Consider the following 288,358-nt stretch of genomic DNA (forward strand, 5'->3'; position numbering starts at 1 on the left):
CAACTATGTAAACAGACATGGATGCTCACTTGCACATTTGTGATTCACAAAGATGCACATGTGAATATCCTGCACACCAGCTGTAATGAGAAGACCTGTTATACCTGTACACCAGTCAGCAGTCCACATCGTGAGAGCCCTCCAGCTAAACAACAGCTGTCTGATATCTTAAAGGGATTGCATTCTGTCTGCTGTTTCTATTCAGCTCACGTCACAGTCAAAGTCAGCAACCATATGCTGCTATCCTTAAAGTTACAATCCTGAAGATCATCTTTTGTGCTGAAGATACTGACATCCATGGTAATCCGGTCAGGTGCGTTGTTGTTTGAGCACACTCAATCCCAGAGAATTCTTCATGGACCAGATGTGCTTTGTGTCAGCAGCTTCCCCACCACCAAACAACAGAACCTGTTGAACCTGAGTTTTGCTTATGGATGTTGTGTACTATCTGTTGGTATCTTTTGCCAGTTTGTGTGTTTTTTTTAAACCCATGGTAGTATGCTGAACACATGTACTCTCTTTCAGCAACGCCCTGCGGGGCATTCAAATTGTTGCACACATTCACACCCAGGAGCTGCCCAGTACAACCACTGAGTAGCTCCACTGGAGCACTTGGTTTGGGGGTTAAGTGCCTTTCTCAAGGGCACATCATCCATGGGTATTGAGGGAGGGGACAGCGCCATTTAATCACTCCCCCACCCACACTTTTCTGCCAGTCCGCGGGGTCAAACCAGTGACCTTCCGGTCACAAACCTGCCTCTTTAACCTTTAGGCCCCAGCTGTCATATCTGCTTGTCAGACTCAACAACTTCAATTCTTCAAACTCAACACTACCTGTCTTCTTCCTCCTCATGTGGCTGCTATGATGAAGATGGAGAACACTAGATGCCCTATCATTTGTCCTGGCAAAGTCCTACCAGACACAAACCATTCGAAACAAAGTCCTACCAGACACGAACCATTCAAAACAAAGTCCTACCAGACATGAACCATTCAAAACAAAGTCCTACCAGATACAAACCATTCAAAACCAAGTCCTACCAGACACGAACCATTCAAAACCAAGTCCTACCAGACACGAACCATTGAAATCAAAGTCCTACCAGACACGAACTATTCAAAAGGAAGTCATACCAGATACGAACCATTCAAAAGGAAGTCCTACCAGATACGAACCATTCAAAACGAAGTCCTACCAGACACGAACCATTGAAATCAAAGTCCTACCAGACACGAACTATTCAAAACGAAGTCCTACCAGACACGAACCATTCAAAAGAAAGTCCTACCAGACACTAACCATTCAAAACGAAGTCCTACCAGACACGAACCATTCAAAAGAAAGTCCTACCAGACACGAACCATTCAAAACGAAGTCCTACCAGACATGAACCATTCAAAAGGAAGTTCTACCAGACACTAACCATTCAAATCAACTACTACTCATCTGGAAGGGTTCAGAAAGTGGTGAAATGGTTATTTTTGTTAACATGCGAATCATGTAAAATGTCAATATCGGTCCAGTAAAATTGTATGTTTGCATGTAAATCATCAGGATTACATCATTAAGATGACCTCAGCTAACTGACTGACATCTGTAGCACCAACGGCATTGCAGCCCGGGGGTGGGATATGTGGTAAGATTAACACCTGATGGGCTGCTGATCTTCAGCTTGGACAAACAGGAAGGAGACAAGGCGACCATGGTGAGTTTTCATGGACTGGTCTCCAGGGGTAACTGGTGGTGTGAGGAAACCAGAGCCATACATCCAGAGTCAGATCATCACACATCCACCACCTGCTAGTGGTGATTCTCATGCAGCTTTGTAACAAACACAACTCTCTACAGCTGTGTCTGTGTGGTATTAGGAGCTGGCTGCCTGTTTGTTGCGGAAGGTTTGAAAAAATGCCAGCATTCCCTTCCTTAGGTTGTGGTTCGTACCCACGCTGCTGTTGCCCTTGGTTACCCTGGCTGTCGCTGTAGCACTTCTGTTATAGAAATGGGAGGGGGTTGGGGGAGTTGCAGAGCTGTCCATGGAGTTGGCCCGTTTGACCTTGGTCTGGGTGGCACACCACGACTTGGTCCTCAGGGATGGAGTTTGGGCCACCAGACACTTCTGGTACTGAACCTGATGGAAAGAAAATGATGGTTATGATTATGGTCATCATCAGAATTAAATAGGTTTGTTGTTAACATCACATCTGAGATGAGGTTTGTGTTATTGTTTTGGGTCTGGGTTAAAGGATATATCTGACACTGACTCTGTCAGTCAGTCTTGTTTTTCTGAGGGCATGACTTTGGATTTAGTACTGGAACCTCTCTACAGGGGTCCAGGAGCATGTCCCCCATGGGCTAATTTTTTTGTTTTCTTTGACAAGTTAATTAGATGGCTGTCTGGATGCATGCTCAATAATCCAGGTGAGAACATCCCAGAAGGTTGAATCAGGTCATCTGGACACAGAAATGTGTCATCATCATCTAAGTGACCTCTTCAGTCTCACATGACTGCAGGTACCCCACCCTTATAAACAATACAGTAACTGCAGGTGTCCCACCCTTATAAACAATACAGTGACTGCAGGTGTCCCCACCCTTATAAACAATACAGTGACTGCAGGTACCCCACCCTTATAAACAATACAGTGACTGCAGGTACCCCACCCTTATAAACAATACAGTGACTGCAGGTGTCCCCACCCTTATAAACAATACAGTGACTGCAGGTGTCCCCACCCTTATAAACAATACAGTGACCGCAGGTGTCTCCACCCTTATAAACAATACAGTGGCATAACCACCCAAACCAAAGACAAGCAAATATGAGTGTGACCATTGATCATGTGTAGGATTCACAGAGGAGTGGGGAACGTTGCAATCACAGCATTGTAAAATGGTGACAGATGTACTCTTAGCCCCCTCCCCCCAACCCCGGTTCAGGGATGGTCGTTCACTCTTCACATAGACGGCCTCTTTGACTCCCTGTTCAAACCAGCGTTCCTCCCTATCAAGGATGTGCACATCCTCATCCTTGAAAGAGTGGCCACTGGCCTGTAGATGGTGTAGGCTGTGGAGTCCTGGTCTGTAGATGGTGTAGGCTGTGGAGTCCTGGTCTGTAGATGGTGTAGACTGTCGAGTCCTGGTCTGTAGATGGTGTAGACTGTGGAGTCCTGGCCTGACATGTTAGCTCTCCTGTGTTGTGTCATCCTCTTGGCCAGCGTCTGTTTAGTTTCCCCGATGTACAAGTCACGGCAACCCTCCTGGCACTTAACAGCTCCACTATATTGCTCTATTTGTGCCGGGGGACCTGATCCTTGGGGTGGACCAACTTCTGGTGCAGCGTGTTCTGGGGTTTGAAAAGCAACTGACACGTGGTGTTTGGAAAATACGAGTCTCAACTGTTCTGACACTCCCATCACATACAGAATTATCAGTGGTTTACACTTAGAAAGCTGTTGTCTTTCTCGCTTGGATCAGCTGGTGCACTGTTTGGCGTCTTCCTGGCTTTGACAAACGCCCAGTTAGGATAACCACACTTAACCAGGGCCTGTTTAATGTGGGATTTCTGCCCTTCCCCAGCCGCTGTGTTGGTGGGGACGTTGTCAGCTCAGCAATACAGCGTCCTGATGACTCCTAGTTTGTGTTCATCCACTGGAGCACAACTCTTGAGTACCTCCCACAGAGTGCCCCGGTTTACATGGTCGTTAGCCTTCTCAGAGTCCACAAAACACATGTAGACTGGCTGGTCAACCCCGATGCCTCACTCAGTACTTCCGCAAGGGTAAAGAGTTGGTCCGTTGTTCCACGGCCAGGAGAGAATCCACATTGTAATTGCTCTGGTGTGCTCCAATTACAATGTGGATTCTCTCCTGGATTATCCCTCATCCTGGTCATGACTTATCCCTCATCCTGGACATGACCTATCCCTCATCCTGGTCATGACCTATCCCTCATCCTGGACATGACCTATCCCTCATCCTGGACATGACCTATCCCTCATCCTGGACATGACCTATCCCTCATCCTGGTCATGACCTATCCCTCATCCTGGTCATGACTTTATCCCTCATCCTGGACATGACCTATCCCTCATCCTGGTCATGACCTATCCCTCATCCTGGTCATGACCTATACCTCATCCTGATCATGACTTATCCCTCATCCTGGACATGACCTATCCCTCATCCTGGACATGACTTATCCCTCATCCTGGACATGACCTATCCCTCATCCTGGACATGACCTATCCCTCATCCTGGTCATGACCTATCCCTCATCCTGGACATGACCTATCCCTCATCCTGGTCATGACCTATCCCTCATCCTGGACATGACCTATCCCTCATCCTGGACATGACCTATCCCTCATCCTGGTCATGACCTATCCCTCATCCTGGTCATGACTTTATCCCTCATCCTGGACATGACCTATCCCTCATCCTGGTCATGACCTATCCCTCATCCTGGTCATGACCTATACCTCATCCTGATCATGACTTATCCCTCATCCTGGACATGACCTATCCCTCATCCTGGACATGACTTATCCCTCATCCTGGACATGACCTATCCCTCATCCTGGACATGACCTATCCCTCATCCTGGTCATGACCTATCCCTCATCCTGGTCATGACCTATCCCTCATCCTGGACATGACCTATCCCTCATCCTGGTCATGACCTATCCCTCATCCTGGACATGACCTATCCCTCATCCTGGTCATCCTGGTCATGACCTACCCCTCATCCATCAGTGTCCATCCTGGACACTGATGGAACAAGAGCAAAATATCATAATGAAGATCAAAGATCATTCTGTAATATGAAACAACCAATCTGTCTTTTAGTCAAAGTGCAGTGCACTGCAGAGAAAATGTGAGCCATTATTGACCTTTAACTAAATTTAATTTTGATTTTGGAAAATATTTATTCATACTTTTGGTCATAGATATAGTAATAGATTTGACAACAACTTTGTTCTAGACGGAGACAGACAGACAGACTTGAGTGACAGACAGACTGACAGACTACATTCTTACCATACATGCAGCCTGGACAGCCTCTGATATTGTCCCAGCATCAGGTTCACACCAGAAGACATGACTCTCGAAGCGCTGTGTTCCTCCATCTACGATCACAGCAAAGGTGTGACTGTCCTGACCTACACCCAGAAAGGTCAAACACCGAACATTACACTCCCACAGTGGCTCCTGTCCTTCCTGCAAGAGACAAATGTGTATTAGTCACAGAACATTACATTTTTACATTACATTCCAGTCATTTAGCCGACGCTTTTATCCAAAGCGACTTACAATAAGTGCATCATTTAACGTAGGAGATCAGGAGAACTACTAGTCATCAGAGGCCATAAGTGCATCTAACCAAGCATCTAAGAGCAAAACCAGTGCTAAAGTAAAAGTGCAAGAAAGAGATTTTTTTGTTTTTTTACTGAGTGAATACAATAAGTGCTAAGAACAAGTAACTGGGTAGTAGTTCTTGAAGAGGTGAGTTTTCAACCTGCGCTGAAAGATGGGCAGCGACTCCGCTGTCCTGACATCAGTGGGGAGTTCATTCCACCACTGTGGGGCCAGGACAGAAAAGAGCCGTGACCGGGTCGATCGGCAGCAAGGGCCTCTGAGCGACGGGGCAACCAGGCGTCCCGAGGCAGCAGAGCGAAGTGGTCGGGCGGGGGTGTAGGGCTTGCCCATGGCCTGGAGATAGGAAGGAGCTGTTCCTTTCACTGCCCTGTAGCGTAGCACCAGAGTTTTAAACTGGATGCAAGCAGCTACTGGGAGCCAGTGTAGGGACATGAGAAGGGGGGTTGTGTGGGAGAACTTAGGGCGGTTGAACACCAGACGAGCTGCAGCTTTCTGAACAAGCCCCAGAGGTCTGATGGCCGATGCCGGGGCGCCAGCAAGGAGGGAGTTGCTGTAGTCCAGCTGGGAGATGACCAGAGCCTGGATGAGCACCTGTGTCGTCTCGTCGGTGAAGAATGGGCAAACCCTCCTGATGTTATAGAGGAGAAATCTGCAGGAGCGAGCAACCGATGCAACGTTTGCAGCAAACGACAGTTGGTCATCCAGGATCACACCCAGATTCCTCACAGTCCAAGTTGGCGTCACGACGGTGTTGTCATGGTGATGGCTAGGTCTCGGTGTGGGCAACCTTTTGCCGGGAGGAACACTGACAGAGACATAAAAGCCAACAAGCCCGACATCGTTATCAAGGAGAGGAAGGAAAAGAGGTGCATGCACATCGACATGGCAACACCACCCGAAACAAACACCTCAGTGAAAGTCACAGAGAAGCTGACCAAGTACAAAGACCCTGAGACTGAAGTCAACAGGATGTGGGGAATGAAGACTGAGACAACACCAGTGGTCATCGGAGCTCTAGGACTCATGAAGAAGGGAATGGAAAAGTTCACCAACCGTATCCCAGGCAACATCAACATCAGTGCAGTCCAGAAGATCGGCCTACTCGGAACAGCCCACATATTACGACGAGTACTGTCAATCAAGTGACATCTGCCCTATAGTGCCTCAGGTCCATAGTTTGGACCCGGCTCTACAGGATGTAAAACAGGAAACGTGAAAGAAATAATAATAATAATAATAATAATGATATTCATATAGCGCTTTCCTAGACACCCAAAGCGCTTCACATTGAAGGGGGTAACTCACTTCAACCACCACCAATGTGTAGCACCACCTGGGTGATGCACGGCAGCCATTTTGCACCAGAACGTTCACCACACATCAGCTTGAGGTGGAGAGGGAGGAACCATTGAGCCAGTTACATGGGGGTGGTGAGGTGGCCAGATGGAGGGAGCCAGGTTGGGAATGTTGCCAGGACACCGGGGAACCCCTACTCTTCGTGAGAAGTGCCATGAGATCTTTAATGACCACAGTGAGTCAGGACCTCGGTTTAACGTCTCATCTGAAGGATGGAATCTCCTACAGCACAGTGTCCCCGTCACTGCACTGGGATTTTTGTTGTTTATTATTGGGCTACACAAATAAAATGAGATAGAAACACACCTGGATTCATTTGACATTGTTACATGCATGGATAAGTAGACACGCTGGCCCTTGGTTAACGGGTCGGACCCCTTAGTCGACTGGTTAGCGATGTCTCCCGCGGTGCTGGAGGTACGGGTTCGGGTCTCGGCTGCGGCGGTTCCTGCGGCTGCCCCCCGAATTCGCTAGATTGGTGTCAGAAGTGGGATACACGCGGACGCGCTTTCCCGAAGGAGGGGGGTAGTGTAACGTGCATGGATAAGTTGGCCCTTGGCTAATGGGTCGGACTCTTTAGTCGACTGGTTAACGTTGTCGCCCGCGGTGCAGGAGACACGGGTTCGCGTCCCGGCTGCGGCGGTTCCTGCGGCTGCCCCCCGAATTCGCTACATTGGTGTCAAAAGTGGGATACGCGCGGACGCGCAAAATGTCACCATTCACTTGAAATTTATCCAAAAGTTAGATAGAGACATAGCTAATGTCTCCAATGTGGAAACTCTTGCCAGCCAAACTAGTATCTCCAGTAACCCGTCCTCTGTAAATCCCTACCTGGATGTTGGGCTTCTGGGAGCCCATGTCAGCATTAGCCAGGTCTGGGATGTTCCTCAGGTCCAGGATGAAAGGTCTGGGATCCTCTTCCGGTTCCGGTGGAGGGAGAAAACCCCGTGAACGGCGTTGGGACCAGCGGTGCCGAGAACTGAGGGATGCCGGGTCAGAGGGAAGGGTCTGGAGCTGGCTCTGCTGCTGGAGCTCCTCCAGACTCTGATGGACATCACTTCGACCTCGCGCAGATATCACCTGAGAATGACAGAACATTTATGTTTTAAATACCATGGTCACGAAGAATACTGGTTTCTGATTGGCTGGAGGGTGTGCGTTAAGATCGTATAGTACACACGTACTTCAGCTAAAGTTTTATCACTTCTAAGTTCATACACTGTAACCATAGCAACACACTGAATCAGTAGCAAGCGCCGTGAACACTCACAGTTTAGCGGCTAACTTTTACTTGCTAACCTTTTGTTTCAGAGTCCTGTGCAGTCAACCAAACAGACGTGATAATAAGTGGCAGTCCTTTAACGCACACCTGGACGAGGGTTATCCTTTACTTAAAGCAACATTGTGTCATTTTTCTATTAACTTCTATTCTATTTTATTTTTTTGGACTTTTCCCCCTTTTTCTCCCCAGCCGTGTCTGGCCAATTACCCCACTCTTCCGAGCCGTTCCGGTTGCTGCTCCACCCCCCCTACCGATCCGGGGAGGGCTGCAGACTACCACATGCCTCCTCCCATACATGTGGAGTCACCAGCCGCTTCTTTTCACCTGACAGTGAGGAGTTCCGCCAGGGGGACGTAGCGCGTGGGAGGATCACGCTATTCCCCCCACTTCCCCCTCTTCCCCGAACAGACCAGGTGAGGCGCTAGTGCAGCGACCAAATACCAGCAAAAAACAAAAACCAGCGAAATAATCGCACATGGTATTGCGTCATTTCCTGTGTCACTTCTCATGTGTGTTTTCGTGACAAAACGTAGTTTGGAGACCAGACAGACTTGCCAGGGACTCCGCCTGGTGAAAGATCTTGTAGTGTGTGACCCACTGTAGCCGATCAGTCTTGTAGGGAGAAAACCACAACGACTTCAAGATTTGCTGTGATGTCCTGGCGGCCTGTCCAGGGTGTCTCCCCGCCTGCCGCCCAATGACTGCTGGGATAGGCTCCAGCGTCCCCGCGACCCTGAGAGCAGGATAAGCGGCTTGGATAATGAATGGATGGACAAATGAAATTAACTCGACCTGACCAGAGGGAAGACTGCCCCCTACTGGCCCACCAGCACCACTTCCAGCAGCAACTCAGTTTTCCCGGGGCGGGGGGGGGGGTGTCTCCCATCCCAGTACCTGTCAAGCCCATATCTGCTTAGCTTCCATCATTTGGCAGAGCCAGCGTACATGTTGGCACGGCTACCGGCAATGAACATGAATGATAGTGGAGATGCTAACCTCTCCTCCTCATTCAAAAAGATAAAAACCCCAAAAAATACTTACACTTGTATTACGACGACTACTTCTACTACTACTACTACTTTCGGCTGCTGCCGTTAGGGGGCGCCACAGCGGATCATCCGTTTCCATTTCTTCCTGTCTTCTGCTTCTTCCTCTGTCACACCAGCCACCTGCATGTCCTCACTCACCACATCCATAAACCTCCTCTTTGGCCTTCCTCTTCTCCTCTTCCCTGGCAGCTCCATATTCAGCATCCTTCTCCCAGTATACCCAGCATCTCTCCTCCACACATGTCCACACCATCTCCATCTTGTCTCTCTTGCTTTGTCTCCAAACCGTCCAACCTGAGCTGTCCCTCTAATATACTCGTTCCTAATCCTGTCCTTCTTCATCACTCCCAGTGAAAATCTTATCATCTTCATCTCTGCCACCTCCAGCTCCTCCTCCTGTCTTTTCATCAGTGCCACTGTCTTCAAACCATACAACATAGCTGGTCTCACGACCATCTTGTAAACCTTCCCTTTAACTCTTGCTGGTACCCTTCTGTCACAAATCACTTGTTACGGTTTCACCCTCACAACCCCCGCAACCCACCTCTTCCGTTCCCTCTGGACCTCCACGGCGCTCGGCTTCGCCGGAGTATCCACTCATCACCACCAGAGCTGGGACGCGTTCACGTTCCCCATCACCGGACTCAGCCCCTGAGGTCCCCAGCACCTCCCAACGGGCACGGCGCTCCCTACGGCGCCACCGATGCTATCTGCTGGCAGACTGGCAGCACGGCTCTGCTTTCCCCGGTCACGCATTCCCTCAGCTGTGCCCCATCTACAATCATCTCAGCTGTTCTCCATCTGCAATCATCTCAGCTGTTCTCCATCTGCAATCATCTCAGCTGTTCTCCATCTGCAATCATCTCAGCTGTTCTCCATCTGCAATCATCTCAGCTGTTCTCCATCTGCAATCACTTCTATCCCTACAAGAACCTGGCCTTCTCTCAAACTCATTGTCAGATGTTCCCATAGGATATCTCTGACCTGTTGCTCAGAGCCGGCTCGCCTGCCAGCCAACCTCCTCGGACTACCACTTAGACTCTGAACTCGGACTACTTCTCGATTCCCCTTTGCCTTCTGAGTGGTATTTTTGCTGGTACACGCACAATTACACAACGCCAACGCCCCATTCACACATTACACACACTTGGGATAACTTCCACTAACACATAGCTGGACACATTACCGCCTGTCACTACACAGAGCATATTCACACACCCCGCACACACAAAACTACCTGAGCACCATACACATCCCGCATTGCTCTTTCCCCTATTGCTTTTTCTCTTTTTAATTTTCATTAAACTTTACTAAGAGTCCTCCGCCTCCCATGTGGTCCTCCTGCACAACCCGTAACACCACTCCTGACACTTTCTCCACCCACTCCACCCTGCCTGCACTCTCTTCTTCACATCTCTTCTGCACTTCCCGTTACTACGGACAGTTCACCCCAAGTATTTAAACTCGTACGCCTTCATCACCTCTACAACTTGCATCCTCACCATCCCACTGTCCTCTTTCTTATTCAGGCACGTGTATTCCGTCTTGCTCCTACTGACTTCCATTCCTCTTCTCTCCAGTGCATACCTCCACCTCTCCAGGCTCTCCTCAACCCGCACCCTACTCTTGCTACAGATCACAATGTCATCCGCAAACATCATCATCCATGGAGACTCCTACCTGATCTCGTCCGTCAACCTGTCCATCACCATTGCAAACAAGAAAGGGTTCAGAGCCGATCCTTGATGTAATCCCACCTCCACCTTGAACCCATCTCTCATTCCAACCACACATCTCACCACTGTCACACCTCCCTCATACATGTCCTGCACCACTCCTACATACTTATCTGCAACTCCTGACTTCCTCATACAATACCACACCTCCTCTCTCTGCACCCTGTCATGTGCTTTCTCTAAATCTACAAAGACACAATGCACCTCCTTCTGGCCTTCTCTATACTTCTCCATCAACATTCTCAAAGCAAACATCACATCTGTGGTGCTCTTTCATGGCATGAAACCATACTGCTGCTGCTGATCATCACCTCTCCTCTTAACCTAGTTTCTATTACTCTTTCCCAAATCTTCATGCTGCTGCTGATCAACTTTATACCTCTGTAGTTGCTACAGTTCTGCACATCACCCTTGTTCTTGAAAATCGGTACCAGTATGCTTCTTCTCCACTCCTCAGGCATCCTCTCACTTTCCAAAATTGTGTTAAACAATCCAGTTAAAACCCCACTGCCGGACTTCCGGTAAGATGGCGACTTGAGTAGCAGCACAACTTTCCGCCTCTCGCAAGTTGGCTAAAATAAATCCTCTAAAACACTAAACTCGACGCAAAAAAAGGTGAGAAATGAGAAGAGGAGGTAATTCGAGTAAAGGTAGCCGTACAATCCAAAAGGAGCGAAGAAACAGTCGGAGCAAGGTAATAGCAAACACGAGGTAGAAGAAGCTACAATGGCGGCGGATACAGCTGAGACATTGCGTGCTGGATTAGCAGCTATCGCTAAAGAGATACAAGAATTCAAACAAGAGCTACGAGGTGACTTTGCCAGACTCAAAGATGAGGTGAAAAGCGAAGTGAAGGAAGAGATTGCTTGCTTCCGAGAAGAAATGACACAGAAGTTTGCAGAAAGCAACGTCGAAATACAGGCGCAGAAAGTGCACATGAGTGAGGCCCAGAAGCGCATTCCTCTAGCCGAGCTAGAGGAATGGCAGGCGGACTCGACAGAACTGCTGATGGACATGTCGATCCAAACGCACCAGATGCAAGAAAAAATAATGCACCTGGAAGGGAGGTCAAGGAGGAACAATATTCGAATCTTTGGTGTGCCAGAGGAAACGGAGGGAGGCTCCATTACCCAGTACGTGGAACAGCTCTTGAACACTCAACTTGACTTAGAAGAAGGGACCAATCTCCAGATACAAAGAGCTCACAGAGCCCTCACTCAGAAACCCCCTCCGACAGCTCCCCCCAGGTCACTAGTGGTGACCTTTCAACAGTTTGATATAAAAGAAATGATTCTCAAGAAAGCACGGGAAAAGAATAAGATAGAGTTAGGGGACAAACGTATTTACTTTGATCACGATTACGCAGCTGAAGTGGCCCGGAAAAGAAAATCATATTTGGGAATTAAGAAAGTGCTCAAGGGTAAAGGAATTCGTTTCCAGACACCCCTCGCCAAAATAAGGATCCACTGGAACAACGGAACGAAGACATACGACAATGCCGGGGAAGCCGCGATGCACATGAAGATGAGAGGCTGTGACATCGAGATACCAGACGATGACACGGCAACCACGGCCACAGAGCAGGTGGAGGCGACTGGGATGCGAGCAGGGTGGCAACGAGTCCAAGGCGCGAAAGGAGGACGTGAAGCTGCACAGCGAGCGAAAGAGAAGCTCCAGGCCTATCGGAGAAAGTAGGATTGGTATCGTTCTGACTGAGTTGAGCTCCATTACAAAAGGCTTTTTCATCACATGCCACGGAGAGAGGTAGGCTATATGGTTGCCAAACGTTGGACATGCCTAGACAAGGCTGTAGGCCTATCCCAAGTGATGGGCAAAATGTCAAGTCTAGAGTGGGGCCCTTTCTGAAAAGGATTTCCCCTTCACCTACCAACGGGGACTCGGGGTGGTTAGGCCCCTTTAGTTGGAAGTTATTTTTGTTGTTGATTAATGTTTGTAGTTTTTTTGTTTGGAGCTCTGTGGGAATATATGGAAAAAGAGTATCAAGATGTCTAGATGGTTCACACTACTAAAATAACGTCGCTGAATGTTAATGGTCTAAATATGTTAAAGAAGAGGGAAAAGGTTATGATTAAGCTAAAAAAGGAGGATGTACAAATCATATTCCTCCAAGAGACCCATTTAACACAGGTAGAGCATGGGAAACTTAAGAAATATGGGTACAGACATTCATATTATAGCTCCTACAAGGAAGGGCGCAGGAGAGGTGTTGCAATTTTAATATCAAACAAAACTCAATTCGATTATGATAGGGAGGTGGGAGACAAGGAGGGGAGATATATTATAGTGAAGGGGAGGTTAGAGAACAAACCAGTGACATTGGTAAATATATATATGCCCCTCCTGAAAGTGATAAAAGATTTTTTAAATCTTTGTTTGATGAGATAGGAAACGAGTCAGAGGGGGTCTTTATTTGTGGGGGAGATTTGAATGTCGTGTCGATTCACAAAATGGATACGACCAGTATCAAAAGGACTAAAACACAGGTCACTCGATTTGTAAATATATCACTGGAAGAGATGGGGATGGATGATGTCTGGAGACAATTCCACCCTCAGGAAAAAGACTATACACATTACTCAGCTGTACATAAAGTTCATTCAAGGATAGACTATTTCCTTATGAGCAAAGACGATATTTACAGAGTAAAGGAGTGTGGGATTGGAGGGGCGGATATCTCAGATCACAATCCAGTATATTTAGAAATGAATTTGAATTGTAGAAAGCTAAATACGGTTTGGAGGTTTAATGTGGGTCTACTGAATAGTGAGCAGAGTAAGATTATGTTAAAGGCGGATATTCGGACATATCTAGAAGAAAACAGCAATGGGGAAGTAGACCCAACAATATTTTGGGATGCCATGAGGGCGGCAGTCATCAGGGGAAAGTTAATAGCGCATTCAGCATTGATCAAAAAGGCAAGATCAATTATATCCAGAAAGAATACGGACAGGTTAAGAGAAATGGAGAGGGAATACCAGACTGCGGGAAACCCCGTGGTGTTGGAGCAAATCAAATCGGCTAAGTCAGACATTAATAAAGAGCTGTTGGATGAAGTTGAGAAAGAAAGCTTGTTTCTCAAACAAAGATATTATGAAACAGGCCCGCGCGCAACTAAACTGTTGGCAAAACGTATTCGCAAACACCAAGCAGTTGGCCATATACATAAGATCAGAGACCCCCATTCAAATGAGTTAACGAATATACCAGAAAGCATAGAGGACATATTTTTGGGATATTATAAAGAGCAATATTCACAACCCACACCTGCACCCGAAGCGGAAATTAATACCTTTTTGAATTCATTAGATTTACCCTCAATTGGCCGGCTCCAAAATGACAAATTAACAGCTGACATCAAGATGGAAGAGGTGATAGATGTAGTAAATTCTTTGAAAAACAATAGAAGCCCGGGCAGCGATGGATACCCTGCAGAATGGTACAAAGTGTTTAGGGAACAGCTGGCACCGTTACTTCTGAGATCCTTCAATTGGACACTTCACAATAATAAGATACCACCATCATGGTCAGAGGCAACAATCACTCACAGTCATTCCAAAACCGGGAAAGGATAAAGAATATTGTGGGAAATACAGACCTATTTCATGATTAAATGTAGATTATAAAATATATACGACAATTATCTCCAAACGGTTAAACTCATTCATAGGTGATTTGATAGATGAAGATCAAACAGGATTCATGAGAGAAAGACAAACGCATGATAATATCAGAAGGACGTTGCATATTGTTGATCAAGCGAGTAAGAGAAAAAAAGCTACACTATTAGTAAGTTTAGATGCAGAAAAAGCATTCGATCGGGTGTCTTGGAATTTTTTGTATGCAGTATTGGAACGACTAGGGTTCAGCAATGAGTCAATACAGTGTATTAAAACATTATATCAACAACCTAATGCTCGGATTAAAATAAACGGGAGTTTAACGAACAAGTTCAGTTTGCAGAGGTCGACAAGACAAGGATGCTGTTTGTCTCCGACACTGTTCGCGTTATTCATTGAGCCTTTAGCGGAGGCCATTCACCAAAATGAAGGAATTATGGAGTGACAGTGAATGGCACTGTCCACAAGGTGGGGCTATTTGCTGATGATGTCATAGCCTAACTTGAGCAACCACATACATCACTCCCTCAACTAATGAAGCTACTAGAACTATATGGTCATTTATCTGGATATAAAATTAACATCTCAAAAACACAGGTGCTAGTTCTCAATTATACTCCAACCACAAAATTCAAGGGAAAATTTGACTTTAATTGGAATCTAAACAAAATCAAATATTTGGGAATTTACATCACCAAGGAATTGTCTAAATTACATAAAGCAAATTACGGCAAGATCAACGATGTGATGCAAAAGGATATTGATAGATGGTCCACTCTGCCACTTGACTTCAGCTCAAGAATTGAGACAGTTAGAATGAATATTCTACCAATGCTTCTTTACCTATTCCAATCGTTGCCTGTAGAGGTGACTCAAGCTCAATTTGATAGGTGGGATAAGACAATATCAAGATTTATTTGGGGAGGGAAGAAGCCCAGAGTAAGGTATGAAACTCTCCAACTCTCAAAGGAAAAGGGAGGTATGGGTTTTCCAAATGTAAAAGAATATTTCAAAGCTGCCCAGCTGAGATATGCTGTTGACTGGTGTAGGCAAGATTACATGGCCAAGTGGAAAGTCATGGAAAGGGAATATGGTGGGATTCAAGATTCAAAAAAGGACTGGTTGTTAAAATCCCTAGTGTTTGCACTGCAACAGATTCAGTGGAGATCAAACTGGAGATGTCTGCCAAGGTGACATTGCTGCCACCAGGACACATCATCAGTTGTGTACCTCAGCATCACAGGGTGTTTCGGCCTTTTACCACAAGACACCCTCCGCTGAGGCAGGCCCACCACAGGTTGATCGGTCCTGGGTGCGTGACCTGTGGTTAGCTGTTCACCCTGGCAGCCCAGACGGCGTCTCTCCTTTTGAGCCAGATCCAGTGGCTAGTCCTCTCAGCAGTGTTGGCTAGCTCTTTGATCACTCTCCTGTGGGCCTGCCCCCTGACTCCTAGTTCCCTCAGGAGTTTTGCTGTGGAGCTGGCAACAAAGCCCCTACAACCCACCTCCACAGGGCGCACCTTCACCTTCCAGCCTTTGTCCTCTGCTTCGGCTGCTAGGTCGGCGTACCGCAGCTTCTTACGCTCGTACGCTTCATCGACTGCATCCTCCCAGGGGACTGTGAGCTCAATGATGTAAGCGAGCTGGTTAGAATTGGACCAGAGGACGAGGTCTGGTCGCAAGGTGGTTGTTGCGATCTCTGTCGGGAAGATGAGATTCTGGCCTAAATCCACTCGCATTTCCCAATCTCTGGCTGAGTTTAGTGAGCCTAAGTTGGGAAGTGAAGGGTTGCCCTTCAGTTTATCCCCCTCTCGAATGAAACGGGAAACCGCCGGGGCCCTTCCTGGTTGTTGAAGGGTTGGGCATTGATGGAAACCCTCTCGCAATCGAGTTCAGCTGCCAAGCACCTGAGCACCTGATTGTGTCACCAGGTGTATCTGCCTTGGGTAAGGCTGGTCTTGCAGCCAACCAAGATATGCTTGAGGGTTGCTGGGGCTGTACACAGGGAGCAAGATGGATTCTCTCCAAACCAGAGATTTAGATTTATGGGAGAGGGCAGGACATCATATGTGGCCTTGATGATGAAACTCAGCCTGTTTGATTCCATGCTCCAGAGCGCACTCCATGTGAGTTTCCTCTTTTCAACACCCTCCCACTTCATCCAGCGACCCTGTTTGGCTTGTGCTACGGCTTTAGCACATCTGGCTGCTTCTTCCTGTCGGCGAACCTCCTCAACCACCATAGTTCGCCGTTCGGTAGTAGTCGCCTTTTGCCAGGTAGCTGTTTTTATTCCCAGGCCAAGGCCGCCTCTGCCTTGTTGAACATGGCCTACTACGTCTCGGTGGCGGAGGGCAGATTTCGCCTCCAGTACAGCTGCAGCCGGGGTCCATTTCTTCCCTGTTGCTAAGGTTGGAGCAACTCCTCTCACTACTGGGTCTCGGGATTCTGTGAGCGACATGTCCAGCCTCACTTTGGCACATTTGAATTCCTCAACCAGGCTGGAAATTGGCAGTGCGAGGGCTCCATTGGCGTAGAGTCCATCACTGCTGAGGCACCTTGGCAGTCCAAGCCACTTCCTCACCTGCGAGTTCACTAGCCTCTCCAAGCGATTGGCATGAGATAGTGAGACTTCGTACATGGTTATTGGCCACGCAAGTCGGGGTAGCAGCCCAAACTGAAAGCACCAAAGCTTCAACTTCCCGGGCAGTGCAGTGTTGTTGATTTGCCTGAGGCCACTGATTGTATCCTGGGGAAGTTGCTCCAGTTGCTGGGTGTCTTTGAGGTCTGCATTGTACCACCGTCCGAGGCTCTTGATGGGCTTCTCCCGGACTGTGGGGATTGGTTGATCACTAATGCAGAACCGTTCATCTGCTAGTTGGCCTTTGACAATGGAGATGCTGCGAAATTTACTTGGTTTAAACTCCATTCGTGCCCACTTGATGTTCTCCTGGAGTTTCTGCAGCAGGCGCCTGGTGCATGGTTTTGTTGTTGCTATGGTGGTCGAGTCATCCATGTACGCCCGGATTGGTGGAAGACGCAGGCCATTCCTGGAGCTTTCACCTCCCACCACCCATCGAGATGCACGGATGACGAGCTCCATTGCCATGGTGAATGCCAGAGGGGAAATAGTGCAGCCCGCCATAATGCCCATTTCCAGATGTTGCCAAGTGGTGGTGGTGTTCTGTGTTGTGACACACACCTGGAGATCCTGAAAATAGGTCTTGACCAACTCTGTGATATTTTTGGGGACATGGAAAAAATCAAACGCCGTCCACAGGATCTTGTGAGGAACTGATCCAGAAGCGTTGGCAAGGTCTAAGAAAACCACGTGCAGGTCTCTTCCGTTCTTTCTTGGCAGCTTGTATCTGGTGCCAGATGATATTAGCATGCTTCAGACATCCTGAGAAGCCATGGATCCCGGCTTTCTGCACTGATGTATCGACAAAGTTGTTTCTTTGCAGGAATGTGGAGAGCCTTTGGGCAATCACACTAAAAAATATCTTTCCCTCTTCATTAAGAAGGCTGATCTGGCGAAATTGGCTGATGCAGGAAGAGTTCTTTTCCTTGGGGATCAGAATGCCTCCTGCTCTTCGCCATGCCCTGGGTATGACTCTTTTCTGCCATGCCACTTTCATCAGCTTCCAGAGGTATTTCAGGACTCCAGGAGTGTTCTTATAGAGTCTATACTGAATACCATTGGGCCCAGGAGCTGACATCGATCTTGCCTGCTTTACCGTCCTCTCCACCTCGCTCCATGTGGGGGGTCTTGTGTCCATATGGTGGTCAGGTGGGTGAACTGGTGGCATGTCATCCGGGATGGTGACTGGCTCATGTCTCCGGACATCAGAGTAGGTCTTCTTTAGGTGCTCTTCCAGATGTCGTATGGGCACTCTGAGGCTCCCATTATTCTCGCTGTAAAAAAGGCTCTTGACAAAGCTGCAAGGGTTGCTGTAGAAACGAGTCCTAGCCCGTTCTTTCCTCTTATGCTGTCGTCTGAGGTGTTCTGCTCTTCGCAGCTTTGTCAAACGCTGCTTTATTTCAGCTTGCAGTGCGTCAAGCCCAACCCTCTCTTCCTCTGTGGCCTTCCTCCACTGCTTCCTCAGTTGTCTTCTCTCCTTCACCAACCTGTCAATGTCCCGCTGTCTCCTGGATTTGGGCTGGGTTGAAGGGTCTTTCTGCCTACTGGGTATCTTCTCCTTTACCCCAAATCTCTCTACACCATAGCTGTAAATGATGGCTCCCATGTTCTCCAGTTTTCTTTCAACTGTTCCCTTTTGACCTTCTAGTAAGAGGACAAGGTCAGAGTTGATGGTCTCCCACTCAATCTTCTGGCTGGACTTGGGCCACAGGATTTGAGGTTTTCTTCCTTCCATCTTCCTCTCTGCTGCTGGCTGTGGCTGGCCGGGCTCCAGACCGGAGTCCACTGGGGGGTCTATGCAAAGTTGAGCTTTGTCTGGGGTGCTGATACCCTGAGGACTGTGGGGGTTCTCCTGCCTCCGGGCTTCACTCAACTGATTTGGCCTACTTCTTAAGAAGTATTGGTCAATGCGAGGCCCCTTACCGAGCTCACTAAGGCACTTCTTTTTGCCTTGATGGATCTTAAGACCCTTCACTGATGTAACCTTTGACCAGCCACAGATGCAGCTGTGCAGCTTTTGTCCTGCCAGTGCTGATGATCCATCGGTTGCAGTGCTGGTTGTCCGACTCGTTGTCAAATCCTATTCACGCTCTGGTTCATCCTCTCCGTCTGCCCGTTAGTCTGTGGGTGATATCCAGAGGAGAGACTAACAGAGGCACCCAACCCCTTACAAAAGGCCCGCTATACCTGGGAGACGAACTGGGGCCCTCGGTCCGAGATGACGTCCAGGGGAAGGCCGTGGAGACGGAACACATGGCTCGTCAGGAGGTCCACCGTCTCAGAAGCCGATGGGAGTTTGGGGAGGGCCACCAGGTGCACTCCCTTACTGAAGCGGTCCACCACTATCAGGATCACAGTGTTACCCTGTGAGGGAGGCAGTCCGGAGACAAAATCCAACGCCACATGGGGCCAGGGCCGGCTTGGAGTTGGGAGAGGGTGCAGCAGACCCGCAGGTGCCTGGTGAGAGGCCTTGCTGCGAGCACAGACGGAGCAGGCCTTTACGAAGTCCCTGACCTCGTTCCTCATGTTGGGCCACCAGAAACGCCGAGCCAGGAAGGTGAAGGTGCGTTGGATACCCGGGTGGCAAGCAAACTGACTGGCATGGCCCCACTGAAGAACCCGGGGCCGGACTGAGTCCGGGACGAACAGGCGGCGTGGAGGCACGTGGCTCGGGGCGGGATGGGAGCGCAACGCCTGCTTGACCATGGTCTTGATGCCCCAGGTAACCACGCCAACCACCCTGGCCTCAGGAAGGATGGGAGTCGGCTCCTCTGTAGCTGGCTCCCTTCTCAGGTGTTGTCGGGACAGGGAGTCTGCCTTCGTGTTGCGGGACCCGGGGCGATAAGTCAGCGTGAAGTCAAACCGACTGAGGAAGCTGGCCCACCGTGCCTGCCGACCATTGAGGCGCTTGGTTGCTCGGATGATCGTCAAGTTCTTATGATCAGTCCAGATGGTGAACGGCTGTTCCGCCCCCTCCAGCCAATGGCACCACTCCTCCAGAGCAGCCACCACTGCCAGCAGCTCCCGGTTCCCGACATCGTAGTTCTCCTCGGCGGGGAGGAACCGGCGAGAGAAGAAGGCGCATGGATGGACCTTCTGGTCAGACGCTGCCCCCAACCTGGTGTCCGAAGCTTCCACCTCCACGATGAACTGCCCTTTGGGGTCGGGGTGGAGCAGGACCGAGGCGCTGGTGAACCTCTCCTTGAGGGACTGGAATGCAGAGCGGGCAGCCGGGGACCAGATGAACGGCTGGGAGGGGGAGGTCAGCCTGGTGAGAGGTTCCGCCACGCGGCTGTAGTTCCTGATGAACCTCCGATAGAAGTTTGCAAACCCGAGGAAGCTCTGTAATTCCTTCCGTGATGTGGGATCGGGCCAGTCCACCACAGCTTGGATCTTGCGGGGGTCGGGCCGGGTCAGTCCCCTCTCAACGACGAAGCCCAGGTAGTCAACGGAAGGGGAATGGAACTGGCACTTCTCTGCCTTGACGAAGAGCCGGTTCCGGAGGAGACGTTCGAGTACCCGGCACACATGCTGGACACGTTCCTTGAGGGTCCTGGAGAAGATGAGGATGTCATCGAGGTAGACCACCACAAACTCGTCGAGCATGTCGCGGAGAATGTCATTCATGAGAGCCTGGAATATCGCCGGGGCGTTGGTGAGGCCGAACGGCATGACCAGGTACTCATAATGACCCCGGGGCGTCTTAAAGGCTGTCTTCCACTTGTCCCCCTTCCGGATCCGGACCAGATGATGGGCACACCGGAGGTCCAGCTTAGTGAAGACTGTAGCCTGGGTGAGGGGCTCAAGGGTGGAACTCATGAGAGGAAGGGGGTACTTGTTCTTGAAGGTTATCTCATTGAGTTGGCAATAGTCAATGCAGGGTCGGAGGCCTCCGTCCTTCTTCTTCACGAAAAAGAATCCAGCTGCCACCCGGGAGGACGAGGGCCGAATGAGCCCCGCTGCCAAGGACTCGGAGATGTACTCGTCCATCGCAGCCTTCTCGGGGATGGTCAGACTGTACAGACGACTGCTGGGAAGGGGTGCCCCGGAGTGGAGGTCAATAGCACAGTCATAAGGCCGATGAGGAGGAAGAGATTGGGCCCGGGTCTTGCTGAAAACCTCACCTAGCTCATGGTACTCAGGGGGAACAGAGGAGAGGTTGGGAGGCGGGGCACTAGGGGCACGTCGGGGGGATGGGCCGGGAGCAGCCTGGAGACATTGGGCATGACAGGAGGAGCTCCACTCCATGATGGTACCGGAGGCCCAGGCCATGTGTGGCTCATGCTGCACGAACCAGGGGCACCCTAGGATCACAGGGACTAACGGGGACTGGATGATGTAGAACCGAAGTCTCTCCACATGGTTCCCTGCTATGGTGAGAGAGACAGGGTGGTTGTATTGGGTGACGCTGGCCAGGCAGCACTCGTCCAGCGCGAAGGCCTCCATGGGCTTCTCCAGCATCTCTAGCGGGATGTTAGCCTGGGCAGCAAACTGTTGAGTCCAGGAAACACTCATCAGCCCCCGAGTCGAGGAGTGCACCCACCGTGAGCCGCTGGTCAGCCCAGGCCAGGGTAACGCCAACCAGATGGTTCTGTGGGGTAGGACGGCGGGAACAGGAAGGCTCGTGAGCCTAGTCTTTTGGCCGAGTGGGGCAGCCGCTGATCAGATGTCCCTTCTGGCCACAGTAGAGGCATTGACCCGCCTTGAACCGGGCCTCCCGTTCGGCCGGACTAAGGCGCGTGCGCCCCAGCTGTATAGGTTCCTCCCCCGTCGTGGTCTGGGGTGCGGGGGGAGAAACGACCACAGGGAAAGTGGGGCGAGCAGGAGTAGGGGTCCTGTCAGGAGTGCTGGACGACTGGGGAATGGACGGGGATCCACGCAGGGCTCGCTCGCACCTCCTCTCCCGGAGGCGTCCGTCGATGCGGATGGCGAGCTTGATCAGCTCATCGAGGGAAGTGGGCTCCTCCCGGGTGGCTAGCTGGTCCTTAACAGCCTTGCTGAGACCTCTCCGGAAGGTGACCCGAAGTGACTGGTCGTTCCAGCCGCTCTCAGTTGCGGCCAGCCTGAACTCCACCGAGTAGTCTGTGACACTGCCACTGCCCTGCTGGATACTGCTCAGCCGAGCACCAGGGTCCTGGCCACTGACTGGATGGTGGAAAACCTTCCGTAGTTCCGCCGCAAAGTCCTCGTAGGTGAGGCAGAAACTGGCCTTCATGGACCAGGAAGCAGTGGCCCACTGAGCTGCTCGGCCTGTGAGCAGGTTGGTCACGTAAGCGACACGGGCAGCATCAGATGTGAACATGCTGGGTTGGTGCAGGAAGACCAGCTCACACTGCATGATGAACGTGGCACAGCTCTCAAAGTCGCCATCAAATGGTCGTGGGCTGGAGAGGCAGGGCTCCCGGGGAACTGGGTTGAGCCCCACAGGGCTAACTGGGGCAGCAGGCCCACGGGGCGGGTTACCCACGACTCCAGGGGCAGGCTGGCCCGGCGGCTGGATGGTGAGAGCCGCCGTGATGGTCTGCAACTGCCGCAGGATCTCTGCTTGTTGGCTCGCCAACGCCGCCTGCTGGCTCGTTAGGTTACCCACACAGGCCTGGAGGGGCTGGACCCAAGTCTGAAGATCGCTCACCGCAGCAGAGGCCGCATCTAGCTGCTGGGTGTGGGAGTTGGTCAGTTGGATCTGTCTGATGAGAGCCGCTTGAACCGGACTGGTCGGTACGCTCTCTGTGTCGGCTGGGGTCGTCATGGTCAGTTCGTACTGTTAGGGTTTGTGGAACACCCCAAGCGCACGACTCCAGACAGAGATGGGGTTAGCCGAAAATTGGCGTACTTTATTCCTTGCGCGTACAACAAACAGTCAAACACAGGAAGGCAATGAGCGACAAGGAAACGGGAAGTCCAAGGGAAAAAACTCGCGGGTAATCCAAACTGGGAACACGGCAGGATACTTCCACGGGGAAACCTTGCAAGGGAAACCATAAACCAAGGGCTGGGGTGAGCTCGGAGAGAAAAGCGCCGTAAGGGAAGAGTAGCCGCTACTGCCAGGAGGTTACAGCACGAACTGACAACGGGTGGTGGGAGACCACCAAACTTAAGCCCAGCCCTGACGAGCTGATTGGCTGCTGGTGCGGGGTGGGCGGGCCACGGCGCGGGGTGGGCGAGCCGTAACATATGTGTCAGTTTCCATATGTGTTAGTTTGTTTATATGTGTTAGCGTGGATATATGTGTTAGTTTGTTTATATGTGTTAGTGTGGATATATGTTTGTTTATATGTGTTAGTGTGGATATATGTTTGTTTATATGTGTTAGTTTGGATATGTGTGTTAGTTTGTTTATATGTGTTAGTGTGGATATATGTGTTAGTTTGTTTATATGTGTTAGTGTGGATATATGTGTTAGTTTGTTTATATGTGTTAGTGTGGATATATGTGTTAGTTTGTTTATATGTGTTAGTGTGGATATGTGTGTTAGTTTGTTTATACGTGTTAGTTTGTTTATATGTGTTAGTGTGGATATATGTTTGTTTATATGTGTTAGTTTGGATATGTGTGTTAGTTTGTTTATATGTGTTAGTGTGGATATATGTGTTAGTTTGGATATATGTGTTAGTTTGTTTATATGTGTTAGTGTGGATATATGTGTTAGTTTGTTTATATGTGTTAGTTTTGATATATGTGTTAGTTTGTTTATATGTGTTAGTTTTGATATATGTGTTAGTGTGGATATATGTGTTAGTGTGGATATATGTGTTAGTGTGGATATATGTGTTAGTTTGCTTATACGTGTTAGTGTGGATGTATGTGTTAGTTTGTTTATATGTGTTAGTTTTGATATATGTGTTAGTTTGTTTATATGTGTTAGTTTTGATATATGTGTTAGTGTGGATATATGTGTTAGTTTGTTTATATGTGTTAGTGTGGATATATGTGTGTTAGTTTGTTTATATGTGTTAGTTTGTTTATACGTGCTAGTGTGGATATATTTGTTAGTTTGTTTATATGTGTTACTTTATATGTGTTAGTGTGGATGTATGCGTTAGTTTTTTTTATTTGTGTTAGTGTGGATATGTGTGTTTGTTTATATGTGTTAGTGTGGATATGTGTATTAGTTTGTTTATATGTGATAGTATAGATATGTGTTAGTTTGTTTATATGTCTTAGATTGGATATATGTGCTAGTGTGTGTGTTCTTGGAGTTTTTGGATATGTGTTTATGTTGTGTTGCACTGCCGTGGGCTGGGAGAAACAACAAATAAAGTGTTCCTAATTAAGGGTTTGTGTACACGTACAAGGAACTCGTAACTGATTCTAGAAGAGACAGTGCAGTGTAGATAAGCGGGGGGTATACATGACTGCTCCTTTGTTGACTCTAAGAGTCCATCAGCAGAGATGTGGATATGATAAGCGGGGGTATACATGACCGCTCCTTTGTTCACTAAGAGTCCATCAGCAGAGATGTGGATAATTTAAGCGGAGGTATACATGACTGCTTCTTTGTTGACTCTAAGAGTCCATCAGAAGAGACGTGGATACGATAAGTGGGGGTATACATGACTGCTCCTTTGTTGTCTCTAAGAGTCCATCAGCAGAGATGTGGATATGATAAGCGGGGGTATACATGACCGCTCCTTTGTTCACTAAGAGTCCATCAGCAGAGATGTGGATAATTTAAGCGGAGGTATACATGACTGCTTCTTTGTTGACTCTAAGAGTCCATCAGAAGAGACGTGGATACGATAAGTGGGGGTATACATGACTGCTCCTTTGTTGTCTCTAAGAGTCCATCAGCAGAGATGTGGATATGATAAGCGGGGGTATACATGACTGCTCCTTTGTTGACTCTAAGAGTCCATCAGCAGAGATGTGGATATGATAAGCGGGGGTATACATGACTGCTTCTTTGTTGTCTTTAGGAGTCCATCAGCAGAGATTTGGATAAGCTGAGGCCTCTCAGCAGGATGTTTTGGGCACTGAGGTAACCCAACCTGTTTATAATAAATGTGCAGATACTTTTGCTCTTGCTCTCTGCTTTAGTCTTTGGTTTTCCAAGTTTTATTTTTTATTTTTTGCTACTTCTCCATGACAGTACTCAACTCTATTAACTAGATTATTTGTAAAAGTGACTACATTTTCAGGTTTCATCTCTGAAGAGAAGAGACTGTCTGTCCATGGCTCGGAAGCTGAAACAAAACGAGTCCTGCTGCCCTAGGCCTAGGGAACTAGAATGGCTTTTTTGTGGAGAATGTTTTCTCTACTGGTCGTGGAATGTGATGAATTAATGTGGATAAATCGACGTTTGAGGCACTGGAATATATTAATATATTAATATTTTTGCCACTTTGACGTCACTGCTAGCTGTATCCAGCTTCTGCCTTCACGAGCGTAAGCATCGTGAGATCGATAACTGCTGTTTATTCTCTTCTCTATATTCTGCCCTAATGTCTTCATTTGTTCTACTGATTTAGCCATTGTCTGTGCTTAGTTCACGTATTGCTAGATTCTGTAGTTTTTCTCTCTCAAACGACTCCTGTGTTTGGTAGGCAGCCTCTTGGTCCTGATTTGTTACTAGCTTCGAGCTTTGCCCTAGTTTAGCAGTTAGCTCTATTGCATTTGCAGTCAAAGCAGCCTCGTTAAAACATTTTGTGTATGACATTACGCAGTTACAGACAGGTTGTCTCTATTAGAGAGACGTGTCCAGGGGTTAGAGCAGCTTCTTTCGGCTAGGATTACATTAGATGTGACTGTTGGGGTGGTAGCAGGAAGAGGACCCAAGTGCAGATGGTGGAGGCAAACCAGTTCCGCAAACAAAAACAGCAGGTACAGATAGCGGGGGAAGGTTAACAACAGGACGTGGCAAACTTACAAAACAGCACAAACGGCAGGAATGGACAACAGCGAAAGCTCACAACAGACGAGGCACTCTGGCGACCAAAAGTCTCTGAGTCTTACTGTGTGTCTCAGTGAGAGTGTGAGACGAATCAACAAATCGCCAGAGCAACCAAGTGACATATATATACCCAGGGAGACCAATCAGGGAGATTGGGCGCAGGTGTGCAGGAACCAGCCAGCCAATCGGAGACAGGGGAGGTGAGTGAGGACGAGCAATCCAGGTCATTCAGGAACGCGGGCGCAGGTGAATTAAAGCACCAATCAGGGGATGGGACAGCCCAGATCACAAACCATGACAGGACCCCCCTCTTAAGGGACGGATTCCAGATGTCGCAAAACCAAAGGACCCGGAGTACCCATCAGGCGGATGACCCGAGGGCTGGGACCGATCAGGAGGGCAACCAGGGCGCAGAAGGCAGAGCATCTCCGGCAGACAGGCAGATGGATGACGCCGACAGTACCAACGTGGTTGGAGGTCCATTGGGAAAACGGACTTCGGAGGCGGCGGCACGGCTGCTGGGCAAACAAACTTCGGAGGCGGCGGGATGACCGCTGGGCAAACAGAACTTGGAGGCGGCGGGATGGCCGAGGGGCAAACAGAAATCGGAGGTGGCAGGATGGCCGCTTGGGAAACAGACCTCGGAGGCGGCGGGGCAGCCGCTCTGGAAACGGACCTCGGAGGCGGCGTAGCAGCCGCTCGGGAAACAGACCTTGGAGGCGGCGTGGCAGCCGCTCATGGATCAGGCTTCGGAGGCAGCCCGGCAGCCGCTCGTGGAGCAGGCTTTGGAGGCGGCGAGGCAGCCGCTTGGGGGACAGGCTTCGGAGGCGGCGACACAGCCGCATGGGGGACAGGCTTTGGAGGTAGTGTGGCAGCCGCATGGGGAGCAGGCTTCGGAGGCACCCTAGGGACGCTGGGCAGCTGAGACTTGGGGATGCTGGGCAGCTGAGGCTCAGGGACGCTGTGCAGCCAAGTCTTGGGGACGCTGGGCAGATGAGACTCGGGGACACTGGGCAGCTGAGCCCGACAGGTCAGCTAAGGTGGCCAGCTGAACAGGAACCTGTAGAAGGAGTCGGCCGGTGTGGCTGGCGATTGGTAGTCGGACGATGTCGGCTGGCTGCCAAAGAACATGGGAACCTCCCCCGGCCAGGCAGGTTCCCTAGAATGGGTCCACGGCTGGAGCCGGCTCGGCACCACCCCTTGATTGCAGGTTTACCGGCCGATAGGTAGGCTGGCGGCTAGCCGGTTCAGTGCCAGCAGACCGGGAGACAGGCTGCTGGTTTTCCAGCCGAACAACCCCTCACCGGAGGCCATTCACCCCAGACACCGGCCTAAGCCTATGTTGTCTCCAGTATGTTGAACCATCCGCTGGGTCCATACTGGTCCAGACCAGAAATAACACACAGTTCATCCACAACACCAGACGAGAAATAACACAGTTCATCCACAACACCAGACCAGAAATAACACACAGTTCATCCACAACACCAGACCAGAAATAACACACAGTTCATCCACAACACCAGACGAGAAATAACACAGTTCATCCACAACACCAGACCAGAAATAACACACAGTTCATCCACAACACCAGACCAGAAATAACACACAGTTCATCCACAACACCAGACCAGAAAGAACACACAGTTCATCCACAACACCAGACCAGAAATAACACAGTTCATCCACAACACTGGACCAGAAATAACACAAAGTTCATCCACAACACCAGACCAGAAATAACACACAGTTCATCCACAACACCAGACCAGAAATAACACACTGTTCATCCACAACACCAGAACGGAAATAACACAGTTCATCCACAACACCAGACCGGAAAGAACACAGTTCATCCACAACACCGGACCGGAAATAACACAGTTCATCCACAACACCGGACCAGAAATAACACACAGTTCATCCACAACACCAGACCAGAAATAACACACAGTTCATCCACAACACCAGACCAGAAATAACACACAGTTCATCCACAACACCAGACCAGAAAGAACACACAGTTCATCCACAACACCAGACCAGAAATAACACAGTTCATCCACAACACTGGACCAGAAATAACACACAGTTCATCCACAACACCAGACCAGAAATAACACAGTTCATCCAAAACACCAGACCAGAAATAACACACAGTTCATCCACAACACCAGAACGGAAATAACACAGGTCATCCACAACACCAGACCGGAAAGAACACAGTTCATCCACAACACCAGACCGGAAATAACACAGTTCATCCACAACACCGGACCAGAAATAACACACAGTTCATCCACAACACCAGACCGGAAATAACACAGTTCATCCACAACACCAGACCGGAAATAACACAGTTCATCCACAACACCAGACCAGAAATAACACACAGTTCATCCACAACACCAGACCAGAAATAACACACAGTTCATCCACAACACCGGACCAGAAATATCACACAGTTCATCCACAACACCAGACCGGAAATAACACAGTTCATCGACAACACCAGACCGGAAATAACACACAGTTCATCCCCAACACCAGACCAGAAATAACACACAGTTCATCCACAACACCAGACCAGAAATAACACACAGTTCATCCACAACACCAGACCAGAAATAACACACAGTTCATCCACAACACCAGACCAGAAAGAACACACAGTTCATCCACAACACCAGACCAGAAATAACACAGTTCATCCACAACACTGGACCAGAAATAACACACAGTTCATCCACAACACCAGACCAGAAATAACACAGTTCATCCACAACACCAGATCAGAAATAACACACTGTTCATCCACAACACCAGAACGGAAATAACACAGTTCATCCACAACACCAGACCGGAAAGAACACAGTTCATCCACAACACCAGACCGGAAATAACACAGTTCATCCACAACACCGGACCAGAAATAACACACAGTTCATCCCCAACACCAGACCAGAAATAACACACAGTTCATCCACAACACCAGACCAGAAATAACACACAGTTCATCCACAACACCAGACCAGAAAGAACACACAGTTCATCCACAACACCAGACCAGAAATAACACAGTTTATCCACAACACTGGACCAGAAATAATACACAGTTCATCCACAACACCAGACCAGAAATAACACAGTTCATCCACAACACCAGACCAGAAATAACACACAGTTCATCCACAACACCAGAACGGAAATAACACAGGTCATCCACAACACCAGACCGGAAAGAACACAGTTCATCCACAACACTGGACCAGAAATAACACAAAGTTCATCCACAACACCAGACCAGAAATAACACACAGTTCATCCACAACACCAGACCAGAAATAACACACTGTTCATCCACAACACCAGAACGGAAATAACACAGTTCATCCACAACACCAGACCGGAAAGAACACAGTTCATCCACAACACCGGACCGGAAATAACACAGTTCATCCACAACACCGGACCAGAAATAACACACAGTTCATCCACAACACCAGACCAGAAATAACACACAGTTCATCCACAACACCAGACCAGAAATAACACACAGTTCATCCACAACACCAGACCAGAAAGAACACACAGTTCATCCACAACACCAGACCAGAAATAACACAGTTCATCCACAACACTGGACCAGAAATAACACACAGTTCATCCACAACACCAGACCAGAAATAACACAGTTCATCCAAAACACCAGACCAGAAATAACACACAGTTCATCCACAACACCAGAACGGAAATAACACAGGTCATCCACAACACCAGACCGGAAAGAACACAGTTCATCCACAACACCAGACCGGAAATAACACAGTTCATCCACAACACCGGACCAGAAATAACACACAGTTCATCCACAACACCAGACCGGAAATAACACAGTTCATCCACAACACCAGACCGGAAATAACACAGTTCATCCACAACACCAGACCAGAAATAACACACAGTTCATCCACAACACCAGACCAGAAATAACACACAGTTCATCCACAACACCGGACCAGAAATATCACACAGTTCATCCACAACACCAGACCGGAAATAACACAGTTCATCGACAACACCAGACCGGAAATAACACACAGTTCATCCCCAACACCAGACCAGAAATAACACACAGTTCATCCACAACACCAGACCAGAAATAACACACAGTTCATCCACAACACCAGACCAGAAATAACACACAGTTCATCCACAACACCAGACCAGAAAGAACACACAGTTCATCCACAACACCAGACCAGAAATAACACAGTTCATCCACAACACTGGACCAGAAATAACACACAGTTCATCCACAACACCAGACCAGAAATAACACAGTTCATCCACAACACCAGATCAGAAATAACACACTGTTCATCCACAACACCAGAACGGAAATAACACAGTTCATCCACAACACCAGACCGGAAAGAACACAGTTCATCCACAACACCAGACCGGAAATAACACAGTTCATCCACAACACCGGACCAGAAATAACACACAGTTCATCCCCAACACCAGACCAGAAATAACACACAGTTCATCCACAACACCAGACCAGAAATAACACACAGTTCATCCACAACACCAGACCAGAAAGAACACACAGTTCATCCACAACACCAGACCAGAAATAACACAGTTTATCCACAACACTGGACCAGAAATAATACACAGTTCATCCACAACACCAGACCAGAAATAACACAGTTCATCCACAACACCAGACCAGAAATAACACACAGTTCATCCACAACACCAGAACGGAAATAACACAGGTCATCCACAACACCAGACCGGAAAGAACACAGTTCATCCACAACACCAGACCGGAAATAACACAGTTCATCCACAACACCGGACCAGAAATAACACACAGTTCATCCACAACACCAGACCGGAAATAACACAGTTCATCCACAACACCAGACCGGAAATAACACAGTTCATCCACAACACCAGACCAGAAATAACACACAGTTCATCCACAACACCAGACCGGAAATAACACAGTTCATCCACAACACCAGGCCAGAAATAACACACAGTTCATCCACAACACCAGACCAGAAATAACACAGTTCATCCACAACACCGGACAAGAAATAACACACAGTTCATCCACAACACCAGAGCAGAAATAACACAGTTCATCCACAACACCAGACCAGAAATAACACAGTTCATCCACAACACCAGACCAGAAATAACACAGTTCATCCACAACACCAGACCAGAAATAACACAGTTCATCCACAACACCGGACAAGAAATAACACACAGTTCATCCACAACACCAGAGCAGAAATAACACAGTTCATCCACAACACCAGACCAGAAATAACACAGTTCATCCACAACACCAGACCAGAAATAACACAGTTCATCCACAACACCAGACCGGAAAGAACACAGTTCATCCACAACACCAGACCGGAAAGAACACAGTTCATCCACAACACCAGACCAGAAATAACACACAGTTCATCCACAACACCGGACCAGAAATATCACACAGTTCATCCACAACACCAGACCGGAAATAACACAGTTCATCGACAACACCAGACCGGAAATAACACACAGTTCATCCCCAACACCAGACCAGAAATAACACACAGTTCATCCACAACACCAGACCGGAAATAACACACAGTTCATCCACAACACCAGACCGGAAATAACACAGGTCATCCACAACACCAGACCGGAAATAACACACAGTTCGTCCACAACACCAGGCCAGAAATAACACACAGTTCATCCACAACACCAGACCAGAAATAACACACAGTTCATCCACAACACCAGACCAGAAATAACACCTCAGACCTCCAGGCTCTGACTGCACCTAGTGATAGGGTTAGTAGAGAGGTCCTTACCAGACCACCCGGCTCTGACTGGTCTTAGTGATAGGGTTAGTAGAGAGGTCTTTACCAGACCTCCAGGCTCTGACTGGTCTTAGTGATAGGGTTAGTAGAGAGGTCCTTACCAGACCTCCAGGCTCTGACCGCACTTAGTGATAGGGTTAGTAGAGAGGTCCTTACCAGACCTCCAGGCTCTGATCGCACCTAGTGATAGGGTTAGTAGAGAGGTCCTTACCAGACCTCCAGGCTCTGACCGCACCTAGTGATAGGGTTAGTAGAGAGGTCCTTACCAGACCTCCAGGCTCTGACTGCACCTAGTGATAGGGTTAGTAGAGAGGTCCTTGCCAGACTTAAAGTTATTCCAAACAGCAAATTCCACAACAGAAATTTGGACTGACAGGATTCAACGTCGAGCCAAACTGAGGCTGGGTCATATCTGAGCCAATCTGCTGTCACCCGGAGATGTGCTGCCCATTGATAGTCTCACATTTGGTACATCTAAGCCCCATCAGAGCCAGCCATTTGGAGTTTTGCCATTTTCAGTCGTGGCTTCGTTTTGCTCCAGATAAAGGAGCTAAGCCAGCCTTCGAGCATTTTCATAACCTAACTAGTGTAACCGGTTATTTTCTTGCCCGGTGCGGGATTCGATACGAGGTGTACCGCACCACAAGGCGACGTCACTAACCGCTCGGCTAAAGCGTTAGCTAGGGGCTAACGTGTCTTATCAGTAGTTTACAGTTGTCACCCTCTCCCGGAAGCGCGCCCCCGCGCTTTGTTCTTCCCGCGCTCCGAAGAGACTTCTGAGGATCTGCACACTTCCGGATCCCACCGCTGCCACCAGTGTAACCGGTTATTTTCTTGCCCGGTGCGGGATTCGATACGGGGTGTACTGCACCACAAGGCGACATCCCTAACCGCTCGGCTAAAGGGTCAGACCCGTTAGCTAGGGACTAACGTGTCTTATTAGTAGTTTACAATATTATATCTAATAAACTTGTTAGATAACAACACAGGGGTCATTTGATAAGCTTGTTAGATATCTAATAAGCTTGTTAGATAATAACACAGGGATCATTTGATAAGCTTATTAAATATCTAATAAGCTTGTTAGATAACACAGGGATCATTTGATAACCTTATTAGATAACAACATAGGGATCATTTGATAAGCTTGTTAGATATCTAATAAGCATGTTAGATAACAACACAGGGATCATTTGATGAGCTTGTTAGATATCTAATAAGCGTGTTAGATAATAACACAGGGATCATTTGATAAGCTTATTAGATATCTAATAAGCTTGTTAGATAACAACATAGGGATAATTTAATAAGCTTGTTAGATAACAACATAGGGATAATTTAATAAGCTTGTTAGATATCTAACAACATAGGGATAATTGAATAAGCTTGTAAGATATCTAACAAAATAGGGATCATTTAATAAGCTTGTTAGATAACAACATAGGGATCAATAAACCCAGCCACTGAGGAGCACAAGCCAGTGCATTCTTAGTGCTGGTCCCAAACCTGGATAAATGGGGAGGGTTGCATCAGGAAGGGCATCCGGTGTAAAATCTTTGCCGAATCAAATATGCGGATCATAAATAAGATTTCCATACCGGATCGGTTGAGTCCCGGGTTACCAACGACTGCCACTGGCACTGTTAACCAGCAGGGTGCCAGTGGAAACTATGCTACTGTTGGTCAAAGGAGAAGGCGAGGGGGAAGACATGTCCAGAGGCAGCTAGAGAGGAGGAAGGGTAGGCGTGTGGAGGTGAGAGTTGGAACTTTGAATGTTGGCACTATGACTGGTAAAGGGAGAGAGCTGGCTGACATGATGGAGAGAAGAAAGGTAGGCATACTGTGTGTGCAAGAGACCAGGTGGAAGGGGAGTAAGGCCAGGAATATCAGAGGTGGGTTCAAACTCTTCTACCATGGTGCAAATGGGAGGAGAAATGGGGTAGGGGTAATTCTGGAGAAAGAGTATGTGAAGAGTTTGCTGGAGGTGAAGAGAGTGTCAGACAGAGTGATGAGTATGAAGCTGGAAATCGAAGGTGTATTGCTGAATGTTATCAGCGCATATGCCCCGTAAGTTGGGTGTGAGATGGAAGAGAAAGAAGAATTCTGGAGTGAGTTGGACAATGTGGTGGAGAGGGTACCCAAGGGGGAGAGAGTGGTGATTGGAGTGGACTTCAATGGACATGTTGGTGAAGGGAACAGAGGTGATGGGAAGGTATGGAGTCAAGGAGAGAAATGTGGAAGGACAGATGGTGATTGATTTTGCGAAAAGGATGGAAATGGCTGAGGTGAATACATATTTCAAGAAGAGGGAGGAACACAGGGTGACATACAGGAGTGGAGGAACGTGCATACAGGTGGACTATATCTTATGTAGAAGGCGCCATCTAAAAGGGATTGGAGACTGCAAGGTGGTGACAGGGGAGAACGTAGCTAGGCAGCATCGGATGGTGGTCTGTAGGATGACTTTGGAGACCAAGAAGAGTAAGTGAGTGAAGACACAGCCGAAGATCAAATGGTGGAAGTTGAAGAAGGAAGACTGTTGTGGGGAGTTCAGGCAGGAGTTAAGACAGGCACTGGGTGGTAGTGCAGAGTTGCCAGATGGCTGGGCAACGACTGCAGAAATAGTGAGGGAGACAGCGAGGAAGGTACCTGGTGTGTCATCAGGACAGAGGAAGGAAGACAAGGAGACTTGGTGGTGGAATGAGGAAGTACAGCAAAGTATACAGAGGACGTGGTTGGCAAAGAAGAAGTGGGATAGTCAGAGAGATGAAGAAAGTAGACAGGAGTACAAGGAGATGCAGCGTAAAGCAAAGAGAGAGGTGGCAAAGGTAAAGGAAAAGGAGTATGGTGAGTTGTATGACAGGTTAGACACTAAGGAAGGAGAAAAGGACTTGTACCGATTGGCTAGACAGAGGGACCGAGCTGCAAAGGATGTGCAGCAGGTTAGGGCGATCAAGGATAGAGATGGAAATGTGCTGACAAGCGAGGAGAGTGTGCTAAGAAGGTGGAAGGAATACTTTGAGGGGTTGATGAATGAAGAAAATGAGAGAGAGAGAAGGTTGGATGATGTGGGGATAGTGAATCAGGAAGTGCAGTGGATTAGCAAGGAGGAAGTGAGGGCAGCTATGAAGAGGATGAAGAGTGGAAAGGAGGTTGGTCCTGGTGACATACCTGTGGAGGCATGGAGGTGTTTAGGAGAGATGGCAGTGGGGTTTTTAACTAGATTGTTTAACACAGTCTTGGAAAGTGAGAGGATGCCTGAGGAGTGGAGAAGAAGCATACTGGTACCGATTTTCAAGAACAAGGGTGATGTGCAGAACTGTAGCAACTACAGAGGTATAAAGTTGATCAGCCACAGCATGAAGATATAGGAAAGAGTAATAGAAGATAGGTTAAGAGGAGGAGAGGTGGTGATCTGCGAGCAGCAGTATGGTTTCATGCCAGGAAAGAGCACCACAGATGTGATGTTTGCTTTGAGAATGTTGATGGAGAAGTATAGAGGAGGCCAGAAAGAGTTGCATTGTGTCTTTGTAGATTTAGAAAGCATACGACAGGGTGCCGAGAGAGGAGGTGTGGTATTGTATGAGGAAGTCGGGAGTTGCAGAGAAGTATGTAGGAGTGGTGCAGGATATGTATGAGGGAGGTGTAGCAGTGGTGAGATGTGTGGTTGGAATGACAGATGGGGTCAAGGTGGAGGTGGGATTACATCAAGGATCGGCTCTGAGCCCTTTCTTGTTTGAAATGGTGATGGACAGGTTGATGGACAAGATCAGGCAGGAGTCTCCATGGACGATGATGTTCGCGGATGACATTGTGATCTGTAGCGAGAGTAGGGTGCAGGTGGAGGAGAGCCTGGAGAGGTGGAGGTATGCACCTGAGAGAAGAGGAATGGAAGTCAGTAGGAGCAAGACGGAATACCTATGCGTGAATGAGAGAGAGGACAGTGGAATGGTCAGGATGCAGGAGGGGAGGTGACGAAGGCGTATGAGTTTAAATACTTGGGGTCAACTGTCCAAAGTAACGGGGAGTGCAGTAGAGAAGTGAAGAAGAGAGTGCAGGCAGGGTGGAGTGGGTGGAGAAGAGTGTCAGGAGTGATTTGCGACAGAAGGGTACCAGCAAGAGTTAAAGGGAAGGTTTACAAGATTGTAGTGAGACCAGCTATGTTGTATGGTTTGGAGACAGTGGCACTGACGAAAAGACAGGGGGTGGAGCTGGAGGTGGCAGAGTTGAAGATGCTAAGATTTTCCCTGGGAGTAACAAAGGACAGGATTAGGAACGATTATATTAGAGGGACCACTCAAGTTGGACGGTTTGGACACAAAGCAAGAGAGGCAAGATTGAGATGGTTTGGACATGTGTGGAGGAGAGATGCTGGGTATATTGGGAGAAGAATGCTGAATATGGAGCTGCCAGGGAAGAGGAAATGAGGGAGGCCAAAGAGGAGGTTTATGGATGTGATGAGAGAGGACATGCAGGTGGCTGGTGTGACAGAGGAAGATGCAGAAGACAGGAAGAAATGGAAACTGATGATCTGCTGTGGCAACCCCTAACGGGAGCAGCCGAAAGTAGCAGTAGTTAGATATCTCATAAGCTTGTTAGATAACAACACAGGGATAATTTGCAGAGGGACGGTCATCTCTCTCTCTGAATGATGTCTTCTCCTTTCTCTTCTTCTGTGTGTGTGAATGCTGTGATGCGAGTCTCCCTTGTGTGCACGTGCAGTCTGTCCTCCTACCAGGTCTCAATGGTGATGGTGGTCGCCACCTGGACACTGCTCGGCATCCCCCTCATCACATTTTCATCTTATATATCTTATAGTAAATTCATATAATTCCGTTATCCTGTTTCAGTGTTGCATCTTTCTCTCACTCAGACATGCGACTCATTTTTTATTTTTGTCTCCATGGTGATGGTGGTCGCGTGGCTCGGGTCCTGGGCTGTTCCGGTGGCATCCTGACAGTGGTTGGCATCCTCTTCATCATGTTCTTCATACATGTTATAATTCCGCTATAACTGTGTTATCCTCTTTCAGTGTTGTGTTGTGTAAATTGTGTAAACACAACATCATGTGACGTTGTGCGTCTTGGGAGAGAGATCCTCCTCTGTTGCTCTCCCTGAGGATTCTTCCTGTTTGTTCTCCCTGTTAAAGGTTTTTAGGGAGTTGTTCCTTATACGATGTGAGGGTCTAAGGACAGGATGTTGTGTTGCTGTAAAGCCCCTAAAGCACATTTGTAATTTGTAATACTGGGCTACACAAATAAAACTCACTTGACTTGACTTTCCCCACATGCACTGACAACTTCAACCTGTTCTGGGAGCAAAGAAGCCATTTCAGATTGGACAGGTTCATTTAAAAAGAGTGGGGGTCCACATGCTTACTGCCAACTTAACCTATGGCCTCCAGCACCCCTCCACTGGTATTTGGAAAGGGTCAGGAAAATCTGGGAAAAGTTGAACAATCTTTCCTACCCAGGACACCAAGGACAACACCACGGATAAATCACCTCTCAGAGATATCTCACACAAGCACAGGATGTAGATAAAGGGATGGAGAAGATGGTACCGTGTGGCACCACCAGTTCCTGCTTATCCAAACAAACCAAGGGCAATCTCCCTGCAGTTAGCGTTACAGGGCCTCTTGACTACTAGGACCAACTGTGTCCTTACCGCACCCCCCTTCAAGCTCATTCCTCCGTCTGCTTACTGGGTATGGACACACTGATCCTGATCCAGCCCGCCCCAGACAGCGAGGAGCAGCTGCAAGTAAAGGAGCTGGGCCTGAGAGTAGGAACATTGTATGCTGGCCTGATTAGGACGGCCAGGGAGTCTGTGTACGCCGGCCTGATTAGGACGGCCTTGGAGCAGGAACGACACCTGCAAAACAACACGAGGAAAACGTAATCGACAATGACGATGGGAAACCAAAAAAGAAGATCACGCCTGTCTCCGAAAAGCACCACGCCTTGTTGTTTTAGTATATATCACTATGTGTTTCTGTTATTTGGCAGACGACTCCCGGTTGCACCGAGGGTACGTCTCCAGCGCTGCAGCATTACCTGTGAACTATTTGTTGTATGCCAAATAAACCATCATGAACCAGCAAGAAGCCGTCTGACTTCTTATTTGCCTATGTCGACCTGAATCAAAGAACCGGGCGAGCCTTCTGCAAAAGATAAGACTCAACACAAGCTCTGCAATTCCTGTTTTGACCAGCTTCAGGAAGAACAAAGTGTACTCAAAGCGCAGACCTACTTTATGAAATCTGACTCCACTTGTATGCCAGCAGCCACACTACTACTACTACTATTACTACTACTTTTGGCTCCTCCCGTTAGGGGACGCCACAGCGGATCATCTGTGTCTATCTCTTCCTGTCCTCTGCCTCTGTCACACCAGCCACCTGCATGTCCTCCCTCACCACATCTATAGACCTCCTCTTTGGCCTTCCTCTTCTCCTCTTCCCTGGCAGCTCCATATTCAGCATCCTTCTCCCAATATACCCAGCATCTCTCCTCCACACACGTCCAAGCCATCTCCATCTTGTCTCTCTTGCTTTGTCTCCAAACCGTCCAACCTGAGCTGTCCTTCTAATATACTCATTCCTCATCCTGTCCTTCTTCATCACTCCCAGTGAAAATCTTAGTATCTTCAACTCTGCCACCTCCAGCTCCACCTCCTGTCTTTTTGTCAGTGCCACAGTACGCCAGCAGCCACAGACTGTCACGAGAAAAAAAGTGCACAGATAATACTTATACATCGGCTTAGAGATGGAGTTATGTGCAGAGACATGAATTGTAAACATGAGGCATTGGAGAGATCTCTGCTGCATGGAAGATGATATTGTCAGTGCTGTGTATGATGGTAGTAAGCCCTGCTATAAGTACAAAAATAAGACTCACAACATAAGGCCTGGTTGGAACAAGTATGTAGCTGGGTATCACGAAGAAGCCCGTGAAGCCTTTAAATCATGGGCTATGGCAGGCAGACCCAGACAAGGGCCTGAGCTTGAACACAAGAAGCTCACTAATGCAAGATACAAGCATGCCATTTGCTTCATCTGTAAAAATGAGCAAGCCATGAGGGCAGATTCCATGGCTAAGAGGCTGCTAGGAAATGATCCTGCTAATTTTTGGAAAGAAGTGAGAGTTCTTGGGGCGCCCGGGTAGCGTAGCGGTCTATTTCGTTGCTTACCAACACGAGATCGCCAGGTCGAATCCCCATGTTACCTCCGGCTTGGTTGGGCGTCCCTACAGACACAACTGGCTGTGTCTGCGGGTGGGAAGTCAGATGTGGGTATTTGTCCTGGTCGCTGCACTAGCGCCTCCTCTGGTTGGTCGGGGCGCTCCCCGGATTGGCAGAGAGGGGGTGGAGCAGAGACCAGGATGGCTGGGGGTAATTGGCCAGGTACAATTGGGGACAAAATGGGGGAAAATTGAAAAAAAAAAGTGAGAGTTCTCAACATCTGTAAAACATCTCTACCATGCACTGTTGATGGTATCTCCGGTACAGACCATACTGCTGAGTTATGGCAACAGGATTATAGGACCTTATTCAACTGTGTCCACAGTGATCTGTATAAGGGGGGCAATATTGAGAGTTCAATGGTGATCATGTTACACGAGGTGTACCAAGTTATACACAAGCTGTCTGTTAACAAGGCAAGTGGCTTAGACCATATTACTGCTGAACACCTTAAATATGCCAGTCTGAGGATAGCTCCTCTCCTTGCTATCTGTTTTACTGGCTTTATGGTCCATGGCTTGTTACCAGACTCAGTGTTGTCTGTACTGTTAGTGCCAGTCATTAAGGACAAAGCTGGTATAGTATGCAGCCTAGATACCTACAGGCCTATAGCTCTACCCAGCATACTGCCAAAAGCCCTAGAAAGAATCCTGCTGGATAGAGTGCACGAATTTATCAACTCCACAGATAACCAGTTTGGTTTTTAAGCTAAACATGGCACTGACTTATGTATACATGCCTTAAAGGAAATGATTAAATACAGAGGTCAAAACTCATCGGTTCTTATGTGTTTTATTGATGCTTCTAAAGCTTTTGATCGTGTTAATCATAGAAAATTGAGGCAAAGAGGGGTGCCTAAATAGATTGTGAGAATCCTGGCTTACTGGTATGCCCACCAGACTATGCAAGTGAAATGGGGTAATAGCATTTCAGCCCCATTTGGGGACAGCAATGGTGTCAGACAAGGGGGAATTCTGTCTCCACTTCTCTACAATCTATATATTTGTCACAGCGAGGGCAGGAACAGGACCCAAATGCAGGCAGCGGAGACAAGCTGGGATAAAGCAAGGTTTTAATGAACGAGAGTACCTACAGAAATGAAGCAACAGGTACAAAAAACACACAAAACAAAGAAGGCATGAAGCATCAGGGCAACATGAGCTAACAATGGTAATGTTTATAATCCAACAAATGAGCCAGGGCGACCGGGGGGGGGGGGGATTTAAACCTGCTGGAGAGCCAATCGGGGAAATGGGGTCCCATTTATAACCATTGCGTATGCACAAAACGGAGCCTGAAGGAGGCGTACGCCACTTCACACACAAAATATGTGATCTATCAAAACAAAACTTGATGGGAGAATGTGTGCACCTGTATGTAAACTCTATGGCACACGCCATTTTTAGCTTTTGTGCGCACGTACACATGATTAAGTAAGGATCCTACGCACTGTTTTATAAGAGAGACTCCAGGTAAGCAGGGCAGGAACAGAAACGCCAATCAGGGAATGGGGAACAGGTGAGCAAAACAGGGGCAGGAACAGAAATGGAAAAACCGGGGAGTCTTCAAAATAAAACATGAACGGGTCCGCGGTGGAGTAGCGGTCTAAGCATCGGCTTTGTGTCGATGCAGTTGCCCACTGGAGACTGGGGTTCGCGCCCCGGTCTCGTCAGATCCGATTGGCCGGACTCCATGAAGCAGCAATAATTGGCAACGCTGTCTTCTGGAGGGGGGCGTAGTCGGCTTGTGTTCGTCACATGAATGTGTCTCTGTGTGTGTCGGAAAAAGCAGTGGTTCGGCCTGGATTCACCTTGTCACGGAAGTGGCGAGGCGTCTCATTCGAGACTGCCGGCCAGAGAGATGCAGTTGGCGAACGCATACAGTACGAGGGTGGGTGTTTGAACTAAAATAGGGATTGATTGGCCACTAAATTGGGAGAAAAGAGGGAAAAATCAGAAATAAATTTAAGAAAAAAACCCCATGAAAACAAAACCATGACAGGACCCACCCCCAAGGGACGGATTCCAGACGTCCCAAAAGAACGTACCAAGAGCACCCAGCAGGGTGGGGGGAGGGCTTCAGGACCAACTGGTCAGAATGGATGAATGGGGCCAGGGATCTCAGGCGGATGGCTTGAGGGCTGGACTGATGGATGCAACCGATCTGGAGAGTGACCAGGTGACATGGACAGGACAGCCGCTTGAGAGGCCAGCGACGTGGACAAGACAGCTGCGGCACCACTTGGGGCATCAGCAGGACCGCTTTGGGCACGAGTGTCAGTGGCCGGACCGCTTGGGGTGTGAGCATTGTCGGCCGGCCAGTCAGGGTGCGGGTATAGGAGGCGGGGCCACTGGCGACATGGGGAGCTGGGCCACTGACGACACGGGGAGCTTGAACACCGCAGGTACGGGAAGCTGGGCCACAATAAACTGGGCAGCTGGATACATGGGAAATGGGACCGCTGGGGACATAGGAAGCCAGGCCGCTTGAACATGGGAAGTCGAGAGCTGGAACTAGGCAATCTCGTAAACCCAAAGGTGGGTGGCGGGTTGAGATCAGGCCAGGCGTCAGCAAGGTCGGGTGGAGGCCCGGGAACAGGATCAGCCTGGATGTAAGCAGAGACAGTTGATGGCTCAGGAGCGGGAACAGGCTGGGTGTTGGCAGGGACAGGCCGACCACTCTGGAACAGGAAGGCTCTCCGTAGTGTAGCATGGGACAGCGGAGACGCTGTAGCATGGGGCAGCGGAGATGCTGTAGCACGGGGCAGCGGAGACGCTGTAGCACGGGACAGCAGAGACGCTGTGATGCTGGGCAGCGGAGACTCTGGGCGGCCTAGACTCTGGGACGCTGGGAAGCTGAGACTCTGGGAAAAAATGGGAGGTCGAAATGCCAGGGTTGGGAGGATCAGGAACAGCGCTACCGTGGCATTTCCACTGGAAAAAAGCCAGTTCTTGGGCACACTCAAGGCCCCGCTTCCAGATGGCAGTGAGGAGCTTAATGAAGTTTGGCTCTTTTCTGAGGAAAGTGTCTCTCAACACACCGAAATCCTCCCAAGTATACGGCAGGCTGAGCAGATCTGCTGGGTCCATATTTTGGTTGGGTTATACTGTCACAGCGAGAGCAGGAACAGGACCCAAATTCAGACAGTGGAGACAGACTGGGATAAAGCAAGGCTTTAATGAACGAGAGTACTTACAGAACTGAAGTGACAGGTGCAAAACCCCCCCAAAAAAACCCCCAAAGAAGGCATGAAGCACCAGGCCAACATGAGTTAACAAAGGTCATGTTTATAATCCGACACATGAACCAAGCCAACCAGGGGGAATATATACCTGCCAGAGAGCCAATCAGGGAAATGGTGAGCAGGGCAGGGCAGGGCAGGAACAGAAACGGCAAAAACTGGTGAGCCAAACTGGTGAGCCTTCAAAATAAAATATGAAAACAAAAACACAACCATGACAATATTGACGATTTGTCCAAGCAGTTGAAAGCGTGTAACACTGGGTGTATGATGGGTAATTGGTATTTGGTAATTGGTAATGGAGTGTTGTCATGATCTGCAGAACCAAAGAGGTCAATTACCTAAAATGTCCTGATTTTAAATTGTCCGATAATAATCTCGGGGTGTGTAATAAGGTGAAATATCTTGGACATTATATTACTGACCAAATGACAGACGATGATGATATTTATAGACAACGCTGCTTGATGTCTGCACAAGCAAACACTGTCACACAAGTTTGGTATGTGTTCAGTTAGTGTGCCGATGTGTCTGTTCAGAGCATATTGTACAACACTCTATACTGCCCTTATGTGGTCAACCTACATATTGTGCACCACTTTATACTGCCCCCCTGTTGTCACACTACATATTGTACACCACTTTATACGGCACACCTGTGCTCAAACTACATATTGTAGCGAATTTGGGGGGCAGTCCGGGAGACCGTCGCCACAGCCGGGACGCGAACCCGTGTCTCCCGCTCCGTTAACCAGTCGACTAAAGGGTCCGACCCATTAGTCAAGGACCAACGTGTCTACTTATCCATGCACGTTACAGTATTGTACACCACTTTATACTGCACCCCTGTGCTCAAACTAGAACAAAACAAGCTTACAGAGGGTTCAAGTAGCTTATAATGATGCTATGAGAATACTAGTAAAAAGACCTAGATGGTGCAGTGCAAGTGGTAATGGAAACGGACGATCCGCTGTGGCGATCCCTACTACCCCTACTACTACCTAAGTAGTAGTAGGGGTAGTAGTAGATGGTGTAGTGCAAGTAAAATGTCTGTGGCTGCAGGAGTCAGTACCTTTCAGACTCTTCTGAGAAATCTCATGTATACATTTATTTGCCGGCTCAGTGACTCTGATAATGTAATCATCATGGATTTAACTAATATAAGATTCAGTACCACATGCTACCAGTCCCGGCAGTGGGACCACTGGTATAGCTGCCTTCTTATAAGACACCGATTTGTTGCTTTTATGTTATTTTATTGTGTTTACTCTGTGTATTGTCTTTTACCTATTTGTCTTTGTCTGTTATGGACCCTGAGTCTGCAGTAAAGTTTTGAGCTGCCTTGAATACTCTTAACACACTAAATTTAGCGTTGCTAAACCTCATGTGTTTGACAGGAAAAACTTTTTTTTGGGGGCCCCCCCTTTTTCTCCCCAATTGTATCCAGCTAATTACCCCAATCTTCTGAGCCATCCCGGTCGCTGCTCCACCCCCTCTACTGATCGGGGGAGGGCTGCAGACTACCACATGTCTCCTCCGATACATGTGGAGTCACCAGCCGCTTTTTTTCACCTGACAGTGAGGAGTTTCGCCAGGGGGACGTAGCGCGTTGGAGGATCACGCTAACCCCAACCGACCCAGAGGAGGCACTAATGCAGTGACTAGGACACATACCCACATCCAGCTTCCCACCCACAGACACGGCCAACTGTGTCTGTAGAGACGCCGGACCAAGCCGGAGGTAACATGGAATTCAAACCAGTAATCCCCGTGTTGGTAGGCAACTGAATAGACCGCTATGCTACCCGGACGCCCGCGATGTGACACATGTTTAATGTATCCACCTGATATCACATTTGGTTCAAACTGATGTCAAAGTAGTCTATATAACACAATAAACGTAAAAGACATTGACACTGAAGAATTAAAATGATATGAGCAACAGATAGCTTACCTTAAACCTCAGTTAAACCCTGTAGCTTACCTTAAACCTCAGTTAAACCCTGTAGCTTACCTTAAACCTCAGTTAAACCCTGTTGGAGCAGGTTTAACTTAAACGTCAGATGAGGTGATCTCTAGAGGCAGTTAGGTCAATTCTATGAGAAACGGCAACTTGGTTTAGACTAAGCCTAGTTAAATGTCATATTAAATGATCCAAGAAAAGCATATAAAGGGAAAGTGAAATGGGGCCAAGAATGGACCCCTGAGGCACTCCACATGTATACATTGGAATGGAAGACAGCTTATCACCAATAGATGAAGAACATTTTCTATTAGATAAATAGCATCTCTGAAATATTCTCTGCACCATTACACTTTATTGCCTCTTATTCCGCTTCACCTTTATATAGTCAATCCTTGTGTATATATATCTGAAGTTTGTTGTGTTGTTGTGTTATTTTATGTTAAGTACACTGACAGCCATGAAACCGGAGTCTAAGTCCATGTTTTTGCCAACTTACATGGCCAATAAATCTGATTCTGATAAAATAAAATCCAGTTAAGAGTAGTCCCAGATATACTGATCCACTTTCTAAGTCTGACCTCAACAGTCAGCATGCATTAGGATGTCATTTAGTACTCAGAGAGGACTGCCAACTAACAGCAGCAGTAGCAGTAGTAGCACTGACAGTAATAGCATGTGTAGTAGTAGCACTAGTATTAGTATCTGTAGTAGTATTCTTAGCAGTGGTAGTAGTAATAGTGGTAGTAGTACCTCTCCCTTCCATATGGACAGCATAGAATCAGTGACGTGCATGATTACAGGTTCCCAATCATCTCGATCCGTAGAGTTCATGATGCTCTCGATAGCTCTGTTAAGAACTGCCATACCTATACGTAAGCATACAGACATATATAGTACATATGTGTGTGTCTTTATCCATTCCTATGCATACAAACATACATACACAGCTTTCTATCGATCAATATACAGTGTGTGTGTGTGTGTGTGTATATATATATATATATATATATATATATATATATATACACACACACACACACACACACGCCAGAGGAGGTTTCTATAAGACAACAGTGAAGCAGTGTTTCATCAAAAAACAAACAAAAAACATAACACACATATCACATAAAACACCTTTTTTCGATGCCAACATTTAATTAGTGTTACGGCCATGGGTGTGTCCGTGTCCGTATAGTTGTTTTGTGTTGCCTTTTTGTATCTAACCCTCACTCCGACTCTACATCCAGGTATCCGCCAGGTGCTCCTCATCACCTAATCAACAGCTCAACCAATCATCCAGTCCCCATCAGCTGCGCGGTCTCCCAGTTAAACCCCCACATGTGTTCAGTTTAGTGTAGTGTAGTTTGTGTGCTGTAGCTACTTTGTGTTTGTAATGTCTGGCCCGGTTTTGCTCAGGTTTGCATTTTGACTATTTTGGTTATGTTTAGCCCTTAATTTGTTTAGTTCTTCTGGGCAAGGGGCTCAAGGTAAGATGCCCACGGGCAAACACCCCATCACGTAGTAGATTAGCTCTGTTAGACTCACTAGCTTAGCAGCGGTTTTCACTTTTTGTCTTCAGCTTTGGTGCTTGTCGGCACTGTCAGGGGTGGGTTACTTTTGTTAGTAGTTTATTGTTTTGGCAACTGTTGGGTTCCCTTGTCCTGTCATGGTGTCAATAAATATTGATATTTTATTATATTTAAATGTTTATGTGTTGCACCCTCACCTCACTGTTACCCAGTACACTGACTGTTGCACCCTCTCCACACCGAGGGTCGTAACAATTAGAATGAATATTTCCTCTGCGAATCAAACAAACAAATGTGTCACTGTTAAAAAAAAGTGTCGTGGGTATTGTGCAACACAGCGCCCTCTTCAGGTGACACAGGGGAGTGTTCTGCTTCACTAACCCAGTGCAAGTGAATGTAAGTTGACGTAGTACCATACACGTTGTTGATTGGACAGTTATGGTTTATGACGCGTTTTAACGCCCACCCAGTGAAGCAGTGCTTCACCCAGTCTTTCCTCGACCTGAAAATGATTGACACCCGTCTAACCAATCAGAGAACACCAGTTCAGCCTTTCTGATCCTTGACTTGTTCTCCAATCTTCATCACACCTTTTGCTATTCGAAGCGCGGTGAAAGATAAGGCAAGAAAGATAAGGAAAGAGATTAGCCTAAGATAAATGAGTGGTTACTGTAGTAGCTTCTGCTGGTTCCTGTATATATCGTAGCGCTGGGGGGCACGCGCGCGCGCACACACATACGGGGACTTCTACACAAACACACACTCGCACATACGGGGACTTCGAGGTTTTTTTCTCTCCGAAGGATGGGTTGGGCATTGGGAGAGAGAGAGAGAGAGAGACAGAGAGAGAGACAGAGACAGAGAGAGAGACAGAGAGAAAGACAGAGAGAGAGAGAGACAGAGAGAGAGAAAGAGAGAGAGAGAGAGACAGAGAGAGAGAAAGAGAGAGAGAGAGACCTTTGACCTTTAACCAAGCCTTTAATGTTCCAATTCTTCAGTCACATCAAGATAACATCAACACAAAAACTCATATACATAGTGGAAAAACACAACAATCGCCATACACAGTAAAAACAAAGGATACACCTTCCCCCTAGTTCCCCTTTTTTCAAAGATTAAGAATAAGCACTTGGTCTTCCACTGTGCACAGCACATCCCCATGTCCCCACATAGAAATAAATCCTTCTAGGTTTGAACTAAGGTTGAAGAACATGAACTCTATTTTCAGCCGAGCAGCCACTAGACCCCTGAACATGAGCATGGCATCTGTGGACCCTGTGCCTTTCATCTTGTTCCTTCTGCTAAGCCAAATGCTCATTTTCGCCTGTCCTATCAAAAAATTAACCAAGGTGATACGTCTGCACTGTGCTGCCATGTACCTCGGACCAAAGACAAACAGGCTGTCCGCAAGAACCTCTCCTAAACCTCTGAGCCACCGCTGCAGTACAGAGAAAAGAGGGCCCAACCTGGGACCTCTGAGTCATAAGTGCTGTAGGGTTTCCTCATCATTGCAGAAAGAGTATTGACTCCCTACCCTAGGATCAAAGTGTGCCACATGTCTGTTCGTAGCCACAGCCCCGTGTACCACCCTCCACTGTAGATCCGCAGTGCGTTTCTCAATGGGGGGGTTTGTACAGGGACCTCCAGCTGCCCCTGGGGGATGAGCCTGGTGCCAACAAACTCAACCACCTCGACTCCTGCACACCGGCTAGTGATGTTCTGTTGAGAACCTTTACAGCGACTGCGTACAAGGCCTTCTGTGACGTGCTTGAGAGGTCATGTAGTTCCGGCGTTTTGAAGGACAGAATGGCCCCCTTCACTTCTTCCTGCTCCTCCACTGCCGCACGGACTGACAAAGATGGAAAGACAGGCAGCATAGCTGGCTGATCCTCTCCACACTCCGCTCCTAGTACCTCTTTGAAGAAGCCAGGAAGTGCACTGATCACTTCTCCCAACAATCTCTCCATCAAACGAAGATATTTAAAGCCAGTCTCTTGGCTCAAAATGCCCGCCGTCTTCCACTGTCCTCCTGATCTGAGACACACTAATTTCGTAAGTCCAGCTCTTATGAGGGATATCTGTACACTTAAGGAGCTGAGCATCCTGCAGTGTATCAGTGGGTTATGGAACAGTGGTTCCTCCCCGACACTGTCATAAAGCTGGGAGTAGTCCCTGTTGGTGCGCAAGACCGTTCTCCAAGCGCGGAGAACAGATTGATAGAAGAGTGTTGTCGTGAAATCCATGCCAGCCAGGTCCAGAAAGAACAGGTGTTTGTCATAGTTCAGGTTCATGACCCTCCAAAGCAACACAGACGCTGTTTCACTCCAAAGTCGCTGGTCATGGTATAAAAGGCGCTGCACAGTTTGAAGGCGAAAGGCCATGATGCGACTGCGGAGGTCAATCAGGCCCTGGCCTCCTTCCAGCACTGGTAGGAACAGTACAGCAGACTTGGTCCAGTGAAAGCCTCCCCAGAAGTAGTCCACTAGCGTCTTCTGTACTTCCCGTATGAGCGTGTCCGGAGGTTCTAAAACTGTAAACCGGTGCCAGAACATCGAGGCAATCAAGTTGTTAACAATCAAGACTCTCCCCCTATAGGACAACTGAGGCTGGATCCAAGTCCACCTAGACAATCGGGCACTGACCTTCTCGGTTAAACCCTCCCAGTTTTTGCTCAGGAAGCGGTCACTGCCTAGAAAGACACCTAGGCATTTTATCCCGTCTGTATTCCACTGCAGCCCCGCTGGTAATGTCGGCTTTTCTCTATTGTTCCACTCCCCCAGCAAGAGGCCCTCGGATTTTGACCAATTAACCTTTGCAGAGGAAGCTTGTTCGTATAAGGCCAATTTCTGTTTGAGAAATTGTACATTGTTTTGGGTTGTTATGAAAACCGTGACATCATCAGCGTATGCTGATAAGCTAACTGCAGTGGTGGTCTTCCCTGAAAAGGTTAGTCCTGGGAGCCCCTGCCTGAGCTGAAATAAAAGTGGTTCAATGGCCAGGGAGTACAGCATCCCAGATAAGGGACAACCCTGTCTGATACCTCTCCTAATAGAGACAGGTCGGCTGAGTCCACCTCCTACCTTCAACAGAACACTGGCTCCGGAATACAACAACTTAATCCAGTTAACAAATTTATCCCCAAAACCAAAACCTTTAAGTGTTTTGAACAGATAGCAATGATCTATCCTGTCAAAAGCCTTCTCTTGATCTAAGGAAAGCAGGCCAACATCCAGCTCCTGGAGCTTAGATATGGCAATAATGTCACGTATCAAAAAAAGATTATCCTTAATTGTACGGTCAGGAACACAGTACGTCTGGCTGTAATGTACAACCGTGTCCATACACTGTTTGAGTCTATTTGAAAAGCATTTTGCAATGATCTTATAGTCAGTACACAACAATGAAACTGGCCTCCAGTTTTGCAGTAGGCCAAGATCTCCCTTTTTTGGTAGCGGTGTCAGGACAGCCCTTCTACAACTCAAAGGTAGAGTTCCAGAGTTCAAACATTCTTTAAAAACATCGTATAAGTCTCGTCCAATTTGAGTCCAAAACGTCTTGTAGAACTCTGAAGGAAGTCCATCAACTCCAGAGGCTTTGCCACAGCTGAGCTGCTGAACTGCCGCAGACATCTCATCAAAGGAGACGGGGGACTCCAGCGAAGTCACCTGTGTTTCACCCAGCTGAGGCAGTTCCTCCAGTATCTCCCCCACACAGCCAGAGTCACAGGTCTCCGCACTGAACAGGCTGCTGTAGAAGTCTATGGCCAACTTCCTCATCTCTGATGGATCAGTTGTAATTGCCCCACTGGGAAGTTTGAGGTGCATCATCACATTGTTCTTTCTAATTTTCCTCTCGAGTTTAAAGAAAAAAGAAGTTGGAGCATCTATGTCTTTGATGGTGGCAAGTCGGGTCCTGATTAAAGCGCCCTTTTGCTCTCTCATGTGGGAACCTACCTAAAGCCTTCCTCCGACTTTCCAAAGTGCTGCTGTCACCATCATGTCCAATAATTACTTCGCCTTCTAATATCCTAATTTCTCTCTCTAATTCATCAAGACAAAGTTTCTCTACACCGAGAGTGTGTTGTTTGTATTGCTGACAGAAAATCCTAATTTGTGTTTTTCCTACCTCCCACCATCGAGCTAAGCTCTCAAAATCCTCCTTCCTCAGCCTCCAATGACTCCAGAAGTCAGAGAAGAACTGACAGAAGGCTTTATCCTGCGTTAGCCGCACATCGAAGTGCCAGTGGGAACAGTGTCGAAATTGAACTTGTAAAGAAAAATCTGCCACTACTAAATGGTGATCTGAAAATCCCACAGGTGATATCGTGGACTTAATCAACCTGTTGTTGTATGTTTGATTGAGGTAAATCCTGTCCAACCTGGCTGCCCTCACACTACCCTCCGCAGCTTTTACCCATGTGTACTGCCTAACTGTTGGATTAAGTGTCCTCCAAACATCCGTAAGGTCGTTTTCTGCAACCACAGTGGACAGAAAAGAAGCTGACGGTGGATGGGGCTCTTGAGTTTCTGTCAACTGTAGGGTGTGTAGTGCAATTCCAGTCCCCTCCCACCACTATGATTGAGCCACTATTAAATTGTTTGAGTTTATCCCTCAGTTTGCTAAACAATCTCAAGCGATCAGTGCCTGTATTATAAGCATACACATTTATAAACACAAAGGGTATTTCTTGGATTGTTGCCTTAACTACCTGGATCCTGCCCTGCTCCACTTCACATGTCAAAACATTTGTCAAAAGGAGGCGCTGCGAGAAAAGAACAGCTACACCTGCACTAAAGTTGGTACCATGGCTCAAAAAAGCCTGGCCTGCCCAACTCATTCCCCACTCTATCTCATTGTCTGCAGAGCTGTGTGTTTCCTGTAGGAAGAGCACATCTATGTTCTTAGCTCTAATCAGCTCAGCTACCACACCTCGCTTAACTCTATCTCGTCCTCCGTTAATATTTAGACTCCCTACTCGCAAACCGTTCATTAAAAAGAAGAGAGAAAAGGAAGGATAAGACAGTGAGAACTTTCCAAGAGAGAAAAAACCCCACCTTTTGTGTATCACATATATTTCAGTTTTGTAAATGTAAAGAAACCTTTCCTCGCTTTTCTTTCCTGAGTTTAGTCAGAATCTTCTTCAGACGAAACCTCTTCTGCTTACTGAGCTCTTCATATCCAGCTGTTTTTCTAAATTTCATAACAGAACTAACAAACCTGTCCACATCCGAGAAGAAATCTGTTACACCCACAGACTGTCTGCCATAGGTTTCGTCAAGGAAATCATTAATCTCTTTCAATGAGTATGACTGCTGATCATCTTGCGACACAATATCAGCAAACTGAGATAGGCTATCATCCTCTAACATGTCCTCATCTTCATTTCCAGCGTTTTCACAGTGTGACTCACCTGTTGCAGAGACCTGACTCAGCCTCGGCTGGGTGACTGTCTCCCGCTGGTTCTGTCTGTCCTTCGTCTCTGCATACATCTGCATCCTGTGCTTCAGTACCACTCAGATTACCATCATTTACAGTATTGCTGTCCTGCTCAGTTGTTACATTTCCTTCCGTACCAGGTTGCGGATCACCGGTTACGGTATCTCCTGCCGCCTGCTGCGCCGTTTGCGGGCTACCGCCCTCAGCGGCGCCTCCTGGCTGTGGCTCGCCTGTACTGCTGCCCGCTGTGGGCTCCCTGTGCGGGCAGGATAAGCGTTTGTGGCTGACATCGCCACACTCAAAACACTTCATGCTGCCAGAACTCGTGTACAAAGTGTAGAAGCCGTGTTCGTATTTAACCTTAAATGACACTTGTAGATGTTCTGAGGGATCATTTAAATACATGAAGGCCTGTCTCCGCAGGGAGGTAACATGCTGCAGTCTGGCGTCGCCACAACCCAGACGGACTGTTCTGAACCCGCCAGCAAACTTCCCGAAACGACCCAGTTCTTTCTCAATGAGCTCGTTCGGGATAAACGGAGGTACGCCTGACACGGTAACACGTGTCGACGGCACAAACAATGGAGAGACGGCTACAGACAGATCGTCCAGCACCAGGCCGCTCTCGACCAACAGGTGGACTAAACGCTCCTCTCGGAGAAAAGCCACCACGGCTTTGTTCATCCGAGAGCCGTAGGTGATGTTCTCATAACCGACCTGTTCTCCTGCAGCCAGGAGAACCTGTTCCACAGTGTACCGCGAGTCCACCACCACTCTAACCACGTGTCTGATAGACAGGGGAGGCGAGCCCTCACCGGGGAGGGACGCCATATTGCACACCGCCAACCTCCCACCAGCTACTCCGGTCACTTTCCAACAACCAACGACGAAGTAAAATTAAACTTCCCTCACTTCACCATGTAGAGAAGAAAAGAAAAGTGAAAGCAGTAGAGAACAAGTGAATTAATCCAAAAAACACGCTCAAGCTCATTCAACGCCCTCACTCACGCTGACGTACCCAACCTTCCCGCATGCAGTGCAGAGAGAGAGAGAGAGGGGGGGGGGGGACAGAGAGAAAGAGAGAGAGAGAGAGAGGGAGAGACAGAGAGAAAGAGAGAGAGAGAGAGAGAGAGAAAGAGAGAGAGAGACAGAGAGAGAGAGAAAGAGAGAGACAGAGAGAGAGAGAGAGAAAGAGAGAGAGAGAGACAGAGAGAAAGAGAGAAAGAGAAAGAGAGAGAGAGAGAAAGAGAGAGAGACACAAAGAGAGAAAGAGAGAGAGAGAGAAAGAGAGAGAGAGAGAAAGAGAGACAGAGAGAAAGAGAGAGAGAAAGAGAAAGAGAGAGAGAGACAGAGAGAAAGAGAGAGAGAGGCAGAGAGAGACAGAAAGAGAGAGAGAGAGAGAGAGAGAGAGAGAGAGAGAGAGAGAGAGAGAGAGAGAGAGAGAGAGAGAAAGGGACGTCAGTAGAGAAATAAAGTTGCAGTTGTTTTGCTGCCGAACTGAAATCTTCGTCTCCGTTTGTTGCCAGCACGCAAGGCTAAAGCATATTGTGAACATGATTAATTAATCTGTTCAGATCTTTCTTGTTCATCTTCATATTTGCATTTTTGATCTTGACCTCGTGTTGTAGCCCTGTACTGTAGGCTAACGTTAGTTGTTGCTAGCTAGCTACAAACCCCAATTCCAATGAAGTTGGGACGTTGTGTAAAAGGTGAATAAAAACAGAATACAATGATTTGCAAATCCTTTTCCACCTATATTCAGTTGAATACACTACAAAGACAAGATATTTAATGTTCAACCTGATAAACTTTATTGTTTTTTGCAAATATTCACTCATTCTGAATGTGATGCCTGCAACACGTTCCAAAGAAGCTGGGACAGGGGCAACAAAAGACGGGGAAAGTTGAGGAATGCTCAAAAACCACCTGTCTGGAACATTCCACAGATGAACAGGTTAACTGGAAACACGTGAGTGTCATGATTGGGTATAAAAGGAGCATCCCTGAAAGGCTCAGTCGTTCACAAGCAAGGATGGGGTGAGGGTCACCACATTGTGAACAACTGCGTGAGCAAATGGTCCAACAGTTTAAGAACAACGTTTCTCAACATACAACTGCAAGGAATTTAGGGTTTCATCATCTCCAGTCCATAATATCATCACAAGGTTCAGAGAATCCCGAGAAATCTCTGCACGTAAGCGGCAAGGCCCAAAACCAACACTGAATGTCCGTGACCTTCGACCCCTCAGGCAGCACTGCATTAAAAACCCACATCATTGTGTAAAGGATATGACCACGTGGGCTCAGGAGCACTTGGGAAAACCATGGTCAGTTAACACAGTTGGTCGCTACATCTACAAGTGCAAGTTAAAACTCTACCATGCAAAGCCAAAGCCATATATCAACACCACCCAGAAACGCTGCCTGCCGGCTTCTCTGGCCCGAGCTCATCTGAGATGGACTGACGCAAAGTGGACAAGTGTGCTGTGGTCTGACGAGTCCAAATTTCACATTGTTTTTGGACATCATGGACGTGGTGTCCCTCGGGCTAAAGAGGAAAAGGACCATCCAGATTGTTATCAGCGCAGAGTCCAAAAGCCAGCATCTGTGATGGTATGGGGGTGTGTTAGTGCCCATGGCATCATGGGTAACTTGCACATCTGTGAAGGCATCATTAATGCTGAAAGGTACATACAGGGTTTGGAGCAACATATGCTGCCATCCAAGTGACGTCTTTTTCAGGGACGTCCCTGCTTATTTCAGCAAGACAATGCCAAGCCACTGTCTGCACGTGTTACAACAGCGGGGGCTTCGTAGTAACAGAGTGCGGGTACTGGACTGGCCTGCCTGCAGTCCAGACCTGTCTCCCATTGCACATTTGTGGCGCATTATGAAGCGCACAATACGACAACGGAGACCCCAGACTGTTGAGCAACTGAAGTCGTACATCAGCAAGAATGGGAAAGAATTCCACCTACAAAGCTTCAACAATTAGTGTCCTCAGTTCCCAAACGCTTATTGAGTGTTGTTAAAAGGAAAGGTGGTGTAACACAGTGGTGAACATGCCCCTGTCCCAGCTTCTTTGGAACGTGTTGCAGGCATCACATTCACAATGAGGGAATATTTGCAAAAAAAACAATAAAGTTTATCAGTTTGAACATTAAATATCTTGTCTTTGTAGTGTATTCAGCTGAATATAGGTGGAAAAGGATTTGCACATCATTGTATTCTGTTTTTATTCACGTTTTACACAACGTCCCAACTTCACTGGAATTGGGGTTTGTACTAGCCTAGCTAGCTCCTGTCCTGTCTTTCACAATTTTTGCAAAGAAGAATTATGATGGATACAGACATTGTGGACCGGATCACACTTTCTCCTATGAGGAAAAACTAGGAGTGAAGGCACAGGAGAGACCAAAGCCCCCATCAAGTTGGTGCAGAGAGTGGGCTCGGTAAGTCGGAGTTTTAAGAGTTCTAGGTATGACAAGGTGGAGTAGCTACGGGGGGGGGGTGGTGCTAACAAAGCGCTTGTGTTGCTGGCGTGGCGTGATGTTTAAGTGTGCTGCTGCAGGAGATGGTGTTCTTCAGGTTGCAAGAGATGGACTTGAGGATCCACGACATGTTGATGGATCTGTTAAGCTTCATGAAAAACCAAAGCAGCGTGTCAGTGCAGCCGTGCAGTCGAGTCTGTTGGGAAATGTGAGGCTTGATACTCGCAAAGCATAACGACACAGTCCAGAAGACCCGTGGCATGGTGAAAAGGTTGACTGATTCGATGTCATTATTGGGTCGTCAGGAGCAGCATGTAGGGGGCATGATGAGAGTGGAAAGTGCGATAATAAGAGAAACTACAGAGAGACGGTACAAGTGTTAGCCCGCTATGGTGATGTTCTGGCTGCCCATCTGAAAGGTCCACCGTGTTTTCTGGGTCATGTAATAGCATACAAGAAGACCTGACTGAAGCATTGCTGCCATGGCTCAGCAGATAGAAGTGAGATTACCGCTGCGTCTTCTTTATCAGGGCGGACAGACGAGATGACCGATATGTCACGCAAAGCCCAGTCGTCCATCATTGTCTGCTATGAGGACGCTGTTGTAGGGTAATGTTATGCAGCCAACAGCTCCCCCTGGGGGCACTGATTGATGTATGCTTGCCTTGTGTAACATGCCTCAGTTGCGTTATGGGCACAGCCGGTGAATACACGTTACTAAGAGACACAGCCCGACTCTGTCTGTTATTTATATGCACCTACACTTGCAACATGGTGTCAGAAGCTGTATTGGAACCCAACGTGAGTCTTACGTTGCCTGTTGCTTGAACAGCGTGCGTTTATTGTTTTACTAAGTGTAGCTAGAAGTTTCAGTTAGCCTGCTAGCATTAGCATCGAGCCAAGACGATGGCTTCCAATATTCCGCCGCCGGAGCCCATGAAGATGACTGGGGATCTTCACAGCAACTGGGCTAGCTTCCATCAGAGTTTGAGGATTATTTGCTTGCGACCGGGATCGACAAGGCAGAGAAGCCGGTGCAGGCAGCGACGCTCCGGAGGCTAATGGGGAAGGAAGCCTCCATGTTTACGTGCACAACCTAGGACTCACAGCGGAAGAGCAGAAAGACGCCGGAGCGATACTCGACAAACTGGGGGAATAATACTTCACACCTACCAAAAACGTCATCTTTGAGAGGTATGTTTTTGGCAACCTTAAACAAGAGGAAGGAGAACCTGTGGATGCTTTTGTGACGAGACTGAGAGAAAAGGCTGCCACATGTGAATATGGAGCTATAAGAGACGAGCTTATAAGGGACAGGCTTGTTCTGGGAACAACTGATGAGGGCGCCAGACGACGCATGCTAAGAGAAAAGGAGGTGAAGTTGGAGGGAGCTATTGACATTTGCCGTGCAGCGGAGGTGTTGGGCAATAAGTTAAAATCCATGTCACTTAGCAGCTCTGTGACTGCGGAGAGCATCAATGTAGCACATGGACAGCGACCAGGACGGAGACCTACCAGCAGGCCATCCGAGCCCACCAACACATCTGCACAGCCACAGAGAGGCACAGGTGAATGCAAGTACTGTGGCACACCGCACAGACGGGGGCGAGACCTGTGCCCCGCATTTGGAAAGTCATGTCGCTTGTGTGGCAGTGCTAATCACTTTGCCAAAGTATGCATGAAAAGAGGCCAGCAAGCACGTCAGTTGAACGCTGTGGATGACCCGCCGCTAGGGGACCCGGAGGACAGCGACCGCGATGAGAGGGATGTGTACACGGCTGAGAGCGTGGGGGCTGTGAACACTCAAAGGAAAAAGTGGTTTGTAAACCTGCCACTGCACAGAGGGGTCCAGAGGTGCCAGCTTGACTCTGGAGCCACCTGCAACGTGATGAGCTTGAAAGACAGGATGAGACTGGCGCCTAGAGTGCCTCTTCAGAAAAGTCTCACCAGGCTGAGACTCTACAACAGTGAGTGGATGAGCTCAATGGGCGTGTACAGCACACAGTGTGTCATCAGGGGCAAGACGCACAGACTGGACTTTGAGGTCGTGCGCACCAGCCAGAAGCCCTTGCTTTCAGGGGAGACATGCGAGAGACTTGGCTTGATATGCTTCACCATTCCCGAAGAGCTGAATAAAGTGGAGCACTGCAAGACAGGTGAGCTAACCAAAGGCTGTCTCATTAACACTTACAATGACGTGTTCACCAGCCCAGTCGAGTCACTGCCGGGTGATGTTCACTTCGAGTTGGATAGCACTGTGGCCCCTGTCCAGTGCGCACCAAGAAATGTCCCAGTGGCGCAGCTGGACCAATATGAAAAGGATGGACACTTAACCACAGTCACTCAGCCCACAGACTGGATTAGCAATCTGGTCATAGTGAAGAAGCCGGACAAATTGAGGCTTTGCATCGACCCCAAGCCACTTAACCGAGCCCTGAAAAGGTCCCACTACCTCATGCCCACTTTAGATGACGTGCTGTACAAGCTGCCTAAGGCACGTATCTTCACCCTGGTGGATGCGCACGATGCATTCTTGCAGTGTCGCCTGGATGAGGAGAGCAGCCTGATGACAACGTTCTGGACGCCATGGGGTAGAAAGCGATGGCTGAAGCTCCCTTTCGGCGTGTCAGTCGCACCAGAGCTGTACCAGAGGAAACAACATGAGCTGCAGGCCGGTTTGAAAGGAATCGAGCCCACAGCCGATGACATCCTCATAGTCGGCTGTGGGGACACGGAGGAGGAGGTCGTTCGCAACCATGACGCAAACCTCATTGCTCTGATGGACAGATGCAGGGAAGTGGAGCTGAGGCTGAGCATAAAAAGCTACAGTTTCATGTGAGGGAGGTCCGCTTCCACGGCCACATACTGTCAGTGGAGGGCCTCAAAGCCGATCCCGAGAAGGTCAGGGCAGTCCTGGACATGCCAAACCCCACTGATGCAAAAGGTGTTCAGCGGTGTGTCGGCTTCGTTAACTATTTATCGAGGTTCATGCCCCGCTTGTCAGAGGTGTGTGAACCGCTGAGAAGGTTGCTGGACAAAGGTGTGCTGTGGCACTGGTTGCCCAAACATGATGCTGCTATGAAAGAAATCAAAACGCTGGTCGAGGCAGTGCCAGTACTACGTTACTATGATGTCAGCAAGCCAGTCACCATACAGAGCGACTCGTCAGACCGGTTTGGGCTGCTGCCTGCTTCAGGGGGGACAGCCGGTCGCGTTCGTCTCCTGCGCGCTGAACCAGATGGAGCAAAACTACACACAGATTGAGGAGTGCCTGAGCATCGTATTCGCTTGTCAACGCTTCCACTACTACCTATATGGGAGGGGTGATGTGACTGCAGAGACCGACCACCGCCCACTGGTGTCAATCTTCACTAAGCCCCTTCTCAGTGCACCAAAGCGCCTTCAAAGCATGCTCTTCACACTTCAGAACTACTGCCTCACGGTGATGTACAAGCCAGGCCCTGAAATGTACATCAGTGACACGCTCAGCAGAGCCACCACCCCGCCACAGAGAACGGACACTCAGTACAGTCGTGAAATAGTCTGCAGCATGCAGCAGGTGCAGTACGACGCGGCAGCCATTCAGCAAGCAGACTATCTAAACGTCACCACCAATGCCCCGCACAGATTCAAAAACACACAGAGGAGGATGTGTGTCTTCAAACACTCAAGTCGGTCGTGCTGGAGGGATGGCCAGAACACAAAGAGGAGAGCCCCATAGCCATCAGAGAATACTGGGCCATCAGAGATGAAATAAGCGCACAGGACGGTGTGCTTTTTAGGAGCCAGCGTGTCATCATTCCGAAAGCTATGCGTCCTGAGATGCTGAAACGGATCCACTACAACCATGTGGGGGGTGAGGCTTGTTATAGACAGGCCCGGGATACTCTCTACTGGCCAAATATGCAGGGGGAAATCAAAGACTATGTGCAGGAGTGCTCAGTGTGTAACAAGTATGCACACGAGCAACAAAAAGAGACTATGATGTCACACCCGCTCCCCACACGTCCCTGGCAGCTGGTGAGCATGGACTTGTTCAGTTACACAAGGCAGGACTTCCTGCTCATGGTGGATCACTATTCAGACTTCTGGGAGATTGATCTACTCCCAGACCTGTCGGCAGAAACGACCATCCGAAGGTGCAAGGCGCAGTTTGCACGGTACGGTATCCCTGACCGGGTCATTTCCGACTGCGGAGGTCGGTTTGATTGTGGAGAGTTTCGGGCGTTTGCGAGGGAGTGGGGCTTCGAACATGTCATGTCCTCCCCGAGACACCCAAAAGCTAACGGCAAAGCAGAGTCTGCAGTGAAGATCGTGAAAGGCCTATGCAGAAAAGCAGACAGGGCCGACGAAGACCCCTGGAAGGCTTTTCTTCACTGGAGAAACACGCCCACTGAGGACATGCGCTGCAGCCCAGCACAACGGCTGATGTCACGGAGGCTGAGAACTCTTCTCCCTGTGGCCGCCCAGCTGCTAGCACCTCAGATCATCACTGGGGTCACAGACAAGCTGAGGGTGAAGCATCAGGCAGCGAAGCTGACGTATGACAGAACTGCGAGGGATCTGCCAGAGCTAAACGTCGGCCAGCCTGTCAGGATGAAACCACTCCCGGGTGACAGAACAGGCCGATGGAGGAGAGGAGTATGCCTGCAGCAGGTGGGACCGCGGTCCTATCTCGTCAACGTGGAGGGACCACGTACCGTCCCAACAGGGTTGATCTGCGACCAGCAGAGGGCGCCCCTCCACAGCCGTCAGCCCACACAGAACGGCCACCGGAGCAGCCTGTGGGCACGTGTGCAGCTGAAGGGGGCCATGTGGGCGGAGGCAGCATGGAGGAAGTCGTCAGCAGCCCTGTAATGTCTCCAAGGTCGTCAGCCTCGAGGTCGCCGCCATCTCCCCCACAGGCTGTGACCACACCATGCCGTGAGTTACAGGGCCGGGCCTTCTCCCGGAGCGGGAGGCAGATTAAGCCTCCAGAAAGACTTGACCTCTAGGTCATACACTGTACTGAGATTGACACACACACACTCACACGCACACACTGGACTGTGGACATGAAAAAAAACAAAAAAAAACCGAAACAAAAACTGTGACGTTCACTTCTAATGTTCTTATTCAGTGGTCTTGTGGATGTTCTGATGCTACCATTTTGTCGTTATTGTTCTGCAAAGGTTTTGGTTGATATCGACTTGCTGTTCCTTCTTGATGCACTATTTAATATTGGGATATGAGCACTAATGTTCTAATGGCTAATACTATCCATTATATTATTTGGTATTGTATTCGACGAAAGGAAGGGAGATGTTGTAGGGTAATATTATGCAGCCAACAGCGCCCCCTGGGGGCACTGATTGATGTATACTTGCCCTGTGTAACATGCCTCAGTTGCGTTATGGGCACAGCCGGTGAATACACGTTACTAAGAGACACAGCCCGACTCTGTCTGTTATTTATATGCACCTACACCTGCAAGAGACGCTGCGGGACTAACACAGAAAGGTGTCATTGGGGTCTTTGGTGCGTCTTTGGTGGGCAGGGATGCGGAGTCAGTCCATTGACAGAGAGGTGGCTAGTTACGGTTACAAACAGAAACTCGTTAGTCAAACGTATGGTGGCGCGGCTGTGACGGCATCTTCACTGAACGGGCTTCAGCCGGAAGTGAAACAAGTGGCACCATACATCCACTTTGTTAATTGCTATGCGCATCGGCTCAGTGTCGTGCTGAGTCAAGGAGCAAATTGCATACCGGAGGCAAAGATTCGTTTGTGCAACTTGGTCAGGGTTTGCAACACTTTCAGCAAGTCAACAAAGAGAATGACTGTTTTTTGGAGGGAAGTGATTGCTCCAGGACCAGGCTACCGAAAACCACCCCCGCACGCTGGAACTTCTCCTACGCATTGCCAGCGCAGTAGTAAACAATCACGAGAAGCTACTTACAACTTTTGAGCGCACGCTTGAATCGGACAGTGTGACAGACGAGGAAACTAGCAGTGCTGCAAATGGGTCAGTCAGAACCACGGAGGATTCTGATTTTGTTTTCAAGCTGTTGACATATGAGCAGTTTTGGTGAGACAGCTGTGGTTTTTGATACTGTGCAACAGAAAGCAGCAGATGTTGTCTTTTCAAATCAAGGATTGAGTCTCTTCTGTCCTTTGCGAAGAAGAAGAAGTCCGAGGCATCATTCCAAGCTATCTATGCAAAAGCTGCTGGCCTGACAGAGGAGCCAGAGCATCACCCCAGGACGATGCAGAGGGAACGCTCAAGATCCCAAGCAGCATGACAGGGACGTGTATAGGCTGTCTCGAACAACTGGGTTGACCAGATCACCCAGCGTTATGTTAACATGGATAACACACGCTTCCTTGAGCTGCTCAGTCCAGTGAAGTTTGATGACATGGCGAGAGATTCCCCTTTTGAGTCATTTGAGTGTCTAAAGAAAGGCTATGGGCATTTCTTTCATTCAGACAGGTTGAAGGCGGAGTTGCAAGTTCTGTACTCAGACGGGGGGGCTTCATACCAGCAAAGGCAAGCTGTGTGACCTCATAGCTTTTTAAAAAGCTACTGAGTTGGACAGGGCAATGCCACAGGCTTATCGGCCCATGTGCTTAATTGCATCAATTGGTGTAACATCAGCTGGTGTGCAGAGGAGCGTTTCATATCTGAAGCATCGAAAGACATACACGAGGAATAGCGTGGGACAGGAACGACTTCCACACGTGGTGGGCGGTGCTAGCAACGGAGAGGAGGATAATCAAGTGTCTGGGGGAAAAGCCTTGCTGGGATGACAGAGTGATTGACCACTTCACCAAGACAAACAGGATAGAATTCATTTACAAGGTGAGAGTGAGCTTTAATACAATTTCTTGTATGTTATTCTGATTTTATATTTGTGGATAAGTATGACTGTCTAAAATCCATCGCAGTTATTACATATAACTACAATTACTTGAGTTTTGATGAGTTCTGAAAGGTTTAAGGACCAGATCATTTTCCTAAAGGTGTGTTGAGACTAGCTTTCCGTTATTACTGTATTAATGAGATTTTTCTGTTTTGCATTTTGTAGTAAATAAGACTGATTACCAGGATGATGAGGAAAAACATCAGTGAGAAAAGATGCCATTAGGAGATGAGACAGCGTCAGGATGGGAAAGTGAATAGGGAGAGAAAGAAGAAAGTGTATATTGGATTTGTTCTGCAGCACAAGAAGGTCCAAGTCAGCCCTTCTGTCACGCCCAGCTGTCTCATGTCCAGTCAGCTCTGCCCTCCTCTGTCATGCCCAGCTGTCTCATGTCCAGTCAGCTCTGCCCTCCTCTGTCACGCCCAGCTGTCTCATGTCCAGTCAGCTCTGCCCTCCTCTGTCATGCCCAGCTCTCTCATGTCCAGTCAGCTCTGCCCTCCTCTGTCATGCCCAGCTCTCTCATGTCCAGTCAGCTCTGCTATCCCCTGTCATGCCCAGCTCTCTCATGTCCAGTCAGCTCTGCTATCCTCTGTCATGCCCAGCTGTCTCATGTCCAGCCAGCTCTGCTATCCTCTGTCATGCCCAGCTCTCTCATGTCCAGTCAGCTCTGCCCTCCTCTGTCATGCCCAGCTCTCTCATGTCCAGCCAGCTCTGCTATCCTCTGTCATGCCCAGCTCTCTCATGTCCAGTCAGCTCTGCCCTCCTCTGTCATGCCCAGCTGTCTCATGTCCAGTAAGCTCTGCTATCCTCTGTCATGCCCAGCTCTCTCATGTCCAGTCAGCTCTGCCCTCCTCTGTCATGCCCACCTCTCATGTCCAGTCAGCTCTGCTATCCCCTGTCATGCCCAGCTCTCTCATGTCCAGTAAGCTCTGCTATCCTCTGTCATGCCCAGCTCTCTCATGTCCAGTCAGCTCTGCCCTCCTCTGTCATGCCCAGCTCTCTCATGTCCAGTCAGCTCTGCTATCCCCTGTCATGCCCAGCTCTCTCATGTCCAGTCAGCTCTGCTATCCTCTGTCATGCCCAGCTCTCTCATGTCCAGTCAGCTCTGCTATCCTCTGTCATGCCCAGCTCTCTCATGTCCAGCCAGCTCTGCTATCCTCTGTCATGCCCAGCTGTCTCATGTCCAGTCAGCTCTGCTATCCTCTGTCATGCCCAGCTCTCTCATGTCCAGTAAGCTCTGCTATCCTCTGTCATGCCCAGCTCTCTCATGTCCAGTCAGCTCTGCCCTCCTCTGTCATGCCCAGCTGTCTCATGTCCAGTCAGCTCTGCTATCCTCTGTCATGCCCAGCTGTCTCATGTCCAGTAAGCTCTGCCCTACTCTGTCATGCCCAGCTGTCTCATGTCCAGTCAGCACAGCCCTCCTCTGTCATGCCCAGCTCTCTCATGTCCAGCCAGCTCTGCCCTCCTCCATCATGCCCAGCTCTCTCATGTCCAGCCAGCACAGCCCTCCTCTGTCATGCTCAGCTCTGTTGTGTCCAGCCAGCTCCGCCCTCCTCCATCATACCCAGCTCTCTCATGTTTAGCAAGCTCTGCCCTCCTCTGTCATGCCCAGCTCTCTCATGTCCAGCCAGCTCAGCCCTCCTCCGTCATGCCCAGCTCTGTTGTGTCCAGCCAGCACAGCCCTCCTCTGTCATGCCCAGTCTGTTGTGTCCAGCCAGCTCCGCCCTCCTCTGTCATGCCCAGCTCTCTCATGTTTAGCCAGCTCAGCCCTCCTCCGTCATGCCCAGCTCTGTTGTGTCCAGCCAGCTCCGCCCTCCTCTGTCATGCCCAGCTCTCTCATGTTTAGCCAGCTCAGCCCTCCTCCGTCATGCCCAGCTCTGTTGTGTCCAGCCAGCTCCGCCCTCCTCTGTCATGCCCAGCTCTGTTGTGTCTAGCCAGCTCAGCCCTCCTCTGTCATGCCCAGTTCTGTTGTGTCCAACCAGCTCCGCCCTCCTCTGTCATGCCCAGCTCTGTTGTGTCCAGCCAGCTCCGCCCTCCTCTGTCATGCCCAGTTCTGTTGTGTCCAGCCAGCTCCGCCCTCCTCTGTCATGCCCGGCTCTGTTGTGTCCAGCCAGCTCAGCCCTCCTCTGTCATGCCCAGTTCTGTTGTGTCCAGCCAGCTCCGCCCTCCTCTATCATGCCCAGCTCTCTCATGTTCAGCCAGCTCCGCCCTCCTCCGTCATGCCCAGCTCTGTTGTGTCTAGCCAGCTCTGCCCTCCTCTGTCATGCCCAGCTCTGTTGTGTCCAGCCAGCACAGCCCTCCTCCGTCATGCCCAGCTCTGTTGTGTCTAGCCAGCACAGCCCTCCTCTGTCATGCCCAGTTCTGTTGTGTCTAGCCAGCTCAGCCCTCCTCCGTCATGCCCAGCTCTGTTGTGTCTAGCCAGCTCAGCCCTCCTCCGTCATGCCCAGCTCTGTTGTGTCTAGCCAGCTCAGCCCTCCTCTGTCATGCCCAGCTCTGTTGTGTTCAGCCAGCTCCGCCCTCCTCCGTCATGCCCAGCTCTGTTGTGTCTAGCCAGCTCTGCCCTCCTCTGTCATGCCCAGCTCTGTTGTGTCCAGCCAGCTCAGCCCTCCTCCGTCATGCCCAGCTCTGTTGTGTCTAGCCAGCTCAGCCCTCCTCTGTCATGCCCGGCTCTGTTGTGTTCAGCCAGCTCAGCCCTCCTCTGTCATGCCCAGCTCTCTCATGTCCAGCCAGCTCAGCCCTCCTCTGTCATGCCCAGCTCTCTCATGTCCAGCCAGCTCAGCCCTCCTCTGTCATGCCCGGCTCTGTTGTGTCTAGCCAGCACAGCCCTCCTCTGTCATGCCCAGCTCTCTCATGTCCAGCCAGCTCAGCCCTCCTCCGTCATGCCCAGCTCTGTTGTGTCTAGCCAGCACAGCCCTCCTCTGTCATGCCCAGCTCTCTCATGTCCAGCCAGCTCTGCCCTCCTCTATCATGCCCAGCGCTCTCATGTCCAGCCAGCTCTGCCCTCCTCTGTCATGCCCAGTCTGTTGTGTCTAGCCAGCTCTGCCCTCCTCTATCATGCCCAGCTCTGTTGTGTCTAGCCAGCTCTGCCCTCCTCTGTCATGCCCAGTCTGTTGTGTCTAGCCAGCTCTGCCCTCCTCTATCATGCCCAGCTCTCTCATGTCCAGCCAGCTCTGCCCTCCTCTATCATGCCCAGCTCTCTGTTGTCCAGCCAGCTCTGCCCTCCTCTATCATGCCCAGCTCTGTTGTGTCTAGCCAGCTCTGCCCTCCTCTATCATGCCCAGCTCTCTGTTGTCCAGCCAGCTCTGCCCTCCTCTATCATGCCCAGCTCTCTCATGTCCAGCCAGCTCAGCCCTCCTCTGTCATGCCCAGCTCTGTTGTGTCTAGCCAGCTCAGCCCTCCTCTGTCATGCCCAGCTCTGTTGTGTCCAGCCAGCTCAGCCCTCCTCTGTTATTCTGTTTATTTATTTATTCTGTTCATTTATCAGGATCCCCATTAGCTGTGCGCTAAAGCACCGCTAGTCTTACTGGGGTCCACATAAAAACAATATATTTAATACATACATTTAAAACAAGACAGAGAAAAACAAAAACAAAACAAACAAAAAATAGCAAAAACCTACATTAAACTTTACAGTACACATAAGTCATCATCCAACAGCAAAGACACATACATAAATCATTCCACTGTACAAACTGTTGAAACCATCCAGGCTGTACAATTCAGTTGAAATCACACCTTACCCTGTCCTGTGTGTGTGTGTGTGTGTGTGTGTGTGTGTGTGTGTGTGTGTGTGTGTGTGTGTGTGAGTGTGTGTATGTAATATGTGCAGGTATGACCATGTATTTTGCATCCTACAAATAAAACATTCCAAGGTGTTTCTTTATCTGCTGTTTAAATAGTGATTTCTGTGCCAGTTTAGTCATTGGCAGTGGTAAGGAATTCCATGCTTTCATTGATCTGTATTCTACCGAAATAACTCTCCATCCAGGCCATTGCAGATGGTCTAAAACCATAAGGCTCCAGCTTTTCAAGAAGGAGCTTGTGGTCAATTACATCAAATGCTGCTGTAAAATCTAATAGGACTGCACCACAGATAATTTTGCTGTCCAAATTTTTGTACCAGTCATCTGTCATTTGGGCTAGAGCTGCACATGTAGAATGTCCCTTTCTATAGGCATGCTGGAAATCGGTTATCAGGTTATTTGCTGAGAAGTATTCTTGTATTTGATCAAAAATTGCCTTCTCAAAGATCTTACCTATAGCTGATAGCAAGTTTATGGGGTGGCTGTTATGGCCACTAAATGATGTTTTTTTTTATCTTTGGGCAATGGTATGACTTTTGCTTCCTTCCAAGCTTGTGGAAAGATAGATTGTTTCAGGCTGGTATTCATTATGTGACATATAGGGTGTGCAATGTAATTAACAGCTATTTGAATCAGTTTATCATCTATATTATCAATTCCTGGTTTTTTGTCATTACATGTTAACTTAATTAATTTTTCAGCCGTTTCTGTATTTAGGTCATTAAACTCAAAATGACATGGTTGATCTCTCATATATTTTTTATGTTATAAATTCAATTCAATTCAATTTATTGTCATTAAAAACAATGTGCAGGCACATGTTAAAAATGAAATGAGGGCTGTGGCTTCACCAAACAGTGCAAGACAGACACACACAAACACAGAAAACACAATATAAGATATACACACATGAAGACTAAAAGCTAAAAATAAGTTAAAAAAGAGCTGGAGTACAAAATATTTAAAATTATCTACAGTTATTCAGTGGGTAGCCAGGTTCAGGTGGGCAACAGCTTGTGGAAAGAAGCTGTTTTTGAGCCTGGTAGTGCGGGTTCTGAGGCTCCTGTAGCGCCTCCCAGAGCGCAGGGGGGAGAACAGTCCATGGTTGGGGTGGGTGGGTGGGATCTCTGCTGATGCTCAGACCCCTTTGAAGGTAGCGTTTGTGATAAATGTCTTTTATGGCTGGGAGCTGGGTACCGGTGATATGCTGGGCCGCCTTGACGATCCGCTGCAGAGCTTTCTGGTCTACTGAGGTGCAGTTGCCGTACCACACTGAGATGCAGATGGTCAGGATGCTCTCTATGGTGCAGTGGTAGAAGTTGGTGAGAATTTTGGGGGGTAGACGGGCACTCCTCAGCCTCCTCAGGAAATGCAGGCATTGTTGGGCCTTTTTCACAAGGGCCTGGGTGTTTAATGTCCACGAAAGATCCTCGCTGATGTGGACTCCAAGGAATTTAAAGCTGGAAACACGCTCCACTTCTACCCCATTGATGTGAATGGGGGACTGGCTGCAGCTTCTAGACCTCCTGAAGTCCACAATCAGCTCCTTTGTCTTCTGCACATTAAGGACAAGATTGTTGGTAGTGCACCATGATGTGAGGTGCTAAATCTGGTCCCGGTAGTCTGTCTTGTCATTGTTGGTGATACGGCCAATGACTGTGGTGTCATCTGCAAACTTAACTATAACATTTGAAGGTGAGTTGGCAGGCAGTCGTGGGTAAAGAAGGAGAAAAGGAGGGGGCTCAGAACACAGCCTTGAGGGGCACCTGTGCTGAGGGTCAGGGTGGAGGAGGAGTGGTCACCTAACCTAACAGACTGAGGTCTGTTGGTCAGGAAGTCCAGGATCCAGTTACAGAGGGAGGGGTTGAGGCCAAGGGAGAGGAGTTTGGTGGTTAGTTTGGCGGGGATGATAGTGTTGGACCCCCACTAACTAATATCGCTAACGATACCAATCTGACCCAATTACACCACCACATAACTAAAAGAGCAGTCAACACAGCTCTAAGGGACAAATGTTTATCAATTTACGGGGGAATAGAACTAAATTATACTAGAGGGAAAAGCTATACTTTCCAATTCGACCTATGCGATGTAATTAGCTGTGGGAGGAATCCCCAGGCATGGAGAGGCTATGATATATACCTCTGTGTAATACCGGGACAACACCCCGATAGGCTTTTGGGTTGGTGGTGCCCAAGTTGGGTCTATGTTTTGTACAGTGCGAGTCCTTCCTATGTACCTCAACCCCGATTAGCCTCAGACGGGAAATTAAAGGTGGCCCTAGTCAGGGGACAGCTACAAGACAGAGGAAACCCGAATAAGAACAACCCTCTCCTGCTTAGCATAGGAGGGTTACACCAAAACCCCTTCCCACCACCAACCGGGGGGACCAGCTGCCGAGGTACGACTGAAGGTTTCTTCTATGTTATAATAGGAGCGGACGTAGCAGGAAGAGACCCCATGGGGCTAGTTAGGATAAATATGTTACCTAAACCCTCCATAGGAAACACATAAGGCCCCAATGCCCTACCCAGCCAAACCCAGGAAGTATCCGCGTTTGACACCACCAAGATCTCCGCTAGGAAAGTTATGACCGTGGAAACAGGTTATGCCCAAGAAAACAGGTGGATTAATATGATGGGGGAGGCGGCAAAATTAGCTCAAAAAACAAACTTTGTAGTGTGCTCGGAACCAAGACCAAACTTATTGATGGTTCCCACCGCTATTGACACCAATTCAACATATCAGGACTGCTTGATCGAAATAATGGGAAAAGATAACCCTAGTTCAGATTGTCTACCCCTGGACTCCATTTATATGGTCACCCCTAGGGAAGCCATTGCCCCCGTGTTTAACCCACTCATAATTCCCTATAACCTAACATGCCTGACTCGGCATAACAGTAGCACGTCCTCTGCTATATATGGAACCCTAAACAGCAAATATTGCCGAGTAATACGCAATGTTAGTAGTTGGCGGAATGGCAGCCAGCTAACGGTTGCACGCGCAGATGTTTGGTGGTTCTGTGGTGGGAGAGCATTATTCGGGTACCTATCACCTAACTGGGAAGGCCAATGCGCTCTAGTCTCTCTCATCAGCCCAATAGCCATCATGGGACCTGAGGTTGTCCACCCTACGTCACCAGTGTACGTCAGGATTCCCGTTAACAAGAAATCTAAACGAGAATTCCTGGAAGAATTCAATTATAAAAACCAAATTTATATGGATGCAATAGGCGTACCACGAGGGATCCCGGCTGAATACAAACTAGCAAACCCTATAGCCAGCGGGTTCGAAGCGTTCTTCACCTCGGGAATCTCCACCTCGGCTAAGAATGTAGAAAGGATAAATTATATCCATTTTAATGTTCAACGTCTGAACAATTTCACAAGGGATGGCCTCGAAGCCATCCATGGTCAATTACAGGCCACCTCTCTGGTTACATACCAGAATCGATTAGCATTAGATGCCCTGCTGGCTGAAAAAGGAGGTGTCTGTGCAATGTTCGGCTCTCAGTGTTGTACTTTTATCCCAAATAACACAGCGCCTGATGGCACACTTACCAGGGCATTAACAGGTCTAAAGATGCTCTCAGACGAGCTCCAGGAACATTCAGGGGTAAATGACCCATTTGGAAACTGGATGTCAAAATGGTTCGGCAAATGGGGAAATTGGCTGTCCTCTCTGGCCGGACCCATATTGGTCATAATATTAGTGTTGATTGTTGGAGTTTGTTTCTGTATACCTATGTCCAAGGCCTTATGCATTCGATGCATGGACAAACATATGAAATCTAGTATAACATCCCTCCCCCTGCCCTACCAGATGACAGAAGTAGAATTGCTCAGGGCTCTCAACCCAGATGGAGAGAGCCTGTTAAAAGGTGAGATAGGGACTTTTAGGGAGGATAACCACTCTCTCAACAGTTACCATTCTGGAATGCTCGGTATGGGCCATCCCCCACGAGATGAATGGGGCCGAGAGGGACCGGACCTCAGCGAGTTGGATTCGGATGACCCAGACAGCCCCCTGGACAGCCCTGTCTGAAAGAGGATCCATAAAGCATGCATTCTATGTTTATGTCTCTATGCTTGTAGTAACGGCCTAGCCTCCCTCAGTTAACTAACCTTTGTATTACTTATATACATCTCTGCTGTGTGCAATGAAGAAACGCTTGCTGCTTGTATTTAGCACCTATGTACCCACACGCTACACATAGGCTTCGCAGGTCATTGAGGAAGCCACAGCCGTGCCTTGCAAGGATGCCTGGGGAACATCACACCCTGGGGCAGAATCAATGACCGGACTAAAGGAGCTGGGCCTGAGAGTAGGACCATTGTATGCCGGCCTGATTAGGACGGGCAGGGAGTCTGTGTACGCCGGCCTGATTGGGACAGCCTTGGAGCAGGAACGACACCTGCAAAACAACACGAGGAAAACGTAATCGACAATGACGAAGGGAAACCAAAAAAGAAGATCACGCCTGTCTCCGAAAAGCACCACGCCTTGTTGTTTTAGTATATATCACTATGTGTTTCTGTTATTTGGCAGACAACTCCCGGTTGCACCGAGGGTACGTCTCCAGCGCTGCAGCATTACCTGTGAACTATTTGTTGTATGCCAAATAAACCATCACGAACCAGCAAGAAGCCGTCTGACTTCTTATTTGCCTATGTCGACCTGAATCAAAGAACCGGGCGAGCCTTCTGCAAAAGATAAGACTCAACAAGGTAGTGACGGGACCGTCCGCCCCTGTGTCCGGGCGCCAAACGTTATCATCGACAGCACAAACACGAGTTGGAGACAAGGGAATAAAACAGGTTTGCAGCCAGCATCCGTGAGCCTGCTGGCTTTGGATGGAGTCCATCACGTTTAAAAATAGAAGAGCGCTCCCAGAACAGAGTAAAACCGTTAATAAAACCACATTGTAAATGAGAGCACTGCGACTGAAGCCAGGGGGGAAGCTGCAGGAGTCTGCTAAAACGACCAATGTCACGGCCGGAAGTGGGCCAGAGATAAAAACTTCCTTCTTACTAAGTTTTGGAAGGTTAAAAAGAGGCATGAAATCCGATTTTAAAAGCTCTGACTGCTGCCGCGGAATATCATGTGTGCCAACGTGAACGACAACGTTGTCAACAGAGCTATATTGGGAGAGCAGACTAGGAAGTTCTACCGGAAGGTCCTTTACCTTGGCACCTGGAAAGCAGCGTTGCAGCTCTGGTCGACCTGACATCCCTGATGATGGAGTCACCCACAACCACAACAGAAGGTGGCTGTGGAATGGGCGCAGTAGAACAGCACACCCGACCATCATACACTGGTGGATGGGGGCTCCCAGCCAGTGTGGGGGACACAGCACCAGGGGGGATGCCGCCAGTGGCCAGTTTAGAGCCGGCAGAGCGTTTGGACACTGCCTCCTTCAACAACCCTACGTCGACCGGATGAGGTTTCTTTTCGGGATCCAGGTGGTGAGCAGCAGCCGGTGGTGAGCAGCAGCCGGTGGTGAGCGTTCCGCTCCTGGATGCGACACACTGGTCAGCGGAGGGAAATCGTTGTTGTCCAGAATATCAAATCCATTTGCTGAAAGGTCAGGAGGAGCAGCCGAGGATGGACAGCTAGCCGGATCAGGGTGTACTGGGGGAGTTGGGGAGGTCAGATTTTCCAAGACTTGAAATGTATTTCCAAGCTGGAAAGCCTCATCAGAAAGCGGTTGGAGGCGGTGTTTAGCCAGGTGGTTTTTACAGTTCTTAACCTGGATCCGAGGCTGTGGGATGGATGGCGTTGAGCAAACTTGGGTCTTAGGTTTTGCTCCAAGGCTGAGCCACACGTCCTCCCCCAGGGTAGAGAGGCCTGTAGAGTGGATCGCTTCACCTCCAGACCACGGAATAGTGGTGTCATTGTCCTGGGTCGATGCTGTGTGGTCTGGGGGGCAGGACGGGCTGGCGCCCCTCTGGTTGCCCAGGAGAGAGAGGTGTTTTGACTGCACTGTGGCCACGGATGATAGGTCCAGGATTAACTTGTCCTTCTCCCTGAGTTCAGCCTGCAGTCAGGTAACGTCAGTGTTCAACTGTGCAAAGGTAGGACGGCAGTCCACACACGGCCATGTTTGTTGTCCAGCAATTAGCAAGCCAATTGGAATAAGACTCCATAAAAGTGCAAAAAAGCTTAAAATCCTCAAATAAAAATTAACCGGCTAGCCTAGCCACCAGGCTAAAAATGAACCTGTAGAGCCGAAGGAACGGAGAAGACCCTAGGTTCACACTTTAGCTGTGTAGGGAACTTTCTTTAATCAACGGTAAATCAGAGAGACAACAAAACCACAGCTCGACTGAGCGGAGGCGGCAAGAATAATCAGAAAACTGGCTGAACAACCATAACTTAACCCTGCGTTAACCTGCCAGGGCAACCCTGACTTAACCCTTAGTTCCTGGGGTGAATTCTATCCCCAAGACGTGTCCACCACATGAGCCCCCCCAGAATTCGCCCTAGTAATCGAAGTCAGGCAGGCGCGGGGGGACGACAGGCCGTCCGCGGCGGCTCCGGGTAACAGGGGCCGGAGTGTCTCTGGGAGGCATTGACGCGGGCCTGTGGAGGTCGGCCTGAGGAGCAGAAGAGGCAGCGCGGGCCTCCACGGGGGGAGGAGGCGGAGCCGGGGGACGACCGGGCGGTGTGCGTCGTGACGGATGAACACGTAGTCCACTGACTGCAGACCTGGGGGCACCTGGGACACCGGAGCGCCGTGTTGGGCGGTAGTGACGGGTGTGAAAGCTCTGACCCCATCCAGCAAGGAGGCTCGTTGGTCCACAGCTGACCAGGGACGCGTTGCGTTGGGCATGAAATCGCCTGCGACTCGCAGCGGCGTGCCGTACACCAGCTCCGCAGAGGAGGCTTGTAGGTCTTCCGTCGGGGCGGTCCGCAGGCCCAGCATGACCCATGGGAGCTTGTCGACCCAGTTGCAGTCCTTGAGAGTAGCCCGAAGCGCAGCCTTCATGGACCGGTGGAAGCGCTCACATAGGCCCTTCGCCTGAGGTTGGTAGGCGGTAGTGTGGTGAAGCTTGACGCCAGGGGCCTCACCCGCAGCATACCATAGCTCTGAGGTAAACTGTGGCCCGCGGTCAGATGAAAGGTCGGAAGGCGTACCAAAACGTGAGACCCACGACCCAATAAAAGCCCGGGTCACATCAGCAGACGTCGTGGATGCCAGGGGAACAGCTTCAGGCCAGCGCGTAGTCCTGTCCACCACAGTGAAGAGGTAGGTGAACCCATGGGAGGGGGGTAGGGGACCAACCAGGTCGACGTGGACATGGTCAAATCGTCTCTCCGGCACTGCGAAGCGTTCCAGGGGTACCTTCATGTGGCGGTGTATCTTAGCCCGCTGACAGGCAACACACGAGTCGGCCCACGCTTTCACGTCTCTCTTAAGTCCCTCCCACACAAACTTAGTAGAGGTCAGGCGCATGGATGGCTTACCGCCTGGATGAGAGAGGCCGTGCACAGCTTCAAACACGGGGCGTCTCCAGCTGTCCGGGACGATGGGCCTGGGCTGTCCTGTGGAGACGTCACACAGGAGGGTGACACCTGTGTCGCTGAAAGGAATGTCCTGCAGGCGGAGCCCCGTGTCGGAGGTCCGGAGACGGAGGATGCTCGGGTCCGTGGCCTGGTCAGCGGCCATCTGTGCATAGTCCAGGCCTAGGTGGACCGCTCCAATCACTGCCCTAGAGAGGCAGTCAGCTACCTGGTTAGACTTACCAGCGACGTGCTGGATGTCGGTAGTGAATTCCGAAATGTAGGAGAGTTGTCGCTGCTGGCGAGCGGACCATGGCTCGGCCGTCTTGGACATGGCAAACGTGAGGGGCTTGTGGTCCACGTACGCAGTAAACTCGCGGCCCTCTAGCAGGAACTGGAAATGCCGGACGGCGAGCCAGAGACCGAGGAGTTCCCTGTCAAAAGTACTATACTTGCGCTCTTGGGGTGTAAGCTGGCGACTGAAAAAGGCCAAAGGCTGCCAAGCCCCCTCCACCCACTGCTCGTGAACCGCACCAACAGCATAGTCCGATGCATCCGTAGTTATGGAAATAGGCGCTGTAGGTGAAGGATGTGCTAGAGCCTGAGAGAGCGCAGCTTTAGTCTCGGTGAACGCACGGTCCCGCTCTGCTGTCCAGTCGACCACCTGGTTGGGGGACTTGCCTTTCAGCGCCTCGTACAGTGGCCGGATGATAAAGGCGGCTCGGGGAATGAAGCGGTGGTAGAATGTCACCCTCCCGATGAACTCCTTGAGCGCACGAGCTGTTTCGGGGCGCGGAAATGCCGCCACCGCTTCCACCTTTGAGGGCAGGGGGACCGCCCCGTCCCCAGTGATGCGGTGCCCGAGGAAATCAATGGCCGTCAGCCCGGACCGGCACTTCGCCAGGTTGACGATCAGCCCATGCTGGCTGAGGCGTGTGAAGAGGGCATGAAGATGGGACAGGTGTTCTTCCTCGGAGGCGCTGGCGATGAGTATGTCGTCCAAATAGACGAAGATGAAAGGAAGGCCACGGAGCACTGAATCCATCAGCCGCTGAAAGGACTGGGCCGCGTTTTTGAGTCCAAATGGCATTCGTAGGAATTCAAATAGGCCGAATGGGGTAGTCACCGCTGTCTTGGGGATGTCCGAGGGGTGCACGGGAACTTGATGATAACCACGGACCAGGTCGACTTTTGAGAAGACGCGTTTGCCAGACAGGTTTGCAGAAAAGTCCTGGATATGCGGGACAGGATAGCGGTCGGGCGTGGTGGCGTCATTTAGTCGGCGGTAGTCCCCGCATGGGCGCCAACCTCCATCAGGCTTAGCGACGATGTGGAGTGGAGACGCCCACGGGCTGTCAGAGCGGCGGATGATCCCCATGCGTTACAGGTGCTCGAACTCAGACTTGGCAATGGCGAGTTTGGCGGGGTCGAGACGCCTGGCTCTGGCGTAGACCGGGGGCCCCTTCGTAGCAATGTGATGCTCCACCCCATGCTTAGCGGTGGGTGCAGAGAAGGTAGGCTGGGTGAGGTCAGGGAACTCAGCGAGGAGGCGGTTGAACTTGTCTGCCTCTGAGAGAGAGTTGGCTAGACCTGCATAGGCCGCTTCCCCCCTCGTACATGCGAAGGAGGAGAAGGTTAAGGCGTCGACCAGACGGCTGTTCTGAATGTCCACTAGCAAACCGTAAGCGCACAAAAAATCAGCTCCGAGGAGGGGAAGCGTTACATTGGCCATGACGAACTCCCACGTGAAACGTTGTCCACCAAAACACAGTTCTACAGACCGCACGCCGTAGGTATGGATAGGGCTGCCGTCAGCCGTCGCCAACTGGGGGCCCCGCTCCCCGCCCATGATGTCGACGTCAGTAGCAGGGAGCACGCTCCCCTTGCGCCCGTGTCACAGAGAAATCGCCGACCGGAGATGGTGTCGAGGATGAAGAGTAGCCTGCTCGTATCGCCAACACTCATGGCCACTACTGAGTGTTGGCCGGCCCTCTCGTTTCCCGTCGGCCTGTAGTTGCAGGGGGAACGGCACCGTTTAGCTTTCGCACCAAATCGAGCGTGGTACATACAGAGTCCAGAGGGCTTGTAGCGGTCTGACGCTGTGGCGCCACCGTCGGGCCACGCCCGCGATGTCGGCGGGGGGCCAGTGAAGGTAGGAGCCAGCACCCCGGCATGGGAGGAACGTTGCGTAGCGACGAAGAATCGGTCAGCCTCCTTTGCCAGCTCACGGGGATCAGTGATGGTGGAGTTAGCGAGCGCAGTCTGGACGAGGGGCGGCATGTTGCGCAGAAACAGCTCCATAAACAGGAAACATGGCTTTTCTTGACCCAGCAGATTTAACATCCTGCTCATTAGCTCCGATGGTTTGCCATCTCCCAAGCCCTGAATCTCTCCGTTGTTGACAGTTCAAAAGTTTCAAGGAGGAGATGTTTAAGTGCGGCGTATTTACCATCGGCCGGTGGGTTGGTTATGAAACCGCTTATCCTGGAAGCCGTAGCGCCCCCCAGCGCTGCCACTACGTAGTAGCACCTGGTCTCGTCTGCTGTTGTCTCTGAGCGGCGCGAACTGTGCCTCAGCCTGCGCGAACCATGTAGCCGCGGAAGACTCCCAAAACTCCGGCAGTTTCATTGCAACGGCGTACGTAGCCATAATGTGTGTGGTTTCAGAAAACTTCCCCGAAAACCGACGTCGGGGTCACCAGTGTAGAGCCGAAGGAACGGAGAACACCGTAGGTTCACACTTTAGCCGTGTAGGCAACTTTATTTAATCAACGGTAAATCAGAGAGACAACCAAACCACAGCTCGACTGAGCGGAGGTGGCAAGAATAACCAGAAAACTGGCTGAACAACCATAACTTAACCCTGCGTTAACCTGCCAGGGCAACCCTGACTTAACCCTTAGTTCCTGGGGTGAATTCTGTCCCCAATACGTGTCCACCACAAACCTAGTTAAACTGGCAGCAGTCGAAATTAAGATCCGGAGGTCCGATGAATTTTTATTTATGCCGTGTTCAACTATATAGGTAAAACAACCAGGATCTGAAAATTTACCGTAAAATTGTGGCCAAAAACTAGACAAAAAACGTCAATTCACGACGGAGCCTCTACAACGCAGACGGTTCACGCCGGCGCATGCGTAGACTATGCAGGTTGACAGCTATCAATTGATGCCTCTAGTCCAGGGCAGTCCCTATAGGGCCTACAGGGGTTTTCATAATCATATCTCTTCCTAAAATGACTACTTCCAGTTTATAATCTTATCCCTTCCTAAAATGACTACTTCCAGTTTATAATCTTATCCCTTCCTAAAATGACTACTTCCAGTTTATAATCATGTCCCTTCCTAAAATGACTTCCAGTTTATAATCGTATCCCTTCCTAAAATGACTACTTCCAGTTTATAATCTTATCCCTTCCTAAAATGACTACTTCCAGTTTATAATCTTATCCCTTCCTAAAATGACTACTTCCAGTTTATAATCATATCCCTTCCTAAAATGACTTCCAGTTTATAATCGTATCCCTTCCTAAAATGACTACTTCCAGTTTATAATCCTACCCCTTCCTGAAATGACTACTTCCAGTATATGATGCTATCCCTTCCTAAAATGACGTCCAGTTTATGATCCTATCCCTTCCTAAAATGACTACTTCCAGTTTATGATCCTATCCCTTCCTAAAAGGACTACTTTCAGTATATGATGCTATCCCTTCCTAAAATGACTTCCAGTTTATAATCCTATCCCTTCCTAAAATGACTACTTCCAGTTTATAATCTTATCCCTTCCTAAAATGACGTCCAGTTTATAATCCCATCCCTTCCTGAAATGACGTCCACTTTATGATCCTATCCCTTCCTAAAACGGACAGATTGTCACACCAACTGTCCCTTTGGCTGTTCAGGAAAAGTGTAAATGACTTTGCAGGCCAGTGTGGGGATATGACATCATATAGACCAGTTTATTTGATGCATGAGGGGACCTCAAGTGTTAGGAAACTGATTATGCGGCAAAGGATTACGAAAAGCACCCTAAGTGTTTAATACACCCATTGCAGAAAGATGTTTATACACATGAAAACAAAACAGTGTATTCTTTCCTCCAAGACAATAATTCTCTTTTTGGCCAGCTAGCCAGCACAGAGCCCTTGAAAAAGGTCAGATGAAGTTTCTTGCTTCAGATACTTAGGCTAGTATGGGAGTATGGGAATTGATCCTGTGTCTTCTCAGCAGTGGGGAGAACTTGCTACCTATCAGGACATCCACATGTTCTGAACTGCAGAGACATTCAGAGATGTTCACACAGACATGCTGTTGACAGAGAGTCTGTTCTTTGCAAGACCGTCTTTGTCTGAAGATCTCTGAACATTGTGAACTTGAGCCCATTCAAGATCTGTTCTGAAAGCATCGAGGAAAGGAAGATCTGCAGTAAACCATGGCTCAGATTTCCACTCACACTTGTTCTGGACTGGGCTGTATAGCACCTGGATTTTGTGGCTTACGCTTGCATTGTGCTGCACAAGTCATTTGGAGTACTTCTGTGGTCATATTTAAGAAACAGTCACCATCCAGGGTAATTGTCTGGAGGAAAGTTGCTGGCATTTTGTTGGATAACTCTTTCAGTGTTGTATGGAAACACAACACTGATCCAGGTTTCTACTGGCATGAGAGGAATTAGGTGATAGAAGTTTCATACGGGGGGGGGGTAATGCCTTTAAAACAGGGGTCGGCAACATTTTGGATGTCCCGTGCCACTTTACAAAGTAAAAATAAATAAATAAAAATAATCACAGACCCGAGTGCCAGTTCGTTTTAAAAATGAGCATTTATCTATTTACTGCTGCTGCTCGTCTCCCTGTCTACATGCCACCTGTCAAAAGATCTGCGTTCTACACACACGTGCGCTTTCACATGTTCAAGTCAAGTCAAGTCAGTTTTACTTGTATAGCCGAATATCACAAATTACAAATTTGCCTCAGTGGGCTTAACGGCAACACAACATCCTGTCCTTAGACCTTCTCATCGTATAAGGAACAACTCCCTAAAAAACCTTTAAAGTGATACTGACATCAAAATCTGAAAATTCCTATTGACAGGCTGTGTTCCCAGTTGGAATGTGACCACAGAGAAATTCAGTGGCCAAAACAGGGCATCTGCGGCCACTCGAGAGAGATCTGTGATTGACTGTAGATGGTGCCCAATGACAAATTGTGTCAGTGGATACGTAGACACCAGTCAATTTGCATATAGGGTGTGTCCGTAGTGAGATGCTATAAAACCACGGAGAAGCCCTTCTTTCACCCCCTTCTGCTAGCTACTTGGCTCGAGTTTGTGCGATTTTGCTGAGACTTTATTATCGATCTTGCTACGATGTGTTTCTATCTATCTATCTATCTATCTATCTATCTATCTATCTATCTATCTATCTTACAGTTATTTGTATCATCGAACATATTATTCACCAAGTTGTATTGCACTGCCGTGCCGTAGGCTGGGCCTACCACCATGCGTGGTCGCATGCGAAATGCGTGGAAAGACAGTAGCCAATAGCTTTGAATTCATTAAACCACACCTATTTTCGGTTATGATTCAAACTCCCAATGTTAAAAAATGTGTTCAGAAAGGGCATGTCAGTCTCTCTTTGACAGGGAGAAACAACAGGAAGAAACCTCAGGGAGAGCAACAGAGGAGGGATCTCTCTCCCTAGACGGACAACGTGCAATGATGTTGTGTTTACACAATTTACACAACACCACATTGAAAGAGGATAAACAGAATTATAACGGACTTATAAAATTTATGAAGAATATGATGCGCAGGATGCCAAGCAGTGTTCAGACACCACCGGAACAGTCCAGGACCCAAGCCACGCGACCAGCATCATCATGTAAAAAGATTATATGGATTTATAAGATATATAAAGAGAAAATGTGATGAGGGGAATGCCAGGCAGCATCCAAGTGGCGACCACCATCACCATGGAGACCTGGGACGAGAACCGACTGCACGTGCACACAAGGGAGACTCACATGACACCATTCACACACAGATAAAGAGAAAGGAGAAGACATGTGAAAGAAGAGAACAGTTTGCAATAGTCATTAGTCCTAACCAATTAAGTCATCAATCTGTCATAATCTATACTCTATATCTCGTCAGCAGAACAGTGCTTGGTAAATTAATTGAGACAGAAAACCGACCCTCCATGCAGTACGGGTTGTGAAGCACTCAACTTAAAGGCAACTAATTGTAAGCTAAGGCAAAAAGATGAGTTTTAAGTTTGGATTTAAAGGACTCAACACACTCTGATTGTCTGATGGCAGCAGGCAGGTTATTCCACAACAATGGAGCCCGATAGGAAAAGGCCCTGCCACCAGCTGACTTCTTTTTAACTTTGGGTACACACAGGAGCCCTGTATTTTGAGAACGAAGACCTCGAGATGGCATGTAAGGTTTAAGGAGATCAGACAGGTAAGATGGGGGAAGCCCATTTAGGATTTTATAAGTCAGCAGAAGCACCTTGTATTCTGATCTAACATGGATAGGAAGGCAATGAAGGGAGGCAAGAATTGGTGTAATATGGTAAAATTTCCTAGATTAGTTAGGATTCTAGCAGCAGCATTCTGAACCATCTGAAGACTTTTATTACTAGAATGTGGCAGACCTGAGAACAGAACATTGCAGTAATCAAGTCTGGATGAAACAAATGCATGTATTAGAGTCTCTGCATCAGCCATGGAGAGAAAAGCCCGAATTTTAGCTATGTTACGTAAGTGAAAAAAGGCAGTCTTGGTGATTTGTTTAATGTGCTTATCAAAGGAAAGGCTGGGAACACCAAGATCTTTGGCTGCCACACTTCGTGAAACCACAGAGTTGTCGATTGTTATCATTACTTGATCAAATTGGTGTCTGTGTCTAGCAGGGCCAATGACCAGCATCTCGGTTTTATCTGAATTTAAAAGCAGAAAGTTAAGTGACATCCAGTTTTTCACAGTAGCCAAGCAGACCTCTAAGTTAGTGATTTGAGTATGATCATCAGCCCTTATAGGCACATACAACTGAGTATCATCAGCATAGCAATTGAAATGTATTCCATAACTGCCTATAATTTGGCCAAGAGGTGAAATATAAAGAGATAAAAGTAGATGGCCAAGAACTGAGCTCTGAGCCACACCATATTTAACGTCAGAGAATTTTGATGTAATATTACTATAGCAGACACAATGTGTTTTTCCAGATAAGTAGGACTTAAGCCAAGGGGGAGCTAAGCCAGAGATACCAAAATTACAATTTAATCTGTCTAATAGTATACAGTGATCAATGGTGTCAAAAGCTGCACTGAGGTCCAGTAGTAGAAGCACAGAAGTGGAATCAGAGTCCATTTCTATTAAAAGACCATTCACCACTCTGGTCAGAGCAGTTTCAGTGGAGTGACAGGGCCTGAGAGCCGATTGAAAATTTTCATATAGATGTTTTTCTTCTATATGGGTCAAAAGTTGTTGATACACAACTCTTTCTAGTACTTTAGAAAAGAATGGAAGATTAGAGACTGGTCGATAGTTATTAAGAGACCCTAGATCGAGGTGCGGTTTTTTTAAGTAGAGGTTTAACCACAGCTGTCTTAAAACTGCTGGGAACAATGGCAGTAGTTAGTGATAAATTATCAGTGTCCAGCATTGTAGGTCCCAGGAAAGGCTAGAGGTCTTTAAAAAGTTTTGCTGGTAAGGGGTCAAGTAGGCAAGCAGTTTGTTTAGAAGCTGACACAAACTTAGTCAAAGTATCAAGATAGTCTCAAAAGCTGTAATAACTGGGACTGTCAGTGACTCATTGTATAGATATGAATTTGGTAAGACAGCATCTGCAGGAGTAGCTGGAGTTGAAGAACTAATTTTGTCTAAGATCTCACCAACCTTATTGCAGAAAAAGTCTAGAAACTCATGGGCTGTGAATGGTGAGCAGCAAATAGACGGTTGCTTTTTAGTAAGTTTAGATACAGTGTCTACATGTCTGGGGTTATGTTTACTAATATTGATTAAGTGAGAGAGATACGCTGTTTTTGCAGTAGATAAAGCACGCTTGTATTTCAATAAACACTCGTGCCACGATAGGTAAAAAACTTCCAATTTTGATTTTCACCATTTATGTTCCAGTCTCCTGCAGGTCCGCTTAAGAGCATGTGTCTCATCATTAAACCAGGGTGTAGGCCTCTTTAGTCGCCTAGCTCTGGTAGTGAGAGGTGCAACTGAAACGAGGAGACTAGAGATGGCTCCACTTAAGTCACTAGTGAAATTTTCAACAGAGACAGTTACCACAGTGAAAGGAGCCAAGACTTCAGGCAGCTGCTGGCCAAATGCAGCTACAGTGGAGGGACCAATGTGGCGAGTGGCAATTACATCTGTGCTCACATTAACTGGACAGGCCAATAATGCTTCAAATTTGATGAGAAAATGATCTGACACAGCAGATGTGGTTGGCAAGACATTCGGATCAGAAACAGCTATCCCTTTAGATAAAACCAAATCAAGGGTGTTACCACTGTAATGAATTGACTCTTGAACATACTGAGTGAACCCAAAAGTATCAACTAATGCCAGAAAGGCTTTACTTAGAGGATCAGCAGCCTTATTCAGATGAATATTGAAATCACCAAGAATTAGAATCTCATCAGAATGAGTAAAAAGACCTGAGACACAGTCTCCAAATTCTTCAAGAAATAATGAGTAACAGCCAGGAGGTCGATAGAATATCACAATTTGGACTGAGCTGAGTCTATTCATGGCTGAGGGAGATGGACCAAGAATAAGAACCTCAAAAGACTTGAATTTAGACTCAAGTCTAGAAGTCAGATTGAAAATAGATTTATATATTAAGGCAACACCCCCACCTTGTTTATTTGCCCTAGCCTCATGGGCATAAGTATATTCAGGTGGGGAAGCTTCATTTAAGGGAAGGAAAACATGTGGTTTCAGCCATGTTTCACATAACCCAATCATATCAAAACTATGTTCAAGAATCAGATCATTTATTTGTAAGGCTTTGGTAGACAATGATCTGATATTTATGAAACCAAACTCAAGCATCTTGTGGAAGTGATCAGTGGTAGGCAGAACTTTAGAGCTACCAATAGGTGAAAGATTAATTGGAATTAGACACCTTGTTAACAATTTTGATAACCAACGCTTTGGACGATATGTGGTCACATTCTTGATAACTTTAGATGTTTGGTTCTGTAGGTTATTAGGTACTTTGTTGCACATTTCACCACCACCAGTGGTAGGAATAATTATTAGATTATTGTGATTCATACATTTAGGAGAGGAGAGCTATGGAGCAATACAGCAGGGTAAGGAAACAGTCTCAATGTTATAGACCAAGCTATCAATCTGATAATCTACACTATGAGAAATTCCCTGACTAATCATATTAACTAAACTACTTGATTCCACATCCACACTAGATTTAAACCAACCAGGCTCTAATCACCTGCAACCTGCTGAATAATAAGTCCCTAGTGTCAAACTAAATGTAAACAGCTATCTATATTGCTAGACAAAAGAGCGGCGCCGTCCCCAGTAGGGTGAATGCCGTCCGCTTTCAGCAGGTAAGGGCCGCCCCGAGCCGAATCCCTGCTCATTACAGTAAGGAGCCACTCATAGGTTCATTGAGGTGAGCCTACTGTACATCTCATCATTACCCCTCACAGGTAAGGGACCAGAGACAATTAATCGATGCCGACATACCTTTCTGGCAAACTCAAGCATTCTGACTAGGCTGGCTTTTGTGATCTCTGATTGCTTCATCCTAGCATTATTGGTGCCGACATGAATAACAATGTCGCTGAAAGTAGTGGTGCTGTGTGCCTGGATTCCCTGACTCTCCCACCATGATGCCAGCATCCTAAGATTATCCTCTAAGTCAGAGACTCTGGCCCCGGCTAAACAGTGAACCAAGGTTGGCGAAGCTAATTTAACATTGCGGGTAATGGAGTCTCCTATCACTAGCGTGCGTTGCTTTACTCTGTTGACAGGAGCGGGAAGAAGCACGCTGGTCGGGAGGACTACCAACAGGGCTGGTGAGTGGTGAAAACCGGTTTGCAGTGGGAGAGGTGACTGCAGACCAGGCCACACGACCAATGGCTTGCTCTTAGTGACTGCAGACCAGGCCACACGACCAATGGCTTGCTCTTGCGAGCCTTCCCAGACTGTTAAAAGATGTTTTTACCACTGTTGGGTCTTGTATTGTAAATTTGATAAACACCTCTCTTCTCTCAGGCTGTGTTCCTGCTGCTTTCAAACATGCTGTAGACAGACCCTCATCAAAAAGAGCAATCTTGATCCCTCTGTTCGTTCTAATTTTAGGCCAATTTCTAAGCTGCCTTTTCTTTCAAAAGTCTTAGAGAAAGCAGTTTATGTACAATTACAAAGGCACCTAGAAATTAATGGCATTCATGAAAAGTTCCAGTCTGGTTTTAAATCACGTCACAGCACTGAAACAGCCCTTTTAAGAGTTTGTAATGATCTTCTTTTAACTGTGGACTCTGGGAACTCCGCTGTTCTGGTGCTTTTGGACCTGACCGCTGCCTTTGACACGGTTGACTATAATATTCTTTTATCACGTCTTGAGCTATGTGTAGGCGTTAAAGGTACTGTCCTAGAATGGTTCAAGTCTTACCTGTCAAATAGAAGCTTTTCTGTCCATATAGACCAACTGTGGGGTGTCTGTGAATGTTCTCATTCATCCAGGTCATGGTTATCCAAAGGAGTTGAATCAAGTGCAACTGGACTTGGTATATATTCTTGGTACATATATATTCTGACTAGACCAAGCTAGTCTGACTGGCTGGTGATGAGACTCAGATATTGATCCTCTAGGAGTCGTTGTCAGAGCTATTGATATGCGTGGCTCTTTGTGTCCCGATGTTTAACAACGCCCGTCGCTAACAGAGCCATAGATATGAGTGGCTCTTTTGTGTACCGATGTCCAGCCGTGCCCGTCGCCATCGGAGCTATTGATTTGCATTTGTTTAGCAGCGACGGATACAATACCACCGTCTCTACCCACAAGATAACATTCCATGCATATATGGACTCCCTAAGATCCATAAAGATGGAACCCCCCTCAGGCCCATCGTCAGCAGCATAAACTCGGTCATGTACAACATTGCCAAACATACAGCCAACATCTTGTCCCTTTTAGTGGGAGAAACGCCTCACCATATTCAAAACTCCATTGACTTCGTGGACAAGGTCCAAGGCGTAAAACTGGAACCGGATGAAACCATAGAATCCTACGACGTGACCTCGTTATTCACCTGCATCCCAACTATGGAGGCTTTGGAAACTGTGAGGCAACGTTTGCTACGGGACGACACTCTCCACAATAGGACCAACCTCAGCCCATACCAGATTTGCCAACTACTGGACCTTTGCCTGAACACTACATATTTCCAATTCAGGGGCCAGTTTTACAGACAGAAAATTGGCTGTGCAATGCGCTCACCAGTATCGCCCATTGTGGCCAACTTATATATGGAAGAGGTAGAACACAGGGCCCTGAACTCCTTCAGAGGAACACCTCCGAGCCACTGGTTCAGATATGTGGACGACACATGGGTCAAAATCCAAACACAAGAGGTGCAAGCGTTTACCAAAAACATCAACTCAGTGGACAAGAACATTAAGTTCACAAGGGAAGATGTAAAGAACAACAGTTTGCCCTTTTTGGACTGTGACGTCCAAATTGGGGAAGACAGGAGCCTCCACATTGGGGTTTACAGGAAACCTACACACACAGACCAATATCTACTTTTCGACTCACACCACCCGCTGGAACACAAACTGAGCATCATCAGAACTTTGCAACACAGAGCTGACAATGTGCCCAGCAGCACTCAGGCCCAACAAGAAGAACACAAACGCCTGAGGGGAGCTTTAAAAACCTGCGGCTACCCCAGTTGGACCTTTGTGAAAACTGCAACACGTTCCAAAAAGACCAACCAGGTGAGTGACGAGGAGAAAAGGAACAGAAGGAAGAGCACAGTCATCCCGTATGTTTCTGGGGTCTCCGAGAAACTCAGGAGAATTTTCAACAAACACGGCATCCCGGTATACTTCAAACCCAGCAACACACTCCGACAAAGACTGGTTCATCCTAAAGACCGTGTACCACACACCCGGAAAAGCAATCTGGTGTATGCCGTACAATGCAATGAGGATTGCACTGACCTATACATAGGAGAAACCAAACAACCACTACACAAACGGATGGCCCAACACAGAAGGGCAAACTCCTCAGGACAAGACTCAGCAGTCTATCTACATCTAAAGGAGAAGACACACTCCTTCCAGGACAGCAACGTACACATTTTGGACAGAGAAGATAGATGGTTTGAAAGAGGGGTGAAGGAAGCCATCTATGCGAAACTGGAAAAACCATCCCTCAACAGAGGAGGAGGTCTGCGTCACCACCTATCACCCACTTACAATGCCATCCTTTCATCTCTACCCAGGAGACTCAAGAAGCCTAGCCTCCAAGAACAACAGTCGGTCACTAACGGCTCCAACGACTCTCATGACCACTGAACAATGAAGTCGAAACTAACACCCCCAACGACCGTCGCTGCTAAACAAATGCAAATCAATAGCTCCGATGGCGATGGGCGCGGCTGGACATCGGAGCACAGGAGAGCCATGCATATCAATAGCGCCGATAATGACGGGCGCGGCCATAACATCGGTACACAAAAGAGTCACTCATATCTATGGCTCTGTTAGCGACGGGCGTTGTTAAACATCGGGACACAAAGAGCCACGCATATCAATAGCTCTGACAACGACTCCTAGAAGATAAATATCTGAGTCTCATCACCAGCCAGTCAGACTAGCTTGGTCTAGTCAGAAAGGCACGAACTGAGGAAGCCTCTTGGATGAGAGGTGAAACGTCTCCACGGATATATACCAATTCCAGTTGCACTTGATTCAACTCCTTTGGTTAACTGTGGGGTCCCCCAAGGCTCAATTTTGGGCCTCATTCTCTTCTCATTGTATATGCTGCCCTTGGGGTCCATTTTTAAAAAACACAATATAGCTTTTCATTGTTTTGATGATGATTTGCAAATCTATCTGCATATAAAAACAAACAGCAGAGATTCTATAAGACTTTGCTGAGTTGTTTAAGGGATGTCAAAACATGGATGGAGTTAAACTTCCTGAAACTAAATCAAAATGAGACTGAAATTATTGTATATGGACAGCCTGATCCGCTGGATGGTTATGATAGTGTTCTTGGCCCTTTAGCTTCCTATAGTCACTCTTCTATTAGGAATCTTGGGGTGATTTTTGACAGCTCTTTTAACTTTGACAAACAAATAAGCTCAGTAGTCAAAACAAGTTTTTTCAATTATGACTTCTGGGAAAAGTAAAGGCCCATCTCCCTCCAAATGATCTTGAAAGGGTAATTTATGCGTTTATTACCTCTAGTCTAGATTATTGTAACTCATTGTATGTTGGTGTAGCTCAGTCGTCGCTTCGTCGCCTGCAGCTTGTACAAAATGCAGCTGCTCGCCTGCTGACAGGAAATAAGCGACGTGATCACATAATGCCTGTACTGGCCTCCCTTCATTGGTTTCCTGTCTGTTGTAGGATCCAGTTTAAGATTTTATTACTTGTTTTCAAGTCTTTAAATGGGCTGACACCCTCTTATTTATCTGAGCTACTTCATCATCATACACCAGTCAGAGCACTCAGGTCAGCAAACCAGATGCTCTTACATGTTCCGAGATCCAGGCTTAAGAATAGGGGCGACAGAACCTCTGCAGCGGCTTCTGCCCCTGATCTCTGGAACAACTTACCAATACACATAAGATCTGCTCAGACCCTAGAGACTTTTAAATCTTGGTTAAAGACCTACCTCTTCTCGCTGGCATTCAATTCAAGTTGAGCTGGACACCGTGATTTTATTGTGGAAATATACTTTTACTCTTGTGTTTCATTGTTTACATTTTAATTTCTTTATTTTACTATGTCTTCTTTACATATATTTTTATATTCATATGTGTTACTTATTTTATATTGTATTTTAAGCTTGTGCACCACTTTGGTTCAACTGTGGTTGTTTTAAATGTGCTATATAAATAAACTTGACTTGACTTGACTTGACTTCCCACGCCGGTAAACAGAAACAGACTCCACTGCATCTGCTGACGAAGCTGAGCTAGTGCTAACAATAGCAGGTCTGCTGTCAGGCCCGGAGCTACTGAGCTAGTGCTAACAATAGCAGGTCTGCTGTCAGGCCCGGGGCTACTGAGCTAGCGCTAACAATAGCAGGTCTGCTGTCAGGCCCAGGGCTAAGGCTATTTGGAGTGCCCGTCACATTGAACGTAATCCTAGCTGAAAGCAGCTCACGGACACGTCTCTCTAGTAGAGACAACCTGTCTGTAACTACGGAGCAGTCACCATCGTTTTAACGAGGCTGATTTGACTGCGAATGTAATAGAGCTAACTGCTAAGCTAGGCTAAGATCAAAGCTAGTAACAAACTAGGAACGAGAAGCTGCCTACAAAACGCGAGCCGTATAAGAAAGAAAACTAGATAATCTAGCGATAAGTGAACGAAGCACAGAAAATAGCTAAATCAGAACAAAATGAAGAGATTAGGGCAGAATATAGAAAAGAGATAGTGAGAAAATAAAAGTCGATCTCACGAAGCCGCCGCTCATGAAGGCGGAAGCTGGGAACAGCTGGCAGTGATCAGTCAACTCGGTGGAAGTGGGCGGATCCTTAGTTGTGTCCAGATGAACTGATTCCACTGATTCCCACTTTATTATTTGTGTAAATGCATGAAAATTACTGGAGCACAAAAGAAAATTAATTCAATCTTACTGATAGTGCGACACTTGTTTGTCGTAACCACCGCTAGACGTAGAACATCATTTACATCCACACCTTCGTCAAGAGCGACGCTGAATACGACACATCTTTCAGCGCAGGAGTTTGCTAGTTGTCTTACAGTTTCAGCCATGTCTGTAATACGTCTCTCTACAGTTCTCACTGAAATGGGTATTTCTGCAGTCCCGTCTGATCATGTCTTTGTTTGGTAACCCATCAAATATGACCTGCGAGCTGCTGAGGAAAACCTCCTTTATATTCTCACCATGGGAGAACGGCTTCCTGTATTAAGCAGGGCTGCAACTAACGATTATTTTGGTAGTCGACGAATCTGTCGATTATTTTTTTCGATTAGTCGATTAGTCAACTATTATTTCTGTCATGCCCTCCATCTCTGGGCTCCAGTGCATGCTTTACCTCACCTGCTCAAGTCTGCACACCTATGAAGGTCACCCTGTTGTGTCCAGTCTCTGCCTTAACATAACAAGTTCCCATAGACAATTAAAATAATGACCCATGAAACATATGAATTTGAAAAAACTTAAGCTTGATAGCTCAATCAAATGTATTTGTAACATTAATAGATGTGATCATAACAAAAATGAAATAAATACAAATTAAAGTGCAAGTAGTCTGAAACGAAAAGTCTTCTGTCTGTTCACGATGTCCTGTGCTGCTCAGTTCACACCCAAATTAATCCAAGGAATTTTGAGGTAAACTCTCCGTAGCTAGACAGACACAATGTACACAATTTCCTGTTCCACTTGTGTTATGTCTTCTGATGCATCAAAGAGCACGCCTCCAAAATTCAGCTGCCTTCAATTTTTCACTCAGTTCTAAACTGATTGTGGGTGCAATGCTCTGCATGATGTGGGCCCCCTCTTCTCGTGAATGATATGCACTCATTAACTCCAAGCCTCTTGAACAGCACAATATCCTCCTCACATGAAGTATTTTTTAATTACACCTTTTACCAGATAACCACAATGTTTTTCATTCACAGTAAGAACATGTTTTTTCTTCTTCTTCTTCTATGAAGTCTTATAGTCCTCCATTTCTCCACTGCCCAGACGCATGTAAGAGCCTCTTTCTCTACAGTGGAGTATTTCCTCTCTGTTGAAGTCAGTGAACGCGACGCAAACGCCACTGTGCGTTCTGTGTGGTCTGGATGCATCTGAGTGAACACAGCTCCCAGTCCGTAGTCGGAGGCATCAGTCGAAATTATGGTTGGGAAGTCCGGATTGAATAGAGCAAGTGCCGGGCTGTCCACCAGCAGCTGTTTCACATTCAGGAAGCATTTCTGAGTCTCCTCAGTCCACTCGAATGTGCCCTGTTGTCGCAGACAGGCACGGAGAGGCTCTACCTCTGTAGCGTAGTTGGGTATAAACTTTGCATACCACGAGAGCATACCTAGGAAGGAGCGGAGGCTACCCGCATCTTTGGGAGCCAGGGCCTGAGTAATGGCCTGCAAGTGCTCTGTGTCAGGCTCGATGCCTTTTGCTGTCACCAGGTGTCCCAGGAACTTCAGACTGGCTTGGTGGGAGTGGCATTTCTTTTCGTTCAGCTGCAGGCCTGCTCCTTCCAGCCGTTGTGAACAGTTTCCAGAGCTGTTTCATGCTCCTGTGCTGTGCGCCCATAGCGGATGACGTCATCCAGGTAATTCTGAACATTAGGCACACCCTTCAACACTGTCTCCATCAACTTTTGAAAGGCTGAAGGGGCTGAAGCCAGGCTGTAGGGAACTCTGCAGAACGGAAACAGCTCATCATGTGTGATGAAAGCTGTTAAATCCCGACTTTCGGGATGCAGCGGCACTTGGTGATATGCACTCTCCAAATCAATAGTTGAGAACACAGTAGCACCTGTCAGTGTAGAGAGTAGTTCCTCCATGTGAGGAAGGGGGTAGTTATCCACTACAATCCCTTTGTTGGGTTCTCGAAGGTCCACACACATTCGAATCCCTTCTGTTTTCTTCTGTGTGACCACGATAGGTGAGATCCACGGTGAAGCATCGATGCGCTCTATCACACCAGCTGACAGGAGATGATTCAGCTCCGCTGACACATCAGCTCGCATGGAGAAAGGAAGGCGTCTCAGTTTCTGACGCACTGGCACAGCGTTCGGTGACACTGTCACTTTATGCATGAAACCTTTTACACAGCCTACGGTTGCAGGTGAGGCTGGCTGGGTGGTGAGACATCCCATTGACACTGCAGCGGCGGGCAGAGATGGAGGTGATGCGGATGGCGGATATACCGCGTTACCTTCGATGCGCAGGCAGAGAGCGGATATGAGGTCTCTCCCCCATAAGTGCAGTCCCTGAGTCCACTACATAGAAGCTGGCTGGCCCTTTTATGCCATCCATGTGAACAGTCGCTTCCATGCAGCCAAGCACGTTGATAGGGGTCCGTGAGTATGTCACTAGACGGACTCAGGATTGTTGTAGAGGAGCTTCTTTGAAGTGCTCCTCGTAGATGCATCGAGGTAAAACAGACACTGAAGCACCCGTATCCACCGTTAGTTTCACCGTCTTCACCACTTTCGCTGTTTGAATGTCCACTGAACACTGTATCTTATCAGGGGTGTCTGTTCCTTCCACAAGCAGGAGTGTATATTCAGGCGTTTCAACCTCCTTCACTGAATGGGTCTGCTGAGACTGCTTACACACACGGGCAAAGTGTCCTTTTTTATTGCAACCTCTGCATGTTGCTTTTGCAGCTGGACATTCCTGTGAGTTAGCAAGGTGTTTCTCTGAACCACACCGGTACCAGGTACGTGCGGAGGAGGCTGTAGCATATGCACCCTTGTGTGGCTTTCCCTGGCCGCGTGCAGTTTTCTGGGTCTGCACAACTTGTACTGGTATTTGCTGCTGACCTGCCATAGACTTAACTTGTAGGGTAGCTGCTTCACATTGAGTAGCTATGGTAAGAGCATCGGCTAATGTCAGGCTTGTCTTTAGCAATAACCTCTCTCTAATGCGAGGGTTAGCTACATGCTCCACGAGCTGATCTCGAATCATGTCATCAATGTTTGGAAATTCACACGTTGCAGCCAGTTCTCTTAATGCAGCAATGTATTGCATTATGGATTCTTGTGCTCCCTGCACTCTTTTTCTGAAAGCATGCCGCCCCACAACTATGTTCACCGTCGGCGTAAAATGGCCCTGTAATGCCGTAATGGCGGATGCTAAATCCTGACCTGTGTCCGGCAATGTATGGAAGATCCGCTGTCCCTCCGAGCCCAAACAATGCAGAAGTAGTGCTCTTTTCCTTGCCTCGGGCCACGCGTTTCCACTTGCATTGATCACCAGAAGGTAATTCTCGAAGATCTTCACCACGTGTTGAAAAGTATCGCCGGTTCTCCCGGGCACGGCAAAAAAAGGTCTGGAAACGGTGAATTGGCCATCTTGTCCGTTTTAAAGTATGCAGGTCCGTCTCGTCGCCAATTTGTTATATTCTTTGGTAGAATCACCACACGACGTATTGCTTAATAACTTTACTAAAAGAATTGCAAGGCAGACCGTTAGCTTCCAACATGCGCCGACAGGTTCTCAGCAGCAACTAACAACAACATTCAAAGAGTCAACCTAACCTACTGTTACTAGTGACCTAAGAATACAGCGCCCTCTAGCGGTTGGCAGTATAGAACTCAATGTAATATAGGGAAACTAGATTACTGAACACAACAGAATTGCTCCACCTGCCCATGTTAATGGGCTTGTGTACCACCGTGGGCATATGAGCCATAGGTTGCCGACCCCTGCTTTAAAAGCTGTCTGACTGTGTGAAGGCTGGTATGAAACAAAGGAATAGACCTCATGTTGATAGTTTGAACGCCAATAAAATGCCAGCTGATAATTTAAATGAATTTTAGTCGACGTTTTAAAAAGTAGGCTTTATAAGGCAAGAAAGTGAGTTGAGGGTTCAGACAGCCTAGTCAAGTATTTAATCTTGATAATAACACGGTTGTACATTTGTCCAGGCTCACTGATTGCATACGACTTGTGTGAAGTAGCCAAGCAGTATTGTAGATCTTTATTTTTTAAACTCTCTTTGGCAACAAGTAAACCAGTCATCTAGAAGCATGCCATTATTGCTCAAGTTGCTAAGTGAAGAGCCCCCAAGTTTTTAAAAGGTTTTAGGGACCGGGACAAAAAGATCTGTAGTTATGATAACATCCAGCAGTAAAGAGGTGTGCAGGATGCCACCCTGACCTGTACTGTCCCCTGCACTGCCCTGGGGCTAATGACTTGTCATAGCATATGAGCACTGATTTTTGGCCTTATTTGGACATCTGAACATCGTACTGTGCCAAAGGTCAGAAGTCCAAATATAGATGTATTTTTGGGTATACACAGGTGAATATACAGCTTTATGCACAGGTTTGACAGAAGCCGTGTATGTACTGTACAGGTATAAACAGCTTTATGTATACAGCTGAAGATGCAGTGTACATATAGATTAATGTACAGGTACATACAAGTGTGTTATACAGGTGAGGAGACAGGTGTTGCTACTGGTGTATATGTAGACTTATGTATAGGATTGAAGAGGTATTTGTGGCATACCCATGGCTCTGGACACTGGCAGATTTCCAATGTAATGGACTTGAAACGTGTGAACCTGCTGCCTCATGGCTTCCAGAACATCCACTGAAACAAAGAAGAAATAATGAACATTAAAGCCACTTTATTTCATATTGTATTCTTACAACGAACTTGTTCTCTGCGTGTCACCCATCCTATTGTATAGCAGCAGTGGGCACATGCAGCACACAGGAACCAACTCCACTTCTTTTGTCTATTGTCTTGCTCAGGGGCATAGGCAGGAGTATTAACCCTAACAAAAGGCATCACAAATCATAAAGGTATCATAAGATCTCAAAAAAGTTGCCTCAGTTGCTTGTGGGCAACTTCAACACTCAGGGCTCATCAGTGTTCTATCACTCTATCAGTTTCTATCAGTGTTCTATCACTCTATCAGTTTCTATCAGTGTTCCATCACTCTATCAGTTTCTATCAGTTCTATCACTCTATCAGTTTCTATCAGTTTCTATCACTCTATCACTTTATATCAGTGTTCTATAACTATCAGTTTCTATCAGTTCTATCACACTATCAGTTTCTAGCGGTGTTCGATAACTCTATCAGTTACTTTCAGATCTATCACACTGTCAGTTTCTATCAGTATTCTATCACCATCAGTTTCTATCAGTGTTCTATCACTATTAGTTTCTATCAGTTCTATCACTATCAGATTCTAACTGTGTTCTATCACTATCAGTTTCTATCAGTGTTATATCACTATCAATTTCTACTAGTGTTCTAACACTCCATCAGTTTCGATAAGTGTTCTGTCACTATCAGTTCTATCACTCTATCAGTTTCTATCAGTTTCTATCAGTTCTATCACTCTATCAGTTTCTATCACTATCAGTTTCTATCAGTTCTATCAGTTTCTATCAGTGTTCTTTCACTATCGGTGTTTTATCACTATCAGTTTTTATCAGTTTCTATCAGTGTTCTATCAATATCAGTTTCTATCAGTTCTATCACTCTATCAGTTTCTAACAGTGTTCTATCACTATCAGTTTCTATCAGTTCTATCACTCTATCAGTTTCTATCAGTGTTCTATCACTATCAGTTTCTATCAGTGTTCTATCACTACCAGTTTCTATCAGTTTCTATCAGTGGTCAATCACTATCAGTGTTTTATCACTATCAGTTTTTATCAGTGTTCTATCACACTATCAGTTTCTATCAGTGTTCTATCACAATCAGTTTCTATCAGTGTTCTATCACTCTTATCAGTTTCTATCAGTGTTCTATCACTATCAGTTTCTATCAGTCTAAATGTTTCTATCAGTGGTCAATCACTATCAGTGTTTTATCACTATCAGTTTTTATCAGTGTTCTATCACTCTATCAGTTTCTATCAGTGTTCTATCACTATCAGTTTCTATCAGTTCTATCACTCTATCAGTTTCTATCAGTGTTCTATCACTATCAGTTTCTATCAGTGTTCTATCACTCTATCAGTTTCTATCAGTGTTCTATCACTACCAGTTTCTATCAGTTCTATCACTATCAGTTTCTATCAGTTCTATCACTCTATCAGTCTATCAGTTTCTATCAGTGTTCTATCACTATCAGCGTTTTATCACTATCAGTTTCTATCAGTGTTCTATCACTATCGGTTTCTACCAGTGTTCTATCATTCTATCAGTTGCTGTAAGTGTTCTTTCACTATCAGTTTCTATCAGTTCTATCACACTATCAGTTTCTAGCAGTGTTCGATCACCCTATCAGTTTCTTTCAGATCTATCACACTGTCAGTTTCTATCAGTATTCTATCACTATGAGTTTCTATCAGTGTTCTATCACAATCAGTTTCTATCAGTGTTCTATCACTATCAGTTTCTATCAGTTCTATCACTCTATCACTTTCTATCTGTGTTCTATCACTATCAGTTTCTATCTGTTCTATCACTATCAGTTTCTATCAGTGTTATATCACTATCAGTTTCTACCAGTGTTCTAACACTCCATCAGTTTCTATAAGTGTTCTGTCCCCATCAGTTCTATCACTCTATCAGTTCTATCAGTGTTCTATCACTATCAGTTTCTATCAGTGTTCTATCAGTTTCTATCAGTGTTCTATCACTATCGGTTTCTATCAGTTCTATCACTCTATCAGTCTACCAGTTTCTAGCAGTGTTCGATCACTCTATCAGTTTCTTTCAGATCTATCACACTGTCAGTTTCTATCAGCATTCTATCACCATCAGTTTCTATAAGTGTTCTGTCCCCATCAGTTCTATCACTCTATCAGTTCTATCAGTGTTCTATCACTATCAGTTTCTATCAGTGTTCTATCAGTTTCTATCAGTGTTCTATCACTATCGGTTTCTATCAGCTCTATCACTCTATCAGTCTATCAGTTTCTATCAGTGGTCAATCACTATCAGTGTTTTATCACTATCAGTTTCTACCAGTGTTCTATCACTCTATCAGATTTTATCAGTGTTCTATCACTATCGGTTTCTATCAGTGTTCTATCATACTATCAGTTTCTACCAGTGTTCTATCACTATCAGTTTCTACCAGTGTTCTATCACTATCAGTTTCTACCAGTGTTCTTGTCACAGCCCCTCGCCCTTGACACCTGCTCACCTCTCCTTCACCCTGGCACACCTGCTGGCCATCAAGCAATCACCCCCTCTCCCTTGACACCTGCTCACCCCTCCTTCACCCCAGCACGCCTGCTGGCCATCAAGCAATTACCCCCTCGCCCTTGACACCTGCTCACCTCTCGTTCACCCTGGCACACCTGCCGGCCATCAAGCAATTACCCCCTCGCCTTTGACACCTGCTCACCCCGCCTTCACCCCGGCACACCTGCTGGCCATCAAGCAATCACCCCCTCTCCCTTGACACCTGCTCACCCCTCCTTCACCCCAGCACACCTGCTGGCCATCAAGCAATCGCCCTAACCCTTAAGAAGCCTCCACTGTGGACCAGTCTTCGCTGGAACATTGCCATTCATGGTTTGTTGCCTAAAGGACTTCAGCCTGCCAGTCTACCTGCTACTGAGCCAACTCCTGCTCTACCCCTGGGATCGGCCACTTCACACTTGGTTGTCCCGTCTGCTTTTGGGTTTTTCCAGATACGGGACAGAACGTTCCAGCCACTATGGACCCAGCAGACCGTTCCACCACAGACCTGACCATGGTCTGCCAGGCTGTAGCCAACCAGGAATCGGTCCTTGGCTAGCACAGCCAGGTGCTACAGGGGATGGCTGACACCCTCCGTGAGCTCAGCTCAAAGATCTCCACAATCTAGACCCAACTTAGTGCCTCCGCTAGCCCAGGACCCGCTCCTCCAGCTCCGCTGCCCTCAGCGCCATCAACTTCGGCTAAGGAACCATGGGTTGCCCCGCCTGATAAGTATGATGGAGATTTTGGACTTTGTCGCCCTTTTTTGATGCAGTGTGAGATTGTGTTTAACCAGCAGCCCCAGTTATATTCCACGGATGGAGCCAAAGTCGCTTACATCATGGGTCTTCTCCGGGGAAGTGCTCTGGATTGGGCTACAGCGGTGTGGGAGATGCGGGCCCCCACTTCCTCATCCTACACTGAGTTCACCACTGCTTTTCGCCAGGTTTTTGATCATCCCGTGCGGGGAAAGGATGCTTCAAAAAGACTGATTTCTCTCCACCAGGGTTCCCGAAGCATCGCTGACTACTCAGTTGAGTTCCGTACACTATCAGCGGAGAGCGGATGGAACAACGAGTCCCTCCAGGCCGGGTTTTCCAACGGTCTAAGCGAATCCATAAAGGACGAATTGGTTTCCTATCCCGAGCCTGGAGGGTTGGAGGAATTGGTTACCCTGGCCATTCGTGTGGACAACCGTCTTCGAGAGCGGAGGAGAGAGAGGACGCGCCGCTTTCCTGGTCACAACAACTTTCCACGGGCCACACCTCCAAACTCTGGGGGCCGAGCTCGCTCGACTGAGGCTGACGTCCTCCGAGAAAGCCCGAGGTGTGATTTTTCCCCAACTTCGGAGCCGATGCAACTCGGCCGCTTCCGGCTCAACCCGGAGAAGCGTCAACGCCGCATCCTCGCGAGCCCAACTGTCTGCCCTCTGTCTCCTCGTCCACGTACCCAGTTGCAAGCTACCATCAGTTTTAAAGGTCAGTCCACTAAACTTTTGGCTTTAATTGACTCTGGAGCTGATGAAAGCTTTTTGGATGTAAGTGTTGTGAAGCAGTTAGGTCTTGCCACTGTGAGTCTGGACCAGCCTCTTGAAGCTAATGCCCTGGATGGACGTCTCCTGGCCCGGATAACCTCGAAGACCGAGCCTGTGCGCCTCCTGTTGTCGGGAAACAATCAAGAGGAGTTAAGTTTTTTTGTTATCAATTCTCCATTTGTTCCCATTATACTTGGTCATCCCTGGCTGGTTAAGCATAGTCCCCATATTGATTGGTCATCGGCCAGAATTTCAAGTTGGAGTCCCGTCTGTCATGCCATATGCCTCCAGTCTGCCCTGCCTGTCTGTCCCCTGTCAGGTGTCAAGCCCTGAGACCTCTGACCTGTCACTGGTGCCTCAAGAGTACTATGACCTCCAAGCCGTGTTCAACAAACAGCAAGCTCTCTCCCTGCCTCCTCATCACCCCTATGATTGCGCTATTGACCTGCTGCCAGGCGCTCCCCTCCCCAGCAGCCGTCTATATAGCCTCTCCAAGCCTGAGCGGGAGTCCATGGAGAGGTACATCAAGGACTCCTTGGCTGCTGGTCTTATTCGCCCTTCATCGTCACCCCTTGGTGCGGGGTTCTTTTTTGTGGCCAAGAAGGACAAGACCCTCCGGCCGTGTATTGACTATAGAGGCTTCAATAACATCATGGTTAAGAATAAGTATCCTCTGCCCCTCATGACTTCTGCTTTTGATTCTCTCCAGGGAGCCAGAGTGTTCACTAAAATAGACCTCCGCAATGCTTACCACCTGGTCTGGGTTCGAGATGGAGATGAATGGAAAACTGCCTTCAACACCCCCCTGGGGCATTTTGAATATCTGGTGATGCCGTTTGGTCTCACTAATGCCCCAGCTGTCTTCCAGAGTCTGGTCAATGACATCCTACGTGACATGTTGGATCGTTTCGTTTTTGTTTACCTGGATGATAACCTGATTTTTTCCAGAGACCTGTCAGAGCATGTCCTGCACGTCCGCCAAGTCCTTCAATGGCTTCTAGAGAACCGCCTTTTTGTAAAAGCAGAGAAGTGCGAATTCCATGCTCCTTCAGTCACCTTCCTGGGCTACATCGTGGCCAATGGGCAGGTGAGAATGGACCCCACCAAGGTCAGAGTGGTTCTTGAGTGGCCAAGCCCGACTAGCCGTAAGCAGCTTCAGAGGTTCCTCGGTTTTGCCAACTTCTACAGACGGTTCATCCGCAATTTCAGCCGTGTTGCGGCCCCACTAACCGCCCTTACCTCCACCTCCAGACAGTTCCTGTGGACCCCTGTAGCAGAGGCAGCTTTCCAAGCCCTCAAGCATCGCTGCACCACAGCTCCTATCCTCATACAGCCAGACCCAAACAAGCAGTTCGTTGTAGAAGTGGACGCCTCTGAGATTGGGGTGGGGGCGGTCCTTTCTCAGTGATCCAGTGAGGATGGCAAGACACACCCCTGTGCCTTCCTGTCTCACCGTCTCTCCCCAGCTTAAACGAACTACGATGTGGGGAATCGTGAGCTCCTGGCAGTGAAATTGGCACTGGAGGAATGGCGACATTTTCTGGAGGGGTCTGAGCTTCCTTTTATAGTGTGGACTGACCATAAGAACCTGGAATACATCCAGTCAGCAAAGCGACTCAACCTGCGCCAAGCCAGGTGGGCGCTCTTTTTTGGTCGTTTTAATTTTTCTTTGACTTACAGACCTGGCTCCAGGAATGCCAAGCCCGATGCTCTGTCTCGTGTGCATGGGAAGGAGTCTGAGCCCAAGCGCCAACCTGACACCATCGTTCCCTCTACCTGTGTGGTTGCAGCTGCGGCTGTCACCTGGAACATTGAAAGGGAGGTCATGGCAGCACAACGGACTTAGCCCGACCCAGGTAACGGTCCCCCTTGGGCGCTTGTTTGTTCCAGATGCTGTTAAATGTAGTGTGTTGTGTTGCAGTTGCAAACTTACCTGCCATCCTGGAGTAACCCGTACCCTAGCCTTCCTCCGTAGGCGGTTCTGGTGGCCTTCCATGATGGAGGATACTGGGTCTTTTGTTTCTGCCTGTCCCGTTTGTGCCCAGAATAAGCCCTCCACTCGGGCCAGTGCCGGTCTGCTGCGCCCCCTGCCTGTTCCACACCGTCCCTGGTCGAATCTGTCCTTGGATTTCGTCTCTGGTCTGCCCGCCTCCGACGGTAACACCGTTGTACTGACTGTTGTTGATCGCTTCAGTAAATTTGTTCATTTTTTGCCCTTGTCTAAACTGCCTTCGGCCCAACAGACTGCGGATCTGCTGGTCAGGGAGGTTTTCCGGGTCCACGGTCTTCCCCGTGATATAGTGTCTGACCGTGGTCCCCAGTTCACTTCTGCTGTCTGGAAGGCTTTCTGCTCTGCCATCGGTGCCACCGTCAGCCTGTCATCGGGGTTCCATCCTCAGACCAACGGCCAGGCCGAGAGGGCCAACCAGGTATTGGAGACTGTTCTCCACTGTCTGGTGTCTGCCAACCCATCCTCTTGGTCCTCACAACTTCCCTGGGTAGAATATGCCCATAACACCTTGCCATCGTCTGCTACTGGGTTGTCCCCTTTTCAATGCCTTTACGGCTATCAGCCTCCCCTTTTTCCTTCTCAGGAGGTAGACATTCCGGTTCCGTCTGTCCAGGCCCATGTCCGTCGGTGCCCGTGCTGCACTGCTCGGGGCCTCCGGCCGTTACCAGCGCTTGGCAGATCGTCATCGCACCCCTGCTCCGGACTACTCCCCCGATGACCAGGTATGGCTCTCTACCAAGGACCTACCCTTGAAATCGGACACTAAAAAATTGTCCCCCAGGTATATTGGTCCCTTTTCCATTGTCAAAGTCATTAACCCCTCTGTGGTCCGTCTGAAGCTGCCCCGCACTCTCCGGGTTCATCCTTCCTTCCATGTGTCCTGCCTCAAACCTGTCTCTACCAGCCCTCTAGTTCCTCCGGCCCCCTCGCCCCCACCTCATTGTATGATCAACGATAATCCTGCTTACACTGTTCGTCGTCTCCTGGAGTCTCGTTGCGGCCTGCAGTATCTCGTTGACTGGGGGGGATATGGCCCGGAGGAGAGGTGTTGGGTCCCACAGGACGCACCCTGATGGGCCTGGTGGGTCGCCCGGTGGCGCCCCTCAGAGGGGGAGGGGTACTGTCACAGCCCCTCGCCCTTGACACCTGCTCACCTCTCCTTCACCCTGGCACACCTGCTGGCCACCAAGCAATCACCCCCTCTCCCTTGACACCTGCTCACCCCTCCTTCACCCCGGCACACCTGCCGGCCATCAAGCAATCACCCCCTCTCCCTTGACACCTTCTCACCCCTCCTTCACCCCGGCACACCTGCTGGCCATCAAGCAATCGCCCTCACCCTTAAGAAGCCTCCACTGTGGACCAGTCTTCGCTGGAACATTGCCATTCATGGTTTGTTGCCTAAAGGACGTCACCCTGCCAGTCTACCTGCCACTGAGCCAACTCCTGCTCTACCCCTGGGATCGGCCACTTCAATAAAGACTTGATTTCTTCCCTTACCTGGTTGTCCTGTCTGCTTTTGGGTTTTTCCAGATACGTGACAGTTCTATCACTATCATTTTCTATGAGTTCTATCACTCTATGAGTTTCTATCTGTGTTCTATCACTATCAGTTTCTACCAGTGTTCTATCATTCTATCAGTTACTATAAGTGTTCTTTCACTATCAGTTTCTATCAGTTTTAGCGCTCTATCAGTTTCTATCTGTGTTCTATCACTATCAGTTTCTACCAGTGTTCTATCATTCTATCCGTTACTATGTTTTCTTTCACTATCAGTTTCTATTAATTCTACCAATATCAGTTACTATCAGTTCTATCACTCTATCAGTTTCTATCAGTGTTCTATCACTATCAGTTTCTATCAGTGTTGTATCACACTATCAGTTTCTACCAGTGTTCTATCACTATCAGTTTCTACCAGTGTTCTATCACTCCATCAGTTTCTATCAGTGTTCTATCACTATCAGTTCTATCACTCTATCAGTTTTCTATCACTATCAGCTTCTACCAATTTTCTATCAGTGTTCTATCAATACCAGTTTCTATCGGTTCTATCACTCTATCAGTTTCTACTCTGTTCTACCACTATCAGTTTCATTCAGTTCTATCACACTGTCAGTTTCTATCAGTATTCTATCACTCTCAGATTCTACCAGTTCTATCACTATCAGTTTCTATCAGTGTTCTATCACACTATCAGTTTCTACCATTGTTCTATCACTATTAGTTTCTGCAAGTGTTCTATCACTCCATGAGTTTCTATCAATGTTCTATCACTATCAGTTTCTACCAGTTCTATCACTCTATCAGTTTCTACCATTGTTCTATCACTATCAGTTTCTGCAAGTGTTCTATCACACCATCAGTTTTTATCATTGTTCTATCACTCTATCAGTTTCTATCAGTGTTCTATCACACTATCGGTTTCTATCAGTGTTATATCAATAACAGTTTCTATCAGTTCCATCACTCTATCAGTTTCTAGCAGTGTTCTGTCACTATCAGTTTCTATCAGTGTTCTATCACTATCAGTTTCTATCAGTTCTATCACTCTATCAGTTTCTAGCAGTGTTCTATCACTATCAGTTTCTATCAGTTATATCACTCGATCAGTTTCTATCAATGTTCTATCACTATCAGTTTCTACCAGTTCTATCACTCTATTAGTTTCTATCAGTGTTCTATCACTCTATCAGTTTTCTATCACTCTATCAGTTTTCTATCACTATCAGTTTCTATGAGTTCCATCACTCTATCACTTTATATTTGTGTTCTATCACTATCAGTTTCTATCAGTTTTAGCACTCTATCAGTTTCTATCTGTGTTCTATCACTATCAGTTTCCACCGGTGTTCTATCATTCTACCAGATACTATAAGTGTTCTATCACTATCAGTTTCTATCAGTTTTAGCACTCTATCAGTTTCTATCTGTGTTCTATCACTATCAGTTTCCACCGGTGTTCTATCATTCTACCAGATACTATAAGTGTTCTTTCACTATCAGTTTCTATCAGTTTTAGCGCTCTATCAGTTTCTATCTGTGTTCTATCACTATCAGTTTCTATCAGTTCTACCAATATCAGTTACTATCAGTTCTATCACTCTATCAGTTTCTATCTGTTATATCATTATTAGTTTCTATCAGTTCTATCACTCTATCAGTTTCTATCAGTGTTCTATCACTATCACTTTCTACCAGTGTTCTATCACTCCATCAGTTTCTATCAGTGTTCTATCACTATCAGTTTCTATCAGCTCTATCATTATATCAGTTTCTATCTGTTATATCATTATCAGGTTCTATCAGTTCTATCACTCTATCAGTTTCTACCAGTGTTCTATCACTCCATCAATTTCTATCAGTGTTCTATCACTATCAGTTTCTATCAGTTCTATCACTCTATCAGTTTCTACTATGTTCTATCACTATCAGTTCTATCACTCAATCAGTTTCTATCCGTTTTCTATCACTATCAGATTCTATCAGTGTTCTATCCCTCTATCAGTGTTCTATCACTATCAGTTTCTACCAGTGTTCTATCACTGTATCAGTTTCTAGCAGGTGTCTATCAATATAAGTTTCTATTAGTGTTCTATCACACTATCAGTTTCTACCAGTGTTCTATCACTATCAGTTTCTATCAGTTCTATCAGTGTTCTATCACTATCAGTTTCTATCTGTGTTCTATCACTATCAGTTTCTACCAGTGTTCTATCATTCTATCAGTTACTCTGTGTTCTTTCACTATCAGTTAGTATCAGTTCTATCAGTTCTATCATTTTCTACTCTGTTCTATCACTATCAGTTTCTTTCAGTTCAATCACACTGTCAGTTTCTATCATTATTCTATCACTCTCAGATTTTATCAGTTCTATCACTCTATCAGTTTCTATCAGTGTTCTATCACTATCAGTTTCTACCAGTGTTCTATCACACTATCAGTTTCTACCAGTGTTCTATCACTATCAGTTTCTATCAGTTCTATCACTATCAGTTTCTATCAGTGTTCTATCATACTATGTTACTTTGTGTTTTTTCACTGTCAGTTTCTATCAGTATTCTATCACTCTCAGAATCTATTAGTTCTATCAGTTTCTATCAGTGTTCTATTGCTATCAGTTTCTATCAGTGTTCTATCACTCTATCAGCTTCCATCAGTGTTCTATAGCTATCAGTTTCTATCAGTGTTCTATCACACTATCAGTTTCTACCAGTGTTCTATCACTCCATCAGTTTCTATAAGTGTTCTATCACTATCAGTTTCTACCAGTTCTATCACTCTATCAGTCTATCAGTTTCTATCAGTGTTCTATCACTATCAGTGTTTTAGCACTTTAAGTTTTTTATCAGTGTTCTATCACTATCAGTTTCTATCAGTTCTATCATTCTATCAGTCTATCAGATTCTATCAGTATTCTATCAATATCAGTTTTTATCAGTGTTCTATCACTCTATCCGTTTCTATTAGTTCTATCACTATCAATTTCTATGTGTTCTATCACTATCAGTTCTGTCAGTGTTCTATCACTCATCAGTTCTATCACTCTATCAGTTTCTACTCTGTTCTATCACTATCAGTTTCTTTCATTTCTATCACACCTTCACTTTCTATCAGTATTCTATCACTATCAGTTTCTATCTGTGTTCTATCACACTATCAGTTTATATCAGTGTTGTACCACTATCAGTTCTATCAGTCTATCAGTGTTCTATCACTATCAGTTTCTATCATTGTTCAATCACTATCAGTTTCTACCAGTGTTCTATCACTCCATCAGTTTCTGTAAGTGTTCTGTCACTATCAGTTCTATCACTCTATCAGTTTCTATCAGTGTTCTATCACTATCAGTTTCTATCAGATCTATCACTCTATGAGTCTATCAGTTTCTATCAGATCTATCACTCTATGAGTCTATCAGTTTCTATCAGTGTTCTATCACTATCAGTTTTTACCAGTGTTCTATCACTCTATCCGTTTCTATCAACTCTATCACTATCAGTTTCTATGTGTTCTATCACACTATGAGTTTCTATCAGTGTTCTATCACTATCAGTTCTATCACTATCAGTTTCTATCAGTTCTATCACTCTATCAGGTTCTACTCTGTTCTATCACTATCGGTTTCTTTCAGTTCTGTCACACCCTAACTTTTTATCAGTATTCTATCACACCATCAGTTTCTATAAGTGTTCTGTCACTATCAGTTTCTCTCAGTTTCTATGTGGTCTATCTCTATCAGTTTCTATCAGTGTTCTATCACTCTATCAGTGTTCTATCACTATCAGTTTCTATCAGTTTTCTATCACACTATCAGTTTCTACAAGTGTTCTGTCACTATCAGTTTCTATCAGTGTTCTATCACTATCAGTGTTTTAGCACTATCAGTTTCTATCAGTTCTATCACTATCAGTTTCTATCAGTGTTCTATCACTATCAGATTCTATCAGTGTTCTATCCCTCCATCAGTTTCTATCAGTGTTCTATCACTATCAGTTCTATCACTCTATCAGTTTCTACTCTGTTCTATCACTATCAGTTTCTTTCATTTCTATCACAGCTTCACTTTCTATCAGTATTCTATCACTATCAGTTTCTATCAGTGTTCTATCACACTATCAGTTTCTATCAGTGTTCTACCACTATCAGTTCTATCAGTCTATCAGTTTCTATCAGTGTTCTATCACTATCAGTTTCTATCATTGTTCAATCACTATCAGTTTCTACCAGTGTTCTGACTCCATCAGTTTCTGTAAGTGTTCTGTCACTATCAGTTCTATCACTCTATCAGTTTCTATCAGTGTTCTATCACTATCAGTTTCTATCAGATCTATCACTCTATGAGTCTATCAGTTTCTATCAGTGTTCTATCACTATCAGTTTTTACCAGTGTTCTATCACTCTATCCGTTTCTATCAGTTCTATCACTATCTGTTTCTATGTGTTCTATCACACTATGAGTTTCTATCAGTGTTCTATCACTATCAGTTTCTATCAGTTCTATCACTATCAGTTTCTATCAGTTCTATCACTCTATCAGTTTCTACTCTGTTCTATCACTATCAGTTTCTTTCAGTTCTATCACACCCTCACTTTTTATCAGTATTCTATCACACCATCAGTTTCTATAAGTGTTCTGTCACTATCAGTTTCTCTCAGTTTCTATGTGGTCTATCTCTATCAGTTTCTATCAAATCTATAACTCTATCAGTTTACAATAGTGTTCTATCACTCAGTTTCTATCAGTGTTCTATCACTCTATCAGATTCTACTCTGTTCTATCACTATCAGTTTCTATCAGTGTTCTATCACTCTATCAGTTTCTATCAGTGTTCTATCACTATCAGTTTCTATCAGTTTTCTATCACACTATCAGTTTCTATAAGTGTTCTGTCACTATCAGTTTCTATCAGTGTTCTATCACTATCAGTGTTTTATCACTATCAGTTTCTATCAGTGTTCTATCACAATCATTTTCTACCAGTGTTCTATCATTCTATCAGTTACTATAAGTGTTCTTTCACTATCAGTTTCTATCAGTTCTATCACTCTATCAGTTACTATCAGTTCTATCATATTCTACTCTGTTCTATCACTATCAGTTTCTATCACTCTATCAGTTTCTATCTGTGTTCTTTTACTATCAGTCTCTATCAGTTCTATCACTATCACTCTCTTTTTTCTATCACTATCAGTTTCTATCAGTGTTCTATCACAGTATCAGTTTCTATCAGTGTTCTATCGCTATCAGTTTCTATCAGTTCTATCACTCTATCAGTTTCTATCATTATCAGTGTACTGGTCTCAGAGGATCTGAGTAATAACCCAACTATCCAGTCAGCTAAACTCTTCGGCAATGAATCATATCAGGAGGCGGAGTGAAATTCATAATTTTTACTTGCCGAAAGGTGAAACTGAAATATACAAACACAACACAGCAGTTACAAAATTGAAGGTAATACAAAGTAAGTACATAAAATGAACACACAAGACATATCAAAAGTACAAATAAAAGTGCCTCAGTACACGAAATAAGAGAACCAGCCACTGAGGATGCACAAGCCAGTGCATCCTTAGTGCCGGTCCCAAGCCCGGACAAATGGGGAGGGTTGCGTCAGGAAGGGCATCCGGTGTAAAATCTTTGCCAAATCAAATATGCGGATCATAAATAAGACTTACATACCGGATCAGTCGAGGCCAGGGTTACCAACGACCGCCACCGGTACTGTTAACCAGCAGGGTGTCGGTGGAAACTATGCTACTGTTGGCGAAGGAGAAGGAGAGGGGGAAAGCATGTCCAGAGGCAGCTAGAGAGGAGGAAGGGTAGGCATGTGGAGGTGAGAGTTGGAACTTTGAATGTTGGCACTATGACTGGTAAAGGGAGAGAGCTGGCTGACATGATGGAAAGAAGAAAGGTAGGCATACTGTGTGTGCAAGAGACCAGGTGGAAGGGGAGTAAGGCCAGGAGTATCGGAGGTGGGTTCAAACTCTTCTACCATGGTGTGAATGGGAGGAGTAATGGGGTAGGGGTAATTCTGAAGGAAGAGTATGTCAAGAGCGTGCTGGCGGTGAAGAGAGTGTCAGACAGAGTGATGAGTATGAAGCTGGAAATTGAAGGTTTATTGCTGAATGTTATCTGCGCATATGCCCCGCAAGTTGGGTGTGAGATGGATGAAAAAGAAGAATTCTGGAGTGAGTTGGACGACATGGTGGAGAGGGTACCCAAGGAGGAGAGAGTGGTGATTGGAGCGGACTTCAATGGACATGTTGGTGAAGGGAACAGAGGTGATGAGGAGGTGATGGGAAGGTATGGAGTCAAGAAGAGAAATGTGGAAGGACAGATGGTGGTCGATTTTGCGAAAAGGATGGAAATGGCTGTGGTGAATACATATTTCAAGAAGAGGGAGGAACACAGGGTGATGTACAAGAGTGGAGGAAAGTGCACACAGGTGGACTATATCTTATGTAGAAGGCGCCATCTAAAAGGGATTGGAGACTGCAAGGTGGTGACAGGGGAGAACGTAGCTAGGCAGCATCGGATGTTGGTCTGTAGGATGACTTTGGAGACCAAGAAGAGGAAGCGAGTGAAGACACAGCCGAAGATCAAATGGTGGAAGTTGAAGAAGGAAGACTGTTGTGTGGAGTTCAGGCAGGACGTAAGACAGGCACTGGGTGGTAGTGAAGAGTTGCCAAATGGCTGAGCAACCACTGCAGAAATAGTGAGGGAGACAGCTAGGAAGGTACCTGGTGTGTCATCAGGACAGAGAAAGGAAGACAAGGAGACTTGGTGGTGGAATGAGGAAGTACAGCAAATTATACAGAGGAAAAGGTTGGCAAAGAAGAAGTGGGATAGTAAGAGAGAAGAAGAAAGTAGACAGGAGTACAAGGAGATGCAGCGTAAAGCAAAGAGAGAGGTGGCAAAGGCAAACGAAAAGGCGTATGGTGAGTTGTATGACAGATTAGACACTAAGGGCGGAGAAAAGGACTTGTACCGATTGGCTTGACGGAGGGACCAAGCTGCAAAGGATGTGCAGCAAGTTAGGGCGATCAAGGATAGAGATGGAAATGTGCTGACAAGCGAGGAGAGTGTGCTAAGAAGGTGGAAGGAATACTTTGAGGGGCTGATGAATGAAGAAAATGAGAGAGAGAAGGTTGGATGATGTAGGGATAGTGAATCAGGAAGTTCAGTGGATTAACAAGGAGGAAGTGAGGGCAGCTATGAAGAGGATGAAGAGTGGAAAGGCAGTTGGTCCTGATGACATACCTGTGGAGGCATGGAGATGTTTAGGAGAGATGGCAGTGGATATTTTAACTAGATTGTTTAACCCAATCCTAGAAAGTGAGAGGATGCCTGAGGAGCGGAGAAGAAGCATACTGGTACCGATTTTCAAGAACAAGGCCGATGTGCAGAACTGTAACAACTACAGAGGTATAAAGTTGATCAGCCACAGCATGAAGATTTGGGAAAGAGTAATAGAAGCTAGGTTAAGAGGAGAGGTGATGATCAGCGAGCAGCAGTATGGTTTCATGCCACGAAAGAGCACCACAGATGCGATGTTTGCTTTGAGAATGTTGATTGAGAAGTATAGAGAAGGCCAGAAAGAGTTACATTGTGTCTTTGTAGATTTAGAGAAAGCTTATGACAGAGTGCTGAGAGAGGAGGTGTGGTATTGTATGAGGAAGTCAGGAGTTGCAGAGAAGTATGTAGGAGTGGTGCAGGATACGTATGAGGGAAGTGTGACAATGGTGAGGTGTGCGGTTGGAATGACAGATGGGTTCAAGGTGGAGGTGGGATTACATCAAGGATCGGCTCTGAGCCCTTTCTTGTTTGCAATGGTGATGGACAGGTTGACGGACAAGATCAGGCAGGAGTCTCCATGGATGATGATGTTCGCGGATGACATTGTGATCTGTAGTGAGAGTAGGGTGCAGGTTGAGGAGAGCCTGGAGAGGTGGAGGTATGCACTGGAGAGAAGAGGAATGAAAGCCAGTAGGAGCAAGACGGAATACCTATGTGTGAATGGGAGAGAGGACAGTGGAATGGTCAGGATGCAATGAGTGGAGGTGACAAAGGCATTTGAGTTTAAATACTTGGGGTCAACTGTCCAAAGTAACGGGGAGTGCAGTAGAGAGGTGGAGAAGAGAGTGCAGGCGGGGTGGAGTGGGTGGAGAAGTGTGTCAGGAGTGATTTGCGACAGAAGAGTACCAGCAAGAGTTAAAGGGAAAGTTTACAAGATGGTCGTGAGACCAGCTATGTTATATTGTTTGGAGACAGTGGCACTGACGAAAAGACAGGAGGTGGAGCTGGAGGTGGCAGAGTTGAAGATGCTAAGATTTTTACTGGGAGTAATGAAGAAGGACAGGATTAGGAACGATTATATTAGAGGGACCGCTCAGGTTGGACGGTTTGGAGACAAAGCAAGAGAGGCACGATTGAGATGGCTTGGACATGTGTGGAGGAGAGATGCTGAGTATATTGGGAGAAGGATGCTGAATATGGAGCTGCAAGGGAAGAGGAGAAGAGGAAGGCCAAAGAGGAGGTTTATGGATGTAGTGAGGGAAGACATGCAGGTGGCTGGTGTGACAGAGGAAGACGCAGAAGACAGGAAGAAATGGAAACGGATGATCCGCTGTGGCGACCCCTAACGGGAGCAGCCGAAAGTAGTAGTAGTAGTAGTAGTAGAGTGCACGAAATAAGAGCCGTAAACTAGCCAATATACAGATAGGTATAACATAGCATACGACTAGCAAAAGGGAACATGCTAACATATAGCAAGCTAGCACAAACCAAGCATAACATACTACAGATAAAACGAAAATGGAATGGGATAGACTTTGTGATGCTTTAATAAATATAGGCCACATAAACTGAAATACTTACAAACATTGCGTGTATCAAGATGTAAGAATCAAGGATGGCGACTAACAGAGTCCAGAACACTCCCCGCCTTGGGTCTTTTCAAGAGCCCAAATAAACCCAAAACCATTTATCGGTCTTCTGTAGAAAGCAACAGGACCACTTCGGAGACTAGGCGGGAGAATACTTTATGGGTGTCTTCTTTGACGACTCTGATGTCTATTTTCCTCACCATCCCATCCTGACTTGGAAGCGTCTTCACAACCATAGCCATAGGCCACTAGTTTCGTTTGGCTTGACTGTCCTTCATTAGGACGATGTCTCCTACTTGGAGGATGGGCCTCTTGTCCTGCCACTTGCGATGGGTTTGAAGTGTGTGGAGATATTCCTTTCACCACCTGCTCCAAAAGATGTCTGCTAGACTCTGAACCCGTTTCCATTCTTCCTTGAAAAGATCTCCTGCCCCGATCTCCTGGAGGGGGAGGGGAAACGCATGTCTTCTGGGTCAAGAGCATAGCTGGAGTAAGTATGAGAGGAGACTCTGGGTCTGAGGACACCGGGATGAGGGGTCTAGCATTCATGACTGCAGTAAACTCAGCCATGAGGGTAATCAGGACTTCATGTGTGAGATGCGATGATCCACCTTGAAGGAGCATACAGTCAAGGATGCGACGGGCGATTCCAATCATGCGCTCCCATGCGCCCCCCATGTGAGAAGAGTGGGATGGAATACCCAGGTACAGTTGTGCTCCTGGAGATACTTCTCCACAGTCTCTGAGCTGGAGCTTGGTTTATCCATCTTCAGTTCTCTGCAGGCGCCGATGAAGTTAGTGCCTTGGTCTGAGCGTATTTGTTTTGCTGGGCCTCTGATGGCAAAGAAACTTCTCAGGGCATTAATGAAACTGCTGGCACTCATAGTCTCTATTACTTCGATGTGCACGGCTCTTGTGCCCATGCATGAGAACACGACAGCCAATCTTTTGCTGTTGGCATGTCCTCCTCTGGTATGACGTGAGGTAACGTCCCATGGTCCGAAGACATCCACACCAACATAGGTGAACTAAGGGGCTACTTGGAGACGCTCGGCAGGCAGCTCTGCCATTTGTTATTGGTCTGTCTTCCCGCGAAGATTCTTGCAGGTGACGCACTTGAAGAGAAGGCTGCTGATGCATCTTTTAGCTCCGACCAACCAGAGCCCAGCTGCTCTGACAGCGCCCTCTGTAAAGTGCCTCCCTTGGTGTTTTACGGCCTCGTGGTGATGTCGCACGAGCAGGGTCGCGAGGTGATGACGACCTGGGATGATGATGGGGTTTGTTTCTTCAGTTGCTTGCTTGGACTGAGCTGTACGGCCTCCAACTCTGAGGAGCCCATGGTTGTCAATGTTAGGGTTTAGCTTCAGCAGACTACTCTGAGAGGGAAGACTTTATTTGGAGGCTATGTTCTTCAGTTCTTCAGCATAGAGCTCATGTTGGATGCTCTTCATCACAAGGATCTTGGCTCTATCCAGTTCCTCCTCTGAGGGGCCTCTTTGACAGATATGCCATCCACGGCAGCTGCCCTCTTGGGCAGGCAGGGCGAAGGAGTGAGCAATATTGATCAAGCGCGCGACTGTGGGGATGAGAGTGGTTCACTTTGAGAAACGCTCGAAGCGACTGGGGTTCAACAGGTCTTGAGAGACTAAGGTGAGGTTCACAGCAACCTCAGGGCACACATCGGAGTCAGAGGCAGGGTTGAAGAGGTTGAATGTCTCTTAGGGTTTGAAAGAGTGGGGAGATGGATTCCGAAGAAAGGCTGGTCCAGAGAGTCATGTCGTGCTGCTAAGGAGAGTTGCTGGGATAGACCTAGACCCATAGTCAGCTGGGTTGTCGTCAGTGGGAACATGCCTCCATTGGTCTGGAGATGTGGACTGTTGTTTAAGTAGACATAGATCCGCGTTTCTTGATTATGAATGTACCCCAAGACTACCTTGCTGTCTGAGTAGTATGTGGTGCGGTGCAACTCCAGGTCCATCTCTTTGACGATCAACTCTGCGATCTAAACTGCAAGTACTGCTGCGCACAATTCCAGTCTAGGAGTTGAGAGGTCTGGTTGGGGTGCCAGCTTGGCTTTTCCAAAGATGAAGCCAACCTCGGTCTGTCCCTCTTCAGTGGTGGCTTTCAGGTAAGCTACTGCTGCAATGGCCTTCGTAGAGGCATCCGCGAGGACACAAAGCTCCTTGAGTACAGTGCCAGAGGGTGAGAAAGACGTATAAGTGCGGGGTATCTGGAGCTCCTGTAGGTCTTTTAGCAAGTCTCTCCACTTTGCCCACTTGGCTTCCATGCTTCTGGGGAGGGGTGAGTCCCAGTCCTCAGCTTGCTTGGAGAGGTTCCTCAGGAGCAGCCTGCCTTGTATTGTGACAGGGGCTAAGAGACCGAGGGGGTCGTATAGGCTGTTCACCGTAGACAGCACCCAAGGCCTTTTTCTCATCCATGGCCTGGAATGTGAACGTGTCTGAGGCAATGTTCCAGGACACCCCGAGGCTGCGTTGAAGGGGAAGGTCAGCAGTAACAAGGTTGAGGTCCTTGATATCCTTAGCACGATCTTCCAGAAGGAATGCTTCTATCACAGCAGGTCTGTTGGAGGCTATCTTATGCAGCCTGAGGTTCGACTCTGCAAGCACCCTTTGGGCACGTCCGAGGACACTGATGACTTCTGCTTTGGCAGGGAAAGACTTCAGTGCATTGTCTGCATAGAACTCTCATTTGATGAACCTCCTCACGCCGCTACCGAAGTTCTCTTCTTCCTCCTTGGCCGCTCTCCTCAGGCTGTATATGGCGACTGCAGGAGATGGGCTGTTGCCGAAGACATGGATGTGCATCCTGTAGTCCACAATGTCGCTGTTGGAGTTGTTATTACGGAACCACAGGAAGTGGAGGAAGTCCCTGTGGTCTTCACGTACTATGAAACAGTGGAACATGTGCTGAATGTCAGCAGTGATGGCGACAGGTTCCTTCCGAAATCTCATGAGCACCCCAAAAAGGCTATTGTTGAGATTGGGGCCCCTGAGGAGCACATCGTTGAGACAGACTCCCTCTTAAGGTGCGCTGGAGTCGAAAACCACACGGATTTGGTCTAGCTTCTTTGGGTGGTAGACTCCAAATGATGGAAGATACCAACACTCCTGGCCCTCCTGTAGGGGTGGATTGATCTCTGCATGTTTGCTGGTAAGCATCTTCTCGATGAACTCTATGTAGTGGGCTTTCATCTGTGGCTGCTTGTCTAGAGTGCGACGGAGAGCGTTGAGATGGCTTCGGGCGTACTCCCTGTTGTTGGGCAGTCGTTTCCATGGTGACTGGAAGGGTAGGGGTGCGACCCGGCTTTTAAACTCATCTTGGCGATACTCATTGTCCATGATATGCAGGAATCTCAGGTCATCTATCAAAGGAGCAAGCTTGTGGTCGCTGGCTGTGTGAAGGAAGACCGACTGATCCAGGTTCTAGCCGTCGAGCATCGTCCGTGCACTGTTTAGGGCAGCTGACACCGGGTAGCTGTGGGCAAATGTCTCTTTCACCTGGACCTGGCTGCTGCATGGGCTGAGAAAGCTGGAGCATCCACTTTGCAGAATGAAGGTCTTGAAAGTTCTCACGTGAGGTGGCTTGTGTGCTCCTCCAAGGCACACATCGCCAACGATGACCCATCCAAGATCCAGTCTTTGGGTGAATGGGGCGTCATGAGGACCGTTTATCTGGCTCCTGACTTTGTGTGCTCTCAGAATGTCTCTGCCAAGCAACAGGAGTATGCCTGCGTCCGCGTCTAGGGTTGGGATCTTGTCTGCAATCAGTCTAAGGTGCCTGTGGTGGCGAGTGGCATTGGGAGTTGGGATCTCTGACCGGTTGTTTGGGACCGCATTCAAGTAGTGTGGGGAGAAGGAAACTGACTTTCTCATCAGCTGACTCCACAATGTAGCCCCAGGCTTTTCTGCCGGCTGTATCCTTGAGTCCTGCACATGTCTTGAGTGTGTACGATGATGGATTACTCATTATCTTGAAGATGCTGAAGAGCTCTGGTGTTGCCAAGAAATGGTTACTCTGCTCGTCCAGGATGGCATATATCCTTCTGGACTCCCCCTATCATCCTTCAGGATAAACGTTGACTAGGCAGATCTTCGAACATGCCCTAAGACTCATTCCTTCTCCACATACTTCAGTGCAGTTGGAGGTGACTTCCTGGTTGTCTGCTTGTTCTCCCTCCCCGCCGTTCTCTGAAGTGGGAGGAGACAACTTGGACTTCTAGAGAGCCAGACCTGGGTGGAGTACTGAGGTGTGACGGTCACTGTCACATTCGTTGCAGTCTACTTCTATGTTGCAGTCTCTAACAAGGTGGGTTGTGGAGGAGCATCATCGGAAGCATATGTGATGGTCTTTGAGGAACTTTTTTTGCTCTTCTAGTAGTCTTCTCCCTGAAGCCTCTACATTTCCGCAGTGGGTGGGGTTTATCGTGGATGGGGTAGTGTTTTCCAGGGTCAATATCTTTCTTTTGATCTTCAGTTTTCTCTGTAGGAGACACTTGTGTCTTGTGTACTGATATAGCTGTCTTCCCTTGTCTGTCTGACCTCTCATTCCTTTCAGGTGCCGCATGGTATGGTGGGAGGTTGAAGCTGGGATCTGTTTTTACTCTGGCTTCCCTGCGGATAAAGTCAGCAAACACAGTGAATGGAGGGAAGGCCACATTGTTTTGTTGCTTGTACGTAGATCCAAATGATGCCCATTTATCTTGAAGATTGTATGGAAGTTTGTTGATGATGCAAGCCACTCCTCTGGAGGTGTCCAGGTAAGACAGGCTGGGTAAGTAGCCATCCCTCTTTGCGGCTTCCACTTCTAGGAGCAGGTCACCCAGGTCACGGAGCTTGTACGGGCCTTTGTGCGTCACCTTCGGAAAGTCTTCAAGTTTATTGAAGACAGCCCTTTCAACTGCCTCAGGTGAGCTGTAGTGTTCTTCCAGTCTCTGCCAAGCCATCATCAATCCGACCTGAGGGTGCCTGATGTTGACTGCTTTGAGTCTCCGTGCCTGTTCCGAAGACTCCTTGCCAAGCCATTTGATGAGAAGCTCAAGTTTTTCTCCCGCTGACTGGCAAAGGCCTGTGATGGCTCCATTGAAGGTGGACTTCCACGCCCAGTAATTCTCTGGCTTGTCATCGAAATTGGTCAACACCAACTGGCTGTTCTTGTCAGGGGTGCCTGGACTGACCGCTCTGTTCTGGTTATTATTAGGATCACTGAGGGGTTGTTGTTGATCCCTTTTTGCTGCTCTGCCGTCGTTCTGCCAGAGCGGCTCCATTTTCATGGGAAGGGGTCTGTAGAGTGGGATGGATGTAGCAGGTTGCTGGGTGTGACTTGTGACTTGGAGCTCATGATAAGGTGAGGCATATGAGCTGAATGGGTTGGACTTCAGGTTGGCTTGGTCCAGTACATAGTGTTCTATACGCTGATGTCATGTCTTGGGTGAGAGATGATTAGAGGCTCTACTGCTATGTGACTGACGGTCTTGGTCCATCAAACCTGACTCCAGTGTTTCTGCTTCAATCCGTGCAGCATCTGTTTCCTTTTCTACTTGAAGAGCCCCTAGGGTGGCTTCTATGCGGACCTTTTCCACTGCTAGGTCAGCTTCCAGACAGGCCTTCTGTAGTTTAAGTTCCATCTCCCTCTGAGCATAGGCCATCTTGGCGATACCTGCCTCAGCCTTAGCTCGTGCTTTGGTGATGGCGAGTGATGATTTGGAGCTACTTGATGATTCGGAGGAACGAGAACATAACGAGTGGAGGTCCTCTTCTGTGGTACATCCTTCTAGCACTTAAGCATGTGCGCCTCCTTCTGCCATGGTGAGAGAAGATGTGTGGGCTCAATGAAGTGAGGACATCAGGGGAGGGTGTTGTGGAGGCTTGCTCAATGCCTGTATGACAGTCCTTCAGTCTTTTATCCAGCCTCTCCCTTCTTACAGCTTGGGACTCAATGGGAATGGGATAGACTTTGTAATGTTGCAGTAAATATAGGCCACATAAACTGGAATACTTACAAACATTGCGTGTATCAACACGTAAGACTCAAGGATGGCAGATAACCTTTTGCAGCACACACAATGCACTGTTAAGACGGTATAACACTTCCTGATTACAATTTGCCAGTCGTGAAGGAAGTACTTCAAAATAAAAGTCCGTCGACAGAATAAAGGTCTCAACTTAAACAATGACTAACAGAGTCCAGAACAATCAGTTTCTATCAGTGTTCTATCACTCTATGGGTTTCTATCAGTGTTATATCAAAGTTGCATTACTGTTCTATCAGTGTTGTCCGTATGTCAGTGTTCTACTATTGATTTATCAGTGTTTCATCAGTGTTCTGTCAGTTTTCTATTGAAATTCTATCAGTCTATCTGTTCTATTAGTGTTCTGTCAGTGTTCTACATATGCGGTTTGCGGGGAGGCATTCCCCCAGTGGCTGAAAAATGTCACTACATTGAGTCTAAAATAAGTCCAATAAAAATATTTCTATATATATATATATATATATATATATATATACACACATATATCAATATAGATGTATGAAAAAAACTTTTAATACAGAGCAGTACAAGCTTGTTTTGTGCGTCGCGCACTCATCAGCTGCTAATGTGAGTCAACAAAGAAAACACACAGTATACGTTGCCCCGCGTCACACCCCTAATTTTGATGGACAGCAACCAATGAGAGGAGAAAACATTTGAACTATTGCAACCAAAGGGGTAGGTAGTTACGATGCACAGCAGCCAATGGTGGGGTAGAAAATATTACAACCAATGGGGTAAGAGGTTGGGGCTTGTTTTGAAAAAGGATTTAAAGGACCAGGTCACTTTTGAAATAGCCTACATTTAAAATTTAACAAGGTCACGTCAAATGGGGATAATTTATGTATATCATATAGTGGGGTGGTGTTGGGGCACAGTTGGAAGGGCAGGCAGTTAAAATATAGAAATACATTTAATAAATGTCACACTTGTATCATCTAATGGGGGGGGGGGCTAATAAAGACATTTTACTTGTAGTCACAAAGAAGATAGCTTTTTCGGGGTCTACAGCTGGTGACCAATTCATTTCTACTATTCAAGGTGGCCATATCAGGTTTGCAAATTATACACTCACTGGCCACTTTATTAGGTACACCTTGCTAGTATCGGGTTGGACCCCCTTTTGCCTTCAGAACTGCCTTAATCCTTCATGGCATAGATTCAACAAGGTACTGGAAACATTCCTCAGAGAGTTTGGTCCATATTGACATGATAGCATCACGCAGTTGCTGCAGATTTGTCGGCTGCACATCCATGATGCGAATCTCCCGGTCCACCACATCCCAAAGGTGCTCTATTGGATTGAGATCTGGTGACTGTGGAGGCCATTTGAGTACAGTGAACTCATTGTCATGTTCAAGAAACCAGTCTGAGATGATTCGAGCTTTATGACATGGCGCGTTATCCTGCTGGAAGTAGCCATCAGAAGATGGGAACACTGTGGTCATAAAGGGATGGACATGGTCAGCAACAATACTCAGGTAGGCTGTGGCGTTGACACGATGCTCAATTGGTACTAAGGGGCCCAAAGTGTGCCAAGAAAATATCCCCCACACCATTACACCACCACCACCAGCCTGAACCGTTGATACAAGGCAGGATGGATCCATGCTTTCATGTTGTTGACGCCAAATTCTGACCCTACCATCCGAATGTCGCAGCAGAAATCGAGACTCATCAGACCAGGCAACGTTTTTCCAATCTTCTATTGTCCAATTTTGGTGAGCCTGTGCGAATTGTAGCCTCAGTTTCCTGTTCTTAGCTGACAGGAGTGGCACCCGGTGTGGTCTTCTGCTGCTGTAGCCCATCTGCCTCAAGGTTTGACGTGTTGTGCGTTCAGAGATGCTCTTCTGCATACCTCGGTTGTAATGAGTGGTTATTTGACTTACTGTTGCCTTTCTATCAGCTCGAACCAGTCTGGCCATTCTCCTCTGACCTCTGGCATCAACAAGGCATTTTCGCCCACAGAACTGCCGCTCACTGGATATTTTCTCTTTTTCGGACCATTCTCTGTAAACCCTAGAGATGGTTGTGTGTGAAAATCCCAGTAGATCAGCAGTTTCTGAAATACTCAGACCAGCCCGTCTGGCACCAACAACCATGCCACGTTCAAAGTCACTTAAATCACCTTTCTTCCCCATTCTGATGCTCAGTTTGAACTGCAGCAGATTGTCTTGACCATGTCTACATGCCTAAATGCATTGAGTTGCTGCCATGTGATTGGCTGATTAGAAATTTGCATTAACGAGCAGTTGGACAGGTGTGCCTAATAAAGTGGCCGGTGAGTGTATATATATATATATATATATATATATATATATATATATATATATAAATATATATATAAACCGGCTTATTTTGCTATGGATTAAAGTTTTTTCCTACATTACATTACATTACATTACAGTCATTTAGCCGACACTTTTATCCAAAGCGACTTACAATAACTGCATCATTTAACGTAGGAAATCAGGAGAACTACTCGTCATCAGAGGTCATAAGTGCATCTAAACAAGCATCTAAGAGCAAAACCAGTGCTAAAGTAAAAGTGCAAGAAAGATTATTTTTTTAACATCTTTTAACATCTACATCTATCTTGATATCCACTCCTCATTTGTTGAGCACTCTTACCAATACCACTGATGGTTTCCAGAAAAAAAACGCTATTTTATATATATATATATATATATATATATATAAAGATAGATGTAAGAACAAAACTTTACTATATAGCAGAACAAGCTTGTTTCGTGCGTTACGCACTCATCATCTGCCAATGTGGTTAAACCACATTGTCAGCTGGGCATGTTGGTGAAGGGAACAGAGGTGATGAGGAGGTGATGGGTAGGTATGGTGTCAAGGAGAGAAATGTGGAAGGACAGATGGTGGTGGATTTTGCAAAAAGGATGGAAATGCTGTGGTCAATACTCAAAGAAGTGGGAGTGAATATTCAAGAAGAGGGAATGAATGTTCAAGAAGAGGGAGGAACACAGGGTGACGTATAAGAGTGGAAGAAAGTGCACACAGGTGGACTATATCTTATGTAGGAGGCGTGATCTAAAAGGGATTGGAGACTGCTGGTGACAGGGGAGAACGTAGCTAGACAACATTGCATGGTGGTCTGTAGGATGACTTTGGAAACCAAGAAGAGGAAGAGAGTGAAGGCAGAGCCAAGAATCAAATGGTGGAAGTTGAAGCAGAAAGACTGTTGGGTGGAGTTCAGGCAGGAGTTAAGACAGGCCCTGGGTGGTTGTGAAGAGTTGCCAGATGGCTGGACAACCACTGTAGAAATAGTGAGGGAGACAGCTGGAAGGTACTTGGTGTGTCACCAGGACAGAGGAAGGAACACAAGGATACTTGGTTGTGAAATACAGAAGTAAAGCAAAGTATACAGAGGAAGAGGTTGGCAAAGAAGAAGTGGGATAGTCAGAGAGATGAAGAGAGTAGACAGGAGTACGAGGAGATGCAGCGTAAAGCAAAGAGAGAGGTGGCAAAGGCAAAGGCATAACCTGAATTGTATGAGAGGTTAGACACTAAGGAAGGGGAAAAGGACTTGTACCGATTGGCTAGAAAGAGGGGCCGAGCTAGGAAGGATGTGCAGCAGGTTAGGGTGATAAAGGAGAGAGATGGAAATGTGCTGACAAGTGTGGAGAGTGTGTTGAGAATGTGGAAGGAGTACTTTGAGGGGCTGATGAATGAAGAAAATGAGAGAGAGAGAAGGTTGGATGACGTGGGAATAGTGACTCAGGAAGTGTGGTCGATTAGCAAGGAGGAAGTGAGGGCAGCTATGAAGAGGATGAAGAGTAGAAAGGCAGTTGGTCCAGATGACATATCTGTGGAGGCATGGAGATGTTTAGGAGAGATGGCAGTGGGGTTTTTAACTAGATTGTTTAACACAATCCTGGAAAGTGAGAGGATGCCTGAGGAGTGGAGAAGAAGCATACTGGTACCGATTTTCAAGAATACGGGTGATGTGCAGAACTGTAGCAACTACAGAGGTATAAAGTTGATCAGCCACTGCATGAAGATATGGGAAAGAGTAATAGAAGCTAGGTTAAGAGGAGAGGTGATGATCAGCAAGCAGCAGTATGGTTTCATGCCATGAAAGAGCACCACAGATGTGATGTTTGCTTTGAGAATGTTGATGGAGAAGTATAGAGAAGACTAGAAAGAATTACTTTGCGTCTTCGTGGATTTAGAGAAAACATACGACAGGGTACCGAGAGAGGAGGTGTGGTATTGTATGAGGAAGTCGGGAGTTGCAGAGAAGTATGTAGGAGTGGTGCAGGATATGTATGAGGGCAGTGTGACAGTGGTGAGGTGTGCGGTTGGAATAACAGATGGGTTCAAGGTGGAGGTGGGATTACATCAAGGATCGGCTCTGAGCCCTTTCTTGTTTGCAGTGGTGATGGACAGGTTGACGGACGAGATCAGGCAGGAGTCTCCGTGGACTGTGATGTTTGCAGATGACATTGTGATCTGTAGCGAGAGTAGGGTGCAGGTTGAGGAGAGCCTGGAGAGGTGGAGGTATGCACTGGAGAGAAGAGGAATGAAAGTCAGTAGGAGCAAGACGGAATACCTATGCGTGAATGAGGGAGGACAGTAGAATGATGAGGATGCAAGGAATGGAGGTGACAAAGGCATTTGAGTTTATATACTTGGGGTAAACTGCTCAAAGTAACGGGGAGTGCAGTAGAGAGGTGGAGAAGAGAGTGCAGGCAGGGTGGAGTGGGTGGAGAAGAGTGTCGGGAGTGATGTGTGACAGAAGGGTACCAGCAAGAGTTAAAGGGAAAGTTTACAAGATGGTAGTGAGACCAGCTATGTTATATGGTTTGGAGACAGTGGCACTGGTGAAAAGACAGGCGGTTTAGCTGGAGGTGGCAGAGATGAAGATGCTAACATTTGCATTGGGAGTGATGAAGGACAGGATTAGGAACGAATATATTAGATGGACTGCTCAGGTTGGACGGTTTGGAGACAAAGCAAGACAGGCAAGATTGAGATGGTTTGGACATGTGTGGAGGAGAGATGCTGGGTATGTTGGGAGAAGGATGCTGAATATGGAGCTGCCAGAGAAGAGGAAGGCCAAAGAAGAGGTTTATGGATGTGGTGAGGGAGGACATGCAAGTGGCTGGTGTGGCAGAGGACAGGAAGAGATGGAAATGGATGAGCCGCTGTGGCGACCCCTAATGGGAGCAGCCAAAAGTAGTAGTAGCAGTACTAATAGTAGTATGACAGATGTTATGACTTGTGTTGTGACAGATGTTATGACATGTGTTGTGACAGATGTTATGACAGGTCCTTCTTGACAGCCTTCATTTGCCAATTGCAGCAAAAACTATTGTTTAGCGAGTGACTGCTGGCTTGTCTTGTATGACTAACATAAATGTGTTACATGTTGCTGATTGTTGTCCTGCTCTCTTGATGGAGCATTCTTGTATGGTCCATAACATTATGAAGGATTTGGCAGAGAGTTCAAGTAAAGTGTTACCAAATAAATGAAATAGACCAGACTAAATCATAGACTCTTAGTGGATGAGAGTTTACTTAGAGTACACGATTAAACTAAGATAGACTTAATTAAAACAAAATTTAAGTAACCTAATCTAAACTAAAATCATATCATACAAACTTTAACTACAGTCGACTTAATGAAACTATAGTGAATTACATCGAACAAGAGTTAAATGGACTAAAGTGTTCTGGGTGGAAGTGACTGATATTACCTTGTCTTGGCAAATCTGGTGGTGGAATATTTTCCATGGTCAGTGAGCGAGTTGGCTTCACTGCCGCCCTCTCTGATAGGAGCTGGAGAATAAACACACACACGGACAAATACCCACAGTGAGGCAGACAGACAGACGAAAGGTATGTTATCTTGTGGTATTTATATACAATATAAATATATAAATATACATATATAAAATACATTTAACACAACCCCTTGGATCAATGAAAACATCCGTCAAAAAAAGAAAGAAGAGACTATAGTAAGGCCGAACGCAGATGGAAAAAAAAAATCTGCTCTTGAAGTTCTTCAACTCCATATGAAGGAGTTCTTATTTAAATTAAATCAAACCATTAAAGATTCGAGAGCTTCTTACTTCTCTGACTTGATGAGAGTAACAAACATAACCCTAGGTTTCTGTTTAGTACTATCAATCAGCCTGTGAATCCCTCTTCCTACCATTTCCGCCAGTTGTGCTGACTGTGAAAATTTCTTGCCTTTCTTTGTTGACAAGCTCGATGGTCTATGGTCCAATCCCCCCTCCCCTTCGGCCATCCAATTTTAATGTCGGAATTTTCTCCCGTACTTCTTCGGTTGCTTGTTAACGCTGTAGACCTTATTCGTCCCTCCTCCAGTCGCTGTGATATAGTTCCAAAATTTATTTTAAAATCAATCCTCCCTGGCTTAGGTCCTAGCCTCCTCGCTATCATCAACTGCTCACTCACATCCGGGTCTGTACCTGACTACTTTAAAATGGCCTATGTTCAGCCCCTCATCAAAAAACCCTCTCCTGACCCAGCAAGGGTAGAGAATTATAGACCAATTTCCAAACTTTCATAACATTTTTGGTAAATTTCAATCCGGCTTTCGTCACAAGCATAGTACTGAGACCGCATTACTAAGAGTGTCCAATGACATTCTTATGCATGCTGATAAAGGTGAATACTCTATTCTTATTCTTCTAGATTTAACTGCTGCCTTTGATACCATCGATCATGCCATCTTACTTGATAGGTTGGAGAACTGGGTTGGCATTTCTGTACAGCATTAAATTGGTTTCACTCTTATCTGACTGATAGATATTTTAATGTTTGTATTAACAATCTTGTATCCTCGTCAGCTCCCCGACTGTGTGGAGTCCCTCAGGGATCCGTCCTTGGGCCAATCCTCTTCTCTTTATACATGCTTCCTCTGGGTCATTTGTTTAGTCACTTTCAAGACATGTCATACCACTGTTATGCCGATGACACTCATCTATTTCTCTGCCAAACCCAATAACCTGAATCAACGGTCCTCCCTCCATGATTGCTTAGCTGCCACCAATGACTGGATGTCCCTTATTTTCCTCCATCTAAACCCTGACAAAACTGAAGTTCTTTTAATTGGTCCTGAGAACTTTGCCACTGCAGTTGACCAGTTTATTGGTCCACTTCATTCAAACATCAAACCTACCGCTAAAAATCTTGGCATCATCTTTGACCAGAATGTCTTTTGATCACCATATTACTAAGCTTGTCCAATCCTATTTTCTTCAGCTACGAAATATTGCAAAAATCAGAAACATTTTGTCTTTTAAGGATATCGAAAAATTAATTCACACTTTCATTTTCTCCTTTCTAGATTACTGTAACTCCCTCTACTCTGACCTCTTTCAAGCTACTTTAAATCATCTACAGTTGGTTCAGAGGCCAGCTGCTAGACTACAAACTAGAACTAGCTGTAGGTCCCATATTACCCCTATTTGTGCATCCCTCCATTGGCTTCCCGTCAGAATAATCTATAAGATCTTATTGGAAGACCAGTGGGCCGCGGTGAGGACTGCAAGAGGGGCAAGCCTGGTGATGCTAGAAACGCTGTGGCAGGATGGCTATGAAAAGATACATCGAAGAATGAAAAAGATCCAATGAGGATTTAAGGAAATCGGTGGAGTTCATGGGACACCAAATAGAAGCTATGACAAATAAGCAAGATACTTTAATGGCCATGTTAAAAGAAATCAAGGAACTAAAGAAGCAAAATGAGGAGAAAGATGTGAAGATTATGCAACTGGAAAGTAGATTATCTGATTTAGAACAATACACTCGAATGAATGATGTCTGTTACTGGACTACCGACGCGACCCAGGTCGTTCGCTGAAGCGGTGAAATCCGGGTTCAAGGGGGAGGGAGCAGGGCCTAGCGACCAGGATTTGGAGCAGCAAGTGGTGGAGTTCCTCCAAGACAAGGGAATCAGTATAAACAAGGAATATAGAAACTTGTCACCCTCTCCCCCAGAAAGACAAAAGCAAGCCGGCAGCCATCATCACGAGGTTTGCAAATAGAAAATTCAAAATCAGTCTTCTGCGACAAGGTAAGATGCTCAAAGGCACAAATGTTTACCTTAATTAACATTTAACAAGGAACAACGCTGACATTGCCAAAAGAGTTTGATACCTACATAAAGAGAAAAAAATACAAGTGACATGGACTTCCAACTGCAAAATTTACATCTAGCTAAATGGTACACCTGAGCAGGCAAAAGTGTTAGTGGTCAGGAGCTTGAAGGATTTGGACAAATTTACATAGGAGCGCAATTCTGTTCTATTCATGTGTTTTTGTGTTTTGTTATATGTTTCTTGGTTTTGTGTTCATTTTTTACTCTGTTGTTTTTTATCGATCTGACATCTCTTTTCTCCAAATCTTCATAACTGACTTTACTATTCTCTGCTCCACTTGCACAATTCAAAGTGTTGGTTACAACATCAATCAAATGAGCCCTGTCTTTTTACCTAAATAAATGTCTACTAAACTCCCCAGAAAAGGACTTAAAGTTGCCAACATGAATATCTGTAGTCTGAAAAATAAGGTAAATTGAGTTGAGTACTATACCTCTACTACTAGTACTACTAGTACTACTATTACTACTACTTTGGCTGCTCCCGTTAGGGGACGGCACCGCAGATCATCTGTTATCATCTCTTCCTGTCCTCTGCATCTTCCTCTGTCACACCAGCCACCTGCATGCCCTCTCTCGCCACACCCGTAAACTCTCTCTGAAACTCATTTGGATGAATCAGTTGACAATACGGAGGTAGCTATACAAGGTTACAATATAATTAGACTTGATAGAAGCAGACACGGTTGAGGAGTGGCCTTTTATATACAGGAACACATTACAACAAAAATAAGCGGAGATCTTAACTGGCCAGATGTGGAAGCAATCTGGATTCAGGTTCACCTGCCACATCTCAAGCCATTACTAGTATGCTGCTGCTATAGACCACCCAACTCTGATGCTGCATATCTTGAAAAAGTCTGTACAATTCTTCAGAATGTTTCTGACACAGACAGAGACATTTATTTTGTAGGAGACCTAAACATAGACTGGCTCTCAAACAACTGTCCTATGAAAAGAAAGCTTAATGACAATCCCCAAATGGTGAACCTACCAACCTGAAGAAATGTCAACAAATCAGGTGTATTATCTTCAACTTGCATAGATAAACAAATTCAGCTGTTAAATGCTCAAAAGTTGTTTCAGTGTCAGTTGGATTCAGTGATCACAACATGATTGTTATGACAAGAAAAGTTAAAGTCCCCAGAGCAGGGCCTAAAATTATAAACTAAACCACTTACAGAGAGCCTACAAACCCACTCTTTATCAAACTGAAAGCACTGAAATTTAATTCAAATAATGTACAGAGTAAAAAATCAGCAGTTACAAAAGTGTCCAAAAGTAGTTCCAGATGATCGAAAGTGAACACGATCTCAGAGGAATATGTATATTCAAAAAACAATTAGTGAGGACAAAGGCAAAACTTCATTGTATAACCATCAGAGGAGTTCATCTAAGGAACAAGTGTAGAAAAGAAATGTGGTCCAGTTATTACTTGCGTTGTTACAGAGTTTGCAAAATATGTTCACTGTTATTTCCATTTGTTTTTGTGTTTCTGCCTACATATTTTGTATTGTTATTTTATTATGTTCAATACCAACTGCTGTAGATTCAGGGAACTCAAAGGACTGGCTAGCATATCGCTCTTTAATGCTCTTTAAGAAAGAAAGGGACAAAATTAAATAAACAGAAAAAAAGACTATACTACCAATCTAGAACTGAAGAAATTAAACATGATGGTAAAAACTTTGGAGTACTCTCAATCAAATCATGGGTAAAAATAAAACGGGCAAAACGCCATCATTTACTGAACCAGGTGATGGCTTCATCATCAAGCCCCTAGAAACTGCAACATTTTGCCATTAGTATTTCATAATTAACACTATCAGAAATAAAATGTAATTGGTAAATTATGTGATTCAATTTAAAAAAAAACATCATGCAGGAAAAAGAATGTGTAATATCTTGGAAATTGAAAAGCTACTGTCTGAATTACGATACAACAAACCCTGTGGTCATGACCATTTAGACAGCAGACTCTTAACACAGCTGTCAACTGGAATTGTGGCTAGTCCTATAAGTCATGTTTTCAATTTGAGTTTTAATTAAGGAATTTTTCCTCAAGTATGGAAGGTAGCCAAGGTCACTCCTCTACCAAAAAAACATAAAAGAATAATTCACTGGACCAAACAGTAGGCCTATCAGTTTTTTACCTGTCTTGAGTAAACTTATGGAAATAGTTGTATTTAAGCAAATTCAAAATGACTTCTCTATTAATGGCATCAATTCTGACCTCCAACGTGCTTATAAAACTGGCTATTCAACATGCACAGCTCTTACACAACTGACAGATGATTGGCTAAAACAAATTGACAGTAAATTATTGGTTGGAACAGTGCTGTTGGATGTTGTGTTGCTGTTAATGGGCTATACAAATAAAATTGACGACTTGATTTTAGCACAGCTTTTGATGTCATCAACCATGAACTGCTACTCATAAAACTAGCAGCGTATGGCTTCAAACTCTCAGCTACTGACTGGATGAAAAGCTATCTATTCAACAGACAACAATGTGTCATGTTTAATGGAACTTTGTCAAGAATTAAGACACTACAATGCGGTGCTCCTCAAGGAAGTTGTCTTGGACCTCTATTACACTCAATATTTGTAAACGATATGCCACATATTTAAAAAAATGCTCACACTGCAATTTACGCATACGACAGTCTACTCCAACATGAGTTAATGCAGATTTCTGAATGGGGCACTGAATATGAGCTGAAACTGAATATATCCAAAACGAAATGTCTTGTTATTTGCTCAAAGCATGCTCAAAGAAAGGAACACAGACTGTGTATTTCTTTGCAAGGTGCTGATATTGAACAAGTTAAGGAGGTCAGATTGCTGGGGGTTACAATAGATGAAACACTCTCTTGGGCTACTCACATTAATAATATTGTAACAAAAATGAGCAGAAGTATTTCAATCATTAGAAGGAGTGCCTACTTTCTAACTAACACAACTACTAAGCAAGTCATACATTCCCTGGTCTTGTCACATCTTGAATACTGCACAGCAAGCTGGTCAAATGCATCTAAACAAGAATTAAATAAAATCCAGCTTACCCAAAATAGAGGTGTGAGACTCGCTCTGCATGGCTCAATTAGAAACAGTGTTGAAAGAATGCATAAAGAGTTGCCATAGATGGGAGTCAGCGAGAGACCAGCTTGTAGCCTGACTCTGTTTATGAAAAACATGTATACGCTACGTAAACCTGCTTGCCTCTCCTCTCAGCTGTTGCTCACTAGTGATGGTCCCGACTATGGCACCAGACATGCTGGGAGGGGTCATTTCACCCTGCCTAAACCCAGAACTGATGCCTTAAAAAAGACTGGAATGGACAGGGCAACTACCGACTGGAACAGACCTCCGCAGCATTCGGTTTCAGTTACCAGCAGAGTTGATTCAAGAAGAGGCTGAGAAGATGTAACGCCGAAAGAGATGGTTTTACATTAGGTCTATCTGTTATGTCTGCTTACTGTATTCTGTTGTTATGAGTTATGTCTGCTTTACATTAATTATTTTAATTAATCTTTTTTTTTCATTTAAGGTAATTGTTTTTGTCTAATTGGGTATGATGGGTATATAGAATTTCGTGTAATGCTCAAAGCTGTTTGATACATTTAGTTTTGTGTGATGTTTCTGGTTATTGTTGTTTGTTGACTTTTAAATGAACTACTGTACTGTTAGACCCCAGGAAGAATATTCGCTGCTGAGGCAGTGATTAACTGGGATCTGAAATAAATGAATAAATAGATAAATAAACAAATAAACAAACAGAGTTACTTTAAAAGCCTTCCTGTAAAATTAAGTTTTTAGAAGTGATTTAAAAGAAGGCACTGAGATGGCGAGCCTAATTTCCTCAGGTAGGAGGTTCCACAGCTGTAGGGTTGTGGGACTAATGTGGGTTGTTGTTTTTTTCTTCTTCTTGTCTCCATGGTGATGGTGGTCACGTGGCTCAGGTCCTGGGCTGTTCCGGTGGCGCCTGGACACTGCTTGGCATCCTCCTCCTCATATTCTTCATATATTTTATAATTCCATTATAATTGTGTTATCCTCTTTCAATGTTGTGTTGTGTAAATTGTGTGAACACAGCATCATTGCACGTTGTGCGTCTTGGGAGAGAGATCCTCCTCTGTTGCTCTCGTTTCCTCTTTTTCTGTTATCCTCTTTCAATGTTGTATTGTGCAAGTTGTGTAAACACAACATCATTACACGTTGTGCATCTTGGGAGAGAGATCCTCCTCTGTTGCTCTCCCTGAGCTTTCTTCCTGTTGTTTCTCCCTGTTAAAGGTTTTTTAGGGAGTTGTTCCTTATCCGATGACAGGGTCTAAGGACAGGCTGTTGTGTTGCTGTAAAGCCCCTTGAAGCAAATTTGTAATTTGTGATATTGGGCTACACAAATAAAACTGACTTGACTTGACTTTATCTGTCAGTGTGTGAAGATCCATGCAAGCAGAGGACAACAGAACATGTCTAAACCAGCAGGGAAAGTGTAACGACAGAATAATGTATTCTCTCTGTAATATGCCATCACAAGTCCCTGTTATTGATCATAATTACTTCTAAAAGGTCTTAAGTCTAATTATCGCCAGCAAGTCACTGTTACTACTTGAAAACGTTAACATCTTTAGTAGACACGGATCTTTACAACGTTCATGCTTTGCTTTTTAACTCTTTCCTCTTTTCAAATCACACAGATCCTCACACTCACATCAGGGAGCTGCCCAGCACAGCCACAGTTGTCTAATACTGGCCACTGTGAGCCTTTATTGGAGGAGGTGTGGACATTAACTGGAAACCAGTCCAGATAAGGAGGATCAAACCCACCAACCTTGGAGCACATCTCATGGAGTGCCATGGCGATGGTTTTGGCCGGAGCATCACAGTGGAATACATGACACTTCAACATACAGCTGTCCTTCTCCCATGCGACAAAGGCAAAGTCCCTGTAACACACACACACACACACACACACACACACACACGCACACTAGAGTGAGCATCAGATTGATGACATATAAATTCAGTAAAATGTTCAGTAAAATAAATGAGTGAGTGGTAGTGTCCTAACAAACTAACTAGATACTTTCCTGCACCAATTCCCCTGTCATAGAAAACTTGACAAGCACTGACCCTCAATCTAATCCTAACCTTAACCCTGAACAGCCCTAACCCTAACCAGCCCTGACCATGAATCTAACCCTAACTCCAACCCTGACCAGCCCTTACCCTAACCAGCCCTGACCCTACCCCTAACCCTGACCAGCCCTGACCCTGAATTTAACCCTAACTATAACCCTGACCAGCCCTGACCCTGAATCTAATCCTAATCCTAACCAGCCCTAACCCTAACCCTGACCAGCCCTGACCCAGAATATAACCATAACTCTAACCAGCCCTGACGCTGAATCTAATTCTAACCCTAACCCTGACGAGCCCTAACCCTAACCCTGACCAGCCCTGACCCTGAATCTAATCCTAACCCTAATCCTGACCAGCCCTAACCGTGAATCTAATCCTAACCCTAACCCTGACCAGCCCTAACACTAACCCTGACCAGCCTTGACCCTGAATCAAACCCTAACCAGCCCTAACCATAACCCTGACCAGCCCTGACCCTGAATCGAACCCTTACTCTAACCTGACCAGCCCTAACCCTAACCCTGACCAGCCGTAACCCCGATTCTAATCCTAACCCTAACCCTGACGAGCCCTGACCCGAAATCTAACCCTGACCAGCCCTGACCCTGAATCTAACACTAACCCTGACCAGCCCTAACCCTGAATCTAACCCTAATCCTGACCAGCCCTGACCCTGAAGCTAACCCTAACCCTAACCCTGACCAGCCCTAACCCTGAATCTAACCCTAACCCTAATCCTGACCAGCCCTAACCCTAACCCTGACCAGCCCTAACCCTGAATCTAATCCTAAACCTAACCCTGAAAGGCCTTGACCCTGAATCTAACCCTAAACCCTAACAGCCCTGACCCTAACCCGGACCAGCCCTGACCCTGAATCTAATCCTAACTCTAATCCTGACCAGCCCTAACCCTAACCAGCCCTAACCCTGAATCTAATTGTAAACCTAACCCTGACCAGCCTTGACCCTAAATCTAACTCTAACCCTGACCAGCCTTGACCCTAACCCTGACCAGTCCTGACCGTAACCCTGACCAGCCCTGACCCTGAATCTAACCCTAACCCTGACCAGCACTAACCCTGAATCTAATCCTAACCCTGACCAGCCCTGACCCTGACTCTTACCCTAACCAGCCCTAACCCTGACCAGCCCTAACCCTGAATCTATTTCTAACCCTAACCCTGACCAGCCCTGACCCTGAATCTAACCCTAACCCTGACCAGCCCTGACCCTGAATCTAATCCTAACCCTAACCCTGACCAGCCCTAACACTGACTCTAATCCTAACCGTAACCCTGACCCCTAATACTGAATCTAATCCTAACCCCAAACCCTAACCCCGACCAGCCTTAACCCTGAATCTAATCCTAACTTTAACCCTGACCAGTCCTAACCCTGAAACTAAGCCTTACCCTAACCCTGACCAGCCCTAAACCTGAATCTAATCCTAACCCTGATAAGCCCTAACCAGCCCTGACCCTGAATCTAACCCTAACATTAACCCTAACCAGCTCTGACCCTGAATCTAACTCTAACCCTGATCAGCCCTGACCCTGAATCTAATTCTAACCCTGATCAGCCCTAACCAGCCCTGACCCTGAATCTAACCCTAACCTTAACCCTAACCAGCTCTGACCCTGAATCTAACTCTAACCCTGATCAGCCCTGACCCTGAATCTAATTCTAACCCTGATCAGCCCTAACCAGCCCTGACCCTGAATCTAACCCTAACCTTAACCCTAACCAGCTCTGACCCTGAATCTAACTCTAACCCTGATCAGCCCTGACCCTGAATCTAATTCTAACCCTGATCAGCCCTAACCAGCCCTGACCCTGAATCTAACCCTAACCTTAACCCTAACAAGCTCTGACCCTGAATCTAACTCTAACCCTGATCAACCCTGACCCTGAATCTAATTCTAACCCTGATCAGCCCTAACCAGCCCTGACCCTGAATCTAACCCTAACCTTAACCCTAACCAGCTCTGACCCTGAATCTAACTCTAGCCCTGATCAGCCCTGACCCTGAATCTAATTCTAACCCTGATCAGCCCTAACCAGCCCTGACCCTGAATCTAACCCTAACCTTAACCCTAACCAGCTCTGACCCTGAATCTAACTCTAACCCTAACCCTGATCAACCCTGACCCTGAATCCAATTCTAACCCTGATCAGCCCTAACCAGCCCTGACCCTGAATCTAACCCTAACCTTAACCCTAACTAGCTCTGACCCTGAATCTAACTCTAACCCTAACCCTGACCAGCACTAACCCTGAATCTAATCCTAACCCTGACCAGCCCTGACCCTGACTCTTACCCTAACCCTAACCCTGACCAGCCCTAACCCTGAATCTATTTCTAACCCTAACCCTGACCAGCCCTGACCCTGAATCTAACCCTAACCCTGACCAGCCCTGACCCTGAATCTAACACTAACCCTGACCAGCCCTGACCCTGAATCTAATCCTAACCCTAACCCTGACCAGCCCTAACACTGACTCTAATCCTAACCGTAACCCTGACCCCTAATACTGAATCTAATCCTAACCCCAAACCCTAACCCCGACCAGCCTTAACCCTGAATCTAATCCTAACTTTAACCCTGACCAGTCCTAACCCTGAAACTAAGCCTTACCCTAACCCTGACCAGCCCTAAACCTGAATCTAATCCTAACCCTGATAAGCCCTAACCAGCCCTGACCCTGAATCTAACCCTAACCTTAACCCTAACCAGCTCTGACCCTGAATCTAACTCTAACCCTGATCAGCCCTGACCCTGAATCTAATTCTAACCCTGATCAGCCCTAACCAGCCCTGACCCTGAATCTAACCCTAACCTTAACCCTAACCAGCTCTGACCCTGAATCTAACTCTAACCCTGATCAGCCCTGACCCTGAATCTAATTCTAACCCTGATCAGCCCTAACCAGCCCTGACCCTGAATCTAACCCTAACCTTAACCCTAACCAGCTCTGACCCTGAATCTAACTCTAACCCTGATCAGCCCTGACCCTGAATCTAATTCTAACCCTGATCAGCCCTAACCAGCCCTGACCCTGAATCTAACCCTAACCTTAACCCTAACCAGCTCTGACCCTGAATCTAACTCTAACCCTGATCAACCCTGACCCTGAATCTAATTCTAACCCTGATCAGCCCTAACCAGCCCTGACCCTGAATCTAACCCTAACCTTAACCATAACCAGCTCTGACCCTGAATCTAACTCTAGCCCTGATCAGCCCTGACCCTGAATCTAATTCTAACCCTGATCAGCCCTAACCAGCCCTGACCCTGAATCTAACCCTGACCTTAACCCTAACCAGCTCTGACCCTGAATCTAACTCTAACCCTAACCCTGATCAACCCTGAATCTAATTCTAACCCTGATCAGCCCTAACCAGCCCTGACCCTGAATCTAACCCTAACCTTAACCCTAACCAGCTCTGACCCTGAATCTAACTCTAACCCTAACCCTGATCAGCCCTGACCCTGAATCTAATTCTAACCCTAACGCTGACCAGCCCTAACCCTGAATCTAATCCTAACCCTAACCCTGACACCTAACCCTAATCCTGAATCTAATCATAACCCTAACCCCTAACCCTGACCAGCCCTAACCCTGAATCTAATCCTAACCCTAACCTCTAACTCTGGCCAGCCCTAACCCTGAATCTAATCCTAACCCTAACCTTCACCAGTCCTAACCCTCAATCTAATCCTAAAGGGGACACTGACCCTAACTCTGTTGCAGTCTTCCACACATCTTAAATTTTTTCTCACAATGTACAGCACATGGCTTTGCTGTCAGCAGTCTGCTGCATCAGTAGAGAGAGAGTGATAGAAGCAGAGGAAAAGGTACACAGAGCGAGAGAGCGAGAGAGATCATAATGACTCTTTTGAGAATGAGTGAAGTGTTGTATTCTGGGGTTTCCCAATGATTTACTCCAACCCTTTCTATTTTTTAAGAAATTTCTCATATCGAGATAAACACCTTGAAAAGTATTATCTCGTTTTCAAGGGGGTCAAATGTGCATTTTATTTTCATAATCTTTGTTCAGTGCATGTATATTATCTTTAATTTGTTTTTTATTGTGAAGATTCTTTAAGGTCTCACCAGAAAATTGTTGGAATGCAGCATTTCCGACATCGAACGCAAGCCCAAAACCTGTTTCTGCACTACTTGCTGTAGCACTCCCGGCTGACTGATGGTCTGACTCTTTCACTGATGGCTCATAGAAGTTTATTTGCATTATACAATGTCCTTTTTGCTCAGTGAACACACCGTAAGAGCTATAAAGAAATAAAGAAAATCCTTACCATATTTTACATTGTCAAAACCTTAGAAAAATGCTTAGCTGTGTTAATGCTCAGATGTACTGTTGTATTAAACCAGACAGACTATCATGAGAAAGTCATGACATCACTTAGGAACATGAATACTTATGAGCCCTGAAACGAGATCCAGGCAGTGGTTACAAGAAAAGGGTACTAGATTGTCTGAAGCAGTTAGAACAGGACAATGCTACTGACAGAATGTTGTACCACAGATTATACCCAGGGGGCACTACACCTAGTCTGTATGGGTTACCTAAAATACATGTAGAATATTGCATTTGTTCCAACACGTTTGACATGTAACAGCCACCGTATTAAGGTAACCGCCTACAACTGCTACAGGAAGTACATCAGCAGTCGGTCTGCCGGTTACATACAAAGAGTTCTGTTGTTCCAATCAATAAACTTGTTAAACGTTCTCCAGTGTCTGACCACTCGTCATTCTACATGGTGTCCGAAGACGTGGAAGTAGTCTCATCGAACGACGTGGCAAGGAAAACAAAAGTTGGAAAGGTAACACATTCCGATCAGTGTAGGACGTTCCTCAAATTGAAGGCTAATGGCTGATGCTGGCTAGCATGGAAGCTATCCTATAGACGCTGAGAAAAAAGAAATAATTATGAAGCTCAAAGAGACAATCATGGCAGAGGGATTCCGTAAACCAGATCCACTGGTGTTTGATAACAATATTGCTGAGAACTGGAGACTTTTTGAACAGCAATATGACATATTTATTGAAGCTGCGTACTCAGATAAACTGGCTCGCACTCAAGCTTTCATCATATTGAACCTGGCCGGCTCAGAAGCCATTGAGCAGGAGTGTGTGTTTGTGTATGCGCCAGCTGTGACCGAGAGTGTGGGAGATGATCGCTGCATAATTGTCCCTGCTGAATCAAGAGAGGACTTAAAAAGGAAATTCCGTGAGTTATGCAATCCTCAAATAAATGTCACAATGGAAAGGCATAAGTTCAATACGAGAAAGCAGAATTAGATAGAATGGCAAGTCTAGGCATCATCACTCCAGTTTTCGAACCTATTGAATGGGTATCGTCAATGATAGCTACCCACACGAGGAATTCAGACGACATACGCCTCTGCATTGACCCGAAGGACCTCAACAAAGCCCTCAAACGCCAACATCACCCAATGCGCACTGTGGAGGAAGTAGCAGCACAGATGCCAAACTCCACTGTGTTCTCAACGTTAGATGCCAAGAGTTCTTTTTGGCAAATACCACTGGATTACAGGTCTTCAATGCTAACTACATTCATCTCGCCCTTTGGAAGGTTCAGATTCCTCAGGATGCCCTTTGGAATAAGCAGTGCCAGTGAAGTATTTCAGCACACAATGAAGCAAATCTTCGGTGGATACCCTTGTGCAGTGATATCCAAAGGAGTTGAATCAAGTGCAAGTGGACTTGGTATATATCCGTGAAGACGTTTCGCCTCTCATCCAAGAGGTTTCCTCAGTTCGTGCCTTTCTGACTAGACCACGCTAGTCTGACTGGCTGGTGATGAGACTCAGAATTTATCCTCTAGGAGTCGTTGTCAGAGCTATTGATATGCGTGGCTCTTTGTGATCCGATGTTTACCAACGCCCGTCGCTAACAGAGCCATAGATATGCGTGGCTCTTTTGTGTACCGATGTTATGGCCGCGCCCGTCATTATCGGAGCTATTGATATGCGTGGCTCTCCTGTGCTCCGATGTCCAGCTGGGCCCGTCGCCATCGGAGCTATTGATTTGCATTTGTTTAGCAGCGACGGTCGTTGGGGGTGTTAGTTTCGACTTCATTGTTCAGTGCTCATGAGAGTCGTTGGAGCCGTTAGTGACCGACTGTTGTTCTTGGAGGCTAGGCTTCTTGAATCTCCTGGGTAGAGATGAAAGGACGGCATTGTAAGTGGGAGATGTCGCAGGCGTCCTCCTCTGTTGAGGGATGGTTTTTCCAGTTTCGCATAGATGGCTTCCTTCACCCCTCTTTCAAGCCATCTTAAAACAACAACAACAAGACTATGTACAGTTATAATCTAATTCGTTTTTTTTAACTTCACTGATTCAAGTGCATTACTATCAACAATGCACTCCCAAACTTTTCAAAAATACCCAAACCATATGTTCATCCCCTTGACAGGGTGTCTGCAATAACATTTTCTCTGCCTGGCAAATGCACTACCGTCAGGTTATATGGTTGTAAAATTAACCTCCAACGGAACACTCTCTGACTGGATGTTTTGAACTTTGCCAGGAACGTAAGTGGGTTGTGATCAGTGAGGACTACCAGATCAGCTCCAGCACTAGAGACGTGCACCTCAAAGTGTTGGACTGCTAGGACAAGAGCCAGGGCCTCCTTCTCCATGGTGGAATATTGCCTCTGATGGCGATTCAGTTTCTTAGAGAAATATGCAACAGGCCTGTCTATTCCCAACCCATCAGTCTATAGCAGCACTGCCCCACTCCAACATCATAAGCATCCACTGCAAGCTTGAATGGGGCAGAGAAGTCTGGAGCAACCAGCACCAGTTCACTAGCTAGAATAGCTTTAACCATTTCCAGCGCTGTCTGACAATCCGCTGACCAGCTAAACTTAACTCCCTTCTTCAACAGGTTTGTGAGTGGTGTTGTCACAGCTGGGAAGTTGGGAACAAACTGCCTATAAAAACCACACATGCCCAAAAGGCGCATTAGCTGGCGTTTTGTTTTCAGAACAAGCAGGTCTAAAATGGCTTGCACCTTGGCAGTCCTTGGTCTCACTGAACCTTGACCCACCTGGTGCCCCAAATATGTGAATTGTCCCTTTCCAATCTCACATTTGGACAAGTTGATTACAAACCCCGCTTGTTTAAGATGCTCAAACAGCTGTCTCATGTGGTCGATGTGATCAGACCACGAAGTGTTATAGCAAACCACATCATCCAGATATGTGACAGTATTCTGCAGTCTGGAGGTTACCAAATTCATTAACCTCTGAAAGGTTGCCGGCGCATTTTTCATGCCAAACGGGAGAACATGACAGCGATACAAACTCTCGTGCGTCACAAATGCAGACATCTTTTGCCCTTTCTGTCAACGGGACTTGCCAGTAGCCCTTTAACAAGTCAAATTTCGACACATACTGTGCATTGCCGATCTTATCAATACAGTCCTCCAGCCTGGGTATAGGATATGCATCTGTTTTAATTAAATTATTTACCTTTCGGTAATCAATGCAAGGACGCACAGTTAAATCAGGCTTGAGAACAGGGACTAAGGGAGAACTCAATTCACTTGAGCCTTGCTCGATCACTCAAATTTCTTCCATGTAGAGCAACTCTGGTTTAACCTGAGCCCATTTTTGTGGGTTAATCTGGTATGGATGTTGTTTAAGGGGGTTGCCTCACCAGTGTCTACATCACGAGTTATTAAATTTGTTAAGCCAGGGGTATCTCTAAACAGAGGACTATACTGATCCACTAGATGTAATACATCCTCTTTCTGCTCTGTGGTGAGATGACTCAGTGACTCGGACATTGGCCAGGACATTGGAATTCTTAAGCCTAGCTGTAACTGGTTCAACTGACCCAACCCCATCATCCTCACTCCCTTCCTCTTCCGCAGTAACCTGAGATGTGATACACACAGCGGATTGAGTGTGATGAGGTTTCAAGAGATAGATGTGACATAGTTGTGATTTCTGTCTCCGGTCAGGTGTCTCAACAACATAATTGCAATCACCCACCTTCTTGATAACCTTATATGGACCATAGAATTTCACCCCCAGCTTGCCTCCACCCATGGGCAACATCATTAGAATGTGGTCTCCTGCTTTGAAGGTACACTTCACTGCATTTTTGTCATAGTGAGCCTTCATCTTTCCCTTAGCTGCTTCCAAGTTACTCCTGGCCAAGTCACAAGCTGCATGCAGCCGGTGCTTGAATACATACTGCAAAACCCCACCAGGAGCACCTTTCCGCAAAGCTGTCTGCAACAGCTGTTCTTTCACCATCTTCAGTGGCCCTCTCACTTGATGTCCATAAACCAGCTCAAAAGGGCTAAAACCTGTAGCCTCATTCACCGAGTCTCTGACAGCAAACAATAAAAATGGCATGGCGACAGCCCAGTCATTTGAGCAACCAACACAATAGGTCTTAATCATAGACTTTAAAGTCTGATGGTACCTCTCAATTGCACCTTGGGACTGAGGATGATAGGCAGATGACATAATTTGCTTAACTCCCAGATCGTGCGTCACTCCCTGGAATACACCAGAAGTGAAGTTGGACCCACAATCATGTTGGACTTCTAGTGGTAAACCTATCCGAGAAAAGAAATGGAGCAGAGCCTCCACTATGATCTTGGTCTTAATTGATTTCAATGGCACCGTCTCTGGAAATCTGGTGGCCGCATCCATAATAGTCAGGAAATACTCATTCTCTTTCTTAGTTTTTGGCAAAGGGCCAACATAATAAATAAGCACTCGAGAACGGTTCCTCTATAACAGGTAGAGGGCAGAGAGGAGCAACTGGAATCGTCTGGTTGGGCTTGCCCACAACCTGACAAGCATGACAGCTACGGCAGTATGAAACCATGTCTTTATGCATTTTGGACCAGTAGAAATGTCTACTGATTTTCTCTTGCGTTTTACAGATGCCTAAATGACCTGCCAAGGATACTTCATGGGCTAAACGCAGGACTTCCTTCCTGAAACTTCCAGGCAACACAATTTGAGTCATAATGGCCCACAGTTCATCCACAGGATGATCACGAGGCCGCCATTTCCTCAACAACCTTCAGCTACAGCCTTCATGTCCTCAGCATTATCAGCCATCTGTCTTAGTGGAGCTACGGAATGATCTTTTCCTTCCTCTGATATAAGGGCTTCCCGAGAAAACTGGGAGCAGGGGGGCACCTCAGCTAGTCTAGCAAAAAAAAGGTATCAGCCAAACCACCAGACAGTTCATCCTGCTCACTGAAATTTCCCTCTTCAGCAGCAAGAGCCTGAGCACGTGTCACCACACATACTGTAAACACCTCTGGATGTTCTTTCTCCAAAGCCATGGTCTCAGGGACCTCACAAGGTATCTCACTCACAACAGGTGTCACACAAACCTGAGTACCAGCCAAATTATTGCCCAACACAGAGGCAACTCCTTCAATCGGCAGAGAAGGAACAATACCCACCACCGCTGGTCCATTTACAATGTTAGATGCCAGAAATAATTTGTTCAGAGGGGCATTAACAAAATCACCTCCTACCCCCTTCACTGGGGTAGAAGCTTTTAAATAGGTGGCGGGCGGTAGGTCTATGACACCCTGAACCATTAAGGACTGTGTGACACATGTGTCCCTCAAAATTGATATAGGGACCATTTCGCCATCAGGTGCACCAGAAACTGCTCCTTTTGACACAAAACCTTCAAACCCCTTCACTATTGGGCAGGAAGGCAGGTTCAAACTGTCCACTTCACAGGAACCGATCTGAGTCTGGGCTCTAATCAGTCCCACAATTTTCCCAATTCCATTTTTCCTCTTTAGACCGGGACAACTGGACGTTATATGGCCAGGTTTTCTGCAATAATGGCAGATGACATCTTTTTGGAAAAAAATAAGGCTTCTCATATATTTTCCCTGGCCCTGGAGACGGAAAAGAGGTGGGAGTAGATTCTGTCATGACAGCCTCGCCAAGCCTGTCAGTTGCAGCCTGCCTCCTATCCTGTCTGCCAAACTTTCCTTTCCATGGCACCTCTCTGTGAGTTAGCTCATAAGAATCTGCTGCCATAGCAGCTTTTCTTAACTCAGTAATGCCCATCTCATTTAGCATTTAGATGTATCTCCATATGCCGGGGTAACCTGGTTTTGACCTGCTCCGCCAGTTGCCGCAACTCTTGAAAGGTGTGAGTGTTAGTCCTTGCTAATCACCTGTCAAACACAAACTCCTGTTGCCTAGCCAAATCAAGGAAAGTTTCACTTGATTTTCGCTGCAGAGACCTGAACGTCTGTCAATAGGCTTCTGGCACCACCTCATAGACTGCCACAACCACCTTCCACACAGTATCATAGTCTCTGCTGTCAGAAGCATCTAACGTCGCATAAGATCCCTGGGCTCTGCCCTCAAGCACACTCTGGATAAGCAATGTCCACCTATTCTCAGGCCATTCTAACTCTTTGGCAATTTTCTCAAAAGCGTCAAAGAAAGAGCCCACAACATCTCGGTTAAATTTTGGCACGAGTCTCAAACAGCTAGAAACATCAAAACAAGCTTTGTGCTTATGTTGTAAGTCAATGCTATTCACTTTAAGCTTCGCTTGCTCTAATATCAGCTTTGCTAACTCGAGCTGAAACAGCTGCTCCACCCCCCCCCCCGCTCTGCTCTTTCATGTATGTGATCTTTTAGGTGTAACACTGAAATCAGGGTCTCCACGATCTCTGGCTTTTTAGTCTCTGGAGTGATGTCTACCTCACAATACTGAGCTATTGCAAGCAAATCTTCCTTTTTAAGCTTACGCAATTCCTTCCGCCCAAAATCACTCCCACAAAACTCCTCTACATTGAACGTTGCCATGGTTGTTGTTATCAAATTCTCTCAAAAAGTTAGGCAAACCAAAAGAGAAAAGACTCCCATAAAATTACCTGTAAGGTAACTATGAACAAATAGCCTTACCGACAAAACATATAACCTGCAACAAGAGGTAGCTCATAAATCGAAATATTCTCAGAACACGTCAGACCAGGACTCCACAGTCTATACCATCTATAGGCCAGGACTCCACAGACTACACCACCTACAGGCCAGGACTCCACAGTCTACACCATCGACAGACCAGTGGCCACTTTTTCAAGGATGAGGATGTGCACATCCTTGATAGGGAGGGACGCTGGTTTGAATGGGGAGTCAAAGAGGCCATCTATGTGAAGAGGAAACGACCATCCCTGAACCGAGGGGGGACCTAAGAGTGCATCTGTCACCATCTTACAATGCTGTGACTGCAAACATTCCCCAACCCTCTGTGAATAGTACACATGTTACAGCCACGGGTGTGTCCGTGTCCATATAGTTGTTTTGTGTTGCCTTTTTGTATCTAACCCTCACTCTGATTCTACATTCAGATATCCGCCAGGTGCTCCTCATCACCTAATCAACCGGTCAACCAATCATCCAATTTTCATCAGCTGTGCAGTCTCCCATTTAAACCCCCACATGTGTTCAGTTTAGTGTAGTTTGTGTGCTGTAGCTACTTTGTGTTGATGTCTTTTTTCTCTGTAGCTACTTTGTGTTTGTAAGGTCTGGCCCGTTTACGGTTGTTTGCATTCTTGACTTTTGAGTTATATTTAGCGTTTAGTTCTTCTGGGCAAGGGGATCAAGGTAAGATGCCCATGGGCAAACACCCCATCACGTAGTAGCTTATCTCTGTTAGACATACTAGGTTAGCAGCGGTTGCCACTTTTTGTCTTTAGGTTTGGTGCTTTTCAGTACTGTTAGGAGTGGGTTACTTTTGTTAGTAGTTTATTGTTTTGGCAACTGTTGGGTTCCCTTGTCCTGTCATGGTGTCAATAAATATTGATATTTTATTATATTTAAATGTTTATGTCTCACTGTCTTGCACCCTTACCTCACTGTTACCCAGTAACAGTGAAGTGAGGGTCGTAACAGTTGGTTTGAGGGTGTTTATACCAATATTGTTAATAAGGGTGGGGGTACCTGCAGCCACTGTTTTGTTTATAAGGGTGGGGGTACCTGCAGCCACTGTTTTGTTTATAAGGGTGGGGACACCTGCAGCCACTGTATTGTTTATAAGGGTGGGGACACCTGCAGTCAGGTGAGACTAAGAGGTCACCTACATGATGATGAAACATATCTGTCAATAAACGTTGTGTCCGGATGAACTGATTCAGCTTTCTGTGATTTAATTCAGATTTTTGGAGAAAGTATCGTGATGGTAAAGTGCTCTGGGACATAGCTGGGATTTAGGACTCCACAAATCTGACTTGGCTTTTGTAGGACTGCAGAATGTCAGATGAGGATTGGGAAACGGAGCCATGTATAAATACAGCTTAGCCTTCGAGTTTTGAAAGTCAGCCAACCAAGCTACATGAAGAAAGGCTACGTGTTACCAGGCACGGCAGCAAGTGTGTTTAGGTGTGGCCCAATGAGAGGGGAGGGAAAGGGGAGTGGCTTACCTGTCCCTGTGTTGATGGCGGCGGCAGTAGTGGGGCATTTTGAAAACAAGAGAGTGATGGGATTAGTTAACATTCACAAAGCAAAGCAACAGAGTTCAGCATCCCGTCATGCAACATTTGATACACAACACATGAAACCAATATAAAAGTGGTTTCTCATGAGAACTGCACACCTCCAAAGACAAAGATCACAAGCCGTGCTATCCCAGTGTTGTGCAGTACCACAGATTTAGGATGTCCTCATGTAAAACAAAACCAGAGACACATGCAGACTTACACCACATTCTTGAATTAGTGTCCACTCTTGGTCTGACATGATCAATATTATATATATTATCAATATTAATATTACGTTATCCTGATGGAGGATGTCTCTGTGTCAGATCAACAAGAAGTTTTGTCCTACTGTTCCAGTTTGTCCTGAACATGTTCAACTCCCTGGCAGACAGCCCTCAAGTTGTCCTCTGTTTTCAGCCACCTTGTGAGGAGTAGTCCCAGACAACTGACTCTGACGAACATGTTACCAGCGTCAGTAGTCCGCCAAGCTACACTCGACACAACTGCTGCCATAAAAACTAGGTCCAGGTTCGTGTTGATTAATGAGGACAACAAAGTAGTTCATTATGAAGACATGAATGAGTCTTTTGCATCTCGTATCGAACCAGCTAAGAATGTGAGATCCAAATATTTCTGTCATTAAATATATACAGAAAAGTCATATAACTTGTAAACTATCTGGTTTAAGACATCACAATACAGAAACAGCCCTCCTTAGGATTTAAAATGACTCGCTAATGAGAGTTGATGCTGAGGATCATCTATTTTTGTGCTCCTTGCTTTAAGAGCGGCATTTGATACAGATTAGACAAAGACACAACTGATAGACACAGGACTGGAATCCAGTGCAGTCAGGCAGATTGTACTGCTGGAGTCGGCTGCTACCAGAGTTGTGACCAAGTCACTGTTATGCAAGTCATAAGTAAGTCTCAAGTCTTAACCTTCGAGTCTCAAGTCAAGTCCCAAGTCATGAAGGGCAAGTTTCAAGTCAAGTCCCAAGTCACTGAGCTCAGGTCAAGTCAAGTCACAAGTCCCTAATTTCAGGTGTCAAGTAATCAAGTGTGAAATGTAGGGTGTTTTATACCAATTTAACACATTTTTTTAAATTCAGGTAATATTAAATTGTTTCATTACAATAGTACATAAATAAACCACAGATAATGTTAGAAATAATTGTTATTTTATTGTGTTCAGATTTGGACAACAGTTGGATTTTGTTTTACATTTAAGAAATAATAAAAGGCACACTCTAAATCACAAATGAGCGGACAAATCTTAATAACAATACAAAACATATTGATCATTCCAATACACAATAAACAAACACTCTCTCTGCTTGTCTAGTTCAACCTACAATTCATTGCACTTGCAAAATATCAAGTTGGCTAGGACTTTATCGCCTCCCTCCAAAGCCACTCCTCCAAAACACACAAACAAGCACTGCCTGACTAGCCTACTGCTGGAGGGAGCTAGGTGGATAGGCAGGTAGGCCATCCAATCATTTTAACCGGACACCTTAAAATGATTGGGTGGGTTTATAACGGTCCTGCGACTTCCACAGATTACTCTTTTTATTTTCTTAATTTAGTGTCAGAGCATTTTATTTATTGATTGCTGTCGGGATGTAAAGAGAATTACAAAAACTATAACAAAAAGTGCTTCTGAAAAGAATTGCCTTCTCTACCTTTAATTGTTTGACTCCCTAGATTAGTGGAATCAGGGGTGCTGTTGGTGTAATTCAATAAATACATGGGCTGTGTGTGACGAAAGGCGCACCCTACTTATGTACGCTTATTAAGTACCGATGTACGTGACGATGTGTACTTAATAAGCGTACATTAAAATATATAGGGGTGCGTTTTTGGTCACAGCCATGGAGGTTTGAGAACCACTGGACTAGACACAAGGGAGTATTTCACAAAGTTGGCTAACTGAGTGTGATGCCTGACATCTGCGCAAAGTAAACCCTGGAAACCCTTCAGATCTGGAACATGGATTGGAGTAAAAAGAGCTGTTCCGGGGTTCACTCTGCGCAGAAGTGAGGCTTGCCTAGTTAGCCAGCTTTGTGGAATAACCTACTACCCCATGGCTCTCATCTGAGCCTATGCTTAGTAGGCTATGCTTCATGTTGGGTGCAGTGCACTGTGTCATGCTCGGAGCATTATTTCAATTGCCATTGTGCCATACAAAAAGTGTTGTAATCTAGGAAATTATAGGTACTCATTTTGGTTTCATGAAACAAGTAAATGTATTTATAAATGTTTATAAATCAATGGAGAAAAATCTTTCCAAAGACAGTATATAACTAGATTAATTTGAATCATGGAGATACTTTAATATTCTTTATTTATTTGTTTATTTGACAGGGACAATGCACAATAAATACATTGCAGCAGAATTAGCTATAAGCTAATTTGCATCTGTAGTCCCTCGGCAGGAGTCGTCGGTAGCACGTAATTCGGAGCATCGAGTCTAAATGCTCAGTTAAAAACAGTGTAAACATAATCCCGACTGAGTACCACTAGTTCAGTGCCCGTTCGGAATGGGCTGATGTTCTCGAGAACCGCATTATATTACGCATATTTAAAACTACATCATATTGTATTATATTATATTATATCATATTGTATTATAGTATGATACGTGGAACCATGCACTGAAACAGAGTTTGATAGGCTAATTATCAGGGGGCAGCAGGGGGTATGCTAACTCATTCCGGTGACCGCTACATCGGCCAGACATGGATGGTTGGCCCACTGGGCCAGCAGAACTGAGTACTCGCTGCTAGGTGTTCTGAAACAGAACAGTACGTTCCGTTGTGTTGCTGAGAAGAGATTGGGACGATGTTCGGGCGATACAGCCCGGCTGGCGTATTGCTAACGGGCAGATTGGGTCTGTGTGTGTCTGACCACTCACACGCTACTGTACCTGTAGCCTAGCTAGCTAGCTAGTTAGCTAGCAAACTTACTTCTCTTGGTGGCTTTTCAGATGACGCACAAAGTGTGACGTTGTTGAAATCCCATCTGATAATTTGGCTGCACATGTTTTACCAACGGCAGTCCTTTTCTTCCCAGCAACTTCCAGGTTCTTCTAGCCGCAAATCCTTATTTCTGGAATCGTTCCAGCAGCAGCAGCAGCCGCGGCGCCTGCCATGACGCAGACTCTCCGCGCTCATGTTGAGTAGAGCTGGCGTTAGTTTTTGAGTAGCATGACGGTACCGCCAATTAGATTGGAGTATTTTGTTTTCCCGCCCATCTAAACGTTTGATTGGTCCTACGCGATGCCTGTGCGTAGGTAATTGTGTGCGCGCTGGAAATGAAGAATGATTACAAAATAAAATACGAGAGGTGCATCCCGCAAAAACTTTGAGAAAACACTCAAACAATTCTCTCGAGTCATCCAGCTCAAGTCCAAGTCATAGATGTCAAGTCTCAAGTCAAGTCTCAAGTAATTTTCATTTTGGCAAGTCAAGTCGCAAGTCATCAAATTTGTGACTGGAGTCGCACTCGAGTCCAAGTCATGTGACTCGAGTCCACAACTCTGGCTGCTATGCTCCCCTCCAGCTGCCCACAGGTGTGATATGGCCATTTCACTGGCCCTGGCCCCATCAGCTATACTGAAGGTGTACCATGTGACATATGATGATGCTGAGCTATACTGAAGGTGTAGCATGTGACATATGATGATGCTGAGCTATATTGAAGGTGTAGCATGTGACATGTGATGATGATGAGCTATACTGAAGGTGTAGCATGTAAAATATGATGATGCTGAGGTATACTGAAGGTGTAGCATGTGACATGTGATGATGCTGAGCTATACTGAAGGTGTACCATGTGACGTGATGATGATGAGCTATACTGAAGGTGTACCATGTGACATATGATGATACTGAGCTATACTGAAGGTGTAGCATGTGACATATGATGATGCTGAGCTATACTGAAGGTGTAGCATGTTACATATGATGATGCTGAACTATACTGAAGGTGTACCATGTGACATATGATGATGCTGAGCCATATTGATGAGCTATGTAACATATGATGATGCTGAGCTATACTGAATTTGTACCATGTGACATATGATGATGCTGAGCTATACTGACGGTGTATCATGAAGGTGTTAGGTTAATCCAGCCACTAAGGATGCACAAGCCATTACATTCTTAGTGCCGGTCCCAAGCCCGGACAAATAGGGAGGGTTGCATCAGGAAGGGCATCCGGCGTAAAATCTTTGCCAAATGAAATATGCAGATAATAAATAAGATTTCCATACCGGATGGGTCAAGGCCCGGGCTACCAACGACCGCCACTGGTACTGTTAACCAGCAGGGTGCCGGTGGAAACTATGCTACTGTTGGGCGAAGGAGAAGTGAGGGGGAAGGCATGTCCAGAGGCAGCTAGAGAGGAGGAAGGGTAGGAATGTAGAGGTGAGAGTCGCAACTTTGAATGTTGGCACTATGACTGGTAAAGGGAGAGAGCTGGCTGATATGATGGAAGGAAGAAAGGTAGGTATGCTGTGTGTGCAAGAGACCAGGTGGAAGGGGAGTAAGGCCAGGAGCATTGGAGGTGGGTTCAAACTCTTCCACCATGGTGCGAATGGGAGGAGAAATGGGGTAGGGGTAATTCTGAAGGAAGAGTATGTCAAGAGCGTGCTGGAGGTGAAGAGAGTGTCAGACAGAGTGATGAGTATGAAGTTGGAAATCGAAGGTGTATTGCTGAATGTTATCAGCACATATGCCCCGCAAGTTGGGTGTGAGATGGAAGAGAAGAAGCATTCTGGAGGGAGTTGGATGACGTGGTGGAGAGGGTTCCCAAGGAGGAGAGAGTGGTGATTGGAGCGGACTTCAATGGACATGTTGGTGAAGGGAACAGAGGTGATGAGGGGGTAATGGGAAGGTATGGTGTCAAGGAGAGAAATGTGGAAGGACAGATGGTGGTGGATTTTTTGAAACGGATGGAAATGGCTGTGGTGAATACATATTTCAAGAAGAGGGAGGAACACAGGGTGACGTACAAGAGTGGAGGAAAGTGCACACAGGTGGACTATAACTTATGTAGGAGGCGCCATCTAAAAGGGATTGGAGACTGCAAGGTGGTGACAGGGGAGAACGTAGCTAGGCAGCATCGGATGGTGGTCTGTAGGATGACTTTGGAGACCAAGAAGAGGAAGAGAGTGAAGACACAGCCAAAGATCAAATGGTGGAAATTAAAGAAGGAAGACTGTTGTGTGGAGTTCAGGCAGGAGTTAAGACAGGCACTGGGTGGTAGTGAAGAGTTGCCAGATGGCTGGACAACCACTGCAGAAATAGTGAGGGAGACAGCTAGGAAGGTACTTGGTGTGTCACCAGGACAGAGGAAGGAGGACAAGGAGACTTGGTGGTGGAATGAGGAAGTACAGCAAAGTACACAGAGGAAGAGGTTGGTAAAGAAGAAGTGGGATAGTCAGAGAGATGAAGAAAGTAGACAGGAGTACAAGGAGATGCAGCGTAAAGCGAAGAGAGAGGTGGCAAAGGTAAAGGAAAAGGCATATGGTGAGTTGTATGACAGGTTAGACACTGCTAGACAGAGGGACCAAGCTGCAAAGGATGTGCAGCAAGTTAAGGCGATCAAGGATAGAGATGAAAATGTGCTGACAAGCGAGGAGAGTGTGCTAAGAAGGTGGAAGGAGTACTTTGAGGGGCCGATGAATGAAGAAAATGAGAGAGAGAGAAGGTTGGATGATGTAGGGATAGTGAATCAGGAAGTGCAGTGGATTAGCAAGGAGGAAGTGAGGGCAGCTATGAAGAGGATGAAGAGTAGAAAGGCAGTTGGTCCTGATGACATACCTGTGGAGCATGGAGATGTTTAGGAGAGATGGCAGTGGGGTTTTTAACTAGATTGTTTAACACAATCTTGGAAAGTGAGAGGATGCCTGAGGAGTGGAGAAGAAGCATACTAGTACCGATTTTCAAGAACAAGGGTGATGTGCAGAACTGTAGCAGCTACAGAGGTATAAAGTTGATCAGCCACAGCATGAAGATATGGGAAAGAGTAATAGAAGCTAGGTTAAGAGGAGAGGTGATGATCACCGAGCAGCAGTATGGTTTCATGCCAGGAAAGAGCACCACAGATGTGATGTTTGCTTTGAGAATGTTGATGGAGAAGTTATAGAGAAGACCAGAGGGAGTTACATTGTGTCTTTGTAGATTTAGAGAAAGCATACGACAGGGTGCCGAGAGAGGAGGTGTGGTATTGTATGGGGAAGTCGGGAGTTGCAGAGAAGTATGTAGGATTGGTGCAGGATATGTATGAGGGCAGTGTGACCCTGGTGAGGTGTGTGATTGGAATGACAGATGGGTTCAAGGTGGAGGTGGGATTACATCAAGGATCGGCTCTGAGCCCTTTCTTGTTTGCAATGGTGATGGACAGGTTGACAGACAAGATCAGGCAGCAGTCTTCATGGACGATGATGTTCGCGGATGACATTGTGATCTGTAGTGAGAGTAGGATGCAGGTGGAGGAGAGCCTGGAGAGGTGGAGGTATGCACTGGAGAGAAGAGGAATGACAGTCAGTAGGAGCAGGACGGAATACCTATGCATGAATGAGAGGGAGGACAGTGGAATGGTCAGGATGCAAGGAGTGGAGGTGATGAAGGCGTATGAGTTTAAATACTTGGGGTCAACTGTCCAAAGTAACGGGGAGCGCAATAGAGAGGTGAAGAAGAGAGTGCAAGCAGGGTGGAGTGGGTGGAGAAGAGTGTCAGGAGTGATTTGCAACAGAAGGGTACCAGCAAGAGTTAAAGGGAAGGTTTACAAGATGGTTGTGAGACCAGCCATGTTATATGGTTTGGAGACAGTGGCATTGATGAAAAGACAGGAGGCGGAGCTGGAGGTTGCAGACTTGAAGCTGCTAAGATTTTCACTGGGAGTGACGAAGAAGGACAGGATTAGGAATGATTATTTTAGAGGAGCCGCTCACGTTGAACGGTTTGGAGACAAAGCAAGAGAGGCAAGGTTGAGATTTGAGATGGCTTGGACATGTGTGGAGGAGAGATGCTGGGTATATTGGGAGAAGGATGCTAAATGTGGAGCTGCGAGAGAAGAGGAGAAAATGAAGGCCAAAGAGGAGGTTTGTGGATGTGGTGAGGGAGGACATGCTGGTGTGAGAGAGGAAGACGCAGAAGACAGGAAGAAAATGAAACTGATGATCCGCTGTGGCGACCCCTAACTGGAGCAGCCGAAAGTAGTGGTAGATACTGAAGGTGTACCATGTGACATATGATGATGCTGAGCTATACTGAATTTGTACCATGTGACATATGATGATGCTGAGCTATACTGAAGGTGTAGATTGTTACATATGATGATGTTGAGCTGTAGCGAAGGTATAGCATGTAACATATGATGCTGCTGAGCTATACTGAAGGTGAAGCATGTTACATATGATGATGCTGAGCTGTAGTGAAGGTGTAGCATATAATATATGATGATGCTGAGCAATACTGAAAGTGTAGCATGTAACATATGATGATGCTGAGCTATAATGAATTCATACCATGTAACATATGATGATGAAGAGCTATACTGAAGGTGTAGCATGTTACATATGATGATGCTGAGCTATACTGAATTCATACCATGTAACATATGATGATGCTGAGCTATACTGAATTTGTACCATGTTACATATGATGATGCTGAGCTGTAGTGAAGGTGTAGCATGTAATATATGATGATGCTGAGCTATACTGAAGGTGTAGCATGTTACATATGATGATGCTGAGCTATACTGAAGGTGTACCATATGACATATGATGATGCTGAGCTATACTGAAGGTGTAGCATGTAACATATGATGATGCTGAGCTATACTGAAGGTGTACCATATGACATATGATGATGTTGAGCTATACTGAAGGTGTAGCATGTAACATATGATGATGCTGAGCTAAACTGAAGGTGTACCATATGACATATGATGATGCTGAGCTGTAGTGAAGGTGTAGCATGTAATATATGATGATGCTGAGCTATACTGAATTCATACCATGTAACACATGATGATGCTGAGCTATACTGAAGGTGTAGCATGTAACATATGATGATGCTGAGCTATACTGAATTTGTACCATGTGACATATGATGATGCTGAGCTGTAGTGAAGTTGTAGCATGTAACATATGATGATGCTGAGCTAAACTGAATTTGTACCATGTGACATATGATGATGCTGCGCTGTAGTGAAAGTGTAGCATGTAACATATGATGATGCTGAGCTATACTGAATTTGTACCATGTAACATATGATGATGCTGAGCTAATGAAGAAGGTGTCTGTCATCATCGTTTAAGGAGTGTTTGCTATTTTATACCTTTATTAGATAGCGACAGTGGAAGCAGACAGGAAATGGGGAACAGAGACAGGGGAAGGACTTGCAACAAAAGTTGTCCGCTGGATTCGAGCTGGCGACTTTGCAGCCATTTGGTATGTGCTGTAACCACTCAGCTCTGGTGGCACCCCTATCATGACCTGTTTAAATGGCTGTCGTGACAAATACACTAGAAACTGGTTTCAGCATACACAGCCTTAATCCTGAAGATGAAGTTACAGTATGATATACTTCACATATCTACACTGACTTCATACATACATATATAAGGTCCTCTGGAAGAAAAAGATCATGATTCCAGATGGCCTTAATTTTTGATTTTTTGCAAATCTTTAATATTTGTAGGAGGGCTGCCTCTGGTCATTGTAATTTGAAAGAGCAGAGACTGCATTGCATTGTGGGACGGGGCAGTAATCACATGACCTGTGACTCATAAACTCCGCTTTGATTGGCTCACCTGCCATTGTTGCAGCCGACTCCCCAGACACGGATGTTAATGATGGCCTGACAATGGAGGAGGGTGTGGTCGGATGGGTCCATCAGACTGAGAGTGTCTTTCTTCAACACCAACATCATGTCTCCACCCTGACGGACAAAAGATACATTAAAGGTAAAAACACACACAGGCAGGCGAACAGACAAACTTGCAGTAGGATAGACAGACAGACAGAGGGGCAGGTAGACAGACAGGTGGACAGACAGACAGATGGGCAGGTGGACAGACAGACAGACAGATGGACAGACAGACGGGCAGGTAGACAGACAGATGGACAGACAGAGAGAGTGAGAATTAGTCAAACCAGTCTATCTACAGACAGATAGGTAGATAGACAATCTCACCTCTCCCCAGGCTCCCTGTGTGTCACCCTCCTCAGAGTTTTTGCAGTGAGACAGCTGTTGGATGACGTTATTAACGGCCAGGCTGCTTCTCCCAGGAGTCAGTTCCTCCTCTGGCACCTCCAACCAGCCCAGTGAGCGCACAGCGAAACACTTGCCAGGTCACAGACACAGAGGGCGAGGAAGAGGGAGAGGGAGAGGATTAGAGTTTATCATGACTTGATGAACTTTCCATCATCAAATTTAGATTTAATACACATTCTATTAACTATCAGACCAATCAACAACCAGTCCACTTAACAATTAGTCTTTTTAACTATGAACTCAGTTAATAGTCAGACATTTATCCCCTGGAGCACTTCACAATCAGTTCTTTTAACTTAGTCACTTAACAGTCCGTTCGTTTAACTATGAACTATGTTAATATTCACTCATTTTAACCACTGGATCACTTAACAATCAGTTCTTTTGACTTAGTCACTTAAACAGTTCTTTTAACTTAGTTACATCATAATCAGTTCTTTTAACTTAGTCACTTAACAATCAGTTCTTTTAACTTAGTCACCGAATAATCGGTTCATTTAACTTAGTCACTTAACAATCAGTTTTTTTAACTTAGTTACATCATAACCAGTTCTTTTAACTTAGTCACTTAACAATCAGTTCTTTTAACTTAGTCACCGAATAATCGGTTCATTTAACTTAGTCACTTAACAATCAGTTCTTTTAACTTAGTTACATCATAACCAGTTCTTTTAATTTAGTTACTTAACAATCAGTTCTTTTAAATTGGTCACTGAATAATCAGTTCTTTTAACTTAGTCACTTAAAAACCGTTCTTTTAACCTTGTCACTTTACAATCAGTTCTTCTAACTTAGTCACTCCATAATAAATTCTTTTAACTTAGTCACTTAATAATCAGAAACATATTTATTGTCCATGTAGGTTTGCACACACATGAAATGTGATGCTGGTTTCGTGGCTTTCAGCATACTTAACATAGACTAACAACACCACAACACAACAATCTTCATTACATTCCAGACATTTAGCCGACACTTTTATCCAAAGTGACTTACAATAAAGTGCATTTAACATAGGAAATCAGGAGAACTACTAGCCATCAGAGGTCATAAGTGCATGTTCTCTCTAAACAAGCATCTAAGAGCAAAACCAGTGCTAAAGTAAAAGCACAAGAAAGAGATCTTTTTTTAAAAAAAAATTAGTGAATACAGTAAGTGCCCAGAGCAAGTAACAAGGTAGTAGTTCTTGAAGAGGTGAGTTTTCAACCTGCACCGAAAGATGGGCAGCGACTCCGCTGTCCTGACATCAGTGGGGAGTTCATTCCACCACTGTGGGGCCAGGACAGAAAAGAGCCGTGACCGGGTCGATTGGCAGCAGGGGCCTCCGAGCGACGGGGCAACCAGGCGTCCCGAGGCAGCAGAGCGAAGTGGTTGGGTGGGGGTATAGGGCTTGACCATGGCCTGGAGATAGGAAGGAGCTGTTCCTTTCACTGCCCTGTAGGCTAGCACCAGAGTCTTAAACTGGGTGCAAGCAGCTACTGGGAGCCAGTGTAGGGACATGAGAAGGGGAGTTGTGCGGGAGAACTTAGGGCGGTTGAACACTAGATGAGCTGCAGCTTTCTGAACAAGCTCCAGAGGTCTGATGGCCGATGCCGGGGCGCCAGTAAAGAGGGAGTTGCCGTAGTCCAGCCGGGACATGACCAGAACCTGGATGAGCACCTGTGCCGTCTCATTGGTGAGGAATGGGTGACGAATCCTCCTGATGTTATAGAGGAGAAATCTGCAGGAGCGAGCAACCGATGCAAAGTTTGCAGCAGCGACGGTTGGTCATCCAGGATCACACCCAGATTCCTCGCAGTCCGAGTTGGCGTGACCACGGTGTTGTCATGGTGATGGCCAAGTCTCGGTGCGGGCAACCTTTCCCCGGGAGGAACATCAGCTCTGTCTTGTCCAGATTGAGCTTCAGGTGGTGTGTCGCCATCCACTCCGAGATGTCAGTCAAGCATGCAGCAATGCGTGTCTCTACTTATGTGTCAGAGGGAGGGAAGGACAAGATCAGCTGGGTGTCATTGGCATAACAATGGTAAGAGAAGTCATGCAAGCGAATAACAGAACCCAGGGATGTTGCCTACAGGGAGAAAAGGAGAGGACCCAGAACCGAACCCTGTGGAACGCCTGTAGTCAGTCTGCAAAGCACCGACACAGATCCCCTCCATGTCAGCTGCTAGGAGTGACCCGTCACATATGTTGCAAATACTGAGAGTGCAAAGCCTGTGACACCCAGCCCCTCGAGGGTACAAAGGAGGATCTGGTGGTTCACTGTGTCGAACGCAGCTGACAGGTCCAGGAGTATCAGGACAGTGGAGAGAGAGTTTGCTCTCGCAGAGTGCAGCGATTCTGTCACTGCAAGGAGGGCCGTCTCTGTCGAGTGACCCACCCTGAACCCAGACTGGTGGGGTCCAGGAGGTTGTTCTGGTGGAGGTGCAAAGAAAGTTGGTTAAAGACAGCACATTCAAAAGTTTTGGATAGAAAGGGTAGAAGGGAAACCGGTCTGTAGTTTTTGATGTCAGAGGGGTTAAGTGATGGTTTCTTGAGAAGGGGCGTGAGTCTAGCAGTCTTGAAGGTAGATGGAAAGCATCCTGCCTGGAGGGAGGTGTTGATGAGGTGGGTTAGAAAGGGAAGGGGTTCGGGTGCTATAGACTGAAGAAGAGGGGAGGGGACAGGGTCAAGGGAGCATGTGGTGGGGCGACTGGATGTGATGAGGTTAAGGACCTCGTCAGGGGGGAGGGGAGTGAGGTGGGATAGGGTGGGACGTGGAGAGGTGAGGGAGGGTGCAGAGGGTGGGCTAGTGCAAGCAGTGCAAACCGGGTGGTAAGAAAAGGAGGATCTGATGTCGTTTACATTCTTGTCAAAGAAGTTAGCGAAGTCATCAGGGAGAAGGGAGGAAGTAGGAGGAGGAGGTGGAGGTTGAAGAAGTGTAGAGAAGGGTTCAAAGAGTTTCTTATGATTAGAGCCAGAGGACTGGATTTTAGAGCAATAGAAGGCAGCTTTAGCAGCAGAAAGGGTGGAGGAGAAAGTGGAAAGAAGAGATTGGAAGTTGAGAAGGTCTTCTGGGAGTTTGTCTTTTCTCCATTTGCGCTCTGCCACTCTCAGGCTCTGTCTGTCAGTATGTACTGAGTCAGTCAGCCAAGGGGAAGGTGGAGTTGGGCATGCAGGCCTGGAGGTGGAGGGACAGAGATTGTCCAGAGAAGAGGAGAGGGTAGAGAGAAGAAGATCAGTAGCAGTGTCAGGAGGTAGGAGAGAGAAAGATTCAGGTGTAGGGAGGATAGAGGTAACAGAGGAAGAAAGATCAGTGGTGGAGAGAGAGTGGAGGTGTCTATGGGTGGAAACCATGTGGGTAGGGGAAGGGGTTGAGGGGGTAGAAGAGAGGGAGAGAGAGTAGGACATGAAATGGTGGTCAGAGAGCTAGAGGGGAGTAACAGAGAGATTGGACATAGGACAGTGTCTAGTAAAGATAAGGTCCAGCTGGTTGCTGGCCTTGTGGGTAGGAGGAGAGGTGAAGGTCAAAGGAGGAGAGGAAAGACAGAAGAGGATCTAGCTTTTCAGTGTGGATGTTGAAGTCACGGAGAAGGATAAGTGCAGAGTCATCATCAGGGAAGTGTGAGACAAGTGTGTCAAGCTCCTCCAGAAACTCACCAAGGGGGCTTGGTGGGCGGTACACAACCACAATGGTGAGTTTGACTGGATAAGAGACAGTAACAGCATGAAATTCAAAAGAGGGCAGAGAAAATTGTGGAATGGAAACAAGAGACTATTTCCATTTCAGGGAGATTAGCAGGCCAGTACCACCACCCCGCCTCCCAGCTCTGGGAGTGTGAGAAAAAGAGTACACATCAGACAGAGCTGCGGGTGTGGTAGTGTTTTCTGGCATGATCCAGGTCTCAATTAGAGCAAGAAAGCTGAGGGAGAGCAAGGATGCGTAGCCTGAGATAAACTCAGCTTTCGGCACCGCAGACTGGCAAGAGGAAAGGACAGGAATGCGAAGGAATCTTCACATATACACACAAGGATTGACTTATACAGGCAAAATAAGAGAATGAATCAACGGACAAAAAATTGTTTTCAAACGTTTTGCTTCCTGGAAAAAAAATTTAGAGATTACGATAGACAATGTCAAGCTGAACACAGAAATAATGTCAGATTTACTTTATGATGTAGGATGTTCCTTCCTCATTTCCTCTTCCCTGTCAGCTCCAGGGAAGAGGAAAAGAGGAAGGCCAAAGACTCAAGACAAAGTGACTCATCTAGGCTCCATGTCTCTGGTGGCTTCGGTACTGAGAAACTGTCATCATGTGGCACTGGTCTCATGGCTGAAGGCAGGTTGGGGTATTCAATAGATTTTGTATTCTTAGTAAAGAAGCCAGATACTTTGGTCAGACAGAAGTAACAGTCCGTCACGTGATCCTTCTGTTCTCGCCATATCAAATGACTGCCGAGTACCTCTGAGTACCTCTGAGCCAAGCTCTCAGTTGACTGTAAATGTTGCACAACAAATGTGAGGAGCCCAGGGTTTTTTTTGGTCACCAGTTTTACATCCGAAGTAGAGCTCATATGTCAAAGAAAGTTGAATCAGTTCATCTGGACATAACCTTTACTGACAGTCACGTTTCATTAAAAAAGTTATTCTCACTATTCACTTAACAATCATTGATCAGTTAGTCCTTTTCAGTATACGTTCACTTAAATGTCACCTACAATCAGCTCTTTTAACTGTCAGACTAACTCAATAGAGGAGTTCACTTAAATATATGACTTGATCAGCAGGCTTTTTAAGTGTTCATCTTCTCAGCTTTATGCCCCTTTACTTATATTTCACGTTTACCGGTTTCCTTCCACCATCAAAAAGACATGCATGTTAAGGTTAATACTCCTGTCTGTGCCCCTGTGTAAGGCAATGGAAAGAAGAACTGGAGTTGGTCCCCGGGTGCTGCAGTTGACACCGGCTCTCATACAGTAGGATGGTTACATGCAGAGACACATTCACTGGAAGACAATTCGTTTTAACCTACAATGACAAAATAAAGTGACTTTCTTCTTCTTCTTCTTCTTCTTCTTCTTCTTCTTCTTCTTCTTCTTCTTCTTCTTCTTCTTCTTCTTCTTCTTCTTCTCCTCGTCTCTTGTTCTCCCTGGGGTTTCTTCCGATTTTTTTCTCCCTGTTAAAGGTTTTTTGTCCTGTTTTTCTTTTTTCTTTTGTAGGGAGTTGTTCCTTATCCGATATGAGGGTCTAAGGACAGGATGTTGTGTTGCTGTAAAGCCCACTGAGGCAAATTTGTAATTTGTGATATTGGGCTATACAAATAGAATGGACTTGACTTGACTCGATTTGAAGGTAAGGTCCTGCTAACTGCAGTTTGGTTTCACATTGATAACTAAATAATGAGTCCCGTAAAATAAAGTCCACAGAATAGGCAGGAGTTGATTAGCATCTGGCAAAACTTGGCATGCATTCCTTTATATTTCTTCCTCACCGGCATCATCCCAGCACCGTAACTGGCATGGAGCTCCACGCAGGTGTCATCTGGAAGGGAAGGTTTGTCCTTACAGGCACCATGAAGTACGGCTTTGTGGTTGGTATTAGTATTGATATTAGGTCAGTATATTCATGGTGTCAACATCAAGATGCACGGTCCAGTTGAATTGTTTGAGTAGATACGATGTGCCCTGTCACTGATGGAGAGACAGTAGCTTGAACCCCGGGATCCACTTTGGAAGTGTTTTTTTTTCAGGATAGAAAACTGGGTCATCACTATCTGCACCTGCTAGAAGGTCAACCAGCCGGACATTATTCCTCCTTCACCTGTTTTCCATTTGGTTAACTATCCTCTGCAGCTTTTCCACTTTGGTCAGGCAGTGGTTTGTGTCATTCTTGGCTTGGTGAATATTTCCTTGAAGGGCATCCCATTTGGCAGACAAGTTCTCCATGTCTTTGGTGTGATTGATTATTTTAACTTTTAAAGATTGATGTAGAGTCCCATTTTCTGTTAGCGTTAGTGCCCTCCCTGAAGCTTCATTTAACATTTCAGAACCCATCTCCCGTAGCACTTCCTCTTCAGCCTCTAAAGTGAGGCTGAAGAGCAAGTGCTATGGGATTATCAGCCTGGCACCTTCATCTGATGGTAAACTAGCAAGGGAAGTTGTCCTAGCCTTGAAGTGCTTAAATCATATTTCCTGGGTGAGTTTGTGGTTTTCTTCAATGCCATTCTATAAAAAAGTTATCTCTCAAGTATAGATGAATCCAGTAATGTTACACGGTTAATAAAAGAGGGTTTTTTTTGGCAAGAGCTCAGTGTCTTGCAACCAACTGGCTCCGCATCTTACCTACTCTCCATTTCACAGATCTCCTTCAGTAGGATTAACTGCAGGAGTACAGGTAGTAGCACTCTTACTAGTGGTAGTTACTATTATCATCATCATCATCATCATTATTATTATTGTTATCATTACTATTATTATTATTACCTTTGCATCTGGGTCATGGCTGGTGAGATAGTCTTCATGCCAGGAGGACCTGAGAATGTGAGACACATTTACTTACATTTACTGAGCGCTAGGCTCTGATTCAGCCCTGCCCTGTTCTTTAGTTATACTGTGTTTCATTTCCACACACACACACACACACACACACACACACACACACACACACACACACACACACACACACACACACACACACACACACACACACAGAATAGAGTCTGCCCAGTATGACCATGGTCTTGTACTTTCTGTTCCTGGCAGCTGTTCATTAAACCACAGTCTTGTGTCAAAGTGAAACAGAGGGAGTTATTACCTTCCCTCCACAGACGCTACTGGTCCCTTTGTTTTTCCATTAGCCTGTGTTGAGGAGCAAGGTCTTGAACCACAGCCTTCCTAGAATAAATACCATGGAAGAAGATCAAGTTCATGCTGAGAGTCCAAAAAATAGTTCAAGACTCCAGCTGTTTAAAGCAACAAACCTGGGATGCATGAGACTATATGACTGAGGACTACACACACAAGACTAACGTGGGGACTAACCTGATGACTACACAAGACTAATGTGGGGACTAACCTGAGAACTACACAAGACTAACATGGGGACAAACCTGAGGACTAGACAAGACTAACATGAGGACTAACCTGAGGACTACACAAGACTAACGTGGGGACTAACCTGAGAACCACACAAGACTAACTTGGGGACTAATCTGATGACTACACAAGACTAACGTGGGGACTAACCTGAGGACTAGACAAGACTAACATGGGGACTAACCTGATGACTACACAAGACTAACGTGGGGACTAACCTGAGGACTAGACAAGACTAACATGGCGACTAACCTGAGGACTAGACAAGACGAACTTGGGGACTAACCTGAGAGCTACACAAGACTAACATGGGGACAAACCTGAGGACTAGACAAGACTAACATGAGGACTAACCTGAGGACTACAGAAGACTAACGTGGGGACTAACCTGAGAACCACACAAGACTAACTTGGGGACTAATCTGATGACTACACAAGACTAACGTGGGGACTAACCTGAGGACTAGACAAGACTAACATGGGGACTAACCTGATGACTACACAAGACTAACGTGGGGACTAACCTGAGGACTAGACAAGACTAACATGGCGACTAACCTGAGGACTAGACAAGACTAACATGGCGACTAACCTGAGGACTAGACAAGACTAACATGGGGACTAACCTGAGGACTACAGAAGACTATAATGTGGGGACTAACCTGAGGACTACAGAAAACTAATGTGGGGACTAACCTGAGGACTACAGAAGACTAACGTGGGGACTAACCTGAGGACAACACAAGAGTAATGTGGGGACTAACCTGAGGACTACAGAAGACTATAACGTGGGGACTAACCTGAGGTCTACAGAAAACTGATGTGGGGACTAACCTGAGGACTACAGAAGACTAACGTGGTGAATAACTTGAGGACTACACAAGAGTAATGCGGGGACTAACCTGAGCACTACAGAAGGCTATAATGTGGGGACTAACCTGAGGTCTCCAGAAAACTAATGTGGGGACTAACCTGAGGACTACAGAAGACTAACGTGGGGACTAACCCGAGGACAACACAAGACTAACGTGGGGACTAACCTGAGGACTACAGAAGATTATAACATGGGGACTAACCTAAGGTCTACAGAAAACTAATGTGGGGACTAACCTGAGGACTACAGAAGACTCATGTGGGGACTAACCTGAGGTCTACAGAAAACTAACGTGGGGACTAACTTAAGGACTACAGAAGACTAATGTGGTGACTAACTTGAAGACTGCACAAGACTAACGTGGGGACTAACCTGAGGACTACAGGACTGTGGCAATGAGGTTTTGTGGCAGTGAGGTTTTATGTCTCAGCTGGAGGCAAAGAGTCTCTGCAGTGATCAGTTACTACATGGATCATGGACCAGTCTATGTATTTCCCTGCTGTTAGGCTGGGACAACAGACACTAGGACACACCAGAGCTCCCTTTAATGAAGAAACAGCTGTTTGTGCTGTAGTTTAAAGATCTCGAAGGAAGACAGTTCCTGTGGTGTGTTTACGCTTCGGTTGAACAATAAAACTGGTGTATTCTGAACAACTCAAGGACTCACCTGAAGACCACAGAAATAACCTATGGTTCTTAATCGAGGAATACAGGACTGATCCACAGAGTAAAAAACTGACCTGGGTAGTATAGAGTGACTGCTTGCTACTGTGACATGGGTGGTGCCACTGGGTGGCTCCGGTGGGGACGTGCCAGTAGTAGGTACCAGTAGAGTCTCTAATGACCCTCCAACCAGATGGCAGGTCTGGATCTACAGCCAGACTCTGATCCGACCAGATATTATCTAACAGACAGACAGACAGACAGACAGACAGACAGATAGACAGACAAACAGAGTTCCAGTGTTACAGACTGCTTTAACTGGAATTAGAATCTCAAACTGCTCTGATACAATATTGCACTTCCTGCTGGGAAAGGGGGTGGGGCGGCTGCAATACATTGTTACAATATTTACAGACAATACATTGTTACAATATTTACTGACAATACATTGTTACAATGTTTACAGACAATACATTGTTAACAATGTTTACAGACAATAGAAATGCACGAAGTGAAGACTAAGCATGAAAGTCTGATCTCCAGACATGCCATTAACAAATAACCATGTAGCATAGGAATAGATGCCACATATGTACGAGATTATGCAACGAATATTAACGTTACATATTCTATTAAAGACGTATCCAGTCCATATACAAACCCCAATTCCAATGAAGTTGGGACGTTGTGTAAAACGTGAACAAAAACAGAATTCAATGATTTGCAAATCCTTTTCCACCTATATTCAGTTGAATACACTACAAAGACAAGATATTTAATGTTTAACCTGATAAACTTTATTGTTTTTTGCAAATATTCACTCATCTTGAATGTGATGCCTGCAACACGTTCCAAAGAAGCTGGGACAGGGGCAACAAAAGACTGGGAAGTTGAGGGGTGCTCAAAAACCACCTGTTTGGAACATTCCACAGGTGAACAGGTTAACTGGAAACAGGTGAGTGTCATGATTGGGTATAAAAGGAGCATTCCCGAAAGGCTCAGTCGTTCACAAGCAAGGATGGGGTGAGGTTCACCACTTTGTGAACAACTGCGTGAGCAAATAGTCCAACAGTTTAAGAACAACGCTTCTCAACTGTAATATACTATTCTCTATATTATCTGGATGTATTTTATACTGCTAATATATCCATAACAGTGATTTGAGCCGGAGACCAATTCCCAACGTCTGGTCCTCTTTATTGTAACTCTCCGACTGTCACAGCAGTCAACATCCGGGGTATATGAGAGCCTAGCTTAACCACCACTAGGTAGCGCTGTTGGTCTACTACACTCCTCCCCCTTAAACTATTGAAGTTCCCCTAATAAAATATTATCACTCTAAACATGCTGATATGGCAAATTACTTTCAACATCTTTTACTTGGTCATTACTGGTTACACAACCCACTTCGACCCACATTTGCCCATTTACATATCAGTCTCAGGAACTCTTTTTCACATTTTTTTCTGAACAGGAGTTGAACAATTTAGTCTCTCAGGACTCTTTTATTCAGGAACTCGGCTGATCTTACAGAGACAGTCGTTTTGGAGGTGCCCTCTCTCTCTGAGAGTACCGGCGCTCAACCACCTCAGGGGAAGTGGATGCTCGGTGAGGAGGCGACACGGCCTTGCCCACCGAACCTTGTAAGGGTGTTGCAAGCTTCTCCGGAGCCTGCATCCTTGGAACGGGTGTATCTTCAGGTGAGTACGGGCTAGCACCTACGGCTCCAGGTGTGCCTTTCCCCCCCAAATCCGCAACTGCAGGGTAGGTGTTGCTGATGCCCATCTGGTCATCCTGAAACTGAAATGCCTCAGGAGGACTGGAGGGTCGGTCGAACAGCAGATGGTCAATGTGGACTGAACGTCGGTTCACTCCATTCCACACCAGGTAGGTGACTGGTCCGAGTCTCTTTTCCACTGTCCCTTTCGTCCACCTCTCCTTTCCTCCACGGAAGTTTCGGATCAGTACTGAGTCCCCCTCTGACAGATGTCTCAGCTTCGAGGCGGGTTGGTCATGATAGTCCCTCTGCTTTTGTTGTTTGGCCCCCACCACTCGAGCGAGGTCTGGCTTCAGCAGGCTGAACCTGGTCTTAGGCTGACGTTTGAGGAACAGTTCTGCTGGTGTGCAACCTGTAACGCTGTGTGGTGTGGTCCTGTATGACAACAGGAAGTTGGCGAGCCTGTGTTTCACTGTAATAGTGACGTTTTGTTTCTTCTCATCGAGCAGCTGTTTCAGAAGTGAAGCTTTCACCGTCTGGACTGCTCTCTCTGCGGCACCATTAGAAGCAGGATGGTAAGCTGGCACCAAGGTCTGCTTAATGCCGTTGCTTTTCAGGAATGTTTTGTACTCCAGCGAGGTGAATTGTGGACCGTTGTCCGAGACGATCTCCTCAGGAAGACCGTAGGACGAAAAGATGCTCCGCAGCACTTCGATCGTTTTGGCGACGGTAGTTGTTGCCATGGGGATCACCTCAAGCCATTTTGAATGACTGTCTACTAACACTAGGAAGTGTTGCTGATCCTTCTCTGCAAAGTCAATATGTAGCCCCTGCCACACTCTCGTAGGCCACTGCCAGCAGTGTAGTGGTGCTACTGCTGGTAGTTTCCTCACACTCTGACAAGCATCACATTGCTGCACTGCACGTTCGATATCACTGTCCAACTGAGGCCACCATAAATAGCCCCTCGCCAAACTTTTCATCCTGCACCCTCCGGGGTGCCCTTGGTGTAGGTCGTACAGTAGTCGTTCTCTGTGTGCTGGTGGGATGATAATTCGAATTCCCCACAGAATGCATCCTTGTTCCACAGACAGTTCATTCCTTCGGTTGAAGTACGGTTTCAGTGTGTCATCGTTGATGTAACTCGGCCATCCAGACCGCGTCAGTTCCAGTACCTTGCATAGGACTGGGTCCTTGAGAGTGCTCTGTGCAATCTCTGTAGCCTGCACGGGTAGCTCATCTACTAATGAGAAATAAAAAATGCCGTTCTCCTCCGCTGTGTTGTCATTTTCTTTCCCCGGCAGTCTAGATAACGCATCCGCATTTGCGTTGTCCGCTGACGTTCTGTACTCTATACTGTAGTCATAAGCCATAAGCCTCAGTGCCCATCTCTGCATACGCAAAGCGGCCAGTGTAGGGATTTCTGACTTGGGTCCTAAGATGGCAAGGAGGGTTTTGTGGTCAGTTATTAAACTGAATTTGCGGCCATAGAGATATTTATGAAATTTGGTCACGCCAAATATTATGGCCAACGCCTCCTTCTCTATCTGACTATATTTACTCTCTGCCTCTGTCAACGTACGTGACGCAAAGGCGATTGGTTTCTCGTCCCCATTTTCCATTATGTGTGACATTACCGCACCTATCCCATAAGGGGATGCGTCACAAGCTAATCTCAGTGGTTTCTGCGTGTCGTAGCGTACTACTACTGAGCTTTTCACTAACTGTTCTTTGGCAGCCTTGAATGCTGCTGCACACTCTGGTGTCCATTTCCATTCGACTTCCTTCTTTAGGAGTTGGTGTAGTGGCTGCAATACGGTCGACAGATCTTTCATGAAACGGCCATAATAGTTTAACAGTCCTAGGAATGACCGTAGCTCTGTGACGTTTGTGGGCTGGGGTGCATTTACGATGGCGGCAACCTTTGTCTCAGTGGGGTGAAGTCCCTTTTTATCTTTCAGATGCCCCAGGTACTCTACTTTCTCCTGCATGAAGTCACATTTTGCTGCTCTTTTCACTCTTACCCCGTAGCTCTCCAGTCGGCTCAAAACCTCATCTAGGTTCCTCAGGTGCTCCTCTCTTGTTCTGCCTGTGACTAGTATGTCATCGAGGAAGCAGGTCACATGCTCTAAGCCTTGCAGTATCTGGTCCATCACATTCTGGAACATAGAAGGTGCACTCGACACTCCATATGAAAGTCTGTGATAAACATACAGTCCTTTGTGGGTATTTATTGTTAAATACTTCTCTGAGTCCTTCTCTAACTCAAACTGTTGGTAGGCATGTGAGAGATCTAATTTGCTAAAGAGAGTGCCCCCGGCCAGTGTGGTGAAGAGATCCTCGGCGTTCGGTAGTGGATAGGTCTCCTCTTCCACACTCTGATTAACCGTGACGTTATAGTCTCCACAGATAAGAATTGACTTGTCTGATTTGGGTACAACTACTATCGGGGCAGCCCACTGACTATGGTCTATCTTTGAGATAATACCAGCTTTTCCCAGCCTATCTAGCTCTTTTTCAACTGCGTATTTTAGTGCGTATGGCACTGGTCTTGCCTTTCTGAAGACAGGTTTTGTATCTGGCTTCACCTTGATATTTGCCTTAAATTCACGAATAGTGCCAGGCTCCTCAGCAAATACTGCTTTGTGTCTCTGTAACACTGCCTCTACATCTGTGTTATCACTGCCCCCTGCTGGTGTAACTGAGAATATGCTTGCCCAGTCTAGTTTAAAATTGGCCAGCCAGTTACGGCCAAAGAGGGCTGGTCTGTCACCTTTCACAATCACAAGAGGTAAATCTCCACTCTGGTTGTCATATTTCGCATTGACAGTCACTTGGCCCATCAAGCGAATGTTCTCACCGGAAAAGGTTGACAGACGCACTTTACTTTCTTTCAGTGGCAGGTGTGAGAGATGATCCTTGTACACTATCTCAGATACCAGGGTTACGGCAGCTCCTGTGTCAAGCTGCATGTCTACAGGGTTTCCTTCTAACTTAATATTGACCTTAATGTCCTTTTTTCCATTACCAACTGTATTTGTGGAGTACACTGTATTCATCGGATACGCACCAAACAGTTCATCCTCATTTCCATCTCCTCTCTCACCTGGACTGTGGTCTTCAGCCACATACTGTGTATGTCCCTGTCTATTTTTAGTTTTACACATTCTTGCTATGTGCCCTACCTTGGAACACTTGTGGCATGTCTCGGTTTTATACCTACATACTTGAGCTGCATGGTTGTTACCTCCACATCGGTAACAAGGTTGGTGCGTTTCTGTTCTCTGTGGTCTAGAGTTATCACTGGTAGGTTGCTTGCTTTTCCACGCACCCTTGCTTGTTCTCTTCTTGTCTATCTTATTCACAGTTGCAGCTCCGCTTGGTTTGCTGGCAAACTCCAGCGTATTCTTTGACGCCATTTCCATAGATAAGGCCAGCTCACATACTTTTGCAAGAGTCAGATTGTGTTCTGCGAGCAACTTTCTCTGAATAGCCCCTCCACCTTTAAACCACTAACAAATCGGTCTCTCAGTGCTTCATTTAAATGCTGACCGAATTCACAATGTGTGGACAGGTGCTTTAAAGCAACCACATAATCAGACACTGACTCATTTTCTAGTTGGTTTCTTTTCTGAAATCTAAAACGTTCAGCTATGATTAGTGGCTTGGGTTTATAATGGGATGCTAGTTCCCCGCTCAGTACTGCATACGGGAGGCTACTCGGTTTGTCTGGTATGCAGAGGTTCTTTAGTAGGCCATAGGCTTCTGCGCCTATCACAGACAGGAAAACATTGGCCTTCTTACTGTCCTCCACTTCAGTAACGATCATCCATTGCTCCAATCTTTCAAGGTACGACTCGAAGTCCTCTTTACCTTCCTTGTATTCAGCAATATTGCCGATGAAATGCGCCATGCTTGTTCTTGGCTTGGCTAGCTAGTCTTCTCTTGCTAGCTGGCTGTAAGCTAGCTTGTAGCGTCACGTTGCCTCGTCCGCTTTTATTAACTACTGGGATTACCTTCTCACATTAAAGGTATCCCATCCTCGTCGCCACTGTAATATATTCTCTATATTATCTGGAGGTATCTTATACTGCTAATATATCCATAACAGTGATTTGAGCCGGAGACCAATTCCCAACGTCTGGTCCTCTTTATTGTAACTCTCCGACTGGCGCAGCAGTCAACATCCGGGGTATATGAGAGCCTAGCTTAACCACCACTAGGTAGCGCTGTTGGTCTACTACAACTGCAAGGAATTTAGGGATTTCATCATCTCCAGTCCATAATATCCTCACAAGATTCAGCGAATCCGGAGAAATCTCTGTACGTAAGCAGCAAGGCCCAAAACCAACACTGAATGCCCGTGACCTTCGACCCCTCAGGCAGCACTGCATTAAAAACCAACATCATTGTGTAAAGGATATTACCACGTGGGCTCAGGAACACGTGGGAAAACCATGGTCAGTTAACACAGTTGGTCGCTACATCTACAAGTGCAAGTTAAAACTCTACCATGTAAAGCCAAAGCCAGATATCAACATCACCCAGAAACGCCGCCGGCTTCTCTGGCCCGAGCTCATCTGAGATGGACTGACGCCAAGTGGACAAGTGTGCTGTGGTCTGACGAGTCCACATTTCACATTGTTTTTGGACATCATGGACGTGGGTGTCCCCCGGGCTAAAGAGGAAAAGGACCATCCAGATTGTTATCAGCGCAGAGTCCAAAAGCCAGCATCTGTGATGGTATGGGGGGTGTTAGAGCCCATGGCATCATGGGTAACTTGCACATCTGGGAAGGCAGCATTAATGCTGAAAGGTACATACAGGGTTTGGAGCAACATATGCTGCCATCCAAGCAACGTCTTTTCCAGGGACGTCCCTGCTTATTTCAGCAAGACAATGCCAAGCCACATTCTGCACGTGATCCAACAGCGGGGCTTTGTAGTAAAAGAGTGCGGGTACTGGACTGGCCTGCCTGCAGTCCAGACCTGTCTCCCATTGCACATTTGTGGCGCATTATGAAGCGTGCATTATGAAGCGCACAATACGACAACGGAGACCCCGGACTGTTGAGCAACTGAAGTCGTACATCAGCAAGAATGGGAAAGAATTCCACCTACAAAGCTTCAACAATTAGTGTCCTCAGTTCCCAAACGTTTATTGAGTGTTGTTAAAAGGAAAGGTGGTGTAACACAGTGGTGAACATGCCCCTGTCCCAGCTTCTTTGGAACGTGTTGCAGGCATCACATTCACAATGAGGGAATATTTGCAAAAAAAACAATAAAGTTTATCAGTGTGAACATTAAATATCTTGTCTTTGTAGTGTATTCAGCTGAATATAGGTGGAAAATGATTTGCAAATCGTTGTATTCTGTTTTTATTCACGTTTTACACAACGTCCCAACTTCACTGGAATTGGGGTTTGTAATTCTGGACAGGTTGTAAGATACAACAATGGAGGAGAGAGAACAAACAGCCTACAGATGGGATACTGCGAAATGTGATGTATTTTTCTTTGTGGGGTTTGTACAGCCGGCAACAAGTGGTCTGTGTATGCACAGCCCGTGCATGACCCAGTACACGGTCCTCAGACTAAAATAAGCTCGTCCGAGGACTGTCAGTAGTCTACAGACCGAATTAAAGTGGAGAGCTGGGCTCTGCAGGCTGTATTTTGGTCAGAGGAGCACAGGCATGGCTTTGGTTTGGCAGGTTTCGCAGCTTTTCTTCATGGAGTAATATTGAACGATTTTAAACAAATCAAAGAAGTTACGAATTTGAAACATGATTTTTTTTGTAAATTTCTAAAACATTAGAGCAAAACCGTTGTTCCTAGCTGCATTGCAGAGCGTTCACACCTGTATGAGTATTTGTTGTGTGGGATCTTCCGGCCAGTGATTCTTGTCTGTTGGAGTTGAGACTAAACATGAAGGGTGAAGACAAAGGCTCTATAGCAGTCTGCATGAGGAAATCAGGCTAGCCAAGTCATTGTTATCCTTTAAATCTCTTTTTAAAATGCACCTTTATCATAAAGCCTACTCATTACCTCATGTATCATTGAATTTTGTACTTTTATTTATGTTTTGTTTTAGAAATGGGGAGGGTTGCGTCAGGAAGGGCATCTGGCATACAATCTTTGCCAAATCAAATAGGCGTATCATAAATCAGATTTCCATACTGGATCGGTCGAGGCCCGGGTTACCAACGACCACCATCGGTACTGTTGGTCAGCAGGTTGCTGGTGGAAACTATGCTACTGTTGGGCGAAGGAGAAGGAGAGGGGGAAGGCATGTCCAGAGACAGTGAGAGAGGAGGAAGGGTAGGCGTGTGGAGGTGAGAGTCGGAACTTTGAATGTTGGCACTATGACTGGTAAAGGGAGAGAGCTGGTTGATATGATGGAAGGAAGGAAGGGAGGTATACTATGTGGGCAAGAGACCAAGTGGAAGGGGAGTAAGGCCAGGAGCATCGGAGGTGGGTTCAAACTCTTCTACCATGGTGTGAATGGGAGGAGAAATGGGGTAGGGGTAATTCTGAAGGAAGAGTATGTCAAGAGTGTGCTGGAGGTGAAGAGAGTGTCAGACAGAGTGATGAGTATGAAGCTGAAAATCGAAGGTGTATTGCTGAATGTTATCAGCACATTTACCCCGCAAGTTGGGTGTGAGATGGAAGAGAAAGAAGAATTCTGGAGTGAGTTGGATGACGTGGTGGAGAGGGTTCCCAAGGAGAAGGGAGTGGTGACTGGAGCAGACTTCAATGGGCATGTTGGAGAAGGGAACAGAGGTGATGAGGAGGTGATCAGAATCAGAACTAGAATCAGAATCAGAATACTTTATTCACCCCCGACGGGAAATTGAGTTCTATTACAGACACTCACGCTCTAATAACTAAAAACTAACAAGATGCTAGATAAGAAAATAGAAACAGAAACAAACAGAAATAACCGATAAATAAGAAATAGAAATAAGAACAAAATATATCAACAAGCATGGTGCACATAACACCTTATCTATGCTGCACTACCGCAGCACACAACAAGCAGCACAAATAAAACCCGACAGGGCCAGTCCAGTGACCATTAACTCAGAGTGTCCGACAGTCTGGGTCTGAGGGAGGAGGTGTAAAGTTTGATAGCCACAGGCAGGAATGACCTCCCGTGGCGCTCTGTGGTGCTTTTCGGCAAAATGAGTCTATTACGAAAAGTACTCCTGTGCCCAATCAGCATGTCATGGTGTGGGTGGGAGACATTTATGATGGCACATAATTTCAACAGCGTCCTCCTCTCAGAAACCGCTGCCAGAGAGTCCAGTTCCACCCCAACAATGTCACCGGCCTTGTGGATCAGTTTTTTGAGCCTGTTTGCATCCACTACCCTCAACCTGCTGCCCCAACACACAACAGCAAACAGGAGAGCACTGACCACCACAGACTCATACCACATCCTGAGCATTGTCTGGCAGATGTTGAAGGACCCCAGCCTCCCCAAAAAGTCATGGGGTAGGTATGGTGTCTCATCTCATCTCATCTCATCTCATCTCATCATCAGCCACTTCTCTGGGATCAGGTCGTGGTGTCAGCAAGCTGATTAGGGCACTCCAGACGTCCCTCTACTGGGATCCCAGGGCGTTCCCAGGCCAGATTGGACATGTAGTCCCTCCAGCGAGTTCTGGGTCTACCCTGGGGTCTCCTCCCAGTTGGACGTGCCCGAAAAACTTCCAAAGGAAGGTGCCCAAGATGCATCCTAATCAGATGCCCGAAACACCACAACTGGTGCCTTTCGATGCGAAGGGGTGGCAGTTCTCCTCTGAGCTCCCTCGGGATGTCCGAGCTCCTCACCCTATCCCTAAGGCTGAGCCCAGACACCCTACAGAGGAAACTCATTTCAGCCACTTGTATCCGCGATCTCAACCTTATGAGAACCTCATCTCACCATACTCAAAGGTATGGTGTCAAGGAGAGAAATGTGGAAGGACAGATGGTGGTGGATTTTGTGAAAAGGGTGGAAATGGCTGTGGTGAATAAATATTTCAAGAAGAGGGAGGAACACAGGGTGATGTATAAGAGTGGAGGAAAGTGCACACAGGTGGACTATATATCTTATGTAGAAGGCACAATCTAAAAGGGATTGGAGACTGCAAGGTGGTGACAGGGGAGAACGTAGCTAGGCAGCATCTGATGGTGGTCTGTAGGATGACTTTGGAGACCAAGAAGAGGAAGAGAGTGAAGACACAGCCGAAGATCAAATGGTGGAAGTTGAAGAAGGAAGACTGTTGTGTGGAGTTCAGGCAGGAGGTAAGACAGGCACTGGGTGGTAGTGAAGAGTTGCCAGATGGCTGGACAACCACTGCAGAAATAGTGAGGGAGACAGCTAGGAAGGTACTTGGTGAGTCATCAGGACAGAGGAAGGAAGACAAGGAGACTTGGTGGTGGAATGAGGAAGTACACCAAATTATACAGAGGACGAGGTTGGCAAACAAGAAGTGGGATAGTCAGAGAGATGAAGAAAGTAGACAGGAGTACAAGGAGATGCAGCGTAAAGTGAAGAGAGAGGTGGCAAAGGTAAAGGAAAAGGAGTATGGTGAGTTGTATGACAGGTTGGACACTAAGGAAGGAGAAAAGGACTTGTACCGATTGGCTTGACAGAGGGACCGAACTGCAAAGGATGTGCAGCAAGTTAGGGTGATCAAGGATAGAGACGGAAATGTGCTGACAAGCGAGGAGAGTGTGCTGAGAAGGTGGAAGGAGTACTTTGAGGGGCTGATGAATGAAGAAAATGAGAGAGAGAGAGAAGGTGGGATGATGTGGGGATATTGAATCAGGAAGTGCAGTGGATTAGCAAGGAGGAGGTGAGGGCAGCTATGAAGAGGATGAAGAGTGGAAAGGCAGTTGGTCCTGATGACATACCTGTGGAGGCATGGAGATGTTTAGGAGAGATGGCAGTGGAGTTTTTAACTAGATTGTTTAACACAATCTTGGAAAGTGAGAGGAGGCCTGAGGAGTGGAGAAGAAGCATACTGGTACCGATTTTCAAGAACAAGGGTGATGTGCAGAACTGTAGCAACTACAGAGGTATAAAGTTGATCAGCCACAGCATGAAGATATGGGAAAGAGTAATAGAAGCTAGGTTAAGAGGAGAGGTGACGATCAGCGAGCAGCAGTTTGGTTTCATGCCACGAAAGAGCACCACAGATGCGATGCTTGCTTTGAGAATGTTGATGGAGAAGTATAGAGAAGGCCAGAAGGAGTTGCGTTGTGTCCTTGTAGATTTAGAGAAAGCATACGACAGGGTGCCGAGAGAGGAGGTGTGGTATTGTATGAGGAAGTCGGGAGTTGCGAAGAAGTATGTAGGAGTGGTGCAGGATATGTATGAGGGAAGTGTGACAGTGGTGAGGTGTGTGGTTGGAATGACAGATGGGTTCAAGGTGGAGGTGGGGTTACATCAAGGATCGGCTCTGAGCCCTTTCTTGTTTGCAATGGTGATGGACCAGTTGACGGACAAGATCAGGCAGGAGTCTCCATGGATGATGATGTTCGCGGATGACATTGTGATCTGTAGCGAGAGTAGGGTGCAGGTTGAGGAGAGCCTGGAGAGGTGGAGGTATGCACTGGAGAGAAGAGGAATGAAAGTCAGTAGGAGCAAGACCGAATACCTATGCGTGAATGAGAGGGAGGACAGTGGGATGGTGAGGATGCAAGGAGTGGAGGTGACGAAGGCATATGAGTGTAAATACTTGGGGTCAACTGTCCAAAGTAACGGGGAGTGCAGGAGAGAGGTGAAGAAGAGAGTTCAGGCAGGGTGGAGTGGGGGGAGAAGAGTGTCAGGAGTGATGTGTGACAGAAGGGTACCAGCAAGAGATAAAGGGCAGGTTTACAATATGGTTGTGAGACCAGCTATGTTGTATGGTTTGGAGACAGTGGCACTGACGAAAAGACGAGGTGGAGCTGGAGGTGGCAGAGTTGAAGATGCTACGATTTTCACTGGGAGTGATGAAGGAGGACAGGATTAGGAACGAGTATATTAGAGGGACAGCTCAGGTTGGACGGTTTGGAGACAAAGCAAGAGAGGCAAGATGGAGATGGTTTGGACATGTGTGGAGGAGAGATGCTGGGTATATTGGGAGAAGGATGCTGAATATGGAGCTGCCAGGGAAGAGGAGAAGAGGAAGGCCAAAGAGGAGGTTTATGGATGTGGTGAGGGAGGACATGCAGGTGGCTGGTGTGACAGGGGAAGATGCAGAGGACAGGAAGACATGGAAACCAATGATCCGCTGTGGCGCCCCCTAACGGGAGCAGCCGTAAGTAGTAGTAGTAGTAGATTGCTTTTATTATTTTTTCATTGAGTCATTGTGAGATAGTTATTGAGAATGACATACTCCGATGTGTAAAAAAAACTAAATTTATTATTTCGAATTATTAATTGAGCATTAGAAAGGGGGCAGGAAATTATAATTAGTAACTCCCTCATTCTCCTTTTCGAATCTATATTTTGTATTAGATTCTCTATTGGGAGTTCTTATTGAATTCTTCTGGTTTTATTTTGATCATTTCTTTTGTTTTTGTTGTTGTTTTATTTAGCTTGGTCGTTTTTCTTTTATTTTGCATGTTCGAAATAAAGACATTTGAATTTGAATTTGACAAAACAACTATTCTCTTGGAGACCTCAACGCCAGGGTCGGCCGGGATCGACACCTCTGGAAGAGCATTATAGGAAAGGAAGGCATCGGGAACATCAACTCTAATGGAGTTCTGCTTCTTAGCAAATGTGCTCAGTACGACATCACCATCACTAACACTCTGCTTCACCAGAAAAAAACAAAACTTAAGGCATCTTGGCAACACTCCCACTGCAAACAGTGGCATCTCTTTGACTATGTCATTGTACGAACCAGGGACCGCCGTGGTGTAACCATCACGAGGGCCATGATCGGTGCAGATGACTGCTGAACAGATCGCCACGATGTCCATCAAACTCAAGAGGAAGAGGAGGGTTCAAAGAAGCAGATTCGGTCCACACTGCATCTTGAAAGCCTGAATGAAACTGCCACCCAGCAGCGACTTCAGGTCTCTCTTGGGGAACCCTCCAACAGAAATATCTTGATGAAATTGAGAAGCACTGGAACCTGCTCAGGACCATAATCATTGACACCTGCAAAATCACTAGTGAGTCCAGAAAACACCAGGACCGGTTTAACGAGAATGACAGAGATATAACAGCTCATCTCCAATCAACCGTGGCTTAAACTCCCTGTGCTCAAAGGATGGGCAGGAGCTGCTGAAGGACAACGAGTCCATTAACGCCCGATGGAAGGAGCACTTCCAGGAACTCCGCAACTGCAACAACAAAGCTGAGCCAGTCATTACCAGCCACATTCCCCAGAGTCCCATCAGAGAAGACATGGGGAACCTTCCACCATGACAGAGTTTCAAGATGCCATCAGGAGCCTTAAGAACGACAAGGAAGGTCAGCGAGCTCCCTGCGGGCAAAAGAAACGTTTCAAAGACAATATCAAGACCAGTCTGAAGAAATTCAACATCACATCGAGCAACAGGGAACACACTGCACTGGATAGGCGCTCCTGGAAGAAATCCGTGCAGGAAGGAGCTGCACGTCATGAAACGGAATTCCAGTGAGTTCCAGAGAGAAAAAGTGACAGCACCACAAGGAGAGAGAGAGAAAAGCTCAACCACCACCACTTTCTCCTGTTCAAACTGCAAAACGTATGTCGATCGCTGATCGGCCTCTACCGCCATCTGAAGACCTACAAGTAGACAACCCAACTGAGAGGACAGTCATACTTACTTCGACCGACCACCGACGATGATGACGATGATGCTGATGATGATAGTCAGGGCAGCATGCCTACACTGGTCAGAGGGTAGAAACACTGTTACTAACCAAACTTATCACTGTTCATTCTGAAGGTTGTCATGTAGTCAGACTTGCCAAACTGACCTGAAGCACTCCCACCATAGGTGACAAATCGCTTCAGTTAAATTCACAGCAGTTACAAACACAACTGTAACTGAATGACTTGGTGTTTCTGATATCTTGAAATGATCCCATCATGAGTCCTTGACTGACCCTGAATTGAAAATGTTGGCTATCATTTTATTTATTATGTATTTCTATTTGACCATTGTTTTTGTTGATAATAGGCAGAAGTGACATCTCACCACTCACTTTTCATTGGATAGTTGCAAAAAATAAGATCTGACCAAAATGAATTCACAGTGCAGACAAAGGGAACACATCAAAGTGCCAGGTGAAATTCCAAAGAACATGACTCGATCTGTCATATTCAGGAAGAAATCACATCATAACACCAGATGGAGCGAGATAGATGGATAGATAGATAGATAGATAGATAGATAGATAGATAGATAGATAGATAGATAGATAGATAGATAGATAGATAGATAGATAGATAGATAGATAGATAGATAGATAGATAGATAGAGACAGAGAGAGAGAGTGTATAATAATGCCCACTACATCGATAGTGAGGTATTTGGTAAGAGTTATCATGATATTTTATATATGTCTTCTTCCACTGTAACTTAATAATTCTCTGTCTCACAAAAGGGACTCATTGTATATTTTCTTTTCATTCGTTCTTTTTCTGTCTCTTGTTGGAACATCCAGGGTCTCTTCTCATCTTCCTCTGGGATGAAGAGTAGAGACCCTGACTTCTTAAAAAACATCTATAATGTCGACATAGTCATATTAACTGAAACCTGGTGTCGTGAGGACATAACAACCCACTTTCCCTCAGGTTACAAAGAAATAATTATTCCATCAAATAAACTTAACTTAGTACATCGTGGACGAGACTCCGGAGGTATTTTGATTTGGTACAGAGGATGTTTAGCCAACCACATTTCAAAAATTAAAATTGGAACATCCCACTGCTGGCTAAAACTCAGCAATCAAATTGCCATATCAAACAAAGATATCTATCTCTGTGCTCTATATTCTCCCCCAACTGAATCTCCATATTATGATGAGGATGTCCTGAGTAACCTCCATGAAGAGGCAAGCCTTTTCCAGGCCCAGGGAAATGTGCTGCTGTGTGGAGATTTTAACGCAAGAACAGGTTCAGTAAGTGATACCATGGACCCTCAGGGTAACAGACATGTGTTTGGTCAACATTCCCTGTACCTCTCACCAAGCCTCATTAAAAGGAGCTCCCTCGACCGTACTGTGAACAAGGCTGGTAAGGAGCTAGTGCACCTGTCGCGCCTCTGGCCTGTACACGCTTAATGGTAGGATCAGAGGAGACTCTTTGGGAAGGTTCACATGTTGTTCAGGTCTTGGAGCTAGTGTAGTTGACTATGCAATAACTGACATGGACCCCACCTCCTTCAACGCATTCACTGTCAGACGACAAACTCCTCTTTCTGACCATAACCAAATTATGATTTTCCTCGAAACTATTAACCTGACTCAAATGCCTATAGAGGAGCCCAGCAAGATGTTCAAAATTAATAACACCTACAGATGGGCTCCAGACAGTGCAGAAAATTTTATCAATATCCTAAATTCATCCAAATTACTTAATATGATGACTAACTTCATTAACAAACCGTTCGAAACTAATAAGGACAATACTGTCAATGAAATCAATTATATTGTGGCGAATTCTACTAGAGTGTTCCTGCTCCAAGTTCATTTGCATATTACCCACGATGCAACTGAAGTGTCGATGTTTTGGTTATGTTGTGGGATATTGAACATGTTAAAAACGGGCATATCTGTTACAGATAGCGGGGATGTGGTGGAAGGTAATGGGGACGTTACGAGAGAAGTTGATTAGACAACATGCTATTTCCCACCATGAGGGTAAAGAGTAGGCAAATAGATAAGGTCGCCTCTGTGGCCAAGAAAAGGATCAAGCTGTGACCAATACGAGCTTGTGTCTGTTATGACTAGCTTGGCTTGCGGTAATTAAAAGCTTGCTTGTTAACTCTGAAAGGTTTGTTGAGAAGTCCATTATTATTTGACCACGTCACATTGGCGTTAGACGTGGGATGGGCTTCTCTAGACAGCAAACGTTGGCCGAAGGGCGTAACCGAAAGTCTGCCGGTGAGCGTATGGAAATTGTTGCTCTCGAAAAGGAGATCAGAGGTCTGCTCTGTCTGCCAGATGGGAGCAGCGCAGTGCGGCCTCAGGAAGGGGGAGACCCGTGCCCACCCCTGAGTGCGGTAGACGCGCTGGGTAATGTCCGAGGGGCGGAGTCCCAAGAAAATGGAAAATTTCTTCTCTTTCAGAGCGAGTCCAATGGGGAGTCTCTGCCGTGGCCTGCCCCGACCGTGCAACGAAAAACGGCAGGCGCTTCAAGCCATGGGGAAGCCACCAGAAGCAAGTTGGACATGACCTGTGGAGAGACAGCCACCAGCGGCGGCCATCAGGAGCATGTTGGGCACGATTGGAGAGTGTGTCACCAGGGGGAAACATCAGCAGTAAGCTGGACACGATCTACTGAGAGGGAACTTCAACCCAAGTTACACACTGCCCCATTTGCCACTACTGGAGTGTTGAACACACCTTGCAGATATGGTTCCAGTACAAGACTCACCATCTGTACCGACCCCTGGCCAAGCCCAAACACTCCCTCGGTGAAGCTGGGGCGCTACAACGGGGGCTCCAGCTGGGAAGGATTCCTTGCTCAGTTCAACCTGATTGCTAGGGTGATGAGATGGACAGAAAACCATCAAGTAGTCAACCTAGCAGCAGCCCTGGAGGGAGAAGCAAGGCAGGCACTCCTAGACCTGGCGGCTGGAGAGATATTACTGGGGGCGCTAACCACTGTCCTGGGTCGCCGGTTTGGCAACACCCAATCGCTAATTAGCCTCCGGGATCAACTCCATTCAAGACAGAGACACGGTCAGGAGAAGTTGGGTACCCTGGTGGCTGACATTCAACGCCTAGTGAGCCGTGCGTATCCTGATATGCCCCAATCTGCCATCCAATGCCTGGCCCTGGATTCCTTCCTACAGGATTTACAGCCACCTCACCTCAGGCAACAGGTGCGGCTGGCAAAGCCACTCACCATTGAAGAGGCGCTGCATAGGGCAGAGGAGGTGGAGGCTATTATGGCGGAAAAAGGAGCGACCCCAACACTGCACCATCATGTGCGGGCACTGCAGGAAAGTGAGGAGGAGCCACGCACATCCGTCCGGGCAGCACGACGAGCAGAGCCATTTCTGTGCTGGAGCTGTGGGAAACCAGGGCACCAAAGAAAGGAGTGTCAGAAGACAAACAGACGCTTCTACCAACGAGTACGGAGGCCTGTCACCCAAGTAGCCGCCTCTTCTGAACCGGGAAACGACCAAGGGTCGGCCTAGAGGGGGACTGGCCGGCCCACACAACCTCCCCCCGGAGTAACAATCCCAGAGTCGTTGAACTTATTGGCGCTGGCTTCACCCTCAATGTCTCCTGTCAGCTGAATGGCAATACCTGCATTGCCCTGGTTGACACCGGATCCAACATCAGCTTGGTGAGACCAGGGGTCCTAGGAGAAGAAGTACAGTGGACGCCGACAGAAGTAAAGATGGAGACAGTTACAGGTCAGTGTGCTAGAATGGAGGGGAGAAGTAAACTGACCCTTAAGATGGGAGAAATGGAGGTACAGCAAGACTTTTGGCTAGCAAACATACGAGAGGACTGTATCCTTGGACTGGATGCCTTGAGAGCCATTGGTGCGGTGGTACGGGTGGCCAGTCCACAGCTGGAGGTGGGCAACCAAGTGCTGAATGTCATTACCGTACGCAGCAATCCGGGGGGCAATAAAGGTGGACCACGAATCTTGTGCTTGGCTTCAGGGCCATGGGAAGGTACATCACCAGAAACGGCCTCTGCACTGGAAGAACTGCCCCAAAAGTGCATGGAGGGTTTGAGCCAAGAAGAGGGTGAGCAGGTACGGAACCTGCTGATAGAGAACAGACACCTCTTCACTTCAAGTGATCTGGAATGTGGTCGCACCAATCTTGTACAGCACCACATTGACACTGGTAATGCGGACTCAGTCCGCCAGAGAGCTCGCCGTCTCCCTCTGAGGAAATTTCAAGAGGCAAAAGCAAAGATCCAGGAGATGTTAGCTGCAGAGATCATTGAACCCTCCGATAGCCCGTGGGCGTACCCTGCCCGTGCTGGTTACCAAGAAGGATGGTTCCCTCCGATTTTGTGTGGACTATCGGCGACTAAACAACCCGCCCCGGAAAGACTCGTACTCACTCCCCCGCATCGACGAAGCTCTGGACTGTGTGGCAGGTTCCCAATGGTTCAGCTCCCTGGATCTAAGAAGTGGGTACCGACAGGTAGAGATGGCCCAAGAATCCCGGGCAAAGACTGCCTTCACCATTGGCCGAGGACTCTGGCAGTTCACAGTCATGCCATTTGGCTTATGTAATAGCCCGGCCACATTTGAACACCTCATGGAGCGTGTCCTTGGCCCCATCCCTCGCTCTGCCTGCGTGGTTTACCTGGATGACCTCCTGGTGCATACAGCTACGTTTACTGAGGCCCTCTCCAACCTCCGACTGGTGCTCTAATGCATCAAGGCAGCCAACCTACGACTGAATCTGAGAAAATGCAATCTATTGCAGCGGGAGACAAGGTTCCTTGGACATGTGGTGGGGCCCGGAGGTGTGTCCATAGACCCTGACAAGGTCACTGCAGTCAGGGATTGGCCAGCGCCCACCTCAGGAAAGGAGGTGAGGAGTTTTCTGGGACTGGCATCATATTACCGTCGGTTCGTGCACACCTTTGCAGACAAAGCCCGTCCGCTCCACCAGCTCACCGAGAAGGGACGACGGTTTCACTGGACTGAAGCATGTGAGAGCTCCTTTCAGATACTCCGGAAAGCATTGACCCAAGCTCCAGTGCTAGTCCTCCCAGACAGGCAGCAGCCATTCATACTTGACACTGATGCCAGTGATGTAGGTGTGGGAGCAGTCCTGTCGCAGCCCAGTTGGGAAGGGGAAAGAGTGGTGGCCTATTACAGTAGAGCCTTGAGTAAGGAAGAAAGGAACTACTGTGTGACTCGGAGAGAACTTCTGGCAGTAGTACAAGCCGTAAGGCATTTTAAGCCTTACCTGTATGGAAAGGACTTCCTACTGAGGACGGACCAGGCATTGCTCCACTGGCTGCTTAGCTTCAAAGAACCAGAAGGGCAGGTAGCCAGATGGATAGAAACCTTGCAGGGATTTACCTTCACCACGGAGCACTGAAGAGGCAGCCGACACAACAATGCTGATGCTCTCTCCAGACGCCCCTGTTCGGATCAGGCCTGCCGCCATTGTAGCCGGTTGGAGACTCGAGAACAGCAACGGTTGGATCGTGTTATAGTGCGGACACTTGTGGTCCCAAGTGCATCACTGGAGGAGATGTCACCAGCCAAGATAGGGGAACTCCAACATCGGGATAGCCACCTGGGACCCGTGATACGTTGGCTAGCACCTAAAGAGGTCCCAAGTAGAGAGATGGCAGGTCCCCACTCCCCCACCAAGGCATTGCTGGGACAGTGGAATTCACTCATGCTTCGTGAGGGCTGCCTCTATCGCATGTGGAAAGAGCCAAGGAGGGGAGGCAGTACCTGGCAACAAGTTGTTCCCCATGCACTACAACAACAAGTTTTAAGTACAGTTCATGGCCCCCTGGAGTGGGACACTTCGGCATTACCAAAACTCTGCGGCGGCTGCAGGAAAGATTCTACTGGGGGAGGTGCCAGCGAGACGTGGAGCGGTTCTGCCGTAACTGCAACACCCGCAATGCAAAGAAGGGGCCAGCTGGGCAATCCCACGCCCCCCTGCAGCAATACAGGATGGGGGCGCCCATGGAAAGAATTGGAGTGGATGTGGTTGGACCATTCCCCGTGACAGAGGATGGAAATCATTACATCCTCACAGTGATGGATACCAAGTGGCCCGAGGCCTATGCCATCCCTGACCAATCTACAGCCACGGTGGTAGACTGCCTCATTGAGGGGATGTTTACCCAGTTTGGGGTGCCAGAGGAGTTGCACAGTGACCAGGGGTGTAATTTTGAATCCCGGGTGTTTGGGGAGATGTGTCGGCGCCTTGGGATACGGAAGACCAGGACCACTCCCCTACACCCTCAAAGTGATGGCCTGGTTGAGCGGTTCAATCGGTCCTTGGTCACACAACTAGCCATGCTCACGGCGAGGCATCAAATCAAATCAATTTTATTTGTATAGCCCAATATCAGAAATCACAAATTTGCCTCAGTGGGCTTAACAGCAACACAACATCCGGTCCTTAGACCCTCTCATCGGATAAGGAACAACTCCTTAAAAAACCCCTTCAACAGGGAGAAAAAAATAGGAAGAAACTTCAGGGAGAGCAGCAGAGGAGGGATCTCTCTCCCAAGACGAACAGCGTGAAATGGATGTTGTGTTCATGCAATTTACATAATACAACATTGAAAGAGGATAACAGAATTATAATGGACATCAAATTTATGAAGAACATGATGCACAGGATGCCAAGCAGTGTCCACATGCCAACGGAGCAGTCATCAAAGGGCATCAAAAGGATTGGGACCGCCATCTGCCCCTGATACTCATGGCATACCGGTCGGCCATTCAGGAGTCCACGGGGTGCACCCCAGCTGCACTAATGTGTGGTCGGGAGCTAGGGACGCCTGTGGATCTGGTCTTTCGCAAGCCGCCAAACCCACCAGTACAAGGGCCACCGGGCCAGGACTATGTAGATGCACTACAGGACCGGATGGAGGCTACTCATCAGCTGGCTCGAGAGAATATGGCTTCTGCAGGGGAAAGGCAGAAGAGAGCCTATGATGTGTGTTGCCACCGCAAAGAGTACCAGCAGGGGGACAAAGTATGGGTGTATAACTCATGGCGAAAGAAGGGACGGTCCCCAAAGCTGGACAGCAACTGGGAGGGGCCCTGCCTTGTTCTGAAGAGGATCTCAGAGGTTACCTATAGAGTGAAGCTCCACCGCCGCCCTCGGATAGTCATCCTTCACCAAGATCGCCTCGCACCTTACTTAACCCGGGACAGCGACCAAGTCGGGACTGAAAGTGCGGTGGGAGGAGGTGGGGTGCCAGACTCCTCTTCCTCTGTAGAACAGGCTACCAGGGTCCAGGGAGGGAGTAAGGACACTCCTGGATCAGAGCCAACCTCCCTGGATGTCAGCAAGGAGAGACCATTAGAGCACCTTGTTTTGGGCCAGGGAGGGGGCGGGGACACTGGGTTTACAGAGCTGCCCTCCCTGGCCACGAATGGAAATAGTGTTACATCGAAGGTGGGGGCTCAGACCCAGTGGATGCAGAGCCGCCCCCGTCATCCATCAGCAGCCCGCGGCAAGGAGCAGCCCGGGATGGGAGAGATGCTCGGCGGAAGAAACCCTCATGGTGGATGGACCCATCCACATGGGATTTGGGTTAGGCCAACGGGACATTGGTCTTACAAGGAAGGGGGCAGTGTGGCGAATTCACCTAGCGTGTTCCTGCTCCAAGTTCATTTGCATATTACCCACGATGCAACTGAAGTGTCGATGTTTTGGTTATGTTGTGGGATATTGAACATGTTAAAAACGGGCATATCTGTTACAGATAGCGGGGATGTGGTGGAAGGTAATGGGGACGTTACGAGAGAAGTTGATTAGACAACATGCTATTTCCCACCATGAGGGTAAAGAGTAGGCAAATAGATAAGGTCGCTTCTGTGGCCAAGAAAAGGATCAAGCTGAGACCAAAATGAATTTGTCTGTTATGACTAGCTTGGCTTGCGGTCATTAAAAGCTTGCTTGTTAACTCTGAAAGGTTTGCTGAGAAGTCCATTATTTGACTACGTCACAATGTCTTTCAGATGGCAGCAAACATGGTCCTACCAAGGACCAACAACAAAAAAAGAAACAACCTAAAAATGAAAAATGGTTTGACAACAATTGTAAAAATATAAGAAAAGAACTGCGTAAATTGTCAAACCTGAAACACTACCAACCTAAAGATATGGGCATAAGAAAGAAATATAGCGAAACATTAAAACTATATAAACGCACATTAAGAATGAACAAACAAAGCCATGTAGATAGAACCCTACAGGGAATAGAAAATTCCCTGAATCAAAACCAATTCTGGGAAATGTGGAATAATCTGAGCTCTACAAAACCACAAGACCTGCCTATCCAAAATGGAGAAATTTGGAAAAATCATTTTGAACATATCTATTCGGAAATCCAACAAGAACACTCAAATTCCAATTACAATCTGATCAAACAAAAATTACAGTTGCTCGAATGCTCTATAAAAGACAACCAAAACCCACTGGATTTTCCAATAACACAAGAAGAATTGGCACAGAAGCTCAAATCCTTAAAACCCAATAAAGCTTGTGGCCTTGACAGCATCAGAAGCGAGATGCTTAAAAACAGCACACCTGAGCTGCAAAGGGCAGCACTCAAATTGTTCACCATCCTTCTAAGTTCGGGATATTTTCCTGACATCTGAAGCAAAGGGCTTATAACTCCTATTCATAAAAATGGAGACGAATTGGATCCTAATAATTTCAGAGGCATTTGTGTGAGTAGTAGTCTGGGGAAGGTGTTTAATAGCATTTTGAACAATCGAATTCTAACCCTCCTTAACGAACACAATATCCTGAGCAAAGGTCAAATTGGCTTCCTCCCAAATCACCGGACTACAGACCATATTTACACCCGACACACCCTCATAAATGAAAATGTGAATCAAACCAAAAACGGAAAAATATTTGCTTGTTTTATTGACTTCAAAAAAACGTTCGACTCTATTTGGCATGAAGGACTATACTATAAACTTTTACAAAGTGGTGTAGGGGGTAAAGTGTATGACATAATAAAGTCAATGTATTCGGACAACAAATGTGCAGTTAAGATTGGAGACAAACACACTGAGTTCTTCAGTCAGAATAGAGGGGTGAGACAGGGCTGTGGACTTAGCCCGACATTGTTTAATATATATATTAATGAACTAGCGGTGCAGCTGGGACAGTCTGCAGCCCCAGGTCTCCCCCTGTATGACATGGAAGTGAAATTTTTGCTTTATGCAGATGATCTAGTTTTGTTGTCACCAACCGCAGGTGGGCTGCAACAACTACTAGACCTGCTTGAGGACTATTGCCAGCACACTGGGCCATGGCAATAAAACCAAAAAAGACAAAAGTGATGATCTTCCAGAAGAAGCCCAGATGTCAGGAAAAGAGATACCAGTTGACTCTAGGTAGCATCACCTTAGAGCATACAATGCAGTATACTTACCTTGGTCTAATTATTACAGCATCAGGGAGTTTCAGTAGGGCAGTGAATAACCTAAAACAAAAAGCTTGCAGAGCTCTATATGCAATTACAAATAAATTCTTTAACATTGATATACCAATCTCCATCTGGTGCAAACTGTTTGATAGTGTAATTCTGCCCATTGCACTATATGGAAGTGAGGTATGGGGTACACTCAGTCTGTCCAGCTACACTAGATGGGACAAGCATCCAGCAGAAACCTTACATGCTGAATTCTGTGGAATGATTCTGTAAATACAAAGGAAAACACCAAATAACGCATGTAGGGCAGAATTAGGCCGGTTTCCATGACTGATAAATGTACAAAAAGATCTCTAAATTTCTGGACGCACTTAAATACAAGCCCAACAAATACATTGCACTTTAAAGCTCTGAAAACCCAAGAACTGAACCCCGAAAAGAGTCCCCTGAAGCAGCTGGTTCTGAGACTCACTAACCCTTTAACAAATACTTAGATCAACCAACCTCAGGCCAGCACTGCATTCCAAACAAACATGAGGATAAATCAGACTGTAAAACAAACCAACATGAGGATAAATCAGCTATAAAACAAACCAACATGAGGATAAATCAGCTATAAAACAAACAAACATGAGGACAAATCAGGCTACAAAACAAACCAACATGAGGATAAATCAGACTGTAAAACAAACAAACATGAGGATAAATCAGCTACAAAACAAACCAACATGAGGATAAATCAGCTATAAAACAAACCAACATGAGGATAAATCAGCTATAAAACAAACCAACATGAGGATAAATCAGACTATAAAACAAACCAACATGAGGATAAATCAGACTATAAAACAAACCAACATGAGGATAAATCAGACTATAAAACAAACCAACATGAGGATAAATCAGCTATAAAACAAACCAACATGAGGATAAATCAGACTATAAAACAAAGCAGGAACAGTTATCTGAAACGTTGGAATGATGAAATCAAAACTCAAAACAAACTAGAAGTCTATCGGGCCCTAAAAACAAACTATGATTTGGAAGAACACCTCTTAACTGTCAGAGACAGGAAGCAGCGACAGACCCTCACCAAATACAGGCTCAGTGACCACAGTCTCGCCACTGAGAAGGGGAGACACAAAAAGACGTGGTTGCCAAAAGAGCATCAAACATGTGGTCAGTGCATGACAGATGAGGTGGAGACAGAGGGGCACTTCCTCCTTAAATGAGGAAAATTTTGAAAAACAGCGCCGGGCGTTTGTCAAGGAACTGGAACATGTGACTCCAGAATAGCAGGACATGGAGGACACAGGTAAGCTGCGGGTGGTCCTGGGAGGGGGACAGCGGCGAGCATTGCAGCAAGATTTATATTATCTTGCCACAACCTGAGAGACAGTGGGGGACGGCACCTATTGCTACTGTTGTTGTTTAATATCATAATCATTGTTGTTGTTGCTGTTATTATTATAATCATTGTTGTATTGTGGAGTTGTTGTTTTACATGCTTTGGTAATATGTACACAAACGTATGTCATGCCAATAAAGCACATATTGAATTGAATTGAACTGAATTGAGAGAGCGAGAGAGAGAATTTAATTTTAAACCAAGTCTTTATTTAACAAAAAGATTAAACAAAAATCAGACTTGAAATCCCTCCAAACATAAACAATACTTGTCAAAGTACAAACAATCAATAGGCATTTTTTAACAAGCCCAAAAAACAATCATTCACCAACAACTCCAAAAATAAAAAAACCGGTAAGACCCCTTTTATCCAAGCTCTTCAGAAAAAAACAGCTCATCCTTTATGGTGGAACACAGCAGCCCTTTATAACACCACAAGGTTGTGAATGTGACCAGGTCTTTCACTGCCTTGTAGTAATTGAAGTCTACTCTTCTCCTGGCCTCGACCATCCTGCAAAACACCAGTTCAACATGACATTCTATACATTCTTTAATTCTCTTTTTCCGGCTCACATAGATAGCCATCTTTGCCTGCCCTGCAATGAAGTTTAAGAGTTGACATTTATATTTTACACGTTGGCTATATTTGGAACCAAAAATAAAATTCTGTTTGCAGAAACTTTCCCCAGATGATCTAAATAAGCGGTCTGACAGTGACTCATTGTGTAAATATGAATTCAACTCCATCTACTCCTGCAGATCCTGTCTTACTAAATTCATATCTACATAATGAGTCACTGACAGTCCCAGTTATTACAGCTTTTGAGACTATCTTGCTACTTTGACTAAGTTCGTGTCAGCTTCTAAACCAACTGCTTCCCTACTTGATCCCTTACCAGCAAAACTTTTTAAAGACCTCTGGCCTTTTCTTGGACCTACAATGCTAGACATCGTTAATTTATCTCTTACTACTGGCATTGTTCCCAGCAGTTTTAAGACAGCTGTGGTTAAACCTCTACTTAAAAATCCGCACCTTGATCCAGGGTCTCTTAATAACTATCGGCCAGTCTCTAATCTTCCATTCTTTTCTAAAGTTCTAGAGAGAGTTGTGTATCAACAACTTTTGACCCATATAAAAGAAAACGATCTATATGAACCTTTTCAGTCGGCTTTCAGGCCCTATCACTCCACTGAAACTGCTCTGACCAGAGTGGTAAATGATCTTCTACTGGCGATCGACTCTGATTCCACTTCTGTGCTTCTACTACTGGACTTCAGTGCAGCCTTTGACACCATTGATCACTGTATACTTTTGGATAGATTAAATTGTAATTTTGGTGTCTCTGGCTTAGCTCTGTCTTGGCTTAAGTCCTACTTATCTGGAAGAACACATTGTGTCTGCTGTAATAATATTATATCAAACTTTTCTGACATTAAATATGGTGTGCCTCAGGGCTCAATACTTGGCCCTCTACTTTTCTCTCTTTACGTTACACCTCTTGGCCAAATTATACGCAGTTATGGAATAAATTTCCATTGCTATGCTGACGATACTCAGTTGTATGTGCCTATAAGGGCTGATGATCATACTCAAATCACTAACTTAGAGGCCTGCTTGGCTACTGTGAAAAACTGGATGTCACTTAACTTTCTGCTTTAAATTTAGGTAAAACCGAGATGCTAGTCATTGGCCCTGCTAGACACAGACACCAATTTGATCAAGTAACGATAACAATCGACAACTCTGTGGTTTCACAAAGTGTGGCAGCCAAAAATCTTGGTGTTACGTTTGATCCCAGCCTTTCCTTTGATAAGCACATTAAAGAAATCACCAAGACTGCCTTTTTTCGTTTATGTAACATAGCTAAAATTCGGTCTTTTCTCTCCATGGCTGACGCAGAGATTCTAATACATGCATGTGTTTCATCCAGACTTGATTACTGTAATGTTCTGTTCTCAGGTCTGCCCCATTCTAGTACTAAAAGTCTTCAGATGGTTCAGAATGCTGCTGCTAGAATCCTAACTAAAACTAGGAAATTTGACCATATTACACCAATTCTTGCCTCCCTTCATTGGCTTCCTATCCATGTTAGATCAGAATACAAGGTGCTTCTGCTGACTTATAAAATCCTAAATGGGCTTGCCCCATCTTACCTGTCTGATCTCCTTAAACCTTATATGCCATCTCGAGCTCTTTGTTCTCAAAATACAGGGCTCCTGTGTGTACCCAAAGTTAAAAAGAAGTCAGCTGGTGGCAAGGCCTTTTCCTATTGGGCTCCATTGTTGTGGAATAACCTGCCTGCTGCCATCAGACCATCAGAGTGTGTTGAGTCCTTTAAATCCAAACTTAAAACTCATCTTTTTGCCTTAGTTTACAATTAGTTGCCTTTAAGTTGAGTGCTTCACAACCTGTACTGGATGCCGGGTTGGTTTTCTGTCTCAATGAATTTACCAACCACTGTTCTGCCGAAGAGATTATTAAGTATAGATTACAGAGTATAGATTATGATGAATTGATGACTTAATTGATTATGGCTAATGACTATTGCAAACTGTTCTCTTCTCTAACATGTCTTTTCTCTCTCTCTGAATGATGTCTTCTCCTTTCTTTTTTTTTTTTTGCTTGAATGGTGTCATGTGAGTCTCTCTTGCATGCATGTGCAGTCGGTCCTCCTCCCAGGTCTCCGTGGTGATGGTGGCCGCCATTTGGATGCTGCCTGCCCTTCCACTCCTCACATAAGTTTTTCTTTTATTACATGATGATGCTGGTCGCGTGGCTTGGGTCCTGGACTGCTCCGTTGGCATGTGGACACTGCTTGGCATCCTGTGCATCATGTTCTTCATAAATTTTATGTCCATTATAATTCTGTTATCCTCTTTCAATGTTGTATTATGTAAATTGCGTGAACAAAACATCCATTGCACGCTGTCCGTCCTGGGAGAGAGATCCCTCCTCTGTTGCTCTCCCTGAGGTTTCTTTCTAGTTTTCTCCCTGTTAAAGGGGTTTTTTAGGGAGTTTTTTTTTATTTAGTAGCAGGAACAGGGGTGTAAGCCTCACACATTCTGAAAAGCAATGAAAAACTGTTTCTCTCTGGGGACAATAGGGACAATTGTCATTCACATTAGGGTCTAGCACAGAAACAAAAGCATTGACCGCCACTATGCCATGCAAGACCCTCCACTGCAGATCACCAGCTTTTTTAATTAATGGTGGTTTGTATAAGCCCCTCCATACTGGCTTCACATTCTCCAGGGTGTATCAGTCCGACCACTCAGTTTTTCTTTATTCAAGATTTTTACCGGCATATTATACATGGTCTTACCTCTAAGTACATCCAGCCTTTCATTAAGAACATTTCCCAAATCCAAAAGTGGGCCCATACAATTTTTCAGATCAGGAACAACCTTTACAACAGGAAATGGATCCTCACAATTGGGATGAGTAGAACCAGTGCAGTATGACGACAAAAGCCCCCGTTCTATTGCTGTGAGCTGACCGTTCCACTTAAGTAGTACCCGACTAAGGAGGCACGTGGATTTCACTCCCAGGTGAGATGCTAGAGCAGCAGCGTTGTCAAGATTGGGCCCAGCCAGCTCCACCACCTGACCCAACGTGACGACCTTTGCCTGGCAAAACAGCTTTGATACAGTGGGTCCGATGTTGCAGAATGTGTCCATACGCCCACCATACACCACCGGCTCTTTTAGAAGCCAGCTCAGAGAGTCAGAACAGCCCATTCTCTCCTTCTTGAACATATTCCACACTCTTATGAGCCCACGATAATATCCAGGCAATCCGTTGAGGTCTGAGTTCTTAATAGCCATTAGGAACAAAGGCAAGTCTATTCCGAGTCCACAACACCGTTGAAGTATTGCACAGGCTGCTGGTCGCCACACTAAGTCTCTAGGCCCAGTGAGCAACCTTTGAATGAGCTGGAGGCGGAAGGCTACACCCCTGCTGGCCAGATGGATCAGCCCTTGACCCCCTTCATCTTTAGGAAGGTACAGCACACTCTGAGGAATCCAGTGCAAGTTGTCCCAGAAAAAGTTCACCAGCACAGCCTGAGTCTTGGCCAGGAGGTTGGTTGGAGGATCAACGCATGTTAATCGATGCCATAGCGTTGATGACACCAGGTTGTTGATTACTAACATGCGACCCCTATATGACAGTTTTGGTAGAATCCATTTTCACTTCCGAAGGCGCCCTTCTACTTTTTCCAAAACATTCTCCCAATTCTTATTTGAAAAGGTGTGATTCCTCACAAACATTCCCAGATATTTCATCCCTCCCCTTTTCCATGTCAATCCCCAGGTAAAATGAGCTTACTGTTCAGTCCCTCTCCTACCATCAGTGCCTCACTTTTTCCCCAGTTTACCCTAGCTGATGATATCTGACCAAACTTGATAACATTTTTTACTAAGACATCAACATCTCTTTGGTCCGTTACAAACACAGCTACATCATCGGCATAGGCAGAGAGCTTAAAAGTTGCGCCGCAACCAGCAAAAGCAACTCCAGACAACTCGCACTTCAATTTATGCAACAGGGGCTCAATGGCCAGGGAGTACAACATTCCAGACAAAGAACATCCCTGCCTGATTCCCCTTTGAACCTTAAAAGGAGCACTCAAACCACTGTTAATTCTAAGTACACTCTCAATGTCACTGTACAAAACCTTGATCGTAGCTATAAAACCTGGGCTGAGACCGAAAGCTTTCATGGTTTGCCACAAGTGCTGGTGTTCAACCCGGTCAAAAGCTTTTTCCTGATCTATGGAAATAAGACCAGTTTCAACTCCCAATGAACTAGAGATGTCCAAAACGTCCCTAATCAATGTAGTGTTGTCAGTGATCAGCCTACCGGGCACACAGTAAGTCTGGTCAACATGGATGACCTCCTTCATCACCTTTCTCAGTCTGTTTGCTAACACCTTAGAAAAGATCTTGTAATCAGTGCAGAGCAGGGACACTGGCCGCCAGTTCTTAATGTCCTGCAAATCCCCTTTCTTCAGCAAGAGAGTAATGACGGCCCTTCTGCAACTCTGAGGCAACCGCCCCTCAGTTGCACTGTTCCTCAGGACAGTCAACAAATCCCCTCCGAGCATCGGCCAAAAAGACTTGTAGAAGTCAACAGGTAAACTGTCTATACCAGGTGCCTTGCCACTTTCCAGACTTTGCAGGGCGTCATGAAGTTCTTCAGGGAACAGTTGTGCCCCGAGGTCTGTATTGAGTGCTTTCTCAACCTTTTTTAACCCATGATAGAATGATTCAGCCCCCAGCACATCCTGCCTGAATTCACTCTTATAGAGGTCACTGTAGAACCCTGCTGCATCTTTCAGAATTCCAGAAAAATCTGACAGCTGCAGACCAGTGTTAGTACGCAGAGAGTGAATGGTTTTTCTCTGCCCATTCTTGCGCTCTAGACTAAAGAAAAAGTGAGAAGGAGCATCCATATGTCTGGCGTTCAGAAAGCGTGAGCGGACCAGTGCCCCCTGTGCTGTAATACCCAGCAGGCTAGCCAAAGCAGACTTGCTGGATTTGAGAGCCTCTACATGGCCTCTGTCTCCTGTGGAATCTGCCAAATTCTGTAGTTCCACCATTTCATCCTCTAGATCTCTCATAGATCTGGCTATGTCTCTGGTGACATTGCAAGTGTACTGCTGGCAAAACTGCTTTATCTGACACTTGCAAATGTCCCACCATTGCTGTAGAGAACTAAATTCAGACCTTCAGCTTCTATATTGGCCCCAGAAAAACTTAAAAGCATCCCTAAAGTTGTTATCGTTTAGGAGGCCTGTGTTAAAATGCCAGAAAGCACCATTTGTTTTAACACTTCGTATGAAAACCGAGCACTGTACAAGAAAGTGGTCAGAGAAACAAACTGGAAGTATGTTACATTGTTTAAACACATTAAAATGATGTTTAAAACAATAAAACCGATCAAGCCGTGCCATGGATAGTGCGTTATCTTTTAGATGTGTCCATGTATACTGCCTTTGGGTCCCATAAAAAGCTCTCCAAACATCTTTCAGTTCACACCAATTAACCAAGCGTGTGAGTCGACTAAGAGATGCAGGATGTGGTTCCTGATGGTTCCTGCCCAGCTTGCAATTCTCTGTACAGTTAAAGTCCCCTCCCAGAAATAAATACTCCTCACTGTCACATTTACTAATAACATCAGATAACACATCCAAAAAATGAATCTTCCAGGGCCAAGGGTTGGACCATAAACATTTATGAAAACAGGTGTTATGTTTTCATAATGCGCTCTTACTTTCAGTAGCCGGCCTTCGACTACTTCCTCTACCTCAAGGGAGCATGGCAAAAAATATCTTGAGAAAAGAGTCCCGACCCCACCACTAATATTTGATTTATGACTGAGAATCAATTTTGCAGTCCAATCCCTCTTCCATTCAGTTTCATTATCTGCTGTGCTATGTGTTTCTTGCACAAGCAAAACATCTATTTTCTTCAGCTCAACCAGTTTAAACACAGCAGCTCTTTTCATGTCATCTCTTGCTCCATTCAGGTTTAAAGTGCCTAATTGTATATTACACATGAGGAGAGTAGGGCTGAACTGTGCCAGAAACAAGCTTACACTGACCAAAAAGATAATAATACCCAAACTTGTTTTAATCATCATCATGAAGTTGCAACTTTACTTTCTGAACAAGTGTTTTCAGTCTGAAGACTTCCTGCTCAGTAAATGTCTGCCCTGTGCCGACTCGGCCGCGCCGTCTCCACCCGGAGATGCGCCGCTTGCGGTGGCATCGGGGGACGAAGGCGGCCCTTGAGGGTGAGACCTACCCTCACTCCTTTCGGGACAAGACCTTACTAAGTGCCCCTCTGACCCACAGCCAAAACATTTCATCATACCGGATGTAACAAATACAATGTAGTCAAAGTCATCAATCCTGAATTTCAGCTTCAGATCCAAATCCTCTGCATTAATTTTCAAAATCATGAAACCTTGCCTCCTATGGGACACAACGTGTTTCAAGTGAGGAGACTGGCAACCGGAGGAGACCATTTTTATCGGGGACACTAGCTGTCCGTATCTTGCAAGCTCCTTCTCCAAAGCTGCATTCCTCCTGAAGGGGGGGGGGGCATTAGAAGTGGTGATTCTCTTGGCTGGGTTAACCTATCAGAATTGATACCATCATCTGTCATTCTATGTCTATCAGTATTTATATCATCATCTCTCATTCTGTCTCTATCAGTATTGATACCATCATCTCTCATTCTGTCTCTATCAGTATTTATATCATCATCTCTCATTCTGTCTCTATCAGTATTGATACCATCATCTCTCTTTCTATCTCTATCAGTATTGGTATCATCTCTCATTGTTTTTCTATCCGTATTGATACCCATCTCTCATTCTGTCTCTATCAGTATTGATACCATCCTCTGTCAGTCTGTCTCTATCAGTGTTTATTCCATCATCTCTCATTCTGTGTCTATCAGTATTGATACCATCATCTCTCATTCTGTCTCTATCAGTATTGATACAATCATCTGTCATTCAATTCAATTCAATTCAATATGTGCTTTATTGGTATGACATACGTTTGTGTACATATTGCCAAAGCATGTAAAACAACAACTCCACAATACAACAATGATTATAATAATAACAGCAACAACAACAATGATTATGATATTAAACAACAACAGTAGCAATAGGTGCTTCACCCACTGTCTCTCAGGTTGTGGCAGGAAAATATAAATCTTGCTGCAATGCTCGCCGCTGGCCCCCCTCCCAGGACCACCCGCAGCTTACCTGCGTCCTCCATTTCCTGCTATTCTGGAGTCACATGTTCTAGTTTCTGGAAAAAAGCCCTGCGCTGTTTTTCACATGTGTCACATTTAAGGAGGAAGTGCACCTCTGTCTCCACCTCATCTGTCATGCACTGACCACATGTTCGATGCTCTTTTGGCAACCACGTCTTTTTGTGTCTCCCCTTTCCAATGGCTAGACTGTGGTCACTGAGCCTGTATTTGGTGAGGATCTGTCGCTGCTTCCTGTCTCTGACAGTTAAGAGGTGTTCTTCCAGATCATAGTTTGTTTTTAGGACCCGATAGACTTCTAGTTTGTTTTTGAGTTTTGATTTCAGCGTTCCAATGTTTCAGATAATTGTTCTTGCTTTGTTTTATAGCTGATTTATCCTCATGTTGGTTTGTTTTATAGCTGTTTTATCCTCATGTTGGTTTGTTTTATAGCTGTTTTATCCTCATGTTGGTTTGTTTTATAGCTGATTTATCCTCATGTTGGTTTGTTTTATAGCTGATTTATCCTCATGTTGGTTTGTTTTATAGCCTGATTTATCCTCATGTTGGTTTGTTTTATAGCTGATTTATCCTCATGTTGGTTTGTTTATAGCTGATTTATCGTAATCTTTGTTTGGAATGCAGTGCTGGCCTGAGGTTGGTTGGTCTAAGTATTTGTTAAAGGGTTAGTGAGTCTCAGAGCCAACTGCTTCAGGAAACTCTTTTCGGGGTTCAGTTCTTAGGTTTTCAGAGCTTTAGAGTGCAATGTATGTGTTGGGCTTGTATTTAAGTGCATCCAGAAATTTAGAGATCTTTTTTGAACATTTATCAATAATTCTGCCCTACATGCGTTGTTTGGTGTTTTCCTTTGTGTTTTCAGAATCATTCCAAAGAATTCAGCATGTAGGGTTTCTGCTGGATGCTTGTCCCATCTAGTGTAGCTGGAAAGACTGAGTGGACCCCATACCTCACTTCCATATAGCGCAATGGGCAGAATTACACTAACAAACAGTTTGCACCAGATGGAGATTGGTATATCAATGTTAAAGAATTTATTTGTAATTGCATATAGAGCTCTGCGAGCTTTTTGTTTTAGGTTATTCACTGCCCTACTGAAACTCCCTGATGCTGTAATAATTAGACCAAGGTAAGTATACTGCATCGTGTGCTCTAAGGTGATGCTACCTAGAGTCAACTGGTATCTCTTTTCCTGACATCTGGGCTTCTTCTGGAAGATCATTACTTTTGTCTTTTTTGGACTATTGCCAGTGTGCTGGCAATAGTCCTCAAGCAGGTCTAGTAGTTGTTGCAGCCCACCTGCGGTTGGTGACAACAAAACTAGATTATCTGCATAAAGCAAACATTTCACTTCCATGTCATACAGGGGGAGACCTGGAGCTGCAGACTGTCCCAGCTGCACCACCAGTTCATTAATATATATATTAAACAGTGTTGGGCTAAGTCCACAGCCCTGTCTCACCCCTCTATTCTGACTGAAGAACTCAGTGTGTTTGTCTCCAATCTTAACTGCACATTTGTTGTCCGAATACATTGACTTTATTATGTCATACACTTTACCCCCTACACCACTTTGTAAAAGTTTATAGTATAGTCCTTCATGCCAAATAGAGTCGAAAGTTTTTTTGAAGTCAATAAAACAAGCAAATATTTGTCCATTTTTGGTTTGATTCACATTTTCATTTATGAGGGTGTGTAGAGTGTAAATATGGTCCGTAGTCCGGTGATTTGGGAGGAAGCCAATTTGACCTTTGCTCAGGACATTGTGTTCGTTAAGGAGGGTTAGAATTCGATTGTTCAAAATGCTATTAAACACCTTCCCCAGACTACTGCTCACACAAATGCCTCTGAAATTATTAGGATCCAATTTGTCTCCATTTTTATGAATAGGAGTTATAAGCCCTTTGCTCCAGATGTCAGGAAAAAATCCCGAACTTAGAACAATGTTGAATAGTTTGAGTACTGCCCTTTGCAGCTCAGGTGTGCTGTTTTTAAGCATCTCGCTTCTGATGCCGTCAAGGCCACAAGCTTTATTGGGTTTTAAGGATTTGAGCTTCTGTGCCAGTTCTTCTTGTGTTATTGGAAAATCCAGTGGGTTTTGGTTGTCTTTTATAGTGCATTCAAGCAGCTGTAATTGTTGTTTCATCAGATTGTAATTGGAATTTGAGTGTTCTTGTTGGATTTCTGAATAGATATGCTCAAAATGATTTTTCCAAATTTCTCCATTTTGGATAGGCAGGTCTTGTGGTTTTGTAGTGCTTAAATTATTCCACATTTCCCAGAATTGGTTTTGATTCAGGGAATTTTCTGTTTCCTGTAGGGTTCTATCTACATGGCTTTGTTTTTTCATTCTTAATGTGTGTTTATATAGTTTTAATGTTTCGCTATATTTCTTTTTTATATCCATATTTTGAGGTTGGTAGTGTTTCAAGTTTGACAATTTACGCAGTTCTTTTCTTACATTTTTACAATCGTTGTCAAACCATTTTTCATTTTCAGATTGTTTCTTTTTTCTGTTGTTGGTCCTTGGTAGGACCATGTTTGCTGCCGTCTGAAAGATACAATTGATTTCATTGACAGCTTGGTTGGTACTGTCCTTATTAGTTTCAAACGGTTTGTTAATGAAGTTAGTAATCATATTAAGTAATTTGGATGAATTCAGGATATTGATAAATTGTTCTGCACTGTCTGGAGCCCATCTGTAGGTCTTATTAATTTTGAACAGCTTGCTAGGCTCCTCTATAGGCATTTGAGTCAGGTTAATAGTTTTGAAGAAAATCATAATTTGGTTATGGTCAGAAAGAGGAGTTTGTTGTCTGACAGTGAATGGTTGAAGGAGGTGGGGTCCATGTCAGTTATTGCATAGTCAACTACACTAGCTCCAAGACCTGAACAACATGTAAACCTTCCCAAAGAGTCTCCTCTGATCCTCCTATTAAGCGTGTACAGGCCAGAGGCGTGACAGAGGTGCACTAGCTCCTTACCAGCCTTGTTCACAGTACGGTCGAGGGAGCTCCTTTTAGGCTTGGTGAGAGGTACAGGGAATGTTGACCAAACACATGTCTGTTACCCTGAGGGTCAATGGTATCACTTACTGAACCTGTTCTTGCGTTAAAATCTCCGCACAGCAGCACATTTCCCTGGGCCTGGAAAAGGCTTACCTCTTCATGGAGGTTACTCAGGACATCCTCATCATAATATGGAGATTCAGTTGGGGGAGAATAGAGAGCACAGAGATAGATATCTTTGTTTGATATGCCAATTTTATTGCTGAGTTTTAGCCAGCAGTGGGATGTTCCGATTTTAATTTTTGAAATGTGGTTGGCTAAACATCCTCTGTACCAAATCAAAATACCTCCGGAGTCTCGTCCACGATGTACTGAGTTAAGTTTATTTGATGGAATAATTATTTCTTTGTAACCTGAGGGACAGTGGGTGGTTATGTCCTCACGACACCAGGTTTCAGTTAATATGACTATGTCGACATTATCGATGTTTTTTAAGAAGTCAGGGTCTCTACTCTTCATCCCAGAGGAAGATGAGAAGACAGAAAAAGAACGCATGAAAAGAAAATATACAATGAGTCCCTTTTGTGAGACAGAGAATTATCAAGTTACAGTGGAAGAAGAGATATATAAAATATCATGATAACTCTTACCAAATACCTCACTATCAATGTAGTGGGCATTATTATACATACCTAGAGCCAAATCAGCACTCAGGATTCCCCTGTGTAAGTGGTTACCCCATTAAGATCTGATGGCACGTAGAGGTCGCCCTAGATGCTGCCATGCAGGAGTCTGGAGCACGGTCATTCTGTCTCTATCAGTGTTGATTCCATCATCTCTCATTCTGTCTCTATCAGTATTGATATCATCATCTCTCATTATGTTTCTATCAGTATTGATACCATCATCTCTCATTCTGTGTCTATCAGTATTTATATCATCATCCCTCATGATGTCTTTATCGGTATTGATATCATCATCTGTCATTCTGTCTCTATCAGTATTGATACCATCATCTCTCATTCTGTTTCTATCAGTATTGATACCATCATCTGTCATTCTGTCTGTCAGTATTTATATCATCATCTCTCATTCTGTCTCTATCAGTATTGATATCATCATCTCCCATGATATCTCTATCAGTATTGATACCATCATCTGTCATTCTGTCTCTATCAGTATTGATACCATCATCTCTCATTCGATCTCTATCAGTATTTATATCATCATCTCTGTCTGTTTCTATCAGTATTGATACCATCATCTCTTATTGTCTGTGAATGTTCTCATTCATCCAGGTCATGGTTATCCAAAGGAGTTGAATCAAGTGCAACTGCACTTGGTATATACCCATGAAGACGTTTTGCCTCTCATCCAAGATGCTTCCTCAGTTCGTGCCTTTCTGACTAGACCAAGCTAGTCTGACATTGGATCACAAAGAGCCACGCATATCAATAGCTCTGACAACGACTCCTAGAGGATAAATTCTGAGTCTCATCACCAGCCAGTCAGACTAGCTTGGTCTAGTCAGAAAGGCACGAACAGAGGAAGCCTCTTGGATGAGAGGCGAAACGTCTTCCCGGATATATACCAAGTCCTGTTGCGCTTGTTTCAACTCCTTTGAACATCATATCTCATTCTGTCTCTATCAGTATTGATGCAATCATCTCTAGACATCTTTATCTACATGTACATCTTTATCTACATGTACATGTTTACATATATATCTTTATCTACATTTATATCTTTATCTGCATATACATCTTTATCTAAATATACATCTTAATCTACATGTACATCTTTACATGTACATATATCTTCATCTACATATATAGCTTCATCTACATATACATCTTTATCTACATGTACATGTTTACATGTATATCTTTATCTACATGTATGTCTTTATCTGCATATACATCTTTATCTACATATACATCTTTACATGTATATGTTTATATACGTATATCTATCTATATGTATATATTTACATGTATATCAATATCTACGTGTATATCAATATCTGCATGTATATCTTTTTCTACATGTATATCATTATCTGCATATACATCTTTATCTACATATATCTTTATCTACATGTACGTCTTTACATTTATATCAATATCTACATGTATAGCTTTATCTACATGTACAACTTTATCTACACGTATATCTTTAGCTACATGTATATCTTTATCTACATGTATATCAGTATCTACACTTATATCTTTATCTACATGTACATCTTTACATGTATATCTTTATCGACATGTATATCAATATCTACATGTATATCTTTATCTACATGTATATCAGTATCTACACTTATATCTTTATCTACATGTATATCTTTATCTACATGTACATCTTTACATGTATATCTTTACCGACATGTATATCTTTATCTATAAGTACATCTTTACATGTATATCTTTATGTAAATGTATATCTTTATCTACACACACTCTATATCTGGTTATTACTAAGGGTGTTCACATTTCAAATGTCACTGTACTTGATGCTGCTTTATCAGATCATTTTTGTGCATTCTTTGTTCTGTCTTTTACACCAGAAACCACCATTAGATCGGAAACTGTTAAAAATGGTACATTGATGAGAATACCAGAACTCGTTTTATGGAAGCCGTCAAATGTGAAACTGTTCCAGCTTCAAATCATGTTGATGATCTACTGAATACTTTCAATTCTAAAAATTTGAATGTAATTGATGCCATTGCTCCTAATAAGATTAAATTGATAATCAGTAAGCAAAAGGCACCATGAAGAAACACTCAGTCTGTAAGGGCCCAGAAAAGGGAGTGCTGGAAAGCAGAGCGAAAATGGCATAAGTCAAACCTCCAAATTTGCTTTGAAATCTATAAAGAAAAGCTACATACTTATGGTTTGAACTTGAAAAATGCTAGGCAATCATTTTTCTCTGAGATTATCAACAAGAACAAGAAATAAGTCACACATCTTATTTACTACTATTGAGAGGTTAACTAACCCTTCGGTTCCAATATCACCTGAATTAGTTTCTACAAACAAGTGTAGTGAGTTTGCATCCTTTTTTAATGACAAGATACAAGTTATCAGACTTTCTATTAACTCTTCAATGACAAACAAAAAAGCATCACTACTGCAGTCTTCCAGAACCAACTTAGTAGGTATGACTGAATTTATTCCCACTGAGAAAACTCTTGAAGAAATTGTCTCAAATCTTAATTCATCTACCTGCTGTCTTGATGTTTTATCCACTAGCCAGGCTGCTCAAAACTGTTTTAAGGAATTAAAACAGTTTTGAGCAGCCTGGCAAAGGAGCGAATAGTTGTAGTCAATAACTCTCTCCAATCTGGCATTTTCCCAAAGGCTTTGAAAACTGCAGTCATTAGGCCTCTCCTAAAGAAGAACAGTCTTGATGCCACTGTACTGAATAACTATCAACCTATATCAAAATTACTGTTCTTAGGTAAAGTTATTGAAAAGGTTGTTTACCAACAACTTAGTAACTTTTTAACATTGAACGATTGCTTGGATATCTTCCAGTCAGGATTTCGGCCCCATCATAGCACTGAGACTGCACTCAGAAAGGTACTAAATGACGTCCGCCTGAACAATGACTCTGGCAAAGTCTCTGTTTTAGTACTGTTGGATCTTAGTGCCACTTTTGACACTGTGGACCATACAATTCTATTACAACGATTAGAAAATTGGGTGGGACTCTCTGGGACTGTCCTTAAATGGTTCAAGTCATATCTTTATGACAGAAAGAACTTTGTTTCCATTGGAAACTGTGTCCGAGCAGATGGCCATGACTTGCGGGATTCCACAGGGGTCCATTTTAGGTCCTCTTTTGTTCAATCTCTATATGATTCCTTTAGGCCAAATCCTACAAAACAATAAAGTATCCTACCATAATTATGCCGATGACATGCAAATTTATATATCACTGACACCAGGTGACTATGGACCTATTGAATCTCTGTGCCGCTGTATTGAACAAACCAATGACTGGATGCATCAAAATGTTCTCCAACTAAATAGGAACAAGACCGAGATAATTGTCTTTGAAGCACAGAAAGAACGACGGAATGCCAGCTCTCAACTTGAGTCCCTGTTTCTCATAACTAAGAGTCAAGTAAGAAATCTTGGCGTTATCCTGGACTCAGATGTAAATTTTAATAGCCACATCAAATCAGTAACCTCGTCAGCCTACTACCACCTAAAACATATTGCTGGAGTCAGAGACATAATGTCCAAATCTAGAACGGCTTACCCACGCCTTCATTTCCAGTCAATTAGATTATTGTAACGGTCTGTTCACAGGTTTGTCAAAAAAAGCTATTCGGCAACTCCAACTTATTCAGAATGCCACTGCTAGGGTCCTAACAAAGTCTAGGAAATATGATCACATTACACCAGTCCTAAAATCCTTACACTGGTTACCAGTCACTCAGAGAATTGATTTCAAAGTATTGCTGCTTGTCTATAAATCACGTGTGGCTCTGGTCCCAAATATATCTCTGATATGCTTGTGTCGTATGAACTGGGGATGGCCTATTGGCTGTCCCAAGAGTCAGAACAAAACCTTATGTGGCAGCGTTGTATTATCATGCTACACAGACCTGGAGTAACCTCCCCGCTGATATCAGACAAGCTCCGACCCTGACCACTTTGAAATTAAAGTTAAAAATGTTCCTATTTTGTACTGCTTACCATGCCTTGTAACATCTTTTTAGCTAAATAGCCTTTAGCTTAACTAGTTTACTTTTAAGTCTTTTATTCTTTGTATTTTTTGTCTGTACTTTTGCACTTTTTTAAGATTTTTAAATGTAAAAATTGTACACCCTTTACCTTTGTAACTTTGTCACTCTGTAAAGCACTTTGAATTACCCTAGTGTAAGAAATGTGCTGTCAGATAAAAGTGCCTTGCCTCGCCTTGCCTGTATGCATATCTTTATCTACATGTATATCTTTATCTACACGTATATCAATATGTACATGTATATCTTTATCTACATATATATCAGTATCTACATGTATGTCTTTATCTACATGTATATCTTTGCATGTATATCTTTATCTACATGTACATCTTTAAATGCATATCTTTATCTACACGTATATCGTTACATGTATCTCTTTATCTACATGTATATCTTTATCTACATATACATCTTTACATGTATATCTTTACATGTATATCTTTATTTACATGTTTATCTTTATCTACATGTACATCTTTATATGTATATCTTTATTTGCATGCATATCTTTATCTACATGTATATCTTTATCTACATGTACATCTTTATTTACATGTACTATATCTTTATCTACATGTATATCTTTATCTACATGTATCTCTTTATCTACATGTATATCTTTATTTACATGTATATCTTTATCCACATGTATATCAGTATCTATATGTACATCTTATCTACATGTACCTCTTTATCTACATGTATATCTTTACATGTACAGCTTTATCTACATGTATATCTTTACATGTGTATCTTTATCTACATGTACATCTTTAAATGAATATATTTACATATACATCTTTATCTACATGTACATCTTTAAATTTACATCTTTATCTACATGTATATCGTTACATGTATATCTTTATTTACATGTCTATCTTTATCTACATGTACATCTTTATCTACATGTATATCTTTACATGTATATCTTTATATACATGTATATCTTTATCTACAAGTACATCTTTACATGTATATCTTTATTTACATGTATATCTTTATCTACATGTATATCTTTATCTACATGTACTATATCTTTATTTACATGTACATATTTATCTAAATGTATATCTTTACATGTATATCTTTATCTACATGTATATATTTATTTACATGTACATCTTTACATGTATATCTTTACATGTACAGTGCATCCGGAAAGTATTCACATCCCTTCACTTTCCTCACATTGTGTTATGTTACAGCCTTATTCCAAAATGGATTAAATTCCTTTTTTTTCTCATCAATCTACACACAATACCCCATAATGACAAAGTGAGAAAGGTTTTGTAGAAATTTTTGCAAATTTCTTAAAAATAAAAAACTGAAATATTGCATGTACATAAGTATTCACGCCCTTTGCTATGACACTCAACATTGAGCTCAGGTTCATCCTGTTTCCACTGATCATCCTTGAGATGTTTCTACATCTTGATTGGAGTCCACCTCTAGTAAATTCAATGGATTGGACATGATTTGGAAAGGCACACACCTGTCTATATAAGGTCCCACTGTTGACACTGCATGTCAGAGCAGAAACCAAGCCATGAAGTCAAAGGAATTGTCTGTGGACCTCTGAGACAGGATTGTATCGAGGCACAGATCTGGGGAAGGGTACAAAAAAATTTCTACAGCTTTGAAGGTCCCGAAGAGCACAGTGGTCTCCATCATTCGTAAATGGAAGAAGTTTGGATCCACCAGGACTCTTCCTAGAGCTGGCCGCCCAGCCAAACTGAGCAATCGGGGGAGAAGGGCCTTGGTCAGGGAGGTGACCAAGAACCTGATGGTCACTCTGACAGAGCTCCAGCGTTCCTCTGTGGAGATGGGAGAACCTTCCAGAAGGACAACCATCTCCTCAGCACTCCACCAATCAGGCCTTTATGGTAGAGTGGCCAGACGGAAGCCTCTGCTAGGTAAAAGGCACATGACAGCCCGCTTGGAGTTTGCCAGAAAGCACCTAAAGGACTCTCAGACCATGAGAAACAAGATTCTCTGGTCTGATGAAACCAAGATTGAACTCTTTGGCCTGAATGCAAAACGTCACGTCTGGAGGAAACCAGGCACCTCTCATCACCTTGCTAATACCGTCCCTACAGTGAAGCATGGTGGTGGCAGCATCATGCTGTGGGGATGTTCTTCAGCGGCAGGAACTGGGAGACTAGTCAGGATCGAGGGAAAGATGAATGGAGCAAAGTACAGAGAGATCCTTGATGAAAACCAGCTCCAGAGCGCTCAGGACCTCAGACTGGGGCGAAGGTTTACCTTTCAACACGACAACGACCCTAAGCACACAGCCAAGACAACGAAGGAGTGGCTTCGGGACAAGTCTGTGAATGTCCTTGAGTGGCCCAGCCAGAGCCCAGACTTGAACCCCATTGAACATCTCTGGAAAGACCTGAAAATAGCTGTGCAGCGATGCTCCCCATCTACCCTTACAGAGCTCGAGAGGATCTGCAGAGAAGAATGGGAGAAATACCCCAAATATAGGTGTGGCAAGCTTGTAGCTTCATACCCAAGAAGACTTGAGGCTGTAATCGCTGCTGCCAAGGGTGCCTCAACCAAGTACTGAGTAAAGGGTGTGAATACTTATGTACATGCAATATTTCAGTTTTTTATTTTTAATGAATTTGCAAAAGTTTCTACAAAACCTTTTTCACTTTGTCATTATGGGGTATTGTGTGTAGATTGATGAGAACAAAGGAATTTAACCCATTTTGGAATAAGGCTGTAACATAACAACATGTGGGGAAAGTGAAAGGGTGTGAATACTTTCTGGATGCACTGTGTATCTTTATTTACATGTACATCTTTACATGTACATTTTTACATCTTTATCTACATGTATATCTTTATCTACATATATATCTTTATTTACATATACTATATCTTTATCTACTTGTACATCTTTATTTACATGTACATCTTTACATGTATATCTTTTTGTACATGTACAGCTGTATGTATATGTACAGCTTTATGTACATGTATATCCTTATTTACATGTCTACAGTACATCATGGGTGCTTTTTGTCAGTCAGACAGTTTGACAGACAGTGAGCTGGTCAATGAGACAGGAAGTGAGACAGGTGGATGGTCTCACATCTTTAGTCATCTTTTGGTAAGCAAGCGATTCATGTCTTTGGCTTTCCTTTCTCTCTCTCTGTCTCTGTCTCTCTCTCCTTTCTTTGCGTTCACAGTAGTGCTCTCTCTCTCTTTGTCTCTGTCTCTGTCTCTCTCTGTCTCTTTCTCCTTTCTCTGCGTTCACAGTAGTGCTCTCTCTCTTTGTCTCTGTCTCTCTCTGTCTCTTTCTCTCTCTCCTTTCTCTGCGTTCACAGTAGTGCTCTCTCTCTCTTTGTCTCTGTCTCTGTCTCTCTCTGTCTCTTTCTCCTTTCTCTGCGTTCACAGTAGTGCTCTCTCTCTTTGTCTCTGTCTCTCTCTGTCTCTTTCTCTCTCTCCTTTCTCTGCGTTCACAGTAGTGCTCTCTCTCTCTTTGTCTCTCTGTCTCTGTCTCTCTCGCTCTCTCTCCTTTCTTTGTGTTCACAGTAGTGCTCTCTCTCTCTTTCTGTCTCTCTGTCTCTGTCTCTCTCTGTCTCTCACTCTCTCTCTGTCTCTCGCTCTCTCTCCTTTCTTTGCCGTTCACAGTAGTGCTCTCTCTCTCTTTCTGTCTCTCTGTCTCTGTCTCTCTCTGTCTCTGTCTCTCTCTCCTTTCTTTGCGTTCACAGTAGTGCTCTCTCCTTGTCTCTCTGTCTCTTTCTCTCTCTCCTTTCTCTGCGTTATCAGTAGTGCTCTCTCTCTCTTTGTCTCTGTCTCTGTCTCTCTCTGTCTCTTTCTCCTTTCTCTGCATTCACAGTAGTGCTCTCTCTCTTTGTCTCTGTCTCTGTCTCTCTCTGTCTCTTTCTCTCTCTCCTTTCTCTGCGTACACAGTACTGCTCTCTCTCTCTTTGTCTCTCTGTCTCTCTCGCTATCTCTCCTTTCTTTGTGTTCACAGTAGTGCTCTCTCTCTCTTTCTGTCTCTCTGTCTCTCTGTCTCTCACTCTCTCTCTGTCTCTCGCTCTCTCTCCTTTCTTTGCCGTTCACAGTAGTGCTCTCTCTCTCTTTCTGTCTCTCTGTCTCTGTCTCTCTCTGTCTCTGTCTCTCTCTCCTTTCTTTGCGTTCACAGTAGTGCTCTCTCTCTCTTTCTGTCTCTCTGTCTCTCTCTGTCTCTGTCTCTCTGTCTCTCGCTCTCTCTCCTTTCTTTGCGTTCACAGTAGTGCTCTCTCTCTTTGTCTCTCTGTCTGTCTCTGTCTCTCTCTGTCTCTGTCTCTCTCTCCTTTCTTTGCGTTCACAGTAGTGCTCTCTCTCTTTCTGTCTCTCTGTCTCTGTCTCTCGCTCTCTCTCCTTTTGCGTTCACAGTAGTGCTCTCTCTCTCTCTGTCTCTGTCTGTCTCTGTCTCTCGCTCTCTCTGTCTCTGTCTCTCTTTGTCTCTCGCTCTCTCTCCTTCCTTTGCGTTCACAGTAGTGCTCTCTTTGTCTCTCTGTCTCTGTCTCTCTCTCCTTTCTTTGCGTTCACAGTAGTGCTCTCTCTCTCTGTCTCTCTGTCTCTCTCTCCATGCTGGAAGGAAACTACATGACACAGCAGGATGTGTGTGTGTGTGTGTGTGTGTGTGTGTGTGTGTGTGTGTGTGTGTGTGTGTGTGTGTTTTACCTACCGTCATAGTTGACTATAATGATGGCCAACGTGTAATCCTTCCCCATCATGGCCCCGCCTCCCAGCATTTGTGTCCAATGAGTTGAATTCTGTCTTTCCCATTAACATCTATCTATCTATCTATCTATCTATCTATCTATCTATCTATCTATCTATCTATCTATCTATCTATCTATCTATCTATCTATCTATCTATCTATTTGTCTGTCCGTCTATCTATCTATCTATCTATCTATCTATCTATCTATCTATCTATCTATCTATCTATCTATCTATCTGTCTATCTATCTATTTGTCTGTCCGTCTATCTATCTATCTATCTATCTATCTATCTATCTATCTATCTATCTATCTATCTATATGTCCGTCTGTCTGTCTGTGTCTAACCCCATTTATTGTCCTCACTGTCATGAGACGAGCAATAACAATAATCCCTTCCGAATGTCCTGTGCTTCTCTCTATCTCTGTGTCCCTCTGTCTCTCCCTCCTCTGTCTTCCCATCTGCAGAGACAGGAGGCTGCGCTCTCCTTCTCTCCCTCTCTGTATTTGCGGTGACGTCGCAGGGTCACGCCCTCTCTCCTGCTTGCAGCGAAGTCAAGTCCCCCCCCCCCCCCCCGCCGTAATGCCGGTATTTTTTCCTAGGATGAATCCGGAAAGTTCCCGCCCTCAGGCGCTAGGATTGGCCAGATCTGCTTGTCAGTCAACTTTCCGGTTTCATCCTCGGAAAAAAAAATATTTGCTTACCGTACACACACACACACAGTTAATTTGGCTCAGTTAGCTTGGTTGCAAACGTGGCTAATGGCTAACAGTTAGCTAGCAAATGTGACTAGGGTTAGGGTTGTTGCGCGTTCGCATCTTTCTTGACTGACAGTCAGATCTGGCCAATCGTAGCGCCTGAGGGCGTGAACTTTCCGGATTCGTCCTAGGAAAAATATATTCTCCCACACGGTAAACACCCTCCATCCTCCTTCGTTTTGGTGGTGGAAATATTGTGATGTGTTACACGGCTTATGTGTGTTTTTTTGAATGTGACAACAAAAAAAACTAAACCCTCCATTCTCCCAGGTCATTCCTCCTCCTACTCAGTCTTCACATCTAGTTTCATTAACACGAGTTAAAACAGCTTGTTTCACTTCTCTGTAGTTTGGAGGGCTGATTTATGCTTTTCAAAATCACAGAGCTTTCTGGGAAACTCTCCCACTGCTTATGGATGCATCCGTTAACTCATACATGTATTAGTCCGGGCTACTTGGAGACAGTTTAATCGTCGACATTTGCACGATAACTTGTGAATGAATTACTTTCCCTGACCATCTGTTTTGATAACAGCTGCTGGGACAGGCTCCAGCCCCCGCCAGCCCGGCAGCGGGACAAGCGGTCTGCATAAGGGGACGGGTGGTGAAACTCTGCAGCCTCCGGCCAGGTTAACCGCTGCTGTCCTTGTCGACCGACAACAAGCTGCAGTAAGTCTTGCGGAATATAACTCCGGAACATAACGAGTTTCAGTGGAAAGACAACACGTGGTGATTAATTAACGTCTTCTTTAATTCCTCTCAAAATGAGCCGCCCCTCGGTGACGCTCTTCCGGCATCGGCACACATGGATGACATCACCGGAAATGCGTATACGCAGCCACGTGTCCCGGAAAAACAGCCGGATCGAAGAACAAGAGGAAGAAGAAGGTGGAGGTTTAACGTTAGAAGTGTTACTGTCAGTGTACCGCAGTCATGGAGGACACGTTCATCAAACCAGGTGAGACGTCTTCTTGCAGTCTAACGTCTTCTAACGTCTCCCTGCAGTCTAAGGTCTTCTAACGTGTTGCTGCAGACTAATGTCTCCCTGCAGTCTAAGGTCTTCTAACGTGTTGCTGCAGTCTAACGTCTTCCTGCAGTCTAACGTCTTCTAATGTCTCCCTGCAGTCTAACGTCTCCCTGCAGTCTAACGTCTTCTAATGTCTCCCTGCAGTCTAACGTCTCCCTGCAGTCTAACGTCTTCTAATGTCTCCCTGCAGTCTAACGTCTCCCTGCAGTCTAACGTCTTCTAACGTCTCCCTGCAGTCTAAGGTCTTCTAACGTCTCCCTGCAGTCTAACGTCTTCTAATGTCTCCCTGCAGTCTAACGTCTCCCTGCAGTCTAACGTCTTCTAACGTCTCCCTGCAGTCTAACGTCTCCCTGCAGTCTAACGTCTTCTAACGTCTGCTAACGTCTCCCTGCAGTCTAACGTCTTCTAACGTCTCCCTGCAGTCTAACGTATCCCTGCAGTCTAACGTCTTCTAACGTCTCCCTGCAGTCTAACGTCTCCCTGCAGTCTAAGGTCTCCCTGCAGTCTAAGGTCTCCCTGCAGTCTAACGTCTCCCTGCAGTCTAACGTCTTCTAATGTCTCCCTGCAGTCTAACGTCTTCTAATGTCTCCCTGCAGTCTAAGGTCTCCCTGCAGTCTAACGTCTCCCTGCAGTCTAACGTCTTCTAATGTCTCCCTGCAGTCTAACGTCTTCTAACGTCTCCCTGCAGTCTAACGTCTTCTAATGTCTCCCTGCAGTCTAACGTCTTCTAACGTCTCCCTGCAGTCTAACGTCTTCTAACGTCTCCCTGCAGTCTAACGTCTCCCTGCAGTCTAACGTCTTCTAACGTCTCCCTGCAGTCTAACGTGTTCTAATGTCTCCCTGCAGTCTAACGTCTTCTAATGTCTCCCTGCAGTCTAACGTCTTCTAACGTCTCCCTGCAGTCTAAAGTCTTCTAACGTCTCCCTGCAGTCTAACGTCTTCTAATGTCTCCCTGCAGTCTAACGTCTCCCTGCAGTCTAATGTCTCCCTGCAGTCTAAGGTCTCCCTGCAGTCTAACGTCTCCCTGCAGTCTCACGTCTTCTAATGTCTCCCTGCAGTCTAACGTCTTCTAATATCTTCCTGCAGTCTAACGTCTTCTAACGTCTCCCTGCAGTCTAACGTCTTCCTGCAGTCTAATGTCTCCCTGCAGTCTAAGGTCTTCTAACGTGTTGCTGCAGACTAACGTCTCCCTGCAGTCTAACGTCTCCCTGCAGTCTAACGTCTTCTAATGTCTCCCTGCAGTCTAACGTCTCCCTGCAGTCTAACGTCTTCTAATGTCTCCCTGCAGTCTAACGTCTTCTAACGTCTTCCTGCAGTCTAACGTCTCCCTGCAGTCTAACATCTTCTAATGTCTCCCTGCAGTCTAACGTCTTCTAATGTCTCCCTGCAGTCTAACGTCTTCTAACGTCTTCCTGCAGTCTAACGTCTCCCTGCAGTCTAACATCTTCTAATGTCTCCCTGCAGTCTAACGTCTTCTAATGTCTCCCTGCAGTCTAACGTCTTCTAACGTCTCCCTGCAGTCTAACGTCTTCTAACGTCTCCCTGCAGTCTAACGTCTCCCTGCAGTCTAATGTCTCCCTGCAGTCTAAGGTCTCCCTGCAGTCTAACGTCTCCCTGCAGTCTCACGTCTTCTAATGTCTCCCTGCAGTCTAACGTCTTCTAATATCTTCCTGCAGTCTAACGTCTTCTAACGTCTCCCTGCAGTCTAACGTCTTCCTGCAGTCTAATGTCTCCCTGCAGTCTAAGGTCTTCTAACGTGTTGCTGCAGACTAACGTCTCCCTGCAGTCTAACGTCTCCCTGCAGTCTAACGTCTTCTAATGTCTCCCTGCAGTCTAACGTCTCCCTGCAGTCTAACGTCTTCTAATGTCTCCCTGCAGTCTAACGTCTTCTAACGTCTTCCTGCAGTCTAACGTCTCCCTGCAGTCTAACATCTTCTAATGTCTCCCTGCAGTCTAACGTCTTCTAATGTCTCCCTGCAGTCTAACGTCTTCTAACGTCTTCCTGCAGTCTAACGTCTCCCTGCAGTCTAACATCTTCTAATGTCTCCCTGCAGTCTAACGTCTTCTAACGTCTCCCTGCAGTCTAACGTCTCCCTGCAGTCTAACGTCTTCTTATGTCTCCCTGCAGTCTAACGTCTCCCTGCAGTCTAACGTCTTCTAATGTCTCCCTGCAGTTTAACGTCTTCTAACGTCTTCCTGCAGTCTAACGTCTCCCTGCAGTCTAACGTCTTCTAACGTCTCCCTGCAGTCTAACGTCTTCTAATGTCTCCCTGCAGTCTAACGTCTTCTAACGTCTTCCTGCAGTCTAACGTCTCCCTGCAGTCTAACGTCTTCTAATGTCTCCCTGCAGTCTAACGTCTTCTAACGTCTTCCTGCAGTCTAACGTCTCCCTGCAGTCTAACGTCTTCTAACGTCTCCCTGCAGCCTAACGTCTTCTAATGGCTCCCTGCAGTCTAACGTCTCCCTGCAGTCTAACGTCTTCTAATATCTTCCTGCAGTCTAACGTCTTCCTGCAGTTTAACGTCTTCTAACGTCTTCCTGCAGTCTAACGTCTCCCTGCAGTCTAACGTCTTCTAACGTCTCCGTGCAGGCTAACGTCTCCCTGCAGTCTGTCTTCCTGCAGTCTAACGTCTTCTATCGTCTTGCTGCAGTCTAATGTCTCCCTGCAGTCTAACGTCTTCCAACGTCTTCCTGCAGTCTAACGTCTCCCTGCAGTCTAACGTCATCTAACGTCTCCCTGCAGTCCGTCTTCCTGCAGTCTAATGTCTTCCTGCAGTCTAACGTCTCCCTGCATTCCAACGTCTCCCTGTAGACTAATGTCTTCTAATGTCTTCCTGCCGTCTAACGTCTTCTAACGTCTCTCTGCAGTCTAACGTCTTCTAACGTCTTGCTGCAGTCTAACGTCTTCTAACGTCTCCCTGCAGTCTAACGTCTCCCTGCAGTCTAACGTCTTCTAACGTCTTCCTGCAGTCTAACGTCTTCTAACGTCTTGCTGCAGTCTAATGTCTCCCTGCAGTCTAACATCTCCTAACGTCTCCCTGCAGTCTAACGTCTTCCTGCAGTCTAACGTCTCCCTGCAGTCTGTCTTCCTGCAGTCTAACGTCTCCCTGCAGTCTAACGTCTTCTAATATCTTCCTGCAGTCTAACGTCTTCCTGCAGTCTAACGTCTTCTAACGTCTCCCTGCAGTCTTACGTCTCCCTGAAGTCTAACGTCTTCTAACGTCTCCCTGCAGTCTAACGTCTCCCTGCAGACTAACGTCTTCTAACATCTCGCTGCAGTCTAATGTCTCCCTGCAGTCTTACGTCTCCCTGAAGTCCAACGTCTTCTAATGTCTCCCTGCAGTCTAACGTCTCCCTGCAGTCTAACATCTTCCTGCAGTCTAACGTCTCCCTGCATGCTAATGTCTCCCTGTAGACTAACGTCTTCTAACATCTCCCTGCAGTCTATAGTCTTCTAACGTCTCCCTGCAGTCTAACGTCTCCCTGCAGACTAACGTCTTCTAACGTCTCCCTGCAGTCTAATGTCTTCCTGCAGTCTGTCTTCTAACGTCTCCCTGCAGTCTAACATCTTCCTGCAGTCTAACGTCTCCCTGCAGTCTAACGTCTCCCTGCATTCTAACGTCTCCCTGTAGACTAACGTCTTCTAACGCCTTCCTGCAGTCTAACGTCTTCTAACGTCTCCCTGCAGTCTATAGTCTTCTAACGTCTTCCTGCAGTCTAACGTCTCCCTGCAATCTAACGTCTTCCTGCAGTCTAACGTCTTCTAACATCTCCCTGCAGTCTTATGTCTTCTAACGTCTCCCTGCAGACTAACGTCTCCGTGCAGTCTAACGTCTCCCTGCAGTCTAACGTCTTCTAACGTCTTGCTGCAGTCTAATGTCTCCCTGCAGTCTAACATCTTCCTGCAGTCTAACGTCTCCCTGCATTCTAACGTCTCCCTGCGGACTAACGTCTTCTAACGTCTTTGTTAAAAGAGACCTTCGTTAAAAATTCCGTCTTCTCTGGCGGAGAAAACCCATTACTGACTCCTACGAGATCGCATGTAAGTTTAATGATATTGTGTAAATGTGGGCATCTCTCTTGGGAGAAAGATTACAAGCCCGGGCGGAAGTCCCCTTGATTATACTGATGTTTGTTTTTCTTCATGTAATACCTTTGATCGTCCTGACTCCAGTGAGGCACTAAGCATCACTGGCAAGCTGAAACCATCAGCAGCAGACATGGTGAAGTCAGAACTACCCTTGTGAAAGAGGTAAAACCCTCCATCACTGATCCATTAACGTTTATTGTCTCGATCTCTTCAGAAACTGGTGTTGTCCCGAGTGACCTTAAGGTTGCAAAAGTCATCCCCATTGCCAAATCAGACGACCCAAGCTGTTTTACTAACTGCCGCCCAATTTCTACATTACCCTGTTTTTCAAAAATTCTTGAAAAACTAGTCTATGAAATAATCCTCCAACATATGAATTCAGATAACACACTATACAACCATCAATATGGCTTCCGCAAAACCCACTCTGCATACATGGCTCTGTTATAACTTACTGACAAAACCTGCACTGCATTAGACAGAAACCAGTATGTGATAGGACTCTTCCTAGACCTCTCAAAAGCTCTCCGCACTGTGAACCATGATATATTACCATCAAGATTGTGTCAATATGGTTTTCAAGGAAATGTCTTCAACTGGATAAAAAATTATGTGATTGACAGACAACAATTTATCTCTGTTAAAAACTGTGAGACTAATAGAGCCGTACTGTCTTGTGGAGTGGCTCAAGGATCGATTCTTGGTCCGTTACTATTTTTGATTTATATCAGTGATCTTGCTGCCGTATCCAGTTCCATTTTCTCCATTCTATTTGCAGATGACACAAATCTTGTACTTTCCCACAAACACTGAAAAAAGCCTAATTGATGAGGCTAACCTGGGTCTCCTCACCTTTTCCAGATGGTTCCAGCAGAACAAACTATCACTAAATACGTATAAAAAACGAATTTCATAATATTCTCAGGGAGAAAAAAAATAACATAGATGAAACCAACCTCTTTATCGAGGGCAACAAAACCAACAGAGTTCCTTCCCTCTGCTCACTTCTTGGTCGTGATAGTTGATGAAAAATGTTGTTTGAAAGAACAAATTGATTTTGTGACCAAAAAGGTGTCAAAGTCTGTGGGAATTATTAGGAAAACCAGTCCATTCCTCAATAGGTCCTGCCTGGTAGCTTTATACTACAGCCTTACTTACTGCAATGTTGTATGGGCCAGTACCTACCCCACATATCTACACAAACTCCATATAATTCAAAAGCGGTTCGTTCGAATAGCTAAAAGTTCAAAGCCCAGGGATCCGTCCACACCTCTATTCTGTATCCAAAGGAGTTGAATCAAGTGCAACTGGACTTGGTATATATCCGTGAAGACGTTTCGCCTCTCATCCAAGAGGCTTCCTCAGTTCGTGCCTTTCTGACTAGACCAAGCTAGTCTGACTGGCTGGTGATGAGACTCAGAATTTATCCTCTAGGAGTCGTTGTCAGAGCTATTGATATGCGTGGCTCTTTGTGTCCCGATGTTTACCAACGCCCGTCGCTAACAGAGCCATAGATATGAGTGGCTCTTTTGTGTACCGATGTCCGGCCACGCCCGTCGTTATCGGAGCTAGTGATTTGCATTTGTTTAGCAGCGACGGTCAATATTCAGTGGTCATGAGTCGTTGGAGCCGTTAGTGACCGACTGTTGTTCTTGGAGGCTAGGCTTCTTGAGTCTCCTGGGTAGAGATGAAAGGACACAAGAGCCATGGACATCTATAGCTCTGACAACGACTCCTAGAGGATAAATTCTGAGTCTCATCACCAGCCAGTCAGACTAGCTTGGTCTAGTCAGAAAGGCACGAACTGACGAAGCCTCTTGGATGAGAGGCGAAACGTCTTCACGGATATATACCAAGTCTAGTTGCACTTGATTCAACTCTTTTGGAGAACCATGACCTGGATGAATGAGAACATTCACATACACCTCTATTCTGTAAACTTAAAATACTAGTAACTGTCTTCGATATTAACACCCAGCTAATGTGTCTTCATTTACAAGATGAAATATCAAGGCTACATCCTACCAGACCAATTCCAACAATGTTTTTGCAAAAATTCCAATTTTCATTCTTATTCAATGAGACAAGCAAACCATTTGCATGTTCCCCGTTGTCACACTTCCAGAGGGCAGTATTCTACGAAATACAACAACGTATTCTCATGAGCGGTTCGTGTGATATCGTACGAAAAACTATGCACAACTTTTCAAGGAGCGATTCAGAGCATCTGCACAATCCTCTGCGGGGGGGGGGGGTTAGGGTTAGAGTGAGGGTTAACTACGTGGTTCCATACGATTTCTTTCGCATTACTTTTCATACGTTTTCCTACAACCAGGGAATGAGGACAGCCTGAATACAGAGGTGTCTTATTATGAGGACAGCCTGAAGAAAGAGGTGTCTTATTATGAGGCAGGCTGAATTCATAGGTGTCTTATTATGAGGACAGCCTGAATACAGAGGTGTCTCATTATGAGGACAGCCTGAATACAGAGGTTTCTTATTATGAGGACAGCTTGAATACAGAGGTGTCTCATTATGAGGACAGCCTGAATACAGAGGTGTCTCATTATGGGGACAAACTGAATACAGAGGTGTCTTATTATGAAAACAGCTTGAATACAGAGGTGTCTCATTATGAGGACAGCCTGAATACAGAGGTGTCTTATTATGAGGACAGCCTGAATACAGAGGTGTCTCATTATGAGGACAGCCTGAACACAGGTGTCTCCTTACTGTTTGACATGATTCTCGTGTAGACTCTCTCCTTACTGTTTGACATGATTCTCGTGTAGACTCTCTCCTTACTGTTTGACATGATTCTCGTGTAGACTCTCTCCTTACTGTTTGACATGATTCTTCTGTAGACGCTCTACTTACTGTTTGACATGATTCTCGTCTAGACTCTCTCCTTACTGTTTGACATGATTCTCGTGTAGACTCTCTCCTTACTGTTTGACATGATTCTCGTGTACTCTCTCCTTACTGTTTGACATGATTCTCGTGTAGACTCTCTCCTTACTGTTTGACATGATTCTCGTGTAGACTCTCTCCTTACTGTTTGACATGATTCTCACGTAGACTCTCTCCTTACTGTTTGACATGATTCTCGTGTAGACTCTCTCCTTACTGTTTGACATGATTCTCGTGTAGACTCGCTCCTTACTGTTTGACATGATTCTCGTGTAGACTCTCTCCTTACTGTTTGACATGATTCTCGTGTAGACTCTCTCCTTACTGTTTGACATGATTCTCGTGTAGACTCTCTCCTTACTGTTTGACATGATTCTCGTGTAGACTCTCCTTACTGTTTGACATGATTCTCGTGTAGACTCTCTCCTTACTGTTTGACATGATTCTTGTGTAGACTCTCTCCTTACTGTTTGACATGATTCTCGTGTAGACTCTCTCCTTACTGTTTGACATGATTCTTGTGTAGACTCTCTCCTTACGGTTTGACATGCTTCTTGCGTAGGTGGTAAAACAGGCTAGTGGTGTTTGAGTCTGTTGTGGGGACTGGTGTGCGGCATGTTTTGCCAAGTACAGTTTTCTGGTCCGTGTCAGACTTTTCATACCCAAACTATGTAGGTAGGCAGGCAGGCATACAGGCAGGCGGGTGGTAGATAGATAGTCAGGCAGACAAACAGACAGACAGATAGAAGTACCCCCTCTTTTAGGTACAAGCTTCTCGTGTTGTCCTGGCTGGTCGGACCCCTGTGCCGAATTACCCCGTTCTGCATTACGTTCAGTGTCCTCCTTGTTTGTTTGTGTTGCCTTCATACACATTTCCTGCCTGCGTCCCTGCTGTGCAAAGAGCAGAAAGGGTCGTCCAACTGATGTAAAATATTGCCGTAAAGAGGGTGATTTGTAACATCGAAATAAACGATAGAGTTAAATATGAAACGATAGACATTTTCTATCGTCACACGATATATATGGTCATATCGAACAGCCCTGTTGTTTGGTGTTACTGCAATTTATGCAGCTCTTTTAGATCCTGCATGACGGCCAGCTGGGCTCCCAGTGGCAGCAGTAGATGACTGCAGTCATACTGACAGTCAGCCAGTATAACTACAGATGACTGCAGTCATACACACAGTCAGCCAGTATAGCTACAGATGACTGCGGTCATGCTGACAGTCAGCCATCAGCCAGTATAACTACAGATGACTGCAGTTATACAGTCAGCCATCAGCCAGTATAACTACAGATGACTGCAGTTATACTGACAGTCAGCCAGTATAACTACAGATGACTGCAGTTATACAGTCAGCCATCAGCCAGTATAACTACAGATGACTGCAGTCATACTGACGGTCAGCCAGTATAACTACAGATGACTGCAGTCATACTGACAGTCAGCCATCAGCCAGTGTAACTACAGATGACTGCAGTCATACTGACAGTCAGCCAGTATAACTACAGATGACTGCAGTTATACTGGCTGACTGACTGACTGGCTGTGAGTCTTTTACACTATAAAGGTGAATCAAGACTAAACAGAAGCCTGCCTTGTAGGTGTTCTCACAAGTCCAGCTTGCTTAAACACATGTCTGCTTGTGTTTCTTTGTGTGTGTGTGTGTCTGTGTCTGTGTCTGTGTCTGCTGCCTAGGCAACCAGGAGCGGGGCTGGAACGACCCTCCACAGTTCTCCTATGGCCTGCAGACAGCACACGGATCCAGAAGGAACATCCTTGCCAAGAGGGCCGCACCATCACTAGTTAATGGTAACTACTGCGATCACCAGTACGACTATGACGTCTACTGCTACTATTACTACTCTTTATTTCCAGCTAATGTCTGCTGTAACCATGCCCCATTTTGTTTTGTTACCACATATAATGTGACTTTTGATAGTTTTTGAGATTGCCACTGAGGTGAAGAAATCAGAGAAGATCATAAGCATGTCAGTCAGGAATTGGTAAGTATGAAAGAAGGTTGGATCAGTTCATCTGGATACAATGTTTACTGACAGACAAGTTTCACCACTCAACTAAGTGACCTCTTCACCTTCATTGGTTTTCTTACCTGGATTATTGAGCATGCATGAGGACAGTTGGTAAGTAGTTCTCTTGGAGCAAGTCTACATTGCTGGAAGAAGGCAGGTGGTTTTTGTTCAGATTTGGCAGCAGGAGGAAGCAGATAGGTGTGCAATGGCAGTTTCACATGCAAAACAAGGTCAGTGGACAAGCTGGGATAGTGTAGAGGGAAGTAAGCTAGGTTGGTGACAGTTGTGGACCATGGAGGTGAGTCATATTAAATTCATCATTAGAGCAACCTACAATGTACTTACAACACCACAAAGCCTTAATCAGTGGATAGGTGAAAATGCTAGTTGTCTGTTGTGTGCAGGCATGACTATGTTGAAGCATAATTTGTCAGGCTGTAAGCTTAATTTCTGAAGTGTCTGGCAGTTATAATGGAAAGCAAGTGTATGGACGTTAATTCGGTTTCTGTTAGTAAGGAAAATGGAAAAGTTGGTTTTGTATGGAAGGGCCAGAATGTCACAGTACAGACACATAGTCATACACGTGATCGGTCAGGAAAGTCAAGCGTTGGAAATTGTTAGTAGATGTTGGCATGCAACTACAGGTCCCACTGATAATGGTGTCCACTACCTTGAGGCCAGACATCGTTCCGTAAACTTAGAAGGGCCGAATAGTGTGTTTCAGTGAGCTAACAATTCCATCTGAGAATGCAGTTTAGGAAGCCTTTGAGAAGAAGAGTTTAAAGTATGCAGATTTGGCAGCTGAGACAAGGGTTCATGGTTGGCAGGCTCATGTAAGACCAGTTGAAATAGGTATAAGTGGATTTTTGTGGGCAAATCAGTGTTATTCACTTTAGATTTTGTTATTTGAGATCAGCCCTAAAGGAGGTGTCTGACAACTGGAAGGGATAGTCAGTGTCTATGGATGAGGAGAAACGGTTCATTGGGGGGGGGTATCTTTTTGAGCTTGTTGATGGTAAGATATTGAGGCAGACACTGAGGAGGTTGGTGCGGATCCAGTGCCACTGAGCATTGCATTAATAGTGCCATTGGGGTGTGTCATGGCTGAGGTCCATGTGGCGCTGGTGGTGGTTGTGCAACCCAACTTGTAGGATAGTGGTAGACCGAGGGTTTTGGACGTGGGTTGATGCTAGATCCAACGGGGTGTAGGCATGGAAGTAGCCGTGATTGGCTGTTGCGTTGGCCAATAGACAGTGTGGAACCTCGAAGCGCACTGACTTGAAACAAACGATGCTCACTGAAACATTTAGCTAGCTAGCTTACAAATGACTTTAACATTGCCAGATCGTACTGTAACGATAGCTAACATTAATGTTTGCTGACAATGGAAATTCAAAAAGAATTTAAACCCTAACCCTAACCAACAACCAATCACGTCTACTTGCGTGCCTACACCCCGTTGGATCTAGCATCAACTGTTGGATGGGGGGGGGGGGTTCTGGGACAAAGAACTCATTGAGCCTCCTGGAAGTGTCATTGGACCTAATTCAGTGAACCATAACTGAAGGAAGGGGACCACTTGAGGACCTCTGTGACATATTTACACTGCCACTCTTACTTGGTAGCCAACTAACCCATTTGGAGCTGTGTTTATGGAGATTTATGATGGCATTGTCTGATGTCCTCTCCTCTTAAATATAGGGGCACATATATGATGTTGCTTGGTTGACCTGGACTTCGTTGTGTGGCCTCAGTTATCAGCACAAGGAATGTAACATTAGAGATGGAGATGGACAACTTAACTAATCTGCAAAGAGGAAATGTATTTTCCACCAGACAAGGAAATGGTTTTTGGATGTGCGTTTTGGTTTTTGGATATGCGTTTTGGGTTTTGGACTGGCGTTTTGGGTTTTGGACATGTGTTTTGGGGTTTTGGAATATATTTGTTTTGGTCTCTTGCGTTGCAGTGCTGTGGGCTGGGGGAAATGTAATTTCGTTTCTTTTGTGTGTTGTGTAGTACATTAGATGAAATGACAAATAAATTGTTCCTGATCAGTGTTAACATTGTAAGTAGTTTCTAAATTGTTTAAACGTGTTTTTTAAACATAGAAAAATACAAATACGGCATATAAACTTTATGTATAACGCAACAACAGTAGGTAGACACATATACATACATACATATATAAAAATTGTATGTAGTAAAAGTAAAATATATACCCCCACAAAGACTAACAAATAATTTAAAAAAACCATAATAAACAGTCCTCATTGTCAGTTGCAACATAAGCACTGTTAGTGCTACGGATAAGTCTTGAGTAATCAAAAGAGCAAAACTACAAGGAAAAATAACCAACAGCCCGCTTAACTGAGGTACACTCTGGAACTGCAATGTCTCTATATGGTCAACACTCTGGAACTGCAATTTCTCTATATGGTAAACACTCTGTAACTGCAGTGTCTCTATATGGTCAACACTCTTGAACTGCAATGTCTCTATATGATAAACACTCTGGAACTGCAATGTCTCTATATGGTCAACACTCTTGAACTGCAATATCTCTATGTGGTCAACACTCTGGAACTGCAATGTCTATATATGGTCAACACTCTGGAAATGCAGTGTCTCTATATGGTCAACACTCTGGAACTGCAATGTCTCTACGTGGTAAACACCCTGGAACTGCAATGTCTCTATATGGTCAACACTCTGGAACTGCAATATCTCTATGTGGTCAACACTCTGGGACTGCAGTGTGTCTATATGGTCAACACTCTGGAAATGCAGTGTCTCTATATGCTCAACACTCTGGAACTGCAATGTCTATGTGTGGTCAACACTCTAGAATTGCAATGTCTCTATATGGTCAACACTCTGGAACTGCAATGTCTCTGTGTGGTCAACACTCTAGAATTGCAATGTCTCTGTGTGGTCAACACTCTGGAACTGCAATGTCTCTATATGATCAACACTCTGGAACTGCAATATCTCTATGTGGTCATCACTCTGGAACTGCAGTGTGTCTATATGGTCAACACTCTGGAAATGCAGTGTCTCTATATGCTCAACACTCTGGAACTGCAATGTCTCTATATGGTCAACACTCTGGAACTGCAATGTCTCTATATGGTCAACACTCTGGAACTGCAATGTCTCTATATGGTCAACACTCTTGAACTGCAATATCTCTATGTGGTCAACACTCTGGAACTGCAATGTCTCTGTGTGGTCAACACTCTAGAATTGCAATGTCTCTGTGTGGTCAACACTCTGGAACTGCAATGTCTCTACAATGTCAATATATCAATAAATTGTTCCTGATCAGTGTTAACATTGTAAGTAGTTTCTAAATTGTTTAAACGTGTTTTTTAAACATAGAAAAATACAAATACGGCATATAAACTTTATGTATAAGGCAACAACAGTAGGTAGACACATATACATACATACATATATATACCCCCACAAAGACTAACAAATAATTAAAAAAAACCATAATAAACAGTCCTCATTGTCAGTTGCAACATAAGCACTGTTAGTGCTACGGATAAGTCTTGAGTAATCAAAAGAGCAAAACTACAAGGAAAAATAACCAACAGCCCGCTTAACTGAGGTACACTCTGGAACTGCAATGTCTCTATATGGTCAACACACTGGAACTGCAATTTCTCTATATGGTAAACACTCTGTAACTGCAGTGTCTCTATATGGTCAACACTCTTGAACTGCAATGTCTCTATATGATAAACACTCTGGAACTGCAATGTCTCTATATGGTCAACACTCTTGAACTGCAATATCTCTATGTGGTCAACACTCTGGAACTGCAATGTCTATATATGGTCAACACTCTGGAAATGCAGTGTCTCTATATGGTCAACACTCTGGAACTGCAATGTCTCTACGTGGTAAACACTCTGGAACTGCAATGTCTCTATATGGTCAACACTCTGGAACTGCAATATCTCTATGTGGTCAACACTCTGGGACTGCAGTGTGTCTATATGGTCAACACTCTGGAAATGCAGTGTCTCTATATGCTCAACACTCTGGAACTGCAATGTCTATGTGTGGTCAACACTCTAGAATTGCAATGTCTCTATATGGTCAACACTCTGGAACTGCAATGTCTCTGTGTGGTCAACACTCTAGAATTGCAATGTCTCTGTGTGGTCAACACTCTGGAACTGCAATGTCTCTATATGATCAGCACTCTGGAACTGCAATATCTCTATGTGGTCATCACTCTGGAACTGCAGTGTGTCTATATGGTCAACACTCTGGAAATGCAGTGTCTCTATATGCTCAACACTCTGGAACTGCAATGTCTCTATGTGGTCAACACTCTGGAACTGCAATGTCTCTATATGGTCAACACTCTGGAACTGCAATGTCTCTATATGGTCAACACTCTGGAACTGCAATATCTCTGTGTGGTCAACACTCTAGAATTGCAATGTCTCTATGTGGTCAACACTCTGGAACTGCAATGTCTCTACAATGTCAACACTCTGGAACTGCAATGTCTCTATGTGGTCAACACTCTGGAGCTGCAATGTCTCTATATGGTCAACACTCTGGAACTGCAATGTCTCTATATGATCAAAACTCTGGAACTGCAATATCTCTATGTGGTCAACACTCTGGAACTGCAATGTCTATATGCTCAACACTCTGGAACTGCAATGTCTCCATATTTTCAAAGAGGGATTGCCATATTTTGAAAAATTTATCCGTAGACCCACATATAGTGTGTATTTGATCTTTTCCAATTTACTAAAATGAAGAACATCTCCATTTTTTTTTCCGGCATCGTTTTCCGGCTTCCCACCCGCCGGAGATTGTGAGCGTTTGTTGCGATCTCTACAGAAAAACTAAGAACTTGAAGGGGTAAAAATTGAGGATTACTTCTCTGACAGAGAGCTGTTCATCTTTGGGTGTTCTCTCTGCAACATACGGAAGGAAATTGTGACTGAAATCGGAGAGAATCTGACGTTTATCTCCTTGTTGGGGTAGAGGCCTACAGCAACACTGCCGCTCTGCCAAGATGGCTGGTCGAAAGGACAAAGAAAAAGACAATGGTCAGTACATCTCAAGGGAACAGGTGCATGAACTGCTGGATCAACAAAAAACGTTTTCCAAAGAACTGCTACAGCAGCAGGAAAACAACTTTAAAGTTTGTGTGTGCACCCTTATGGATACAACAAACACAAGAATGGATGCCATTTTGAAAGAGCTGCAGGAATTGAAAATCAGCCTCCATTTCACGCAAAAGGAGGTGGATGACCTGAAAGCTGCCAGCACCAGTCTGTCATTCAACTAAAACAAATGAAGTAGATATACACAAACTGGCTGAATCAATGATTGCAATAAATAACAAAGTCGGTACTCTGGATGGTCAGTCCAGGCGTAATAATGTGATTATTGATGGCATTCCTGAGTCTTAGAATGAAAGGTGGTTAGAGTCAGAGGAGAAGGTGCTGACTCTCTTCAAGGAAAAACTGGACCTGGATCCCCACACCATTGGGATAGAACGAGTTCAGCGTGCCGGAAAAGCATCAACAGTAGCAGATGGCACCCCAGGCAGACAGCGACCTCGACCTCTAATAGTGAAGTTTTTAAGAATTAAGGACAGGGACACAATTCTGAGCAAAGCAAAAATGCTGAAAGGATCGAACATTTTTATAAATGAGGACTATCCCGATTCAGTTGGCCAGAAGAGAAAGGAGCTGCTGCCTAAAATGAAAGCTGCCAGAGAAAGAGGGGACATTGCATTTCTAAGGTATGACAAACTCATTATCCACAAACGGCATTAAGGAAGAAGGAACCCAGAACCCACAACAAGGACAATATGCACAAACACACAACATATAACAGTAAAGATATGGTAGATACACTTCATATCTCATGTCTATTGCTACTCTACTTCCAAAGAACAGTTTGAAAATTGCTCATCCGAATATTTGTAGCTTGAGGAACAAATTGAATGAAATTGCTGATCTGTTGTTTTCAAACACAATTCATATACTTGCTCTTTCTGAAACACATTTGGATGAGACATTTGATGATGATGCTCTGACCATACCAGGATATAATCTATACAGAAAGGACAGAAATATGTGTGGAGGTGGAGTTGCCTGTTACGTTCAAAATCATATTCCAGTGAAAGTTAGGGAGGACATTATGTGTAAGGAAATTGAGGTATTGTGGCTTCAGGTTAACATGCCCCATATTAAATCAATTTTATTGGGCTGCTGTTACAGGCCACCAAGCTCAAATCGTTATTATTTAGATGTTATAGGCGAGAATCTAGATAAGGTATGTGAATTGAATATGGAAGTTTTTTTACAGGAGATTTAAATGTCGACTGTCTATCACACATATGTCCCTTAAAACATCAATTGATCACCATAACTGAGGCATGTTGTTTGAAACAAATGGTAACACAACCAACTAGATTAAATATTAACAATAGGGGTATCAACACATCATCTTGTATCGATCACATTTTTTTGAGTGAAAATGATTTTACACCAAGGCAGTATCAGTTCCAATAGGTTGTAGCGATCACAATGTAGTAGCAATTGCCAGGAAAAGTAAAGTACCCAAAGCTAAACCAAAAGTTGTGCACAAAAGGTCATACAGGATGTTCTCTCAGGAACCCTTCCTGGAAGATGTCAGTAACATATGTTGGTCAACCATTTATGATGAAAAGGAACCAGATGGAGCACTAGAGGTCTTTCTTAAAAAGTTTCAACCAGTCATGGACAAGCATGCACCTGTTAGAGAACTGACGGTGAGAACTCATAGAGCACCATGGGTTGACAAGGAGTTAAAGCACCACATGTCTCTGAGGGATAAGGCAAAGGAAATGGAACAAAAAAGTGGTAGTATAATTGCCAGACAGAATTACTGTAAATTAAGGAATTATGTTACAAAGCTCAACCAAAAGAAAAAGAAACAATATTATGCTCTACAGTTAAGCAGAACAAGGAATGATGGGAAAAGGCTTTGGAGTACACTGAACAGTATAATGGGATGAAACTCATCTTTACAACCCCCCTATATTGATTGCGGAGGTACCTTTATTACTAAACCCAAAGAAATTGCAAATTATTTGAATGACTATTTTAAAAGCAAGTTATATGAATTAGGGAAAGACTTATCACATGGGACAGATAATAATTTATCCATTTATAACAAAAAAATATATGAAAGATAAACCATGTCATTTTGAGTTTAATGAACTAAATACAGAAACGGCTGAAAAATTAATTAAGTTAACATGTAATGACAAACAACCAGGAATTGATAATATAGATGATAAACTGATTCAAATAGCTGTTAATTACATTGCACACCCTATCTGTCACATAATGAATACCAGCCTGAAACAAGCTATCTTTCCACAAGCTTGGAAGGAAGCAAAAGTCATACCATTGCCCAAAGATAAGAAAACATCATTTAGTGGCCATAACAGCCACCCCATAAACTTGCTATCAGCTATAGGTAAGATCTTTGAGAAGGCAATTTTTGATCAAATACAAGAATACTTCTCAGCAAATAACCTGATAACAGATTTCCAGCATGCCTACAGAAAGGGACATTCTACATGTACAGCTCTAGACCAAATGACAGATGACTGGTACAAAAATTTGGACAGCAAAATGATCTGTGGTGCAGTCCTATTAGATTTTACAGCAGCATTTGATGTAATTGACCACAAGCTCCTTCTTGAAAAGCTGGAGCCTTATGGTTTTAGACCATCTGCAATGGCCTGGATGGAAAGTTATTTGATGCATAGATCACAGAGAGTCTTCTTTAATGGAGCTTACTAAGATAGTGTATCTATAGAGTGTGGAATTCCTCAATGAAGCTGCCTAGGTCCACTTATGTACTCCATTTTTACAAATGATTTACCCCTCGTACTAAAAGATGCTAAATTAACGATGTATGCAGATGACACTACAGTGTATGCATCAGCAACAACACCTGCTGAGTTAAATGTCATCTTGAATAGGGAGCTAGATATAATCTGGAAATGGGTCTTTGAAAACAAAGTGATACTTAATGCAACTAAAACGAAAAGCATTATATTTGGTTCCAATTATTCTCTTAGGAAAGAGCCAGAGCTAAAACTCTTTAAAAATAAAACACCAATCCAACAAGTAAAGGAAACTAAGCTCCTGGGCATCATTCTTGACAATAAGCTGTCCTGGTCAACACACATTGACACTGTTATAAACAGAATGGGTAAGGCATTGGCAGTGGTATGGCGATGCAGACATACCTTACACCAGAATTGACTAAAATGGTAATAAACACTATTGTTCTCTCACAGTTTGACTATTGCCAAATAATATGGGCGAATGCCATGAAAAAAGATTTAAGCAAACTCCAGTTGGTACAGAACAAGGTGGCACGCCTTGCTCTCCAATGTCCATACAATACGAACATCAACAGCATGCACTTCTGTCTACAATGGTTAAAAGTTGAGGACAGAATTAATGCTGCACTTCTATCTTCAATATGGAAGGTTTTACACTACAAAACTCCATCACATCACTACAATCGGTTAAAACACAATTCAGAATCATATACGTACATATGCCACTAGACAGGCAACAGAAGGCCGGTTTTCACTTCCTAAGCCAAACACTAATTTTCTGAAGCGTCCAGCAGAATACAGACCAATGAAAGCATGGAATTCCTTACCACTGCCAATGACTAAACTGGCACAGAAATCACTATTTAAACAGCAGATAAAGAAACACCTTGGAATGTTATATTTGTAGGATGCAAAATACATGGTCATACCTACACATATTACACACACACACACACACACACACACACACACACACTTGCTTGCTTGCTGGTTGTCCATCGTGCCCGATGATGACCATCTTCTTCTATTTGTGGGTCCTTTGAGGACTCAGATAGCAGAAGATACCTGCGCAGAGATGGTTTTTAAAGTGGCATGGGGGGTGCGCTTCTCCCAACGCCACATGACTTGATTGTGGAGGAGATGGTTCCAATGGCAAGGGGGATCCCTAGACGACCGGCACCTCCACACAACTGCAGGGGGCTGCCGGAAATCCAGTTTTTCGGAAACCGCCTCGAAGCGTACCGCCACAGCTTGCTTTTCTGTTGGGGTAAGCTCCCTTAGCCTTATGTCTTCCCAGACTCACCCACAAGGCAGCGGGGCAGTGGTTGATAGGTGCCAGAGCGTGTCCACCAGAGTGGGCCTGCACACCATATCTCTGGGGCCCACTGCTGCTCCGAGATCCCCTGCCAAGTTAGCCTGGGGCCGCAAGACCCCAGTTACCACGTGTGGCCACGGGGAGGCCCGGCAGGAGTCTTGGTGAAGGAGAGACTATGTACTGGCAAGGGAAGGCTTACACGCTAGGATGCTTCCCTATTCGCCACAAAGGCTAGCCAGCGGCAGCAAGCTAAGGGCAGGAAGGACACAAGCGGGTTGGAAGAACACATGCACCTTCCCTCCAACTACACACTGCTGCACTAGACGCATCACAACACCCTGTGTGTATATACACACACACACACACACACAGGACAGGGTAAGGTGTGATTTCAACTGAATTGTACAGCCTGGATGTTTTCAACAGTTTGTACAGTGGAATGATTTATGTATGTGTCTTTGCTGTTGGATGATGACTTATGTGTACTGTAAAGTTTAATGTAGGTTTTTGCTATTTTTTTTGTTTTGTTTATGTTTTTCTCTGTCTTGTTTTAAATGTATGTTTTAAATGTATTGTTTTTATGTGGACCCCAGTAAGACTAGCAGTGCTTTAGGGCACAGCTAATGGGGATCCTGATAAATGAACTAAACTAAACTCTCATCCAAGCCTTGTGGGATGGAGGAGAGCACAACTTCCAATGAAGTAATATCAATCTTCCAGCCAATAGGGTCAAGAAGGCCACAAGGTCTGGTTTAAGTTTTGGCAGGACCACCGTACCAACCTAAAGAGTGCTGTTAATGCAGCTGGATCAAAGGGCACCTTAAGTACCCCGATAACATGTCAGAAATATTGGACCAGTAGTTATGAAGAGATGGTCAAGAGCAAAGCATATGAATCGGTGAGGTAGGAGCTTGGTGTCACCTGTCACAGATGGGGTTAATATCAGGGTAAATTTGAGAAAGTCTGAGTTTTGTCCGGTGAGTGCGGTGTATAATTTTACGTTGGATAAGACCATGTTTGGTACATATAGGTGAAGAGTGGACCCGGAGAAGAATATCATCCCATAGGTCATTCTTTATTTCTTCGCCTATATCCTGCACCCAGGATGTTTTGACAGCTAACAATGGGGAGCTCTGAAGAGAGGAAATTCTCTCACATCCACTTGAAATGAGACCTTTTGATGTGGGGGGTGGTTATAAAAGAAGCATCAATGGAGAGGCTTATGGGCTGAAGGGGAAATTGGGAGCTTGTGACACGGACAAAACTAAAAACCCGTAGACATCTAAAAAAGTGACTTTTGGGGATATTAAATTTTGCCGAAATTTGTTGGAAGGATGCAAAGGTGCCCTCAATATACAAATCATTAAATGACTATGTCAAGATCAGACGACATGGAAAAAGCTCAATTTTCTAGAGAGGAAATGAAGGCGTATTTCTAAATATAGGAGCCTGTAGTGAAACGGTTTGTAATCTAATATGACTTCCATATTGATCTCAAACTTTTAGTCATCTTGACTGAAATGTTCTTTCACTATTCTGAGCAAGTGAACCACTAGGGGTGTAAACCAAAGAAGCCAGTGAAGATGGCATACAGGAAGATGTTTCCAACCTCAACCAAGTTGGGATATTATGCAAGCTATCTGCCCGCAACCAATACTGAAGTATGCGAAAGTTGGCTGCCCAATAATAAAAGGAAAAATCTGGTAGGGCCATACCCCCCAACCTCCTTGGTCTCTGCAGGTATACTTTGCGGATTCTTGGATTATTTTTATCCCAAACGAATCCTGATATAATCCCATCAAGTTTAAAAAAAAAAAGATTTTGGGATAAAGACTGGAATGCATTGAAATAGGAAGAAAAATGTAGGCAGGATATTTTAACGGAATTAATTCGACCAGCTAGAGGAGGGATAAGCAACATGATCCAGAAAGAGCCAGTGTGGGGGCAGCTCTTCATTCCAACCAAGCAGTTACACACCTGAGTCTACAAATCAAGGTCCTTAGCAAAGACTATTGGTTGCTTGTGTTTTTTTTTTACTGTGTTCGGTAAGGTGGCCTTGAATGCTCTGAAAGGCGCCCACAAATAAAATGTATTATTATCATTAATAGAATCAGCTGTGTAACTGCTTGGTTGGAACAAAGACCTGCACCCACACCGGCCCTTTCTGGATCATGTTGCCCATCCCTGAGCTAGAGATAAAGGGAGTGGAATGACCATCTCTCAAAGTCCTGCTGAACTCGAGTGAGGAGAGGGGCAAAATTATACTTGAAAAGATTTTTAAATTTGTTAGTGACTTGGACCCCCAAGTATGTGAAACTCCCCGTAACTATTCTAAATGATAATGTGTGAAGTGAATATTTGCGAGCTGCAGCATTTAGAGGGAAGAGTTCACTCTTATTAAATTTTCACTTGTAGCCAGAGATGAGACCAAATGAGTTAAGAACAGAGAGTACATTAGCTTAGTTATATGAGGCTTGGAAACATAGAGGAGCAAATTATCTGTGTAAAGTGATACCCTCTGCTCAGTGCTGTTCCTCGTTACATCTGTGATGTGAGGGTTAGATCAGAACGCAATAGCAAGGAGCTCCCTGTCTTGTGCCCCTAAAGAGAGAGAAGCAGTTCGCGTGGTTGTTGTTCATTCTGACAGATGCAAGTGGAGAGCTGTACAATAATTTGACCCAAGCAATAAACCTCTCGCCAAAGCCGAATTTCTCCAAAACATGGAAAAGTTAGTCCCACTCCACTCTATCGAATGCCTTCTCATTGTCTAAAAAGATTACAATTATGGGGTCCTTTGAGTTTGAGGGGTTGTACATAACATTAAATAAGCATCTAACATTTGAAAAAGTGTGTCTATTTTTAATGAAGCCTGTCTCGTCAGGGGAAATTGCAGATGACAAGACTGTTTCCAAACATATAGCCAGTAGCTTAGTTAGTATTTTATAGTCCACGTTAAGTAATGGAACTGGGCAGTAGGATCCGCAGGAAAAGGGGTCTTTATTCTTTTTCAGTATTAATGAAATGGAGGTCTGATGGAGGGAGAGAGACGGTGTCCAATGAATAGGTGAACATATTAATTAGGAGAGGGGCTATCTTAACCATAAACTTCCTGTAAAACTCGTCTGGAAACATCTGGTCCGGGGCTCTTGGAGCATTGCATTGCACCCGCCGCTTGTGAAATCTCCTCAATTGTTATGGCCTGCTCTAGTTGAAGCTTGGAAGCTGCATCAATGGTGAGGACAGTAAGAGTGCTGAAAAAGAGTCAGCAACTGAGGAGTCAGCTGACTGTTTGGAAATATAGAAAGAAGCATAGAAACCTCTAAATTGATCGTTTGAGGATCAGTCATTACCCCTGTGGGAGTTTTAATTTGAGGAATTTGATGTTTTGAGGATGTCTGGTGAACTTGGTGGGAAAGTAATTTACTAGCCCTATCCCTATACTCATAGTGAGTATGTTGTGATTTCATTAGCATGTCTTCAGCTTGAACAGTTGACAAGTTATCAAACTCTGCCGTCTCTCTAGTAGAGACAACCTATATGTAACTGCAGAACAGTCACCCCACACCATCGTTTTAATGAGGCTGATTTGACTGTGAATGCAATAGAGCTAACTGCTAAGCTAGGCTAAGCTCGAAGCTAGTAACAAACTAGGAACGAAAGGCTGCCGACTAAACACGAGTCTGAGAAAGAAAACTAGAGAACCTAGTGATGAGTGAACTAAGCACAGAAAATGGCTAAATCAGTAGGACAAATGAAAAGGTTAGAACAGACTATAGAGAAGAGAGGGTAAGAGAATAAACAGCCGTTATCGATCTCACGAAGGCAGAAGCCAAGAAGCCTAGTGTTAAGCCAGATGCAGAACAATAGGAAATTATTAAGCATCTATTTTTATTTAGATCATTCAGTGACAAAACCTTTTTAATTCAGAAAGTGATATTTCAAGGGAGACTGGACATTTATCATCTCTGTGATCACTTTTAATATACGTTTGTCTCCATATAAATAGTTAATCAGCCAACAAGAAGGTACAAGTATACACTACTAGATTGTACGTTAGGATGCCTGAGGTTATACAGGTCTAAGATATGATACATACAGGCTTACAAATTGAAGTTTTCCAATGTATTTTTGTGAATGATGTGTGGAGAAAATAGACTAGACGGCAAAACAATACTCCGTGTGGAATACGCGTTTATTTCACAGGTGGTGTAAACCCGCTAATCGACTAAAATGGGCACTGAATGGGTGCAGACCACACTCTTTGGCAATTTTTTCTCCCCTTCACTTGTCCCCAGCAGTGTAAACCTTGCCCAAGATCAGTTTCTATGGAATGACCACGTTTCAAATCAGACTGATTCAGATCCAGTAGATTGTTGTGAGAGAAAAGGGAAGACAGTTGACTGCACGCTGCTCCTTTCAGCATTTTTGCTCAGAAAGGGAGTAATAAGACCAGGCAATAGTTCTGAGCCTAAGTAGGATCCAGTGATGTTTTTGTCAATTGTGGGATAACATGAGCAGTCTTGACTTAGTTATCCTTTTAGCTTATAAATATATTCCTTGGTAACTTGCTGTTTGCAGTTTTAATAGTATTGCGTGAGGTTTGATAGACAAGATAAGTGACCAGTTTCTGGGCAATAAGCCTATTTTCAGTGTACCTCTTTGGCCAATTGGGTGTTAAGTGGCCAGGGTGTGGCCTACACTCCAGGCAGACAATCAGTGTTCTTTAAATCACTGCTGCTACTTGGAAGCGTCAGGCAAACAAGCCGAGGGCAAACAGGTCTAGGTTGAATGAAGGCTAGAGTGAACAAAGGCAAGCGTGACTTTTTCAAGCCAAGACTTAGTCAAGCACGGACTGCTCTTTTTAGATCCGGTCAGTCATCCGTATTTTGTGTACCTACTATAGACTATGTGTTTCCTTCGCATGCCTGTCCTTTCCTCTTCCCGGGGCTGGCATAGACGTTGGGTCACTCCTTGGCGCTGTGACCCTACCAATCTCATCTATCCCACTCTCTCCACTCACGTTGATTAAGTGGTGACGGGAGGGCTCTGGAATTGCTAGTCTGTGGTGCCGAAAGCTGGGTTTATCTCAGGCTATGCATTCTTGCTCTCCCTCAACTTTCTTGCTCTAACTGAGACCTGGATCATGTCAGAACACACTACCACACCCGCAGCTCTTTCTGATGTGTACTCTTTTCCCCACACTCCCAGAGCTGGGAGGCGGAGGGGTGGTGCTGGCCTGCTAATCTCCCTGAAATGGAAATACTCTCGTTTCCATTCCACAAATTTCTCCGCCCTCTTTAGAATTCCATGCTGTTACTGTCTCTTATCCAGTCAAACTCACCATCGTGGTTGTGTACCGCCCACCAGGCCCCCTTGGTGTGTTTCTGGAGGAGCTTGACACACTTGTCTCGCACTTCCCTGTTGATGACTCTGCACTTATCCTTCTCGGTGACTTCAACATCCACACTAACGAGCTAGATCATCTTCTGTCTTTCCTCTCCTCCTTTGACCTTCACCCCTCACCCTCTCCTTCTACCCACAAGGCCGGCAACCAGCTGGGCCTTATCTTTACTAGACACTGTCCTATTTCCAATCTCTCTGTTACTCCCCTCCAGTTCTCTGACCACTATTTCATGTCCTACTCTCTCTCCCCCTCTCTTCATCCCCCTCAGCCCCTTCCCCTACCCACATGGTTTCCACCCGTAGACACCTCCGCTCTCTCTCCGCCACTGATCTTTCTTCCTCTGTTACCTCTATTCTCCCTACACCTGAATCTTTCACTCTCCTACCCCCTGACACTGCTACTGATCTTCTTCTCTCTACCCTCTCCTCTTCTCTGCACAATCTCTGTCCCTCCACCTCCAGGCCTGCACGCCCAACTCCACCTGCCCCTTGGCTGACCGACTCAATACATACTGACAGACGGAGCCTGAGAGTGGCAGAGCGCAAATGGAGAAAAGGCAAACTCCCAGAGGACCTTCTCAACTTCCAGTCTCTTCTTTCCACTTTCTCCTCTTCCTTTTCTGCTGCTAAGGCTGCCTTCTATCGCTCTAAAATCCTATCCTCTGCCTCTAATCCTAAGACTTCAACTCCCACCTCCTCCTTTTACTTCCTCCCTTCTCCCTGATGACTTTACTAACGACTTTGACAAGAAGGTAAACTACCTTCGATTCTCCTTTTCTCACCACCCGGTTAGTGCTGCTTGCACTATCCCACCCTCTGCACCCTCCCTCACCTCTCCATGTCCCACCCTATCCCAACTCGCTCCCCTCTCCCCCGACGAGGTTCTAAACCTCATCACATCCAGTCGCCCCACCACATGCTCCCTCTTCTTCAGTCTATAGCACCTGAACTCCTTCCCTATCTAACCCACCTCATCAACACCTCCCTCCAGGCAGGATGCTTTCCAACTGCCTTCAAGACTGCTAGAGTCACCCCCCTTCTCAAGAAACCGTCACTTAACCCCTCTGACGTCAAAAACTACAGAACGGTTTCCCTTCTACCCTTTCTATCCAAAACTTTCGAACGTGCTGTCTTTAACCAACTTTCTTTGTACCTCTACCAGAACAACCTCCTGGACCCCAACCAGTCTGGGTTCAGGGTGGGTCACTCGACAGAGACGGCCCTCCTTACAGTGACAGAATCGCTGCACTCTACGAGTGCAAACTCTTTCTCCTCTGTCCTGATACTCCTGGACCTGTCAGCTGCGTTCGACACAGTGAACCACCAGAGCCTCCTCTCTACCCTCGAGGGGCTGGGTGTCACAGGCTCTGCACTCTCAATGTTTGCATCCTACCCGACTGGTCGCCCCTACCAGGTGACATGGAGGGGATCTGTGTCGGAGCCTCGCAGACTGACTACAGGCGTTCCACAAGGTTTGGTTCTGGGTCCTCTCCTGTTCTCCATGTACACGACATCCCTGGGTTCTGTTATTCGCTCGCATGACTTCTCTTACCATTGTTATGCCGATGACACCCAGCTGATCTTGTCCTTTCCTCCCTCTGACACACAAGTAGAGACACGCATTTCTGCGTGCTTGACTGACATCTGGTAGTGGATGGTGACACATCACCTGAAGCTCAATCTGGACAAGACAGAGCTGATGTTCCTCCCAGGGAAAGGTTGCCCGCACCGGGACCTGGCCATCACCATTGACAACACCGAGGTGACGCCAGCTCAGACTGTGAGGAATCTGGGTGTGATCCTGGACAACCAACCATTGTTTGCTGCAAACGTTGCATCGGTCGCTCGCTCCTGCAGATTTCTCCTCTATAACATCAGGAGGATTCGTCACCCATTCCTCACTGACGAGATGGCACAGGTGCTCATCCAGGCTCTGGTTATCTCCCAACTGGACTACGGCAACTCCCTCCTTGCTGGCGCCCCGGCATCAGCCATCAGACCTCTGGAGCTTGTTCAGAAAGCTGCAGCTCGTCTGGTGTTCAACCACCCTAAGTTCTCCCACACAACTCCCCTTCTCATGTCGCTATGCTGGCTCCCAGTAGTTGCTTGAATCCAGTTTAAGACTCTGGTGCTAGCCTACAGGGCAGTGAAAGGAACAGCTCCTTCCTATCTCCAGGCCATGGTCAAGCCCTACACCCCCGCCTGACCACTTCGCTCTGCAGCCTCGGGACGCCTGGTTGCCCCGTCGCTCAGGGGCCCCTGCTGCCAATCGACCCGGTCACGGCTCTTTTCTGTCCTGGCTCCACAGTGATGGAATGAACTCCCCAGTGATATCAGGACAACGGAGTCGCTGCCCATCTTTCGGTGCAGGTTGAAAACTCACCTCTTCAAGAACTAATACCCTGTTACTTGTTCTTAGCACTTATTGTATTCACTCATTAAAAAAAGAGAAAAAAATCTCTTTCTTGCACTTTTACTTTAGCACGGTTTTGCTCTTAGATGCTTGTTTAGATGCACTTATGACCTCTGATGACTAGTAGTTCTTCTGATTTCCTACGTTAAATGATGCACTTATTTTAAGTCGCTTTGGATAAAAGCGTCGGCTAAATGACTGTAATGTAATGTAATGTCTTAAAGTCTAAAGGGAAAACCCTTGATAAGAGAGAAGAGTTAAAAGTGTGGCTCAGATTACAGAAAATGAGGGATTTTAGACTGAAGGAGGTGTGAGAGAATGGGATCAAGGGCACACGTCATGTGGCGGCTGAGTTTGGAAACTACCGTTTTAGGAGGGGAAAGAAGTAGGCATCTTTCTCACTCAGCTTTCTTGATGTCTTTTTATGGATAAGTAAGAGGATTTGTCATTGCTGGTTTTTCTCCACAATCAGGACAATGGGTTTGTGATTGGTTATGGATTGGTGTCCATCCCTCTTTCTCATGTGATATTTTCAAACATCATTGGTCCGATTTTGATGAAAAATAGGGGACATTGCCTCTTGACACTGTACTCCGACATTCACAAAATAACAATTTGCCCATCATGGTGCCCCCTACAGGCCAAAACGATCCCTAACTTTAAGCAAGCACAACTTTTTAGGTATATGGTACACATACGTATTTCACAGATCAGAATATTTTTGCCCCTTGGAGTATAATGCTCTGTCCACTCATATGTTCTGTTAATTAACAAGATGTTTTGGGACATTCCACTACCATTATCTTATTAAAGACGGTTATGGGGGGGGGGTTGAATTTATTTAAATGTTCAAACTTCTTGTCATCTTATTGGTCCCCAGGTCCAAGACCTCTGCCATCAGCCCCAACTTCTCATAGCCCTCAGGCACCTCCCCAGTCTGGAGTAAGCTTGCCTCCTCAACACCAGGGTAAGTGTTGTAAGGTGTAAAAAGGCACTGATATCCAAGTGTGGTAAACTGATGGTTGGCCTGACTGACATGAATTTGACTTGCAAGTCTTTTTGTTCACCTTCATCCAGGTGTTCTTGACATTAAAAACATGTCCAGTCAGGTTTACACTTTTGAAACTATCAGTATGAATTCCTGAAGCTAATGCTTATCTGTTTTGATTGCACTGCAGTGTCTGCTGTATGCAGTAGAGTATTATTTTTACTGTAGCAACAATTACAGTTTAACCTGTTCTGTTTTCTGCCCTTCACTTGCCCCCGTGTCCACTGGCAGCACCTCCTCCTCCTCGTATGCTTATGTCCACTCCTGCACAAGGTCCAGTAATGGGGCAAAAAGACCCTGGCAATAGCCAATCAGTGAGTGAGCCTGATGTGGAGGGTGTGGTCTCTGTGCTGACCTGGGCGCTGAATGCCTGCCGACGGGGTGTGCCAGTAAGTCCTTGGTAGATTCATTCACATTTTCTCCATTCTTTAGTTCCACAGAAGCTTTAGTCAACAGTCTAAAGTCACCACAGACTTCTGTGCTAAAAGTAGTAACCTCAGTTGTTATTTTTAAAGAGTGCGAGAAAATTGTATTTGAAATCCACTGTGGCCCTCTGAATTACAGGAAGTAAGCTGCAAAGTCACAGAAAGTAGTCTCCTTATGTTCTGTGCTCTTTTTGCTTGTTTTGGGATTTTCTCTGTAAAAGCCAAACAGGTCCCTGAGGTTGAGTTTGGCAGAACTCTGAACAGAACTAATATCTGTTGTTAGTGGCTGGTTTTAATGTGTGGTTGCTATGGAGACAGTAGATATACCATATGTTGTTGTTGTTGTCGTCATGTTTAAAGTAGTAAATAAGTTGCTCTTTTGTTGCTGAGGCATAATCTAGCTCCAGAGAACTGAAGTCATCTGGTAGACCAGCTGGTATCCCCCCTAAAGCTCATATATATCCATTATCTGGACCGCTTGTCCTGCTCTCAGGGTTGCGGGGATGCTGGAGCCTATTCCAGCAGTCATTGGGCGGCAGGGGGGGGAAACACCCTGGACAGGCCACCAGGCCATATACATATATATATATATATACACACACACACACACACACACACATATATATATATAAAACTTTGTTCAAAGAAACACTCAGCGGTAGGGAAAGTGCTCAACAAATAAGGAGCAAAATAATACAGTGAGTCAAGTAAATTCTCTATGAGACTGTACAAGCCGGTTTCATGCGAGAAGCAATCATCAGCTGTCAATAAAGCTACTCGAGGAAGGACATACCATGTACTGCCTCGTCATGCACATCATGTGCACATTGTCCAATGGGGAAGGGAGATGTGTAACGTACAAAAATTTCAAAAACAAGTTTTTGAATCGCACCTCCGTTAGCAGTCACGTGTTTTTTGAAAATTTGCTTATGGCATGAAACAGGTTTGTACTGTCTCATAAAGAATTTACTTGACTAACTGGATTTTATATATATATATATATATATATATATATATGTATAGTGTTGGTAAAGTACCAAAGTCAATTTCACTGCATAACAAAGGAAAAAGAGTCCTGTGATGATAAAGTCCTGTTCGGACAGGGTTGTTTTCTCTTAGGGTGATCAGATAATTTGGTGTATCACAGAGTTAGTCAGTGATATTAACCCTGTCCGGATTGGCTATGTCGATGTTTTTCATGCACCACCTTGGTAAATTTGTGACACAAAGTACCTCCTGTTTTTCATCAAACTTAGGGGTATTCTGTGAAATTTAAACTAATATGGCTCAAAAACTGTATGATTTAAAGAGAAAGTTCACCACTCATAATGTGCAAATCCAGGAAATACTGATGATCTATATTTTCTATTAAATGTTCCTTTGGTGTAACTCATATTTACAGTTAAAACAGTCTCTCCTTGTTCAGAGAGCATGTCCCACAGTTAGTACATTTAACAGCAAGCACTGCATGAGTACGCAAACTTCTAGACATGTTCTAAAGCTGGAATACTTCTAATACACCCAACAGCTTCTCTCAAACTTCTAGACATGTTCTAAAGCTGGAATGGTTCTAATACACCCAACAGCTTCTCTCAAACTTCTAGACATGTTCTAAAGCTGGAATACTTCTAATGCACCCAACAGCTTCTCTCAAACTTCTAGACATGTTCTAAAGCTGGAATGCTACTAATACACCCATCAGCTTCTCTCAAACTTCTAGACATGTTCTAAAGATGGAATGCTTCCAATACACCCATCAGCTTCTCTCAAACTTCTAGACATGTTCTAAAGCTGGAATACTTCTAATACACCCAACAGCTTCTCTCAAACTTCTAGACATGTTCTAAAGCTGGAATGGTTCTAATACACCCAACAGCTTCTCTCAAACTTCTAGACATGTTCTAAAGATGGAATGCTTCCAATACACCCAACAGCTTCTCTCAAACTTCTAGACATGTTCTAAAGCTGGAATACTTCTAATACACCCAACAGCTTCTCTCAAACTTCTAGACATGTTCTAAAGATGGAATGCTTCTAATACACCCATCAGCTTCTCTCAAACTTCCAGACATGTTCTAAAGCTGGTATACTTCCAATACACCCAACAACTTCTCTCAAACTTCTAGACATGTTCTAAAGATGGAATGCTTCCAATACACCCATCAGCTTCTCTCAAACTTCTAGACATGTTCTAAAGCTGGAATACTTCTAATACACCCAACAGCTTCTCTCAAACTTCTAGAAATGTTCTAAAGCTGGAATGGTTCTGATACACCCAAACAGTTTCTCTCAAACTTCTACACATGTTCTAACAGTTTCTCTCAAACTTCTAGACATGTTCTAAAGCTGGAATGGTTCTAATACACCCAAACAGTTTCTCTCAAACTTCTAGTCATGTTCTAAAACTGGAATGTTTCTTCTGACATTACTTATTGACATGAATATTTATGAGCCCCCGAAATGAGATCCAGGCAGTGGTTAAAAGAAAACGCTAATAGATTGTCTGACCTTGTTAGAACAGCACAATGCTATTTTTTTCCATTGGTATTTTCATCATTTTACAACAAACAAATGCTATTGACAGAATTTTGTACCACAGATTATGCGCAGGGGAAGCTACACTTAGTCTGTATTAGGGCTGAACGATTTGGGAAAATCTAATTGTGAAATTTTGAAACCAATATTGTGATTTCGATTTAGTATGTGATTTTTTTTTCGAGGTTCATTATATTCTGTGTTCTCCGGTAAATACAGCAATAAATCATTCTATAGTATGACCAACACGTCATCAACATACTATATACTGCTCTTTTCTGTAGGCCAGGCCTACGTGTTACAATGACATGAGATTAATTGATATGAATAGCTATCTTTATCGGCTCTGTGATGGCCTGGCGGCTCGTCCAGGGTGTCTCCCCGCCTGCTGTCCAATGACTTCTGGGATAGGCTGCAGCATCCCCACGCCCCTTTACAGGATAAGTGGTTTGGAGAATGGAATGGAATGGAGCCGTCTTTATTTAACTACGGCGTCTTTAACTACTGGCTTGAAGTTAAATCAGTCAATATTCTGTGACTGAACACAGAATATTGACTGATTTAACTTCAAGCCCTGTAAACATGTACTATAATTATCATGACTTAGCTTTTAAATAAAATCTGAAAGATTTTATTGAAAAGTTAAGTTAAAAAGAGTGTTTAAACAGTCCTGCACACTTTTCTTCTTTCAGGAACTTAAGTGTTTCATCAAGCGGCATGTGTTCTGATTGTTTTTGTGTCCATACAGGTAAGGTGGCTCTACACTTGATGAGCATCGGGCTGATTGTCACACCAGGCTAACGCTAACCCAAGTGTGAAAAGCCTACATCGACAAAGAGTAGTTCAGTTGTCAAGTGTAGAGCCATTTCAGCCAGTTTGCTTTGGTTGGACTCTTACTGATCCTGCAACCTTTGACCTTTGCAGGTTCAGGTTTGCGATGATATGGCGAAGCGGCTTCATCTCCTGGAAGCAAACTGGAGGTCAGGACGACTTTCCCTGCCTGTCAGACGACGTATGGAGACACTGGCCCAGGGTAACCTGTCAGTCTGTCTTGATGTCTCTCTGACTACCTGTCTCATTATCATCCAATATCATATTCAGCTCAACCTATCTGACCACCTGTCTCTTTGCTCGTAAATCTGTCTGCCAGTGTAGTAAAGCACAAGTACGGTGACCCAAGGTGACCCGTCTATCCATCTATCTAACCACCTGTCTGTCTGTCATCATTTGAACACACTGACCCAGAGCAACCACGCTGTCTGACTGGGAGTCTCTTTATCTCCTGTCAGTCTGTTCGTCTCTCTGTCCAACTCCAGTCTGCCTCACTATCTTTACCTGTTGCTCTCTTTCAGAGCTGCAGTCTGGTCACTGGGATGTGGCTGATGAGATACACCGCTCTCTGATGGTGGACCATGTGACTGAGGTCAGCCAATGGATGGTGGGCGTGAAGCGACTCATTGCTGAGACCCGGAACCTTAGCCCAGAGCTGTTAGGACCTCCCCCAAACCCAGAAAAAGCTGTTCAGAGCCCAGATGAACCAACCCAGGGCTCAGAGGAACCTATACAGAGTCTAGACCACACCATTGTCTCCCATTCCTGACTGTGCCGTCTAAGAAAGCCTCAGCTGATGCCTCAGAATATTTCCTCCGTTGGTTCAGAAGTCAGGAAACAGGAAAACTTCATGTTTTCATTTGACGTTTCAGTCTGATTCAGTTAGCGCCGTTTGAAACTTACACCTCTGTCTCCCAGATCCACGCAGCTCATCAGGCAGTATCTACGTAGCATGTATGTTTTTTTTTTTTTTTTTTTTTTAGAAAACATTAATTTCCCCCTCACTCTGCCAGTAGATCATCTAGCACTAATGCCATATCACCGTTTTCATATGAAAAAATAATGTTGGGGGCATCCGGGTAGCATAGCGGTCTATTCTGTTCCCTACCAACATGGGGATCGCTGGTTTGAATCCCCGTGTTACCTCCGGCTTGGTCGAGCGTCCCTACAAACACAACTGGCTGTGTCTGCGGGTGGGAAGCCAGATGTAGGTATGTGTCCTGGTTGCTGCACTAGCGCCTACTCTGGTCGGTCAGGGCGCCTGTTCAGGGGGGAGGGGGAATAGCGTGATCCTCCCGCACGCCACGTCCCCCTGGTGAAACCCCTCACTGTCAGGTGAAAAGAAGCGGCTGGTGACTCCACATGTATGGGAGGAGACATGTGGTAGTCTGCAGCCCTTCCCGGACCGGCAGAGGGGGTGGAGCAGTGACTGGGTTGGCTTGGAAGAGTGGGGTAATTGGCCAGAAACAAGGGGAGAAAAATCTAAAAAAAATAAAAAAATAATAATAATGTTGGCTGTGAGCCAATTTTTAAGATAAAATTGTTGATTTGGTATTTGGTCCAAAAAGTTGTTCTGAAAGTTGAGATGTGGTAAAAATGGAACCAAACACCATCAGCTCGATAACACCGTCAGCATAGATAAAAGGACACAAGTCACCATAGCATAACAGTGTTGCCTTAAACAAAACAATAAACCAAATAAAGGCTGTCATGACCAGAGGCAAGTTAAGGGATGTTGGTGATGGTCGAGCCCTGGAACCTGAATTCACAGCTTTGTCATTTGTTCCGGCATGTTCCTTCAGATGTCTTGTGTCCACAGGTACGAGTGCTGACCAGCCTTAAGGCTGTTCATGCCACACTAACATGAGATATCCTACACAAACTAAAGCCTGATACTTCTAAATAAACAGACTGCTGCAGCTGTTTGGTTTAATACTGGACGCATCAGGCCAAACCACCACCAACAACTTTCTAGACACATGGCCACAGATAAAAAGGATGCATTCTGTCCACCTGGCGTCAACATGGATCCGGTAAACTGGACTTGTAGTTCTTACCCCACATAACACATCCTCTGAAAGTATTTCTGTTCTAGAAGTGTCTGCTCTGAGGGCCTCTTGAAATGTTTGGTACCTAAAGTCTAGAAACTCTGACTCATCTTTTAAGATGCTCAAAACTTAATGGGCAGCAAGTTTGTTTGCTAAAACTGGTCAACTTGTTAAGTTCTGAGTACTGATGGATTAGAGGCTGTAAATCAGTACAAAGCATTACTTCTTTCTACACAGTGTACTTTCCAGAAACCAGTCATCTTTCATGCTTCCTGGTCTTTGGAGTAAGTAGAGAATGAAGGTCAAGCCTGGAGTGATCAGTTCTACACGGTGATGGTTCGGGGCTTGGTGTGATCAGTTCTGCATGATGATGGTTCGGGGCTTGGTGTGGTCAGTTCTGCACGATGATGGTTCGGGGCTTGGTGTGGTCAGTTCTGCACGGTGATGGTTCGGGGCTTGGTGTGATCAGTTCTGCACGATGATGGTTCGGGGCTTGGCTTATTTATTTTATTAAACATCTGTAGTACATCCCTACCAGTCTTGTGTGATGCAGCAACAAGGCAACATAGTGCACACTATGCATGTGACTTTCACGACGTGCTTGCTACACCAGTAAATTGGGAGTAATCTCTGGTGGTTATTTGATCCCTGGATGTTCTTAGACATTCTGGGCCTCAGAGGTCGGCGGAAGAGCTGAGTAGTTCTTTTTGTAAAATGCACATGCTGGATGTCATAGATGCACAAGTAGCCATACGGATTAGTTTAAATGTTAAAAGTTTCACCACTTTATAAATTCTAAGTTACAAGATTTAGGATTACTCACTTGTGATTTGCTATTACAAATACCACAATTGTAAAAAATGATAATTGCATTGAAACTTAGTTGTGTATTTGTTTGCTTGCTTGTTGAGACTACATACAATATGTACAGTGGATATAAAATGTCCACACGCCCCTGTTAAGAGAATAGTGGATTACAATTTTATAGAGCTTTATGTGAAGGGGGTAACTCACCTCAACCACCACCACTGTGCAGCACCACCTGGTGGTGCACGGCAGAACCTCATCACTCATCATCTTGAGGTGGAGGGTGGCCAGATGGAGAGAGCCAGGTTGGGAATGTTGCCAGGACACCGGGGAACCCCTACTCTTTGTGATAAGTGGCATGGGATCTTAAATGATCACAGTGAGTCAGGACTTTGGTTTAATGTCTCATCTGAAGGACGGCATCAACCAACAGCACAGTGTCCCCGTCACTGCACTGGGGCATTGGGATTTGATAGATGTTTTTATTAGGACCAGAGGGAGGATTGCCCCCTACTGGCCCACCAACACCACTTCTGGCAGCAAATCAGTTTTTCCCGAGAGGTCTCCCCATTCAAGTACTTGCCAAGCCCACACCTGCTTAGCTTCTGTCATTCAGCAGACAAGGGTGCATGTTGATATGGCTGCCGGCCAGGGTCAGGTTCTGGTGACATAAAAAATGAAACCCGGGAGAATCATGTCAGAACTTTTTCTACCTGTTAAATGGCAACCTATAAAAATCAAGTAAAACATGAACAAACCTATTAGAGAAAAAATACAGTAAGTCAAGTTTATTTCTATAGCCCAAATTTACAAGGCAGTCCTGAAGGGCTTTACAGTCCGTACAGTGTTCAATAGTATACGACACCCTCTGTCGTTGGACGCTAGACCTGAATGAGGAAAAACTCCACAAGAAAAACCTTATTAGGAAAAAAAAGTACCTTGCAAAAATGTTCAAACCCCTTGACAGTCATCACTACTTTCTGGATTATAAAGGCTACTCACACATCTGTTCCTGAACAATATTACTGTTGTGAACCCACAAGCTCTAACAGCATGTTCCCAAAGCCAAAATAAGTTAGGTTTCACTGACTTTTTATGAATAAAATAAAAACTAAAATATAGTTCATGCACAAGCTGTGAAAGCTTCACGTTTACACAAATGACAAATTATTCCTAAAACAAACTCAGGTTAACACAATGGGACATAATTAGTGTGCACCTGTAAGATATTAAAGTAAGGGTCTGGTTTATGGGTATAAAAAACACTGTGTAAAGTTCATTAGCCGGGCATGACCTCCATCAGAACATGAAGACAAAGCAGCAGAATACTGAAGTAAGAGACAATGTGATTAAAATGCAGAAGGCGGGAAAGGGACACAAAACAATATCCAAATGTTTGGATGTCCCACGGAACACTGTTGGATCCATTGTCAGAAAGTGGAAGATGTATCACACCACCCAGACCCTTTGTAGGGCAGGCCATCCCTCAAAGCTAAGTGTCCAAGCAAGACGTGGGCAGGTGAGGAAAGCCGCCGATGATCCTGCAGTCACTCTGAAGGAGCTCCAGAGGTCAGTGGCTGAAACTGGAGTAAATGTGCACAAGTCAACCATACCACAGCTCTCCATGGCAAGAAAGAATCCGTTGCTCAAAACGGTGAATACAAAAGCATGCTTGGAGTTTGCTACCAATCACGAGAGACACCCAGTTAGGATGTGGGTAAAGGTTTTGTGGTCAGATGAGACGAAAGTTGAGCTTTTTGTGTGTGGTGCAAACCTAACACTGCTCATGCCCTAAAAAACATCCTCCCCACAGTGAAGCATAATGCTGTGGGGTTGCTTTTCATCTGCAGGCACTGAGAACCTTGTTCACATTGAAGGAAGAATGGATGGAGCTAAATGCAGGGAAATATTGGAAGAAAACCTGTTGCTGTCTGCCATAAAACTGAAGCTTGGGAGAAGGTTCGCCTTCCAGCAGGACAATGATCCTAAGCACAAGGCTAAAGCAACAATGGCATGGCTCAGCAACATAAAGGTGAACGTTGTGGAGTGGCCAAGTCAAAGTCCGGAACTCAACCCCATTGAAAATCTGTGGCACAGACTGAAAATCACAGTCCAGAGGTGCCATCCCACCACCCTACAAGTCCTGTACAAATTCTGCCAAGACGAATGGACAAAAATTACTCCAGAAGAGGTTGAATACATTTATAAGGCACTGTATGGAAGCATATCAACGATAGCTCGACATTCAGGCGATTTCCTTGGAACAGTGGTTAGCGCGGTCGCCTCACAATAAGAAGGTACTGGGTTCGAGCCCCGGGGTAGTTCAACCTTGGGGGTCGTCCCAGGTCGTCCTCTGTGTGGAGTTTGCATGTTCTCCCCGTGTCTGCGTGGGTTTCCTCCGGGTGCTCCAGTTTCCTCCCACAGTCCAAAGACATGTAGGTCAAGTGAATCGGGCGTACTAAATTGCCCCTAGGTGAAAGTGTGTGTCTCTGTGTCGGCCCTGTGATGGCCTGGCGGCCTGTCCAGGGTGCCTCCCCGCCTGCCGCCCAAAGACTGCTGGGATAGGCTCCAGCATCCCCGCGACCCTGAGTAAGGATAAAGGGTTTGGATAACGGATGTATGAATGTATGGGAGAAACCTCAGGAAGCGCAATAGAGGAGGGATCCCTCTTCCAGGACAGTCAATATGCAATAGGTGTCAAATGCACAAAATAACAATTATAATTTAACATCATAGATTACACAGAGCAATGTAATGTCCAATATAAAATTTCGGTTACACTTTATTTTAGGGGGCTCGAAATTACCTAGGTGACAATTATCACGTAATTTCTTAGAAATAAGGTTGAAATTACCTTGTAATTTGGGTTAGGTGTAAAATTACCTGTAAAAACTACCACCTTCTTGCTAGGAAATTACAAGATAATTTCAGCCTTATTTCTAAGAAATTACGTGATAATTACCACCTTATTACTAGGTAATTTCCGACCCCTTAAAATAAAGTGTTACCAAAATTTCATTTAGCCGACACTTTTATCCAAAGTTGTGTACATCAGAGCTGATCCAACACAAGCCAGGATATAGATAGGAGAGAAGAACATGTGCCTTAAAGCTAAGTTAGAGTCCGACAGAGAACAAGAACAAGTGCCATAAAGCTAAGTTAGAGTCCTACAGAGAACAAGAACAAGTGCCATAAAGCTAAGTTAGAGTCCGACAGAGAACAAGAACAAGTGCCATGAAGCTAAGTTAGAGTCCGACAGAGAGCAAGAATAAGTGCATAAAGCTAAGTTAGAGTCCGACAGAGAGCAAGAATAAGTGCATAAAGCTAAGTTAGAGTCCGACAGAGAACAAGAACAAGTGCCATAAAGCTAAGTTAGAGTCCGACAGAGAACAAGAACAAGTGCCATAAAGCTAAGTTAGAGTCCGACAGAACAAGAACAAGTGCCATAAAGCTAAGTTCGAGTCCGACAGAGAACAAGAATAAGTGCCCTAAATGTCTGTGAATGTTCTCATTCATCCAAGCTAGTCTGACTGGCTTCGAGACTAGCTTGGTCTAGTCAGAAAGGCACGAACTGAAGAAGCCTCTTGGATGAGAGGCGAAAGGTCTTCACGGATATATACCAAGTCCAGTTACACTTGATTCAACTCCTTTGTTAAACCGTGACCTGGATGAATGAGAACATTCACAGACATAAAGCTAAGTTAGAGTCCAATAGAGAACAAGAATAAGTGCATAAAGATAAGTTAGAGTCCTATAGAGAACAAGAATAAGTGCATAAAGCTAAGTTAGAGTCCTATAGAGAACAAGAATAAGTGCCATAAAGCTAAGTTAGAGTCCTATAGAGAACAAGAATAAGTGCATAAAGCTAAGTTAGAGTCCGACAGAGAGCAAGAATAAGTGCATAAAGCTAAGTTAGAGTCCTATAGAGAACAAGAATAAGTGCCATAAAGCTAAATTGGAGTCCGATCGGACGCAGGTGCTAACAGGCAGTGCACAGAGGCAATGAATAAAGTGCACAGAATCCAAAGAAACATTTTTTTTAATCAGTCCAATGTAGAAAATAAACAGTTAATGCATAACATTTAGCATTACTTTATTTACTGTGAGGGGCTGATGAATGAAGAAAATGAGAAAGAGAGAATGTTGGATAATGTGGGGATAGTGAATCAGGAAGTGTGGTGGATTAGCAAGGAGGAATTGAGGGCAGCTATGAACAGGATGAAGAATGGAAATGTAGTTGGTCCATATGACATACAGTGCATCCGGAAAGTATTCACACCCCTTCACTTTCCCCACATTTTGTTATGTTACAGCCTTATTCCAAAATGGATTAAATTCCTTTGTTCTCATCAATCTACACACAATACCCCATAATGACAAAGTGAAAAGGGTTTTGTGGAAATTTTTGCAAATTTATTGAAAATAAAAAACTGAAATATTGCATGTACATAAGTATTCACACCCTTTACTCAGTACTTGGTTGAGGCACCCTTGGCAGCGATTGCAGCCTCAAGTCTTCTTGGGTATGAAGCTACCAGCTTGGCACACCTATATTTGGGGTATTTCTCCCATTCTTCTCTGCAGATCCTCTCGAGCTCTGTCAGGTTAGATGGGGAGCGTCGCTGCACAGCTATTTTCAGGTCTTTCCAGAGATGTTCAATGGCGTTCAAGTCTGGGCTCTGGCTGGGCCACTCAAGGACATTCACAGACTTGTCCCGAAGCCACTCCTTCGTTGTCTTGGCTGTGTGCTTAGGGTCGTTGTTGTGTTGAAAGGTAAACCTTCGCCCCAGTCTGAGGTCCTGAGCCCTCTGGAGCTGGTTTTCATCAAGGATCTCTCTGTACTTTGCTCCATTCATCTTTCCCTCGATCCTGACTAGTCTCCCAGTTCCTGCTGCTGAAAAACATCCCCACAGCATGATGCTGCCACCACCATGCTTCACTGTAGGGATGGTATTAGCAAGGTGATGAGAGGTGCCTGGTTTCCTCCAGACGTGACGTTTGGCATTCAGGCCAAAGAGTTCAATCTTGGTTTCATCAGACCAGAGAATCTTGTTTCTCATGGTCTGAGAGTCCTTTAGGTGCTTTCTGGCAAACTCCAAGCGGGCTGTCATGTGCCTTTTACTGAGCAGAGGCTTCCGTCTGGCCACTCTACCATAAAGGCCTGATTGGTGGAGTGCTGCAGACATGGTTGTCCTTCTGGAAGGTTCTCCCATCTCCACAGAGGAATGCTGGAGCTCTGTCACAGCGACCATCGGGTTCTTGGTCACCTCCCTGACCAAGGCCCTTCTCCCCCGATTGCTCAGTTTGGCTGGGCGGCCAGCTCTAGGAAGAGTCCTGGTGGATCCAAACTTCTTCCATTTACGAATGATGGAGACCACTGTGCTCTTCGGGACCTTCAACGCTGTAGACATTTTTTGTACCCTTCCCCAGATCTGTGCCTCAATCCAATCCTGTCTCGGAGGTCCACAGACAATTCCTTTGACTTCATGGCTTGGTTTCTGCTCTGACATGCACTGTCAACAGTGGATAGATAGATTTGCAAAAAATCCTACAAAACGTTTTTCACTTTGTCATTATGGGGTATTTTGTGTAGATTGATGAGAGAAAAAAGGAATTTCATCTATTGTGGAATAAGGCTGTAACATAACACAATGTGGGGAAAGTGAAGGAATGTGAATACTTTCCGGATGCACCGTACCTGTGAAGGCATGGAGATGTTTAGCAGAATTGACAGTGGAGGTTTTAACTAGCTTGTTTACCACAGTATTTTTTAAACAATATTTTTCCCTTTTCTCTCATTGTAGTAGGTGAGTTTGTATTGTGCAGCACAACACTGAATGTGAACTACACAGTACAGTGGCAGTTGAGTTTGTAATGTATAGTAGCTGAATTAACTTAAGAGTAGGTGAGAAGGGATAGGAAAAAAATAAGTGTGTACTTTCTCCTACTGCTTTTCCAGCGTAACAAATAATCTGATGTATACGGAGATGTTTTCACTGAGTTTGATGTGTGGATTTGTTGATCACTTCACATTATTGGCAATGGATTATCAGTATGTTATATCCTACTTATTACATGTTCCAAATAAAACATCATCGTCATCACAATCTTGGAAAGTGAGAGGATGCCTCAGGAGTGGAGAGGAAGCATACTGGTACCGATTTTCAAGAACAAGGGTGATGTGCAGAACTGTAGCAACTACAGAGGTATAAAGTTGATCAGCCACAGCATGAAGATTTGGGAAAGAGTAATAGAAGCTAGGTTAAGAGGAGAGGTGATGATCAGCAGCAGCAGTATGGTTTCATGCCAGGAAAGAGCACCACAGATGTGATGTTTGCTTTGAGAATCTTGATGGAGAAGTATAGAGAAGGCCAGAAGGAGTTAGATTATGTCTTTGTAGATTTAGAGAAAGTGTCACCAGAAGCAGGAATTGAGGACCCAAACGCAGATCGCGGAGACAGACTGGGCTGGAACATCCAGCCATCATCCAAACTGCTTATCCTTCTCTCAGGGACGCGGGAAGCTGGAGCCTATCCCAGCAGTCATTGGGCGCTAGGCAGGGAGACACCCTGGACAGGCCATCACAGGGCCGACACTTGCTTTGCTTGCTGGTTGTCCATCGAGCCCGATGATGACCATCTTCTTCTATTTGTGGGTCCTTTGGTGGCTGAATAGTCCGATCCTGGATGCACAGTTGCGGTTGCAGACTGGGCATGTAAAAGTGGTGCTGGAGGGGGCAGGGGTAGCTTTGCGAGATGTGAGAGTGCCAGGTTGTGCGGCAGAAAGCAAGTTCCTCCAAAGAAGAGGGGTTGATCTGACATCGTTTTAGTGTGGTCTTCATTTGGTCTTTGAACCACTTCTTCTGCCCACCAGCAGTGCGTTGGCCAAGGCGTAGTTGGCCGTATAGGACTTTTCGGGGGAGTCGTTCGCTGGGCATGCGGATAACATGCCCAAGCCACCTGAGTTGATGGTGTTTTAGGGTAGACTCCACGCTGCAGCTGCCTGCCCGCTCCAACACCTCTGTGTGTGGCACTCTGTCCTCCCAAGTAATGCCGAGGATCCTCTGGAGACATTTTACATGGAAGGCCTCCAGGCTTCTTAGATGGTGGCTGTAGATGGTCCATGCCTCACATCAATAGAGTAGTGTGCAGATGCACACTGCTCTGTAAACAAGCACTTTGGTGTGGAGATTGAGGTTGCTGTTTTGGAAAACCCTTCTCCTTAGACGGCCAAAAGATGTTGAGGCTTGTTTGAGGCGGTGGTGAATCTCATCGTCTATTTTGCAGGTGTCGGATAGCATACTTCCCAGATATTTGAAGGCAGGAACAGTGGCCAGTTGTTGCCCTTCTGCTGTGAAGGTTGTTGGGTGGTTTGGGAGGCCGGCAGTCAACTGACAGATTACCTCTGTCTTTTGGGTGTTAATAATCAATCCTATTCTCCTGTATGCAGTTACAACTGCCGACAGAGTGTTTTGTAGAGCTTCTGGTGTGTGAGCTACCAGGGCACAATCGTCGGCATACTGTAGCTCGATAATGGTCTCAGAGGTCAACTTGGTGGTTGCCTGAAACCCCCTTATGTTGAATAGGTTTCCATTGAGCCTGAAGTCAATGGTCACTCCAGCCTGCTTCTCCATCCTCCTTCGTAACAGTGTTGTAACAGAGACTAAGAAGATATTGAACAGGACTGGGGCTAGCACACAGCCTTGTCTGACTCCAGTCTGCACACCAAAGGGCTCAGAACTGTGGTTCCCCACTACCACTCGGGCCACCATTCCTGAGTGAAACTGTCCAAGAATGGTAAGAAACTTAGGTGGACATCCAATTTTTTTCAGGACTTGCCACAGCAGGGCCCGGTTAACTGTATCAAATGCCTTTGAGAGGTCTATGAATGTTATTTATTGATCCTTGTGCTGTTCTCTGCATTTCTCCTGGAGCTGGCGTGTCACAAAGATCATGTCAACGGTCCCTCTATCCTTTCAGAAGCCGCATTGTGACTCTGGTATGACCTGTTCGGCTACTGCGAGTGTTAGTCTGCGGAGCATGATCTTGGCTAGAACCTTTCCTGCAATGGCCAGCAGTGAAATACCCCTACTGTTGGAGCAGATGGATTTGCCTCCTTTGTTTTTATAAATGGCCACAATGTTGGCATCTTTCCACTGTTGGGGGACACACTCGCGACTCCACACCTCAAGGATATAAGAGATACAGTGTCCTCGTACAGAGACAGCCTCCTTCCTTGAGGATTTCAGCTGGAATATTATCAGGTCCAGGGGTTTTGTTGTTTTTCAGGGTCTTGACTGCATGTAGGATTTCTTTAAAAGATGGTGGGAGGTCTAGGTCTTGCAAGGTAGGCTGTTCAGGGAGTTCTGCCAGTACAGTTGAGTCCACTGGGGTGGGCTGGTTGAGCAGGGTGTTAAAATGCTCTGCCCACCGCTCCACTAACAGGGCCTGATCCTTGATTAGAGTTGTTCCATCAGCAGACCTAACGGGTGTCAGGGAGCAGTTTCTGGAGCCATAGATGGCCTTAACTGCATCATAGAAACCATGCATGTCGTTCCTGTCTGCATGAGCCTGGATTTCGTTGGCTTTCAAAATCCACCACTCATTTTGCAGTTTCCGCAGAGTTGCTTGGGCCTCAGAGCGGAGGTCTTGCCATTTTTTCTTGAGAGGTTGGGATAGTGGGTTGCTGAGGGCAGCTCTGTGTGCCTTATGCATGTTGTCCAGGAGGGTGGAGATCGTTCCGGCATTGTCATCAAACCAGTCCTGATGTGTCTTGGTTTTGAAGCCAATGGATTGGGCTGCATTGTCAAAGAGGGTGGTGCTCAGAGAGGTCCACTTTTCATCCATCCCAGACTCTGAGTTGATCAACTGTTCAATGTCAACTAAGTTGTCGGCTAGAGAATGACGGAAGGTGTTTCGGGAGTCGCTGGTGGATAGTCTGGCGCAGTGGAGTGGTTTCTTTTTTGGCCCAGATTGGCTTCTCAAGGGTCGGACATGCACTCTGACTTTTGTCAGGATCATGCGGTGGTCTGTCCAGCAGTCTGCTCCTCGCATTGCTCTGGTAAGGAGCACGTCTTTAAGATCAGCCCGCCTCACGATAGCATAATCAAGCAGGTGCCAGTGTTTGGATCTGGGATGCATCCAGGATGCCTTGTATTTATTATTTTGCTGGAAAATGGTGTTTGTGATGGTGAGGTCATGTTCCGAGCACAGACTAAGAAGTCTTATGCCATTGGGGTTGACTTTTCCAATGCCGTGGGCGCCAATCACTCCATTCCAACTTTGCATGTTCTTCCCAACTCGGGCATTAAAATCACCAAGCAAAATGACTTTGTCGCTCCTTGGGATGTTGATGAGTATATCATCGAGTGCCTGGTAGAAGCGATCTTTCTCTTCATCATGGGATGGTAAAGATGGAGCGTAGGCACTTATCAAGGTGATGTATCGACATTTTGCGAGGGGTATGCGGAGAGTCATAAGCCGCTCACTAATGCCCACTGGTGTTTCTTCGAGTTTGGGTAAGAGACTGTTCTCAATTGCAAAACCAACTCCATGGATGTGTTGACCTCCTAGGGGGTATCCTTTCCAAAAGAAGGTGTAGCCCTCTCCTACTTCGTTGAGCGAGCCCTCTTCATGGAGCCTGGTCTCACTGAGTGCCGCCACATCCACACAATAGCGCTTCAGCTCGCTGGCAATACGTGCTGTTCTGCGTTGAAGTCTGTCCGTACCATGGCTGACGTCCAGGAGTGTCCTTATGTTCCATGCTGCAAATCTTAGTGGTATAATGTTTGTTCTTCGACCGCATAGTGGAATGGCCCGGCAGGTGCGGTTTCCTGCCCAGGCGCAGTGTTGAGTGGGCAATTTTTGGGCCACCTTTTCTAGGCCGTTCCCCGAAAGGGGTGAGCAGTGCGGTCCCTAAATAGGGCTGCTCAGACGCACAGGGGTCTGCCGGAAACAGCTGCCACTCAATCCCAGCTGCTAACGACCGTTGCCCGGTGCCGCTGGCGTGCAGAGTTCCAACTAAGAGCTCCCAGCTCATTCAGACCTGCTCCCGTCATTGGATACTCCATCGCCGCCAGACTTTGTGAGGTCGGGGACTCAGATAGCAGAAGATACCTGCGCAGAGGTGGTTTTTAAAGTGGCATGGGGGGTGCGCTTCTCCCAACGTCACATGACTTGATTGTAGAGGAGATGGTTCCGATGGCAAGGGGGATCCCTAGACGACCGGCACCTCCACACAACTGCAGGGGGCTGCCGGAAATCCAGTTTTTCGGAAACCGCCTCGAACCGTGCAGCCACAGCTTGCTTTTCTGTTGGGGTAAGCTCCCTTAGCCTTATGTCTTCCAGACTCACCCACAAGGCAGCGGTTGATAGGTGCCAGGGCGTGTCCACCAGGGTGGGCCTGCACACCATATCTCTGGGGCCCACTGCTGCTCCGAGATCCCCTGCCAAGTTAGCCTGGGGCCGCAAGACCCCAGTTACCATGTGTGGCCACGGGGAGGCCTGGCAGGAGTCTTGGTGAAGGAGAGGCTATGTACTGGCAAGGGAAGGCTTACACGCTAGGATGCTCCCCTATTCTCCACAAAGGCTAGCCAGCGGCAGCAAGCTAAGGGCAGGAGGGACACAAGCGGGTAGGAAGAACACATGCACCTTCCCTCCAACTACACACTGCTGCACTAGATGCATCACAACACTCTGTGTGTATGTACACACACACACTTGCTTGCTGGTTGTCCATCGTATCCAATGATGACCATCCTCTCCTATTTTTGAGTCCTTTGTTGGCTGAATAGTCCGATCCTGGATGCGCAGTTGCGGTTGCAGACCGAGCATGTAAAAGTGGTGATGGGGGGGGGGCAGGGGTAGCTTTGCGAGCATGCCTCCTCACACGCTTTGCTACACGGTGTTGTGTGCGCTGGTTTTCCATATACTTCACACCCCGTGAGACGTGAGAGCACCAAATGGTGTGTCAGGAGGCAAGTTCCTCCTTCATTTGGTCTTTGAACTGCTTCTTCTGCCCACCAGCAGTGACCAAGGTGTAATTGGCCCTAACCCACGTCTTTGGTTGGGCATGCGAATGACATGCCCAAGCTACCTGAGTTAATGGTCGTTTAGGGTAGACTCCGCGCTGCAACTGCCTGCACACTCCAACACCTCTGTGTGTGGCACTCTGTCCTCCCAAGTAATGCCGAGGATCCTCTGGAGACATCTCACATGGAAGGCCTCCAGGCTTCTGAGATGGTGGCTGTAGATGGTCCAGGCCTCATGTCCATAGAGTAGTGTGGAGACGCACACTGCTCCGTAAACAAGCACTCTGGTGTGGAGACTAAGGTTACTGTCCTGGAAAACCTCTCCGTAGACGACCAAAGGATGTTGAGGCTTGTTTGAGGCGGTGCTGAATTTCAACATCCATTGTGCAGGTATCAGATAGTCTGCTTCCTAGATATTTGAAGGCAGGAACAGTGGCCAGTTGTTGCCCTTCTACTGTGAAGGTTGTTGGGTTGCTCGGGAGGCCGGCACTCATCTGACAGATTACCTCTGTCCTTTGGGTGTTGATGATCAATCCTATTCTCCTCTATGCAGTTACAACTGCCAATGAAGAGTTCTGTAGGGCTTCTGGTGTGTGGGCTACCAGGGCACAATTGTCGGCATACTGTAGCTCAGTGATGTTCTCAGAGGTCAACTTGGTGGTTGCCTGAAACCTCCTAATGCTGAATAGCTTTCCATCGAGCCTGAAGTCAATGGTGACTCCAGTCTGCTTCTCCATCCTCCTTCGTAACAGTGTTGTAACAGAGACTAAGAAGATATTGAACAGGACTGGGGCTAGCACACAGCCTTGTCTGACTCCAGTCTGCACACCAAAGGGCTCAGAACTGTGGTTCCCCACTACCACTCGGGCCATCATTCCTGAGTGAAACTGTCCAAGGATGGTAAGAAACTTGGGTGGACATCCAAATTTCTTCAGGGCTTGCTACAGCAAGTCCCTGTTGACTATATCAAATGCCTTTGAGAGGTCTATGGATGCTATACACTCACTGGCCACTTTATTAGGTACACCTTGCTAGTACCGGGTTGGACCCCCTTTTGCCTTCAGAACTGCCTTAATCCTTCGTGGCATAGATTCAACAAGGTACTGGAAACATTCCTCAGAGTGTTTCGTCCATATTGACATGATAGCATCACGCAGTTGCTGCAGATTTGTCGGCTGCACATTCATGATGCGAATCTCCCGGTCCACCACATCCCAAAGGTGCTCTATTGGATTGAGATCTGGTGACTGGAGGCCATTTGAGTACAGTGAACTCATTGTCATGTTCAAGAAACCAGTCTGAGACGATTCGAGCTTTATGACATGGCGCGTTATCCTGCTGGATGTAGCCATCAGAAGATGGGAACACTGTGGTCATAAAGGGATGGACATGGTCAGCAACAATACTCAGGTAGGCTGTGGCGTTGACACGATGCTCAATTGGTACTAAGGGGCCCAAAGTGTGCCAAGAAAATATCCCCCACACCATTACACCACCACCACCAGCCTGAACCGTTGATACAAGGCAGGATGGATCCATGCTTTCATGTTGTTGACGCCAAATTCTGACCCTACCATCCGAATGTCGCAGCAGAAATCGAGACTCATCAGACCAGGCAACGTTTTTCCAATTTTCTATTGTCCAATTTTGGTGAGCCTGTGCGAATTGTAGCCTCAGTTTCCTGTTCTTAGCTGACAGGAGTGGCACCCGGTGTTGTCTTCTGCCGCTGTAGCCCATCTGCCTCAAGGTTCGACGTGTTGTGCGTTCAGAGATGCTCTTCTGCATACCTCGGTTGTAATGAGTGGTTATTTGAGTTACTGTTGCCTTTCTATCAGCTCGAACCAGTCTGGCCATTCTCCTCTGACCTCTGGCATCAACAAGGCATTTTCGCCCACAGAACTGCCGTTCACTGGATATTTTCTCTTTTTCGGACCATTCTCTGTAAACCCTAGAGATGGTTGTGCGTGAAAATTCCAGTAGATCAGCAGTTTCTGAAATACTCAGACCAGCCCGTCTGGCACCAACAACCATGCCACGTTCAAAGTCACTTAAATCACCTTTCTTCCCCATTCTGATGCTCGGTTTGAACTGCAGCAGATTGTCTTGACCATGTCTACATGCCTAAATGCATTGAGTTGCTGCCATGTGATTGGCTGATTAGAAATTTGCGTTAACGAGCAGTTGGACAGGTGTGCCTAATAAAGTGGCCAGTGAGTGTATATAGATCCTTGTGCTGTTCTCGGAGTTTCTCCTGGAGCTGGCGTGTGACAAAAATCATGTCAACGGTCCCTCTATCCTTTTGAAAGCTGCATTGTGACTCTGGTATGACCCGTTCGACTATTGCGAGTGTTAGTCTGCAGAGCATGATCTTAGCTAGGACCTTTCCTGCAATGGCCAGTAGTGAAATACCCCTACTGTTGGAGCACATGGAGTTGTCTCCTTTGTTTTTATAAATGGTCGCAATGTTGGCACTTTTCCACTGTTGGGGCACATACTTGCGACTCCACACCTCAAGGATATAGAGATAGTGTCCTGGTACAGAGGTAGCCTCCTTCCTTTAGGATTTCAGCAGGAATATTATCAGGTCCAGGGGTTTTTTGTTTTTCAGGGTCTTGACTGCATGTAGGATTTCTTTAAAAGATGGTGGGAGGACTAGGTCTTGCAAAGTAGGCTGTTCGGGGAGCTCTGCCAATACAGTTGAGTCCACTGCGGTGGGGTGGTTGAGCAGGACACACACACACACACACATACACACACACACACACATTCATTCACACACATTCATTCATTCACAACGGCCGATTCACCTGACCTACCTGTCTTTGGGAGGAAACCGAAGCAGCCGGAGGAAACCCACGCAGACACGAGGAGAACATGATGCAAACTCCACACAGAGGACGATCCCCTAGGTTAGACTACCCCGGGGCTCGAACCCAGGACCTTCTTGCTGTGAGGCGATCGCGCTAACCACTGCACCACCGTGCCGCCCAGGCAGAACTATGTTTTAATAAAACAAATAAACTTACAACACAGGAACATAGATTCAGGCAGCAAGGAAGACTTGAGAGGAGAGATGAAGCATCCGGCTACCGAAGGTTAAACATAACGATGCGGCAAAGAGTCGGGCCAACTCGGGGGGAAATAACTGCTGGGGAGCCAATCAGCTAAATGGCGCGCAGGTGAGCTGGGCAGGGCAGGAACAGAAATGCCAAACAGGGAATGGGGAACAGGTGAGCCTTGATGACCCAGACCACACAACCATGGCAGACAGCATATGACAGGGTGCTGAGAGAGGAGTGTGGTATTGTATGAGGAGGTGTGGTTTTGAGAGAGGAGGTGTGGTATTGTATTAGGAGGTGTGGTATTGTATGAGGAGTTGTGGTATTGAGAGAGGAGGTGTGGTATCGTATGAGGAGGTGTATTGAGAGAGGAGGTGTGGCGCTGTATGAGGAGGTGTACTGAGAGAGGAGGTGTGGTATTGTATGAGGAGGTCGGGTTGCAGAGTATGTGGGAGTGGTGCAGGATGCGGGCAGTGTGACAGTGGTGAGATGTGCGGTGGGGATGAGAGATGGGTTCAAGGTGGATATGGGATTACATCAAGGATCGGCTCCACTGGATCTATAACTTCTGATTGGGTGTCCCAAGTGTCAAGTGGGCGGGCCAAGGCCCACCTAGGCCCACCCACAGCTACGTGTCTGGTCCAAATGGGTGGGTTTGTTGAGTCAAGTGAGATAGATATCACAGACACTGACGGCTGTAAAGTGAACTCTCATGTTCTGGGATCAACACGTGGATGGTATGAGGGGGTAGGACTAGACAAGTTCTCAACTTCTCCTGACCCCTTCTGAACGTTATCGGTATTCTGAGTTGCTTATTCGTCACTTATATGTTACCGATGATTTGGTTTGTTCCTTTATTTGTTGTTATTGTTTATGTTTTTTAACATGTTCAGTAAAATTAATTGATTGATTGATTGATCGATTGATTGTGTAAATTGGGCTTCAGTGTGCATGTTTACTCTAGTCTAGAGTATGACAGAGAGTAACATCATGTCCTGTATATTGGTAAATGTGATGACTGATGCCCAACACCCCACCTGTTATAACATGCCCAACACTACACCTGTTATAACATGCCCAACACTATACCTGTTATAACATGCCCAACACTATCCCTGTTAAAACATGCCCAACACTACACCTGTTATAAGATGCCCAACACTACACCTGTTATAACATACCCAACACTACACCTGTTATAAGATGCCCAACACTACACCTGTTATAAGATGCCCAACACTACACCTCTTATAAGATGCCTAAAACTATGACTATTATAACATGCCCAACACTCCACGTGTTATAACATGCCCAACGCCCCACCTGTTATAACATGCCCAACACTACACCTGTTAAAACATGCCCAACACTACAACTGTTTTAACATGCCCAACACTACACCTGTTATAACATCCCTAAAACTGTGACTATTATAACATGCCCAACACCCCACCTGTTATAACATGCCCAACACCCCACATCTGTTATAAGATGCCCAACACTACACCTGTTATAAGATGCCCAACACTACACCTGTTATAAGATGTCCAACACTACACCTGTTATAACATGCCCAACAACACATCTGTTATAAGATGTCCAGCACTACATCTGTTATAGGTTGCCCAACACCCCACCTGGTATAACATGCCCGTCACCCCACCTGCTATAACATCCCTAAAACTCTGACTATTATAACATGCCCAACACCCCACCTGTTATAACATGCCCAACACCCCACCTGGTATAACATGCCCAACACTACACCTGTTATAAGATGTCCAACACTACACCTGTTATAACATGCCCAACAACACATCTGTTATAAGATGCCGAACACCACACCTCTTATAGGATGCCCAACACTACACCTGTTATAACATGCCCAACACTACACCTGTTATAAAATGCCCAACATTACACCTGTTATAACATGCCCAACACCCAAACCGATATAACATTCCCCACATCACACCTATATAAGATGTCCAGCACTACATCTGTTATAGGTTGCCCAACACCCCACCTGGTATAACATGCCCATCACCCCACCTGCTATAACATGCCCAACACTACACCTGTTATAACAACAACACTATACCTGTTATAAGATGCCCAACACTACACCTGTTATAACATGCCCAACAACACATCTGTTATAACATGCCCAACACTACACCTGTTATAAGATGCCTAACACTACACATGTTATAACATGCCCGACACTACACCTGTTATAACATGCCCAACACTACATCTGTTATAACATGCCCAACAACACATCTGTTATAAGATGCCCAACACTACACCTGTTATAACATGCCCAACACTACACCCGTTATGAGATGCCCAACAACACATCTGTTATAAGATGCCCAACACCACACCTGGTATAACATGCCCAACACTACACCTGTTAAAACATGCCCAACACTACACCTGTTATAAGCTGCCCAACACTACACCTGTTATAACATGCCCAATACCACACCTGTTATATGATGCCCAACACTACACCTGTTATAAGCTGCCCAACACTACACCTGTTGTAAGATGCCCAACACTACACCTGTTATAAGATGCCTAACACTACACCTGTTATAAGCTGCCCAACAACACATCTGTTATAGGATGCCCAACACTACACCCGTTATAAGCTGCCCAACACTACACCTGTTGTAAGATGCCCAACACCCCACCTGTTATAACATACCCAACACCACACCTGTTATAAGATTCCTAACACTAAGATGCCCAACACAACACCTGTTATAACATGCCCAATACCACACCTGTTATATGATGCCCAACACTATACCTGTTATAACATGCCCAACACAACACCTATTATAGCATGCCCAACACCCAAACCGATATAACATTCCCAACATCACACCTGTTATAAGATGTCCAACACTACACCTGTTATAAGCTGCCCAACACTACACCTGTTATAACATGCCCAATACCACACCTGTTATATGATGCCCAACACTCCAACTGTTATAAGATGCCCAACACGACACCTGTTATAACATGCCCAACACTACACCTGTTATAAGATGCCCAACACTACACCTGTTATAAGATGCCCAACACAACACCTGTTATAACATGCCCAACACTACACCTGTTATAAGATGCCCAACACCACACTTGTTATAAGATACCCAACACCACACCTGTTATAAGATGCCCAACACTGCACCTGTTATAACATGCCCAACACCACACCTGTTATAAGATGCCCAACACCACACCTGTTATAACATGCCCAACACCACACCTGTTATAAGATGCCCAACACCACACCTGTTATAAGATGCCCAACACCACACTTGTTATAACATGCCCAACACTACACCTAACAATACACCTGTTATAACATGGCGAACATCATAGCTGTTATAACATGCCCAACACTACACCTTTTATAACATGCCAACACTACAGCTGTTATAACATGCCTAACACTAGTAGTTCATCTGATTTCCTGTTAAATGTACTTATGATCTCTGATGACTAGTAGTTCTCATAATGTCCTATGTTAAATGATGCACTTCTTGCAAGTTGCTTTGGATAAAAGCGTCGGCTAAATGACTGTAATGTAATGTAGTATAATATATACATATAGTACAATAAATAATATAGTTTAATATATAATAATATATAATAATATAGTTTAACGTATAATATAGTATAATATATAATATAATATAATAATATAGTTTAATATATATAGTATATTATACAGTAGAGCGGCACGGTGGCGCAGTGGTTAGCGCGGTCGCCTCACAGCAAGAAGGTCCTGGGTTCGAGCCCCGGGGTAGTCCAACCTTGGGGTCCGTCCCGGGTCGTCTTCCGTGTCTGCGTGGGTTTCCTTCAGGGGCTCCGCTTTCCTCCCACAGTCCAAAGACATGTAGCTCAGGTGAATCGGCCGTACTACATTGTCACTAGGGTATGAGGTATGGTGTGTGAGTGTGTGTGTGTATGTCGGCCGGCCCTGTGTGATAGTCTGGCAGCCTGTCCGCGGCCTACCCCAGGGTCTCAATCCCAGTTGGCCGTGCCCGAAAAACCTCCAAAGGAAGGCGCCCAGGAGGCATCCTAATCAGATGCCCGAACCACCTCAACTTACTCCTGTCGACGCGAAGGAGCAGCGGCTCTACTCCGGATGTCCCTCCTGAGCCCAGACACCCTACGGAGGAAATTCATTTCAGCCACTTGTATCCACGATCTCACCCTTTCGGTCACTACCCAAAGCTCATGACCATAGGTGAGGGTTGGAACGAAGATTGACTGGTAAATTGAGAGCTTTGCCTTCCTGCTCAGCTCCCTCTTCACCACAACGGTCCGGTACAACGTCCGCATTACTGCTGATGCTGCACCAATCCGTCTGTCAATATCCCGCTCCATCCTACCCTCACTCGTGAAACAGACCCCGAGATACTTGAATTCCTTCATGTAATGTTCATGCTTTGTAACATGTTTTAGTAATGTTTCTGGTGTTAGTTTTAATGTTTATTCTGATCACAAGGGGGCGCTCTAGGTTTGTGTCGTATATATGAGACGTTCTTGGTTCACGTTAAGCCCGGAACTAGCGGACTGAGAGAGGGGCGTTAGTAGCCATGGATAGCAGATGTATCGTTGTCGTGATGCAACAGTTTCACTAAAGATCCCAAAACGCAGCTTCATGATATTTGAGTTTTTATTTCAAAACTTTGCACTGGCGAGGATTCAAAGTTTTTTCCACTAACATGGCTGCTGCTTTGTCGTCGTTCCCTGCCTTTGATATAAGTGACGAACAGAACTCAGGAAATGGCTACAGCGCTTTGAAAACTTGGTAGTTGCTCTGGGTGTAAAGGATGACACAAGAAAGCGTGCGATGCTTCTGCATTGTGCAGGGGAAGGTGTACAGGACATCTTCGATACCCTCACTGACACCGGGGAAGCAAAGGACAATAAACGAGCAAAAGACAAACCGAGTGAGTACTTCTCCCCTAAAATCAACATAGTCTACGAGACCTACAAATGCAGACAAGCCAAGCAACTGGCAGGGGAAACACTCGACTCCTATCACACCAGGCTGCGGCAACTAGCAGCAACTTGCGACTTTCCTGATGTTGAAAGAGATCAAAACTAGGATCATTCATACATGCACAACTGCGGTGTCACGCGCTACAGAAATCAGAGATGACGTTGACCGAACTCCTCTCACTCGGTAGAACCATGGCACTTGCAGAGATTCAAGCATCGGGAATGGAACAAACACAACAACGTGCAGCTCGAAGTAATCTAAGGGAAGATGTTCTGGCAGTAGATTTGGGGAGGGGAGCGGTAAAGAAAAGATGCTACAACTGCTCTGGTATCTTTCCCAACCGTGACGAAATGCTGAGCCCGGCACGAGGGAAAACATGCAGCGCGTGTGGAAAACAAGGACATTTCGCAAAATGCGGTCGGTCTAAGCGACCACAAGGGGGCATCAGAGGTCGACATGAAGTGCATTATGTACACACCAGTGGAAACAGTGGCATCACATCTCAAGAAACAAGCAACGCAGGCACAGAATCTTCTGAGGAGTATCTGTACACAGTCTCCCAACCAAAAGCAAATCTCCCACATGCAACGATAAAGGTTAGTGACTGCAATATAAAAGTGATGCTTGATACAGGGGCAACTGTGAATATCATCGAGGAAACAACTTACCAGAGACTGAGGCAGAAGCCCTCACTCACCAAATGCATGGTTCCCATATGTCCTTATGGTTCACGCACACCACTCCCTGCCCTAGGAAAATTCACCTCACTGGTCGAATCCAAATCACGCTTCACAAATGCAACATTCCATGTGCTACAAGGAAGTAATGGCAGTCTACTGGGCTATGACACTGCCAGTCAACTGGGGCTAATCAAAATCACCAATGCTCTTCACACATCTCCACAACAGCCCACAAGGACTTCAAACCAGGCAGAAGTGAGGGCAGTGGATGATCTCCTCACTGAGTATGCTCACCTCTTTCAGGGGATAGGAAAACTGAATGACTTTCAAGTCAAGTTGCACATAAAGAGAGACGTCTCTGCCATCACACAACCTCACAGAGGAGTACCTTTTCATGTAAGCAAGCGAATTGAGGCTGAACTGCAACGTCTAGAGGACCTTGAAATCATCGAGAAGGTGGATGGTCCAACGCTCTGTGCCTCTCCAATCGTTCCTGTTCCAAAACCAAAATACCCAGAAGCAATGTGCAATTGTGTGGACATGAGGATACCAAATCAGGCCATCGAACGAGAGTGACATCTCACACCTACATTAGATGATGTGATACAATCACTCAATGGAGCCTGGTTCTTCTCAAAGCTAGATTTGAACAATGGGTATCATCAGCTAGAACTAGAGCCATCCTCTTGATGTATCACAACATTCTCCACCCATGTAGGCCTGCGACATTACAAAAGACTGAACTTTGGAGTTTCTTCGGCTGCAGAGGTGTTCCAAAATGCCATTCAACAAGCCCTGGATGGAATCCAAGGAGTGTTCAACCTAAGTGATGACATATTAGTGTTTGGGAAAACAAGAGCTGCCCATGACCAAGCTCTTGGAGAAACGTTTCAGCGACTGAGGGAGAAGAACCTAACTCTCAACAAAGCCAAGTGCTCATACACACAAACCACTCTGGACTTCTTTGGATACACATTCTCAGATGCAGGATTCTCTCCGGATCCCAAGAAGGTTCAGGCGCTTCACGACGCTGCTGCTCCGACTAATGCCAGTGAGGTCCGCAGTCTTCTGGGCATGGCAAATTACAGTGCCCGTTTCATCAAGGATTTTGCCACAATAACCCAACCTCTGAGAGAACTTACAAAAAAGACTGTTCGTTGGACCTGGGCGGAAACGCACCAGAGGTCTCTTGATGAGAGATGAAACGAAGTCTAACAAGTGATGCTGTGATGACCTACTTTGACCCACACAGACTAACTGAACTTGTAGTTGACGCAAGTCCAGTAGGTCTTGGGGCTGTGTTGGCACAAAAGAATGGCCCAAATGAACCAGCTAGAGTGATAAGCTATGCAAGTAGAGCGCTGTCCCCCATTCAACAAAAATACTCACAAACATAACGGGAAGCATTTGCGATTGTGTGAGGCTGTGAACATTTTCACATATACCTTTACGGAGCACCCTTTACACTTATCAGTGATCACAAACCGTTGGAATGGATTTTCAACAACCCCAAATCCAAGCCACCTGCTCATATAGAATGCTGGAGTCTACGTTTGCAGCATTACAAGTACACAGTCTGCTACAAGTCTGGTAAGGACAACCCGGCAGACTATATGGCACGCCACCCTGCACAAGTATCACATATCTCTCATGACATTTCAGACAATGAAAGACAGGCGGAAGAATATGTCAACTTTGTTACAGCAAATGCTGTCTCTAAGGCAATGACACTGAGTGAAATTGAAGAGGCAACCAAAACTGACCCCACTCTGTGCAAAGTCATTCGACTCATCAAAGAAGGCTCACGGGACTCACTGTCCAAAAAACAAGGTGTTGCTGACGGAGTGGATTTTGCTGCTCTAATGTCATTCAAGAAAATCAAAGATGAACTAACTGTGACCGCTATGGATGACACTGTGCTCCAAGGCACGAGGATCGTTGTCCCTCATTCGTTACAAATCAGGGCCTTGTCACTGGCACACGAAGGCCATCAGGGGGTGGTCAAAACTAAGAAGTTGATCAGAGACAAAGTCTGGTTCCCTGGAATTGACAGACAAGTAGAAACCTTGATAGCTGGCTGCATCCCATGCCAGGCTGTTGTGCCTAATCACACGCAAGAACCGCTCCGCATGTCTGAGCTACCATCGTCACCATGGGAAAAGGTTGGTGTGGAGTTCAATGGTCCATTCCCTTCTGGTGATTACCTTTTGGTGGTCATAGATGAATACTCCAGGTATCCAGAGGTAGACATTCTGCAGTCCACGTCAGCCAGAGCCACGATCCCAAAACTTGACAAAATATTCTCTACACTGGGAATTGCACTGGAGGTCAAAACTGACAACGGCCCACCCTTCCAAAGCTCGGAATATGCAGACTTCGCTACATACTTGGGTTTCAGGCATAGGAAGATAACTCCGATATGGCCTCAGGCCAATGCTGAGGCTGAACGCTTCATGCGTACCCTTGAAAAGACCATACGTGCTGCCCATGTTGAAGGTTCAGTAGGCCCGTCAGAATCAAACTGCCTGAATCTCCTCTTCCCTTCCAGTCTCGGGCTGATGCAAAGCTACGACAAGCAGATGCAGTGGCAAAGAACAGGATGAAACACAATGCTGACAGGATGCACCATGCTGCTCCTTTGGCTGTGAAAGTAGGCGACAGGGTCATGTGTCGTCAAAAGAAGGAAAGGAAGCTACGCCTTGTATTGTGTTTAGAAATCACGTCAGGACACAGCGCTGTCGCTCGACACAACCTCAGTGTTGCATTCTTTATTTTTACTGACACAGCATCACAGGCAGACCCGATCAAACAACCCAGAGCACGCAGGCCTCACCAATCGATCCCAGCACAATAGAACAGCGCCAAATCAAATGCAGCACTGTTGATGTGTGCAGACATAACACCCCCCCCCCGGCAGGATTTAACAATAACAGAACTAGTGGGCATCACACATCAATCAAGGCGCAATAGAATGATGCCAACATCAACCAAATGCAGCACTGGTGAACCAGTGTGCAGACATCACATTTCAAAGATTAAACAATCACAGAATCACTAGGCAACACATATCAATTAATCAAGGCACATATCAATCAATCAAGGCACAATAGAACAATGCTAACATTAATAAATGCAGCACTGGTGATTCAGTGTGCAGACATAACATCCCCCCCCCCCCGGCAGAATTTCAAACATGAAAGGTTGACACAAAGTCCTCTAGGTGGCCAGGGCGTAAACGTCGCGAGGCGGCCTGAGGCTGGGCAGGCCGAGGTGGGGAGGGAGAAGGCAGGGGAAGCTGAGGCCCAGGAATGTCTGGGGCCCGTGTAGGAGCTGCATGAAGCCCCGGGGCGTCTCGCCATGCTGAGGGAATGGCTAAGGTTGTGTCACCAGCTGTGTGTGGCGGAGCTGACACCTTCCGCAGACGACTGGAGTGCCACCGAGTGCCATCGCTGAGGAGGTAGGTGGCTGGGCCCAGCTGACGGGTGACTTGGAGAGGACCAGTATGAAGCCATTTTATTGTCCCTATGGGGCCTGCGGACCCTGACCCAGTCTGACGCATTGATGTCTGGCACCCTGGTTCGTTTTGACTGGTCAAGCCGTTGCTTCATCCACGTCTGGTGATGAGTGACTGAGGCTCTGATCCCAGAGGGAGGTGCCTGGGGTGTGGAGGGGCGGAGCCTGTCAAGGGGCATGCACAGTTCCCGGCCCAGCATGAGAGGCTGGGGAGACGCCTGTGGCCAGCCACGAATTAACCAACCATAGGCCCCTGGGCTGCCCACCTTTTTGAGGCCCCCAAGCCCCTATACCCCGTCCAAAACACATACATTTCTTCATGAAAACAAACTGACTTAATTGTTTATTGCATCTCAATTCACCTACATCATATTCATAAAGACAACGCCTCTACATTTTACTGAAATACCGTCTGCGCTACAAACAGCAGTGTCGCGTTTTACTGTCAGAATGCATCACTGCAACGTGAAATCAGAATTATAACACACATAAAGTCACTCCCTCAACTTGTCAGGGCACACTCTACCAGACAAATTCACAGTCCAGCAGTTAGCAATATGGTCAGTGTCAACCTGCAATCGAACAGCATTGTCTAAGTAGCAGCTAGCTATTGCTATTAAACAAATACAGCAAATTAAAGCCTACCTTAAAAGCATTTCCTCCTGGTTTTTCGGGCTGCAAAATCCGCGATTATGTCTGTGAAATCCAGAGCCCGGAGCAGGTCACTCTCAAGTGACATTAAAGTCAAATAGTTCAGTCTCTCCTGATGCATTTTAGATCGCAGTCTGTTTTTCACCAAAGCCAACTTTGAAAAAGATCTCTCACCTCCCGCTTTTGTTACGGCTACAGTCCAGAATAGCCGCAGTGCAACGTCTACACTTGGAAACACAGCCTGCAGATTCCTTTGCCTCAGCAGCTGCAGCAGCAGCAGCAATGTCTTCGCAGATTTCTTCTCCTCATTTCTGATGAATTCCCTGAACTGGGCCAGTTCATCCGCAAAATCGTTTTGCATTTCCGTGCGGTATTTCTTTTGCAGATTAAGTGCAGAAGAACGGAGGTCCTGTGGGGAGAGGTTATGTAGAGTGTTTAAAAATCCAAAGTTGTGGTTAACCTCCTTGTACGACTTATACCTTCGATCTAGCTCTGCGACAAGTTTGTCAGTGATAGTGAAGACCCCTGAAGTAATACTTGGGGTAGTATTGGTCGAGGATCAATGACCACACCGGGTTATAGAACTCAGGTTTAATCGTGGCTCAGTAGGCAGACGTAATAACCATACATGGTAGTGGTGTAACCATAATAACAGTCCGGGTAGTACATAACACCTAGTGTAGTTCCAGTGTATATACATGGCATTATATCACTACATCCCCCCTGTTTAGTTTTCAATTTTTACAGTATCAAAATACGAACATATTCAGAGCCCTCCTTTTGTGTGTGATTGTCTCTACTCATAGTCCTTGTAGTGAGCTGGTTTGGAAACAGCTCTTCCATATCTTGTGCGTACTGTCTTGTGTGTTTCACAGGTTTGGCTGGAAGAAGTTCCAGCTGCATGAGTGTCCCGTTGAGGTTCTGTGAAGCGGATTCTTGCGCTCCTCAGTGCATGGTGGTGGTGAATTTCCCGCAGGTGGCTCCTGCCACGTCTGAGTTTGTTCCCATTTGATGTTTGCACAATGTAGCTCCTTGGCTCATCGCACTTTTGTACGACGGTGGCTGGATACCAAGTCCCTTTTTCCTTGTTTAGGACAGATACGTGCTGTCCGGGACCGAGTGGAGGTAGTTCTCTGCCGCTGCTGCGGTCATGCTGTTCCTTCATGTTTGCTGTTCTCTGCTCCAGGTGGAGTCGGTTTTCCTCCTTGCCTGGGTCCCCTCGACTCGGCAGCAGGGTGGTGACTGGCCTTCCGAAGATCTGTTCTGCTGGTGATGGTAGTTTACTGTCGATGGGCGTTGCCCTGACCTGTAGTAAGGCAACTTGTATGTTACCTCCTTGTCTCATGGTTTTCTTCACAATGGATTTGATGTGTCGCACATGCCTCTCAATGAATCCATTGCTTTTTGGATAGTGGGGTGAGCTTGTCACGTGCCTGATTCCCCAGTCAGCCGTGAATTTCTGGAACGCGTGCCCTGTGTACTGGGGTCCATTATCTGTAAGTATCTCGTCAGGCCTTCCAAAAAGAGACATGTACATTTCCATTTTTTGTGCAACTGCCCGGCTGGACACAGGCATGGGCATTTCATCCACTAGAGGGAACTTAGAATATCTGTCCACAATCAGTAAATACTGATGTCCATCGATCTCGAATAGATCTGAAGCTAGGGATTGCCATGGTTTTGACGGTGTGTTGTTTGTCTTGTGGTGTGTGGGACTTACTTCCTCCGCTCCTGCTCTGGCTGGAGTGTTCCTGGCGCTCTCGTTTGGCCTTCCTGCAGCACCGCTCCCAGTGACCTTTTGCACCACACGCATTGCATTCATTATCATATGCAGGACATCGACGTGGTTTGTGGCTTCTCCCACAGTTACGACATATGCGGTCCCTGTCCACAGCGTGGATTCTCTCATTGTGTGACAGGCTAAGTTTGTTTAACTGTTCATTGCCTGCTGTCAGGGCTTCATGTTTTCGTCCCTCGGCCAGAACCTCTGCTAAGGAATATCCTTTTGGTTTGCTGTATAGATCATTCCTCAGGGCATCATGGGGAGTGCTCGCAATAATAAGCTCAATCATACGCTCGTTAAGCTCTTCATCTGAAAACTGACATTTCTGTGCTAGTGTTCTGGCTCTGGTCACAAAATCATCAATATTCTCATTTGGTTTCTGTCTGTGTTGCATCAGTTGCAGTCTATGGATTCTGAAATTTACGTTCAACTTCAGCTGTTTTTCAAATAAGTCCCATAGTTTGGCTGGCTTTTTCTTTTCATCATCGGTGAGACCACTGGCGTTCAGTCTTTTTAATCCTTCATCTCCGATTCAACATATTTTCCTAGCTTGTTTAGCTGCGCCATTTATTTCTTCATCTTCTAAATACAGAGTCATTTTCTGTTTATACAGTGAAATTGCCTCACCCAGGTCCGGGTCTGACCAATTCATCGTCGGTAGATGCGATGCCATGACGTCTCCTGTTGCTAGCTAGCTAGTTAGCTTTGCGGCTAGCTCAGCTCCGGCGCACTCTTGCTTGAATGATGACAGAAATTATCCACGGACAATTTTATCAGTCTATCTTCATTCTTCATAGAGAGTACTTTACCGCTGCCACCATGAAGTAATACTTGGGGTAGTATTGGTCGAGGATCAATGACCACACCGGGTTATAGAACTCAGGTTTAATCGTGGCTCAGTAGGCACACGTAATAACCATACATGATAGTGGTGTAACCATAATAACAGTCCGGGTAGTACATAACACCGAGTGTAGTTCCAGTGTATATACATGGCGTTATATCACTACAACCCCCACGGAAAGTTTGTCAATGATAGTGAAGACCCCTACGGAAAGTGTTTGTCTGCCTGACATTGACATGTGACAGTCAGGTTCTGATGATTCATCACAATGTTTTTTTCCTTTTGACTCGCGTTGCGTGTCCGATTTGTAGAGTTGTGAAACTGAGGGCGACAAGCATACCATTTTGGCAAAGGAAATCACGCAGCATTTTATTCCAGTTTCGTCCTGACTGTTTCAGGCCATAGAGTGACTTGTTGAGCCTACAGACTAGTCTCTCACCAGTTTGAGACTTAACCTCAAAACCTTCTGGCTGTTCCATGTATAGCTCACAGTCAATGGGAGCATGTAAATATGCAGTTTTTACATCCATTTGGTGCAGCTCCAAACCATATTGTGCAGCAACCTGCATTAAACTGCGTACAGAGGTCATATCAGCGGTTGGGGAAAAGGTCTCACTATAGTCTATCCCTTCAATTTGACTATAGCCTTTAGCTACATATCTTGCTTTATATGTGGTTTCAACTGGGTTTTCCTTAACGCTGTAAACCCATCTGCCCCCCAATGCATGTTTACCTTCTGGCAATGTTGTTAGGGTAAAAGTGTCATTTTCCCTCAGGGAACTCATCTCATCCTGCATAGCTTTAGCCCGTAGTGAGGACTCTGGTGAGCCTAGGGCTTGTTTCAGGGTTTGGGGTACATCACAAATAACCCTGTAACAGTAGTCAATGCTGGTTAAAACCTGGTCATCACACTCATAATCATCTAGATACGGGGGAGGTCTCCGGTCTCTCCTTGGACGACTACCTTCCCCACTCATGTTGGTGTCTGACTCACATTGCTCTACATCTTGTGTACTCTGACTCGTCATCTCGATTTGTGGTTGGGTCTTAGCGCCCTCTCTAGGCAGAACACATTCACTGGTTTCCTGGTCTGTCTGAGTCTGACATTCAGTAGCGCTCTTTGTAATGAACTTCACCAACCTGTTCTTAAACACTTTCCCTGAGTCTGGATAGTATACCAAGTATGCAGGACTGTTCTTGTCATAACCAACAAAAGTACCCTTTTCACATCGGGGATCAAGCTTTTTCTTATTTTGTTTGTATGCATAGCACGCAGAGCCAAAAATATACATTTTGGAAAGATCAGGCTTCCTCCCGGTCAACATGTAGTATGGAGTCTGCCCTACACGCCCATTATAACATCTGTTACGGATAACCGCAGCAGTCTGAACTGCATATGTCCACAGTTCTTTCGGTAGGCCACTCTCAAGCAACATACATCTAGACATTTCAAGCAATGTTCTCCAGCTTCTCTCGGATGTCCCATTTTGATGAGGCGAGTAAGGGGCCGAGGTCTCGTGTCTAATGACATTTTTGCTAAGCAGTGACTGAAAATCTCTCGACATAAATTCTGTACCATTATCCGATCTGATACATTTGACTTTGCCATAAGGTGCAACGTCAGCAAAGAACTTTTCTGTGCCCTTCACTGTGTCGCTCTTGGATTTCAAAAAATAAGTAAACATTGCTCCTGAATAATCATCAGTGAATCCCAAAAAGTACTTGAATCCATCTTTGGCTGTTGGCTCTATAGGGCCAGCTAAATCTATGTGCACCAGTTCAAGTGCGACTTTAGCTTTTACATCTGCCTCTCTATTTCTGCTTTGGGCAAATTTACCTTGAATGCATATTTCACATGGCACCAAGTTACACTTAGTTTTGCCTTTAACACTCATTCCCTTAGTGACACTTTCCAATTTTAACACATCATCATAATTGCAGTGACCAAGGATTTCGTGCCAAGTCTGTACATCATAGCATGCATGACATTCATCATTTTCATCACTCTCGAGTTCATGCTCACCACTGTCGTAGACGTTCAGGTAGTAGAGCCTGTTGCGCTCGCTGATGTCGAACCTGGTACCGTCCTTATGGGCGAGCTGGTCTCTGCCTTGTTGAAAGGTCACTGAGGCACCGTTTGCAGTCGCTGTCTTCACGGAGAAGATGTCCTGTGGGTAGGAGGGAATGAGCAGCGCTCCCCTCAACGTCGCTTTCACCCGTCGGCCGTTGGTGTCCTCCAGAATCACCTCCGCGTCTCCTCTTCTCGTGGCAACACCCGTTGTCCTGGTCCCGTTAGCCAGCTCCAGGGTGTGTTTCGCTGGCTGGAACGTTGAGTCGAAGCTCTTAAACTTGCGTTGGTCGGTGATGATGTGGGATGTCGCTCCTGTGTCCACCATCAGGCCACCTTCGGAGCCCTCCCGCTGTCCGTCGCTGACCCGGAATGCGAACTCGTGCTCCTCTTCGTCGGCGGTAAGTATGGTGGCGCGCTTCACGTCATCCCTCCTCCTCCGTCTGCATGCGGCGTCGCTGTGTGTTGTGCTCCTGCAGAGAGTGCACCACTGCCTGGGCCGCTGGCCCCCCTGGTCGTTTTGCTGACAGGCCCGGGCAATGTGACCCCTCTCCCCGCAGGAAAAACAGGTAACATTCGCTCTCCCGTCAAAAAACAATCTGCTCCAACGCGTTCCCACGTCCCTCCTGGGCCCATAACCTGTGGCAGCTGCCATCAGGACTGTGTAGGTAACACATAGCTAGCAGAAAGCACTATTAACGGGGGCAAACTGATACACGGTAGCCATCGGATCTCTGGTCTCACCGGAATGCCAAACAAGGGCAACCGGCCGTTTATTTATTGAAAAGCATAATTAGCAGCACCTGTAGAGTAATCACCCGCCCCCCTCTGCACAGTGACGTCAGCATAAGGGCATTCAAGACAGACAGTGTTCATTGGTGTTCAACAACAACGCTTCTCCTGTGTGACTTGCTGTTGGTAAGAACTTCAGGAAACGCTCCTCCATGGATCCGTCGGGCGACACGTGACATAACGCGTAATGACCGTAAGTTGATCTACGTGCGAAGCATCAGGAGTCGAGTCGACACTGATCGAGAAGTACTTTGCGATCTTCAATTGACTTATTATTTCTGAAAGCACCTTTTGTCCCATCAGCCCGATAAATTCTTCACAAATATTTGAAGAAAGGTAGGAAGGATCTCCTCGGCCAGCGTTCCCGTATTTATTGATGTGTACTTTCAGAAAAGGATCAAATTGGCTCATCACTTCTAACATGCCTAAATAATTGCCATTACTTGGAAGACCAAAAACTTAATAACTGCCACCACCCGTTTGAGCACATCTTTCCAGTAATCACATTCACTCTGGAATTGTTTTTTCAGGTCTGAATCGATCTGTCCTTTATCTGCCGTCCTAGCAATCCACGCAAGCATCGCCATCCTGTGGGAGTCAGAGCCTTCATGCTCAACTATGCCATCATGGGCATGTTTCCAGTCATTATAGCCATTATTAACAAATGGCTTTGAATGTGATGTTATGTCCCCGAACAAGCGACAGACGAAACAAAACACCACTCCTTTAGATGGGGAGTAAAGGAGCCCACATATTCCTCATTAACAAGCTTTCCATTGAATAAAGTTTTTGAAAAACACCGCTTTTGATGTTTATATTGTCTCTCAGAAGCTGAGAAATCCACGTTTTTATTCTGGCATGATTCTGGCCCTTTACTCACCCAATAAGTCCGCACATCTTCATTAATGTTACCCCAGCGTGCTGCATCTGTACTGTATGGATCCTCATCCACGTTTGACCTGGCAGCTTGATAGCTAGCTAGCTAGCTGCTGCTGCTACATCATTAGCATTAGTAGCCAAGGGCTCTGCGGTCGATTCTCTGGGGTCGCTAGGCTGTTTGACCGGATCTTCGTCTGGGTCGGCTGATGGTGTGCTGTTGGGAGCAGCAGGGCTAGTGAGTGCTGCTGCTGCTGGGCCTGGAAGTGCTGCTGCTGCTGGGCCTGGAAGTGCTGCTGCCGGGCCTGGAAGTGCTGCTGCTGGGCCTGGAAGTGCTGCTGCTGCCGGGCCTGGAAGTGCTGCTGCTGCTGGGCCTGGAAGTGCTGCTGCTGCTTCTGCTGCTGGATGATTAGCAGCGCTGCCACTTGTAGCTAGCTCGAGCTCTTTGGCAGCGGCGCTCAATTTTTCCCCCACAGGCAACTGATCAGCAGGAGCCTTACCGAAATATCCAGTAAGTTTCGGAATCTTTTGAAGCAGTTCTTGCTCACGAAGCTCCTTGAGTTTCTGTGTCTTTCTTTTTTGATAACCACTTTCAAATTAACGCGGTGGCCGAGACTCTGACATTTTGATTGCATCGATTTGAATTAGCAAACTAGCTGTCGTTTTCCCACAATCTCAAAAGCAACGTGCACCTGCGCATTGCATACCACTTTTGAACAGAACATGGCCCCTGATTGGTTATAAACAAGATCAGCTAAGGTAGCATTTAGATACACGTACAACCCAGGGTCAGCTAAGGCAACATGAACATGAAAGACACACGTTGCCATTTCGACGATAGACTACAAGCACCATTTGGAGGGGGAGGGGGCTCGGATTCGGGGGAGATTTCAGACTTGGGGCCTCTAAAAAAATTAAAGTATATATGTTTTCCCCTTCTATCATAGGCCCTCTCTCCTGATTGGCACCTGGGCTCAAGCCCATGTAAGCCCGTGCATAGGTCCGTGCCTGCCTATGGCCGAGTGCTGTGTGGCCCGATAGTGCAACAGAGCGTGACGGATGGCCTGCGTGAAAGAGCACCCTTGGGCCATGTGTGCTCTGAGGCCGTTCTTCAGTGACTGGTGAAAACGTTCAACGCCGCCATTTGCCTGGGGGTGGTAATACGCAGTGCGTATATGACGGATGCCCTTGTTTTCGAGATAAGCAGCGAACTCAGCAGAGACCAGCTGAGGACCGTTGTCAGTGGTGATGGTCGTTGGGAGGCTCCAGCAAGAGAAGAGAGAGTCCAGGAAGTCGATGATGATCTGTGAGGTCACAGTGCCGGAAGTGGTGAGTTCAGACCATTTGGAGTGTAGATCGTAGGCGACCACCATGAAGCGTTGGTGGTGGGGAACTCCATGGATCTCACCACAGATGTCCAACTGCAGGTGTTCCCAGGGCTGAGAGGGCCAGGCGAGAGGTTGCAGGGGTGGGGGAGCCTGGTGGCCAGTCTTGCCACTCACAAGGCAGGCAGAACAGTCCTTCACCAGAGCCTCAATATCTCTGTCTATCCCCGGCCACCACACCAGGTCTCGGCAGCGCTGTTTCAGTTTCACAATGCCCAGGTGGCCTTCATGCGCCGTATTCAAAACACGTGCACGGAGAGCACCTGGGACCACTGTGCAAAACCCACGTGCCACGCAGGTGTCGTTCCAGCAGGAGAGCTCCTGTCTGACTCGGGAGAACGAAGCCAGCTCCTCTGGGACCTTGTGAGGCCAGCCGTTCTGGATGTAGGTGCGGAGCTGGGAGAGCACAGGGTCCTGTTCGGAGGCTGCCCTCAGCTCCTGCAGAGAGACAGTGGCCTGGAGGGGTGTGTGTAGCATTTGGACAATGTCCTTTTCCACACAGTCAGTGCCCGTCTGTGGAGCTGGGGTGGAGACAGAGCGAGAGAGCGGGTCGGCAACAACATTGTCTCTGCCTGGGGTGAACTGCAGGCTGAAGTTGTACTGGCGGAGGCGGTCAGACCAGCGGTGCAACCTCAGGGGTTTGTGGCCTGTCCCAGATGTGGACAGCAGCGCTGTCAGGGCCTGGTGATCTGTCCTGAGGGTGAAGGAGCGGCCATAGAGGTAGAGGTGCCGCCTTTCACAAGCCCAGATGCAGGCTAACGCCTCACGCTCACCCACGGAGTACCGCTGCTCGGTCAGGTTGAGGGCAATGGGCTTCTCCACACCGTTCTGGGTTTGAGACAGCACAGCCCCTATCACTGTGGCTGACGCATCACAGGTCATGAACGTGGAGCTGGAGATGTCGAAGTGAGCCAACACTGGTGGTGAAGTCAGTTGAGTCTTGAGATCACGCACAGCGTCACTGCATGCCCTTGACCACACCCATGGCTCGTCCTACTAACCCTAACCCTAACCCTAACCCGAAGAACAGGTCCAGGCCCATCAGGTTGGCCCCACGGCGTGCCACATGAAAAACTGCATTGGGCACCAGCTTGGTTCCATAGCGGACAGTCACTTGGAGAGAGAGAGCCAACCAAATCGATTTTGGAGTCACCTTACCCACAGAGGACAGCTGAGGGTGGGGACAGTGGCAGTGAACTGAAAATTGACTGTAAGTATCAACATTCAGGAGAGACACACCTGCACCGGTGTCCAACAGCAGGGGGATGCACACGTCATTAATGTTGACTGTGCATGATTTGAATGACACTGGCCCAGAGCTCACCTTGTGAATGACGGCGGTTGAAGACTGGGGGGTGTGGCCCTCTGACCCAGCCGGGGAAGATCGACAGACGTTGGCAAAGTGATTTTGCTTACCGTAGCTACGGCATGTCTGGCCACGGGCAGGGCAGTTCTGAGCCCTTGAAACATGAGACCGAGATCCACAGTTACCACAGGACTGTTGAGGGCGGGGCCGAGAACGCTGTCGTTGCAGTTGCAGGACGTCCTCAGTGGAGTCGGCGTCCGCCTCGCTCTGGCTGGGTTGCGTCCCGGGGGGCAGCCGTGAGTAGAGGGAGAAGTTGTTGGCAGCTTGACCGGAGGTGGCCACTTGCTGTGTATTTAGCATACCAGCACACTCAGCTGCTCCCTCAACCTGTAGTGCGACGGCAATTGCTCTGGACAGCAGCAGATCATCTTTTTCCAGCAGGAGAGTCTCACGCACCTTTGCGTTGTTGGTGTGTTCGATTAGCTGGTCGCGAACCATCTCGTCTTGAAGCACGCCAAACTTGCATGAGCTAGCTAGCCCTCGCAAATTAGCTACGTACTGCTGCACAGACTCACCAGGCAGTTGGTGTCGCTGACGGAATATAAATCGCCGAAGGAGGGCACTCTGTGGAGCAGCGAAATGGGTGCTCAGAAGTCTCACAGCTTCGTCAAAGTTTGTGACGTTCCCCAGAGTCCCCAGCACACGACGACCTTCTGCTCCCAAGCAGTACAGCAACAGAGCCGTCTTCCTAGCCTGGCTCACGCCGTCGAGCCCTGAGGCTATGAGGTCATTTGAGAAACTATGTAGCCAGCGAGTCCATGGTACCGGAGGCTCGCCAGGTAATGCCAGGAAGGGGGCAGATGGTGAGAGAGAGATAGCAGCCATCCTCGTCGCCAATATTGTATTGAGAAATCACGTCAGGACACAGCGCTGTCGCTCGACACAACCTCTACGTTGCATTGTTTATTCAGACAGACACAGCGTCACAGGCAGACCCGATCACACAACCCAGAGCCCGCAGGCATCACCAATCGATCCCAGCACAATAGAACAGCGCCAAATCAAATGCAGCACTGTCGATGTGTGCAGACATAACACCCTGCTTACAATCCCCGCCCATACAGGGTCATCACCATCAAAGGCTCCATGGTGACAGCCAAACACAATGACCATGTCATCACCAGAAACTCATCCCACTTCAAGATCCTCCCGGTGGCGGAAAATCACCACGCTCAGCAATGTGGTTTGAAAGACATAGACTTGACCGAAATCCACCCTGACAAATCCCAGAGCCCTTAGCCCCTAAGCCCCCTGGGCCACAGTCACCTGTTCAGTGATACCTAGTCAGGGTAAACAGAAGACCCCCGTCATACCTCACTGATTTTAAAGTGAACGGACTAAAAGGTATAATGCAAGAGAACGTTTGAGTTGGACTGGTTAATAGTTATTGTCAAAAAAAAAGAAAAGTAAGAAAAGGGGGGTTGTAATGTCTACGCTTTGTAACATGTTTTAGTAATGTTTCTGGTATTAGTTTTAATGTTTATTCTGGTCACAAGGGGGCGCTGTAGGTTAAAGTGTCGTATATGTGAGACGTTCTTGGTTCACGTTAAGCTCGGAAGTAGCGCAGTGAGGGAGGAGTGTCAGTAGCCATGGATAGCAGATACACTAGCAGATGTCCCGTTGTCGTTATGCAAAAGTTTCACTAGAGATTCCAAAACGCAGCTTCGTGGTGTTTGAGTTATTATTACAAAACTTTACGCTTCACCTGAGTCAACAACTCATCCCCAACCCGGAGGGAGCAATCCACCATATCCCAGTAGACAACCATGGCCTCAGACTTGGAGGTGCTGACTCTCATTCCAGCCATTTCACGCTCAGCTGCAAACCGCTCCAGTGTGCGCTGGAGGTCGCGTTATGATGAAGCCAACAAAACCACATCATCTGTGAAGAGCAGAGATGCAATTCTGAGGTTCCCAAAACGGACACACTCCTCAGCTTGGCTGCGCCTTGAGATCCTGTCCATGAATATCACAAACAGAATCGGAGACAAGGGACAACCTTGGCGAAGTCCGACACCAACCGAAAACGTGTTTACTTTGTAGAGGACGAGACCCTGGGAACCTATGCAGCAGACGTGCACTTCTATGCACATCGTGGCTACCCCACCTTTAATCCAACAGCTCGTGACGAGTTAGCCCTGAGTGCCTTCATCCAGGGGTTCACCCCAGAGAGGTTGAGGAGCACCTCCGCATCACAGCACCTACAGCCTTCAAGACTGCATTGGAAGAGGCAGAGAGGGTGGAGGCTGTGATGGCCCCACACAACCAACCAAGACCCCGAGTGCGTCAGGCTGAGGTCCACGCAGATGAAGGAGACGTCGAAAGAGGGGTCGTCTGCCAGGCTCGTCCGTCACCACGCCGAAAGCAACCAGGCCGACGCCAACCACCCTTCAGACCTTGGTCGCCTCGTGATCCATGCTACCGCTGTGGAGAAGCGGGGCACAAGGCCTGTGACTGCCCTGCCCCTGCACCACGACACCGTAGCGCTCCCCAGTCGGAAAATTAGAATGGTGTGGCATCGCGGGGAGACTGCTACCCAGCCGACCGACCATATCCCCCATTAAGAACTCTTCCCAGATTGGCAGAGTGGGCCACGCACACGGTCTCAATCTTTGTTCCTCCATTGGTGGACACTGCTGCTGGGCCCTTGTGGACACAGGGTCCACCATCTCCATTGTGCATCCAGGGGTGTTGCCAGAGACAGAGTGGAGGCCCACCACCTGCAAAATAAGAACTGTGACCGGGTAACTAACCAGCATGCTGGGGAAGAGAGCACTGCAGGTGCAGGCAGGGAAAGCTGCAGCCATTCACAAGTTTTGGTTGGCTGAAATACAAGACCCTTGCATCATCGGGCTGGTTTTGCTGACTTGCTGGGGGGCTCTGGTCGATGTGTCGAGTAATGCCATTCACCTCGGCACAGAGACCCTGGCCCTCCGGCGCCGTCCAGAGAGGAAGGTGGGATGTATCCACATCCAGCCAACTCCACCTGTCACCATGCCGCCGCCGCCCCCACCCCCACCCCCACTGCCAACCGAGGGGATGACGACACTGCCCGGCCCACCAACAGTGACGACGACCCTCATTGAGGCTACCATTTCTCAGACACCTTCGCCGGACACTGTAGCCACCATCCAGGGTCTGTATCAGCGGAGCAGTGAAGGGCTGGACCCTCAGCAGAGCCAACAGCTGAAAGACCTGCTCAAACAGTTCGCTGAGATTTTTGCTGCACGCGAAGAGGACCAACCTGGTGCAGCACACAATCGACACTGGCACAACCCCGCCCATTAGACTGCGACCCTACCGGTTAGCACTTGCCAAGCGTGAAGCTGCAGAACGGATGATGGCTGCGGCCGGGGTGATAGAGCCATCCAACAGCCCTTGGGCCGCCCCTGCCATCCTGGTCAAAAAGAAGGACGACACCTGGAGGTTCTGTGCGGACTTTCGTCAGCTGAACAATGCAACTCGCAAGGACTCCTACCCCTTGCCCAGCATTGACGATGCTCTGGACCACATCGCAGGGTCACAGTGATTCAGCTCACTTGACCTACGGAGCGGTTACTGGCAGGTAGAGCTGGCACCAGAAGCCAGACCCAAGACGGCCTTCACCATCGGTCAGGGACTCTAGCAGTTTCGTGTTATGCCCTTTGGTCTCTGCACTGCCCCCGCCACGTTCGAGAGACTAATGGAGAGGGTGCTTGCTCACATTCCCCGCAACCGATGCGTGGTTTACCTTGATGACCTTCTGGTTCATGCCGCTGACTTCGAGCTGGCCCTAGAGAACCTCCGTCAGGTCTTCCAAGCCATTCGGGGGGCGGGCCTGCGCCTGCATCCCAAGAAATGCAACCTCATTCAACGTGAGACCAAGTTTTTGGGCCATGTGGTGGACACATCGTGGACACAGGCGCCAGCAATGCGGGGCTGGGGGCCGTCCTGTCTCAGGAGGTTGCTGGGGGAGAGAGAGTGGTGGCCTACTACAGTCGTGTCTTGGGCCGCCCTGAACGCAATTACTGCTTTACACGACGCGAGCTCCTGGTGGTGGTCGCGGCGTTCAATCATTTTCGCCCCTATCTCTATGGCCAGACCTTTCGCCTGCGGACGGATCATGCGGTCCTGATCTGGCTGCTCAGCTTTAAGGAGCCCGAAGGCCAGGTGGCTAGGTGGATCGACGAGCAGCAGCGCTACGACTTCGAGACCCAGCACCGAGCTGGGCGCCTGCACAGCAATGCAGATGCCCTCTCCCGTCGACCCTGCAAGGACTGCAGACATTGTGAGCGCCAAGAGGAGCGAGACAGAGCAATCCTCCAAGTGTCCACCACGCGGCAGGTTGAGCCAGAGGAGGAGTGGCTTATGGCAATGGACAAGCAGGAGTGGCAAACAACGCAGGATAGTGATCCCACCGTGGCTAGGGTGGGACAGTGGGTCGACGCCAAGGCACGCCCCCACTGGCAAGCTGTCTCTGTCGGTGGAGACCAAGGCCTACTTTTCTCAGTGGGCCACCTTGGCCCGGCGTGAAGGACTGGCGCCAACGAGTGCTACGGGCGGCCCACGGCTCGGTGGGAGCAGGTCACTATGGGGTGGCAAAGACGCTGAACAAACTGCGCCAACGGTTCTACTGGGCCGGATGCAGGCATGACACTGAACTTTTTGTGCACTGTTATGATGCCTGCACCGCCAAGAAAGGACCAACCAGACGCTCCCATGCCCCTCTACAACAATATCAGGTGGGGGCCCCCATGGAGCTGGTCGGTGTGGACTTCCTTGGCCCATTTCCCACCACAGACAACGGAAACCGGTACGTCCTTGTGGCCATGGACTACTTTACCAAATGGTCTGAGGCGTATGCGGTCCCAGACAAGAGCGCTGCCACTACAGCCGAGCGGCTGGTGTGTGAGATGTTCTGTCGGTTCGGTGCGCCCGAAGAAACACACAGCGATCAGGGGCGGAACTTCGAGGCTTTGAGGCACAGGTGTTCGCTGAGGTGTGTCAACGCATGGGGGTGAAGAAGACCAGGACAACGCCCCTCCACCCCCAGAGCGACGGACTGGTGGAGAGGTTCAATCGAACGCTCACTACACAACGCGCTATTGTCACCTCACAGCACCAGCGAGACTGGGACTGTCATCTACCCTTGGTCTTGTGGGCGTACCGGTCGGCAGTACAAGAAGGTACTGGGTGTACACCGGCCGCGCTCATGTTTGGGAGAGAACTGCGGAACCCTGTGGACTTAGCCTTTGGCACGCCCCCGGGCACTGACCTTCCCTAGATACCCGGCTTCGAGTACCTACAGGACCTCCAACAACGTCTGGCCGAGGCACATGAGTTTGCTCGGCAGCATCAGGAACAGGCAGGTGCGAAACAAAAGCGGGCGTATGACGCTCGTTGTCAGGGCCGCTCCTTCACCCCATGAGCAAAGGTGTGGGTCTTCAACCCAACCCGGAAGAGAGGAGTCTCCCCCAAGCTCGCCAGCCAGTGGGTGGGGCCCTGTGAGGTGTTGGAGCAGCTTTCGGATGTTGTGTACCGGGTGAAACTGTGTGTCCGGGGGCGGGTGGTAGTTCTGCACCGGGACCGTTTGGCACCTTACCGCCCCTTGGCTGAAGAACCTGTAGATCCGTTTAGCCCACCCGGGACGGTCCCTCCTACACCCCCAGGCCCTACCAACCGGCCCGACAGTGGGGAACAGGGATCTGTGCCCCCGCAGCGGTGGAGACGGCTTCCCCTTCGCTATAGGGACTTTGTTGTCGGCTGAGGACAGGCGACACGCTGGAGGGGGTAATGTAGCGAGGAAGCTACCCCGTCAGAATTGTGCCCTCCTGTTTTACCCATCAGGCACTGCGTTCAGATTGTCAGTTGTTATTAAATGTTTTGTAAGTGTTTTATGTGGTTTCACGTGTTTATGTAATTACTATTTGGTGTGGTGTAATTATAGTTGTCATTCTGTTGTGTAACTTTGGTACTGAAACCCTGATCAACATTGTTGTTCGGGTAGATGAGCCCCGTGTATTGTGCCGCAATTCTCTGAAGTTCTTGTCTCTGCGTGAGTTCAATAAAGGAGGCTGAAGAGTTACCTTTGCCGTTACTTCCACGTTCGCCACAATATGAAATAGATAATCGACTAAACTAATTAGGAACATGAACCTAAAACAACCTAATTGGAATTAAAAAGGGATTCGAACCAGGGGTTTAAGTATATCTGAATGTGTGACACATAGCTGTGAATAGTTGTCATGTTTCAAGTGAATTTACACTATTTTGTCCTGAAATTGACAGCGTTTTCATTTTGTAGCCCGTCTCTGGTCTGCTATGTTGTTGCTCAACCGCTCCTTAAGAGCCCAGATCTGATGCAGTGTGAGATAGTGACACAAGCGTTACATGAATGTTTTATTGCATCACAGTACAAAACAGTCTCTCGAAATGTGTCCCTTTCTTTCAGTTCAGTTCAGTGTCAACAGTTCAGTTCAAGCCTCACCCTGCCTGAGGGAGGTCAGACGGGGGATTTTGCGTGTTTTTATTGCATCACACACAGTGCAACATATTCTCTCCATGTGAGAGACATTCCTACAGTTTGCCCATAATAATATTTGTAAACAAAGGGGTACGAAGTAATGGTAAGAGCCCGTTGAGATCGCTGCTGTGCTGCTGTTTCGGGACAAACGGCGCCTATGTCGCCACTAATAATGCGTGACATTTAACACGTGTAGTGGTTATAGACAGGGCTGGGCGATATGGCCTGGAAATAAAATCTCCGAGTTTTTCACACCAAACTCGATTTACGATTTTAATCGATTTTTTTTCCTTCTTAAAAACACACAACAAATAACAAGGAAATTATTCAAAACAAGTTTTGCTTTTATTTTGTTTTGATTTTCCCTTTCGGGATTTGAACAAAATGTCCCCTTAGGGTTAAAGTGCAACAAAACACAGGACTTGAAACGAGCGTGTAAACAAGATGGCAGGCCCTGCCATTGTCAACAACAGCAACAATGTAACATTTCAGCAGCACCTTTCTACTGGCTTCAAACAACGTCCCAACGTACAGGGACCTAATCTCCCAGTTTTGAAAACATGCCTAAGAAAATGTTCCCTTCTCCGACAGTGATACAGTGCACCTTCACCCCAATGTAAAACCAAACATAAAAGTGCTTCCTCTTGAAAAAAAAAAAGGTTTCTGATAAAACACTTTTTGAAAACATAAATTTCACATGCCAGATTACATGCCGTTACAACAATAGATCATTTTCCCCATTGGGATTGATACAGCTAAGTTCACATTTAAACGAAGGTGCCTCTTGTATACAAAAATGATTTTGTCCCTATTTTGCATCCTTGAATATGTGTACAAAACCAAACATCTGCATGCATTGCATAGTCAACATCACATTTTAGTGAATGCACAGGACGTGAGGTGCTTGCAATGCTGTCTCTAGCTTTTTTGCTTTGTTTTGGGTTTTTTTTTTACAAATTTTTGGCAAGGAATACAAGCCTGTCTACTACCTCTGGCTTGAGGCATGCCCTGCTGCAAGTAACAATGCCACCCCCCACGCTAAAACCCTCTCTGACGGGGCACTTGTCGCAGGGATAGAAAGGTATTTCTTGGCCAGATTACTGAGCCTTGGGAAGTTTGGTTCGTGGCGCTTCCACCACTGAAGTGGATCAGTATGTGGGTCTGCCTCAGGGGTCAACAGGTAGGTTGCCAGCTCAGTCTCTATGGGGAGATGGCAGTGGCACATTCTTCTTGAAGAAGGAAGCCAAAGTCATTTTCTTATTCGGAGGAGGCTGTGCGTCTTGACACCCCTGCACAGCTAGACCAGGCTGCTGTGGTGTACTTTTTTCAGCAGGCACAGGCAGAGACATCAGCTCAGGCAGAGACATCAGCACAGGCAGAGACATCAGCACAGGCAGAGACATCAGCTCAGGCAGAGACATCAGCACAGGCAGAGACATCAGCACAGGCAGAGACATCAGCACAGGCAGAGACATCAGCTCAGGCAGAGACATCAGCTCAGGCAGAGACATCAGCACAGGCAGAGACATCAGCACAGGCAGAGACATCAGCTCAGGCAGAGACATCAGCTCAGGCAGAGACATCAGCTCAGGCAGAGACATCAGCACAGGCAGAGACATCAGCACAGGCAGAGACATCAGCTCAGGCAGAGACATCAGCTCAGGCAGAGACATCAGCACAGGCAGAGACATCAGCACAGGCAGAGACATCAGCTCAGGCAGAGACATCAGCACAGGCAGAGACATCAGCACAGGCAGAGACATCAGCTCAGGCAGAGACATCAGCTCAGGCAGAGACATCAGCACAGGCAGAGACATCAGCTCAGGCAGAGACATCAGCTCAGGCAGAGACATCAGCACAGGCAGAGACATCAGCTCAGGCAGAGACATCAGCACAGGCAGAGACATCAGCTCAGGCAGAGACATCAGCACAGGCAGAGACATCAGCTCAGGCAGAGACATCAGCTCAGGCAGAGACATCAGCTCAGGCAGAGACATCAGCTCGGTGACGGCCCTTTTGTTGACTTGTTCCACCTTGCCTGGGTCAATTTAGGTTGTTGGGAACCTGGGGTCCATCAGGGAAGACATGTCTAAGAGTTCATCCGTCACAGGGTTGCTGTATTTGTCATCAAGGTAGCGAAGAATGTTTGTTTTTATAGTTTCAGTGAGCTCGGTGTCTTCCTCCTCTGGCTGTAGGAGACTGGTTTTGAACAAATGGAGCACCCGCCGGTTTAATGTAGGAAACGCTAACATAGGCCTCCCCGGACAGGGCCTCAGTAAGGTCTTGGAGTGGTCTGACAGCTTTATTTATGGACTCTAAAACATCAGTGTCTTGCCAAGTGGGCACGAGATGCCGACGTTTCCTGTCTGAGCCCAGGACACGGGCCATGGCCTTCTCCTCTTCCACAAATCTCTGTGTCATGTTTTGTCGTGAACCCCATCTGGTCGGGGACTCGGTTATTAGCTGATGAGGGGGTAGACCAAGCTCAGTCTGTACTCCGCCCATCTCTCTCCTTTGTTTCCAGCGATACTAGGAAAAGGCAGCAACAGCCTTTTTACAAACCCCAATGGCACGTCCAGTCCGTGGGTCCTTCACACCATTCTCTATATAATAAATAAATAAAGACAACACAAACAAAACCATTTTTACTGTGGCATGAACTACATTCACACACTTATTCTTCAGTGCGTCACAACAAGTCTTTTTACACATTTCAACATGTTATTGACGCAAACGAAAGACACACACAAACACAGGGCATGTGTACCATTATGATGAATCGCGCCTGTACATTTAGAGTAAATGTATTAAATTGATTAAAATGCATTAATCATGAATTATGCATGTGAACATCATGCATTAAGGGGGCTTGTAGCACCCAATGATGTAATAACTTCCTGATAATGTAGCAACTGATTGAACGTGTAATAAAACTCAATAATGTAATAAATGGTAAATAGTAAACGCAATAACATGTCCTGACTGGTATTGGAATAACATGTTTACTGATAAAGTAATATCTTGTTACGTCACTGGGAATCAAATACATTTTCAGGTCGACCATCTTTTCCACATCACTTGAATGCGTCGTTAGCCTCCTACCTATAGCGTTGTGCAGTCTATGTCCAAAGCCCTGGAGGCTGGGCCACTCGCTGTCTTTGAGAGCTTTGGTTATGTCGGTGCCACTGCCTGTTGTCATGCAGATGAGTCGGTCTTCAGCAAGGTTGCAGGAGCTCAGAGCATCTTCTAGGCCCTGGGTAATTAGCTCTCTTTAGTGATCGTCAGGGAAACACGCTGTTTGGAGACAGATGCTTCGCAGAGTCCAGTTGTTGTTGATAAAATGTCCAGTCAAACTCATGTAGGGCTGCGTGGTTCGGCTGGACCACAATTCTGTTGTGGTGGAGTAAAACGACCCCTCCTGCAGCTCTCTAGCCATCTTTTCCCGTGTGCAGTTGTACAGGTGAGGCAAGGCAACTGCGGCAAAATACTTGCGGCAAAATACTTGCGGCTTGGTAGGACATACTTGGGGTGGGACGTTTTTAACATGTGGGTAAACCCCGGCTTTTCCCCAGTGTACATGGGGACCGTGTCTTTAGCCATATGCAGCGCGACTGCATCAGTAAGAGTTTTCCACCGCGTCCCTTTCTTGTCGTAAGGGACACAATGTGAAAAGGAATCGGCTAGTGTGGATTGTTTTTTGGCGGGTGTTTGTGGGCTGCGGTCTTGTGAATCCCGCAGAGAGCAACATTTCTCCCAGTCCGCTGCATATGCCTCTGCTTTAGCTGCTGAAATAAATTCGCTGTGCTGCTGCCGCTCCCTTTAGTTGCAACAGCTTTAGAGCAAGCTTTGCAGTAGGTCGTGGTTCGTTCGCTGTCGGACACCACAAAACCAAACCGGTTCCACACCACCGAGGACACTGTGCCTTTTTTGGGGACTAGCTCATCCTTGCTTGCTGCCATGTGCATTTGTGGAGAAGCGGGAGGAGGGGGCCGCGAGGCAGAGCACTCTGACCTACGGGAGCTCAAGAGGAGCGCTGGCGGTGGAAGTTCATGAGAAAATCGATTTTCATTAAAATTAAATCGTCCTTAATTACAATTCAAATTAATCGATAAATCGATTTATCGCCCAGCCCTAGTTATAGGGATATATCATTCCCCTTATTGAGCTGGTAGGAACGTTAGTTTACAGCTGCTGTTTTCTCGGTTCGTGTTTACAGTGACACACTTCCGCTGTGCGGGTTTTTGTTGTTGTTGTAATGGTGGAAGGAATAAATGGTGCACGTTGTGTAGCCGAAAGTGAAAGTTGTCACGACTCCTGACTGAGCTCCTCTACACTGGTGACCCCGACGTTTGTCTCTTGGTAGTTATCAGAGACAATCTTTCAAACGAACATGGTTGACGAAATCAACGCGGTTTCTCTCAAATTGCCAGAGTTCTGGGAGTCATCGGCAACGACATGGTTCGCCCAGGCGGAAGCGCGGTTTGCTATCCGCAAAATAACGGATGATGCTATTAAATACTACTACGTGGTATCGGCGCTCGGGTGTTGGACTGCAACTAGAGTGGTGAGTCTCCTTACAAATCCTCCTGCGGCAGACAAATACAAGGGGCTCAAAGACCACCTCTTGAAGAGTTTTGAACTGTCCGACGCCGAGAGGGCCCACCGTCTCTTTTCTCTGCAAGGCTTGGGTGACAGCAAGCCATCCGAGCTCATGGACACAATGCTGAATCTGCTGGGACCGGCGCACACACCGGATTTCCTCTTTGTCCAACTGTTTCTGCGACACCTGCCTGCTCAGGTGCGGACCGCTTTGGCTAACACCAGCATTACCGATTGCTGCAAGCTAGCTGAAGAAGCTGACAAGTTCTTCCTGGCCAGCCAACAGCAGCACTGCGCGTCCGCGCTTACCCCTGCCCACCCCCACACGCCACCACCTGGTGACTCCATGGTGGTCGCCGCGGCAACCCCCGGTCGGCGACAGGAGCCCGGCCTGTGCTTTTACCATGCAAAGTTCGGGGCCAAGGCGAAAAAGTGCAACTCCCCGTGCAATTTCAGCTCGTCGGGAAACGCCAAGGCCGGCGCTCACTAGTGGCCATGGGCGTCGGCGTGGAGGACAACAGGCTACTTTTCCTGCAAGACTCCATCTCGGGGCGGCGTTTCCTATGCGACACTGGGGCACAGAGGAGTGTCGTACCTGCATCGGGTGTGGACGCCCTGTCGGGCGCTCACGGTCCTCCCATGGAAGCTGCTAACGGCAGCTCTATCCGTACGTACGGCACGAGGCACATTGACATGTGTTTTAACGGACAGCGGTTCAGCCGGGATTTTATCACCGCCGACGTGGCATTTCCCCTCCTCGTTGCAGATTTTCTTTGTGCTCATGGGCTGCTGGTGGACGTCAGGAATCGACGCCTGATTGACGCCGTCACCTTCGCTTCACACGCGTGTGCACTCAGCGATACAGGCTCCATCAGGCTGTCCAGCATGCTCTCCAACGAGGACGTGTTTCTCCATCTTCTCTCTAAGTTCCCTGACCTCACTCAGCCCACATTCTCGTCATCTACGACCAAACATGGGGTTGAGCACCACATCGTCACCACTGACCCACCGGTGCACGCCCGAGCTCGGTGCCTCGACCCGACCAAGCTCTCTGTCGCCAAGGCGGAGTTTGAGAACATGGAGCGCCTCGGCATCATCCGCCGCTCCAGCAGCCCGTGGGCTTCACCCCTCCACATAGTGCCTAAGCCTGGCGGTGGGTGGCGTCCATGTGGTGACGACCGTCGGCTCAATGACGCAACAACACCAGACCGCTACCCGGTCCCTCACATCCAAGATTTTTCCGCCCACCTGGCTGGGAAAGTGATCTTTTCCAAGGTGGACCTCGTCCGTGGATACCACCAGGTGCCCGTCCATCCCGCCGATGTCCCCAAAACGGCTGTGACAACTCCGTTCGGACTGTTCGAGTTCCTGCGCATGCCGTTTGGGCTCAAGAACGCCACGCAGTCCTTCCAACGCCTCATGGACTCAGTGTTGCGGGACCTGCCTTTCCTCTTTGTGTACCTGGATGACATCCTGGTCGCTAGCGCCTCCGTGTCCGAGCACTTGTCCCACCTCAGAGCCCTTTTCGAGAGGCTCAGCCTGCACGGGTTGATAGTTAACCCGGCCAAATGCCAGTTTGGTCTGAGCACCATCGACTTCCTGGGCCACCGGGTCACCAAGGTCGGGGTGGCCCCCCTTCCATCGAAGGTGGAGGACTTTCCACGCCCACACACGGCCCAGTCCCTCCATGAGTTCATTGGCATGGTGTCCTTCTATCACCGGTTCATCCCCTGGGCTGCCGCTCTCCGCCCCCTATATGAGGCTCTGAAGGGCACAGCCCCCAAACACGCCGTGGACTGGTCTGCAGAGAGGGACAAGGCTTTTAAGGATGTGAAGGCCGCCCTGGCTGACGCGGCGATGCTGGCACACCCTGTGTCTGGAGCGCCCATCACCATCACGACAGATGCTTTGGACTACGCTTTACGAGCAGTGGGTGAGCAGCGCGTGGCAGCCGCTTGCCTTCTTCGGTCGGCAGTTGAACCTGAGAGAGCGCAAATACAGCACCTTTGATCGTGAGCTGCTTGGCCTTTTCCTCGCTGTTAGGCACTCCCGTTTCCTACTGGAGGGCCGTCAGTTCACGGCTTTCGTCGATCACAAACAGCTGGTGTTCGCGATGGCCAAGGTGGCAGAGCCGTGGTCAGCCCGCCAGCAGCGACAGTTGGCCTACATCTCAGAGTTTACCACCAACGTGAGGCATGTCGCTGGGAAGTCCAACCCAGTCGCCGACTGTCTCTCGAATCGCTGGGGCCGCCCATTTGGGACTTGACTACAGCCAGATGGCGGCTGACCAGGCCGCCGATCCAGGAGTGCAGGCATGCAGGACCGCCGTCACAGGGCTGCAGTTGGAGGATGTGGCTTTCGACGACGCCGGCACCACGCTCCTGTGCGACGTCTCTACGGGTCAGCAGCCCCGCTCCGTCGTTCCAACTGCTTGGAGGCGGCGGGTTTTTGACGCAGTCCATGGGCTGTCTCACCCTGGCAGAAAGCCTTCACAGAGGCTGGTGGCGGCAAAGTTTGTCTGGCATGGACTCAAAAAGGATGTGAGGGACTGGGCTGACACCTTGTGTGGAGTGCCAACGCTCCGTCAAAGCGCCCCTGATACCTTTCACGGTACCTGAGAGGAGGTTCGACCACGTGAATGTGGACTTGGAAGGCCCCCTAGCCCCCTCCCGTGGTTTCACATACCTGCTCACCATGGTCGACAGGACCACGCGATGGCCAGAGGCCGTCCCACTTTCGTCCACGGCAGCGCCTGAGGTTGCCCGAGCGTTCATCGGAACCTGGGTTGCCCGCTTTGGCACCCCATCTGACCTCTCCTTGGACAGAGGGCCGCAATTCACGTCAGCGCTCTGGGAGGAGATCGCCGCGGGTTTAGGGGTGAGTCTCCATCGCACCACAGCGTATCACCCTCAAGCGAATGGATTGGTCGAGAGGTTCCATTGCTCGATGAAGGCCGCATTGCGGGCTACCCTCAAGGACGACCGCTGGGTCGACAAACTGCCTTGGGTCATGCTTGGGCTCAGGACGGCCCCCAAGGAGGACCTCCAGTCATGACATGAAGTATTTGAGATAGGATGGAAGAGTAGACTTTCAGCTTTAATTTGAGGGGTTGGATAAAAATATGGCATTAACTATTCAGTAATTACAGCCATGGATATACAGGGTCACCCCATTTTCAGAGGCTCAAAAGTAATTGGACAAACAAACATAACTATGATTATAACAGTTATATCTAATGTTTGGAGGAAAATCCTTTGCAGTCAGTGACTGTCTGAAATCTGGAACCCATCGGCATCTTCAAATTCTGAGTTTCCTTCCTTTGAAACGCTCTGCCAAGACTTAACGGCAGCTGCCTTCAGTTGCTGGTTGTTTGTGGGTCTTTTGGCCGTTAGTTTGATCTTCATCAAGTGAAAAGCATGCTCAATTGGGTTGAGGTCAGGCGACTGACTTCGTCACTAATGACTATTCCACTTTTCTGCCTTGAGAGACTCTTGGGTTGCTTTCTCAGCTTTTGTGTCATTATCCATCTGCAGTGTGAAGCGCCATCCTCAGTTTTGTGACATTTGGCTAAATCTGAGCAAATGGCATATCCTTATAAACATCACAATCCATCCTGCTACTGTCAGTAGTCACATCATCAATAAACACCACTGACCAAGTTCCACTGGCAACCATGCATGCCCATTTCATAACACTACCTCCACCATGTCTGACAGATGATACGGTATGCTGAGAATCATGAGGTGTTCATTTTGTTCTCCACACTTTTCCTCTTCCCATCCTTCTGGTACAAGTTAACCATTGCTTCATCTGTCCAAAGAACCTTGTTCCAGAACTGGGGAGGTTTTTAGATGTTTTTAAACAATCTAACCTGGCCTTCCTGTTCTTAAGTGACATCAGTGGTTTTCACCTTGTTGTAAACCCTCTGTATTTATTTTCATGCAGGCGTCTCTTGATTGTAGACGATGATACCCCTACCTCTTAAAGAGTGTTTCTGACTTCACTAGATGTTGTGAATGTGTAAACCCCTACCTCTCAAGTGTTTCTGACTTCACTAGATGTTGTGAATGTGTAAACCCCTAACTCTCAAGTGTTTCTGACTTCACTAGATGTTGTGAATGTGTATACCCCTACCTCTCAAGTGTTTCTGACTTCACCAGATGTTGTGAATGTGTAAACCCCTACCTCTCAAGTGTTTCTGACTTCACTAGATGTTGTGAATGTGTATACCCCTACCTCTCAAGAAGTGTTTCTGACTTCACTAGATGTTGTGTATACCCCTCCCTGTCGAGTGTTTCTGACTTCACTAGATGTTGTGAATGTGTATACCCCTTCCACTCCAGTTTCTGACTTAACTAGATGTTGTGTATACCCCTACCTCTCAAGAGTGTTTCTGACTTCACTAGATGTTGTGAATGTGTATACCCCTACCTCTCGAGTTTCTGACTTCACTAGATGTTGTGTAAAGCCCTACCTCTCAAGAGTGTTTCTGACTTCACTAGATGTTGTGAATGTGTATACCCCTACCTCTCGAGTGTTTGTGACTTCACTAGATGTTGTGAATGTGTTTGTCTTCACTAGGGAAAGAATTCTGGGATCATCCACTGTAGATGTGTTCCGTGGTCTTCAAGCCTTTTGGTGTTGCTGAGCTTGCCAGTGCATTCTTTCTTTTTAAGAATGTACCGAACTGTTGATTTGGCCACTCGTGAAGTGTTTCCTATCCATCTGATAGATTTCCTTTGCTTGTTCAGCCTAATGATGGCCTCCGTCACTTGTATCGACACCTCTATGGACTTCATGTTGAGTTCCGACAAACAGCTCCCAAATGCAAATGTAAATACTTGGAATGAACTGCAGAGCTTTTATCTGCTTAATGTGTCATGGACTAACGATGGAAAAGATCTTACTTGCCCATGACACCACGTCTTAGTCACGTGTCCAATTACTTTTGGTTCTCTGAAAATGGGGTGACCATATCTAAAACTGACTGTAATTCCTGAACGGTTAATGCAATATTTTTGTCCGACCCCTTAAATTAAAGCTGAAAGTCCACACTTCAATCACATATTGGTTACGTAATTTCAAATCCACTGTGGTGGTGTAGAGGGGTAAAATTACAAATATTGGGTCACTGTCCAAATACTTA

The 288,358-nt window shown here is 46.2% G+C and overlaps 3 protein-coding genes across 3 annotated transcripts; 1 reads left to right on the forward strand and 2 right to left on the reverse strand.

Annotated features, from left to right (window-relative positions):
- Window positions 1–1,865: 1,865 nt before the first annotated feature.
- On the reverse strand, window positions 1,866–144,038 carry LOC130116468 (amyloid-beta A4 precursor protein-binding family B member 3-like). Its single transcript, XM_056284373.1, has 8 exons — window positions 143,877–144,038; window positions 128,052–128,166; window positions 120,783–120,864; window positions 92,426–92,509; window positions 45,064–45,179; window positions 7,564–7,812; window positions 5,038–5,217; window positions 1,866–2,129 (listed from the first exon to the last, which is right to left on the reverse strand). Exons 2-8 carry the CDS (start codon window positions 128,127–128,129, stop codon window positions 1,866–1,868), a joined length of 1,053 nt encoding a protein of 350 aa, XP_056140348.1. The 5' UTR covers window positions 128,130–128,166; window positions 143,877–144,038.
- LOC130116469 (amyloid-beta A4 precursor protein-binding family B member 3-like) lies at window positions 138,673–203,653 on the reverse strand. The gene is made up of 8 exons (XM_056284374.1): window positions 203,461–203,653; window positions 158,888–159,051; window positions 156,993–157,072; window positions 156,662–156,710; window positions 150,122–150,271; window positions 149,739–149,866; window positions 147,360–147,439; window positions 138,673–138,881 (listed from the first exon to the last, which is right to left on the reverse strand). Exons 1-8 carry the CDS (start codon window positions 203,525–203,527, stop codon window positions 138,673–138,675), a joined length of 927 nt encoding a protein of 308 aa, XP_056140349.1. The 5' UTR covers window positions 203,528–203,653.
- A 1,416-nt stretch (window positions 203,654–205,069) lies between these two features.
- Window positions 205,070–238,086, forward strand: sra1 (steroid receptor RNA activator 1). Its single transcript, XM_056284975.1, has 6 exons — window positions 205,070–205,214; window positions 213,983–214,096; window positions 232,218–232,304; window positions 232,617–232,774; window positions 236,270–236,378; window positions 236,698–238,086. Exons 1-6 carry the CDS (start codon window positions 205,190–205,192, stop codon window positions 236,943–236,945), a joined length of 741 nt encoding a protein of 246 aa, XP_056140950.1. The 5' UTR covers window positions 205,070–205,189; the 3' UTR covers window positions 236,946–238,086.
- Window positions 238,087–288,358: the final 50,272 nt, after the last annotated feature.

The sequence above is a fragment of the Lampris incognitus genome, chromosome 8 (assembly GCF_029633865.1).
Source record: "Lampris incognitus isolate fLamInc1 chromosome 8, fLamInc1.hap2, whole genome shotgun sequence".
In the NCBI taxonomy this organism is placed as follows: Eukaryota; Metazoa; Chordata; class Actinopteri; order Lampriformes; family Lampridae; genus Lampris; species Lampris incognitus.

Bases quoted from the DNA above. Each gene is read 5' to 3' on its own strand.
- LOC130116469 (XM_056284374.1), bottom strand. From the start codon at position 203,527: ATGCTGGGAGGCGGGGCCATGATGGGGAAGGATTACACGTTGGCCATC. The intron at 157,073-158,887 runs GTCAGTTTTTTA...TATTTATTCTAG, and splicing joins AGTCACTCTATACTACCCAG to GAAGGCTGTGGTTCAAGACC. The intron at 147,440-149,738 runs GTGAGCCAATCA...TCTTCTCTCCAG, and splicing joins GTCGGCTGCAACAATGGCAG to TGCATACCTCCACCTCTCCA.
- sra1 (XM_056284975.1), top strand. From the start codon at position 205,190: ATGGAGGACACGTTCATCAAACCAG. The intron at 214,097-232,217 runs GTAACTACTGCG...ATTGGTCCCCAG, and splicing joins CGCACCATCACTAGTTAATG to GTCCAAGACCTCTGCCATCA. The intron at 232,775-236,269 runs GTAAGTCCTTGG...TGACCTTTGCAG, and splicing joins CCTGCCGACGGGGTGTGCCA to GTTCAGGTTTGCGATGATAT.
- LOC130116468 (XM_056284373.1), bottom strand. From the start codon at position 128,129: ATGTTGAAGTGTCATGTATTCCACTGTGATGCTCCGGCCAAAACCATC. The intron at 45,180-92,425 runs GTATGCCACAAA...GCTTACGTATAG, and splicing joins GCCAGTGTCCAGAGCCATGG to GTATGGCAGTTCTTAACAGA. The intron at 7,813-45,063 runs GTACTACTACCA...TGTCATTCTCAG, and splicing joins TGTCCATATGGAAGGGAGAG to GTGATATCTGCGCGAGGTCG.